General features: G+C 36.2%; 10 protein-coding genes across 15 annotated transcripts; 3 read left to right on the top strand and 7 right to left on the bottom strand.

Moving 5' to 3' along the window:
• Positions 1-16,042: 16,042 nt before the first annotated feature.
• On the bottom strand, positions 16,043-23,152 carry LOC109077262 (proline-serine-threonine phosphatase-interacting protein 1-like). The gene is made up of 15 exons (XM_019092857.2): positions 22,938-23,152; positions 22,266-22,366; positions 22,121-22,195; positions 21,889-21,923; positions 21,693-21,799; positions 21,384-21,446; positions 20,686-20,790; positions 20,221-20,266; positions 18,874-18,953; positions 18,432-18,530; positions 18,244-18,340; positions 18,052-18,121; positions 17,924-17,958; positions 16,918-17,021; positions 16,043-16,586 (listed from the first exon to the last, which is right to left on the bottom strand). Exons 1-15 carry the CDS (start codon positions 22,965-22,967, stop codon positions 16,395-16,397), a joined length of 1,239 nt encoding a protein of 412 aa, XP_018948402.2. The 5' UTR covers positions 22,968-23,152; the 3' UTR covers positions 16,043-16,394.
• Positions 23,153-50,930: 27,778 nt separating this feature from the next.
• isl2b (ISL LIM homeobox 2b) lies at positions 50,931-55,206 on the bottom strand. Of its 2 annotated transcripts, none has more exons than XM_042727593.1 (6): positions 55,019-55,206; positions 54,479-54,668; positions 54,015-54,274; positions 52,418-52,701; positions 51,878-52,045; positions 50,931-51,594 (listed from the first exon to the last, which is right to left on the bottom strand). In XM_042727593.1, the coding sequence occupies exons 1-6, from the start codon at positions 55,074-55,076 to the stop codon at positions 51,478-51,480; spliced, it is 1,077 nt and encodes a 358-aa protein (XP_042583527.1). In that variant the 5' UTR covers positions 55,077-55,206; the 3' UTR covers positions 50,931-51,477. The 2 variants fall into 2 exon arrangements, with proteins under 2 accessions (XP_042583527.1, XP_042583526.1); XM_042727592.1 differs by having other exon boundaries at positions 50,931-51,525; positions 55,019-55,204.
• Positions 55,207-74,187: 18,981 nt separating this feature from the next.
• Positions 74,188-80,694, bottom strand: fbxo22 (F-box protein 22). The gene is made up of 7 exons (XM_042727590.1): positions 79,563-80,694; positions 78,374-78,506; positions 78,158-78,242; positions 77,968-78,072; positions 77,712-77,864; positions 76,034-76,199; positions 74,188-75,848 (listed from the first exon to the last, which is right to left on the bottom strand). Exons 1-7 carry the CDS (start codon positions 79,691-79,693, stop codon positions 75,455-75,457), a joined length of 1,167 nt encoding a protein of 388 aa, XP_042583524.1. The 5' UTR covers positions 79,694-80,694; the 3' UTR covers positions 74,188-75,454.
• A 250-nt stretch (positions 80,695-80,944) lies between these two features.
• On the bottom strand, positions 80,945-86,889 carry LOC109049794 (tropomyosin alpha-1 chain). Of its 2 annotated transcripts, XM_019067447.2 has the most exons (10): positions 86,588-86,889; positions 86,139-86,264; positions 83,964-84,097; positions 82,981-83,098; positions 82,767-82,837; positions 82,592-82,667; positions 82,420-82,482; positions 82,240-82,309; positions 81,859-81,937; positions 80,945-81,260 (listed from the first exon to the last, which is right to left on the bottom strand). In XM_019067447.2, the coding sequence occupies exons 1-10, from the start codon at positions 86,699-86,701 to the stop codon at positions 81,257-81,259; spliced, it is 855 nt and encodes a 284-aa protein (XP_018922992.1). In that variant the 5' UTR covers positions 86,702-86,889; the 3' UTR covers positions 80,945-81,256. The 2 variants fall into 2 exon arrangements, with proteins under 2 accessions (XP_018922992.1, XP_042583525.1); XM_042727591.1 differs by lacking the exons at positions 86,139-86,264; positions 86,588-86,889 and adding an exon at positions 84,557-84,706 and having other exon boundaries at positions 81,223-81,937.
• A 3,201-nt stretch (positions 86,890-90,090) lies between these two features.
• On the bottom strand, positions 90,091-138,525 carry tln2a (talin 2a). 2 transcript variants are annotated; one of them, XM_042727588.1, is made up of 59 exons: positions 138,394-138,525; positions 122,810-122,855; positions 118,585-118,751; positions 117,757-117,854; positions 116,571-116,700; positions 115,814-115,966; positions 114,936-115,078; positions 114,413-114,540; positions 114,091-114,154; positions 113,843-113,947; positions 111,342-111,497; positions 111,101-111,202; positions 110,818-110,894; positions 110,290-110,470; positions 109,955-110,068; positions 109,624-109,732; positions 109,240-109,448; positions 108,936-109,034; positions 108,690-108,857; positions 108,301-108,595; positions 107,595-107,761; positions 107,164-107,292; positions 106,939-107,052; positions 106,716-106,829; positions 106,466-106,600; positions 105,976-106,104; positions 105,739-105,841; positions 105,231-105,439; positions 104,863-104,982; positions 104,434-104,631; positions 104,213-104,352; positions 104,032-104,125; positions 103,843-103,932; positions 103,148-103,270; positions 102,881-103,024; positions 102,607-102,768; positions 102,352-102,492; positions 102,085-102,266; positions 101,828-101,960; positions 101,225-101,326; positions 100,957-101,127; positions 100,725-100,871; positions 100,484-100,585; positions 100,263-100,382; positions 100,031-100,177; positions 99,696-99,865; positions 97,816-97,999; positions 97,568-97,693; positions 96,525-96,641; positions 96,223-96,408; positions 96,008-96,115; positions 95,804-95,909; positions 95,677-95,682; positions 94,885-95,009; positions 93,550-93,675; positions 93,367-93,429; positions 93,098-93,280; positions 92,811-92,936; positions 90,091-92,076 (listed from the first exon to the last, which is right to left on the bottom strand). In XM_042727588.1, exons 3-59 carry the CDS (start codon positions 118,718-118,720, stop codon positions 91,948-91,950), a joined length of 7,638 nt encoding a protein of 2,545 aa, XP_042583522.1. In that variant the 5' UTR covers positions 118,721-118,751; positions 122,810-122,855; positions 138,394-138,525; the 3' UTR covers positions 90,091-91,947. The 2 variants fall into 2 exon arrangements, with proteins under 2 accessions (XP_042583522.1, XP_042583523.1); XM_042727589.1 differs by lacking the exon at positions 95,677-95,682.
• A 14,011-nt stretch (positions 138,526-152,536) lies between these two features.
• Positions 152,537-206,267, top strand: LOC109088841 (vacuolar protein sorting-associated protein 13C-like). The gene is given in 84 exon segments (XM_042727587.1): positions 152,537-152,784; positions 156,757-156,800; positions 157,095-157,137; positions 160,399-160,494; positions 162,496-162,597; positions 164,980-165,042; positions 165,270-165,338; positions 165,509-165,618; positions 165,748-165,807; positions 165,942-166,001; positions 166,107-166,187; positions 168,400-168,457; positions 169,094-169,221; positions 169,309-169,415; positions 169,537-169,708; positions 170,776-170,838; positions 170,931-171,066; positions 171,162-171,256; positions 171,466-171,608; positions 171,756-171,948; positions 172,651-172,765; positions 172,875-173,011; positions 173,097-173,229; positions 173,302-173,419; positions 173,489-173,624; positions 174,744-174,825; positions 175,598-175,698; positions 175,912-176,065; positions 176,169-176,248; positions 176,364-176,423; positions 176,841-176,991; positions 177,310-177,426; positions 177,527-177,630; positions 177,712-177,879; positions 178,151-178,186; positions 180,176-180,480; positions 180,729-180,876; positions 180,992-181,100; positions 181,185-181,309; positions 181,412-181,568; positions 181,691-181,770; positions 182,351-182,410; positions 182,520-182,673; positions 182,767-182,960; positions 184,184-184,351; positions 184,427-184,731; positions 184,913-185,060; positions 185,260-185,410; positions 185,505-185,629; positions 185,728-185,888; positions 186,227-186,480; positions 186,623-186,840; positions 187,000-187,092; positions 188,008-188,463; positions 188,586-188,741; positions 189,792-190,050; positions 190,240-190,400; positions 190,528-190,649; positions 190,890-191,187; positions 191,689-192,078; positions 192,702-192,806; positions 192,926-193,087; positions 193,170-193,295; positions 193,383-193,516; positions 194,546-194,672; positions 194,754-194,986; positions 195,134-195,281; positions 195,369-195,509; positions 195,603-195,684; positions 195,778-195,847; positions 196,400-196,511; positions 196,691-196,804; positions 197,371-197,504; positions 197,602-197,683; positions 197,816-197,929; positions 198,414-198,489; positions 198,591-198,754; positions 198,902-198,947; positions 199,064-199,187; positions 201,807-201,921; positions 203,943-204,034; positions 204,115-204,238; positions 204,365-204,448; positions 205,555-206,267. Coding segments are annotated over 84 exon segments (11,220 nt in total). The 5' UTR covers positions 152,537-152,684; the 3' UTR covers positions 205,654-206,267.
• Positions 206,268-210,799: 4,532 nt separating this feature from the next.
• Positions 210,800-247,822, top strand: LOC109088853 (nuclear receptor ROR-alpha B). 3 transcript variants are annotated; one of them, XM_042727584.1, is made up of 11 exons: positions 210,800-211,127; positions 230,594-230,623; positions 239,114-239,199; positions 240,230-240,371; positions 241,548-241,964; positions 242,555-242,676; positions 243,041-243,173; positions 243,282-243,389; positions 243,477-243,587; positions 244,669-244,781; positions 244,920-247,822. In XM_042727584.1, exons 1-11 carry the CDS (start codon positions 210,986-210,988, stop codon positions 245,082-245,084), a joined length of 1,569 nt encoding a protein of 522 aa, XP_042583518.1. In that variant the 5' UTR covers positions 210,800-210,985; the 3' UTR covers positions 245,085-247,822. The 3 variants fall into 3 exon arrangements, with proteins under 3 accessions (XP_042583518.1, XP_042583519.1, XP_042583520.1); XM_042727585.1 differs by lacking the exon at positions 230,594-230,623; XM_042727586.1 differs by lacking the exons at positions 210,800-211,127; positions 230,594-230,623 and adding an exon at positions 234,324-234,860.
• A 2,022-nt stretch (positions 247,823-249,844) lies between these two features.
• LOC109088845 (annexin A2-like) lies at positions 249,845-254,578 on the top strand. The gene is made up of 13 exons (XM_042727583.1): positions 249,845-249,950; positions 250,744-250,798; positions 250,984-251,077; positions 251,880-251,974; positions 252,093-252,206; positions 252,617-252,707; positions 252,788-252,867; positions 253,032-253,091; positions 253,280-253,373; positions 253,456-253,551; positions 253,861-253,919; positions 254,057-254,179; positions 254,297-254,578. Exons 2-13 carry the CDS (start codon positions 250,748-250,750, stop codon positions 254,354-254,356), a joined length of 1,017 nt encoding a protein of 338 aa, XP_042583517.1. The 5' UTR covers positions 249,845-249,950; positions 250,744-250,747; the 3' UTR covers positions 254,357-254,578.
• A 1,044-nt stretch (positions 254,579-255,622) lies between these two features.
• Positions 255,623-257,850, bottom strand: LOC109088835 (intelectin-like). The gene is made up of 6 exons (XM_019102963.2): positions 257,700-257,850; positions 257,376-257,623; positions 257,082-257,240; positions 256,834-256,954; positions 256,283-256,386; positions 255,623-256,116 (listed from the first exon to the last, which is right to left on the bottom strand). The coding sequence occupies exons 1-6, from the start codon at positions 257,848-257,850 to the stop codon at positions 255,964-255,966; spliced, it is 936 nt and encodes a 311-aa protein (XP_018958508.2). The 3' UTR covers positions 255,623-255,963.
• A 20,087-nt stretch (positions 257,851-277,937) lies between these two features.
• Positions 277,938-280,288, bottom strand: LOC109088847 (forkhead box protein B1-like). Its single transcript, XM_042727582.1, has one exon. It carries the CDS (start codon positions 279,948-279,950, stop codon positions 279,063-279,065), a length of 888 nt encoding a protein of 295 aa, XP_042583516.1. The 5' UTR covers positions 279,951-280,288; the 3' UTR covers positions 277,938-279,062.
• Between the last annotated feature and the right edge of the window lie 8,070 nt (positions 280,289-288,358).

The raw sequence follows: 288,358 nt of genomic DNA, 5'->3' as shown, positions 1-288,358 counted from the left end.
CGTTGGTCTGATTGCTTCTATTGTTCTCATTTGTAAGTCGCTTTGGATAAAAGCGTCTTCTAAATGATTAAATGTAAATGTCGACACACTGAAGTGGGTGTATTTAAGATTAATCTTATGTTGTTTATAATTAAGTTATTAATGTCTTTTATGAACTGTTATATAGTTAACTTTTAACATAGGGATTTTGTCTTTTAAATTAGTTTGCTGAATGCATCCTGAATGACAAGGCAGCTACGGGTATTAAGTTTCCATCCACCACCAATGACCTGTACAATTACAGAAAGGACATTGCATTCACTCTCCTTGAAAATACATTATTCTTTATTTATTGATTTTTCTCTTTTTAAAAAAAGTTGTTTACAACTTTTGCTATTTAAATTCTATGACTGCAAGTACATTCATTATATTAACATCAGCTGTCATATGTAACTTTTAACTACTCAAATTATTTATAATTGTTAGATGCAAGTTCTCAGATGCTAAATCCATGTTTCTTCCAGATGATCTGTCTGAACTGTGGAAGACGACAAGCCTCAGAAGAAGGCGGCTAAGATCCCATGACCATCAACTGGGTAAGAGCATCTTTAGCAGTAAGTCAACAGGCAGCAACAAGCGGTGATTGTAACAGGTGGTTTCACAAAGACTGTGTTGGGACTGACATTCATTTTCTCTGTGCAGCATGTTTTTAAATTGACTAGTAGTACACAAGTGAAAACAACATTTTTGGGGGGGTGGGGACTGTAGGTGGGGACTGTCGCTTTATTTGAACTTTATTTGAACTTTTATGACTTATTTCAACAATTTAAAATGAACTTGTCCTAATTTAATTGTAAATGAATTTGTTTGAATTTGATAATAAATATTTGCATGTACATATACTAAATGTGCAGTTTTTTTCTCCCAATAAAGTGAATAAATAAAAGCTTTCAAACAACATACAGTGTCATCTCAACTTGCTGCAATAAATAAATACATACAAATAACCAAACAAAAATAAATAAATACATAAAATGTTAGTGTGCTTTTTGTTAAAGTTATGGCAATGAATCGTCACACTAAAACGGGTCTTTTTACTAATTATGAATACAGTATGTTAACAAATTTTAGATTAATTTGGGGGCCATGATGTATGTCTGTTGCTGTTCACATCTGACCAAAATGAAAGTTATAAAACAGATCACACATTGTTGATGTGAATACACACATGGATACATACAAAAAATATACAAACACACAATCTAACAACATCTTATCCAAGTATTTCCTGTGTTTGTTTATTTGCCTCTTTTCAATGAATCACTTGCTGTATTCCTCAACTGCAACTCACTTTGGATAAAAACTTCTTCTAAACTAATAATATACAACATTCACCATTACCTTTAGGCACTGGCCCCAGCTTTGTACCTTTTTTTCTGAGAGAGAACACACGTTTGCATATCTCTGTGCATTTATTTGGTGTGTGTTTGAAATAGCCTGCAGGCAGAGAATCACTTTGGATACCCAGTTCACTATCAGGCTTTTTTATTTTTTTATTTTTTTATTTAACTAATTTAATTGTTTCATTTTTGTATTATTTACATCAACTTGTGTTTATGATTTACATTTATTATATACATTTATGTCAGGCTAGATGCCTTTTAGCTTCTGTACCTTAGGTTTCTGCCCCAGTGACAGCTTTGTACCTTTTTTTTTTCCTGAGAGAGAACAGATGTTTGCATATTTCTGTGCATTTATTTGGTGTGCATTTCAATTTAATCATAAATTTAATGAATTTACATTTCTGAATGCATTGCTGAGGCATATGGGTTATGAGTCTTTTTTTTTCCAAGTCCTTTTTTGAGTAACCTGAGTGAACATGCAGATTACAATATTTAGCAGACAAATTGTCACCGTGCGGTAAGGTAACACTGTGTAAACAGGGGTGTGGGTCCAAATGCAGGTTTATTTGAAAAACAAAAACAGACTAAGCAAAACAGATCAACAAGATCTGACAAACAACTCAAACAAGAACAGGACTGGGACACAAATACGGCAGCAGAAGGTGCTTCCATCAACCAACAAATAACTTTAACAAATAATTAATAAGCCAGACAGAGTAACGGGAGTGTAGTGTAGAAATAGTCCATGACAATGGGGAGCAGATGAGGGTGTAATAAGTGACTGATATCTGGAATTTGGGGAATGGAGTCCGGGTGGACGGGAGATGGCGACCTCTGGTGGTGAGAGGGAAAACTCAGGGCCCAGACTCATGACACAAATAAGCTATATAAAATATATGTAAATAAATTATAGCAATATATTACAAAATTGTTAATACTAAATGTATACTTTACAGTGTTATATTTTTATATATTAAAGTAAAGACATTAAAAGTAGATGTAAAAAATAAAACTTTAGAATTCATAATTCTAATATGAATACAAAACTTTTTGTTGTATCATTTTTAACTATACACCATGGAAAAAAACGTCTCGGATACGTATGGTAACCCTCGTTCCCTGAAGTAGGGGACGGAGACGTCACGTCGAGAGTGACTGACTGAAAGGGAACTGGATTAAACTGTATCGAGATCAGTACCATTATACAAACAACTTTAGAATAACTTATATTTACTTAAAAAATCCTAAAGATGCCTGCCAAGAAAGCTAATGTCTATAGGCTGCTAGTTTGCTACACTGATGTAATCATTCTACATCAATCTGCTTGCTGAACTAATCCACAGATTTAGTGTAATGACTGCTAAACTCTTTTTGATAGGATTATAATCAGGATGAGCAGCAACAAAGACGTGTGCTCTGACTCTGCGCTGAGATTTTGGTCAGGTACGTTCTAGGGACTAGCCCAGATATTCCATCCCTCCACGCTCTCCACCACCCATCCTCGCCTTTCTCAGTGATTGTGACAACTTGTCCTTTACTGATAGACAGCTCATCATCTTCCTAGAATTGAGGGAGACAGGGAGTTGAGTACACAGCTCGTACAATCAGTCTCTAAAGAGTTTTTTTTAATTAACATATATAGACATTTTAAACTTTTTTAACAAGGCTGTCAGGCAAACAATTTTATGATAAAAATTCCACTTATGAGATTTATATGAATTTCTTTGAATTGCAATTCATTTTATTTCTACTTTCAATTTTAGTTCCTGATTGCTACCTCAATTCTATTTCTGAAACTAAACAGAAATTGATAATAAAATGTAAATGTAATGAAATGTAAGTCGCTGGGGTATATTTGTAGCAATAGCCAAAAATACATTGTATGGGTCAAAGTTATTGATTTTTATTTTATGCCAAAAATCATTAGGATATTAAGTAAAGATCATGTTCCATGAAGATATTTTGTAAATTTCCTACTGTAATATATCAAAACTTAATTTTTGATTAGTAATATGCATCGCTAAGAACTTCATTTGGACAACTGTGGCCTAATGGTTAGAGAATTGGACTAATAACCAGAAGTTTGCAGGTTCGAGTCTCTGTGCTGGCAGGAGTTGTAGGTGGGTGGGGAGTGAATGAACAGCGCTCTTTTATACCCTCAATACCCATGGCTGAAGTTCCCTTGAGCAAGGCACTGATCCCCCAGTTGCTCCCCGGGCGTTGGATATAGCTGCCCACTGCTCCGGGTGTGTGTTCACTTCTCACTGCTGTGTGTGTGCACTTGGATGGGTTAAATGCAGAGCACCAATTAATTTCCGAGTATGGGTTACCATACGTGGCAAATGTCACGACTTTCACTTTAAAGGAGATTTTCTCAATATTTCGATTTTTTTTGCACCATCTGATTCCAGATTTTCAAATAATTGTACCTCAGCCAAATATTGTCCTATCCTAACAAACCATAGATCAATAGAAAGCTTATTTATAAAAAAACAAAACAACAACAAAAACAAAAAAAAAGCTCCATGGTCACAAATCAGGATATTTTTGATGAAATCTGATAGCTTTCTGAACCTCCATAGACAGCAGCGCAACTGACACGTTCAAGGCCCAGAAAGGTAGTTAGCACATCATTAAATTAGTCCATGTGACATCAGTGGTTCAACCATCATTTTATGAAGCTACTTTCTGTGTGTGAAGAAAACAAAAATAACTTTATTCAACAATTTCTTCTCTCGTGTCAGTCTGTCAGAGTACCACTACACATGTGTGTGTTGCTGCAGACGCAGGAGCTGGCGTTCTGACACAGAACCTGGATGTGCTGCACCTTGTTTACAAGCAGAAGACGATGCACACTGTACATAAAACAGTCTTCTTAAACATGTCTAAAGATTTCAACAGAGAGAGCAATTTTTTGCCCAGCCTTACTTATTTGAACCAGAATATACAGACTATGAACTAAGAGAGAGATGGATGTTCTATGCAGGCCCAGCTCCAGAATCAAATCACTGAGGGTGCTTCTTAAATTAGTGAGGGTGCTGTAACTATATATTGGCATCCGTTGCTAGTACAAAGAGTGCTCCGTTCATAATCATTAAAAAGCTGTCATTTATCTTAGTTCATCACGATCTCACAAAGATATGTTATCAATAAAGTTCTCTACACATACATATATATATTTATTAGGTACACCTTACTAGTCTTCAGAACTGCCTTAATTCTTCGTGGCATAGATTCAACAAGGTGTTGGAAACCTTCCTCAGAGATTTTGGTCCATATAGACATGATAGCATCACACAGTTGCTGCAGATTTGTCGGCTGCACATCCATGATGCGAATCTCCTGTTCAGCCACATCCCAAAGCTGCTCTATTGGTTTGAGATCTGACTGTGGAGGCCATTTGAGTAAACTGAATCAGACCAGGCAAGTTTTTTCCAATCTTCTATTGTCCAATTTTGGTGAGCCTGCGAAAAGTATGTTCATTTACTGTACTTGACTCAATACTTGGTAGGGGCTCCTTTTGCTTTAATTACTGCCTCAATTCGGCGTGGCATGGAGGTGATCAGTTTGTGGCACTGCTGAGGTGGTATGGAAGCCCAGGTTTCTTTGACAGTGGCCTTCAGCTCATCTGCATTGTTTGGTCTCTTGTTTCTCATTTTCCTCTCGACAATACCCCATAGATTCTCCATGGGGTTCAGGTCTGGTGAGTTTGCTGGTGAGTTTGCTGGCCAGTCAACCACACCAACACCATGGTCATTTAACCAACATTTGGTGCTTTTGGCAGTGTGGACAGGTGCCAAGTCCTGCTGGAAAATGAAATCAGCATCTTCAAAAAGCTGGTCAGCAGAAGAAAGCATGAAGTGCTCCAAAATTGATTGGTAAACGGGTGCAGTGACTTTGGTTTTCAAAAAACACAATGGACCAACACCAGCAGATGACATTGCACCCCAAATCATCACAGACTGTGGAAACTTAACACTGGACTTCAAGCAACTTGGGCTATGAGCTTCTCCACCCGTCCTCCAGACTCTAGGACCTTGGTTTCCAAATGAAATACAAAACTTGCTCTCATCTGAAAAGAGGACTTTGGACCACTGGGCAACAGTCCAGTTCTTCTTCTCCTTAAGACGCCTCTGACATTGTCTGTGGTCCAGGAGTGGCTTAACAAGAGGAATACGACAACTGTAGCCAAATTCCTTGACACGTCTGTGTGTGGTGGCTCTTGATGCCTTGACCCCAGCCTCAGTCCATTCCTTGTGAAGTTCACTCAAATTCTTGAATCGATTTTGCTTGACACTCCTCATAAGGCTGTGGTTCTCTCGGTTGGTTGTGCATCTTTTTCTTCCACACTTTTTCCTTCCACTCAACTTTCTGTTAACATGGTTGGATACAGCACTCTGTGAACAGCCAGCGTCTTTGGCAATGAATGTTTGTGGCTTATGCTCCTTGTGAAGGGTGTTAATGATGGTCTTCTGGACAGCTGTCAGATCAGCAGTCTTCCCCATGATTGTGTAGCCTAGTGAACCAAACTGAGAGACCATTTTGAAGGCTCAGGAAACCTTTGCAGTTGTTTTGAGTTGATTATCTGATTGGCATGTCACCATAATCTAATTTGTTGAGAAAGTGAATTGGTGGGTTTTTGTTAAATGTGAGCCAAAATCATCACAATTAAAAGACCCAAAGACTTAAAGTACTTCAGTCTGTGTGCATTGAATTTATTTAATACACGAGTTTCTCAATTTGAGTTGAATTACTGAAATAAATGAACTTTTCCACGACATTCTAATTTATTGAGAAGCACCTGTACATGCTCAGACAAGAGGGAATGTTAGGAAAAATCATGCCGAGTTCCAGACAATGTAGGTGTGAATACTCGATTTGAATTTCCCACTTCCGAACATTGTATGCTACATTTCATTAGAAAAAGTGCTCGCTGCAGAGCCAATGAGATGGTCCTCACTGCAGAACACAAGATCCTGAGGGTGAGGATGGATCCAGATCCAGATATTGGTGGAGTTTGAAGGTCTAACTCTTACTATTACCCTATTCCTAAACATAACTAGGTCATGCTCCACCCATTAGGTCTGCAGAGGTCCACCCATTTTGCCCAATTGGATCTGTAGTGAGCGCCACTCGTCTAATTACAAGTTTGTTCACACATATGCAACACAAGATGGCGCTATTACTCAATGTATCTCAGTGTGTGGCGATGTTTTTTATTTTATTTTATTGACAATACAGGAATATAGAGTCATAAAAACATATAAATCTATAAAACAAAATTAAAAAATGTAATCTTTTATCAAAAATCAGTCTCACATATATTTTGAACAGCAGAGATGTCTTAGCTTTATGATTGTTCTGTTTAGAGATTAAAGAATCATAAAAGGTAATTAAATCAGTAGAAATCAGTTTACCATTTGGAACAGACAGCATGTATTTTGCTTTTTGTATATGATTAGTTAAGAAATTTGATTATATTGTGCATCTCCAATAAACCAGTATCTCATTCCATAAACAAGATCCTATTGTAAAACAGATCAAAAATAAACAATATATCCTAAAATAGTCAAAAATTATTTTGCATAAGTACAAATGAAAAATAAATGTAAGCTTGTTTATGACTCCTCTTTACAAAAACAACAAAACACTACTTTAACCTTTCTACAGTCATTATGTGGATCATATTGATTTATTATTTTAAAGTGAGTTGCTTGACTTATGCTTAATTAGGTTACATATGTATTTATATTGAAGCAAAGTTTCAGGAAAAAGTTAAGGATTATCATGATTACATGATATTTCTAACATAAAAGTTTTTTTTTTTTTTTTTTTTTATCCCTGATGTAAAGACCACCAACAGTAGGAACCAGAAGAGAACCAATTATACATGTTTTCATTCTTAATAATGTGAATAAGATTAGGGGAAATACAACAAAAGAGTTTTAAATATTCTTTTGAACATACATTTATCCCAATAATATTAACAATTGGTTGTTTCTCCTGTTCTTGTTATGACCGGGGCTAGAACTCAGAATGTGTTGCTGGTAACCCAGTGTTCTAGCCACTACTCCACAGAGCAGTGTAGACCCAATTTGCAGAGAACCACACAAGGCAGGATTGGAGAAAAACAAACAGTCTTTACTTAGTGTCCTTCTTGAATAAACATAAAAAATTAACATCAGAAGCAGGGCTGAAGAAGGTACAGATCCACAAGGCAAAAGGTCCAAAAAACAAAGTAAAGCTTCCAAATAAGCAGGTCAAAGTTCTGAGTAAAAAGTCTCTCAAAGAAATCCAAACATATGCCAAAGGATCTGTCTGAACAAAAGAACTTCAAGACTGAGCAAGGATACAAATAAATGCAGGTCTTATATGCACACACACACACACACACACACACACACACACACACACACACACACACACACACACACACACACACACACACACACACACACACACACACACACACACACACACACACACACACACACACTAACAAGCCAGGCACAGGTGATATCATTGAGCTAATAATGAACAGGAAATCAGGAGGAAGTTGTGGAAGGTCTTGTGCTCTCTGTTTCCCTCTGCTGGACAGACCGTGGTGTGACAGTTCTTAGGCCAGACATAAAATGTTTGTGTTCTCTTTAAAAACCAAAAACCAAAAACAATATGCCTACCATAAAATAAAGTTATAAAGATACTGTGTAATAAAGATACACATAACATGTAATATTACAATAAACATTGTATTTTATATATTAATGTCTTCTCAGAAATTGCTTATATTTCTTTAACCAGAGTTCCCACTTCATGTTTACATGTCTCGCCTTCTGAATTCTTGATACCAGATATGTACATTTTAAAAAACTGCAAACAAATGACCTTCTCACCAATCCAGTAATTATTTACCAGTAATTATCCAGTGCACTGGAATGTTCACTCCCTAAAAAATCCCACAATGCACTGCAAAAAAAGTGCCCACTGCCTGAGTGGTACCGCATGGCATCATGGGAAGGGCTGGTCCTCCCAGCCAGTGTACTGTACATATTTAAACTGAATCAGGCTACCACTTTTCTACACTAGTATTAAAACCAGTTTCAGTACCTTTGTTTGACATAAAAATCAAAGCTTTGACAGCTTGAATAGCCACACACTGCTTTAGTTGTGAATAAAATGTTACTAAAATAAAAATAAAATTTTCTGATGAGCAGAAAATAATCATTCAGTTGTTTATTATATTGTAAATATTTTACACCTATTGATTTCATGTGTCATGGTAATGTGATATCATGTGTTATTAACTAGTTGTTAGGACAAAGACTGAAGTCACTGGTTGACATAGTTCAGATGTGTCCCTTATTTACAGTATGTGCTGTAGAAGTAATCCTTCTGAGTCATAATGAAGAAGAAAGATTGTTTTAAATTTAAATTATTTTCTGACAACTTTCCTTGCTTCTCATTTTGAGCTTATCTTTAGAGAAACATTGATACAAAGGATTTAAACTAAATCATTACTTTTAACTCTTACAGCAGCATTAAACTTGCAATTAACAACAAGGTCACATAATATACAGCATGAATTATCAGTCAAGTATTTGGCAGTAAAACAATCAAAAGCGCAAGTCTAACAAATCAATTTAGTGTATTTCAAATATAGAACTGAGCATCTGAAAATTCTCTAAAATCTGTTTATTATAAAAAAGGCATTTTTTTTCCTGGAAACTTTTATATCGTAAAATGGTTGTGCAATACCTGGGACCAGGAAAAAAATATTTACTTGAAAAAATGTTATCCTATGAGTGACACTGCTGTATATCACTCTAACGGAAGTGTTACTCTTAAAAGGTCACTGACATGAATGCTCATTTAATACTCACAATGTTCACTGTAGCATGAAAACACTCATGTTTTCACATTATTTGATAAATTCATGCTTTTCATTTCTCCCAGCAGAAGTATAATAATGACTAATGCAAAGTACCTACTGTAATGTGTGTTGATCTGGCTCAGTTGAGTAAATCACTGAAATGAAAATTATCCAACAAGTGATTGCTTTTTATATACTGCTTTTTACTATATATATATATATATATATATATATATATATATATATATATATATATATATATATATTATATTGCACATTAAGACTGTGTATTATTTATTCAAGCTCTGTTCATTCAAACATTTTTAATAAAAAAAAAATTGTAAAAAAATTTCTAAAATTGAAAAAACAAACACAAGCTGTCTTACATCTTAAAAAAAAAAACATTTAATTAAAATGACTTTGATCAGTGTATTTATATAAACTCTGCAAGGATATTAATAGCAGCGATCAAGATGTCATGGTTTCTGGGAGAGTTTGGGTGTCAATAAATTAACTTTAGTTTCTTTTGCGTAAGGTGTATGCAAGGTTTTAAAGAGGACAACAAGAACTATTTTATTTTAATCATTTAAATGAAACTTTTTATTGCAATTTATTTTTCAGTGTTTCCATTTATTGTTGAGTATATTTTCCAAAACAGTTTAATAATCTTCAAATGATCTTTGTTTCAAATGTTGAACTCACAGGTAACATAATATATATATATATATATATAATATTCAAATTTAAAACAATCTGTGCTTTTCATCATTTTATGATGAAAAGCACATCAACATATCTTCTTAAAGTACTGTAAATCTATGACATCAATACACTCTCTCTAAAATTATAGTTTGTGTAAGTCCAAAGTGATGCATCATCAGAGATTTTTCAAGCATTATGTTCACATCTACGACTCTTTTTCATAATTTAAATAACATAAACATAGCATATAGAGATATACAATGCATAAACAGGAACCCGAGTACCACAGCACTACTTTTACATAAACTATAGGCATTATGCAGATTCACTGTTTTTAAGTCAAATAAAGGTCTACTTTGACATTTTAGAATTTCTTCATTCGTTTATATCTTGCGCTCTCCTCAACTCCTCTGGGGAAGACAAAACAAAACACAAAATACTACATTATTATGACAGCTTCAGTATTTTACTGGATTATATGAATGTTAACTTTATTTATAGTAATATGTGTGTCTGTGGAATATATATACATGTTTTAATTGTATTTATTGTATTAAGAAAAACATAACATTTGTTTTATATTAAAGGGGTGCTATTATGCTTTTTCACTTTTTCAAATTTAGTTAGTCTTTAATGTTGTTATTTGAACATAAAAAAGATCTGCAAAGTTACAAAGCTCAAAGTCCAATTCAAAATGAGATATTTTATTTAACAGAAATCACTAACTAGAAAAACTACAACGAACGACTCGTTTGGACTTCAACGCATATTTTCCGTGATTTGTGATATCACAAAGATTGACGAATGGGACGAGACCTGGTTGAGCTGCACTAGAGAAGACAACAAGTGTAATCACTATGTCGGAGACACGCTAGCTTTCCCAAAGCAGGGCTTAGAGTGGTTACAATCATCCGGGTTTAAATAGCGGTCAAATTGATTTGATTTTGACGCAATATTTACACTGAAGCTCACAGCAGGCGGCTATGGTAAGGAGCATGACATTTCCCGAGCAGGCACTGAGTGCTGCCAATCACAGCAAACACTGGCCCAGCTAACCAATCACAACACAGACTGGCGCAGCTAACCAATCACAGCGCATTACATATTTCAGAAGGCGAGCCTTCATTTGATACAGGAACCATTCCAGCCGTTCATGCCAGACTGGGGAGAGAGGTGTTGTAATAATGTAAAATATGTGGAAAACAACCTAGTATGAGAGCCTGTTCTAGTACACCCCCAAAACAAAATCAAGACCTTGTAAAAGAGCATAATAGGACCCCTTTAAACAAACAGACACAACTGACATGTATATGATTTGGTTCTTACCCTGATCTTTAATAACATACAAAGTTTAGTTTAGTTTCACAGTCTCTGCTCTCCCAACTTTTAGCTGCTAGGTTTCGAGATCCACAGTAAAGGGGACTGGCGGGGCATTCTGGCAGCTGGACCAAATTTCCCAGAGACTCCCCACTGACCCAGAACCAGGATCCTGCCAGGAAGCGCAGACCTGTCCACACGCCATCGGTTTGCATGTCTGCAGTCTTGTTATTGGCTTGGAAGAGATGTAAACTGGTCGGCAGACAGGCCAAGTCAGAGTGTTGAGACCTGCAGTGTTCTAACGCCTCCTCCCAGCTCTTCTTCTCCTTTACCAGGATCAGTTCAGGCACCCACTCATAGCAGAAAAAAGGGTACTGATGATCACAAACGTAATCATACAATTCCCCACCTGAACTCTTACAGCAAAAGGCTGTATATGGGGTGTCTGGTTGACCAGCCTTCCATGGCATAGAAATTTCTTTGCTTCCATCACTCCACACCCATTGGCGGTCAACAGAGAGTTTGTTCAGTCCAACCCAGCTTTCTGTGCTATCGGCTTTCTGATCATTTGAATCAGTTTTGAACCTTGTAAGTTCCTCATGGCTGTCTATGGTGGACAGGTCGGCATAATTCTCTCTGCAAAACTTTTGAGCGTCGCTCCAAGTCTTAGCATTATTGATAAAAATGTGTTTCCTGATCAAAGTTAAAGTCAGCTCACAATGAGCTGACAGGAAAAGAGCAACCCAGGCAATCTTCATCTCTTCTGAGGGAAGCAAGTCAGTAAGTACAGTCGTAAGGCAGACTCCATATATATATATATATATATATATATATATTCAAATTTGCAATTTGTTAGTCAGAATTGTTTTCAAATAATCCATTTAAGGTCAGATGTCACCAACGCAGAACAAAGACTGTAATGGCTAAACTCACACCGAGATCTTTATCATGACAGTCATTTTTAAGATGCCTTAATACAGCAATTGAATTAATAGCTCACAGAAATTTAAAAAAGAAAGAAACAAAGAAACAAAGACACTGCAAACATTTTCCTATTAGACTGATGTTTTTCTTCTTCTTTCTCCAAAATTCACTATGTCCAAAATATCACATGAAACAAACAGAGACCAGGAGTATAAGGAATGACACAAACTGAAGTTTAGTATGAAACAAAGCTTATGCGAAATGCATGCAAAAGTACAGAGACAAATGGAAAATGTCTGACCTCAATTTCTCACTCTTTTTCTGCAGAACACGCCTATTTATTTACTTTTCATTATTTTTTATAAACTTTTCATTATTATAGTTAATATAATAAAATTTTCTGAAAACAAATATCTAGTTTTTTATTAATTGTGCAACAATATTGCAAACTAAAGTACTGAAAATTACATTTTTATTTTACAATCTCACTATTAAACAATTATATATTAAAAAAGAAAAAAATGAGCAGAAAATGTTGCATAAAGCTTTAGGGTTGGGTATCTTGATGGAAAACAAATCTTGTCCTAAAACTGGATGAATATTTTTATAGACAACTAGAATATAAATATCTTTTTTTTTAAATAAAATAATAAACTAGTAAACTATAAAAAGGCAGGGGTCACAAGTACATTCATTTCATAATGAATACATGAAGAACAGATAGTGAAAGGCAATCTGCAAAGAAACAAAAATGTTTTGCATGCCCTGTATTTTGATATATATGCAAAGTTTAAGTAGCAAAGTATATAAAGAAGTAAGTATGTTTTGTGTTATAGCCCTCAATATTAAAAAAATGCCACATTCATAGCTCAAATCAGATGGAAAGCATTGAATTTGAAGGGTTAAACATTTGGGATAATGACATGTCAGACATTTTACTGCTAATTGTACTTGTTTCCTTTGTTATGGATTCTTTTCACCTGTGTCCCATCTAGTTTCCTTTGTTTGCTCTGTGTTTAAGTACTGAGTTTTTTTTCCTTGTCCTGTATTGACTTTGTATTCAAAGCTGTTATCTTTGCTTCAGTGGTTGCTCAAGGTTGGATTAGTTCTTTTGTTTGTTTAAACAAAATTTTCTGCCTTAAAAGGATAGTTCACCCAAAAATGAAAATTTGATGTTTATCTGCTTACCTCCAGGGCATCCAAGATGTAGGTGACTGTTTGTTCAGTAGAACACAAATGGAGATTTTTGAAACTGTTGCAGTCTGTCTGTCCTATAATGGATGGGAATCATGGCTTTGAGAGTAAAAAAACATACATAAACAAAACCAAATTAAACCCTGCGGCTCATGATGATACATTGATGTGTAAAGACACAAGACGATCGGTCTGTGAAAGAAACTGAACAGTATTTATATCATTTTTTACCTCTGATTTTCACCGCAATGTCTGAACTGTCCTGAACGTGTTCCCTCTTCTTCTTCAGCCTGCGCGTGAGGCGTCTTCTTCTTCTTCTTGGTTTAGGGCAGATTGCAGACTTATAAATGCATTACCACTACCTATCTCTCAAATGGACCACTGTCACTCTATCTACAATCTCAGATGGGAGTGTCAATGGTCCGTTTGAGAGATAGGTAGTGGTAATGCATTTATAAGTCTTTGATCTGCCCTAAAGCAAGAAGAAGAAGATGCCTCAAGCAGATAAACATCAAATTTTCATTTTTGGGTGAACTATCCCTTTAATCTCTCCTTCATGTCAGAATGTGATTGGTGGGTGGAATTTTCCCCTAGCAGATATGTAACAAAAACTACCAACAAAGTGACTTTGTGACACTCACAAAAAAGGTACCAAACTATCACTGGTTTGGTACCCTTTTATAAGGTACTAATATGTATAATTTAGAGATAAATAAGGTACAAAGGTGTGCCTTTTAGCTTTTTTATCTTTAGGCACCACCCCTAGCTTTGTACCTTTTTTTTGTGAGAGAGAACACACGTTTGCAAATCTCTGTGCATTTATTTGGTGTGTGTTTGAAATAGCCTGCAGGCAGAGAATCACTTTAGATACCCAGTTCACTATCAGCTTGTGGTTTAAATGTATTATGATTTACATTTTTTATATACATTTATGTCAGGCGCGAAGGATGGATGCCTTTTAGCTTCTGTACCTTAGGGTTCTGCCCCAGTGACAGCTTTGTACCTTTTTTCCTGAGAGAGAACAGATGTTTGCATATTTCTGTGCATTTATTTGGTGTGCATTCAAATTTAATCATGAATTTAATGCATTTACATTTCTGAATGCGTTGCTGAGGCATACGGGTTATGAGTCTTTTTTTTATTCGAGTCCTTTTTTGAGTAACCTGAGTGAACATGCAGATTACAATATTTAGCAAACAAATAAGCTATGATAAATTATAGCAATATATTACACAATTGATAATACTAAATGTATACATTACAGTGTTATATTTCTATATATATTACAGTACATACATTAAAAGTAGATGTAAAAAAAAATAAAACTTTAGAATTCATAATTATAATACAAATCATATAACTTTTTGTTGTATAATTTTTAACTACAAACCCGATTCCAAAAAAGTTGGGACACTGTACAAATTGTGAATAAAAACAGAATGCAATGATGTGGAAGTTTCAAATTTCAATATTTTATTCGGAATACAACATAGATGACATATCAAATGTTTAAACTGAGAAAATTTATCATTTTAAGGGAAAAATAAGTTGTTTTTAAATTTCATGGCATCAACACATCTCAAAAAAGTTGGGACAAGGCCATGTTTACCACCGTGTGGCATCCCCTCTTCTTTTTATAACAGTCTGCAAACGTCTGGGGACTGAGGAGACAAGTTGCTCAAGTTTAGGAATAGGAATGTTGTCCCATTCTTGTGTAATACAGGCATCTTGTTGCTCAACTGTCTTAGGTCTTCTTTGTCGCATCTTCCTCTTTATGATACGCCAGATGTTTTCTATGGGTGAAAGATCTGGACTGCAGGCTGGCCATTTCAGTGCCCGGATCCTTCTTCTACGCAGCCATGATGTTGTAATTGATGCAGTATGTGGTCTGGCATTGTCATGTTGGAAAATGCAAGGTCTTACCTGAAAGAGACAATGTCTGGATGGGAGCATATGTTGTTCTAGAACTTGGATATACCTTTCAGCATTGATGAAAAGGCATCCCAGTTTTCCAAAAAAAACTTCAAATTTTGATTCGTCTGACCACAGAACAGTTTTCCACTTTGAAGAGAGAAAAACGCCTGCGCTTCTGGATCATGTTTAGATGTGGCTTCTTTTTTGACCTATAGAGTTTTAGCCGGCAACCGCGAATGGCACGGTGGATTGTGTTCACCGACAATGTTTTCTGGGAGTATTCCTGAGCCCATGTTGTGATTTCCATTACAGTAGCATTCCTGTATGTGATGCCAGTGCCGTCTAAGGACCCGAAGATCACAGGCATCCAGTATGGTTTTTCCGGCCTTGACCCTTACGCACAGTGATTGTTCCAGATTCTCTGAATCTTTGGATGATATTATGCACTGTAGATGATGATAACTTCAAATTCTTTGCAATTTTTCTCTGAGAAACTCCTTTCTGATATTGCTCCACTATTTTTCACCGCAGCATTGGGGGAATTGGTGATCCTCTGCCCATCTTGACTTCTGAGAGACACTGCCACTCTGAGAGGCTCTTTTTTTACCCAATCATGTTGCCAATTGACCTAATAAGTTGCAAAATGGTCCTCAAGCTTTTCCTTATATGTACATTTAACTTTTCGGGCCTCTTATTGCTACCTGTCCCATCTTTTTTGGAATGTGGAATGTCTCACTTTCAACATTTGATATGTTATCTATATTCTATTGTGAATAAAATATAAGTTTATGAGATTTGTAAATTATTCCATTCCTTTTTTACCCCCATTTTTTACAGTGTCCCAACTTTTTTGGAATAGGGTTTGTATATACCATGGAAAAACTGGATTAAACTGTATTGCGATCAGTACCATTATACAAACAACTTTAGAATAACTTATATTCACTTAAAGATCATTAAAAAAAATCCTAAAGATGCCTGTCAAGAAAGCTAATGTCTATAGGCTGCTAGTTTGCTACACTGATGTAATCATTCTACATCAATCTGCTTGCTGAACTAATCCACAGATTTAGTGTAATGACTGCTAAACTCTATTTGATCGGATTATAATCAGGATGAGCAGCAACAAGACGTGTACTCTGACTCTGCACTGAGATTTTGGTCAGGTATGTTTTAGGGACTAGCCCAGATATTCCATCCCTCCACGCTCTCCACCACCCATCCTCGCCTTTCTCAGTGATTGTGACAACTTGTCCTTTACTAATAGACAGCTCATCATCTTCCTAGAAATAAGGGAGACAGGGAGTTGAGTACACAGCTCGTACAATCAGTCTCTTAAGAGAGTTTTTTTTAACAAACATATATAGACATTTTAAACTTTTTAACAAGTTTTAACAATTTTATGATAAAAATTCCACTTATGAGATTTATATGAATTTCTTTGAATTACAATTAATTTTATTTCTACTCTCAATTCTAGTTCCCGATTGCTACCTCAATTCAATTACTGAAACTAAACAGAAACTTTAAAAAACATGCTAAATTCAACTCTGAATTGTGCTCTACTAACCCCTGGGATAAAAACTAAGTATAAAAGTTACTGTATTTATTTACCTGAGCTTTAAAATCATATAACACCATGTACTTCTCAGGTCCTCCTCCTGTTTGTTGAGCAGATGTGTATGATCCAGCTGAATTACTGCCTGTTTCAGGATACGCTGTGATGTATAGTAAGGGCAGCAATGTTCAGTATAGATATTATAGAAATAGAAATTCCTAATACTGCTTATTAAGTGCTAGATTTCACCGGAATGTATTATGAGTATATTAGTTTAATGCTCTTTGCATACTGACTATAAGTTTAAAGGGACAATTCACCCAAAAATGAAAATTCTGTCATTAATTACTCACCCTCATGTTGTTTCAAACCTGTAAGACCTTCGTTCAACTTCGGAACACAAATTGAGATATTTTTGATGAAATCTGAGAGCTTTCTGAACCCCCATAGACAGCAGCGCAACTGACACGTTCAAGGCCCAGAAAGGTAGTTAGGACATCATCAAAATAGTCCATGTGACATCAGTGGTTCAACCATAATGTTATGAAGCTACTTTCTGTGTGTGAAGAAAACAAAAATAACTTTATTCAACAATTTCTTCTCTTCTGTGTCAGTCTGTCAGAGTACCACTACACATGTGTGTGTTGCTGAAGACGCAGGAGCCGGCGTTCAGACACAGAACAGCTGCACCTTGTTTACAAGCAGAAGATGATGCATGCTGTACATAAAACAGTCTTCATAAACATGTCTGAAGATTTCAACAGAGAGAGCAATTTTTTGCCCAGCCTTACTTATTTTTTAACCAGAGTATACAGATGATGAACTAAGAGAGATGGACGTTCTATGTCCTTACTACCTTTCTGGGCCTTGAATGTGTCAGTTATGTTGCTGTCTATGCAGGGCCAGAAAGCTCTCAGATTTCACAAAGATATCTTAATTTGCATTTCGAAAATGAACAGAGGTCTTACAGGTTTGGAACAATATGAGGGTGAGTAATTAATGTCCGAATTTTAATTTTTTTGGTGAACTATCTCTTTAAGAATTCACAGAAGTAATACTGACCACTGAAAGACATCCCTGGAAGCATGACAGATAATCTGCAGATACAAAAGGTAGAGTTTAACAATCAAGTTACAAAACCATAAAATAACAGTCATTCTTAATTAAGTTGATGTAGTTCAGGAATTCACCTCTTCGTTTCAACCCTCCTGACTCCTCCATTAGCATTCAAGTCAGAGTAACTCCGAAACTCAATGAGAGCTGAGGAGACATGGAGGAGCGACTGTCAATGTATGTAGAATTTCTTAACAGTGTCACATCTTCTTATGTCAGCTCTTGAGCTGTTAGATTTCTGAAGTAAATCATGATGATGGTGAATATACCTGGAGGACGACAGGCCGTCTTTTTCATTTTAATGAAACAGTTGTTGTCAGTGATGATGTCACACTGCTCTAAAATCTTTCTTACTTCCTCACAGCACTAAGGAAAACAGTTGTTAAAATAACTGTAAGTCAAAAACAGCATTTGGCTAGGCTTTGGTATATAAAGATTAAGAAATCTAGACATTTACGTCATCATCCTGGACACACTGCATGGAGAGCAGATTGCAATGCTCCCATAACACACAGCGCAAGATATTAATGCGCTCAGACTCCTGCTGCTGGAACACCTACAAGGCAACACACAAATACAACACATGAAATATTTTTAATGTCACTTCCTTTTTAAAATGTTGCAAGTCAATAAAATAATTATTTCTCCTTTTTACTATTTTTGGTAATGGCATTTTCTCAACCTGTCTAAATTTTTATGCCACATCAATAAATATTCTCCAGCTGTACATGACAGAATGCTAGGACTGTTTATCACATGCCTGTGAGATTGCGTCTTCTCTCATTTAGTCATCATTACCCAAAATAAAACATGAAGCTCTGCTTATTTCTGTAGACACTCCTTCCTCTGTTAACCTTACTTTTTAGTGGTCTATGCATGCTTTTGTACATGTTCTTTACCTCACATGCACTCCTGTATGTACTCTCCCAGTCCTGGCACATTTTTTCAAGTTGATCAACATTCCATTTGTATTGCTTTTCTGAACCAGCAAGAAAATAAAACAGAAAGTCAACTCTCAATTAATGTTAACATGTAAGATGTAACATACATACATATATATATATATATATATATATATATATATATATATATAATATATATATATATATATATATATATATATATATATATATATATATATATGTATGTATAGTACAGGTCAAAAGTTTGGAAACATTACTATTTTTAATGTTTTTGAAAGAAGTTTCTTCTTCTCATCAAGCCTGCATTTATTTGATCAAAAATACAGAAAAAAAATTTAATATTGTGATATATTATTACAATTTAAAATAATTGTTTTTAAATTTATTATACTTTAAATTATCATTTATTTCTGTGATGCAAAGCTAAATTTTTAGGATCATTATCACATGATCCTTTAGAAATCATTCTAATATGATGATTCATTATCAAAGTTGGAAACAGTTCTGCTGCTTAATATTTTTTCAGAACATGTGATACTTTTTTTAGGATACTTTGATGAATAAAAAGTAAAAAAAAAAAAAAAGAAGCTATGTTTTTTAAAATATTAATATTTTGTAATAACAATATACACTACTGGTCAGTAATTTGGGGTCAGTAATTTTTATTCTTTCTTTTTTTAAATTAAATCAATGCTTTTATTCAGCAAGGATGTGTTAAATTGATAAAAAGTGATAGTAAAGAAAATATATTATTAGAATATATATTATTAGAATTTTTTATTTTTTATTTTGAATAAATGCTGTTCTTTTTTACCTTTTATTCATCAAATATATTAGACAGCAGAACTGTTTCCAACACTCTTAATAAATCAGAATATTAGAATGATTTCTAAATGATCATGTGATAGACTGGATGTTACATGTGACACTGAAGGCTGGAGTAATGATGCTGAAAATTCAGCTTTGCATCACAGGAATAAATTATTTTTTTAAAGTATATTCAAATAGAAAAACTATTATTTTAAGTTGTAATAATATTTTCACAATATTACAGTTTTTTTCTGTATTTTTGATCAAATAAATGCAGGCTTGATGAGCAGAAGAGACTTCTTTCAAAAACATTAAAAATAGTAATGTTTCCAAACTTTTGACCTGTACTGTATATATATATATATATATAGTATACACAATGCATGCACAATGCATGCACAATGCTTGATTGAATATTTAATTATTTTGACTTCATCCAAGAGACATTACATTGCATCTATCCTCTTACTGCCAGCCAGGATCATAACAACAGGTAAGTGTTTTAGCACAAACCTGCCAGGTTGGCTGCCTGCCTGCATAACCGCGCCCTGCTCATCACCTACACAAAACAACATAGACTGATAAATAGCCATACTCAGTTTTTAAACCTGACTTCTTTAAAGAGTAGTGTAACATATTGTACAAATATTCTTGAATGTAACATACATATGACAAAATTGTCACAAAGTCTCTATTCTAAAGAAATCAAAGTTATACGGACTAGTACAGTTTCTTATAATACTGGGGTGGAATGATGCCCATTCAGACTGAAACAGGTTTGCATTGCTTAATTCCTCATTTTGGCCTTACTGTGACCACAAACCTGCCGTAGGTAATTTTCACAACTGTCAAAAACTCCAGAATTAAAATGAACACTTCCCTTTAGGAAAATATGGAAACATTTAACTTACTAAGGTATTTAGTGTATAAAACTTTCCAGTACATATAAGATATTTTTTTCAGTTCAGGCCCTCACACCTTTTCTGATTGCCGGTGGGTGGAGGTGGTCACATTTGTCTTCTTCCCCACTGCTTGCTCAGCCTCTTCTGCCTCTTTAAACCTCTGCTCGTATAACCTTTTTGACTGTAGCACATAGAGTAAATAAAATAGTTTCAAAGTGAGTAAAAGTGCAAGATAATAATAAACGGGGAGGTGGGTAAAGAGCTTGTTATACAAATGTGTCTAAACACATATCGCATGATCTGTGGTGTTTCAGTGGTTGTACAACACAGGAAGTTCAAGTCTTATTATATCCAGAGACAGCATGCATACCTACAAACCAACCAGCCTATTCTATTTTCTCTCATTCACTGTCACCATCTGTTTCTATTCCTTTTTACTTTCCTATCTCTCTTTACACATTTCTTGTTGGTAAAAATAAATGTTTGAGTCTTCAAACCCAAAGCTACTGAACAAAATCCTGCATTTATCTTATTTGTGCTGTCTAATCATGCCCTATTCAATTCATAATCTATTCTAAAAATACAATCACTACAAGCATAGTGGCTTCTGTTGTACAGTTTCTACTTCTCTCTTCCTCATTTGGCTGATACCGAATTTGGGTGGACCCTGAGAATGATGTGTCATTTACGCCATAAGCAACTAATGAAAGGGGAAACATGAGGACTTAGCACTGGTAAATAGATACTTGTTTTAATCAGATTTACTCTACTTACCTCCATGGTCTTCTTGTGCAACAGCATTTTAGGCTTCTGAAGTTTTTCAATAATCTCTTCAAGCTAATTAGGAAAACAGACATTAGCTTCCATCTTTTAACACATGCATTAATAAATAAATTAATGATTATTCACTGGCATTCAGTCTTTACAAAATACAACATATGCTAAATACTTGTGTGCTTGCAAACCAAAGTGACAGTTTTCTTCCTCTTGCACACTGATCATATGAATAACCACAACTGTGACCATGGAAACATTACCAAAGTGCTGGGCTGTGCGTAATGGATCATTCGATTTATTTTCTACCTTTTTTCTCTGTTCCCTCTGGTGCTCTCGAAATGCCTCTATTTTCTGAACTTCCTCCTTTATCCTTTCAGATAGTTGGATGTGCAGGTTTCCTGTCTTCTCAATTTCTAGAAAACAATGCAAATCAGGTTGAGAACATAGCATTCAAAGCCTTTTTCTAGGAAAGAGGCAAAAGGAATTGCATCACCTCACATACCTGCTTTTAATTTGTCAAACGAGGCCTTTAATGTTCTGAGTATGGAAAACAAATGATGTAATGAATACATAAATACTTATTTTACAAACTTTTGGACACATTTACAGTATTTTGTAGCTAAGAAGGTTTTGCATAAACATGAGGCATTTACTTAGGAGTTGTTGTGTGTGATTTGAGTTATTAAGTTGCGAAAGTGTGTGTGTGTTTCAAATGGAATTTGTTTGCAACTTACCCAATCTCGGTTTGACCCTCTGCCTTCCGAGCAATTGCCACCAGATCTCGGCCATACTTTTCCTCCGCAAGTGCTCTGTAAAGGAGAGCAGAAGTCACACACTGACATTCGCAGAGACACACCGCTATAAATAACTACTCCACACCTCATTTTCAACAGTTCTTCTACATCTTTGCACATGTGTCTGCCATCCTGTAACCTTTGCAATATCGCTTCATAACCCGACTGGTCAGAAAAGTCAGTACCCTGTAAAGATAACAAACACGCAACACACATGACATGTGACACACATAGTAGTCATTTCGATAGCCTATGTATATTTGATGAGCACTAAGGACATTATTCTTTGGGGAACCATTAAAAATGAGTAATTAAATATGAAAATAAGATTTTGAAAATTGTAGTTTTAAATTTAACTGAAATGTAATAGTATTAAAAGGAAATCCACCCTTTAAAAACAAGCTACACTTGATTTCAATAGTCCATTTTAGATATATGCAACTTTGCAACTACGTCTAAATCTCATTAGACTATACTAGTAGACAGTTATGTTAGAGTTAGGGGTAGTAGATAAGTAGAAGTTTACATACTTGTAAAGTTAGTGTTGGGGGACCATCAAAATAAAGTGACATGACAGTTCAAGTTTTATTATAGAGCAGAGACTTAAGTTTTCCTAATTAACATAAGAAAACAAAACAAAACAACAACAAAAAATACAACCCATCATTCTAAAAAATAAAGGTAAAGGAAATTGCATTTCCCGTAGCCTATATCGTGAGAAATTTTACTTAAGAGAGGCTTACAAACAAGAACTTACCCAAAAGGCATCGCAGAACAGTAAAGCCATCTTCTTTACTACGTAAAGTTATTTCCCAGCCTAGTGTCTCTTTAACACCCACAACCACAGCTAAAACAGGTTACATTAAAGTTGCTGATACGGTTAAAGAAATACAAGCTACACGGAGAGGCAACAGTCAAATGAAGAGTTTGAAATAAGGAAGAAACTGCGTGGTGGTCAACTTTGATCTCTTGACGTCTTCATTTGCTCTTTGAAAGAGGAAGAGTAATGTTGATGTCACTGTCAGCACGCAATTTCTACAGAGATGACAGAGATTGAAATTTGCCAGACAAGAGACAAACGATCTGATAAGATAAGGTAGACCAAATAAAGGATGTTTAGAATTTTATTTTAACACTGCACCATTATGGAAAAGGGATTTCTGTGGATATATGGAACAAACTATTAACAACTGGCTTAATATTGTGTGTGAAGTGTGAAGCGGCACCTATTATTAAACGATTCACCGCTGTATGCCTATGTAAACAAAAACTCTATTTTCCGTTATCACTGTTATTCTTTTCTGACTAATTATTGCTTTAACACACATCAGCCAAAAGAGGGAGACATAACCCTCTTAATTAAAAAGAGTGTATTAGTGTGGAATATTTATTTCAGGTTTCCGCTGTCTCAGATAGAGCGGGTTTATCACACTTGACCTGGCTCATCTATGGGCTCAACAATGAGAAACCGATCAAGTGTCTGCTCGAGCGAGTAGGGATCAGTATACCGTGTGAAAAGCTAACAGCCTCTTTGCAAAGAGGAGGTCCTAAAAGCATGTTTGTGTTCACGTGCAACAAGATGTGAGTGAAATGTAATGATGATAATAATACAGGTTATAGGCTACTTACAGTTTTATTCAAATACAGTCTGTGAATAAATCAACAAATCTAATAACGGATTTAATAGTAAACAAATACTTTTTAAATATACTAAATAAAATCTTAAAAGAAATTTCTAAAATGTAAAAAGTGTTTAGGCCCATGTGGTTGTCAGGCTTAGGGGATGGGAAATATATATATAATATATAAATATAATAACCTTAGCATTGTGAATCTGTGAATACATGAACAAATCTATAATAGAGATGTAATAATATAGTAAGCAAACAAATAAGTATAATAGTAAGGAAATAGAAAATATCATAAAATAGTTAGAAGTCCATGGAAAGTCCCCACCATGACAGAAAAACAAACAGCTTGGCTGGAGTGTGGACCAGTTTTTGGTAGAAACATTAATGCAACCTGTTCACTGGCTGACAGATTTGTAGTTTTATTCTCTGCAGCACTTCTAATGAGTTACACCATATATATTATTATAGATTTAGGGTATCACTTTAGTACAAACACTAGAAAAAATAAAACATAAAACAAAACCCATTAAAAAAATCCAAAAAAAAAAAAAGAAAGAAAAAAAAGGGTTTTGTATGTGCTTCATGTGACAACATAGAAATTCATTTTTATTACTCATTTTATTATTATTTTTTTAATTACAAAATGCTTTTTTAAAGATTTTTTTAAGAGTTAGATTAGTTAATATATATCTATCTATATATATATATATATATATATATATATATATATATATATATATATATATATATATGTAAGACATGTAAGACTCTCACGCTTATTGTTCGCTTGTTATGGGTATACGCTTGGCAGTATCCTTTGTGTTTGTCCTTTTGTGTCGAAGAGATTGTGTGTGCAGGCAGAATGCACTTGTGAATATTTATATTATATAGATATGTATTTATGTATCTATAGACATTTAAGAAGTATGCATAACTGCTGTTGAGCTATGTGGTGGTGTACATAATTATTGACTGATGTGATGTACAGTGTGGTGGTGGTTTGTGTGTGTGCGTGTATTGATTGTTCTGTTATGCAGTATGATGCTGAGTGTGGCGTTGTTGACTGCTTGCGGTTGCCACAGCAGACAAGAGGATTGTGGTTAGGCTGCAGACAGACTGACGTAGTGTGTGTGTTTGTGTGTTGAACGTCCCCTTTATAGGTATGTGCTCCTTGGATGAGGTGAAGACTAAAAGTACTTTTTTGTTACCATGGATTGTGTCTAGTTTCACATGCATGCAGTTATGTTGAAAAGGTGAGAATGTGATAATGAAAATGGTAAATTATGTAGAAGAACATGCATGTAAGCATGATGTGAAAATGCATCTGTTACCCTGTATGTGACCTGTCTGTCTTTAAAACTTTTTTATCCTTTTATGTTGGTGTAACCTCATATAGTTAGGTTGATTTGTTATATTTATTAGAATGAATATGTAAAAGTGTGAATGTATCTCTGAGGGGAACTGATTGTCTTCAAAAAGTTAAGATGCTATTTTCTTTTCATCTTACCTCCATATAGATGCTTATTAATGTAGTATTTAGAAGCGCAGGACTACTGTTCTTTTAGCAGCCTGTCTGCTGCTTTTAATTCATGCAGATATGTTTTATGTGGCATAATAATAGGAAAGCCAAGGTAAGAGTCAGACCATTCTGTTTTGCTTAAAAATTCTACAATCTAATTTACATCAACATTTATTTGGATAAAATGCTGTTTGATGCATTCCAGTTAATATAAAGGCACAGGCAGGGAAAAAAATTTGATAAACTGTGAAACCACCAGAATCCTTAAAAAAATACAGTGTTTTAATCACACCACCCAGCACTTTTAAGTAGCTTTTACAGACTTTTTACAGAGTAATAAGATGCACAGTACAAATAGCAAATATAATAATCAGAAATATTAGTTTAACAAATCAGTAGGCTAAATATTACACAAAATATACAAATACACAATATTATAAAATGTTAAATGATTAAAATATTAAATATTATACCTTCCTTAACTAATATTGCAGACTAAGTTGTCTTTTCTATAATGTAAAACTACTAAAATGATATGAAATCAGAAATCTGTGAAATATTACATTGACATTATAAAAATACACAAAATATTGGTAATATTCAAATATTAAACATGCCTGTCATAAATGATTTCACAGACTAAAATGTATTTTTTTTTACAAAGTAGAAGTCACATGATACAAATCTCAACTAAAATGATATTAAATCAGAAATATAAAATACTTTACAAAATAATCTAAAAAATACACAAATATTACAAAAAGTTGTTAATATTGAAATATATTTCGGAGCACTAGTAACTCTTCTAGTTGTCTTTCTAGGGGTAGTAATACAATTTTTTTTCAGTGTTGATCTTTGTAAAGATATACTGAATCCTCCTTCTTCACTTTAACATGGACTTGATATTGAAATCTCCAAAAACAGGAATTCATAATCCTCACCACTGCTATGTCTACCTAGCCATCATTTACATAAGATGTTAGATGAGGTTTTATTCCTAGATAGTAGCATCCTTATAGATGATGAAGTGTTTCAATGAGATAGTAGTATCTATATCTGGGTGTGTCTATGTCCTTCGCAGGTATATTTATATCATAATCAGTCTGGCTCTCCTCCCTCCCAAGACATCACGGATGACCTTCAGAGTAGGAGGGGTTCACAAATACATACAGGTTTGGTGCCAGCGCTGAGGTGAATGAACTGTTACCTGCTACCCCCGAAACACTAGTACACATACAAATAGCAGCATACACACACCCTTCTTATTCCTTATCCAGTCACAATCATACACATTCTCTTGCAATGATTAACATCAACACCTTTGCAGATGCTTTTGGGTTTCCAGCTGGCCTGCAGGTGCTCTGTGTGTGTGCGTGTGTGTGTGTGTGTGTGTGTGTGTGTGTGTGTGTGTGTGTGTGTGTGTGTGTGTATTGACGCGCCTGCTTCCCTTGGGCTGTGTTTGCTGGTGTAGTGTATCAGTGGGCCAGCAGCGTGGCGCCATCCGTCCTGCTCCCACCACCAGCCCCCAGAATGCATTACACACCAATCGAACACAGCCATTCAGGATAACTCCACTTTTACCTACTGGACAGCACTGCTGTTAGGGGCTTTTGTCCAGTCTCTCTCCCCCTCTCCTCTTGTGCATTTTCTGTTGAAAGGGTTATGTTACACAACCTGTAGAGACCACCTCAGTGGGAGTTTGTGAGGGGCTAACACACACAAACTTAGTAATCTTTGTAGTAGTCAAACAGGTGATCAGTGGATACAGAATTAGCTTCATGACCTCCTAAACTTAAATTTAGCTAGCTCTGTTAATGTCAGATTTGGAAATAATCATTGGTTTTATTTCATAGATTATAAACCATGTTATAGATTTTTTTAAGGGACTGTGTAGTCATCATTTACCCTATTGTCATTCCAAACCTGTACGACATTCTTTCTCCTGTAGAACACAAAATATATTTTGAGAAATGTTCCAGTTTTTTTGTCCATCATTAAATGAACAAAAACTGTTAAGCCTTCTTCTTTTGAGTTCTGAAAAACAGAAAAGTCACAAGTTTGATATAATGACAGAATTTTCATTTTTGAGTAAATTATTTTAAAAGGAGTTTCTCTTTACATCCCAATTAGTGAAAATTATAAGCACATTGATTTGTTTTAATACCTTTAATGCTTGTGATGCATTTACTGCTTGTGATGCATTTACTGCTTGTGATACTTTAGATGCACGTGGCACACTGTGGTTGATTAGGGTCATTACAGTAACTAGAGGTAACTAACTAGAACTAGAACTAACATAACAGTAGATGACTACATGTAGCATTAAAAAAAGATTGTTGCAGTTAGCTATCTCTTTATGAACAAATTGCAAATCTTGAAGTTGTCAGTTAAGAGTTCAAGGTGACTACATTTAAAAAGTAGTTGAAACTTAAAGTAACACTTTTTTTGACAGTGTATCAGCTCTCATTACATAGTATCAATATAGTGTATTCTCTGGCTCCACCTATAAGGGAGCAATGTTTTCTTGAAAGACAGAGTGGTAACTAATGAGTTAGGTACTTGCTGTTTCTTCTAAATATTGAAAAAAGAATGTGGGACTTTCCACTAATCTAGATACATTTCTTAACATAAACTGCAGGCCATACATATTCATGCTACTTTCATGTACATAAGTCCTAGATGTGGTGAGACGTGTTCACAAGAATTGACGTGTGTCCCTAAGAGATGGAGATAAGCAGTGGTGTGCTTTGACCTTTGCTGCCAGTGTGCTTGTGCCCTACTGCAGACAAGGGGCTTGAGATATCTTATGCCTCAGTCACACCAGGAAGTGGACCAGAATAGCTCTCAGTGTGTGAATGAGACTGATGAGTGTGTTCTGGACTGTCAGAAATGTATGTGTATGTGTGTGTGTGTGTGTGTGTGTGTGTGTGTGTGTGTGTGTGTATGTGTGTGTGTGTGTGTGTGTGTGTGTGTGTGTGTGTGTGTACAGTAGTACAGTATGCATGGTTGTCTAAGATATGAAACAACAGCATTGTTTTTAAATTAATGATTAGAAAAAATAAAAAGTAGATTGGCATTTCAGTTGAAGCAGCATATATTTCATTTATCAATTGTAAAAAATCAAAAAAACACTTTTGCTCCCAAGAACACTTTAATTATTGTATCTTCTAACTTACGATTCATCACTTTGTACAAATATATTTTAGAAAAAAATGTAGCTTATATGTAATTTAAATATGTATTATGTATATGTATTAATAAATATATAAATCTATAAAAATGTAATTGCAGGTTCCAAAAGTCTGAGACCACATAAAAAATATTGGATATTTTCAAATTCTAAATTAAATCTGAAAATACATTTAACAAAGAACTAATATGATAAAGATTAATAATAAAGTAAATATTCTTCACAATTTCTTGATTAAAAATATTCTAATGAATTACAAAAGTGCAAAATAAAAACATTTTACCATATTGGTCCTAGAGATTTGGACTTCACTGTCCTATTTTTTGTTTGTTTGTTTGTTTTTGTGTAAAATAACATATATTTGAACTTATGATTAGGCAGGATTGTTGTGATTAACCCTCTGTAAACAATTTTTTTATTTTTATTATTTTGCAGTCAAAGGCACATGTTTAATTGTATAAACACATAGTCTTAGTGCTGAAACTCATATCCTATATTGATATCCTTATGAAATCCGATCTCTCAGGAAGTATAGATATCGATCAGGATTATCCTTGTACTTGATTGTACCATGATTGCCAGCTGGGATCTGTGTGTGAACTGTTTTGATTTGTCTATTTACTGTATGTGTGTGGTTAGCTTTGTTTTATTTATAAAGATCGCTTTCAGAATTTTTCGTGTGATACAATAGTAAGATAACATTTGTCTAGCTGTGATACAATTGAAAGATAACAGTTTGATTGGTTGGTAATTTGTGCTAAAGATAAACAAATAGAATAAACTGCAAATCCTCCAAAACTGCTGTATTAGGGATACACTCTCACAAATACACACACTCACTCTCGGTCGTGTATGAATAATTCAGTTGATGATAGATGGATCAGTTTGAGTGATATCCTGAGGACTGTGTGATCATTGATCGCTCTGTTAGAAGGCATAAGATTACCTCACCTCTCAACAAGTGTGTGTATTTGTCCGTCTATGCCTTCATGTATATCTGCTTGTCTTTGAGTCTCTTTTTAATTGTTTGTAAGCAAATTACTCTTCTCCACATACTTTCTTGCATATTTATGCCATGAATGAGACCTGTCTTTGCTTTAAAAATACTGGCAGCTCTTTATCATTTACATTTGTGTGTATACCCCTGTACATCATGCCATGAATATGTTGATGTGTGTGTCTCAGATGGGCAAATCTTATCTGTGTTCATTTAGAAGAGCAGGCTGTTGTCAAGACCAGGGTTCCTCTCTGGCTCGAGTTTCCCATCATGTGATGTAAGGCTCTGTGGATCAATGACTCCACTGGGGGGCTACTGTACCTATGTGAGCTCAGTGGTCCTTTTCCAGCGTTTCTCCTCATATTTTAGTATCATTGGGTTTTTTGGCCAGTCATTGCAAAGTTAATTTTCATTACATGTTTTGATCAATTATAGAAAAGCTGGGAAGATACAGGACTTGATAGGAAGAATGGATTTTAGACGTAATAGGCCATGTCGTATAGACTCTGTGTGTTTCACTGTGAAAGCGAAACTACATGGTTTGGCCTTCCAAAAGAGGACGATATCCGCTTCCTCATGCCTGGGGCTGATCCGTACTGGTCGCTGAGGAAATACATCAACTTTGCACTGTGGATTGCAGAATCGGCTTTCACCGTGGACAAAGCAGAGTCCAGCCCAGGGTCGTCACATGTGGTTGCTGCAAGCCCAAGGTATGCTCCTTCGTAGAATCCGCCTGCCGCACCGTTCTCAAGCCGCCCGCCTCTGCTCACTCAAGCCGGCCATGGCTTACTCTAGGCTTTTGGCCTCTGCTCACTCAAGGCCACGGTGTGTGACGCTGTTTCGTTGAGAAAGCCAAACCAAATTATAACATCACTACAAAACAAAACAATACCACAAATCATGCTTGTATCACGTTTATAATGGGTTTTATGTTTTTGTCTCGTCGCTCTGGCCGGACAAGGCATCATGATATTTTAAGAGGTGTAACATTTCCGTCACACGCTTGAGGCATTCGGCCAATCACAATGTGCTGTATAGCTTGCCAATCACAGCACACCTCACTTTTCAGAGAGATTGACGCGTTTCAGAAGGCGGGGCATAGAGGAGAAACAATAATGTACAGTATGTGGAAAATAATGTGTTTTTTAACCTTAAACCGCATAAACACATTTAATTACACCAAATACACAAAATAATGTTCTTTTTAGCAGCATCATATGACCCCTTTAAATCACTTGCTCATCAATTTATCCTCTGCAGTGAATGGGTGCCGTCCAAACAGTGATAAGCTGTGTGTTTGATAAACAGACCCATCATTAGGCTATTTTAACTTCAAATTGTCACTGCTAGCCAAAATACCAGTACATGATACATAATAATGCTTTCTTCAATAAATAAGTCCGTCCCCTGTTGTCCTCTCACATCGAAATCCACCAACATATTTGTTTAGAACTGTTTTTCACTGTATAAATCATTAAAATGTACATGATCTGTGCATATTGTTCTCCTGATTCAGATGTGATTAATTTTTACTGGATAATATTATGGATAAAGGAAGTCAGAAGCAATGATTTGAAGTTAAAAAGTCTTGATAATGGATTTGTTTATTACAAACACACAGCATTTCACTTCACAAGACGTCAATTGATGGTCTTAAATTATTGGATTACTTATGGATTATTATGATGTTTTTATAAGCTGTTTCAACTCTCGCCAGAGGATCCAATGGTGAGCAAGTGATTTAATGCTAAATTGCTCTTAATCGGTTCCAATGAAGAAACAAACTAATGATGGATGGCCATGGGGGGCAAGTAAAACATTTCCTGATACTTTACTCACCCCAATGTCATCCAAGATGCTCATGTCTGTCTTTCTTAAGTCGCAAAGAAATTAAATTTTTTGAGGAAAACATTCCAGGATTTTTCTCCATGTAGTGGATTTCAATGGCAGCCAATGGGTTCAAGGCTGCAGTTTCAATGCAGCTTCAAAGTGCTCTATCCCAGTGGAGAAATAAGGGTCTTATGTAGCAAAACGATTGGTCATTTTCTAAAAAAAATAAGAATACTTTTTTTGTTTGTTCTATGTCTGTGTTTCAGTTAAAAAAGGTAGGGTAGGGTAAAAATTTTTATCTCATTCTGCCTATGTCACGAGTAACCTTTCCAATGTGATAACGTAATGCTCCGGTTAGTAATATAATTATTATTATTTTATTTGTTTTTAGAAAATGACTAATCATTTTACTACATAAGACCCTTATTCCTCAGATTGTGTGGAGCTTTTTAAAGCTGCATCGAAACTGCAGTTTGGAACTTCAACCCGTTGGCCCCCATTATAGTCCATTATATGGAGAAAAATCCTGGAACGTTTTCCCTTGAAAACCTTAATTTTTTTGACAAAAGAAAGAAAGGTATGAAGATCTTGGATGAGTAAATTATCAGGAAACGTTTTATTCTGGAAGTACACTAAGCTTTTAACGTGATGAGCAGTGCTACCCACTGTGCCACAGATCATAACCATTATTTAGAATGCTTCACTGCATGACTTTTCTTTAAAAATCAACCACTGCATCCCAATGATGCCTGTTTTCTCCTCTTTCATCTCCCTATCTTTGTGTAGGGTCTTGTAACATGTTCCTGTTCGTGATGTAAGTCTGTGTGACAGGCCACATAACCCTGGCAGACTCAATGATTCTTCAGAGGCGGTAATAAGCTGTTGACTGGGGCACTTAATGATATGTCAGCCTGTGGTCTACAGTGTCTCTCCCCCTCCCTGCCACAGGTATTCAGATTTCACCTTCTAAACCACCTTGTCATCATTTACTCCTCACTGAGATAATCACTCCAAAATTGTAGTCAAACAATCTCAATGTCCAGCTAAACCTGGTGATGTGAAGGGAAATACAGAGGGTTAAATAGTGAGTGTTTAAATTTTTTTTTAAGTTTTAGAGATACCTCTGGTGCCTTTCAAACAGCAGATGAAGAGGTGTGTCTGGGAGACAGGACAGGACTGACCCCCACCCCAGCGCACACAAACACACACACGCTTTCATTTCAGCACTTTTTCTCTTAAGCACTGGTCTGAATAATCCAGCTTGCTAATGTGTTTCGCTCAAGCAGTGAAGCAGATAATCTGGTGTCTCTAAGAGATATTTTCGGTTTCACAAGTCTGGAGCCTTTTAACAATTTACACAATTATTTAACTGTTTTTTATGTGTTGGGCAATATTTAATGTTACATGACAACAACACTTGATGAGAAAGAGAGGCAGACTTTTAAATAAAACACTTATAATATCTATAATATCTAATAAAGAAAAATTATTAATACCTGTTGTCCCTGTATTCAACCAGGATGCATTCAACTGATCAAAACCATTTGTAATAATAAGAAATGTTTCTTGAGCTCCGAATATGCATATAAGAATTGTTTCTGAAGAATCGTGTGAGACTGAAGGTTCAGCTTTTCTATCATAGGAATAAATTGTATTTTAAAATTAAAAGAGTTATTTTAATAAAAACATTTTACGATATTATTATTTTGCTGAAATTTTGATCTAATAAATGGAATCTTTGTCTTCATAAGAGATTTCATAAACATTTATAATTCCTACTGACCCCGAACGGTACTATGTCTAATTTTATCTAATGTACTGAAAGCCATATTAATGTACTAAAAACTGCTAAATTGGAAACCATTACCTTATTTCTCCTTTTACAATTTTTCACGGTACTATTTTTGACTAGTTCTGACTGTTATATTACAGGGGAAAGAAACAGGTTGTCAGAAGGATCAAACATTTTGGGGTATAGTTGGGAGGATCTAACATGACCAAAAGCATGATGTTATTTGAGCAATAGTGCAGAAGTTAAAAAAGGGTTTACGCCATTTTAATTTCCTGATGATTGATCACTTTGAATATGTCAAAAAAAAATGTGTATCACAATGTTTTTCTTTTATAGAGTAAATCCTGCTGTCCAGACCTCACATGCTTTCATTTTAAGCATAGTTACACATGAGTCATGTCATGCTTGTGGTCTGTCTCGGTTGTTATGACGCATTCAGGGGTCAGCTGGCTCCCAGTCACCTCCTGTTACAATAACAAATGTACCGTTTGATGAACAACAGTCAGTTTATGAATGTAAGTAAGTCACTGTATACCTGGACACCTGTCAGTGTGATTCAGGCACCAAGTCTGACCCCTGTCTGGCACTGTAGGCATACCTGACAGGATGACTGCTGAAGAAAGCTCTATTAATGTTTGAGATTTAGAGGACTATCGCAATAATGACTGTGACTCATGCCACCCTTTAGGTTTGGGTTTTCCAAAGTCGGGATCTATTACAGATCTGTTTTTAGAGTAAGACACTAGGTTCACAGGGTCAGCGAGATGTGAGGTAGTGAGGTAGTTTATGGGAATATTCAGATTAGATATGGTGAAAGTATATGATGTGACACTGAAGACTGGAGTAATGACTGATGGAACTTTAGCTTTGTAATCACAAAAATAAATATTTTTTTTTTACACATATTCAAATATAAAAGACAGTTATTTTAGATTGTAAATGCAGCTCAAATAAATGCAGCCTTGGTGAGCAGAAGAGATTTCTTTCATTTTTTTTTAATAGTAGTGTATATTGTAATGTATATAGGGTATTTTAGTATAATATAATACTTTTATGATTAGTATTTTTAATGTGTAGTTCAGCTAGTGTCATTTTGAATGTCAAATTATCATTTTTGTTGAGTCTTTATTTATTTGGAACATAAATGAAGAAATTGGAATAAGAATCTCTATTCTGCTGTGAGCCCCTTTCCCAAGCAGATAATCTGAGTTCCAAATCTGTACACACTACTCACTTCCCTTCCAAATAAAGGCGGTCACAGTTTCTTGTGAATAAACATCCATGTGCCTTCTCTCTTGTGTATTTGTTGAGCAAGATCTCTGTCAGAGTTGGAAGTAGCTTTGAAGATGCGAACTATGATGATTCACATGGTTCTGAGATGTGGACTGAAACAGACAAGTTGCTGAAGACAGAAAACATGTTCTTGTTGCAAATAATGAGGCATGAACCTTAATACTTTTATTTTGATCAAGTCTAGTAAACTGAAGTCTTATCGATGTATCCCTCCTACAGAATAAGACAACAAAATGTAGCTTTTCCGTTTTTCTTGGCTCTGTGGTGTATTTCGTGAATCTGATTGTGTGGTTGAGGACACGTCCATGTGGGACATCTGTGTTTAGTCTGAGATTTAGTCATTGGTTTTGACTGTTTGTCCGTATGATCAGAATCAGAGCAGGAAGGGTGGTTTGAAATCAGATGCACAGCTTTCTGATATAAATTTTATTGTTGATAGGAAAGTGTCACATGGTTATTATGTGTGCAAATGAAGCCAAATGTGTGTGTGTGTGTGTGTGTGTGTGTGTGTGTGTGTGTGTGTGTGTGTGTGTGTGTGTATGTGTGTGTCTGTGTGTGTGTGTGTGTGTGTGTGTGTGTGTGTGTGTGTGTGGACTAGAAGCATTAGAGCAGGTTCATTTTTGTTAAATGGAATACCCAAGAGGCCATGGGGTCAAGAGTCAGTTAAAGTCTCGCCCCCACCTTACATGTCTCTGATCAAGTCACTGGTCTGAATTCATGACCAGCATAGACCTTAAACTCACTCTAATACACACAAAGCCAGTATGGAGTGCAATATTCGCAGATTGAGTGGTCTCATCTTTATAGATCCTCATGAATCCACAAAACAGGACTGAATGTGGACAATAAGAAATATATGCTATACATGTGAAAGAGAAGTCCTCATTTTCCCCATTCTGCATATTTCAATAGATTTTTGCATGTTCAAAATACATTGTAATATCTTGTGGTCAGACAAGAGGAAAACCATTAGTTTGTATACCAAGCAACAGATGAAGTGAATGATTTGTGGATTTGAAGAAGGTTCTGCTTCTGCTGCCTATAATCTAACACTATAGGCAAGAAAAATCTACTTCCTTTTATAAATTCCTTTTCTCATGTAAAACCCCATTGCATAATAGGCTTCATTTAAAGCTGCTGTTTTTATGAATATTTTTTATTCAAAATGATTTCATCATAACAATGCTTATTTTAACTGTCTGTCTCATCTGATTAGATAATGCAAATGATCATTAAAAATTAAAAAAATAAACAATGTGATGGATTGGATTGTGTCATTAGTGTCAGAATGGGAGTGAAAAGTTGTCTTATGTTAAATACTATTGTTGGTGTGTGTGTGAGAGAGAGATTCATAGCCACTCTGTGAGATTGAAGCAGAAAGCTTGCATTCGATCCATCTGTCTAACACCTTTTAAAAGCATTTCTGCTAATTGACTACACCACCATCCTACCAAAACTATAGCTTTAACAAGATATGATGACACACAAGGGGTGTTTGTGAAGTTTATCATGGAAATATTGATTCTTAAAACAATATTAACATTTAATCTTCAATTTTTTTTTCTTTTTATCATGGCTCAAAAAGTCCAATATAGCTTAGATAACCATGCTTTGAAAGGGAAAACTGGGTAATTTTTTATGATCATGACCTCTCAGCACTTTAGGTCTGTTCTAGGTACTTTGTGTTTGAAAAGAGAGCACATACAGATGAAAATTACTACATGAGATGCCTAACTAGGTTGTTAATTTTCTAACTGTAAGGTCATGTTTCAGTGATGCAGGTTCAGCTGTGTTCATCGGTTGAGGATGCTGAATGACTGATTTCAGGTCAGTAGTGTCGCCTGGCGTCTGTCTGCCTCCTGTTAGCGGAGAGCAATTCATCAGTGTCAGCAGCTCCATACCTGAGCTGAAAGTGAGAGAGATGAGTGCTCTTCCACAGGGCACACAGGGCTGTGTGATTGAAGTAATAGCACTGAACCTGTGAATACAGTGTAGTGTGTTTCCTCAAAGCGCTGCACATATATTTTCACTTCTCCATGAAAGGATTTTCCTGTGTGTAGCTCTTGAAATTTGATTTAAAGAGTGTTTTGCAGTGTTATAATTCTACTTTAGCCCACTGTTGTCAGCTTGGGTGATTGAGAGTGTCTAACCTATTATACGTGGGCAGCAGTTCACTTTGTTGGCGCCAAAGCTCTATAAACACTCAACACGTGCACATATACACACTCACAGATGCTATCTGCTCCCACATCACTGTGACAGTGTGAGAAATGCTGATATGTGAGTGATACTAGAGGAAGCCCAGCTGTTTGGCACTGTGAGCACGGCTGTGTATATGCGTTTCTCTCTCTCTGTGTGTGTGTGTGTGTGTGTGTGTGTGTGTGGTTGGACTGTTTGGGAGTATCACAGTGTGTTTCCTCTGATGTATATGTTTTTGTTTGATTCCTCTGGATCTGCGTGTCTGTTTGGATTATAACTATTCTCTTCCTGTATCACTTTCTTTGGCTTTCCCTTCCTTTTCCTCCTTCATGAACCACAATCTTTAAGGCAGAACAAAATCTATAAAACAAAATAGTAGTATATATATATATATATATATATATATATATATATATATATATATATATATGTATATATATATATATATATATATATATATATATATATATATATATATATATATATATATATATATATGTGTGTATATATGTATTACCAAAGCACTTGTATTTCTATTTATCCATCCATCTACTTACATCAGACTATGTTTAAATATTTAAACATAGTCTGATGTAAGTAGATGGATGGATAAATATAAATACAAGTGCTTTGGTGGTAAACAACTTCAACAACAACAACAACAATAACAATAATAATAACAATATTTTATATTATTTGTTTCACATCTGGGTGGAAGGACGGATAGGCAGATGGATGGATGTATGAACGGATAGATAGATAGATAGATAGATAGATAGATAGATAGATAGATAGATAGATAGATAGATAGATAGATAGATAGATGATAGATAGATAGATAGATAGATAGATAGATAGATAGATAGATAGATAGATAGATAGATAGATAGATAGATAAAAATATAATACAAATAAAACAGCGTCTAGCGAGCAGCAAAACTGGATCACTATTTTTTTTAGGGTTTTTTTTTTTAGTTCTAGCAAGTTCTAGTAAGTATGCAGTCTGTGTAGATAAAGAGGAAAGCTGATTTAAACAAATAGCTTCTCTGTTATTATGATCTCCATTGTGCTGAATTCAGATAGATCAGTCTTTAAGTGAAGTGTCTGTGGTGTTTTTGGCAGATACATCAAAGGCCGTTTCCAGGTTGTTTAGAGGACAGATGTGAATGGGCTGAATCCTGAACAGGCAGGAAATCAGAGACAGGGTAAAATAAACAGACCAACACAGCTTGACCTTTCCTATAACCCACCTGACCTCTCCTGACCCTTCCTCCTCTCTTATCTCTTATCTCCCCCTTATTCTGAGACTGAGGGTGGAAGACAAGTGGTCTATCTCCTTTCTTTTCTCTCTGTCCTTCTTTCTCACACACACAGGCAGACACACAGATCAATCACTGCTCTGGCTGATGCAGTCGCTGAGAAGGCTGGAGTCTCGCTATCAGACAGCAAAAAGCATGCTAGTGTGCAGTAATAAGGTAGGTAAAAAGAGCAGAAAGATCAGATCAGATGTGATAAACAGACAGCAATCATGATATTAATCACAGAAGAAGTGAGAGAAAACGTTTGTAGTGTGTTGATAGATTTGTACAGATGCAACACAGAAAAAAACTGGAAGATGAGAGAGTCTAGAAAAATGAAGGAAGGAGGAAAGAGAACAAGGGATAAAGGCCAGAGCGTAAGGGGTAAGAATGAGTGAAGATAACAAAAGTGATTTAGGAACACAGAAATGAAATAAAAAGGGGGAGTAGGAGGAAGGATTGGAGAGAGTGCGAGAAGAAGGACGTGTATGTAATTGGAGAAGAGAAAAGGGGGATATTGAGGCACCGCAAGCTGTCATCCAGTTGGAAAGGGTCAAAGGTGAAGAGTATCATATAGGACACATGCATACACACATATACTACCATTAAAAACTTTGGGTTAGGAAATTTTTTTTTTTTCTTATATGTGACCATGGACCACAAAACCAGTCTTAAGTGTAAATTTTTCGAAATTAAGATTTATACATCATCTGAATGCTGAATAAATAAGCTTTCCATTGAGGTATGTTTTTTTAGGATTGGATAATATTTGGCTGAGATATACAACTATTGGAAAATCTAGAATCTGTGGGTGCAAAAAATCAAAATATTGAGAAAATCAACTTTAAAAATGCACAGATGAAGTTCTTAGAAATGCATATTACTGATCAAAAATGAAGTTTTTATATATTTACGGTAGGAAATTTACAAAATATTTTCATGGAACATGATCTTTACTTAATATCCTAATGATTTTTGGCATAAAAAAAAAATCTATAATTTTGACCCATACAATGTATTTTTGGCTATTGCTACAAAAGTGACTTAAGACTGGTTTTGTGATCCAGGGTCACATATGTGTTTTTGAAAGAAGTCTTTTATGTTTTTTTTTGTTTTGTTTTTTAAATCAAAATACAAATACATTACAATTTAAAATAATGGTTTTCTATTTTAATATATTTTAAAATGTAATTTATTTGTGTGATGGCAAAGCTGAATATTCAGTCATTAAGTCTATAGTGTCACATGATCCTTCAGAAATCATTCAAATATACAGATTTGTGCTCAAGAAACATTATCAAAAACAGAAAACAAATACTTAATATTAAACATTAAACATACTGTATATCATTATTCATTGATGAATAAAAAGCTGAAAAGAAGAACATTTATTTGAAATCAAACTGTTTTGTAACATTATGACTTTACTGTCTCTTTTAATCAATTTACTGCATCCTAAAATAAAGGAATAAAATTATTACTTTCTTTTAAATAATAATAAAAAAAAAATCTTACTGACCCCTAACTCTTGAACTGTAGGTTTACACACACAAAGGTTTTATTTTATTTTATTTTGCTAAATTCTTATTTCTCCTTAAAAACTAATTTAATCATTACAGATCTGTTTAAATATAATCATACACTTTTATATGTACTATTTATCATAACACAAACTTTGCCTCACAATTTTTAAAACCAAACTATTCTTTATCCATTTTAGGATATTGTTTAAACTATTGTTTATTCATCCCACATGCACTCAAGTTAAAATCTTGCCCACATGTGTAACAGTATCTTAGTATCTTAGTTGAGTAACTTCTGTGCTGTTACAGGATGTGTTTGGGAACTGGAGTCAAAGAGAGTCTTGCCAAGAAGTGACGTAAAGCTGGAATCCACAAGGTGGCAGCGGCTCTGTGAGTCTTGTGTTTATTCTCTCAAGTGGCTGAAGACACTCTGTTTCACAAGTTCAGAGAGTGTTTTTGTAGTGTTTGTTACAGGAATTTGCTTTCACAGAATCAACATTGCAAAAAGGTAAGCTGCCAGAACAGCCTGGAGAAAATTCAGTTTAAAAATTAAAGTAAATATTTACAGCCAATCACCGTAAAGGTTCACTCAGTAATTTTTTCCTCATCAAAACATTTCATACATAAAGAAATGAATAGTGCTTTTGAAAATGTTTAAAATCATGTTCAGTCACATGAGATGAAGACTGCAGACATATCAGTAGCCTAATAAGAGCCGTTTCATTTTACATTAAATGAGTCAACATGCTGAAATCACACGAACAGTCCAACACGCAGTTTATCTCCATAAGTTTCTTGTGATTGTAACAATTATCTCTCATACTTTCATAAACCAAAAGCCATTTGATTTTTATTGTAGTACACTGTGGTATGTTATTGATTAGTTGTCTGCAATATGATGTCCATTTTTCCTTTCTGCTTTGTGTCAGATTACAGTAAGAGAAAGAGAGATGGGTACACACACACACACACACACACTCCATCACAACTCATTCATACAGCTATGACTCTGTGGTCTCAGACTAAAACAATATATTCCATCTCTAAGATGTCTTGGCAGATACACTACACACACAGACAGACACACAGACAGACAGGGAGTCCTTCACCAAACAAAAGGCATATTTGAGATATGAGTATCTCCCTGTTGACTCAATCGCTTCTAATATTTCGGCACCACCATTCATCTCCTCATGTGTCAGTGCTGCTACATGCTTCTTTTGTGCTTCATAGTTGGACCATCAGGGATCTCACATGAAATATTTTGTTTAACTGGCCCATGACCGGAGTGTGTTAAACCTCCATCAGGTTGCCTGTCAACAAGCATTTCTTTCTTTCTTTCTTTCTTTCTTTCTTTCTTTCTTTCTTTGAACAATCTTGATTGGTCTTTAAACACTCTTGGGAACACTTCCCAGGATTATTATAAATAACTAAAAAAAAAAAGGTTGTAAAGACATTAACAGAACTGAAATGAATTCTAAATGAATTACACAAAACATACTTAATAACATTTAAAACATAATAAAAATAACTATAAAAATGACAAAAGCACACAAGAAAATTACTAAAACTTTAACTGAAATTAAAACGTAAAGAATATAAATACTGATGCAAAATGATAGTTAAAAGCTATGATAGTATCTCTATTATGATAGTATCTCTAAAATAACACTGACACTTCCTTGTAATGATCGGTTTAACCTTTTATGATGAATGTTGTGTTGGTGTAATTTTAATGTATATTTCAGAATGTATTATTCACTGAAATATTGATTGTAGTTCTTTTTGAGTTTAATGCTCAGTGCGTGACTACTCTCATATATTTACTGACACTTTTTTATTTTTTTATTTTTTTTAAACTGAAAATAGGAAATAGCAAAAACTTGGAAAAGAAGAAATGAGAGGAGAGATGGTAAGAGGGAGACAGAAAAAGTCAGTGATGGAGTGAAAGAGAGATGCCAGGAGTAAATCTCTTCTCTCTGTTGAGGCAATGTGATCCCCTTCTCCGCTTGGCTGCTTTTGACTGGAACTCCTGTTCTTCCCTCCCAGAACAATGCAGGTCAGCTTAACTTTCAGGCAAGGGGGGCACACCGTCTACAGGTAGCCCCTTATCCATGCATACACACACACACTGCTGAGGTTTGGTGCCAAGAAATTCTATATATACCTTAGACTGGAGAGTTTAATGAATACCGACTCACTTTGCTCATCTTCGGATAAAAATACACACTAAAAAGTATACATAAAGATACACACTTTCAAAATTATGGTAATGTTTGAGCTCAGCTGACATCACCAATTTATTTTTAGATGCATAATCATTGAGAACCGTTGTGTCACATTAGAAGAAAGAGATTTTTGATCTATCTGTACATGTAAATTTTCCAGCATACTAAATAATTTTAAAAAACACACCATCCACAGGTCTTTTTTTTCCAGCATACTCATGTATTTTTGTGTACACACCAGCGGGAAGCAGCACTGAGCAAGAAAGATCTGCAGACAGGAAGCAGAGTGTTTACTCAACACATTTTGAACAAACACAAATACACTTTTCTGAAGTGACAGGCACAGATAGTCTCTGACATTCATGTTGAGAGCCTTCTCAGTCCACATTAAATAGAAATCACATAAACTCACAAAGAGATGCAAACTAAATATACAGAAGTTACCTGATGAATTTAAAAAACAACATATTGTAGAGTCTAGTACAGCAGCTAGTGGTTTACGTAAAAGTCCTTAAGGGTGTTGATAGACATCTGAACACTAAACTCTGTTTGACTTTGGGACTATTTGTTCTTTGGGTCAATGACATCATTTGTATTTTTTTTTTTTTTTACTAATAAAAAGAAAACTATTAGTTTCACACGTCACATTTAATTAGAATAAAACCTGTGAAGCAGTTTTACAAATATTATAAATGTTTAGAAATACATTTGTCCGCCAAATTAAAGTATATATTATTTAATACAGTTCAGGTTGTGACATGTAATTGAATGCAACTCATTACAGAAAAATTTTATTGGATTTTGAAATGTGGGCACTTCACTCAAAAACTGAGGTAGATGAATGTGGTTAAGCAGACTAAAGTTACCCAAGAGAAGTCTGTTAAAGGTCAGAATTTTTAATTGAAACATATACACAAATAAATTGTTCACAATATGCATTCAAAAATCAGATTAATTTTGATTTTATACAGACTTTAATCTGTTCATGAATGTTAGTACTTTTTACTTAATGGTTATGCCATATGATATTTTAATCATTAAATTTAATTGAAATTTTAATACAATTTATACTTTTAATTGTTTTTTAATTGATTTTTTTATATGAAATTTTAACTGCAAATGGTATAAATATTTTTCATATGAGACCAATTTAAATACAAAAGATTTTTTATTTTATTTTTATGAGCTTTCTTGTAATCGTTGTGTTATTATTTATATGGCTGGTATTTATTCGGTAAGGCAGACTTCATTTGCTGTGAAAGGCAAAGCCTCTTTGTATGTGTGCATGAGTAAAGAGGCTTTATTTCCTCATTGGCTGCTGTTGCACCTTGTTTGCTGATGGCTTCCAATCAGCACTCCACTTTTTAACACTTATTAAGCTCATCCATTAACACGTACATATGTACACTGGTTTCCTCTCTGTCTCACTACCTCTCTTTTTCACACACACACACACACACACACACACACACACACACACACACACACAAGCCCAGCCTCTCAGTGAGAAGCCACTGTGAAACTGAATCCGGCCACTACAAGATAAGGCAGAATTACTGGAAGATGAACAATATGGCCGTTGTTAAGTGACTGCCAGCCATCAGAACTACACCCACTGCGGAGAGAGTCCAAGGTAGACTCCGCTTGAGTGAGCCTAACACTATCGGATGTGAACTCTGACAGCAAGCCTGAAGGAATGCAATAGTGTGTGAGCGTATGTGTGTTTTTGTGCATATGTGTGTGTGTGTATGTATGTACACATGTGTCTTGGAGCTGCACCAAGTCAACTGCGCATAGTTGGCCTGTAACTGGAGAAGCAGAAGCCTGTCACTTTCCCAAATTGCTACTCAAAAGCTCTGACATTTCAGGTCAGAAACGGTGTTGAGGTACAGGCTGTGGTTTGATGGGTTTGGCCACATTACAATCATCAGGCTGTGTTGCCATTCTGCTGCTCAGAACTGTCTACACTATAGTCATGTTGTCAGAATCTGTACCCTCAGACCATAACAGAGTGCCAAATTTTATTTTTTTAAAGCTGTTTTGTGCCAACATGCAGCTAGAGCTTTGTTGTTACTGGTGGAAAAAAAAATCTGGATTTAAAAGTAAAATAATGGTAACCACGTAACAAGAACCTCAGAATAAGCTTAACAGATACCAGATAAATTGGTCTGTTTAGGGGTGCAAATGTTTGCATTTAAAATATGCTTTTTATACTGAGGTCTGTGGTATTAGCCACTGTAGGTGAATAAGTGCAGTCAACTCTGCAAAGCTTTTTGCACTACAAACCAGTGTTTTTCGGTTCATTACGTTGTCTGGGCCTAGAAGACACTTAATATTTAGCAATATCATCAATTTGACTACACTTACACTAACAAATGATTTGAAATTTGAAGGTAATTTGAAAATTGAGCTCATCATTCAGCTCATCATTCAGCTCAACTATTGTCTTTATAGCTGAATCAAATTTGTTTTTAACGGATGAATTTTACAACATCAAAATTATTATTGAACTGAATTGAATCAAGAGTGAACTGACGTGAGCTGAAAAACAACATCACTGTTTTCAGTACTGCTGCTTACAGCTATTTTATACATAAAACCTACATATATAGCTAATTATATGAATTGGATTTGTTTCATGATGAATGAACATTACAGAGTTATTGAAGTGAGATGAGCAAACACTGAAAAATGACACTATTGTCTTTCTACAGCTGCTTTATAGCAGAATTTGGATTTGCCTCATTTTTAAAGTTTGCATCTTTTGCATCCTTGATTCTGTTACTTTCCTAGTTAATACTGTGAAGCTGCTTTGAAACAATCACTTTTGTATAGTAAATTAAAATATGATTACAAATACCAGTCTGCAATGTCAAGCAACATTACAGACTATTTTGTACAGCCACACTCTTAAAAATAAAGGTTCCAAAAGGGGGTTTTCACAGCGATGCCATAGAAGAACCATGCAGTTTTGGTTCCCCAAAGAACCTTCCAGTGAACAGTTCTTAAAAGAACCATTTTTTCTTAGGTGAAGAACATTTTAATAATCTAAAAAACCTTTTTCCACTGTAAAGAACCTTTTGTGGAATGAAAATGTTCCATGGATGGTAAAGGTTCTTTGTGGAACCATTGATGCCAATAAAGAACCTTTATTTTTAAGAGTGTAAAATAACTGGAAAACCAGCTAAAACCAAAAGCAAGTTAAAATATCTGCTCTTACTCTTGTGAATAGTGAAAGTGAATAGTATAGCAAAACATTCATGTGAATTAGCTATGGCATGATATTAAAGTTTGAGTTTAGCATCTTATGTTTTCTCTTTATACTTTCTTTTGTATTCTGTCTTTTTTCAGTTGGAGTGAATGAACATTCTGATATGTAAAGCAGCATTTCCATCCAGTTGTTGTAGGACCCTGGGAGAGTCCAAGACTTACTAATAACCCAATTAGCCGTGATTTGTTACGACGTGGGTGGAGAGAGAATGAGCTCTCTTGACCTGTCATTCAAAGACAAATTAACCGTTGCTCCCATGATGCACTAGTGCAGTTGGCTTATGCTGAAAAGGAAGCTATCAAATGTCGACTCTTCTATTGTGGCGACAATTCCCATGGATTCCTCTGTAAAGGTTTCAAAGGAGGTCACCTCTTGCCCTGACAATCTAAACTTTCAAATGTGTAAAATTATAGAGTGACAATGATCAGAAGGAATTTAGAAAGTCTCATTGTACACAATTTGCCTTCTCTGTTATGAAAAGTGTGTGAACACTTCAAATAATGCTTTTATGTAAATGATTTCCCTCATCCAAGTTTGTGATGTGCTGTACAAGTGTGCTGAGTGCTTTCTGAGTGTATTGACTACAGCTGCTGTATGTTGTAGTGGTGATGTCATGTAGTCCAGCTGCATCTCATTGACTGCCTGTCCTCCATCAATGACAAGTAAACGGAACTTGTTGTTGACACTTTTATTTGCTTAATCTCTTTTCAAATCTTTTCAACTGCCCTGATAAAAGCAACATGATTTCACCCTACTAATAACTTTTATATTATTTGTCTACATATAGTTTGTATTGATGTAAGTAGTAAAAGTCTCACAGTCTTTCAACTCAAAAACATATCAAAACATTTGGAAACACAGCCTTTACTTATCTTACAATTTCTTTTAAATATGCTCAACATACACTACTGTTCAAAACTTTGGGGTCAGTTTTTGAAAGAAGTCTCTTTTGCTCACCAAGACTGCATTAAATTGATCAAAAATACATTTAAACAATAATATTGTGAAATATTGTTAGAATTTAGTAGAATTTAGCAGCCATACATGATCAGAAATCCTTCTAAAAAGCTAATTTGGGTCTCAAGTAATATTTCTTATTATCAATGTTGAAAATAATGCTTTAATACATAGAAAGTTCAAAAGAAAATATTTTATTTTAAATATAAATCTTTTGTATCATAAATGTCTTTATTATCGTTTATAAACAATTTAGTGCATCTTTGCTGAATAAAAGTATCAATTTCTATCAGTTTCTTTCAAAAACACTTACTTACCCAAACATTTGAACAACAGTGTCCTGATTAATTTTTATAAAGCTGAGGTTCTTGCTAAAAGTAAAATCTTTATGTTTCTGTTGCAGGAGGCAAAACCCGAGGTTCTTAATCTTTGCATAAAGAGCACTCTGTCCGCCGTTAGCCATGCAGTACCGACAGGTACTTGGCAGTGACACGTTATCTAATACCAGTCTCAGTGAGTCCAGCAAAGCGTGAAGTGTGACCAGCAAGCTCTCCCAGCATCCCGTTCGCTCACAGTATCAACACTTAGGTCTTTTCCTCAGGGCACTGCACTCGGCTAGGTAACACATACCTATGGCATTTAGAAGAGGAAGTGGGTATTAGCGGTAGAAGCTTGCTCAACTTAAATCAAAGGCTTGTATAAAAGCCATGCATATTGGCCATGATCTTGACTGGCTCCTCTAAACATTGAATAAACACATCTGTGTTTATGTGTGCTGAGTGTCTGACTCAAACTCCATTGGCAGTTTTAGGGTTTTAATGGTGGAGACTAATTACTTAATGAGTTTATTAGAGCTAATTTTCTGTGCTCTGGGAAGTGAGTTTAGCTTTCATCTGGGAACAAGAAGGTCTCTTATCTAATAGACTTCCACAGTCTGCAGCAAAGAGACGGTCTGTTAAAAAAAAAACCCTCCATGGCTGTCTGGTTTAGGTCCTGATTAAGATTATGACAGTTTCTGCTCACGATGTAAAGAGCCAATCTTCACAGAATGTCTTATGGCATTCAAGCTCTTATCTTTCCTTTTTCTTACTTACTATATTAAATATAATATTAGTGATTTGGGCTGATTTTCATATTAAATACAAATAGGAAAATTAAATTAATGGGGAATTGTACACTTTTCTTCGTTTGTTGTACTGTATGTTGTACAAGAAAATATATTTTAGTTTTTATACTTTAAAATGTAATGTTGCGTGTCATGTGTTATTTGCTGTTTGTTTGTAATTGTGAAATTTACTAGTTATTTCAGAGCATACTCTGAAAAAAATAGTAAATTTACTATGAAACAATTTTCACTGAAGCAAGCATTAAAAGCTGAAGCATTTAAAAGTTTAGAATTTTAAATATTATTTATATATTATAACTTTAAAACACTTCAGACTGTGTTCATTAAAAAAATTCCTAATTAATCTGAGCACCTAAAACACGTTCCTGTCATTATGTTGACTAAATTGAAATCTTTCCTGTCAGCAACTGCAGAAGACAGTGTGCTTTTGACAAATGACTCTTGAACAAGGATTCAGATTATTGCGCCATTTTCATTTCAGAGCATTGACTCACTGCTATTCTGTTTTCTTTTATTTAGGTGAAGTTCAGCACAGAGGCTTTTACGAGTGCCCATCTCTGGTGTTTGATGTTAAGGGCAGCTTCGGTCAATGTAGGCTCCTGGTATGTGTTGGGTGCCAGCTTGAGACAGGATAAATGTTTGGCAGGGAACATGTTCGGCCTCTTTCTTCCCCTCCAGGATAACATAAACAGTTTTGGCACAAGAAAGCAACAGTGACCCCAAGGCCAGCCTCTGACACAACCCATTCATTCTCTGCCTACCTCTCTCTCTTTGTGTGGGTGTGTAGTATAATGTTTGGACCATGGGACAAAGATGATGGACCATGTGATCTGTAGCAAGGGACATCTTGTACCTTGATAATCCTGTAATCATTTGCTCATCCTCATGTCAGTCCAGAACTGACTTGTTTTCTTCTTTAAAAAAAAATCCATACAAATGGAAGTCAACAAGGTCCAATGTTGTATTCAACCCCACTGATTTTCATTTTATCTACAAGCTTTTGAAACGTTCTTCAGAATTTCTTCTTTTGTGTTTCACAGAAGAAATTTTAGCCCTTCTTTGATGAACCATTAATCTAACATATTCTATCCCTATAATTATAATGTCCTCAAAATACCCTAAGGAGAATCATTACCTTGTACATCATCAATGTTAGTTTTTAATATTCTGAAAAGACATTAATTTCCTGATGTACATGCTGTATATATGAATTATTCCACCTCACACTATATTCTTTGAGAGCACTTTGGCACAGAACAGAACCCTTGATTCATTCCCAAAACAAATATGTGAATTAAACACAGCCAGGAACGTCATCAGATTCAGATGATTCACCGACTTAGGCTATTCTTTTAACACTCTCATGAAATGCTCAGTCACTCAGGCTACACCCAGTGACAACTGTACAATAATATATTGCTGTTCATTATTACACTGTTTAAAAAAAACGGATGTGTTGTGTTTGATAAACTACACCTCTAAAGGAGTGATTAGTCAAAGGAATATTGTTCATCCAAATTGAAATGGCATATTTAATTGCCTTTCAAGTTTAGATTTTCTATTTCAGGTAAAATCTTTGGCAGAAGATTTCACTGCTATATCCTACATATAATTTCCTCTGTTATAATGTCATATGACTCCGCAAAGTGAATATCTATTTTACATAAAATGTTGAACAATTGGCAAAATTGGAGTGGGGGGGGGGCTTCAGTTTGAAGATGGTTTGTTTGCTGTGACGTTATGCCATTAATTTGAAAGCAATATTGTGGTGACCCTTTGAACGCTGCTGTAGGACACATTCTGTGTTCTCCCCATGCTGGAATGATAAAAACAAGAGTTATAGGTCTGTTTATCCTGCTCTTAAAACCCTGAGTGCATTATCAAACATAGAATGCATTAGGGTCGGTATTGTTAAAAGTGTTTTTAAGGTCTAATAAATCCTGGTTATTTATGAAGCCGTGGTCAGAGCGCTTCACCCCCACCATTTACTTCAATTTAGCCTGAGGTCTGCACCCGTACCTGTGTGTGACCAAAATCCCAGCACTGTCTGATCTGATACGGCCCACATATGAAGGAAGCTTCCAAACTTTTGGTGGCTGTGCAGCTATTTCTGTATCTTGGATTATGCAGAGGCATTTCTGCAAAGCCACTTTGTAGAATTCTGGACGTCCGTTTCCCTCAAATGCCAGATGCTTATTTCCTTAAGACTGAGTGACAGAGTCTTCTTGTAGAGTGAATGCTGAAGCCATCGTGAACTCTATGTTTTATAGTCTGTTATTGTAGAGTGGGTGGCTTTGACCTCCCTCCATGCCTTTAATGGGATGTGTGTGTGTGTGTGTGTGTGTGTGTGTGTGTGTGTGTGTGTGTGTGTGTGTGTGTGTGTGTGTGTGTGTGTGTGTGTGTGTGTGTGTGTGTGTGTGTGTGTGTGAATGTATGTCCACACTGGCCTGCTAGCAGTGTGCTTGTGTGTGTTTATTCCCCAATGGGAATTCATGATTTTTAGTATGTCTCAGATGGGTGGGGTTGCTTGATTTATTGTTCTATTGCAAGAAATAGGTTAAAATTTTGCTGTAAGGTCTGTGTGGACATTAACAGACACAAAAACATACACACTTATTGAAAAAAAAAATCAGTAAAATTGGCAATACAGCTAAACTCCATTTACAGCTGCTTATTTCTGGTTTGAATGACCTGATGACAAGTGGTCAGAGCTAAATGTAGCTGGATATGTATTGCAAACCTTCTGAGATCTGAGAACCACATTCAGGTTATCTTAAAATCCTACACAGGTTCATCCTTTAATGTCTTCCTATCATTGCCTTACTTCCTTTCTGTCTGAAATGATTGATTAGCTCACTAGAACAAGCAAAAAAGTGATATTTTGTCTATCTTGTCTCTTTGGATCTGAAGATTGCTTTATAGAAACTTCTGTTCTTTAGCAGCATATTTAGTTTGGCCTTCTTTTGGGCTGTGTGCATCGTTTCTTAATTTAGTAAGAAAGATTTGGACTGTACAGAAGCAGCTAAAACACAAAACCAAATCTGTGTCAGGTATCAAGGTTAGGTAAGTAACTGTTCGAGTCCGTCTTCTTAGAGAAAATTTGATTTAGGAATAAGTCTCGCTGACCTTGAAATTTGCAGTTGGCTATTTTGAAAACGGTAAGCGCTCACATAGGCCTATACGAAATGACTGAAATGACAAAAAGCTAACAGCGTTTTTTCTTAAAATTCACGTAAATTTAACTCGTGAATATGTTTTAAAATATCGACTTGTTAACGAATAATAATAGTCTCTTTAATAGCAATTTAATAAGCAGTATAATTCAGCTCAATTTCCTGTGCATTATTTGTGCTTAAGCTTTTTCTTTGTGCGTTGGTGAATCTGCAATAGGCCTATCTTCAAATCACGCTCCGTTTCTGTTGAATGTATTGTTTGTTGGTGTAATGGCACAAGTAAATAAAAGCTCAAGCGATCCTGAAACATTTGCCTAGACACGTAAATTTGACAAGGAAAAGAGGACTAATCATTTTAAAGATCTAATTTGACAACGAATAAACGACATCATTTTGTCTATTCGTTTTTAAAAAATAATGATTTACATTGTAGCCTAATAGTTTGGCATCTGCAAAATGTTTTCTGTTCGGCAAATTAGTTCATTTATTTAAATTATAATATAGAGTAGCCTATCTTTATTAAGGGATACTTGATTTTGAACAAATAAATGTGTAGCCATTTATGCTATTTTTTCCGCTGAAAGAAATGACGATAGGCTATATAAATGTAGCCTAAGAAATGTTTTCTCCGAATTATTATTTTATTTTTTTTGTAATAATTATGATATAATATTATCATGAGTGGCCTAGCCTACTACTATTAATACTATTTAATTAGTTCTCCAGTACTCCAACTCTCCGTTTTTCTGTACAAATTAAACCTTTTCATACGAGTAGCCTATTCACGCATTTTACATTCACAAATATAAATAAACATTTCCTGTGCTGATTTATTTTTTTGCGAATTGATGTGACAATAAATAACAATAACTTAATTTTGTTCAGAGACAGAAATGGTCCGCCAATAAATTCACAACGAAAAAGAAAAAAATCCCATCTTCTGAAATCGAGTCTTTTGAAAATATTTTTTTCAAAAAAATGTCCAAAAACCACAGATAGCTACAACAGCCATCATAATGAACAACGAATATCCATTCTGAGTGAACATGGTCCCTCATCTAGGTCTACTATGCAGAGTTTCACTTCCATTATTTCACTCCCAGTGTCACCACCGACTTGTTGACCGATTTTAGGAAAAACTGTTCCTCTGTTCCCAGTGTAGGTTTTTCAACACGTCTGATGTCGCTGTCCGGTGATGCTAATGGAATTTCCCGCGTCCGTGATTCGAGCTGTTCTCATGATTTCCCGGGGAACAGACGAGCAGTCGCTCTCACGTCTCCACCGGGCTCGGTACCATGCTGTTCGGTGTGTCCGGTAACTGTGAAGAAAGAGAGGTCACGTCGCTGCCAGATGAGTTTCCTAAAGAACCGGATTCCGAGAAAGAGACCTAAAAGTGAAAGGCAAAATTAACTATAAATTAAAATAAATAAATATATATATATATATATATATATATATATATATATATATATATATATATATAGCCATAATAATAGTAATAGTAGGCTAAAAGTAGTAATAATAATAACAATTACAACAATAATAGGCTAATAATAATAATAATAGGCAAATCTTAGTCCAACAACAGTAGGCCTACAGTACAGTAGCCTATAAAAACCATAAAAAATGTCAAAAGCAACTTTATTCTTCTTCTTTTTTTTTACACTCACCAGCTGTTGAAAGGCAGGTTGTTCCAAGTCACTCTGAAGTGCAAATTCGCTGAGAGCTTTCCAGGGTGGCTGGTAAGTCTGCACTTCCACCGGGTGTCCTGGCACTGAGGGGTTGTGTCGAACTGGGCTGCCTGCAACCAGCGCAGTGCCCGTCATGCCCTGCAGATTCTGGACCGAAAAGTCCAGACCGTTTTATATCGGCATTTTAATAAGGGACAATGCATCATAAAAGAGAGTTAAATCGTTTTATTCTTTTTTTTTTTTTGATAAATAAAAGAAAGCTACAATATATAAGGGCAGTTCCAGATGAAATAGAGTTTAAAACATTCCCCAATCCACCCACAGTAGGAGGAGTCTGTTGCAAAGTTGCTTCAAGCCCACACTGCAGTCGAATTACAGACCCAATAAAAATAATCTCGGCTCATATCAAGTGTCAGGCATCACTCAGCCGTACTGGTTAAAGTCTGTATTTTTTTTTTTTTTCTCAGCACATGGTAAGCTAAATTTCTCACACTAAAAGTGCATTGGCAAGACACTTACCGTCTTATCGCCATGTTGCTGTTGTAACTGTTTCATGAGGATAGATCTCTTCTTGTCCTTGCAGCGCTTGTTTTGGAACCAGACTCGGATGACCCGCGGGCTCAGGCCTGTCATCTCCACCAGCTGCTCCTTCATGAGCGCATCTGGTCTCGGGTTTGCGTTGTAGCACGTCCGTAAAGTGTGTAGCTGCTTTTCGTTTAACACTGTCCTCACCCGAGTGGTCTTCTCCGATTGCTTGTGCATGTGGTTCCGATGAGGAGTTTGCCGGACCGACACAGGATCAGCTGAACATAAATTTAAAAAAAAGAATGATTTAATAAAAATAAAAAGAAAAAGTTTGAAAATAGCATAAAATATGCTACCAGACAATATAAATGTCAAAAATAATAATGCCATTGAAAAAAATTACACTGCCATTTTGAAAAAGAATATAAACTCATAAATTTGGAAATGTAACTGGATAGATAGATAGATAGATAGATAGATATTCGATAGATAGATAGATATTCGATAGATAGATAGATAGATAGATAGATAGATAGATAGATATTCGATAGATAGATAGATAGATAGATAGATAGATAGATAGATAGATAGATAGATAGATAGATATTCAGTGGAAGGACATTTTTTAAAATCCTCAAATCAATTAATCTGGTTTTATGATAGATATGATAGACAATATAGCCTATATAATTCAATATCAATATTAGGCTACGTTTAATTCAGTCAATAATATATTGCATTATAGATCATTTATTTTGCATTTGTAAATTAGGAAATTAAAGAGCATGTTGAGTCTTGTAGCTCTCGGTGTTTAAGGCCCTGCCGCTCAGTCTTATCAGTGGTTGACTAAACAAAGTTATCAAGCGGATCAGCCTGTAATTAGCTATTATGTAACAACATTACACGATTCCTCCCACAGTAGCCTATATAATTAGGCCTACCTTTCAGTTTAGCCAGTGTGCTCAGTTCCAAAACTGACCGTAGGATAATAAGCCCCATTCGTTCCGATTAAATAGCGCTGACAGTTCCAAATAATTTATTTTTATTTTGTTTTCTTCTAGGCCTATAATTTCTATACGTCCGTGTCCGATACGACATAATAATATGTGGCCCTGAACCACAAAACCAGTCATAAGGGTATTTTTTTATTATTATTAATTTTTTTTTTTTTTTCAAATCTGACAGTTGAATAAATAAGCGGTGTATGGTTTGTTAGGATAGGACAATATTTGGCCGAGATACAACTAGCCTATTTGAATAGATCTGGAATCTGAGGGTGTAAAAAATCAAAATATTGAGAAACTCGCCTTTTAAGTTGTCTAAATTAAGTCCTTTGCAATGCATATTAGCCTACTAATAAAAAATTAAGTTTTGATATATTTATGGTAGAAAATTTACAAATCTTCATGGAACATGATTAATATCCTAATGAGTTTTGGCATAAAGAAAAAAAACGATAATTTTGCCCCATGCAATGTATTGTTGGCTATTGCTATAAATAGACCTACCCGTGCTACTTAAGACTGGTTTTGTGGTCCAGTGTCACATATAGGCGTAAGTCAGTTGGTTGTTATGTGCTATAGCTACTGACCTGCCATATGCAGTCCTCTGCTGTGGATGTGTCCCGGACTGAGAGGGCTGCTGCCTGATCCGCGCTCCAGGGCCAGACCATGATCTGCTCGACACAACAGTTCCTCGTCCCGGACGGAGAACTCGTCCCCGGGCAAAAGCTGCCGGCTACACACCGAGCAGCGGAAACACTCGATGTGATACACACTGTCCCGAGCTCTCATGACCAAATCACTGCTGCTGAAGCCCAAATTGCATTTTGCGCATTTTATACCGAACAATCTGTTGGATGTAGAATAGAAAATGATTTAATTTGTGCAGTAACAAAACCAAGCAAGTCCAAGCATGCTTTTTAATTCCACTTTAATTTAATTTTACTGTCTATTATGTTTTGATCATTATAATTATGAAACACATATGCGACCAGATTTATGAAATAATTCACACTTTTCCCGAAAGAAAACAACAACAACAAAAAAAACCTACCTTACATAATCTCTCTTGCAGTATGTTTTCCCGTCCCGTACGAAGCAAGTGCACGTCTCGTCCAGGTATTGGTTGCACTCCACGCATTTCAAACAGGCTGCGTGCCACTCCAGGTCAGGGGAGACCCGCAGAATATACTGGTCATGGATCTGACTGCCGCAGCCTACACACATCGCAAGTCCGGACTTCTCTGTGCATGAAAAAGAACATTGTTTTGAGCTCTTATACAGGAGTTTGAGAGTCGAGAATTTAGCCTCTATATAAGTATTTCATAAAAATCATCGAGTTTGTAGGCTAACTAACATTGGGCTAGTTGAAAATTCAAGACAGTAGGCTATTTCTAGGATGACAGATCGCCTACTGCAGAAGCAGTAGTCAAAAAAAAAAAAAAAAAAAAAAAAAAATACGCTGCCCTAATCGTTAACATAGCCTAATATTTTTGTTTTTCAAATGCAACAATACTGAATCAAATTTAAACGCTTAATTTTAAACAAAGTTACTTTTAGTAGGGCCTATAGATTTTTTCACAGAAATACATACTTTTGGAATGATCCCCCATATCATCCAAAAAAGAAGATCTGAATATTATATCCACCATACAGGTTGCCTGAAGAGAAGATTGCTTGTAGAAACAGGAAGAGAGAAAAGGTATAGTGTCCGCTCCCGGCTGCCCCGCAAACTCAGTCCAGAGTGAGGAGAGATGGAGAGGGGGGTAAACGCAGGAACAGGGGCTGAGAGAGAGAGAGAGAGAGAGAGAGAGAGAGAGAGAGAGAGAGAGAGAGAGAGAGAGAGAGAGAGAGAGAGATATTGCTGTCTGTCGCACGAGACGTGACATCAGGCGCAAATCCGAACTAAAACGCGTCAGTAGGGGGCAACAAGTCACAATGCACCCAATATTGATTCGTTTCACTCCCTAGACATGATCAGGTAACTGTGCTTGTCGCTTCAGAAAAATAAAAAATAAAACATCTTTATTTGCTGCGGGAGATTATTAGACGTGGGGGAAAAAACTTTATTTTATTCAGGGTGTTTCAGTGTGAGGTAGCCTATGATTCTTGGATTCACACCTACCTTTAGGAAATATGAGATTTATCTTGTCATCGAAGTATCGAAGTAGCCTGGTTGACATATTGGTTGAAAAGTTAAACTCACAACCACAACAATATCTTATAGGCTATTCATTTAAGAAAACAAATCTGAAAACAAGAGTGTATGCCTATTTAAAAAAAAAAAAAAAGATTAAATCAGTTTAATGAATGGCAGTCATTAATTAATATATAAATAGGCCTATATAAATCGTGTTCAGCAAACTGGACTGTGTCTAGATTCTGGAAGGCATATTCTTGACGAAATTATGCCTACTGAATTCTGAAATCCAAAATCCCAGAGGCCTATATGTATTTAATTTTGTTTGCTGTTTGGAATTAAAATGTCTAATTTAGGCTGAATTCTTAAAATGAGATGTACTTATAGGCTAGCTTATTGCTCATTTCATTGCCACGGTAGCCTAAATAATAAATGTTCAATTTAAGAAAAAATTATATGGGAAAATTAATCTCTCATTCATACTTTGATTGGCACTGAGTGCAGTCACTAGCACAGTGATGAAAGAGTTCATATTATGGCCAATTTGATTGCAGTACATAGTCATCAGCAGCCTACAAATAGACTAGAGCTAACTAGAGGAAGAAATAAAACACTTTAGAACAATTTTATATTTTAACATTATTCTAACCCTAAGCAGTGTTGACATTTCAAACTTTCATTCAGAACTATTTCAGTTTTTCAGACTTTAAAATGAGAATATGAGAACAGGACATATTACAACGACGTGATAATTCAGTTCTGTTATTCAGTTGTTATAGGCCTATACTTTAACATCTCTGCTTAATAATGAACCCTGGCTCCCATCTATCATCAACAATTCGTCACTGCTATGCTTCCAGATATGGCTGTATGAAACTGTATAAAATTTAATGGTCGAATGTGCTTTGCATTCTGATGAAAAATATAAGGGAGAAAAAGGGCTGCAAAAAGGGCTGCCCTGCATGAAAACCGGCTATAGCTACGGCACGTGCGAGCTTCAAGACGAACTTTCGTGCCATCTTCCTCCATTTGTACAACAGCTTCAATCTCTAAATCCCCAGGGGAATAGCCGCTATGTACAATAGTAGCTATACTGACTCCCCAATGGACTCCCAGCGCTCGAACTGAAGGGTGACTTGGGGCGCTCCGGAGACCAAGCACGTGAGTTCCGTCCTTTTAAAACGATTAGAAAAGAACTGTCTTTTGCGATGTGACATTGCTATCATTAAGCTCATTAAAGCATTGTTGAAAACAGTAGGGGTTTGCGGCAGTTTGAAGGGATCGAGACCTCTTATTGAAAATTAATCGTGTCCTTTAATGCCACAGGTAACTCCCTTCTCATTTCAGTAACTGTCTGACTTCCACGAGACAGTCTTCACATTTGCCAGCTGTGATGCTTCCATTAATTCGAGAGATAAATATAGGACTATGCGGAAAAAAATAAGAAATATCGCAAAACTATTTACAGAATTTTAATCATTGCTTGAAATGGGCCGTACGCACCGGTACGCAGAACATGCACTTCTATATTTTAGTCTTTAGTGTTCTGGCACTTTTTCGTGCGTACCGGCACGTATGACATGTTGCCGGTGTTCTGACAATAGGTAGCACAAATCGATAGCAAAAATGCTACCCATCAGATTGTGCTACCATCATTTTATTCGTGTAGTTTGAGGCTTTTTTTTTATGTCCATAACTACCCCTAAACTAAACCTACCCACACATACCTACCCTTACCCTAAACTTACCATTAAAACAATGCAAATATATTTTTGGTAGCACAATCTGATAGGTAGCATGTTTTGTCAGTACACCTGTTCTGAGTCAAAGCGTCAGTGTCTGGGTGATTAGAAATGACTATAAAGTACACTACCCAGGAGGTCATTTGAAACCGGTAAACTTCTGGAAAGTTCAAGGATCCAGTAAGGGAATGCATTAGGAATAAGTAATAAGTTCAAAACAGCCAAATGCAGAGAAAACACTGACCATATGTGAGAATAGTGACTCGCGTCCAGATGGCAGTAAATTATTATTTTCAGCATGTATTTGGCTTAAAAGCACGAGTGTTTTATAATGAATGCTTACTGAAGGTGTCTTAGATTATGCGCTGGTCAGTGGTTTAGTGATTCTGAATGGATCCGTAGAGTAGCATGTACAGTCAGGGTAAGGCAGCAGGTTTAGTGGTCTTTTGGCATCTCCCTGTGGTCCTGTTTGGTATACCAGCTTAACTGGTGCTTATTTATATAAAAAATGCTCTAAACAAATCTTTCTTTCTTTCTTTCTTTCTTTCTTTCTTTCTTTCTTTCTTTCTTTCTTTCTTTCTTTTTTCCTCTTTCTTTCTTTCTTTCTTTCTTTCTTTTGGCATTATACATTGGGGATTAATAAAAATGTTTTGGGGGGGGGGCACTGCTTTTAAAAGCACTGCTTTTAATCCATAGATATCTAAGTTTTTATCTCATATTTTGAAGAGAACAAAAAAAAAATCACTTCATGGGAAATTGGCGCAAACAACTGGGCTGCGTTCAGCCCTGACAAATGGTGCAAAACGTTTTTTAAACGGAAACTGTTGTGCAACACCCTGTTCTGATGATCCAAGAGTTGCAACTATGGCAGCTGAGAAGGCTCTCAGGCTCTCTACAAAATACACTCGATGTTACAGTCACTTCCCTTGCCGTCCAGAATAAAAGAGAACATCCCAATCGAGTGAAGGGATTTGTGGAAACTGTGGTTCTTAATTATTGTGATCCAACATTTGACTCGCATTTCAGGATGAAAAGACAAACATTTCAGGTGAAGGATAATCCACTTCTTACCTCCGAGACTGTGTTATGATCTCTAGGACCTCATTATTTTTATTGTGAGTATTAGGCTCATCATTATTACTGATCACTGTTGTTGTGCTATGTATATTGTAATATTTACCATTATATAATCAGAGAAGTATAGAAAAGTTTATGAAAGTGTCACTCCACAATACAATAGCAAAATATATAAATATGTATAGTATTTTTATGTTACATTAATCAGTGTCTAGCATACCTTCCTAAGGAAAGGGTATGGACCAGAAGACATTGTGATTACTAAACGATATTTAGACAGACTTAAAGATCAGACTTAAAGTTCCAGATCTATACTTTTGCTCTAATTATTTAAGTTATTTTGCCTTTAATGTAAATAAACGTGCAAACAATACTTGCTCTCGTGAATTTATTTTTATGTTAATTACATTGTGCCAGCTGTCACTTTAATACCGCGTGGTTTATAAGCATGTTGCTGCTGATTGGGCTGACATTTTTGACACACCCACCAAACAAGAGAAAACTTATCTCAAACCCCGTTACACACCGTTGTACACCGTTTCCAGGAAACATGTCGTTTAAACCGGAAACCGTAGCAAAACGTTGCGCACCGGTTTGAGCTTGAACTTTCCCTTGGACATAAACCACAGTGACTCTTGTTAAGAGTAAATTTTATTCAGTCACATGACAAATTCATATGTTTTTTATGCACGTCTAAAATTGTATTCAGTCAGCCTATGTTTCTGTCGTTTTTAACGGAAAAAATATATATTTGTAGCTACATAAAGCGATAGTTTTTTTTTTCTTGCGAAAAAAGGTTGTTGCATCACGCGGTAAACTTTTTGTGATAGCCTATTGTAAAAATGTCCCAAAATTCTATAAAATATGCATAAAACCAGTGCAGTGCAGCGATGTAAATAGTAGCTAGCTAGAGATTAAGTTAATGAAACTGCAAAATTAAAAAAATTACAATTGAATTACATCGTTATTTATAGTCAGGGAAGGGAGAATTTTCAACTGATCAAATTTGTCATTGTTATTTATTAGAATGTTATTTGACCCCTTTCAGTGACTTTACAGTTCCTTTTACATTGTGTTTTGTTTGCTTAATAAGATGTTTCAAAAATATCACAGAAGAAAAAAGTCACAGAGGTTGGAACTCTTTAAGGTTGAGTAACGATTACAGACATTTTCATTTTTAGGTTTTACGGGTAGTACCATTAGCCTACATAGCAAGTGAAATATCCATGTTCACCTAAACAAACACAGCTCAGTAGCCTATATTTATTGTGGGTCCTAATTGTCACAGTAAGGATAAAGCATAATTGAAAAAAAAACATCCAGATTCATTGGATTTATCACTTGAAATGCTATGGTCAAGAAATAATGTAATATTATTTATAATTGTAATATCCTGTACTACTACTAAATTCTTAATGTGCAGTGAACATGCATGTAAACACTAAATGGATTTAAAGTCATAAGCCATGTAACGTTCTAATGGGAATACCACAGCGTAACCAACAAACATGCAGAAGCAAAAACAACACATGCCTATTGACAGATTTTTGTGCTTTAGCATGGCCTATTATTTCGTTCAGAACTGTTTGATCTATGGTCCCATCCAATGGGGATAGGCCGGCTGTCAGGGGTCTGCATTAGCAGAGTTTAAGTGTGGCTAATGCCAGCTTTAAGCCCTAAATTATTTACTGCTCTCATCAGAAATGAGACTTAAAGTGCTGTGTGTCCAGCCAGCCCCCAAACGTCTACATGTGCCAAAACCACAGTCAGAATTCAATGCACACAATTTCAAATGGCAATAAATAAATTACGCCATAACCATAAACAGCAGTTATTATTATTAAAGGTCATTCCTGTTCATTTTTGTTTTTAATGTGCATAGAGTTTATCCTGGATATCTTTTTGAATGCTTATGGGTGATTTTAGCACCAGCTCAGAATAACTGGTGAAAAAAAATCATGCATGCGCCTCTGAAAGTAGAATCATGTTGCTTATATATAATTTAACATACGTCTGATTTAATGCAGCATTCACATAATAATTAGTATTAATTTTTGATTGCTGCCTTAGGGCATTTCTGCATTGTTGGCAGAGGAAGCAGTTCCATTATTATCATAACAGTGTTCCTGTCAGTCTGGCCTTTTTATTTTACAAATGCTGAGCTTGTATCTATGCCCCTGCCAACACAGGACAGCTCTTGCATATTCATTAAGAGCCATTACCAATATGTCACTATATGTGTCAGCTTCACTGTGGAGCAACATGAGAAACTGTGCATTCACTCCTGCATAGTTCATTCTTTATTAGTTGTCCAATTGTTTTCCAGTACTTTATTTCCCAAGGATTATTATCCAAACTCCTTTTAGATATAGTTGCAGGAATATATTTCTGAACCATTTGGATTTGTCTGCATTTCTGCATAAAGTGGTCATGATTTTGGTCATGGTCTTATCTGTCTGTAGTAGACAAATACAGTCAAACAATTCTATGGAACACAATGTGAACATTCACAATGCAGGACAGGGAAAGTATGTAAAACCATAGACTTATTGACTGTTTAACCCTCTTTTGGCAGAATACCTGCACTGGAGATCAGACCTGCACAACTGTAGGTAGGAATTTTGTGTAGGTTTAGGAATTTCAGCTGTTTTGGGGATATTTGGTGTGAAGTCAGGCCAAAGCATATTTTCTTCTTTTGAAGCCATTCTGCTGTTGATTTACTCCTGTGCATTGACTTGTTGTTCTGTGGCATCACTCAACCTCTGTTGAGCTTCAGGTGTGCAAAAACATATCTAGGTAAATACATATCAGATAAAATTTTAACAACCAGTTAATGCTGTTTTTAAAATTTTCTTCAATTTATTTACATACATTTTCCTGCAATTATAAGTACTGAATCTTTAAAGGTGAAGAATGCATTATTATTATGTGAATACCATTTGTCATATGTATTTTGTACTCTTTTATTAAAGGAAGAAGATTTTAAATGCAATAAAATAAAATAAACTTTTTTTTTTAAAGAGCAGGTCATATGGGTTTTTGAAAAATATCTCTTTTGCCATTTATAATGTAGCTATCCTTAAGTGAAAACAATCTGCAAAGTTGTTAATCAAAAAAGTGCATGATAAATAAAGATATTGTCGCTCAAAAGAGAGAGTCGGTTCTGAATCGCCTTAACGAGTCATTATATTTTCGAATCTTTTGCCTGTTACTGGAATACGTCACTGGGTAACACATTTGCATAATCCCGCCTGCCGCGAAATATGAACAGAGTCTGACCTGCCCACAAACACTTCCGCTAGTTAGTGTATCACATCACGTTTAAGAAGACGCTGTGTTCAAGGATACCAAAGAAATACATTTCAAACCTTTTGTTGTGTGCACGTCATTTTACCAAGGACTTCTATAATCTTGGCTTTTTATCTTTGTTGGCTTCTAATCTTCGTAATTTGGACTAACAAGCTCTCAGAACCACAACCTGTAAGTACGATTGATATGTTGTGAACATTTTCAACTGAGTGCTCAAATAAAGTTATTGTTCTAATATGTCTAATATGTATACCTAGTGCAGCTTTAGGTTTCCAGGTAAAGCACAATATTACTGTCTTACTGAAGTAGTTTTGATAATTCGCTGTGAACCTACTATTTCCTGAGAATGTGTCGATTATTGTATACTGATGTTGTTCTAATTACTTCGTTTAATAATTAAAAAATGTAGTGTAGCACACAGACTTTATAATCATTGTGAAATTACTGTTTATTGTGCTGCACCGGCAGTTATAAGGTTAATGCGGGAGAGATGAGCGAGTTAGACAGAACTTAAAACAGAGCGTCTTTTGTCTGTTGTTCTTCAAACATTACAGTAACGTTAGAAATATTTTGGTTTTACAAACTGTATTGTTTCATCAGTCAGTCTCGTTAGCACTCGGCTAGCGTATCCACCAAGTGTTCACAGTTTAGCAGCTAAACTTTAGCTGTGGGCACGATTCGCTTGCATTAGGGGTTTTGTATTTCATGTCATTATTATAAGAACGGATTGGAGCAATATATTACTATTTTATGTGAAGGTGCATTGTCAATGGTAGCGCTGGCTAACTGGCTCAAGGACTCCTCTCTGTGCCCATCACAACAGGCTCAGAGCAGAGTAGGCTTGAGGAATAAAATTAAATGCACAAAACTAGAAAATAACGAATCATTTCCTAATCATTGGCAAATGACTCTAATATTAAATGTATATTTTGAGAAAATTACAATGTTTTCTGACCTTAGATGCATTTAAACCTGTTGTAGGGTCTCCAGCACAATATTGCATTTAATACACAAACTGCATTTATTTGATCCAAAAACAAAAACTACAATTTTTAATTATTTTTACTATTTAAAATAACTGTTTTCTATTTGAATATATTTTAAAATGTAATGTATTTCAAAGCTGAATTTTTAGCATCAATACTCCAGTCACATGATCCTTCGGAAATCAAAAACAAAATGTATTATTATTATTATTATTATTATGTTGAAAACAGCTATTATGTTGAATAGAATTTTTTTTCAGGTTTCTTTGATGAAGTTCAGAAGAACAGTATTTTTCTGAAATAGAAATCTTTTGTAACATTATATTTTTATCATCACTTTTGATCATTTTAAAGCATTCTTTCTAAATAAAGTATTAATTTCTATAACTCAATTTTTTTCTTTTTTCATGGAGTTTGTTCATGTCCCTTGAATGGTTGTCCACCCTGTGGTATTAGGGAATCCGCCCCTTTAAGAAAAGGCCATCCCCTTTAGTGACATCAATACAACAGGGGCAAGTTCAAGCTCAAACCAGTGTGCACCGTTTTGCTATGGTTTCCGGTTTGAACGACATGTTTCCTGGAAACAGTTTGCAACAGTTTGCAACAGGGTTTGAGATGCGTTTTCTCTTGTTTGGTGGGTGTGTCAAACATGTCAGCCCAATCAGTGCAACGTGCATAAACCACACTGTATTAAAGAGACAGCTGGCACAGTGTAATTAATATCAAAATAAATTCACAAGAGCATGTATATTGTTTGCACATGTTTATTTACATTAAAGGCAAAATAACTAAAATGATAAGAGCACAAGTGTAGATCTGGAACTTCTTTAAGTCTGTCTAAATATCATTTAGTAATTGCAATGTCTTCTGGTCCATATCCGTTCCTTAGGAAGGTGTGCTAGACACTGATTAATGTAACATAAAAGTACTACACATATTTATGTATTTTACTATTGTATTTTAGAGTGACACTTTCATAAACTTTTCTATACTCCTCTGATTATATAATGGTAAATATTACAATATACATAGCTAGGGTGACCATATGCGCCGTTCATACGGGACACATCCCGGCCAGGATTTTAATATTGCCTAAAATATCCAGGTTTTGGCTGTTTGCAGGTCGATCGTTTTGCGACATTCATGAGAGCTAGAGAGCAGAGCAGACGGCTCCTTATGCTTTCGGATCGATTTCGCACCTACTTTGCGGTCTTTTTTTTTTTTTTTTTAGCAGCGACGCTTCAAGTCAAACGAACAAACACGTGCGCATATTTGCATCGCTTTGATTGTTCCCTGTAGATCTCACCTTCTCACGCGCAGCCCCACCATTGGTCGATTATGTATAATACCTGCATGTAATTGGTCAAACTGCTTTGGATGTTTTAGGCAATATTAAAATGCTGGCCGGGACGTGTCCCGTATGAACGGCGCATATGGTCACCCACCCAATACATAGCACAACAACAGTGATCAGTAATAATGATAAGCCTAATACTTACAATAAAAATAATAAGGTTATATAGATCATAACACAGTCTCAGAGGTAAGAAATGGATTATTCTTCAACTGACATGTTTGTCTTTTCATCCTGAAATGCGAGTCAAATGTTGGATCACAATAATTCGAAACCACAAATCCCTTCATTCGATTGGGATGCTCTCTTTTATTCTGGTTGGCAAGGGAAGTGACCATACTTGGCTGTATGTCACGTCACTTTATTATTATTCAAATTTTTTTTTTTTCGAAGTTGAATTAATGTCATCTTGATATTTTACAATAATATTTTAAATAACAATTCAATCATTTCTATATAATCCAATGTGTTCAATAGCTAGGTGTGGGGGCAAAAAAACTGCAAACTGCTGAAAACGTGTGAACCGTATGAGTTTGTTTAAAAACACATGGTTTACATAAAATAAGAAAAACAGAAAATAAAATTCTTAATTTTAATTTTAATTCTTAATCTTAATTTTGCAATGAAAACATATTTAACAGTAATATACTGTATATGTCCATGACAGGATGGACATATCTTATGGTTTATGCTTTGAATAATTGCCTATAATAATCTAAAAAAAAATGTGTGGGAGCTGAGCTATTATGTTTCTATAGTACTTGAGTGTCTACTAATTTTGACATAACATAAAGCGAATGAGAAATTAAAACCAAAATGTTTGAGTATTGTGAGGGTTGAAAGGCAATCTATGGTGATATTGACCCATATAATGTATAATGTTACGAAAGCTTTTTATTACAGATAAATGCTGATCTTTGGATCTTGCTTTTTAAAATTAAAAAATCTTGAAAAAAAAGTACTTTTTAAATGTTGATAATAATAAAAAAAAAAAAAAAAAAATTCTTTAACAGCAAATCAGTATATTGGAATGATTTCTGAAGGATCATGTGACACTGAAGACTGGAGTAATGATGCTGAAAATTTTGCTCCGATCACAGGAATACATTTTAAATAGAAAGCAGTTATTTTCAATATTAAAAATATTTCACAATATTACTGCTTTTGCTGTATTTTGGATCAAATAAATGCTGGCTTGGTGACCAGGAGATAATTCTTTAAAAAACATCACAAATCTCACTGTTCAAAAACTTTTGACTGGTATTGTATATACATTATGGTTGTACGATAGTATGGTAGTATAGTGTGTGTATATATATATATATATATATATATATATATATATATATATATATTATATACTATATATACAGTACTGGTATATATATATTATATATTTCATGTTTTCACACCTGGTTAGTGAACAATGGCATGTATATATCTAAATATGGTGATACCTGCTTCAGGTGCCCATGGGACTGTAGTGGGCAGGCAGGCGGTGTGAGTGTGGCTATTTTATCCTTCCTGTCCTTCTCCATGTGAGCATTTTAGCAGGACCATGGGGCCAGAAGATGAACAGACTATCACTGCCCTCTCCACTGCCTAACAGCCAGCAGACTGCACAGCAACAAGCACTCTGGGAACACTGACCAACCGGGGGCAAACGACCAGACCATCTGTCTGCTGTTTCACTCAGATATACATATATTTTTAAACCGAGGTGGGGGAAGTCAGCAGAGTTTGGCAGGAGAAAGTTGCCAAAGCTGTAGCTGGGGACTTGAGGCCTGGTGGGGAGGAGAGCAGCTCTCACTCTGGATTATACGTCCTGGCTTTTAACGGCATGTTCACAAATTGATTCTGGGCTCCTCAGGGGCTGCAGCAGGAGCATTAAATGGCACTGAAATATTCATATGTGAGTGCATTTAGCTGAGCGCAGCTGATGGGCAGCTCCCGAGAGGGGCTACAGGGAAGTGCTGCTGGGCTCCGATCCCTTACCCCCACCCACCCGTAGACCCTCATGCCCTGTTTTGTCAGAGCTCTCTTAGAAAGCATCCAGCATGATCGGTGAAGTTCAACTCTTTTAAAGTGTGTCTAGTTGAGAGACCGTTTGTTTGCATGTATTCCCAGATGGTTTATTGTGGGGCCACACAATGATCACAGGGTTAATATAACGAAGAATATCTTTACTGATAACATTTAGCGGCATAAAATAATTATTATCAGAAACAACAGGTTATAGAAGTTTAGCAGAGAGCTTTATATTTGTTTTATAGATTTATACTTATTTATATCTATCTATCTATCTATCTATCTATCTATCTATCTATCTATCTATCTATCTATCTATCTATCTATCTATCTATCTATCTATCTATCTATCTATCTATCTATCTATCTATCTGTCTGTCTGTCTGTCTGTCTGTCTGTCTGTCTGTCTGTCTGCATTATCTATAATAAATATAGATAAAATATACAATAAAATAATTTTTTTTTTGTAACTGTCATTTTGCCATTTTTGTAAAGTATTCTTGTCTGTCTCAATGTTTTATTAAGTTTCATAGTCCAGTGTGTTTAAAAGCAACTTAATCATACACATAATCAATCACACAGAAAAATAAATGTGCAAAAATGTCACTTTTAGGGATACAACAGCTTGTAATTGGGGAAGTACACTCAAAGAGACATCTTATTCAGTGTTAAAAGGTTCATATAGTACATTAAGAGTACATATTAAAAATCTAAGGTACTACATTTTATAGGTTGTTGTACCTCTAAAAGGTACAGTTTTTGCACATTTTTTTCCCACAGTGTTAGACTTCTTCTGTCCCTCTGATTAAATCCAGCTTTCCTAGTCTCACAGCTTTGCTCTGTGTGTCTGACCCAGTTCTTCTACAGAAAGTAAGGCTAAAATCCATCCAGCGGAAAACTTTTATGTAAATGTGAAGTGTAGAAAACTCCTTGGTAGCCATGGTAACAGTCTCTGGAGTAGATGTCTTCAGCCGAGCAATTTCACTTCACTGGGGTGCCATGCACTTAAGAAGAATGTTTTCAAAAAGAAACCTGAGAAGGTTTTTAAAATATGATGTATAATTTATTTGCATTTTTTCGCCTGGCTCATATCTCTTTGAAAGATGGTTTAGGATTGGATGTGGTGGCCATTATACTGTGTGCAATGCTACAACATCCAGCAATATTCTTGTTTGGGTTACTTGAGTATTGATTTTGCTATGAATCCAGACGTTCAATACTATAAAGAATTCAGAAATTCATTGACTGCAAAGGAATGAATGTTGTCAGTATTTTTAATTATTTGTTCTCTGCAAACATGGAAGCTTTTCAGATTCCAAAAAATGCTCCTTTTGGCACTGATTTAAAGCAAAAAAGTGTCATGTGAGATATGAAAATCTAAAGGAACACACATCAAATTATTTGATTATGACTGGCTTTATGAACTGTTGTTTTCTGCTCATCTCTAGTTTTATCTGAAAACATACTACATTTCTGTAGATAATAGAAATAATAAAGATCAAGAGTGATTTTCTTAGACTATAGCCTACCACGTTCAATTATATTTCAAATGAATGATGCCTAATCCCTCTATTATAAATGATAAATTGTTAGGTATATCTAAGTGTCTGTGGAAAAAAAGGTTAATGAAAGTGAAATAATTGATATATACTATAAAAAATCCAATAAAAATAAAAGATTTTTGATTGTGGTCATGCAGTTTTAATGGGATTAAATTTAGAGATCAAGCGCACGGGTTATGAAAGATCTGAATAATTGAGTTCTGTGTCTAATGGTCAGAGCAAGAACTGCTTGTCACATATCTGCACTCAATCCTTTCATTGTTACCCCAACTTACTGTCTCCTTCCATCAGTGTCAGAAGTATCTCAGAGGTTGTTTCAGGTCCAGTTTCCTTCATTTAACAACATTTCATTAAGCACAAATGAGAGCTTATGTGATATGAGGATTTATAAAAGCGTACCTACTGAGTACTACAAGGATACTACAAGTTTCCTGTGCTTTAAAGGGCATCAGTTGAAAATTGTTTATAGTTGCAGACAGCAGAGTCTTGTCTATTTTTGAGAAAAACATGAAAATGAAGTCTTCAGAGAGTTTGTGACAATAATGCCAAAAACTGTGGGTTTTATTAAAGTCATGTTTGCAATATGAAAACTGATGTGGTTTTAGGCAGAAGTGGTTAATTTGCACTTTGTTGGGGAGACTACAGAAGCACGAGGCCAGCTAAAGACAAGTTTGGTCAGAAACCACAAACACTTGAATGACGCAGAGACAGAGGTAGTCAGACAAACATGTAGTTTATCCCCCTGTCCATTATTCCACCCAATGGTAATAGAGCTCTGCTGAATTATTAAGGCTTTGCATTCATTTGAGAGCCGATTTCAGGGTGTAAGCGTGTGTCCATATATGTGGGTTTGATTACTCTTTTTAAACTCTTAACTCTTTTCAAAAGGCTATTTAGAGGGACTGACCACCCGACATTGCACTTAGAAGTGCTACGCTGAATAATTTATAAGCTATATATATATATATATATATATATATATATATATATATATATAGTAATGATATTTAATTATACAAATGTAAATATTAAAATCATTTAAAATGTATTATTATAAATACCAAGTGTCTTTATTGTTTCTTTCTTTGTCTTATTTTTAATGAGAACTAAGTAACAGTTTATTTTATTATGTAGATAATATGTAATAATGAATATGTATGACTGACTTTTCACTTGTAAATATATGGTTTGGCTAGGGAACAAAATAGTATCAGTTCTCATTTACCGGCTCTTTACACAATTAGCAACAGTCTGTCACATTAGCATGGCATGCTTTTAGCTCATCGTTGTACGTCTGACTTGCATTAAATTAACAACCTTGCGTAAATATTTGAGTACATTTAATTCACAACAAAATTGTGTTGAATTAATAATAGCTAATTAGCATGATGCTCATTAAAGAAAATCCAGACTAAGTGGGGTGTCATGCTTATGTTGTGACAGTTCCTTGAATGATAATGGAACTGAGCTTTTTAAAAATCAGTGAGGTGGATGTGATATTACAGAACAAACACATCCTTAACGTTACGGTTTTATTTAGAAATACTAAGAAAGGAAAGTTATTACACTGTAGAGGTTTTAGAATTTATACGTCATTATTCTTTCATGTTTTTTTCTACATTGGCTGGTGTGTGACAGACACTTCTCCAAGCAACAGCAACATCGGCATCAACTAGCTGAACACTTGCATTTGACAGTTATAAATATGTGCACTTTTAGAATTCAAATCTCTGTGAATATATGTACTAACATAAACACAACATTTCCCCACTCTATTGCATTAATACTTTTTTAATCAGTGTCTTACTATAAAATAACCAAACTACTTTATGCTAACCTCCATACTGATAACATAGAATTGAGATTCTATCTCAATATTTGTCATATTTATCCATACAGAAAATTACACACTGTAATTTTTTTTTTTTTTGCAGTTGTATATAAAGATGAGTGGAGTACATTTTACAATAAAATACAGTTTCAGTTTTTTCACTCCAAAATACTACTCTAATTCAGTGTGCTACTTTCTGTTTCTTTGCGTTTGTAAAATACTAGGGATTTCTGAGTGAAATTGTTTCTCCATTTTTTTCAGAGCAGATATTAGGTTAATATTATATTGTAGGTGTATAGTCTGCTTTCATTCTACATTTCATTCTATAGTCTGTGACATTCTACCCCAAATTTGAGTTTTTCCTCTGTAAATGCCTGACAAAATTTTGCACACTCGGGTGGTCTAACTCTGAGCAAAGTGGCCCACCCCCAGTGTGTGACCTACAAAACATTGCTCTTTATGACAATGGTCCCAAAGCTCAGGTCTGTCTGTCTTGTTTCAGAGTCTGCTCTCAACAGGGAAAGAGTCTTGAAGCCGAATGTCTTTACTCCAAGAGCCCTGAGGCGACAATGTACAGGTTTAAAAACACCTGCACCCCAACAGATCCACACTTTTAGTGCACATCGTGATGCCATGTTCCTCCAAAACGTTGTGTTTGTTCCTGAAAGCCAGATTTACCACAATTCCACCGGGGCCTTTTTGAGTGGCAGTGTGTATGGGATGTGACCAATGAGATTGTGAGGAAGTAAACAGATGTTTTCACTCTTTTTGTGGTGAAGGGACTTTAAAATAACCCACTCTTCACTTGAAAGAGGTTTTCACCTGCTGTGCCATGGGAATTAGTGTGGGACTGAGGGAATTGTACTGCAACCCTAAATGGCTTCAGTTTGCATTAGTCCTGAGGCAGTTCGCTATCTGACCACTGCCCCGGTTGAGAGCTGCTCCAGGCTACCTAACCGCAGGAACAGGAAACAGCCTGTCTGTTGTGATGCGCTCAGCATTGACATCTAATACACACACAACAAAGAAAACTGGATCTGTGACTAATGTCAAATATCATGCTCATCACTAATTTCACAGTAAATAATCGATTTATTTGGGCTTTAGAATTTTAAGATTTAAGTAAATTATTAATTTAATTGGTATTTAGATATTATTTATGGATCATTTTGACTGGAATTACCAAATAAATCCACTCATCGCTTTGATGAAACACTGCTGTTGCACGAGAGCGCCATCTACTGAAAAATAAGTCTGAACGCATCTTTTATTCGTGGAGCCTTTTCACAGACTGCAATAATTAATACCGACAGTCTATGGAGTCAATATAATATCACATATATACGCAAAAAAATAAAGTTTTGCAAAGGAAAATAAAGTTTTGCAAACAAAAATTAAAGTATTGAGGAAAAATAAATTTTGCTTTTTGCAAACAAAAAATAAAGAATTGCAAAAACATAAATGATACCGCGCGAAAGCAATGATTTTGCAATACATATTTTCCATGGTCATATCTACAATTTTATTTGCAACACTGATTTTATTTTGCGTGTCAGTCTAGTTTGAGCTTGCGCTGCAGTTTTTCCTGTGCGCTTAATTTTTCTGCGCATCTCGCTTTGTGACGCTGTTTTGACCTGGGGGTGTAGTCAAGGGGCAGGGGCGTGTACAACATGCCTCCCTGGAAGTGACGTCATCGGCCCGAGACGCAGCTCACTGATCCAGGTACTGTCATGATGAGCAGATGCATGCGAGTGGGATCGCTTCCTTTTTTTCACTAGCATTAAAACATGCATGGTTTTCGTTTTATTAACTTTATTAACAAATGTATATGTGTATTAGCAGCGTTTGCTCAAGTTAAAGAAGTTGTTACCATGCACATATATTGTTTATTTCTCTCGATGTGCACTCTCTTTTACTGGCATAAAGTTGGCTTGACGTTGGACGTTCGATATTCGCAAATCTAGGGACCGTCTCTAAAGTTACATGCGAAAATACTATACACTTCTCTAACGTCAATAGCATGCAAGGAGAATGACTAACAGTCATGAAAACAACTTTTAACTGTTCATCCAGGTGTCAACTATAATGCACACCTTTTATATTTTTTGATAATTATTAAAATAAACTGTAAATCAAATGTAAAATATTGCTACTTTTCATTACCAAATGGACGTAAACACTAATTTAAAGCTCAAAAGCTCAAATGAAAAATAGCAATATTTTACATATGATTTACAGTTTATTTGAATAATTATGAAAAATATGAACGGTGTGCATTATAGTTGACACGAAGATGAACATTTTACAGTATGTTTTATGAAAGTGAGTCATTCTGTTCAAATGCTATTGAGCTTTAAATTTGTATTTAAGTGCATTCGGTAATGAAAAAGTAGCAATATTTTACATATGATTTACAGTTTATTTGAATAATTATGAAAAATATGAATGGTGTGCATTATAGTTGACACCTAGATGAACACTTTATAGTATGTTTTATGAAAGTGAGTCATTCTGTTCAAATGCTATTGAGCTTCAAATTATGGCATATTTTAAATTTGAGCCCATTCGGTAATGAAAAGTAGCAATATTTTACATTTGATTTACAGTTTATTTTAATAATTATCAAAAAAATATAAAAGGTGTGCATTATAGTTGACACCTGGATGAACAGTTAACAGTTGTTTTTCATGACTGTTAGTCATTCTCCTTGCATGCTATTGAAGTTAGAGAAGTGTATAGTAGTTTCGCATGTAACTTTAGAGACAGTCCCTAGATTTGCGAATATCGAACGTCCAACGTCAAGCCAACTTTATGCCAGTAAAAAGAGTGCACATCGAGAGAAATAAAACAACAGATGTGCATGGTAAACACAACTTCTTTAACTTGAGCAAACGCTGCTAATACACATATACATTTGTTAATGAAGTTAATAAAACGAAACCATGCATGTTTTTAATGCTAGTGAATAAAAGGAAGCGATCCACTCGCATGCATCTGCTCATCATGACAGTACCTGGATCAGTGAGCTGCGTCTCGGGCCGATGACCTCATTTCCAGGGAGGCATGTTGTACACGCCCCTGCCCCTTGACTCCACCCCCACGTCAAAACAGCGCCACAAAGCGAGACGCGCGCAGAAAAATGAAGCGCACAGGAAAAACTGCAGCGCAAGCTCAAACTAGACTGACGCGCAAAATAAAATCAGTGTTGCAAATAAAATTGTAGATATGACCATGGAAAATATGTATTGCAAAATCATTGCTTTCGTGCGGTATCATTTATGTTTTGCAATTCTTTATTTTTGTTTGCAAAAAGCAAAATTATTTTCCTCAATACTTTAATTTTTGTTTGCAAAACTTTATTTTCTTTTGCAAAACTTTATTTTTTTGCGTATATATGTGATATTATATTGACTCCATAACAGTCTAATTAACTGTAACACTATAGACCCCTTAATCGCCTACGTCATTGTGACTTCACCGCTCTAGCTGGAGGCAAAACATAAGGAAGAACTCATAGCAGGCGCGCTAAAAGTTTGAGGTTTTGACTTTAAAATGTCGTCTTGTTGTGTTTTTGGCTGCCAGAATTGAAGGAACAGCACTTTTGGTTCAAAACTAAAGTTTCACCGGATCCCGGCCGACATTCCTTCACAGAAATCAAGAAGACAATTGTGGTTGAATGCAATACGGCCTACAGACTAGACAGAGAGGATCATAAATAATGCTCGTGTTTGCAGTACACACACTTCATATTAGGTAAAATAATCTATGCATATGTACTGGTGTGTTGGTTTTATCTAGTACAAATCAGCAAGTTTATGTTTTATAGGTGAAAAGTCGCCAACCTTCAGCGCACTAGCTAGCTTAAATGTTAAACAAACATACATGTGTGCCATCCTTTGAATGGTCTCTTAAAATAATCCACATTGCTAATCATAGTTAGCCCAGCGATAGGTTACATTAGACAATAAGCCTTGACAAAATTCCTCAAACCACCCGAAAGTAATTCATATGTTGTCTAGGAAATATCCAAAACCTGGTTAAAATGTTTCCAATGAGAACAAGATACAAGAACTACACCAGGCTTAGCTAAAAATAAATAAATAAATAATTTAGGCTACTGTAATGTTATCCACTCGTCATTATATTTTGGTCAGATAACCAGTTTGGTCAGTGAAACTGAGTGATCAACTGAATTAATTGATAAATGTATGCTAACTCCCACTTTTTTTATTATTATTTTTTTTGTCACGGTCCCGCAGAGTCAGTGACTGTACATATTCGGACAGTTCCTAACCTTCTTCTGCATCCATGTTTAATAAACCCCTCCTAAAACGTGCTAGTTTACGCTTGTCAACATTGCGTCCGCGCCTCTTTTTGCCTCCAGCTAAGCCCCGCCCACCCGGAGACGTTGCAATGTTTACAAACTTTTAAGGGGTCTATACTGTGAGTTAAATTGTCCTGGTATTAAATAACAAAATTTTGTAAACACTACAGAGATGGGGTGACTAAATTTGACATCTTTCTTTCTTTCATCTGCCGTAATTAATTTCTCATTATTTGTTTCCTCTTTTAGAAAGTTATGAAAAGGCAGTAGGCCTAGTTGATTTTTTATTTTGTTGTTGGAATAAATAGGAACACAAAAGTAAAATTTTCCATGTCATATAGTTTACTTCTGCGCATGTACACCCGGAAATGTGAAAAAAGGGTATGGAATGCATCACACTAACCAACAGCTAGGGACATCATTGATTTTATTATATACATAATCATATACATGCAGACATAATGGGCCAATAACTGCACGACCCAGCAGCAGGTGCAGATGAAGAAAAACCAATACACCGTCATAAAAAAAAAACATGACAGTAGTAAAACTTACTTTCCTTAATGCAAAGCCAAGTATTATCTATATGATCTTAAGAAAGTTGGGAAAAAAGATTTGGCAACAACAGTTTAAATCAACCTTCTAAATACTGCAGCAAATATACTGTATATCTCCACAATGCAGGCAAATAGCCCTTTGAGACTTCACTTATCGGTTGACAACACAATGTTTTATTTAGCTAGTGCACAGAATAAATGATTAACCTTTAAGAACTCAACTGAACTGATGAACACAGAAATTGAGGATTACCCTGTTGCAATGAAACTGGATTTTTACAGGATTTTGATTGGGACAGGCAGCGTAAAAATACACTGAAATATTACAAAGAAATTCCACTTTTTCCACTTCTGTCCTTTATTATTCCAGTACAGACACTAAGAACTGCTAGCAAGTTGATTGTTGTGCTAAATAGCTAACAGTTAAACAGTTTTCTTTTCTTTCTTTCATTGTGAATACTCTTCCTGCAGTTTTGTAGCACTTGCTACTGGACATGACAATTTGGACAGTCAATCTAGGTCAGCAATCAATCTGGAGTACATATTTATGTGTAAAATCAGAAGAGAAGATAGTAGGATTCCTGCCTAAGGTCCATAAGCCATACCAAGGTTGATGAACGGCTACATCATTAGCCTTTCCATCACAATTAGCTAAAAAGTGCCTGAATCTTTCAAACTATTTGTATATAAGGCCTGATCGGTTGACAGATTTCAGTTCGGCTCTACACATAAAAAAAAGTTTTACATTTAAAACTGAAGTCAAAGGTCAAGGTTTAGCACCATGCCATTTACAATAAATCTTAATCGTTCTTCAGAACCGTTCTTTAAGTAATGGCCTTTCCAAACAAGGTGTAAGAGGACACTTCAGTGTTTTCAGACATCAGAATTAGCTTGCTCTCAAAATTGTACCTGCAGGCAGAGTTCAAGTCCCTAAATGTTGTTTGATGTCAAATGTCCTCCTGACATCCTGATTTAAGGGAAAAAGTCAAAAGGAAAGAACCTAGGAGAATTATACCTGATCACCATGTTCTGTTAACAGCCTGACAGCTGGTGTCTGTCTTCAAAGATCAAGTTAATAAGGGGATTCCTAGACAATTGCAGTCTCAGTTTTGAGTTCGTGTTAGCCAAAATGCACCAGACTCATGACCGTAGTAAAAGAGTGCTGTAGTCCATCAGCATCTGTCTCGCTCAATGTGTAGTTCTCTTTGACAATACGGTCGCAGCCGATCTCCCCATTGCCAAAGAATCCCAAGAGCGGAATGTTGGAGAAGATCTTGCGGAAAGCGCTGGCCTCCACGTTGCTCTGGTTATTGTAGCTGTTGTGGCCACGACCCACACAGGCAAACATGAAGCCCATGGTGTTTCTCTCTGGGATATTAGCAGCCTTCAGCCGCTGGATAGTGGCCTCTGCTGCTTTTGGGCTGCTTACATCTTGGTCCACCAGCACGGAGGCACCCTGGATCTTGGAGCCACTGAAGGTCAGTCCTACTGCACCAAAAGAGCCTGGAGAACAGCTGCAAACAGACAGAACACATACAAACCTCACTAATGAAGATTAGACTTGTAATAATGTCTGAGACAATAGAGGAAACAGGAGGAAGTATAAAGTCTTGACCATAAAACCTCTACGTATAACATGACAAAAAAGAAAACGGGAACTAACTTGACTCATCTAAAATCGAGAACTTTCTTTACTTACCAGGATGTGTTATTGGAAAAGGCCCTCTCAACTTGTCCTCCAATAATAAGTACATTATTTTGAGAAAGAGGTTCCAGCAGCTTGTTAAGAAAGCGCCCCCCTCCAGCTTTCCAGGTCTCATAGTCAAACATCAGCACCACCTTTAGATCAGGGTTATTAATCAACCCTGAAAATCAAATACAGAGTATTCTGACATGAACTACCATTCAAAAGCTTGGGGCTAGTAAGATGGAATGGCACGAGGTTGAGTAAATGACAGAATTTTAATTTTTGGGTAAACTGTCTCTTTAAATTGATCATAGAGACGTTTTTAATAATACAAAAGATTCTATTTGAAAATCTATGTGCTTTTGAACTTTTCTATTTTAAGAATCCTGAAACAAAAGTCTCACAGTTTTCACAAAAATTGGAAGAAGCACAAATGTTTAATGAAGACAAAATCAGATTTCTGAAGGATCATGTGACAGACATCTGGAGTAATAGCTGCTGAAAATTCAGCTTTGCCATTACAGAAATAAACAGGCCTTGAAGCAAAAAAAAAACCATTCCACAGTCATACCTGTCACACACAGTTTAAGAGCAGTTTTTTTCTTCTTGTAATTAGGAGCGCGTGTCCTCCCTAATTTAAAAAATTTAGGAGCACCTTCTGATCAATAATTTAAAATTCTGATAAAAAAAAAAAATTAGCCTTCCATACGAGGTAATATTTGACTCAAAGTGATTTACAGGGGCATTTACTTTTTACCTTTGTAATGACATTACGATACAATATTTTATTAAAAGTATGTCATCATGTCAAATTTTAAAAGCTTATGTTTATAAGCTTTATAAAAATTCTAATTAAAACAATATAATAAGAAGCAGAACAAGACATTAATTTACCAATCATATGAAATTAGTATTAATAAAAAAAAAAATAAAATAAATAAAAATAAAAAATTGTACAACAGAGGTGGCACAGAACACAAAAGTGGCTTGTATTTTCAGACGTTTAATGAGGCTCAGAGGTGGCATGAGTCCAATTAAATTCCTAAAGTCATGTGGACATTGTTTTAAATATAAAATTTTGAACACAGAAATATTAAATGATTTAAATAACTGAAATTATACGTTAAAAATGAAATTAAATCCGCCAGTAGGGGGCAGCAAGTCACTGATTTTATCACTAAATAATTAATTCAACTGATCCGTTTGAAAGCTGATTCATTCAGTCTATATAAATGGCTAATTGAATCAATGACTCACTAGATTCTGTATTTGCTTGGAGATGCGCTGCAGCTGAGCTGTGACTTTATTTGGAACTATTTTCCTTGATAATATAAAAAAAAACAAAAAGCACTTAATATTAACTTCTTGTTAATTGAACTGTTGTATTAAATCAATATCACATTTGCAAACTCCCTTAATCATCAAAAGCTGTCACAAAGGTCCATTACAATCAACGAAAAGCCTCCTTTATCAATCATTTTTTTATTTAACAATATTATTTTTACTGTGTTTTGATCATATAAACACAGCCTTGGCAAGCATAGAGACTTCTATGCTTCTTTAAAAAAAAAAAAACCTTTACTCAAAACCATGCCATTCAAACCAACCCCAAACTTTCACTGTTTTAGTGAAAAGATTGAAGGGGGAAAAAATAGAAATTGAACCAGCTGCTACAATCTAAACAACTCACCTGCTTCCTCCATTGCTGATTCAGTGAGGCTCTTTTTGCAGAAGTGGAAAGGCCGGATGGTGACCCCATCCATGGCAGGGAAAAGCAGACTGAAGCCAGCTTCACCCACTTCATGCTCTTCTGGGGGGCTGCTGGGTGAACCACTGGGGGTCACTATAGCACAAAGCATAAGAAATTACAGTTCCACTGCTGCACTGACCTTACCATCAAACACAGTAATGGCAGAACGCAGGGAAAGAGGGACAATAAGTCTTACCAACAATTCCTGATGCAACAACTCCTACTACATCACAAGTGCTAGGCAGTAAGTGTCTCAGCTTCTCAACAGGATCAGACGCCACTTCATTCTCAAACTTCCTGGCTGTAACAAGGAAGGATGGAAGTAAACAGGTGAATCTCCTCATCATGACTAACAGGTTTTTAATACAAATAATCACATAACTTACCCTTTTTCTGTCTGTAACTAAAAGGCCAACTGAAGTTTTCTCCATCCACCATTAGGAGAGCTGTCTGGGGCAGCAGATAGACCTTCTGCAGGGAGTCAGGGGAAAGAAAAACAATCTGTAAAAATTAGGCTTGTCATTTCTAGAGTTTATAACAACTTTAACTTTGCCTTTGTTACAAAAAAAATAAATAAAAAAAATGCTGAAAGACCATCAGACCTCCAAGTCTTCTGCCATAGTTCTAAGCAAAACATGCTCCTGGTACATGGATGAGCCAGAGGCAGAGAGCCAGGTCAGTCTCTGCTGTGTCCTCAAGACTCTGCGTGCACAATTCCTCCATAGCCTACACACACTACAGAAAAAGACAACAATATCAACATACAAACAGTCATTGCTATAAACATTTTTTTCCTCAACAACTTGTTCATAATAAAGAAACGCAAAAAAAAATATACTCATAGTTCTCTTTTAAAAAAAAACAGATATTTGTTTCCAAAAAAAATAAATAAAAAAATTCCAATATTTAGCTAAAACCAGTACGAGAATTTTGGATGGCATGTTGCAATGTATATGCACACATACTATTACACTATGTATTGTTTAATAAAAACATAAGATTATTTGCTTTTGATAATTTATAAATTAAGATATTAATTCTCCATTGTTATTATACATGTATTTTTATGGCTATTGTTTAAAATGATCTGCCAATCAAAATAATCTGCCAACTACTAGTTTACCAAAACAGGGAGAGATATTCTTACAAAAAACACTAAAGAGAAACTCTAAGACACACTGTAGTTTGTATAACGTCAATCGTCATAGTCTACTGTATATATAAAGGATATCTTCATAATGACAGTAATTATTGTTAAAAGGTAAAAATAATAAAATAATTTCATTCAATAAACAAACCAATTTCAACCAACAGCATTTCTCTGCACTCCACCCCCTGGTGTTTACATTTTACGATATTAAGACAAACATATCAGCTGTTCAGAGAAAACCCAAATAAATCATCACCTAAAAGTTAAACCATCCATACTAATTTACTTGCGAATCTGATACGTGACAACTGACATCCAGATGAATATCATCAATTATCGTAAATTAATACATCACCACACTTCAAAAAAAAAAAGTGCGAAACTTTGGAAATATTTAAAGTATTGGCAGCAATAACTGGTGTATTCTAGTTGATCTAGGTTAGACTTGAGAAAGAAAAAGCGAAACCAGGAAGATCGTACCAACCTAATCACCCAACAACATAAACGTGTACATTTAATTGCTGTTAATTAATCAAATTAGTTTATATAATACCGCTTAAACTGTGATTGTCTGAATGGGGTCTTCTGATTAGCTCAAAGCTAACAGGCTAAAACATCAACACTCCGCTGAGACTCATTACCTTGCTATCCGGAGGAGATTTTTAGTCGGCACAAATGTCAAAATCCTCTCCACGACCTCAGCAACATTACTCAGGATATATCCAGCTTTACTTTCCCCCGAGATGTTTGGAGAAGCTGCATCCCCTTCCATTTCACACGGATTCTCCTCTCACTTTTGACCCTCCACACGGAGGCGGAACCGGAAGTTGTTTAAAAGTCTCAAAACAAGCACTTGTACAGACCCCTGACTACAACATGTTTACTGTGATTGTATTTTGAGCTAAAAAAAAAAAAAAAAAAAAGGTTTATATGTCAGTGTCAAATAAATAGATAAATAAAGACGCAACAAGTATGTTCATGCAAGTGATAACATTTTTGCATTGCATTTGGCATTTTGAAATTAAATATATAATAATTTAGCAAGTTGCAAAAAAGTAAATGTTTATATTTGTGTACCTGAGGGTTGTACATTGCATGTATATCAGAAATGGCACATTTTTAAATGTGATAAACATGGACTGATAGTTTTATAATTGTATAATTCAGATAATTAATCTTGAAATATTTTTCTGATTTTAGAAGAACTACTGACACTAGTAAATACAGTCTACTCCTACAACACAACTCACCTTTGGGAATGATCCAAGGTGTGTTATATAATGCAGAAGGCACTTTCCTCTTTCTATGTAAACTTTCCTTTTACGTATAATACATTGAAAAGGTTAAGGCTGTTTACCATTTAAAGGAAACAGGTTGCCATGTTTTTTCACATTTAAAATTTAAGCTTTAGGTTTTGTCACTCTTCCAGATGCAACCCGTACACAGTAAATCCTCACATTTTATAATATATCTTTAGCCTTGACATAAAAAAACTTAAGACCCACAGTACCAACAATAACAGAATAATGAAATTATGGATTATCTGTCATCACAGATTATTGGTTACTCTGTGTGCAACACAAACAATAGACTGTGTTCATATTCAGTTTATGCCCTGGTGTTCTCTCATTCTGTTGTGAGGTTAGAATTCATTGAGTGCTAAACTGAGCTCATGTGAAAGGAGACGGTTTTTCCGAAGCTGTTGATAGAGGGAGTCTAGTGAGAAGATAAGAAAAGGGAAGGGAAGGGGAGGAGAGGAGAGGAGAGGAGAGGAGAGGAGAGGAGAGGAGAGGAGAGAGGAGAAGAGAAGAGAGGAGAGGAGAGGAGAGGAGAGGAGAGGAGATTAAAGGAGAGATGTTAGTCCCAAAAGCATTAACCCAAAATGGTTTGCTAAAGTTAATGCTAAGATCTTTCTTTCAATCCATATTTATACAATGCCACAGAACTGTGCTGTAAAATGTGATGGAATGAATAGGAGAATTACAGCTGTACATGAGCTGCCAAAGAGAGAAGCAACATAAGGTGATGAGAAGGAGCTTTTTTTTACTTTATTCAAGCTTCTCGACAATAAATTAAGGACATATGAAATCAAAAGAGTTAAGACATACTAAAGAGAGAAAGCAGTGGGGAGCTTACAGAGATGGGAGGAAGTTTTATTTTACAGAAAGTAAAAAATTTCTGTACAAGTGATGGGACTATAGAACTGAGAGCTCCATCCCCACTGAGAATAGTGCGATGGAGAAATGCGGCAACAGAGAAAAATAGAGAAACACAGAGGAAATTAAAGAATTGCCGCTCAGATGGTGCCCGGAGCCAGAGATGAGATGTAAAAAATTTAACTGTGCAAGGGGAGAAAAAAAAATGAGTTGAAACAAGTGAGAGATGGTGATGTTAAACAATAAAGGGCATGCGAGAGACATAAAAAGACTGTCAGTGTCACATAAATATATGTATATTTGGTCAATCACGCAACAAGTATTTTCATGCATGTAAGAAAATGATTACATCAGGCATTTTGAGATTATTTTTTTTTATTCACATACAAATAATTTAGCAAGTTGTTAAAAATGTAAACATGATGTTTACATTTAAAAATTAGTTGAAATAAATGAGAAAAGAAAAAAAAAAACAAATTGAATGATAGATGGTGATATCAAACAACGATGGGCATGCCAGAGATAAAAAAGGGGTCATCATGCTTTCCAGATGAAAGAAGTGTGTGTAATCTAATTTTTTATACATAACTTCATATCTAGTAAATCAATAGAAAGGTTTGTCAAGCAGGCTTTAAACTTAATAATGGGTTCAGTCTAAAATCCGTCATCAAACCTGAAAATTAGATTATACTAGCAGACAGAGAAACTGGAAAAGCTATTAAACCAAACACGTGTGCACACTCTCATACATGAACACGGGTTAACATGTGGTGATAGTTACATGGAGGTCATGTCGTTGAGGGCGTGGTCCAGCTCCTCGCTGATGGCTTTGTACTTGAGTTTCTGAGCATACAATTCATCTAAAGTAGCCAATTAAAGGCCAGAATTGTAGAGGGGTGTTGAATGGGGAGGAATGGAAAAGAATGGAGAAAAAAGAAAATAAGGGAAAGGAAGCAGTGCAAAGGCAGATGGAACAATGACAAGAGGCCAGAGAGAGACAGATAAAAGAAAAGACTAGGAAAACAGTAATTCAACAGAAATTAAATGAAGTGAAATTGATGGAACTATGTAATTATTCCAAGGAACTATTCCAAGGATGGAACTATGTAACTAAGGATTTAACCCGTGTCTAATAGCAACAGTGAGGTACAGGTTGACATACCCTCCAGATCATCAATGGTCTTCTCAAGCTTGGCGACTGATCTCTCAGCGAACTCAGCACGAGTCTCAGCCTGGAACACAGAGAGACGTCAGGCGCTCTTATATGTAAGCACACACACACACACACACACACACACACACACACACACACACACACAAGATGGTGGCTGAATGAACTCACCTCCTTCAGCTTGTCAGTCAAGACCTTGATCTCCTCCTCATATTTGTCCTCTTTAGCGGAGTACTGTAGACAGGAATGAGAGATGAGAGGATTAACATGCAAACACGCAAAACAAATATACACAGATGATCATTCACTAATACACACATACACATACGGTTTACATGCTTACCTTCTCAGCCTGGGCTTCCAGAGACTTCATGTTGTTGGTCACAGTTTTCAACTCTTCCTCCAGCTCAGAGCACTTGCTATAGGTGGGAGTGACAGAAAATTTGAGACAAAAAATGACACACAGAGACTAAGATGTGCAAATATGTTTAAAAAGTGCTACATTTGTTTGATTTTACCTCTCATTAAGCTCAGCACGCTCCTCAGTACGCTCCAGCTCACCCTCAACAATCACCAGCTTACGGGCCACCTGTGTACCATCACAAAGAAGTGCACATGTGTTACGTTGTCCGTCCAAGATGAAGAAATTGTTTATTGGAAATGATTTATTCATAATTTTATTGCATTTATTTATAATGAATGATAAGAGTAAGAAAGAGAGAAAAAACTGACCTCCTCATACTTGCGGTCGGCCTCCTCAGCAATGTGCTTGGCCTCCTTCAACTGGATCTCCTGCAGCTCCATCTTCTCCTCATCCTTCAGGGCCCTGTTCTCAATGACCTTCATGCCTCTGAGAGAGACAGAGAGAGGGAAAGGGTTTGGGTGTTATTATAACTCTTTCAAAATCATGAGACCTATTTCATATGTTTAAAATAAACTATCAATTTGAATTAGATTAAGCATCAAAGTAATAGTGTCTATATCCTCCCTTTAAAAAGCAATTTTGGCTTATCCTGCGGCAGAGGTTTTGGCCCATATCTAATTAAAATCATACATTAACATTTGACTGATGTGACAAAATCTACTGAATTGATATTCAATTCACTGCAATAAAAACTATAATATTTTACAATTTTTTCTAACCCCAAAAATGAAATTTATGTAATTTTTATATTTATATAATGCAAAAAAATTCCATATCATTGTTTTCAATTTGATTAAAATGTCTCAATGGCAATAGCCAACAATACGTATAGATCAAAATGATCGATTTTTCTTTTATGCCAAAAATCATTAGGATATTAAGTAAAGATCATGTTCCAAAAAGATATTTTGTACATTTCCTACCATAAATATATAAAAACGTAATCTTTGATTAGTAATATGCATTGCTAAGGATTTCATTTGGACAACTTTAAAGGCAATTTTCTCAATATTAGACTTTTTGCACCCTCAGATTCTAGATTTTCAAATAGTTGTATATCTCAGCCAAATATTGTCCTATACTAACAAACCATACATCAATGAAAAGCTTATTTATTTTGAAATCTCAATTTTAAAAAATTGACCCTTATGACTGGTTTTGTGGTCAAGGGTCACATCTGACGTCCTTGACCTCTTGCCATATTTGCAAAAAAAGAAAGTTCTTTCTAGAAGTCTCAGGGCTTGTTTTGTGCCCTAGTCATAATAAGTGACCTATGAGTTTTCAAACACACCTCTCACTCTCATCAGCAGCCTTCTCAGCCTCCTCCAGCTTCTGCAGAGCAGTGGCCAGACGCTCCTGAGCGCGATCCAACTCTTCCTCAACCAGCTGGATGCGTCTGTTCAGGGAAGCGACGTCGCCCTCAGCCTGCGCACAGACAACGAGTAATGAGCTCACAGCGCGCGAGTCTAGTCTAGTCTACATTAATAACACATTTAAACCGCGCTTTCGTGAGAAAAAAAGTCTAGAACTTATAACACTGTCGTTTTACATACTATGGTTTTAAAAGTGATATAGGATATCTTTACAAATACTCACAACATTCAAATACTAGCGTCTACTAATTTTCTGGAAAACATTAAATCATTAAAGTAACGCGCTGTTTAAGGATGGGAGGACGTCACCTGTCAAAAAGCATCAGCGCCCTCTCCATCCATTAAGCGCCAGTACACAATCAATTATTTAGAACTTTCTAACGACAAAAACGTTGCTTAAACATAATTTTAGAATGATTCTCTTGTCATTTTCCGCCTTTTGATGTAATCTGACGCGAGAAGGCGCAGCATTCGGCCTGCTAATGCACTTAAATCATTATCGTAAGCTCACAGATTGCCTGGCTGCGCGCTCGGACTCGAGCTCCTGCTGTAGTCTCTGTATTCTGCTCTCAGCATCGTCTGCTTGTTCTTGCAGTGACCTGATTTTCTTTTTTACGGCGTCGAGATACGCAGTACCAGCAGCCATCGTGAATCCTGCGGTTTGTTTTCACGGGGTATCACGGGGTGTTAACGGCGCTCCAGTAAAGCAAATAGCCCACCCTGATTCCCAGCCAGTGACTAACGCTTTATCAAACACCGGAAGTCAATGGATCTAGGCTGTATTGTCGTTTTTAAACCACATGACCTGCTTATTGCCTAAATTAAATGAGAAATGTCAATGAGTTTCCAGTGTTATCACAAGGATGAAAACTGCCATAAATATTGTAGAGTATTAAAAAAAAATCTATTTAATGAATTAGATGAACAAAAGTGCATTGTTGTTAAATGCATTTTCATCTCTCCGCCTATTCGTTTCACTTTGTTGCATTTATAGATTTTGCACTCATTTGGGCACTGAATTCTGTGCAACCTGTTAACTGTGCCATTGTCTAGGCGTACAGCGCCATCTAGTGAAATGTTGCTGCAATACAGGCCGAGCACAATCCAGTGGAAATCCATTGAGTTGGATAATTGTTTCAGAGTGAACCGAGTATTTTGGGCTTTATTTCGAATGACACCCTCTCTCAACAGAAGCTTGAATTTCCAAGAAACTGCAAAAAAAAAAAAAAAAAAAAAAAAAAAGTGGGGTCCTACAAGTATTTTAACATAGGCTAAAAGCTTGCAGCTTCAAATGCGTTTTGATATATTAGAATGTTGGTTACAGAGGTGCGCTAAATAAATGTTTATTCAATAAAATCTTTAGTGATTTGTTTATAAGTCTTTGATAGTTGAAGGTTAGCTAACTTCTGAATTACTGACAGAAATTCCTTCAGAAGTTGCATCCCTGAAAGTCAGTGAATAATTATCAGTCTACAGGCTAATTATTTAAATAAAATCGTGTCAAAAATCTTCATAATAGGTCGTTCATATTTTATCACATTGTATCATAGCCTATAACAAATGGGTGGTTTGTTTTTTTATTTATAGTCCTAGCTATTCACTAATATATGTTTTATTGAATAATATAATTATTGGTATCGTTTATCAAACTATCTTGATGGGTGATCGCTGGTCTTAGGTATCCAGCAAGGGTGAGGTGAAATTCTACACGGACCCCTATTAAGACGCTTGTATGGGGGCAAACGAACCCCCAGATGCTTTCCTTATAAAGCGCATTACTAAATTTAACCCGCCGTTTGCATACACTCTCCTGCAACTGTACATATGACTGTTTTCCCATCTGTGTCTTGGTTGGCTATTCGTTTAGCAGGTGGTGCAAATAGGCTACATTTAAGAATGGCCGGCGACATTTTAAAATCTACATTTTTTTGTAGATCCCGATAAAGTTTAGTCGGTAAAAACAATGTCCGAGGTACTACGTGATGGTAAAAATCTGGTGTATATAGTAAGTTGAACAGACTGTCTGTCTAGCAGGGATGGGCGCAGGTTGCGTGACATCAGACGGGAGACCCCAAGTTTCCCTGAATGCTTACATCGGCAGCTTTCTTCTCAGCCAGCTCCAGTTTCTCCTGAGCATCCTTCAGGGCTTCAGAGTATTTGTCCAACTCATCCTCAGTTCCCTTCAGCTTCTTCTGCAGGGCGAGCAGGTCATCCTCGAGCTACAGGAGAAACACGCGTGTCAATACACAAGGAGAGAGACAAGAACGTTTATAACTATGCATTATATGTGCAATTAACATAAGTTAACCATGCAGGCCTATAAAACAGACAGTCTACTGTAGCAGTGAGACATCTGATATGAAAAAAGTTAAAGTAGAATTAAAAATAAAATACAAGATAGAATAGAAACAGAAAAGCTTATTAAAAATGGAATAGGCTACAGCATAATTAGCTGTAAAAACATAAGCAGCCTATGTAAAGTCTGATTTATAAAGGTGCAAAAGAGCCACCCAGATGCACGAGCGCCCGATTTAAGTCCAACCTGCTTGCTTCTGTCCTCTGCTCCCTTCTTATCGGCCTCAGCCTGCTCTGCTCTGTCCAAGGCATTCTCCTTGTCGAGCTTGAGCATCTGCATCTTCTTCTTAATGGCATCCATGGCTGCGTTTGTGAATGGGTGGTCGCACCAAACACTGGACTGAGAGAGGCGATGAGCGTCTGTGCTGAACTGAACGCTGAGCTGGAGTGCGAGCTGGTCTCGCTGTAGCCTGTCAAATATGTGCCTTCACGGGAGCCTGAGAAGTTCCGTGAGACACCCAATACTTTTTTGGGAACGGCCCTTAGCGGTTCCTCCTGCGTCGCGTCTTTTTTTAAGGATCTGGAAGACGATTCGCTGCCCTCAGACATTTGACCATTGAAATGCCTATATATGGGATCTGAGGGCCAAGACGTCTTACAAGGGGGCCGTGTTCCTATTTCTAACACCCTGAACCTGGAGAGAAAATGAGGGAAGAGGAGCAAAACTGTCCGGAAAGCAATTTAGGCTACACGTTCTCCAACTGATGCAAAACGCTGATTATGCGAACCCTAACATAAAATGTATGGGCTGGCTAAATAAAAAATATATTTTTTTCTATCCATAAACTCTTTATAATGAAAACTAAAAAGTCTTTACAGGGAGAAAAAATCGATTGATTTTATACAGCACACGAGGGGCTCATGAAAGTGATTATCTTAAGGGAAGGCATTACTATCTCTGGGTCAGTCTCGTAACAGATAGGCATGTCAACGAGTCCCTCAGGCATTGTTCATAATCTGAAGAGCTTAAGATACGGTGGCTGTTGAACAGCAATCTCTCAGCACGCTTGCATTCATTGCCAAGTACCGTGCTGGTTTAAACTGGCCGCGGTAAAAACCCCCAAATCTCTTGGAATCACAACGACGTGTCGTGTGGCACAGCTACAGCTGCCAGCCATGCCGCGAAGATACAAGCCCCATGTAACGCCTCTGTTTGAGCTTTGATACATCATTTAATTCATTTTGACTTAGGAGAGAGGTTACTTAGGTTCAGATTTCTTATTCTTGCAAGTTAGAACAGATAATGGTTTGCTTTTTATTTGTTATACAGTTTATAAAGTTTTTTTTGGATAAGAAGATCATAAGATAGTCTTTCTACAAAGCTGAGGTGTTTGCCCTCAATATTAATTTCTTATACTCTCACATTCCCACACCGTGAACTTCCCTCCAGCAGGTTATTTTTACCCTTCCCCTCCTGAAGGAAACACCTGCCACAGTCTCTTCTTAGCTGTTGTAAGACAAGCTTTTCTACACACACAACTACCCTTAATTTTGAATCACACAACTGTTTTTATCATTGTGTATTACAAATGTAATGAACAATTGTAGGTGCATTTTTATTATAGTAATTGATTATAGTAGGCATGGAATATATGTAACACAGACACTTGACTTTCTCTGCTTTCATGGTCTAACATTAAGTGTTAGGAAAAAAATATATGCACTTTGAATTGTTTCTCTATAATTAATTATTTATTATGTGTACTGCCTTGAGATTGATTATGATCACCTACACTCTTTTAATAATAATAAAAAAAATTGCAAAGGGGGTTTTGCAGCAATGCTATAGAACCATTTTTCTGTGAACAGTTCTCAAAAGAATAATTTTCTTATTGTGTAGAACATTTTATTAATATCAAGAAACTTTTCCCACTATAGAGAACCTAGTTTCCATCAATGTTAGAGGTTCTTCATGGAACCATATCCCAATAAATAACCTTGATTTCTAAAAGTGTATTCTAGTTTCATTCTTTTCCTCACTGCTTTCTGCAGTTTGCCTTTAATAATGATCAGATTAGCATGTTATATCCAGAGACATTCAAGCAGACGTGCAAAGCTTCCTCTTGGTGGAAACCTTTCAACAACGCATTTACGCCTGGCACCCCAACCTGTTAAATGCCTTTGATTCAACTTCAAGATTTTCTGAATGCTGCTGAATAGGCTACAGCTTTGAATGGACTATTCTGTATCATTTAAATACAGCAATTTGAAGCAATGTTTTTTAATTAATTTACAGAAAGCTGCAAAATTAAAATGTAGTACTAATGGAAACTGGTAAAATTGATATGCTAAGTTCTATTCTGTTTACTGAGAGTCAAGAAAAAATTATGTATGCTGGAGGGTGCAGAGCTGCTGTTATGGTGTAATGGAATTAAACAGCCATAAACTCCATTATGTTGGCAGAGTAAGTATTACACATATAACATAAAACCATACACAATGTGTGTACTTCTCACCATCCTCTCCCAAGGAAGTTATACAGACTATCTAATGCTTGAAACTTATGTTTGAAAACATCTACCGTTTGAGGAAATTTGACAGTTCTACCTGCCAATCCAATTGCAACTCTAATTGTACCAACTGTAAATCTTTAAACATGCATATCTGCTATGACCATCTCCCCACAGGGGACTAAAATTAGCACCTCCTCGAGTATGTGATCCCACCCAATATAGCCCCATACCCTCATGCTGACTAAGACATACCACCTCTGCCCTACCCCCATGCCAATGTCTTAAAGGAGCAGTCAGCCCGAACTTAATGCAGTACTGTCATATTGAGTTGATCTGTAGTGGCAGATTACTCGTCTCAGTTCACAATCGTAAAGAATAGCTCAGAATAACAGCAAAACTGCAGACAGAAACAGGAGATTGAGTACATGCTCTAAATGAGAGAGACAGTGTTTGTGTCAGTCACTTTAACAAATAACTGAGATGTACTTCTTTTAGATGTATGTACATATCACAGAGTATATGTGGAAGAAGGGGAGATGGTACATAAAAGGCAACGTTGATTCTATTTGGCATCTTAGAGATTTATAACCTTCTAAATTGAGACTGCATAAACTTACAGATGACAGTGTAGAACATTACTCCAAACTCAAGCTTGCAAGCTTATTACTCCTTGCCTCAGAACTAATACTGAACTTGTGTATTTTATTTTCCTTTAAGTGAACTTACTTTCTAACAAATTTAGAAATAATTTTTAATAGCAGGCAGCTATAGTAACCAACTATTACATAACAACACTTTTTACAACTGTACTACTAATTTTAATTATACTACACTTTCCAGTATGTTTCCCTATATCTATTTACATGTTGAAATGTGTTTAAAAAAATTAAACTGTATTAATTAAAAAAGTATCAACACAAATAATAATAATGCTATTAACAAAGTATTAATACATTATTATTATTATTATTATTGTACACATTAACCATTCATTTAAAATTATTAAAGAGGATAAAGAAAGTGACAGGTATATACAACTTTAATCAATGAAGGATTAAAATGTTTTTGTGAGCATTAATTCTCTAATATACCACTTATGAGGAAACATTAAAAATAAGAATTGAGAGTTAACTCTCTAACACTGTTCAGTGCATAACCAGCTTTATACCATTCAGTTTCATTGCCAATTCCCTTTCAGGTCAAAAGTGCAAGAAAAACATTCCATACGGACATCATGTGAAGAGAACTATACTTTGAAACCCTTTATTTTAAGTTAAAATGTTCTTCCATATATGCAGAAGCTTTACATGTATAACTTGATTTACTGCAAAGCTCTTACAGGCAGTCATTCAAAGACACCCACAAATAAACAAAGTCAACTGGTTTTCTCAAAATGTGGAGTCACATTCAGGACTTTCTCAATATTTTAGACTTCTATAGTCGTCTACACAATGCATGAGCTGGCAACATCGATCATTCTCCAACTCTGCCATTAAATGTAATGGAGCATGCACAAGAAATGCAGTACAAAAGTGTGCTGTCTTAACATACAGTCGTACATTTGTATATAAGCCATATACATTTACAGCAACATGAAGCAGACAGACACTTTCTAGGCAGATCTAAAGGGGGAACTGCTTAAAGTGAGTTTCACAGGCCACTTTATGACAATGACTTGCTGTAGTAATTACCAACTCGTACCATTCCAACTCCGAGCATCAGAGCACAAAAGTAGTAACAGATTAGCAGCAACTCAGCTTCGACACACACACGCACACTACGGTGAATGCAAGCCAGAATACTGTATAAACACCTGATCTTGTCTCCTACAGTCAGAGAACTGATATGTTCATTTGACAATGATAAACTAAGGCACTGAAACTAAATGTACATAAAGCTAGACACAGAAGAGTTGCTGTGGCAAAGCAATAAAGCACAGAGAACAGATTTCCAGGGTTGCATATGACCAAAATACAAGCATAAAAGTGACATACTACAGCATAAGGCTAAAAAATCAGAAAGTCATACCAGCATCAAATGGTTTAGAAACTTTTGATAAAGAAGACATAATAAAGAGAAAATAAAAGCAGCTACGAACAGCACTGTAAAATACTGCAGTGGCCAGTAATTTCAGTATGAGAAGAAAAGTCTGGCTCTACATAAAGTGAAGTACAACATGTCCTTTTGAACGTACATCCTTGTGCCCAAAACAACAATAGGAGCAATTCTATTGTATTTGGATTTCATATTTTGCTGTGGTATAATGTTAGTTCTATGGGGTTAGAGATGGAATTTCCACAGATCTTCTGAGGTTAGTATGGTTTTCTGAATCTCCATATTTAATCCACCAGTCACTACATCCGGTCATTACATTCTCAAAGTTTATGGGCAGCAAGAAGAATTCACTGGAGATGATGCATTCTAGACTCTCATTCTGAGTGGTTTTGTTTTACATTGCACATTTACGCACATTTGTTTATCTACATAAATATCTTTTATTTGTATACTTGGTGAACTTAGTGAAGCAATGAAAGTGAAGCATAAAAAATGTATCTCACCATTACAAATGTACAAATGTTAAACATTCAACTGGAGTCTCTAACAATCAGGTTTCTTTTCTTCTCGACTTTAAATGATGTAAGCATTAAAGTCTGCACCTTGTTTGAAACCCAATAAATGCTTTATTTTAATGACTGCGATCGAAAAGAGTTTATTTATTTCTTCCTCAACACTCCAGTCCCAAAAGTGTAAACCTGGCTGTTCTGAGCACACAGTAATGTGCTTCCAAAATCTTCATGCACACATTCACAAATTCAGATTCATGCCAGAAATTTAAAGCTTCTTCATGAGGGTGTGGAGGAGGCATGAAAACATTCACGGTTAAAGAGACAAGACGGTCGATGTTTGAAATGTTCAAGAGTTTAGATATTTAAAAATCCACAATTTTGGATTCACAATCCAGTCAGCTGAATCAATAAACCTTCATCAGTTCAGTATTTGTCGTATGGACTGCACTATAGAGAAATTCATCTGTGTCCTGAAGGCAAAAATCAAATGGTGGATAATTTGATCAAAGGGAAGCCAGCATTTCTGTTTAGTCCTCATCCTCTCTGAGTTCACTTGGCAGGAACTTGTACTGCTGTTGTCTGATCTGTGCCAGCTTCTTACGGGCCTCTTCCAGCTCCCTCTCCTTCCTCAACATCTCCTCCTGAGCAGCAATAATCTGGGCCAAACAGACAAAGCACAACACAAATGAAAAATGAACTGAACAGAGCCAATATGGAAGAGCATAACCTTAAAATACTAAATGTTATTATAATTATTAGTCCCAGTAAAAACAATAATAATTAATTAATAAAAAATGTATGGGCAGTCAGAAAGATCAAATTGACCTTGGACCACAAAACTAGTCATAAGTAGCAAGAGTATATTTGTAGCAATAGCTAAAAATATATTGTATGGGTCAAAATTATGGATTTTTCTTTTATGCCAAAAATCATTAGGATATTAAGGGAAGATAATGTTCCATGAAGATATTTTGTTAATTTCCTACCATAAATATATTAAAACTTCATTTTTGATAAGTAATATACATTGCTAAGAACGTCATTTGGACAAATTTAAAGGCAAATTTCTCAGTATTTTGATTTTTTTGCACCCTCAGATTCCAGATTTTCAAATATTTGTATCTCAGCCAAATATTGTCCTAACAATCCTAACAAATGCACCAATACACCAATGAAAAGCTTATTTATTCAGCTTTCAAATGATATATAAATCTCAATTTTGAAAAATTGACCCTTATGACTGGTTTTATGGTCCAGGGTCACAAATATATTTATTACTACTATAAATAATAATAATAATAATAATAATAATAATAATAATAATAATAATAATAATAATAATGTTATTTTAATAACCAATACAATGTTAGTATTCAGCCTGTAATCTTACCTGAGCTATTCCTCCAACAAACCTGGTCTTGACCACCACATTATCATCATCTGCCTTGTTGAAAGCAGCCTTCTGGGCCGCTCGAACCAGACTGTCAGAGGCCCGTTTCACAGCATTGCCTGCAGCCTGCAGATAACACATAAGAAGTTCGAGAAATGTGCCTATGAAATTCATGTTCAATGAAGGCAGTAATGTAAGCCTAGGTTTATAGGTGAACATGTACAATGCAGTTACCATTTAAAATATCGGAATGAATTTAGTATTTTTCTTTATGTAACCGTATTTACCTGTAGCCTCCTCATAGCCTCTGAATCCTGCTCAGCTTTAACCTTGCATGCCACCAGCAGCTGTGCAGTGGAAGCAGCCACTTGTTTGGCAGAAGAGATGAGCTTTTCTTCACTGGCATGACCTTGGACCGATGCATTCGCTGCCTCACAGAGGCTACTGGTGGCTGCGGCAACCATGCGTGCCTGTAACGGCATGAAGAAACAGAGAATTCATAAGTAATATAACATGATGACATTTTATCAGCATTTTTGAATCCTTAAGGACTTACAGCAGATATTAGCCCTTGGGACCACTGTCCATCATCCACAGCATTAGCAGGGATGGCTCCCACCTTCAGAAAGGAAAAAAAAATCTTATTATTCTATAAAAACTGAAAAAATGGTTGCTATAAATAATAATTTTACGGACTTGTTAATAAACATTTTTTTCGGCTCATGCTATGTCTTCTTACCTTGCCCTGGGCTACGAGTTCTCGCTGAGCTGCTGAAGCTGATTTTACAAGAGCGCTGGTGGCTGCGGCGATAGATTTGGCTGCCTCAAGTATCTGCTCTTCAAAGTCTAAATTCTCATCAGCTTGCTGCAAAGAAAAAAATATATATCATGAAAAAGGCAGTTGTAACATCCTGAGGAGTTCATAAGAAATTGGCTCACTGTGTTATATAGCTGTGGTTAAAAAAAGGGCAAAATACAAAACAACTAGGGGTGCACGATAAATATCGGCCGATAATTAATGCGCATCTCGTCAGCAAAGCCGGTTCTCTAATCAGCGGTAAATTCCATCAGGTGTGTGATTTCACATAGAGCAGCTTTCACTACACAGAGCCATTGTTAACTGACAAGCTGCGCAAATCCACGCTGATAATGAACGTGGATTTGCATGGAAATTCCATGCACCTGATGGAATTTACCGCTGATTAGATAACCAGCTTTACTGACGAGATGCGCATTAATTATCGGCCGATATTTATCTTGCACCCCTAAAAACAACTGGAGAATTATGATTTTTTTTTTTTTTATCAAGAACTGATGGCAGCAATTTTGTAATCATTAAATTTGTTCCTACTGTATTGTCACTGTGTGTGTTTGTCTTATACAGCAAAAATAATAAGTTCAGCTCATATGTCTCAGTTGCTAAGTGCAATCTTTGGGCCTCTACTACACCTCATCATAGCTGTGTTTAATTAGAATGTTTTATTGGCCAAGTATGCATACATACAAGGAATTTATTGTGGCATTTGGAATGCCTTCATACTATTAACACATGCAAACATATAAATGGTTTATATTTATTATAAATTACAAATGCACATTATATATATCATGATATATAATATTAATAAACATTAATACACTACTGGTAACAATGTATAATTTTTTTTGATGTTTTTGAAAGTGTCTTATGCTCACTAAGGCTGCATCTATAAGATAAAAAAGACAGTAAAAACAGACATAATGTAAACTCTTTTCTATTGAGTTCCATTACAAATTAAAATCAAAATAAATTCTTATTGAATTCTGAAGGTTCAAGTGACACCAAAGACTGAAGTAATGGCTGCTGAAAATTCAACTTCTCCAACACAGGAATGAATTGTATGTATTAAAATGCAGCTTTGGTGAGCACAAGAGACTTTTTTCAAAAACATTGCAAAAATCTTACTTATTCTAAACCTTTGACCACTACCGTATACATACACATAATTGCAAATATTACAGAGCACTGCACAGTGCCCTTACAATCCATTAATTTAGCGTAGTCTCTAAAGAGTGTATTAAGCATGAACACTACCCTTGGTTTGGCTCTTGGTTTGAGCTGCTCAAGTTTCTTGGCTGCTGCTTCGATTGAGGCCGCAGCTCCCAATAACTCAGTTTCAGCGATCACAGTAGGATCCTCAGGGTCGACCCACTCAGTGCCTAAAAACACAATACACACACTTAACTGACGTTTGGCAAGGCCTGGAATCAATACAGGGCGGCATGCTGCAATAACTGAATGTGTGTCAGGTGAATAAAAAATAAATGGTGTTTTTTAAAACAAAGCAAGCCAGAGACGAATTAATTTAGTCACAGTGCTGAACAAAATTGAAATACCACAAAATAAGACACAAATGTGGTTAAATAAGAAAATGTTCTAAATGAAGACCGGAAAGATGGAATTATTTTAGAATACCCAAGACGTGTCACTGGTATGGTTTTGAATGGGGGAAAATGCAACACTCAATATGGCCAATCTATCGAACAAAGTCTCAGCAAAAGAGCCAATCGCTCCATTAGAAGCGTCCAGGTTGCTATAGAAACAGTCATCGTTCTGAGACTGTGCATACGCACTGGCTGGAATAGCCTAAAAAATAAGCTTTATTTAACGCTATTTGAGCAAAATAACATTTATGATACAGTTGTTGTCAGATTTCACTGGTGATTTTAAATATGAAATTTAAACGTAAGCTTGGGGAACAATTTTGGAGAATCTGATGTTTCCCCATTCAAAGAGATCGGAGCTGCATTTGCATGCCTGAGAGGCATTTCAAAGATGACCGCTGAGTGACATGACTTGCCTTAAAGGGACTTTGATGGTACTCACCCTCATCTTAAGCGAGACAGGAAAAAAATTGGAAACTTTACTCAGCACAGTAAGTCCAAAGTATCCCCAAAGTACACAGAGTGAACATGTTTGTGTCTTAATGAAAGTGTTACAGTATATCCCTTACCTTTCATTGCCTCTGCTGTTTGAATCAGTTCAGTGACGGCTGCAGCAACCTTTTTAGAGAACATCGCCAATTTCTGTTTCTGGTCACCTGTTGGCTTCTGTAAGACCTGAAATAAATATAAGCCATAAATAGTTCTGGTTAAAACCAATCCTGAACGAAAGCACCATGCAGATTCATTGTGTGTGTAAATGACTGTGTTTGTACCTGCAGGACATGTTCTAAGAGCTCTATATATCCATTGGTACAGTCAGTGCCATATAACAGAGCTCTGCTCCGGACCTCTTCACTCACTTCCTCATGATACGCCGCTTGCTGAGGGGCAGATATTAGAGTCCGTTATGTGCACCAAAAACACATTTGATAATCCAGCCATGATGAAGCATAGAGGGACACAGGCAGAAGACACTGTATGCACACACCTTGCATGTGGTCAGCATATCGGTTATGACCTTGCGGCTGAGGTTTGCTGTGGCGATGACATCTTCCTGTCTGGCAGAATTTCCTGCTGCCACAGCTTTGGCGGTGGCTGTGGTGATGCCCTTCGTCATGCGAATGAACTCTTCGGGAGTGGTTGATTTCTCAGGGGCTTCTTTAGACTGAAACACCTGATGAAGACACAATCGTTCATTTAAATTAAAAACTTTAGGTCAGTTTAAAGAATTGATAATTAACATGATAAAAAATTATGCGCTTACACTCTTTTCATGTGTTTTCAACTTACTGTGAGTTCCTGTTTGATGCACTCGATAGTGGCTTCCAGAGCTCTGGTTCCTCTTGAAGCCTCATCCTCCACTGCCTTCACCGTTTTCAGTAAGGATGTTACATTAGTTACCATAACCTGAACACACAGACGTAAGGCATACATTTACATTTCACATCCGAGAATACCACTCCCAGCGTCATCATTAGTTTAACTTTTACAGAAGAACATTTGATGGCAAAGTTCACTACTGCAAACATGTCTGCCTTTGGAAACCAGCAATTTAAAGACAACTTATTTTCTCCTATCTTCTCAATTTATAAAGACATATGTTGTTTTCACTGACTGAAATAAAGCCGAAATAAAAATGAAATTTAATTATTCAAATATTAAATGAAAATTAGAAATGTTTTCTTGGCAACTTAATTTTTAAAACTACAACTGAATAAAATTTTATATATGCACCAGTAACCGCCTCTCTCTCTAGATATTTATATAAACAAATTTCTATAATTTAAACTAAAATGAAAATGAAACTGCAAATATAAAAAATAAAAGCCAAAATATCAATAAATATTTAAAACAGCACATAAACAATACTAAAATAACACTGATCTAAGGTCAAACTGGTAAAACCACAATTTTTTTGAATACTAAAAATTAATGAATCCAAACTCATGCAGAACTATACCACCATTAATAGAGCATGTAGTTCATTTTATCGCACAATGTTTGGGACTGAGAATGCAATGGGAATGAAAGTAGCTGATGGAGAAGAAAACATTATTTTTCTTATTAATAATTAATCTGATTAATGGCACACACTGGAATGAGCTTCTCACCAGAACACTTTTACTCATATCTGAGTTAGGAGACATTTCCATCCGTGCAGCCAGATTTCTGAAGGACAGCTGGGAGATTACAGTTTCAGAGACAGATTTATAACAGCTAATTGTCTAGATAGAGTGTTTCTTACCAAGTTCTGTCCTCTTGAGGTATGACAGAAAATGTGGAAAAGAGAGAATAATATTTATGTTATGCAGAAGAGTTTTTGACAGTTGTACCTTGGCCGCACTCTTGAGCTGGAACATGGAGGGGTCATCTGCTGCTTTTCCTGCTGCACACTTGGTGGCACTAATGAGCTCAGCTAAAGCTTTAGCAACATCCTTCACTGCGTTGATCAGCACCACCTACAAGGAGATGAATGACAATAACACATGTGCATTCCAGAGAGATGACTTCCAAGCGGCTGCTGGTAAATCGCTGTGTTTGACGTCTCATCTGTCCTCATCACTTTCTCCATGGCTCTCACCTGTGTTTCTGGGTCATCCGGGCCTATGCTGGCTGCTCCCAGTTTCACTACATCTGTAAGTTGTGTGATGGTCTTGGCAGAAGACTGGGCGGCCTGGGCCAGCTTCTCTTGACTTGATGCTGCACCTGAAACAAGGTTCTTAGTGTCCTCCACCAGTGCTTTGGCGGTCTTCAGAATATTCTCCCTAAAAACAATTAAAGTCAATTGTAGCATTCTGGGGTCATATTTATTTTTTTTACTGTAAAATTGTATATTTGACAGCTTTTTCTCTGGTAACCAATCTCCTGTGCTGTTTCATGTGTATTGTATCACTCCCTGGTCTCTTTTTTGATCCAACAAATTAAGCATACAAATGTAAATCTGAGCTGTTTCAACTGAAATAATCTTGCACTGACTGATCTTAAAACATGCCAGTGCCTTTGTTTTGTCTTAAGACGAACACCAGTAATGCTTTTTTCTTAGGCATGTTTATAAAAATTACTTAAATGTCCTAATTTGAACTATGGCTTAATCCTGGTTTAGGCTAAGCACTGTCTATGAAACCGGGCCCAAATAAATTCAATATATAAAGTAAGCGAATGAAACAGAAGTTCAATACAATATAAACATATAAATTAAGTAAAAATAGAAATTTAATATAAAAGTCAGTATATAAAAATAAGAAATTCTATATAAAAATGGATTCTATATTTAATCATTTGATAAGCAGGTTAGACATCAGGCACATGCAGTGGGGGTGCAAAGGGGGCTCAAGCCCCTGCCCTTTTCCAAAATTAACCAAAACTGCCCCTTTCTGAACAGTTATCAACAATAATATTGTGGTCAATACTGTGTGTACAAAATCAAGCTCAAATTTTACTGGACAATGTGAAGTGGGACGGTATTTTACGCTTGTGGTATTTTATTTATAAATCAGTTGAGAACTACGTAGCCATTGTCTTTTTTTTTTTTTTTTTTTTTGTTAACAAACCTGAAACTCCTATAGTAGAAGTTGTCTCATTAATTGGAAGTAGTGTTTAATTTACTCCTGTTTACATACTGCATATTGATATACTGTTAACCATTTGATAAAACTATCATTGTTGATTAAATGAAGCCCAAGTGCCACCAACAGGCCTATTATGTGAAGTGTAAGCAGTTCAAGTTTAAGAACAAGTGAAGGGCTTTATTTTTATAATTATGCATACACAATTTTGGTAACAATTTAGTATAGGGACCAATTCTCACTATAAACAAGTTTGCATGCCTATTATTAATATACTGGCTGTTTATTAGTACTTATAAAGCACATATTCTGCTTATTCTACATCCCTAATCCTACCCAATAACTAAACATAACAACAACCTTATTAACTATTAATAAGCAGCAAATTAGGAGTTTGAGGCAAAAGTCATAGTTAATGGAATTGGGAGAATTGAGAGAATTGGATCTTAAAATAAAGTGTGACCATCATTTTACAATAGTAATTTTTTAAATTTGAATTACTCCATATAAGTTCCCCTTTATTAAATTTAAGCCCCTGTCCCCGAGGAAATCCTGGGACTTGTTATAACTGCAAAAAATAAACTCCTTCAGGATAACACAAGACTACCGTTTAGCTTTATTTTGCAATGACTGATAAAGATGCACCGAAATTTCAGCCATCTAAAAATTTCAGATGAAAAACGAAGGAAATTCTAAAATGGAAAAGACAAGACAAAAATAAAATAAAACAAATAAAAATAAAATGAAATACAATAAAAATATATAATTAAATAAAAAAACTCAAAATTCAGATTCTTTTTTGGCCCAATGTATCTCAAATGTTTGATTTTCACAATAATTTTTATTTTAGGGCTTCACCATTGACTGCAAACTGTAAATTAACCTTACACTGTACCTGTGATCAGCGAAGGAGTCTGAATCAGTCTCAGCATTGAGTGTGCCAGCAGAAGCAAACATGATGGTGGTGTCCAGGTCAGCGATGATGCCTGATACAGCACTGCCAGCAGTGATACAGGCTTGAGTGCCCTTATTACCAGCTTGCAATGCCGAAAGCACCATAGACACCTATAGAAAACAAACTCGCATTAAAAATAATACAAATAAAAAATAAAATAAAATCACTTCTACTATATGCAGATATTAACAATTCAACAGAAAACTCAATGAACTCTTAGAAAGGAAGCTGTGCAAAAAGCATATGATTTGGCTTTGTATTCTGTGTTTTAATACCTTCTCTGTGACAGCACGTGCGCACTCAATAAGTTCTCTCTTTGTGAACGAGTCAGATGGACTGATCTGCAGTGCTCCAGCCTTCTGAACAAGCACAATACAGCCGTGCCCCAGTTCCTGCACTCGTGTCTTTATCTGGAAACCGATCTACAATCACCAACAAACACAACGGTCAGCATGCATGTGTGTGAGAGAAATACAGAGTGTGACTATGCATGTGTATGTCGGTCACCTCCTCTGGTTCAGCAGTACTAGCAGCCAGACGTCCCTGAACTGCAAGCTGCCTGTAGTCTGCAGTGACCTGAGAAGCCAAACTGCCCAGATCCTCTGGAGCACTCACTGATTTAGTGATCTGAAGGGATACGGTGATATTAGACACAAAGGCCATGTATAAATCTTTATGATATAAAGAAATAAATGAAACATTAAGTGTAGAAAATTATGATTGCTTACCATCTCCTGTGCACTGACAGCAATAGCTTTGGAGTATCTCACCATAGTGGTCTGATATTCTACAAATGAACCTTCTGGTTCTGGTGGGGTACCTTCACCTAACTACAGAATGACAAGACCATTTAAATGTGTCACATGGCTGTTTATCATTTAAAACACTTAAAATGTCAATTATTTTCAATTTAATGCAATTACAATGTGTATTAAGGCAGTATTAATGCAACAGTATGTGGGTTATTACCTTGCCCATGGCATCAGCAATCAAATCCACCATGCCACTGACCATGCCAACTTCACTAGCAGCTTCATTCAGGGTCAGCAAGAGATCATCAACAGCTTCCCTCATCAACTGTGCAGCTTCTGCTATGGCTTCATGGGTATGAGCCGCCTGAAGACAAATGAGTTAATAAATTTGCTAAAAGATTGAAATTTTCTATGAAGAAAAACTATTTGAATGAATGAATGAGAAGTACCTTTGGGTTTCCACCACCTTCTTTGGCAGCGTACAGCATTTGTAGAGCAGACTCAGTGAGAGTCTTGGTCTGATCCAGAAGGTTCATCTGCTGCTGATGATCCAAGATTTTGGAAGCCATGCCCATAGAAGCGGAGACCAGCGGAGTGAAGTAACTGACCAACTGAGAAACCTGAGGGACAGACATAGGCATGAGATAAATATGGCATGCATTACGGTTGAAAAATATATGACAATTAATTTTAGACTGTAAAGGCAATTTTAGTCACCTTATGACCCAACTGGGCTGCTTCTCCTTTTGCTGCTGTGGAAATCGGCTCAATCAGGTGACCCACCTCCTGAACAGATGATGTCAACTGCTCCTGCAAAGCCTGAAATGCACAATAATGGTTAAGGACTTCACTGTAATTTCCTAAATATTGTTAAATAATACTGTTAAATAATTATTGTTAAGTAATAAAAATATTGTTACAGATGTCATTTTATTACTATAGAATTACTAAATACAAACCATATTAAATTAACAGATAAATGTGACATTTATTATAAAGGACATATATAGAGATCAATTTAACAACACAAGTTTTTTATGTTCTGCCAATTAAGTGATAAAAATGATGGCTTTCAGTGTTACTGTAATGTTATGGCTATAATTACTCATTTTATTATCAGAAATAGGAAAATATCCATGCAATACAGGCATCAGTATCAGCGATACTTGCCTTCATTCATAGTGCTTAGTAAAAAGATGGCACTAAAAGAAAATATAATTTGAAAATGTACCATCTTTATGTTATTTCTACATTAATTTGTTAATTTCCCTGAAAAAACATTAAAGAAAATAAGTAGCTACAGTATAAACAAACATTTACCTCAGATGAAACTTCGTCTCTACGAGAAAGATTTTGGCTGACAGCTGCAAGAGAGGCCTGCTCAATATCTCGAATGAATTTATTGATATTATCAATGGCTGAGTCACATTCCTTCTGGCCAGGGGCTTTATCCCTGTAATATCAATCACATAAACTAAAGTTATTGTAAAAAACAAACAAACAAAAAAAAACACATTCATAGTAGATCAATTCTATTCTGCGGGTCTCATACTGTACAAACTACAAAACTGTGTTACCTGATAGCAGTAATGAGGCTCTTGATGGAGTCTGACACGGTGCGTGAATGGCTCGCCAGTAATGACCATGTGGGTGGATCTTTAGGGTTCATAACCAATGATCTAGCTATCTTCAAAAGGTGGGTGGAGCTATCAAGCATGGCGCGTGCTGACTGGATGATTGGCTCCTGTGCAGCAGAACCCTAAAATGTGAGTAGAAAAACATAAATATGAACAACAAGGAGGACATAAACGTAAATAAAAATCCAAAGAAGAAGAACCTCGTACCTCTCTACTTATCTGTGCAGGAACACTAGCAAACTCTGGATTGGAAGCAAATGTGGTCAGATTGTCAACAGCTTCAATGAGCGGCGCGGTGGCAACACGGCATTTCCCACGGTTTTCCTCAGAGAAATCTCCATCCAAAGCCTATGGTGGGAGAGAAGAGGTAAATGGTAGAAAATGATGTAAGAGAACAATCATTTGATGTCACTGGAGGAGCGGATAAAAGTTGGATTCATGTATAAAGATGATTGGTTTAACCTTGATTGTTTTGACCAGGTTGGCTGTGCTGTTGGCCACTTCTTTGGCTGACTGCACAAAGTGTCTTTTAGCCACAGGGTTTGCAGTCTTAGACGAGGCCAATCGGCAAGCATTACACAGCGCTGAGGTGTGCTTAGCAACAATGGTGGCAGCTGAGAGCACCTGCAATATGCATATATTAATATTTTGGCCTTAAAAGTGCAGATGAAGATGTTGTAGAAAGACAAGTTTTGGGCTTACGTCCAAACCCGACATGCCTAATGTCTGACACTACCTGGGAAGGACTACTGTCTGGGTCAACAAGATTTTGGCAAGCCATCTGGATTGCCTGATTAGCACGAGCGAACTGGATAGGATCCACTAAGCCTGGATGTCCAGCTTGGCTGTTGGGGTCAGACACACCCACTAGGTAAGCAGCCTAGAGACACATAAAAAACAAGTATGATTGATACATACATAAAGATGGAGCGTTCAGCGGTAAAAATGTATACTTGTTGTGAACTAATTATGATATTAAAGGGCAGAGTGTGTAGCGTCTTACCTGTCCAGCTGCTTCGGTAAGACCACACAGAGCTTTAGAGGCTCCACCCACACAGTCTCCAAATGCTGGAACATCTCCTGTCTTGCAGTTATGAGAGATCCCGGCCATAGACTCACCGAGAATCTATATATATGTAATATCAGAAAGAGGTGGATAACAGATCAATTATCATCTAATGATATGCATCAACATTTAACTGTATCAACAGGCTAAATGAATATTGCAGTTCAGCATCACAACAGCAGTTTTGCCCATTTAGTATGTGAAATACATACTTGAAATGCTTATACTAAAATCTGCATTATTCACTTTTGTAATAACATACACTACCATTCAAGTGTGGTGTGTGTAAGACTTTTTAATGTTTTTGGGAGGGAAAAAAAAGTATCTTACGCTCACCAAGGCTGCATTTATTTGATCATAAATAAAGTAAAACAGTAATATTTTTGCATATTATTTTTTATTATAGTTTGAAATGTAATTCATTCCTGTGATGGCAAAGCTAAATTTTCACCAGCCATTACTCCAGACTTTAGTGTCACATGATCCTTCAGAAATCATACTAATGGGCTGACCTGTGCTCACATAACATGTAAAATGTTTCTTTGCTTGTAACAGTACTGAATAAACATTTGCAATAAAAATTCTAATAGTATTCCAAGTAAAACCTCCAATAATTGTTATGTTTCTATTACCTTAGAGTTCTCCATGACACTTTCAATGCAGTCAAAGTAGGAGAGATCACTGACTGGCTCATTTGGGTTATCTAGAAGTCCCCTAACAGCCTGTAACCCACAAAAAGAGACAATATACCATTTTTTTCTTCAAATATTAAAAGAAATTACTTAATAGTGTGCACTATATGCACTGTTTGTATATAATACCTCAAGCTCTCTTAAAGCATTGTCACATTCCCTCTGTCCTGGGGCATTCTGGGTACACAGTGTAATCAGCTGATTGATGCTGTCAGTCACCGTTCTGAATAAACACGCAGGAGAGAGAAGGTAAAAATACAGAAACAACAGCATATATAAAACATGCATAAATAAACATTGCGTGAAGTACCTGGCAGCAGCAGCGAGAAGGTTCTTTGCATTGCCTGCTGCAGGGTCCACAGATAAAGACTTGGCAGCCAGCAGCAGCTTACTGGAGGCCATTGAGATGTTCTTCAAATTCCCAACCACTTGCATTTGGTCATCCTTACTTTAAACATCCAAATATGACTTATTATTTCAGGAAAAGGAAGACTTATCCACATTCTCATGTTCAGGCTCCACATATCATACCTGGGTGTGGCCTGCCATCTCAATGCCAGCATCCAGAAACTCATCAAAGTCATCACTGAACTTTCCAGAAGCATCTGCAAGCTGGCTAGTGGTCCCTCTAGAGGCATGGACCACATCACCTGCAGACTGGTTCAGATCGGCTGCAGTCTGGTTCAGGTCACTCTGAGCCTCCTGGAAGGACTTACTGCAGGGAGGGAGCTGCCAAACAAACAAACAAATAAATAAAGTAACAAAACATTCAGCTACCAAACACACATTAGGACATTTAATAATTGCATGCACTATACTGGGGACAGTGAGAGTACATTAAGGGACAGAACAAATTTTCAAGTTATAATATTTGTGAAGCATTTTCATTAATTAACATTAACGTTACACACAATGGGTGATGACAAAAGAAAAAAAAAAATGTCCTTGTTTGTAGCTCACCGTCTCTACCAGCAGTTTTTTGCTGGCTTCTCCGATGCTTTTCAGAGCCATATCAACATCCTTTTGTCCAGGTAGACAGTTCACACACGCATTCAGTGAGTGGGACACAGCTTTTGCGACCTAACACACACACACACACACACATATACATATATATATAAATATATTTAGAAATATTTATATGTACTTTTTTTTTAAAGAAAACTAATACTTCTTTCAGTAATTGATCAATTTGTATTTTTGTAGTAGATTATTTACTACTATTGCTGGCTCCTCAATGATAAATTGTGTGTGGACTTCCTCATTTCTAAGTTAATATTGTGAATAATAAAAAAGAACAAATAAGACATCTTCTCTTCCCCCCTCACCTGAGCTAGCCTCTTCTGTATCTCTGCATCACCAGGAGCAACCAGCGCCTCCTTGGCTTCAGAAATTAATTTAGCTGATCCTTCCATAACCTCGCGAGCAGAATCCAGCATGGCTGCAGCTCCAGCAGGGTCTGATGAGGTGGCAGCAACACCCCTCGCAGCCTGTGCTAATGTCTTAAGAGCCTGGGCAGTTTCACTGGCAGCTACACCTGCAAACACATACAATTCATGGGAGTGTGTGAGAACCAGAATGTATGTTTGTTTGTTTAGCTATATTGTAGGTAACAAATCAGTCCTTGGAGGTTAACTTAATTTGACAAAACCTCTAGAAACATCCTCAAAATATAAATAAAATGAATAATTTTATTTACTTTTTTTTTATTCCAAAAAATGTTAACATTTAGGGCTAGGGTAACTAATTATAATTCGCTTTACATGAAAGAACAGAGCTTCAAGATATCCCCATTCAGCCAAATAAATGTGTTGCATATAAGAGTGGGAGTATTACCTGTGTAATGCTCATTTCCCTGTGCTGCACAGGTAAGCAGCTGGGCCATTGAGGAACCAACAGCCTTAGATGTACCACCCAGATCCTGAGTGCATTTTTCCAACTAAACCACAAAAACGAAATGTCATCAAATGGATGCATAATTCAAAATATCAGTATGTCTATGTTGAAAATATATATTTTTTCCAATTATAAAATAATCATAGTATCATTGATATTAAATGCGTCTGAACTCACTGATTCCCCAGGTAAAGGTTTCAGCTGTCCCTCGGAAGCTGCCATTTTTGCATCGTGGAGTTCATTCTTAAGCGTCTGCACAGCAATAAGGGCAGAGTCGATCTCCATGGGGCCACAAGCCTCATGAGCCTAGATAACACATGACAGGATTTGATTAAGGGATAGTCCAGCCAAAAATGAACATTTAGTCACTTACTCAGCCTCTTGTCAATCCAAACCCTATATGACTTTTTTCTGCTGAGTAACAGAAAATAAGACATTTTGAGGAATGTTGGTAACCAAAAAGTTTCGGTTCACGTTGACTTCAATTGTATTTTTGTCCATACAGTGAAAGTCAATGGGAACTGAAACTGCTTGTTTACCAACATTCCTCAAAATATCTTTTTTTTGTTCCACAAAAGGAAGTCATCAAGGTTTGGAGTAAATGACAATCTTCAATTTTGGATCTTCTACTCATTAAATACATGTGTGGAGAAGACAAAACCAGTACCGTCTGTGCAGCAGTGCGGAGTTCAGCTAGGCAGGTGGCCAGGTTCTTTGCACACTGCCCAAGCTGCATGGCTGCCGCCTGATCCGTCACAGTCGGCACAGACGACTTCGCTGAAGACACCATCTTACTTCCAGGCTGGAAAACAAACATGGAATTAGACATTTTAGAAATCAAAGAGCACTTTTAATGAAGAGTGATGTTATCAGATGAGTGACAGGTGCTCAGCATCAGTGAAAGGATTGATGGTTACCTGAAGAAAGTTCTGACTGGCAATGATGAGGGCAAGTTGGGCACTACCATCCTCTGGCTGACCCTGACTGCCCCTCACTCCCTGCACCAGCTGAGGAATATGGTCAGCTACAGCCTAACGCACATAAACAGAGAATATAAACACACAGTTATAAACACAACAGGAGGACTATCATTACTACCACTTGTTTGGAAATTAAAAAAAAAAAAAAATTTATACAAACCCTGCAGCTTTGAACAAGTTGTTGGTGGGCAGCAGTGTTCTTGTTAGAGGCTGCTGCATTCTGGGATGCCGCAATGGTTTGAGTTGCAGCAGCCGCAGCTTGTTTAGCAGCGTTCTGGAAAAACAAAGCAGACACTCAATGTAGCGTATTCCTTGCATAGATTACACGCAGTCCTGCCTAAATTCAATTATTTTTCTCAATCAAAATCATAAGCAATTCACTGACCTCCAGTCTTGTTATGAGTTTCTTCTTAATGGCGTTTTGTGCAGCTGCGTTTGTGGCCACACGCAGCCCCTCTGCAGCCTCCCGGAGTTTGTGCTGCTGGTCTTCATTTTCAGGGTATGCGGCAGCTCCCTAAACACACACACAGACATGTAACAAGTCTACCGCTTGTTTATTAGATCCCGATTATTAAACAGAGAGATGCTCAAAATAACTTGTGGGAAATGCTTCATTAGTACAAAAATGTCTCAATCTTATAAAATACTCCAGCATTTGTCAGAGCTATGTTTAATATATTTTATTTAACTGGTATAGGACAGTGGTTTTCAACCGGGGCTTGGGGTCGGGCCCACTAGGGGGCCTCCGCAAACTTCCTAGGGGTTTTTGAAACAATAGCAAGTATAAGAACAACAGAACATTGGATATTTAACAACCTTTGCAGCCTCAACCATTCGAGCAGTGGCATCTGCAAGCAGTTTAGCAGCTGCAAGAAGCTTCTTGGAGTTGTTCACATCCACCTCCACCTCAGCATCTGATCTCATGGCATTCACCAGGTCAGAGGTCGCCTGGGCAAGAACCCGTGCCTGTCGTACCATCTCACCTATGGAGAAGAATAGTAAATCTCTACTATTACACAGCATAGAGGAGCTAAGCAAACAAAATGAGTTTGTACTGACAATGGATTGAGTAGGGTTTTTTTTACATTTCCTCTGCAAGGACGCATTACATTTTTAAAAAGTGAAAATAAAGACATTTATAATGATACAAAATAAATACAAATAAATATTCAAAATATCACAGTTTCAGTTTAACATTTAAAAATAAGAAATGTTTCCTGAACACCAGATCAGCATATTAGAATCATTTCTGAAGGATCATGTGACACTGAAGACTGGAGTAACGGCTGCTGAAAATTCAGCTTTGCCATCACATGAATTAATTACATTTTAAAATAAATTAGAACAGAAAACAGTTATTTTAACTTGTAATAATATTTTGCAATAGTACTGTTTTTTACTGTATTTTAATCAAATACATGCAGTCTTGATGAGCATAGGATACTTCTTTAAAAATCATTAAAAAAAAATCTTAGCAACTGCAAACTTTTGAATGCTAGTGTATATGATGCACTCATCTTACCAGCATCGCCCATGCTGCTGAAAATACTCTCTGTAACTGTCATGATGGTGTCCGTGGCCTGGTCGTAGCGTCCAATGGGTTCCCCGCGTGTGGCATAGTTCCTTACGTGTGTGAGTAGGTCACTGAGAGCCTGTGTGACGATACCAGCTGCTGCGCTGACAGCCTTGAGAAGCTCTCCATCACTGGTAGCTGACAGACAGGCCTTCACACAACCTTCCACTGAACGGTCCACCAGCTTCCCTGCTTCAATCAGCTGCTCTTGACACACAGGGGAGCTGATAGTGGGGCTCACAACCTGACACACACAATACACAAAAAAAGGTTATACACCGTTTTTTAAACTATCTTTGAATCAATCTGGATTAAAAACATGTGCATGTGAACTCCACCTTGGCACAGGCCACAAGTTGGGAAGTGGAGAGGGCGCACTGGGTCGCAGCTGCAATAACCCTGTTCTGCAAGACGCTGTCTTCAGAAACCTGTGCCACGTTCTTGGCCTTCAGAACCATCATGGCTGCTGCATTAGCCACAGCTTTAGCTAGGTTCATTAGCACATCCTGAAACACACAAACACATACACTCAGGGCAATAAAAACACAAATGTACATCATGTTCCTTCAAAGACACCTGTGTACCTGGAAGCGCTCGTCCGTTTCATTCTCTCCAATCTGTCTAAGCAAATCTCCACTGGCTTGACCAATGCTGCCGGCTGCGGTCAGAACCGTTTGTCGTGGCTGCATGAGAAAACACAACCACACAATCACTGATTGTCATTTTCCTGTGAAGCTGCTTTGAAACAATCTGTAATGTATAAAGTGCTATATAAATAAAGATGAGTTGTATATAATTTGGGAAAATGAAAAGAATTACAGAAAATGTTCAACACAGTCCATCAAGGTGACAGATAATGATTAATCGTAGCACATTCTTTGCTCGCACCTCTCCTGATGCAGGCTCCACAGCTTTAAGCAGGTCAGATACAGCTCCGGTGAGCGTCCTGGCAGCCTTCATGAGGTCCTGTCCACTGCCCACCTCATCCTCCATCAGAGCCGCCAGCAGCTTCACACCTTTTGACATCTCCGTCAGATTAGAGGAGATGGTGGTGATTGCACAGCCTACCGCTGTATAATCCGTGTCTGTCGGGTCCCCTGGGAGACAGAACAGCAAAACTCAGTCAGATCACTATATTGCAGATGAAGCTTAAAGCTCTTAATTTTAAAAGTCCAGTTGCGGTCTTCTCTTGTATAAACAGTAAAAAATGTATAGTAAGTGTTGTGAAACATCTTACTAATTTAATACATTTTAACAGAGTCAAGGCTTTACCAGCGGTAAGATTCACCACAGAGGCAGTTCCAGCAGTAATAGCATCCACCTGAGAGTGAATATCATGCTTGGACTCATCCATCTTGTTCTGAATCCACATTTTAGAAGCCTGAAAAAAAATTTAATACAAATAAAAGGTCATAAAAATAAAAAGGTAAAAGTAAAAATAAAATAAAATGGTAATAGGTACATGAGAGTCACAAATTGTGTGCAAGATGTGTGCACGTCCTTACTATATCCACATAAAATTCACTTCAAAATTCAAAATAAAATAAAATATTGGTAATGGATACAGGAAAGTAAATGCAAAGTGACGTATGCATTTTCTCACCATATCATTTCCAAGTGGTGGCAGCTCTTCCACCTCCTTTAGGTCTGACTGTGCCTGCTGCACCGCTTGCATACTGGTGTTAATAGTTCCCACAAGAGCCTGCTGGGCTGCACTCTGATCAAGGAGGGCAAAAATGACACATTAATCCACCGAGAGATCTAAACTGTGACAGCTGTAAACCACTGATCAACCTCTATGTGTTATGTAGGGGCTGATACTGATATGCTGCTAGACAACAAGGTGGCCAATGGCCAATATGAGGTCAATTACTGGGCAGAAAATGAACTGCTGATTAAGTGGTCCATGAACATGAGAATTTGTATATGTAGACTCACCAGTGGTGGCATATGTCCAAGATGCATCTGTCCAGTGGTGATCTGTTGTTGTGGAGAGGGCACGGTGCCCATGTTCAGTGTTTCTGGGCCGACAGAACCTGACCTCAAAATCCCAGGAAGTGCCACAGATCCATGCTCTGCCCGTCCAACACGGTTAAACTGCTGCTGCAATATAGTAGATCTGTGAAAGACAGAGAGGAAACGACAAATAAAGATAGAGGGAATGACACAGAAAGGCACAAGTAAAGAGGTTTTTATGTTCGTACTACAAAATTCAGGAGTTATTCAAGAAGAGAAGACGCCTGCATTTATTAATACGGGCTGAGTACTGAACTGAAACAGGTAACCTCAGCTCCATCTAGATAAATAGAGTCTGAGATAAGGTTGCTTTTCCAGCACAATTTTCCTGTAATGCTTTACTGGTCTGATAACAGAAGTATTTCCAAAGATAACATGCAAGAAATTACAAAACCTTGAAAGGAAATATGGTTCTTATCACTGCCGACTCAAAATTTCTTCATGTCTTACTTTTTCGGAGAAACTGATTCCTCTAACATGGTAGCCTCCTCATCTCCCTCTAAACCAAAGCGGTCTTTGCTTTGTTTCTGTAGGGCCAAACAGAAGTGAATAGACACTTTACACAAACTTTCACATAAGGTTTAATCTGGTAACACTGTGCATACTGTTATCTGAACACATGTAATATGAAAATCATTCTTAAGCCAGAAGGATCTCAATTAGGAAAGCACATGAAACAACAAAATGTCTAATATTTCATGAGGGAAAAACAATTAAAGGAGTTAATACTGGCCTTCTTGAGAATGATATCGATGTAACCAGCTATAAGCTGAGATATCTGCTCCCCCTCGGTGGTCTGAACTGAGTAGTAGCTCTCCTGATACTCCCCGAAATCCTGTATATGGGCACAGAGTTATATACAAATACATACATTTACATTTACATACATACACACACAGAAGGTGTACCTGAGCTATTTGAGCGATCTGAAAATCAAACGCAAGTCTGTAAGAATATGTGTGTTATGCAAGTACCAGTGTAAAGCTCTTAGGTGAGGCGGCCCATCTTTTCACTGTAGTAAGTGGCCACTCCTGAACCACATCTTTGGTTTTCTCATCCACTCGCATCACTGATTCTTTGGTTATACCCAGCAGCCTTGGGACCAGCTTATTTTTACTTTTCATTTTTTCCTGAGAAACAAAATCAGTAACACTTTACTTAAATTCCTTATATATATAACACATTATAAACATAGTTTTAATGCATTGATTATGACTTGTAGTGCACCTTATAATGCATGCTGTAATACATTATAATACTTACCTATTCATTGTTACAGTTTTAGTAAGTACAATGAATTAAAAACAAACCGTCACACATTATAATGTAGGGCTGCCTTTTTTGGTCGACTAGTAGTCGTTCATTTTAAGCATTAGTTGACTAATCAGACGTTTATTAATAAACCATTATATCATTATAATGAGCCTTTAATTGCCTACATAGCCTAATAAGCGCTCAAACACAAGCATAAAGCTTTCCACAGTACACCGGCAAAAGTAATGATTATGCATGTGTCAGGGAAAAACAGTAAGGAGACTACATTTTAATAATTTGATAAACTAGTGCTTTCTTTGTTTCCGGTTTAAGAGATGAATTTGGTGACACTGACTCGTCATCTCCACAGTAGTGATGCGCCATGTTTCATACGGAATATATAATCTGTGAATATTTGCTTTCCATTTCAATTGGTTAATTTAAAAGTAGACATTTCCCTACTATAGATATATTTTTAATGTCTGTAAGGCAAAGATACACACAGAGTTCTGTGCTCAAGTTCACAGACTGAGATGGCAGAAAGCGCATCCTGTTGGCCTTCATTATTTTACAAAAGTACGTTTTGTTGTTATTGTGAGAACACACAACAAATTTACTGATTGAAAGATGTATTACTCTTATCTGTATGACCGAAAATGACGGAGTATTTTCGCTTAAACAAGTGAGCGCACCGGCGCCTCCATCTGTCTTGCAGAGAGTACATTACTGTTCAGCTTACACACTCCACACAGACACTTGAATAGCACACATTTCTCTAGGTTAACGTTAGATTGAGCGGCCATGTAAAGTTGCTAATACTTACATATTTCAGATGATAAGCCATATTTAAGGTTGATGGATGGTAGTTGAGTGTTTAGATGTCCTGATTATTATAGACTAGCCATTAATGATCTGTTAGTCATGGACTGCATGACTTCATCTGTGGATTTATTTTTTCTGCGACTAAGCAACTAACAAAATTTTTGTCAACTAAGCCTCTTTTGGCCGACTAACGATTAGTCGACTATTGGGGGCAGCCCTATTATAATGCATTTTTAACTTACAATTATTTATGGAAAGATATAATGCATTACAACATACAGTATGAATACCTTTATTATACATAAAGGCTTTAAGTAGTGTTACCATAAAAAAACACAGTAAGAAAGAAAAAAGAGAGTTCAATTCATTATCTTCAGAACAATAAAACGTTCTACCAATTTTTTCTTTCTTTTTTTTTTACATCTATTCCACATAACATTCTTCCTGTATCCTCTCAGATTCTCTTAAGCTTTTCACCCCTTCTTCTGTTTCAAAATTCTTCTCTCAGAGCTGTCAGCAGATGGATAAAATGAGCTTTGCTGTCCTGTCTGAGTTTAGAGTTGTACAGTCAATCTTTGCCAATCTCTGACAATTTTTCTCATTTTAGCTTTTTGCACAAATGTATTTACCACTAATTTCCAGAAAAAAAACAACAACCTGGAAATAGTTTGAGTTTATGAATACAGAGAATATTTATATTGGTTATATGAGATGAATAAAAGCCAGAACAAAACTAAAATCAGTAACTTATGATCTTTATTTTAGGCACAAGCACATCTGCTCCATCTTAACTTTACAACTCAAGCAGAGATGAACTGTAATCAGTCCATGAGTCATGCAGACCACCACCGGCCAGGAACAGGGGTGGGGGGTGGGGGGGGGGTGTGCATTGAATAGATGGAATAATTCTGGAGGTGGAATTCCTCTCAGATGATGAAAGCTCTCATGAGAACATTGATTGGCAACATGTACACCAAAGAAAATTTCTGGACTTGGGTATGAAAGAAAACTGTCTGTGACCTTGTGACTCGGGACTGCTGATCTCAAAAACACCTTTACAATACGTAGGTTGATTCAGAAATGTGACTTTAAGGGAAAGGCATATAAAAACAGAGTGTCCATATGGATATTCCTTAGTCAAAAAATCTGAATGGCCACCTCTGAACAAAACAAAAACAAAAACAAAAACAAAACAAAACAAAACAAAACACAAAAACAAAACAGCATAACCAAAAACAAAATGAAGTGAATAGACTGCACAGACATGTAGCATTTTTTTTAAACAAAAGTTTAGGCTAATATTTTTATTCAACCTATTCTATTAAGTCTGGAATCTCCACTGTAAAAAACATAGATTATATATCCAAGTAAAACACACACAAACACACATACGCTTTACCTTCACCAAGAAGAAAGACACTCCATATGTTCTGAGGGATCTTGCAAGCTTCACATACTTCACTTTGGCTTCAATCTCTGTCATTTCACCACAAGCCTTATGTTCCTGTAAAATTCATAAAGCGTTTACTCATCTAACCAATTAATTTATCTCATACATCTTTGCTTACAAACAGAGAAGTTTAAAAAACAGACAACCGTGTATAAAATGACATCCATTTATAAACAGTGCAGGATAAACTGCCCCACCTGAAAAATCTTCTTCTCTGCACCTCTCTGTTTTATGTATTCCTTAGGCAGAAATTCCTTCAAGCTGAACGAAATGAAATGCACAATGTGTGCAAATTAGCGACAAAACACTGAAATGCAAACAGGCATTACAATTATATGATACACATAAAATATTTAAATGCATTAAGCTCTTTTCATTTGAGTATATTAAGCTCATTAACCAAATGGAGCATATGGTCATTACAACATCTAGATTTTACACATCATTTCTCATCAATATGTAGCAGAGGGGCCGTAAAAACTGTGTACTATAACTGAAAGTATTAGGACGTGGTCTTACTCCAGAAATCCAGATTTGTGTTTATGTTCTATATGAGGCCCAAACTGGATCTGTGCTTGAATTCCACCAAATTCGCAAGCCTTGTCAAATGACACGGGATGAGAACCATTCAGAATGTCGTCACGCGCCTGGAGAAACACATGCAGGTAGACACATTTGTTATCAAAGCCTTTGGAAATCACACAACAGAAATGATCCAGATCAGCAAACGAGCCCCTGACAGGAGCAGAACTTACAAAAAGGTAACAGGGACTACACTACATTGTGGATCAATACGATGTGTATAACAGCATGCAGTGCACCACTCAAAGAGGCTTTTAGGGCCATATGTCAATAAGAGATTTACAGCATTTTAATCTATATACATTATATTGAACTGGCAAGCAAAGAACCATGGAAAAATAATATTTAGGGCAACATCACTGTGGGAGGATGTGAAGCCAAACGGGGGTGTTGGGTGCTCATTATGGCTTTCACCTCACATCATTGTAAACTATAATAAGTGACAAGAGGTGAGCCGAACCTGAACGTAGAGCAGATTGAGCTGAACAGGATCTCGCGAGTCCACATTTTGATCAGAGTAGAAAAACTTTCGTCTCAACAGTAGAGTTTCGCTCTCCTCGACTCCCTGTTCTCTAAATGTACGTCCATGATCCAACCAATTTACTGTGAGAAAAACAGAAACTATTTATATAGTAAAACAGTTTACAAACTTCTGTACAAAAGATATACAACCCTTGAAATGTTTGGGGTCAGTTAGATGGTTTTAGTGATTTTGAATGAAGACTTACGCTCACCAAGGCTGCATTTATTTGATCAAACATACAGCAAAACAACTGAAGTTTAAATCTAAATGTGTATTTTAAAATGTGATGTATTCCTGTTATGGCAAAGCTGAATTTTTCATCAGCCATTACTCGTCATCAGTGTCACATGATACTTCAGAAACCATTCTAATGCTGATTTAGTGCTCAAGTAACATTTATTATTATTGTTTTGTTGAAACCAGGATACTTTTTTTTCAGGATTCTAAACAATAGAAAGTTCAAAATATCACGTTTATTTGAAATATAAATCTTTTTTAACATTATAAATGTCTTTACTGTGACTCCTTGCTAAATAAAAGTTAATTTCTATCCAAAAAAAAAATAAAAATTTTGCTGACACCAAACTATAATGTGCATGCATGCAGAAAAAGATATAACAAAATAAATCTACACAAAACAATAAAGTACTTAGACACAAAAAGAATATGAAAATAAAATATAATACAATAAGAGGTACAGGAAGCAAAGATAAACCCTGAAACAATTCTAAACCCGAAATTTATTGACTTATTGTGGCCCATTTAGCAATAATTTAGCATATCTATCTGGATAGGGTGGCTGATGTGTTACCTACAGTCATCATCTGTGTGCAGTTTAGCTTTGAGCTTCTCCATCTTCCTCTCCTCCCTCAGTAGAGTTCTGTCTTTCTTCAGTGTGCCCGTCCCTTCATCTTTCTTCTCCTCCACCACCTCCTGAATGAGAGAGTACTCTTCATAGTTTGTGATTCCTGGAAAGAGAAGCAATGAGACATAGTTACAGACTTGGCCTGTGTGGTCAGTAAGATTTTTTTTTTAAGTGTTTTTAGAAAGAAAAGTCTCATGCTATTTGATCAGCCATTACTCCAGTCTTCAGTGTCACATGATCTTTCAGAAATCATTTTAATATGCTGATTTTGTGCTTTTGGAAGTTCAAAAGAACAGCATTTGTTTGAAAAAATAAATATTTTGTATCATTATAAATGTCTTTACAGATCTCATCCTTGCTGAGTTAAAACAAATTATTCTTTCTTTCTTTTAAAGAAATGCCCTCAAACATTTGAACAGTAGTGTATGTTGGAAAATGTATGTCTTAAAAGCTATGGCAGAAACATTGTCTATATTTGGTCAGTCCCATGAAAATTCATCTACAGGTATGCGCAAACCATTGGGATTTGAATCCAGGTCATCTTGCACTTCAAATAAGAACTTTACCCCAAGACTAACAGTTTACAGTTTTGTTCTATGATTGTGTCTATGGCAACCAAGTGAGTCAGGACTGCCACAGATGACCTCTCAAAAGAATCTGAGAAAATAACTGTATATGACATCAGATAGTATAAGAGCATCACTGACCTATTCTACTGCAGATGGTGACCAGCAGCTCTCCCACAGTTTTGGAATCATCCACCATGATGGTCTTTACTGCTCCATCCAGCATTTTTATCTTCTGAGGTCTCTGTTTTCTCTTATACTCCAGTATGTCCTAAGAGACAGAGAGAGAGAGGAATTGGATTTGATTAGATTTGTATTTCCTGACCACAGCAAATGAATAGTTTTAAAGTTTAAGAGAAAGTTTAGGTTTTATGCTACGGTTCTGAATGAAATTCTGCATTATAGCCATTTTGCTGTCCAGTACGTCTTGTTTTCTGCCAGCTGTAGAAAAAAAATCTAATCTGTGCAAAGGCAAAAATGACTATAAATGGTTGAGGAAGACAATAAAAATTAGTATGCAAATTAGTTGAGAAACAAGACCAATAACAAATCAGTTTTTAAAGCATAAAGCTGACAAAAATAGATACAGACCACAAACCTAAGGCTGAAATTATCTACAAAACAAAGTTCGAATGTAATCTGTATGTGAAGCAGTTTGTGCTGAATTATTTGCAGAATTGCAAAAAGAACAAACCAGAATAAGTGAAGAGTATAAATTGGGAGCTGCCTTGAAGATACTATAATGAATGTGAATATGTTTAAGACAGAAACAAGAGGAAAGGATATATAGTGTTCTTTGCATGCAAAATACAACAAATTAGACAAGCAGGACGTAGTTATGGGAGCTGAACATCTGTGTGCATGTATGAGGAAGAAGAAGAGGTCTTTAGATCAACAAAAGATGAAACACTACTGATGAAATCTTCATTTAACATCCTAATTTACACCGCACACACAGATCTTTATTTCTTCCTGGGAACAAGCATCCAGCTTTGTCTTTATATACAACACTCCTTTGAATAAGCACAGAGACTCACAAGCATAAACAAATATAAACAAAAACCACATGCTGCAGTGACAAATGTCTTTAATCACATTGCTCTAGCTTGTATTAGTAAGTGTAGACGCTAAGGGGAGCCTTTCACCTCTCTCACACATGCTCAGAGACTATAAAAATAACCAAGAGCAGAGTTAAGACCTCTTCTCATCTTTCAGCACAAATAAATGTGCAAAGACCCATCACAAAACAAGACAAGAGTGCAAAGACATGTCACAGAACATTTGACAGGAGCTTGTAAAATAGAGAGACAGAAGATTAAGGCCTTACCCCATTTCTCAGCATGTAATAGTCCAGCGTCCGGCCTCCTTCCAGCCAGATGCCTTTCCTGGGGTCTTCATCTGACAGAAACAGCCCATATTCTGAAGCTGAGAAACAACAGACACTGTATAATAACTTGTACTTGGCAAAATGATATAATTTCAGCAACTAGATTTGCAATCACTGTAAACATTGATAAATAAAGGGCTCTAGACTCATTCTTCACACTGGCCGCTCTTTTGTGATTAACTTTCTCAGTTGGTCACACGAGCACATAATTAGGTCGCTTTTTTTTTTTTTTTTTTGCTACAACATGGGATTAATCAATGCATGCGGACAAACTTTTATCATAGTTCATAGTATATGGTAACCAGAGTGTTCAACTTTCAACACGTTCTTTTTTTTTAATCATCATTATTTGTCATTCAAATTTTGTGAACGGGAATTTCTCTTGTGCTGTGTTATAAGTGATTGTGCGCTTTCACTTTCAGCAGACGCTTTGAAGCAGCGCAGACCATGCACTCGCACAAATGCGACCACATCAAAAAAATCATTTTGGTCGCAGTCTAGAGCCCTGTATATATGGAAGCCAATTTCTGCCACTGAATAAAAAATGTAAAAAAAGGTAATTGCGTAATTAATTTATCTCGCAATTCTGACTTCATTTCTCACAATTGCATGTTTATATCTCATAATTCTGAGAAAAAAAGGTAAAATTGTGAGATATAAAGTAGAAATTGGGAGAAAAAAAGTCAATTTTTTTTTTTTTTTAATTCAGTGGCGGAAACGGGTTCCCATACATATACTACAAAGAACATAGAAAGAAAGGTATCCCACCTTGTCCTGTCTGGGCCTCTGGAACCCTCTCTCTGATGACCCGACATGCATCGTACACAGCCGTTGATGGCTCAAACTGCATCGTCTTCACCACATTACACTGTCTCACACAGATCTTCAGAGACAGCGCCACCATCCTGCCAGTTTATGGATTACAGATTCTGCACCTGTAGAAGAAGGAGTAAAGTGAGGAAGATGAAGAACTGAAGACAGCAAACTGATGCTGATTTTAGGAACTAATCAACAGTTTTATAAAAGATGTAAACGCAAATACTGTCAAACATTTTCAGTGTTACTGATTCATTAAGATACTGATGGTCAGCAAAGTGTTCACTAATGTTCAAAAGTTTGGGGTCAGTAAGATTTTACTGTTTTTGAAATAAGTCTCTCATGCACACCAAGGCTGTGTTTAATTGATTTAAAAATACAGAAAGAGTAAAATTGTGAAATATTAGTTCAATTTTCAAATAACAGCTTTCTATTTTAATATGGTTTTAAAATGTAATTCATTTCTGTGATGGCAAGATGAATTATCAGCAGCCTGTACTCCAGACTTCAGTATCACATGATCCTTCAGAAATCATTGGTGCTCAAGAAAACATTACTTACACATTTTTTCGTTACATTTGTAATGAATCTGTGATGCTTTTTTATGAATAGAAAGTTCAAAAGTAAAGCATTTATTTGAAATAGAAATTATTTGTAACACAAATATTTACTGCAATAATGTTAAATTAGAATTTAATGCATCTTTGCTAAATAAATAGTAATTTCTTTAAAAAAGAAAATAAAAATAGTAACACTTTGGTATAGGGACCAATTCACTATTGACAAGTTGCTTATTAGCATGCATATTATTAACATTTTGGCTGTTTATTAGTAATTATAAAAGCACATATTCTGTATGACCATATTTTACATCCCTAATCATACCCAATACCTAAGCTTAACAACTACCTCACTAACAAGTAAGTAACTAGTATTACTAAGCAGCAAATTAGCAGTTTATTTGGACCTCAAAATAAAGTGTGACCAAAAAAATAAACATAAATATTTTATTTTTTAAATATTTTACTTAATAAAGTTTTACGTAGAGGGCAAAATTACTGTCTGGCTCCATCCAGGATATTATACACCCAACACAAATACTCATCTGTGACATTACTTATTAAATCAGGACACGCTCAGTCACAGAAATTTGGTCCTCAAATACACATACATTATAATCTGTCCCTTTTACACATTTTCCTGTTTGACATTGTGTGTTACAAGAAAGTTATCTGGATTCTGTCCATCTCTCTCTCTCTCTCTCTCTCTCACACACACACACACACACACACACACACACACACACACACACACACACTCACACAGTCTTTACTGTTAACACCTGAACTCCCAGTCAGCTGTCTTTACTCTTTCAGCACCATCCAAACTGCACACTGACTAGTTTCATTAATGTTTTTCACACACAGAAAAACAAAGACACAACATAATATTAGACAGAGGATAGAGTTTCACTTCATGGTTCAACAGCCCTTGCTGGAACAGAAAGATAATTACAACATGGCTTAACTTCAAAATCAATAAAGAGCCAGAATTATTACCTTAAAGTCAGAGTTTCTCTCAGCATCTAATCTTTAGTCTGTGTGTGTCTGTGGGGATTGAGGATGCCCTTGTGCACAGTTGGCACACTGAACACTGGCACGCTGTAGAGCTCTGAGCCATCAACGATGGACATACATAGATCGGGAAATGTATTGTTGGAAATGCAATAGTCGTGACACAATGTCTGATATGCATATTAATTATAAGACAGACATCACTGAAGTAAAAACTTGGAGTTCACTGAATCAAAGATTCATTAAACAAAAGGTTCACTAGGGGTAATTTATTTATGAATCAGACTACTTTTGTCACACTGTTTACATTTTTGTGTGCAGCCCTAAGAGACAATAAAATAGAAAGCTGTGTTTTCTTGCCATCATTTTTCAGTAAGCAACCTTTTGGTAAAACCACATTCAATTTAGAATGCCACCTCATATTCAAAACTATGCTTTTCACTATGCTTGAGATTCAGCAGCAGAAAAGCACTGAAGAAAACACTGACATATGCATTACAGAAATGATTCTTAGAACTTTATACCAAAACACCATTTATTTGGTGTGTTACCCACCAGTTTGGGCCAGACTATATGTCCAAAATACGGAAGATAGGGTGTTGAGGTGGAGGAGCAGTTCTTAGAAAATAAGTTTGGAAACAAATTTGAAGCAATTCCTTCTGGTGCTGCAGAAATTACACACTTTACCTTTAAATACAACACCTCAATTCAGTAACACCCAACATATATCAGCCCTTGTTGCTGAGTGCCACTGGAACAACACAAAGTTCCTAAAGATCCTGTCTGATCAGCTGCAACTTGTCCTGTATATTATCGCAATCACACTTTTTGCATATGCACAGCACAGACTTTTGGATTCAATGTGTCCAAGCATTTAGGTCCACAAGCACTAACTCGACCAGCCCACTGCTGTCTCTAGAGAGCCTGAAAATCATAACACACCAGAGAATGTCCTTCCATTTATAGACCTTCAACAAGATCTCATACTGCATTCAAGTTAGCAGTCTGACTAAAGTCTGACTACTCACTCAAGTTCTTACAGTAATGAAAGGCACACATGCAGCCAGTAATGCAATTAACACAACCTTTTATTTCCACTGCCTCATATCAGTGAGACTCAGCAGCTATATTCAGTCATACACTCATGGAGACGTGACTCATGTCTGTCACCAGTGTTACTAAGTAACTGTGAACTACTGAAATATGATTACGTCGCTAAACTCCACCCTCCACAAAGTTTCAAGTTAACTTTAATATCCTAAAATAGTCAAATCTCTATAAAAAAAACTTGAAATATTTAATTTAGCTTAGTTAAACCTGTAAAACAGAAATTATGAAAACTCTTATTATATACCTCTTCACAATAGTGTTATTTTAGTATTATTTATATACCATTTTAGAGTTTATAATCATTTTCTACATTGTTATCAGTTTATTTCCACATAATTATAATATATAAATAGTTTAAGTCATTTCATTACTTCAGCTTTTATTTATTTCTATATTTAATATACTAGTATAGTTAGCAATAAAAACACTGCTTCACAACAATACACGCTTTCTTATTTTCTAAGCATGAAATGTTTTGTCCAATAAAACTTGCATTAAATTACATTCAATTCTAAAAGGACAGAAAGTGAAAGAAGAAAAACAACTGTTAAGTCATATAATATTGTTTGTTTTTAGATTAAATGTAAATCATTGTATTAACATTCATCCGTCTCCCTTAATTGGCCTTTCTGAAGTTTGTTCTCCTGATTGTGAGTTCATTTTATTTTCATGAGCTAGTAGTCTTTCTCTCACTACTAGCAAAGCGCTCTATTTTGATGCATTGGAAAAGTCCTCACCATACTTAATGGATAAAAGACGCCTTTTTCTTTGTTAAATTGGAAAGAATTAAACAGTCTTCGAGGTTCCACAGTTAAATTTTCAAAAATTTTGTTACCCTTTTTGGAGTATGTTAAGTCTCTGTGGCTAGATGCAGCCTCCATTGATTGATTGATTGCCCATTCTGCACCGCACTATTAGTCTGTACTTACCAGATAAGCACTATATAGGCACAATATTTGCTGCAAGTAAAAATAAAAGGTTCCTTTTCTCCTAACCTGTTATTCAGGTTACCCCCCTCAACTTCCTGGACTAATTAATGTCTACTTTGTTTCAACTTATGTTTGTATTGTTACATACAGTTTTTCTGCACAATATTGGACACTGCTCTCAACCTGTGGGTTGGATGAGAATATGTATGTGATATTTTTCTTTCCTGGTTTTATTTTATTTATCTATTTTTTCCATTTGTTTGTTTTTGCTGGTGTGAAAGTCTAATAAATAAATCATACAAAAATACAAAAAAAATTAATTATTGTAAAAAATTATCACATTAATAATGCAAATACTAAATAAATGACATTTTCGGTTTAGTGTCAATGAAGGGGTACCCGAGTCCTACTGATGGGACTGTTTTGGGTACAAAAAAAAGTTTAAGACAAAAATGGTGGAGGAAGACTTTTTTCCACAGCAATGAAAGATACACCTAAGAACAATACAACTGTATGTAGCTCAGGAAAAAATCATTTGAAAGAGGTACAGAGGGCTTGGCTTACCGTAAATGAGATGTATGCAACTCTGAAGCACTGCAGATCTTCACAGCTGTGGAGACAGTGAGAAAGAGTGATGATCAGACAAGCAAATAGAGAGCAAAACCTTTACAAATGCTATTAAAAAGACAATTCAAATGAAACCACAGTAATGGGTATTGAATTGGGCCTGACAAGGTTTATCCACATAATAGCTTTAAAGTTCTTCCATCACAACTGCCAAAGAAAAAGTCTACATTATCAATTTAGAAATGAATTATTATTCAGCCTAAATGTTATTCCCATTAACCATGTTAGGTGGAAGATGTAACAGATGGGCAAGTTTAAAATGGAAATCCCACCAGTGATGGATGTGTGTGTGTGTGTGTGTGTGTGTGTGTGTGTGTGTGTGTACGCGCGCATTTGAGCCTCATGAGGAATGAGTTAAAGCCGCAGTAATTAACCCAGGTCTATCTGCTAATGATCTCATGATTGCAGAGCTGACTCAAAGCCAGAGGCCTTACACTCTTAAAAGTCAAGAGCTTACACTAAACTCCTAAATTACCAAATGCGCTTATTAAATAAAAGGTGAAATTAAAGGTGAAAGTAAATCAAGTTAGAGCTTACGACAGCGTTTTAACACATACGCAGAATCTTACAAAAATAGCAACTTGAGGAAAGAAATATCGAGATCAGAAGAGAAGAAACAAGCTCTTCTGTAAATCTGAAAACAACATAAAAGAATGTCATGACTTTTTCCTGAACATTGTCTAGTTAACCACTATACACACTCCACACCATGAGACTGTGACTATCCCACATAGCGGATGGTGGTCATAGAGCTGCTGCTGTATTGAGTTGCGTTGTGTGTGTGGTAAGTGACCCCAGTGAGTGGTAGGAACATCTGTGCAGCAGCTGCTGCCATTCAACCACTACAGAGGTCAACAGGAGTCCAGTACAGACCATTTACTCCTCACTGATTAATCATGTCAGCCTCATACTCAAAAATGTTATGTAAACAACAACAGCATTACATTTTCATCACATCCAAATATGCCTACTGTACTTCCCTACTATATAGTAGGCAAACAAACCGCACACCATGTGACATGAGGATGTCAGAATACACAGCATTCAAAAATCAGAAGGTGAAAAGTTCCCGGAAAGCCTACTACTTCCTCCGAGATTCTGAAATGGACATCTGATGGGCACGTTAATATCCCATTAGGTCACAAGAGCAGAGTCATAAATGGCACGGAAGTGAAGCAACTGATGCCGTACGTCACATGACAATGCAGTTAAGCTTGCATTCATTCTACATGCTATACAGAACATAATGTTTAAAGGGATAGTTCGCCCAAAAATGAAAATTCTGTCATTAATTAATCAACCTCACGTTTCAAACTTAAAATTAAGGTTGAACCACTGATCTCACATGGAGTATTTTAATGATGTATTTACTATGTTTCTGGGCTTTGAACGGGTCAGTTGCGGTGATCTATGCAGGATCAGAGAGCTCTTGGATTTCATCAAAAATATCTTAATTTGTGTTCCAAAGATGAACGAAGGTCTTACGGGTTTTGAATGACATGAGGGTGAGTAATTAATGACAGAATTTACATTTTTGGTAAACTATCCCTTTAAGCTCTCGCAAAGTAAGTTCTTCATCAAATGTATCATCTTCTCTGCCAGTATGCGACTTCAGATGCAGCATTTGAAATGGAATATTGTAAGTTACATTATATGTTTTTCACATTGACAAAGACTGCCAAAACATTCTCCCTTTGTGTTTCATGGAAGAAAGTTACAGGAGGTTAAAACAAGGGTGAGTGACCTCATTTACATTTTTGGCGTACTGTTCCTTTAAATTAGGGCTGGGCGATATATCTAACGATATGATCATGCGCATCTAGTCAGTAAATCTGGTTTACCCAGATGAATCGCCTTCGATAATCAACGTGATATTGCGTACCTTGTCAGTGAACTACGCCTCTGTCTATTAAATGCCGCTCCATTTGAAAGCAGGTGATGGCGATTTAGCGGTAATCAGGGAACCAGATTTACTGACTAGATGCTCATGATCATATCGTTAGATATATCGCCCAGCCCTACTTTAAATCGATACAGAAAATTAACTCTTTATCATCTATTACAAGAAGGAAATCTAAAAGCTTTCAAATTAAAACTTCAATCATAAAGGGAAGATCACAAATCACCATCATACTCAAAGCACAATAATAAATAATGAAAAGTAGCAGAACAGCCATTTTAACTAAATCACAATTACAAATATTCAGACACCATTTTTCTGCCAAGAGCACTCTGAAAAGTAATGAACAAGTTGGAGGAGAGATGGATAGAGGGAAAAAAAGAGTGACTGTTAAAGCATGATGCTCGGAAAGGCCTGTGTGATGAACAGCAGACATGGCCATCACTGGCCTGACTTGCATGTGTAGGCGGTGAAGTTCACGTGACCGTGCTGGCAACACATCAGTGTGTCAGACGGCTTCCCAATGACTCACCATCACTGAAAGACAAATTGAACAACCCCCTGTACATGCAGCATGTTCAAGCAGGATGACACGTTAACTCAGAGTAACATTTGGTCCATATTCAACCTATTTACAGTATATAATGTATTGCTCATTAATGAATCATGAGAAATCAAATTGTCCTTGATTTTTTGGGATAAGAGTTCAATGTATTCAAAACATACTGTAACTTTCAGAAATACAAACTTCTATATGTCCAAGAACAAACCTCATTGGTTCTCCTATAAGCTTCTGTTTAGCATTTTTAATGTGCTCCAAGTATGCGAGTAAAGTCTTAAATCTGTGCATCATACTGTGTCTCTTCAGAAGACTTGGATTAAATGGCTTGATTGATATGATTACATTTACAGTGTCTTTATGAATGTTTTCACACATCAAAGTTTTGGTATAATGGACTTTCAATAAAGGGACAGAAATCAGTTTCTTTAAAAATATATTTGTGTTTTGAAGCTGTAAGTCTGTATGAAATGACATGAGGGTGACTAAATGATGGCAATTTTTTTTTTATTTGTAGCTGAGCTAACCCTTAGTCCAAAAACATATTCAAGGAAACGGAGCGGAAAAATTAGCTCATTCTGAAATTCTTGGGTTTCTGATATCAGAAAATGTAAAATCTGTTTTGTCACAGGCCAGTTAGCAAGCCTGGCTCTTGAAAGACAAGCAACATTCCTGCTGGATCAGCAAAACTCAGTAAGTTTCCAGGCTAGATCAACTTGCAGCATGAATACAGAGTCTAGTCTAGACACAGGGGTGTATAATTGGTTTCAAAAGAAGGAGGGGACATTTAACCATCATTCTAAAATAATAATCCCTCCAAAAACTGGGCAAACAAACAGAGAAATTTCTATTTTACAGCCAGTCAGCTCACATTGTGGATGATGGGACTGACACGGTTGTACACAGCTACATGGCGTGACATCTATTTAACACGGGTAAATGGATTTGATTGAAAAAAACCTACACAGGCACACACTCACTTTATTTACTGAGCATTTCCCGTCTTCCATCGTTCAGCCTGGACAGGATGCTCAAACAGAGCAAATTTGTCACTCTGTACAACAGCTAAAATATACACGTTGAGGAAATCAACCTACAAATAGTGTACTTATAGTCTGCTCCACATTAAAATGGGATGCAGGAGAAAGTATTTTATCATTAAAATGATACATGCCATCATCTTGCAGAGTCAGTGTTCTTGGTTCAAAGCCATTTCAATGCACATAAATCCCTAGTAGAGACCAGCACAGCATTCACACACTGAATTATACCCCAATCCTTTACATTTGCTTGCATCTCAGAGACAGTTATTTTCAAAAATACAACAATGATGATTAAGACCTATAGTAAATCAGGACCCTACATAAAATACATTTTATATAGACAATGAAAAAGCATGTTAAATGTCTAAGTACGGAAATCCTAACAACATTTATGTAGTATCTGAGTTTTTTTAGGTTTTGAGTCTCTTATGCTCACCAAGGTTACATTTATTTGATCAAAAACAGTAATACTGTGAAATACTCTTCTATATTTATATATTTTAAAATGAAATGTATTTTTGTGATGACAAAGCTGAATCCTTAGTGTCACATGATCATACTTAGAATTCATACTTATATGCTGATTTGGTGCTCAAGAATTATTTATTATTATTAACAATGTTCAAAGCAGTTGTGCATAACATTTTGGTGAAAGGATTCTTTGAATAGAAAATTCAAAGCAAAAGCATGTATTTGAAATGCATATCCTTTGCAACAATATAAAAGTCTTTACTGTCACTTATGTTATGACCACATAATGAAAACAGTTACACACACTTGTGTGGTGCGACATTATGTCAAATCCAATACAGGTCCTTCTCAAAAAATTAGCATATTGTGAAAAAGTTCATTATTTTCCATAATGTAATGATAAAAATTAAACTTTCATATATTTTAGATTCATTGCACACCAACTGAAATATTTCAGGTCTTTTATTGTTTTTTAATACTGATGATTTTGGCATACAGCTCATGAAAATCTCAAAAAATTAGCATATTTCATCCGACCAATAAAAGAAAAGTGTTTTTAATACAAAAAAAGTCAAACCTTCAAATAATTATGTTCAGTTATGCACTCAATACTTGGTCGGGAATCCTTTTGCAGAAATGACTGCTTCAATGCGGCGTGGCATGGAGGCAATCAGCTTGTGGCACTGCTGAGGTGTTATGGAGGCCCAGGATGCTTCGATAGGGGCCTTAAGCTCATCCAGAGTGTTGGGTCTTGCGTCTCTCAACTTTCTCTTCACAATATCCCACAGATTCTCTATGGGGTTCAGGTCAGGAGAGTTGGCAGGCCAATTGAACACAGTAATACCATGGTAAGTAAACCATTTACCAGTGGTTTTGGCACTGTGAGCAGGTGCCAGGTCGTGCTTAAAAACGAAATCTTCATCTCCATAAAGCTTTTCAGCAGATGGAAGCATGAAGTGCTCCAAAATCTCCTGATAGCTAGCTGCATTGACCCTGCCCTTGATAAAACACAGTGGACCAACACCAGCAGCTGACATGGCACCCCAGACCATCACTGACTGTGGGTACTTGACACTGGACTTCAGGCATTTTGGCATTTCCAAATCCCCTTTCATTCCTCCAGACTCTGGCACCTTGATTTCCGAATGACATGCAAAATTTGCTTTCATCCGAAAAAAAGTACTTTGGACCACTGAGCAACAGTCCAGTGCTGCTTCTCTCTGTAGCCCATTTCCTGCACACGCCTGTGCACGGTGGCTCTGGATGTTTCTACTCCAGACTCAGTCCACTGCTTCCGCAGGTCCCCCGAGGTCTGGAATCGGTCCTTCTCCACAATCTTCCTCAGGGTCCGGTCACCTCTTCTCATTGTGCAGCGTTTTTTGCCACACTTTTTCCTTCCCAAAGACTTCCCACTGAGGTGCCTTGATACAGCACTCTGGGAACAGTCTATTCGTTCAGAAATTTCTTTCTGTGTCTTACCCTCTCGCTTGAGGGTGTCAATGATGGCCTTCTGGACAGCAGTCAGGTCGGCAGTCTTACCCATGATTGCGGTTTTGAGTAATGCACCAGGCTGGGAGTTTTTAAAAGCCTCAGGAATCTTTTGCAGGTGTTTAGAGTTAATTAGTTGATTCAGATGATTAGGTTAATAGCTCGTTTACAGAACCTTTTCATGATATGCTAATTTTTTGAGAATTTTGGGTTTTCATGAGCTGTATGCCAAAATCATCAGTATTAAAACAATAAAAGACCTGAAATATTTCAGTTGGTGTGCAATAAATCTAAAATATATGAAAGTTTAATTTTTATCATTACATTATGGAAAATAATGAACTTTTTCACAATATGCTAATTTTTTGAGAAGGACCTGTATAGTCGGCACAGTTTCAATCTTTCTGAAATTCCCGCGTCAAATCGTGCCTTGTTTGTAAACGAATCCGCAGAAAAATGAAGTAAACAAAGGACCAAGTTCTTACTGACACAGTCGGGAACTTCACTTTTCTTACACTGGGATCTAAAGGAAGCAATGCAACGATTATTTTCCACAACTTGGCACTGCACAGCGTCTTCTTGTATTCAGAGCAATTTTGTTCATTTGGTTTCAACATAGGCCTGTGTTCATCTCTCTCGTTTTTATACTACATGCGCGAATCGGTGGGCGGGGATAAACAGGCTCTGCTATAGAAGCAGATCTTCTTCTGCAGAGACAGTGTTTAGCCACACTATTGCATCATACAGTAGAACATTCCACAAGCTGTCATTTTGGCAGACTGGATTCAATATAAGCTGTTGTTAAACTAACAAGAAAGTTTTGAGTTCTGAAACAGAGGATGTTTTTATAGTACAATGACCTCTTATATGTCAAAATATCAATGGAATTTTAGTTTCTCAGTTCTTGACCCCCTTTAATGTATTTTTGCTTAATAAAAGTATATAAATTCATCAAAAAAGAAAAAACTAATCATACTGCCCCTTGAACACTTGTGTACTAGGCCTATATGAAAATCTAATAATAACCATGTCAATTTTAGTTATTAGTTAATAAACCATTCCAAAGCAAGTCAGATCAGTTCAGAACTGGCACAAAAGTAATGCCTCTTAAACATATTTTGCAAACAGTGACGAGTTTGCAAACGGAAATAGACTTCAGTCAATAGCAGTAACATCTGCAAAAGCATCTCCTTCTGCAGCCAAGCAGCCAATCAGCAGCCTCCTGCTAGTCATTAGCTGGTTTAATGACTGTATTTTCACTGACAATCCAGCTCGTTTAACAAGACTGGGGCAACACTTAACATGCTGTACACTTTCATAAAGCAGCGATCCCTGAGAAAAATGAGCGGCGCTAGACAGCTTAATCTGAACTGTCACTGAAATTGTGGGGATTAGCAACTAAAACCACTGCCAGCTAATGAGGCTATTACTCATAAAGTATGTATAGTAGACCCAGCAGTGCTCCATTCTAAAATAGGGTACAAGTACTAGAGCAGCATCTGCATACTTAAACAAATGACTTATGCACTGCCAGGAAGAAACACAGTCATAATGTCGCCCACATCTAAGGTAAGGATCATATGATTTCCTGAGCCACAACTATGACCTCAGAGCGCACAGCTGTAACAGATCACACAGATCTGGTTATGGACATTATGTCCCGTACTACAAGATGCACCTCAGAGGATTACACCATATAGCCTTCCAGTAAACATGCCAGTCAGGAGTTACATGCCTGGATAATCTGCTCTAGTCTGTTGTATCCAGTTAGTTCAGCATTAGGGAACTCCAAGAACATGCCACACAAATAAAAGGCTATTTCCAAGCATTTCATTAATGCAGAGCTTTCCACATTTAATCGAATCCAGCTGGAGCTCTCAAGACACTTTCAAAAAAAAGTGTTCCACATTGAGAGGGGGAGAACGTTTGTGGGGGAGTAACCCTCTTGGAGCAGGACACCCAGGTTTGCTTCTCCTTTTCCATGTGGCTACACAACACTAGATCTCGGCTGGAATCCCACGGGTGTTTCCTTCACCAATAAACACACAACAAATCACCTTATATAGAGCTACGGGACATGTAGGGGGTAAAATCTGGCTCCAAACTCCTCATAGTCTTCAACATGATCTTGTCCTAATGGGCAGTGGGGATTTGTGTAAACAAAGTGTATTTTTAGGATCGCGAGTTTGAGAAGAACAGCAGAAGTGTCACATCCTCCACTTCTTTTTATTGATGACATTCCATTTGGCCTTGTATTAACACAAACAGTTTATCTGTCATCAAGTGTGTTTATCAAGTGTGTTAAAGCACCATTCGCTCATTTATCACAAAGGACAAAAGTAAATAGAACTTTTAAAATAATAACTCTTCTTTTATGATTTACCAATCCCTGACCTTTGATAAAAGAATACATTCATACATACTCTATAACTCAGATGTTCTGTCAACACAGAGCCCTGTGAAGGTTAAACGGATGGTCGACAAATATTAGCATCTCTACGTCAAGGCAAATTCCAACTTTAGAAGGACAGAGGGGGGCCAAGAAGGTAGTAAACTGAGAGTGAGAGACAGACAGAGAGACAGATAAAATTGGACACATGCTAAAACACCGCCCCTACTCATCTTCATGCAGCAAAACACTACCAACATTCATTACAAGTGCTTTAAAGCCTGAAACTTCAATGCTTTTTAAGGCAAATAATGTTGTTGAAACCTGACAAATGTTTATGGACAAATAGGTGTCAAAGAGATGACATGCTTTCCCAAAAATACATTGTGGGTACAATCACATATGCAGTAAATATAATTTTAAAAAAAACAATTAGCAAAAAATATTAACACTAATATGTGAAGCAAATGGCCTTGAGATTTTGAGACACGGAGCACTATCCATGCTATGTTTACTCTATGGATCCATCTGTCATTAAGGACTAGTGAGGTCCATTTAAAGAACTGTTGCCAAGCTATATATATGTATACAGCTATATAAATGTAATGTAACTTGCATGTTTATAATACTTAAGATGAGTTCATGGTGTACCAAAATAATCCAAGCGAGTGGAGATCTCTGTAAGTTATAAGTTTACTGAGTTCTCTCACGTGATTCTTTACAACTTCTCTAAAGTCTGTGCATGCTACATGTACATTATATGGACAAAAGAATTGGGAAACATTTCTTAATTATTGCATTCAGGTGTTTCAATCAAACCCATTGACACAAGTATATAAAATTAAGTACATAGCCATGGCTCAGTATTTACAAACATTTGTGGGAAGGAATGTCTCATCCTTGTTAGATATCCCAATCCATAGTCAACTGTGAGTGGCATTATTGGAAGGTGGAAGCAACTTAGCGACATAAGACCTTGTAAAGTGCTGAGGCGCATGAGTCGCCAACACTCTGCTGATTCCATAGCTGAAGAATGCCTGTCTTTCACTGGCATTAATATCAGCACAAAAACTGTGCAGCTAGAGCTTCAATGGACCAGTTCCCATGGCACACCACCACCATACAATCAACAAATCAACAAGTACAATGCCAAGCGTCATATGAAGAGGCATAAAGCACACAGCCACTGGACTCTGGAGAAGTGGAAATGTGTTCTGTTGAGTTACGAATCATCCTTCTCTGTTTGACAGTCTGATGGGTGAGTCTGGGTTTGGTGGATGCCAGGAGAATATTACCTGCCTGATTGCATTGCACCATCAGTAAAGTTTGGTGGTGAAGACATTACAGTAAGGGACTTACTGTTTTTCTAGGCCCCTTACTTCCAGTAAAGGCAAATCTTAATGCTTCAGCATATTTTGGACAATGCAATGCTTTGAACTTTTTGGGAATAGTTTGGGGAAGGTCCAGCATGACTGTGCCCCAGTGCACTATGCAAGGGAGTTTGGTATGGAAGAACTTGATCGGCCTAGACAGAGCCCTGACCTCAGCTTCATCAAACACCTTTGGAGTGAACTGGAACCGAGATTTCGAGCCAGGCCTTCTCGTCCAGCACAAGTGCCTGACCTCACAAATACTCTACTAGATGAGAGGGCAAAGATTCCCACAGAAAGACTCCAAAAATTCCAAAAAACAAAGGAGAGTTGAAGCTGTTAGAATTGCAAAGGGTGGGGGCAATGACATATCTAAATACTTATGTTAATTTTATTTAGAATGCAATGTCATTAAAGTCCTGGCTGGTGTAACAGTCAGATGCCCCAATACATTTTTCCATATAGTATACGTTTTAGGTCCCATAAACTCTTTAGTAAATATAAGGATGCAGTTGTTTTTTCAGTGCACTTGCACTGTGGTTTTTATGACAAAAGCATAATACAAATCATACAACAGAAACAATTATTCTAAAATATCTCAATTTCAAATCTTCTGTCTTATAAAATAGCTCTTAAAATAAATTGTAAATAAATATTGTTGAAACCTGACATTTATCTGCTTGTATAGATGCTACAACTGTTTGAGCAGCTTTTAGTCTAACCCATTTACATTGTAAAGGTGGGAAAATGGCAGTACCACAGTCATGTCTGTTCCAGTTACAATACAGGGAATCTGGGAACGTCAGATCTATGCAGCATACGCCACCCAGCCAGCTGCAGACTGGCTCAGAAAAGCCCCTCTCCACTCTCTGATTTCATGTAACCATATTGAGCCTCATGTCAGAGGGCAAAAAATATTCTGTATTCCCAAAAATACCCTGACAGAAAAAAAAAACTCTATTCAAAGTGACAGGACACATAGAAGGTTTTATCTTCAGAACTATTTGTTCATACGAGCACCTGATACACATCCTCTACCTAAAACCTTGTCCAACAATCCATCAGACCACTGTATTTCTCTTTCAGCACCTTTCTTTGATCACTCATCTATGGCTCCAGTGGAATGTGCTCATGTGAAAGAAGCCTGCATGAACCCTCATAGCAGTTCGGATAGGACTTGTACCTGCCCTTTCTGGCAACCAACTCACAGTGAGCACAAGAGATCACAACGAGCCAGATAGCCATTCTGCCGAAGGAGAGGCAGCAATAGCAGAAGCTCCCGATATAACAGACTGACCTGGATCCTTTTTCAGCACAGAGAATGTGGGGGTAGAAACAGCCTCAGGCCTCCAGAGTCAAACTCAAACTGCAAGGTTCCAAAAGGTGTTCTGTGTTTGACAGTATGGAGCCAAACGCCCTGCTTCACCACTTCACAGCTAAACATTTTGCATCGAGGTGTCATTTTGAAGAGTAAACACATTTGAATGTAACTGAAAGACAGTACTTTCAAAAAGTTTGGCGTCTAAGATTTTAAAAATATTTTTCAAAGAAACCTTCTGCTCACCAAGGCTGCATTTATTTGATCGAAAATACAGTTTAAAAAAAAAGTAATATTGTGTATGATATGAAAAACTATTTTTTAATAGTTTTTCTATTTAATATATTTTAAAATGAAATGTATTACAGGACTGGCAAAGCTGAATTTTCAACAGCCATTACTCCACTCCACATTCAAAAAAAACATCTCCTCATATCTAAAACACATTTGCTCCTCAAAAATTTTTTTAATAATATTTTTTTTTTTCATTCATGATTTGTTGTTGATTAGAAAGGTCAAATAAACAAAATTTACTTGAAATTTTTTTTTGAAGTTTTTTAGTTAGTCAGTTCTAAAGTCTCTACTGTCAGTTTTGATCATTTGCATGCATGCTGAATAAAAGTACTTTTTATTCTTGTTAAATAAAAGCATTCCTTTATTTAAAAAAAAAATACTGTCAGTTTTGATAATTTGCATGCATGCATGCTGAATAAAAGTATTCTTGCTAAATAAAAGCAAAAAAAAAAAAAACTGACTGACACCAAATGTCTGAATGATGTTGATGTTTATTAACCAAAGTCAAAAGTGAAGAACTAAAATAATGTATGATTGCTAATACGAGAAACTGATAAAACAGTTAGCTGCAAAGCCCCACAAGTTTGTCAACTGGTTCTGGTAAGTTTAATTAAAGGATGAATTATGTGAAATGACAGATAAATTGGTTAAGCAACCTGTCAACAATTAAAGGGATAATCCACCTAAAAATTAAAATGATGACATGTATAGTGTTTTATCAGTTGCTGTTGGCAGTCGTGCTCAGAACTCACTGGAGCTAAAGGATGTGACACCCGCATACCCAACGACACCCCTGCTAATTATAACCACCGCATTTGAAGAGGAGTCGCAGTCAAACTTCCACAGTTTTCAAGTAACAGTTCACTCAAAATTAAAATTCTGTCATTTACTCACTCTCATGTTGTTACAAAACCGGTATGACTTTATTGCTTCCGTGCAACACTGAGTTTAGCAGAATGTTCAAATTTTAGCAGAACTTTCAGTAGATTAGCTGCACTGTGTTCAGAAGACCTGTCATATAGAAAAATAAATACTAAAGGGTTTTTTTGTTGTTGTGTGTGTGTGTACAGTGTACGACAGAAAACCAAACAGGTTTGATATGACATTTGATATGAGGGCTTGTAAAAGATCTAATTGCAAAATTGTACATTTGTGTAACAATGTGGCACACAATATGCTAAGAATTTTAAATGTCAAATCTTTACACTGACTCCGTTCTCTGAAATGTAGAATGGAAACTTCTGCACTGTCTAAAATGGAACTAGAATTGGGCAGAACATGCAGGTGTGCTAAGACTTATTTTAATGCACAAGTATGCACTCACATACATCTGTAAACTTGCTATCATTCATGCAATAAACAAACAAAAAAGCCCTTCAAAATATCAAGACTGCTGGTGGTCTAAAATTAACTAAGGCAAACAGTATGCACTTGAAACATGCCTGATGCATACACCACAGTTCAAAGGTTTAGGGCCAGTAAGATTTTTTAAAATACTATTATTCAAAATGGATGCATTACTATGATCAAATGTGACAGTAAATACATTTATAATGTTACAGAGGTTTTCTGTTTCAAGTAAGTTCTATTCTTTTGAACGATTCACCAAAGAATCCTAAAAAAAATGTATAGTGAGAATCCTAAAAAACAGTTCTCACAAAAACATTAAGCATCACAACTGGTTACAACATTTGTAATAATAAGAAATGTTTCTTGAGCATCATGTGAATGATTTCTAAAGGATTGTGACACTGAAGATTGGAGTCATGGCTGCTGAAAATTCAGCTTTGTTGTCACAGGAAAAAAATATATTATAAAATATATTACAAAAGAAAACAGTTATTTTAAATTGTAATAATGATTCACAATTTTACTTTGAACAGTGTAAGTGTTTACAATTAGTGGCAATTAGCCATGAAAAACATTCTTATCAAATCAAAGCAAACATGCACATTCATAAGCTTTGTTTGGCTGCGTATAGCTCGGTCAACATCAATATATATAATGAAGTGTCCAACAAGCAGACAGACCTCATTTTCTCATGCAATATTGTTCAGAGGAGCAGCAGGCTTATCTGAATCCCAAGTGCCTTGCAAAATAAACAAAAAGGACTTTTCATGATAAGGGACCATTCATAATTTAAAGAAAAGAGAACGAATAAATAGACTGTTTGAGGTTCCATTAAAGAGCACACTTTACTCACTGGTCTTGTATGACACATGTCTAATTCTGCCTATAGAAACTAACTGATCCATAGCATTAAGGGAACACATTTCTTTATTTAAAGTCACGTTTGGTGTGGAGAAAATTCACATTTACAATCGCCTGGTTCAGGCCTTGCAAAATTAAATGGGATTTTAAAAAAGAATATGTGGGACATTGTTGGAGCGAAGACAGCTCCAAGTGATGAGTTGCTAGCAGCAAGTCAATGAGCTTGTTCACCTATACAGTGTAAACATGCTGAGAATCAGGAATCTTGCCAATGAGGTATGACCCATGGGCAAGCTACCAATAAAACTGACAGCTGTGATAAAAAGCAGCTGCAGTTTGTCAAAAGGACAGCAGATAGTACTCTATTTGATGCCTTTTCCTAAGCTACTGGATTCAACAGCATCAGCAGTCCATCAGCCCATAAACAGTAAGAAGACCTGTCTTTCTCCATCAGGTCACTGAATGCTGTGAGACAAACTTAAGACTTTAAAAGCAAAGTAGTTCTACAGTGCTTATAAAAGGTAAAAGTACAAAAAATGAAACACACAGTCCATTCTCAATGAGGGATTACAAGTGCTTAGCGAGGAGGATGAGTTATACTGACTCGTAAAAGTCCTTAAAAACTTTTAGAATCTGCTGCATACATGAGCCTTGATGTAAGAGAAACCTTCTTTACCTCAATCTCACTAAAATAAAAAAGCATTTCAATAAAAAACAAGTTTCTTGACACTGACAAACAAGATGAAGCTGAAGAAAAATGCCTTTTCAATGAACAGTAGCCTATTTTCAGAAAAAGTTACAAAACAGATGATTAATCTACACAAAGCAGCTCTCATAAAAAGCACACTTTTTTCACTTTGTTAATGGAAATTGATTAAAGTTCCTTGTCATCAGGCCATTTTTCAGTTTTCAAATCGGCAAAAGAATAACAAAGCATAAAAAAACAAAAGTAGCATAATGTAGAGACGTGGAAACACTATATGGGGTAAGCCGACACAATCGAAATCTTTAAAAAAAAATTATAAGATTTTCAGCTAATTTTAAGCAGTAAAAAGCATCTCATGAAATAAGTAATACATAACCTTTTTGTCATTATAAAGTAAGTTTTGTTCAGTAAGAAACTGTAGTCACTACATAGTATGAAATTACTGCATTGAACAAGTATTGTTTAAAGCCAACATACAAAACGAACATATTTATGTAATCAAAACCTTTACTCCAAACCTAAGGTGACTCCCCCACTGCTTGACTCTGTTTTCAAAATCAGCAAACACAGCCTTATGTTTGATAAACTTGAAATAGGCTATATACAATTTAGCAAATGAATGAATAGCAAGTAAATTAAGTAAAAAGATGAGTAATGTGACCAAAGACAAACAAATCATCCGAAGAACAATGAAGTATCCACAAGTATAAATTTCCCAAGCTCTGAGGGGATGTTTAAATGTGATGACACAGAGGGGTGTGGCGTCAGCATGGGCTCCATGTGTCTGGACCGTCACAAAAGCATTTACCCCACTGTTGCGGCTGAATGTGGGTAGTTGTTTTAAGAGTGATTTAAAGGTTTAAACAATGTCAGAGTATGGACTGTGCGAGAATGGAAAGGTTGTGGTAATGCGGATTGAGAGAGAAATGCCTGGAAGCAATACGTTAAGATTCAGTCCTCGACCCTGTGACTATTGTTGCGATTTAAAAACTGCAAATTAATTCTTCTAAAGAAGATCACTTCTGCTCTAAAACAGTTTTAAAAATATTAAATACACTACTATTTATAAAGCGTCCTCTATTTGTCATTTTGAAATTAATTGATTAATGGCAAAGTTTTATCAAACACAGAATGCGCTGAATATGGCAGTTTCGCAATCCATTAAAGTTAAGCATCGCATATTCAGATAAACAATGCAAGCCTATCCAAGTTTGAACTCTCAAAAATAAATAATAAAATATATATATATATATATATATATATATATATATATATTTATATATATATATATATATATAAAAAAATAATATTTTTATTTTTTACGTAGCCTAACCATTTTTATTTCATCCACAGCCCCTATGTCTCGTGAAAAACGACAGCGAACACAAACCACCAAACACGAACATTTGCCTTTATGCAAATATCATCATCCGTCTTTCTGCTTTTCAGAGACAAACGTTTAAGTAGTTAAACTTACCAATTACAAAACAGAAACCCGCAGTGTTCCCATCGATTAATGTGCGCGTGAATTAATTCTCCTGCAACTGGTGAAGCATGTGTATCATGTCAGATCTGATATAAGGACCCTATGCACGTCTCTGTCCAGCACACACTGCTTATTTCCACGCACCTCTAAATCCCAATCCATTCAAACACTGCATGCGAGATCGGTCTTGCCGTATTAATTCATAACACATTAAAACACACAGCGATCGCGGATATTTCTGTGCACAATTCGCCGAACACGGAAATCTGAGCACACTGGATCTTACCGGTGAGTTTGTTTACCGCAGTTTCATTGCGAGCTCGCAGCAGCTCGAGTCGATGCACAGTAAGCTACGGTCTTGTCCTGCCTCTTTGGAGTAAATCCCTTCTCGATTTACGGAATTTACCGAGCCCAGCCGATCACTAAACGTTGGACTACAGGAAATGCGTCATGCATACCGGAATTCAGGGGAATGTAGTCCTGATGAGTAGTCGGCATCTGCAGTGATTAGTCAGTTTTTTAAATGGTAAATTTGTATTACAGTATTATATTTGAACATATAATACTTATTCGAATAATTTACCAACTCATATTGACATTATAATTATATAATAAAATAACACACACACGCACACAGAGAGTTCAATTCAATTCAATTCAAGTTTATTTGTATAGCGCTTTTTACGATACAAATCATTACAAAGCAACTTTACAGAAAATTAAGTTTCTACAATATTTAGTAGTAGCTTATCAGTGGTGACTGTCAGTTCATGTGCATATGGCAGAAATGTTCAGAAAAATCAATAAAAGACATAAACAAACAGACGATTAACACTATTAACAGCAATTATGCAATCAAACTTATAGCAAAATGTGGTAGTTCTGTATGTTGTCTCTGGGATAGCATCATGAGGTCCTCTGAGGGGTTGGCATCATCTCTTCTCAGGTGTTCTGGATCCAGACTGGAGCTTGTGTAAATCCTAAAGCAGAGAAACAAATAGAGACATAATTAGCGTAGCTGCTGTTCCAGCCAAGTAAAATTAATTAGTTTAACCCAAGCTAAAGAATAATAATGCACATTTGATCAGATATAACTGCAGTCCAAAATTATGAGATGCATTATTTGAATGCTTGGCCAAAGAGGTGTGTTTTTAATCTAGATTTAAACAGAGGAAGTGTGTCTGAACCCCCGAACATTATCAGGAAGGCTATTCCAGAGTTTGGGAGCCAAATGCAAAAAAGCTCTACCTCCTTTAGTGGACTTTGCTATCCTAGGTACTATCAAAAGTCCAGCGTTTTGTGACCTTAGGGAGCGTGATGGGTTGTAGCGTGGTAGACGACTAGTTAGGTACGCAGGAGCTAAGCCATTAAGGGCCTTATAAGTAAGTAATAATATTTTGTAACTGATACGGAACATAATATGCAGCCAGTGCAGAGAATGTAGAATTGGGGTAATATGATCATATTTTCTTGACCTGGTAAGGACTCTAGCCGCTGCATTTTGGACTACCTGTAGCTTGTTATATTTTCAAAAGACAAGTTACTGTCTAATATAACACCCAGATTTTTGACAGTAGAGGAAGTAACAGTAGATCCGTCTAATAGCAAATTGTAATCTACGAGATTCTGTGTAATGTTTTCTGGTCCAATAAGTAATATCTCTGTCTTATCTGAATTTAATAGGAGAAAATTACTGGTCATCCAATCTTTTACATTTTTAACACACTCTGTTAGCTTAGATAATTTTGAAGTTTCACCTGGTCTTGTTGAGATATATAGTTGAGTATCATCAGCATAACAGTGGAAACTAAACCCATATTTTCTAATGATATTACCAAGGGGCAACATGTATATTGAAAATAGCAGAGGACCTAGGACAGATCCTTGTGGCACTCCATATTTTACTGGTGATAAATGAGATGACTCCCAATTTAGATAAACAAAGTGGTAGCGATCGGACAGGTAGGATCTAAACCATCTTAAAGCCTGCCCTTGGATACCTGTATAGTTTTGTAATCTATCTATGAGTATGTCGTGATCTATGGTGTCGAACGCAGCACTAAGATCAAGTAAAACTAGCAATGAGATGCAGCCTTGATCTGAAGCAAGAAGCAAGTCATTTGTAATTTTAACAAACAGAGTTCTGTTTTATGATTTCTGTACAAACATTACATTCTATCCCCTAACCCTTAACACTTACTACACTTATCATTATTGATATATTGATATTTTGATTGATTGACTGAATGATTGATTGAAATGTAAAAATGCAGAACATGGTATTGTTCTGCATTTTTACATTTCAATCAATCATTCAGTCAATCAATCAAAATATCAATATATCAATAATGATTTATAAAATGTTTCCCGCAATTAACACATTTTTTCTGATTTTACCTTTCTTTCTCTGAATATTTGGTCCCCATAAGGTACACTCTCAGAAAAAAAGAAGGTTTTCTAACCTATTATTATTATTATCATATTATTTACCCCTAAAAGATGCATAAAAATACTTTAAAGGTATATAGGCCTGCAGCACCTAAAGAGTACAGTACATTTTACCGCCCCAGTGACAGATTTAGTAGCCTACTTTTTTTGTTGTTTTTTTTTTGTTTGTTTTTTTGAGAGTGTAAGGTATAGGCTGCCTGCACCACAAACACAACACATATTTATAGTTATAAACAGTAGATTGGCAATTAAAAAATCATTCTGCTCATCATTTTATTTCTCAATAAATTCTTTATTAGCTAAATTACAAGTACAAGTACAATTTTAATAACACACTTCCAGCATCACAGAGATAAATAAGAACGACAGAGAGAGAGAGAGAGAGAGGGAGAGACTCTCTCTTTCCCGCTCTATCATTCTCTGTTTTTGATGTGCAGTTGTAAATCACCTTCCCAGTTTTAGGGGATCTAGCCTCAAACTTGACTGAAGTCATGGATTGTGTGGTCAAGCACCTGGAATGTATTATAGATGTGTTGACCCAACAAAGCTCAAACAGGGGTGAGTCCACAACAGCATTCCACAAATTCTAATGAGAACACCTCTCCTGTCCTAAAAACGCCTCTTTGTCACCCTCATGAAATATGTGGCTTTCACATTGTATTTTGACAATGTATTGCCGTAAGCCTCGTAACATTGTACGCATTTCTGATTGTATTCATTGCTACAAACTGTACTTTGATTTTCAGACCAATAAACCGCTTTAGCTTTTTCCTGTAAGTGCCTAAATGCTGCTCTCTATGGATAAAAGTGTGGCATTACAGCATGGTCAGGGTTTTTGTTTGTTTGTTATATTTTGATGTTACCAAGGGTTCAAGATGTGGCTCCTTTTACGCTGTTATTCTCAACCATTATGCGGGAAAAAAGTCTGAAATAGAACAGGTCTATGGCCCCATTCGCCATAGTATTATAATGTCTTAATTCTGTATGATTATGACTTAATAGGTGTAGTAGAAATGATAAACAAACCAAAACAAATTTTCCTCATATAGGGCAATAAAGTATATCCCATTCCATCCTAATTGAACTTGGTCACTGTTTTGTAAGAAATGAGCTCATCAGGCGACTTCACATGCATATAATTTTTTTTCTAACAATAGGAAGAGTTATTCAATTGTTTATTAATTTGATGATTAATTATTTACATCTGTTATAATAGCTTGTGGCTAGATTATATTTTGTCATTAAACATCTGTGCATGCAATATGGATACCAAGTCTGTCTACAGACAACATCACTTATGTTTTTCAGTATCTGATTACAGGCTTGAGATTCTAGACAACATGTTTGGGTTTAAAACATTCAGTACAAAGACAAAAAGCCATGTAGTCAAACATCACAAGATCAACTTGCAACCAGAGTCCCTCATCCATGTTATGTGTCTCTATATGTGTTTGTGTGCATGTAGGCGGCTTGTGTTTTTTGTCTTGTGTAGTCTCAGCTCTTCGTTTGGATATAATTTTGTCTGGATTGTGTCAGATTTTGTATTTTAATAAAAAAAAAAAAAATCAGTTTGTATTCGGAACACATTTTTAGATATTTTGGATGAAAACCTGGAGGCCTGTGAGTGACCCATAGACTGCCACTGTCAAGGTCCAGAAAAGGTATGAAAGTCGTCGTTAGAATACTCCATCTGCCATCAGATGTGCAATCTGGGTTATATGAAGCGACAGGAACACTTTTTGTAAGCGAAGAAAAAAAAACACTTTATTCAACAATTCCTTTGTCAACAGCCTCCTCTGTGTCTCTCCATATCACCGTATGCTGTGTGTGCTCTTCTGTATCATCCACAACACAAGGACGCACTGTTTTCTTTCAAATCAAAGCTAAATACACTTAGAAACAGCGCATCCTTGTGGCGCAGATGATACAGAAGAGCATACAGCATACAGTGATATGGAGAGACACAGAGACTGCTGACAAAGGAATTGTTAAAAAAAGGCGTTAATTTTTGTTTTCTTCGCTTACAAAAAGTGCTCCCGTCGCTTTGTTCCGAAGACGAACAAAGCTTTTACGGGTTTGGAACGACATGGGTGTAAGTGATTAATGACAAAATTTTCATTTTGGGGTGGAGTATCCCTTTAAGCTAAACCCCGTCTGTGAAACCAGGCCAAAGTATCTTGCATTTACCTTACATTTATATTTAGTCATTTAGCAGACACTTTTATCCAAAGCGACTTACAAATGAGGACATTTAATCAAATTAAATTAGTCTCTTAATAATTCCCAGGATTAAACAAGTTGTCAAAATCTTATGACAGTGAACAAGTGTACTCGTATAAAATCCTTCTGCTTTTACTCCAACAACTGTCTTTGGCCATTGCCTCAACCCTATCATGAAATTAGTAATTCAGTAAATGTGTCTCTGCACCTCATAATATACATCTGTGTGCAAGCTTTCTTTGACTTGTCACATGACATATAACATATCTGATTATTTGTCATAATCCAATCAGTTGCACAGCTGATAACATTTTTTTTTTAAAGAATTCATATTCATATTCACTATTAAAGACTTACTTTTTATAATGGAAATGCCCACATCTCAGCAAACTTATTACATAAATGGATTTTAATTATGCAACACTCTTAACAGAAAGGAATCCCACCGTTATGTAAAAACTGACAACTTACATGTAAGTTCCTTCCTTTCTGTCTTGCAAGATTACTTGATACTTAGTCCTTCTATTTCAGCTCAATATCAAACTCAGCGGCTCTTTTACGAGCCAACAACAAAAACTAAATGAGATACTAGTCTCAATGAATCTTGCTATGATCAGTCCTTCCCAGGTAAAGTTTCTAGAATATTTGTATCAATATTTACTCATCAAATGCTCTGTCCTAATTAAATCTAATGGTATATGGACTGAATTTTAACTGTCTTAATTTATGTTTCAAGAACAATAGTAACTGAACAGAGTAAGTAGAGATTTTCTTGTTTAATAACGGACAATGAAGATAATCTTATGAACATGAAGTGTACTCAAAGGTGCTATTTTGGGACAACATGAATATGAACTAAAATATGCTTTTAACATACTATTTCTGTATAAAAAATTAATTTAGTTACTACTTGTAGTATACTTGAACCTTTCATACACTAGTGGGTCCAAGTGTACTACAAGTGGTAACTAAATATTTTTTAATACAGATATAGTATGTTAAAAACACATTTTAGTTCATATTCATGGTGTCCCAAAATAGCACATTTGAGTACGATTAGATGATCTTAAGATTTTCTCAAGAAGTACTAAAGAATAATTTTTAATATATTAAATACAAAAAATGAGTGCGTGAAAATAGAGCACTTTAAGTACCCTAAGTAGGGATGGTGTTCTTGGGGTCATAGTCACCATTTCTCTCCCTCCAAACACGGAGAGGCGAGTTAATGCTAAATTGCTCCATTTTAGTCTCATCTGACCACAGCACTTTCTCTCAAGCCTTCTCTGAATCATTAAGATGTTCTTTGGGAAACTTTAAATGGGCCTGTACATGTGCCTTCCTGAGCAGGGGAACCTTGCAGGCGCTGCAGGATTTCAGTCCATTGCAGCGTAGTGTGTTACCAATGTTTTGCTTGGTGACTGTGGTCCCAACTGCCTTAAAATTATTAACAAGCTCCTCCCGTGTAGTTCAGGGCTGATCCCTCATCTTTCGCATGATCATCCTCCATGAGGCGAGATCTTGCACGGAGCTCCAGACCAAGGCCGATTGATGGTTATTTTGTATTTCTTCCATTTCCACATAAACGCACCAACAGTCGTTTCCTTCTCACCAAGCTTCTTGCTGATGGTCTTGTAACCCATTCAAGCCTTGTGCAGATCTACAGTCTTGTCTCTGATATCCTTTGACAGCTCTTTGGTCTTGCTCATGGTGGTGGGAGAGGTTGGAATGGAAGATGCAGATTGTGAGGACAGGTGTCTTATGCACGTAATGAGTAACTTCTTAAAGTGGCAGGACTGATCATGTGTTCCACATGGGCACATAACCAGTCTGTGGGAGCCAGAATTCTGAATTCGCACTGAAATGCAAATCAAATTCTAAACTTTATATAATGTATTTTTTTCTGGATTTTTTTGGTTAATATTCTGTCTCTATACATTAAAATTAACCTACCATAAAAATTACAGACCCTTCATTTCTTTGTAAGTGGGCAAACTTAAAAAAAAAACAGCAGGGGATCAAATAAATATTTTCCCCACTGTAGATGTATAAATTGCGTTTATTTAACAAATGGGCAAAGTGGCAACTTTAAAGCATATACCAGATGTGTAGAGGTTAATTAGCCAGTCACATTCATTAAGTGTTGCACAAAAACATAAAATAGTTAATAAAACACATAAAATCCCATCAACATTGTCCCATCAGCGAGCAGGTATGACTGTGTGGTCTCTTCGGAGTGACGCGCGCTGTGACTCCATGTTGCTTCAAGCGCATTATTCTGCGCACGGGATGCGCATAAGCGCTTTGTGCTAGGGATGGGCGGATCGATCCGTAAAGAGGGCATAACATACACAGTTTCACCCAATCTCATGTTAATCTTGAGTACCTATAGAGTAGTAATGCATCCTTCTTATCTCCAAAAAGTATTTAGTTTTATCAAAAGAAAAATTATAAAAGAAAGATACAGCTTTATGATTCTCTCCGGAAAAAACAAAACAAAACATAGCTCCTGGAGGCGCGCCGTGGGCGGAGCTAAAGAGTGACGAGCACTTGAGCACCGAATGCCAACAAAACAGACATCTGATGCCCTTTCACTTACCCTCTGCAGTTCTGAATCATGACCGGGATCTTTTATGCTGGGACCCCTCCATCTTATTGCTCTTTTGTTGATTTTGACGGCTTCTATTGTCATCATTTGTAAGTCACTTTGGATAAAAGCATCTGCTAAATGACTAAATGTAAATGTAAACAAAGTAACAAAAACACTTGTGAAATTCAGTTGCTGCCCCAGAAAAACAGACTGTATCCACTGTTTACATAACGCTGGGTTCTTTAGGAAGCTGAACAAAATTATCTTTCCCTTAAAACCAAAACCACACTTCTTTGGAGACATTCTTCCTGAGCAAGTCCTGTGCAGCGCTGCCGCTGGATGAAGCTCGCTCCAGTCGATGCGTGCGTGGACGCGTCTTCCCGGGAGAAATGCCCATATAAGGAGTTCCACCCTCGTCTACGTCATGAAAAGCCATGATCGAAAAAAAAAAACTCTCCGAAACGTGTACGAACCCGGAAGTAAGATTTTTGGCACAGAAATACTCTGTCATACGTCCAAATTGTTTTTTAAAACTTTTTCCATGCTTAGCATGAGAATCCAACTCTTTAACAGAGTAAACAACTCTGAATGCATGAAACAGCATTGTACCCCTTAAGTACTGATACTTTCGATGCTGATGTTGTATCGAAAGGATCGATCCACACATAAAAATATCAATTCTAAAATGTATTTTTTAACCATTAATTGTATTTTTCAAGAAATTCGGTGCATAAAATAAGATTCTAAGTGAAAAAATAGACTATATTAGTGAATAATTGTGTTGGATTGAACCATGCAAATGCTGAAAGACAGAACCAATCAATAACAGTTTGCTGCTGACGCATGGCTCTGCAGTGCTTGTTCAAATAGGGCTGAGTTTCCCAAAAGCATCAGAAGCAGAAGTAGATCTTAGGAAACCAGTGCCACATTATTACATTACATAACATTGTTACTATATATAAAATTATTTCTGAAAAATGCATCACGGTTTCCACACAAATATGAAGCAGCAATAATAATAAATGTTTCTTGAGCAGCAAATGATATTAGAATTATTTCTGAAGGATCACGTGATACTGAAGACTGGAGTAATGATGCTGAAAATTCTGCTTTGATCACACTCTGACATAGGGCCCTACTCTGACAGTGTTTTTTTGTTTGTTTGTTTGTTTTTTGACAGTAGCCTACATTGCATTAAACAGTTGTAAGCATAGCATAGAACCCCAGTATATCTTAAAATGTCATTGCTTCGTGATATTTTTTTAAAAGTGTGAGCTAGCTTGCTATTGAATTGCATGACTGAAATATCAGCAGATAAAGTGGTAAACACTGATGTAGGCTACTTGCAATATAGTTTAACACATCAAAAACCTATAGCAATAGCCATAGTACTATAGACAATTGTAGTGAACTTTACTTTGAATATGTAGATATTCAATATATTATAATATTCATATTTTAAAATAAAATATTGAATACATGCATACAGTACATAATTTCACAGTAGGTGGAACATGCTTTTATTACAGGCACTCATATGCTATAGTTAGATGAGGTATTATGCCATTGGTTTACTTATGTTCTCCCTCGTCTGAATCATGTGTTCATCTATTTAAAACTAGAATGTTGCTGGACCCAGTGCAGACAGCTCAGCTGCTGCAGCAGAGTCAAATGTCATGGAGGTAGGAAGACAGCAATGAGAGAAACACACCCTGATACAGATCCTGCAAGTTTCTTAATAATGTGGCTCAAATTAACTATTTATTAACCCTTAGGATAGGAGGAACCTGTGCATGTATGTCACACACACACACACACACACACACACACACACACACACACACACACACACACACACACACACACACACACACACACACACACACACACACATGCACACACTACACACACACACACACACACACACACACAAATGCACATGCAGCACATACTAGCAGCACTTCAGCATACTTCAATTCACAAATAATTGTATATCAAATAGGATTTACTGTTGCTACTATTTATAGTTTTTTGAATAGTATTCTATTCCCTTTTGTGCTGTTATTACTTGTTTGTATTCATGTGTATTCCAATGTTGAGAGCAGTCAGTGAGAAAATATTTTGCTGTAATGTTTACATCCTTTACTGTGTTCATTAACTAAAATATTGCTGGAATCAGTACAGCCAGAGCGAGGAAGGATGCTACGGTAGGCCTATAGCAGAGACAGGGAGGAGTGTAGTAGAGGTAGGAAAAACCCAACAGACAGACAGTGACAACAAAGAACAACATATTGTAGAGAATGACAGTAACAGCAGACAAATGGCATTAACAGACAGCACACAGACTCTACAACATCCTCAGATTCTTGTCCTTTTGTTTTTACTCCATGTAAATTTGTTATAAACGTGTACTCTTTAAAAAGTAGTAAGTATTGTTTGCCAGACACATACATTAAATGTTTAAATACCTGTTACATATATGGTACTGCTTATATTATTTCACCATCTGTACAGAAATGTAAGTAGTGAATGTGCTTGTCGGTGGGTGGAGATGTGTGGGTGCGGTAATGTGGGCCGGTGTGGCTACAGTGCCAGGGCTTAATTTTTGTCCCAGTCCACCCCTAGTGGGACATCTAAAAGGTGGGTCCACAGACTGGAGTTGCGAAATACTCCAACAAATTGTCAGATTTCAAAAACATGATTGCATGCCATAAATCTAAAACCAATGTGAATGACATATTATCTATTGTCTGCCTGACCCTTTAGGCACTTTGTAGGTATCAATCCAGAGAAAGGAAAAGTGCCACTGAAAACAAAAGGGAAAATGGTACAGAAAAAACATCTCGCTGTACCTGTCATCCCTCTTTCTGTCCATGACTGTATAGTCATCCCTCTGTATTATTATGTATCTGGCTGTATTATTATGTTTTGTAATGTATATAATATTGTCCTCTTTGTTCTGTTTAATATTTCTAGCCATTCTTTGCATCCTTGGATGGAACAGCATCTGGAGCTGAACTGTTCTCCTTTTTGTTTGACTCACTTGGGGCCTTGTTGTTTGGCCTTGTTGGACTGTTCATGAAGTGGTGAAAATTCATCAGTGTCTGTATGGTTTTTTGAACTGTTTACTACTATGTTGTGGTTTTAATGTTATGCATGGTAATGTTTCAAGTCATTTAATATTTAATTTCATGTTCAATTTATTTTGGAGTTTCTTTCATGCAAATGTGAAAGGTGTATATAAAATTTCGACCTGTTTAAGAAGTGGCAGCCTATTTTTTTTTTTATGAAATAACAGGTGAATTAAGTTATGCTTTATACAACACTTTATGCACTTAAATATTGTTTAAAGCTTATGCAGTTAATGCATAGTTTAAATGTAAAATTCACCTGCAAGTCATTCATATTTATTAACATTATAGCATACACACATTAGTTTACTGTAAAAAAAAACAGCAGTTGTAAAAAATAGTTATTAATTGCAATCAGGAAATACAGGAATAAAATAAATTATCGCAGCACTGCTGTAAATATTACAGTAACTGCCTGACAACCCTGCTGCCAGTATTTTACTGTAAAATTTACAGTTTTTTTTTTTTAATGGTGTACACCACATCAGTGATCACATCTTCTGTTCATCATTTGTATTATCCACCTTATTTTTCCTGTAAAAGTGGGCACAGCCATTCGATGATTTGACGTGTCTGGCTTCCAGCTGTTTGTAGCTGTACAAAACTACTTGTTTTGTTGCTTGAAATTACAAAGTGGTGTTTCTTATATTATTTTAATGTATTGTCTTAATTATAAACACATGGTTTGTAGTGCAAACAGTTAGACTGTGATAGAATCATTACTTTCCAACACAATATCAAATGTGTTTTCTGTATCATTGACTAGATGGGATTCTGTGGCACTCATTTGTGGGGTGTCAGCAGCTGTGATTTGATTAGCAAATATAGTGTTAATTTATTTTTGATTGCCCATTTTATTTCTCTTAAATCTCATTTGTCTTTATGCTACTTCAATAAAGTGTTGTCTAATAAAGAATGGTGAGTATTGTGTTTTGAAGATGTTGTTTGGTAAATACACATTTTAGTAGGCTCTTATGAGTTTGTTTTTATTTCATAATTAAAAGCTACATTTGATTAACTACAATTACACAATTCTTTTACTCAATACAAACAAGTATTTTTGATCAAATTAATGACATTTGGGACATATACTTACATCTGGCAAATATGCCAATTTTCAGAGAATTAAAGGGATGGTTTGTGAATTACATGAGCCTATAGTGGACTTTATTGCTACAAACACTTCATGCATAACTGAACATGATGTACCAGAAATGATCAACATGGATTTGTACTACATTAAAAATGAGAGCATGCACATTACTGATGTCCAGCACATGATGAGTAAGAAAAGGGCATGATGAGGAAATTTTGGCAAATTCTTATTAATTTTTTTGGTCTTACTACATTGTGCATTGTCCTTGAGTTATAGCAATAGTGAAGTGCCACAATGTGTTTAAATTGTTGTACTTGTTTACTGCCAACCCCATGACATTTAAACCAAACTGTTTTTGGGGAATCCCAAGCATGTATATCAAACTGTTTTTGGGGACTCCCAAAACCAAAATATGAACCTTTCATTACCCATAACAGGGGCATTTTAATGTATTTAATCACTTCTTTATGCCATTCTTCACCGTCTGAACAATTTTATAGACATAGAGTCTAAAATTAACACTTGCCAAGCACCAAATGCGAGTAAAAATTGGTATTGCAGAGTATGTAGAACTGTGTTAGTCGCCAGTTAGCCGGTAACATTTTTGTTAAATTCTAATCCTAGTCATAGTATAACAATGCAGACTTTAGACTGTAAAAAGAAGCAACATTTTGATGAAATGTTAACCCGGCCCCTGTAAAAAGGAGCGTCGTTCAGATGAGGTATTAAACTGGCCTCCAGACATTCTGTTAAGCAGGCCAGAGCCTGGTCCCTATGTGGATTGTAGACTCTTTGAAAAGAGCTCTTAAGTTGCATTTAGTTTTATTCCAGCCAGCAGAGGGCGATCATTCCCTGACTTGTATGGGTGCAAAAGTCTTAGTATAATGAAACAGACTTCATAATGTAAAAAGAAGCAACGTTTTGCTAAAGCCTTAGACCGGCACCTGTAAAAAGATACGTCGTTCACATGAGGCATTAAACTGGCCTCCTGACATTCTGCTGTCATTAGTTCCCCACCTTAACCATGAATTTGACCTCACTGTTTACAGTTTTTACAATTGCTTAAATAGTAAAATGAAAAATAATACACAGTTAGTGAAACCTGACACTCAAAGAGCAAAACCTCAGCCCAAATCTGCACAACTTCAACAAAAATGAAAGGCAGTGGTGCAGGAAGAGGAATAGGAGAAACATCTTTGGCCACAGAGCTATTTTGAATGTCCCAGGTCAACGTGGTGGTAACATCACAATATATGCTGCGATCACACAGAAAAGGGTCCTCCACTGGCATTTTTCAAAACACTCAACACTTTTTCCAAATGCTTGGATACAATGCACATGAAACCAAAGATATTTTGTTCACTGAACTAAAATCACTGGTTCAAAATGACACAACTTAACATCAAAATATTACTATTTCAAAATGCAACTCACACATTACATTTGAATTGAGTGTCTATTCATTTCATTACAATTATCTAACTATCAATTGATCAACTGTTCATAATGCTAAATAACTGTTGCATTATACTTTAAGCATAGTTTTTATGGAAATAATGAACAATATTAAATGTTTAGATTATGAAAGTGAAGCAGCTGAGGACAGAGTATGTTCAGGTATGATCAGTTTCAAGATGCTTGTTGTCGGGAGAAATAAATCCCCCAAAATTCTATATCATTGTTATCAGAATAATATAATAAATAAATGTATTTTTAGAGGGTAATAGAGCTGGAAACTCATGAAAACCATTCATATTTTTGTATGAGGCAGGCTTTAACCTGGCCATGACATGGAGGAGGGGTTGAGAGCCCCAGTGGTTGAGAGTGGTCCAGAACAATGTTCGCTGGGCAGCCTGACCACCCACAACTGAATGTGATTTGAAAGGGATAGCAAAATCAGTGCAATGGGCCCAGAATTCCTAGCAACGGCATCGAGCGCAATCATGGTTTCACGCCCATCCACAGTTTATCATCTTGTATTTACCCCCATACTCCCCTTTCCTTACTGTAACCCGACTGAAGACTTTTTCTCCACATGGAGGTGGAAGGTTCACAATAGGGACCCTCACAAACAAATCACTCTTCTCCAGGCCATAGATGACATGTGCAATGACATCACAGGATACCATGTCAGGCCGGTTTTTGCCATGCCAGAAGATTTTTTTCAAGAAGTTTAGCTAATGAAAAAATCCATTAATTTATGATGTGGATGAGAACCTGTGGCCAAATCCACAATATTTTTTTTTTTTTTTTTGATAAAAACATAGAGGAGTGAGGAACATTCCAGTTGACATTTTACTGTAGGCCTACTGTAGTTTTCTCTTATCTTTTTTTCTAATCTATTTTTTTCTTTTTTCTTATCTTTTTAAACCTGTTGTGAGTTGATTATTTCATCAATAATTTTACATTTTTGTTAAATGATTCCAGTGTCTGAAGTTTTCTCTCTAATCTATTACAATGATCTATGAAAGTGTGTAGAATCATAATTAAAGCTGCTTCATATGTTTTTAACAACTATATTTAATGATTGTACTAAAAACTAGACAGTGAAACTATGGGTATCTTGTGTGTGGGTGATCTAAAGTAATGTTCCTATCATATTTCATAATACATTTTTTTTTTAACCAATGCTTTTGCAAATGCAAGGCATCTTTATAGATATGAATGCAATATGCAAAGTTCTGAACATTGGACAGCCTGCCTGTGTTACAAATGATGACTGTATTGAGTTTTGTGCCTAGAACACAAAACTCAATAATGACTTTGAAAAAAGACATGAAGGTTCTGTTATTTGCGCAAAAACGATTGTAAAAAACAAAAACAAAACTGTAATAGATGAGGCATTAAACTAGCTTCCCGACATTCTGTTTTAATTATTTCCCCACCTTAATCATGAATTCATTGTTTAACTAGCCATCCTGCTTATAATACAGTAATCGCAGCGACCCCTGATCCAGACAGTGTGAGTGGATCACCGAACGAGTCGATCTCGCTGTATACGCCTGTCATCCAGCGAGGGAAGTAACCTTATCAAATGCGTATTGAAGCATTTTAGCGCGTTACCGCGACAGGGTTACTGTCGTTCTCGACTCACCATGGTGTTCGAGTCTTTAGTCAGTGATCTCTTGAACAGGTTCATAGGAGATTATGTGGAAAACTTGGATAAGTCGCAGCTCAAGATTGGCATATGGGGAGGTAAGCGTTTATTCGTCAAAACTGTCCGTCTACATTAGGGCAAAGAAACGCTTGTTTTCTGCTCTAGATTGTTGTCTGCTGTAAAACGTTCTGTATCGTTCTGTAAATTTACTGCAGTCTCCATTTATGTCTCTCGTGCTGGATTGGTTTCTGTTTTGTAAGACTGGCAGTCTGTCAAGTTGCTTGCCCCAAGGAGTCGTTCGGAGGCGACGAAAACACCCTTTATTTTTACTGTTTACTTTCATTATTTTTAGGGTTTCTGCATTTATCGTGTAAAAGGAATTCAGTCATCATCATTACATTTCCGTTTAAATAAATATTACATCAGACTAGATAAGACGCAAAAAATGGTTCTCAGTAATTAGCTGAGCAGATGAATGGACAGTCAGTATTGCAAACACTGCTGTTTGTTCTGCTTTGTTGAATTTGTGCAAGTAAAGCTCAAGGTGAAGTGGACCACACCTTCATCAAGAGTCAAGTCAAGAGCCAAGAGGCATTTATTTGTCATTTGCATAGTTAAAACTGGGGAAGACTGGGCATTGAAATGCTTGTGACGAGGCTCAGACATACAGTGACAATAACAAGACATAAAAGACATAGACATATGTGTAGAGCACTGAGATTTTTGAGTGACTTCAGTGCCCATAGGCAGAAAAGACACGGACAGAGCATTATATACAAATAAGTGTCAGTAACAGATACAATAATGGTAGACAGTGTTAAGAGTTATAAGTATCCATAAGTAGTTCTGAGGTACTATATGAATATTTGGATAGAGCGGTGTCTAAAATGTCATTGTAGAGTGACGCAGAGCTACATGAAGGAAAATTAAATGCAGATGCAATAAATAAACTTAAGAGCAGCACACATTCCGATTTTGTATTCCTGAGTAGAGCAATGTCCAAAATGTCATTGTAAAATGTCACAGAGCTTGGCAGTGCAAGTACAATAAAAGTAAACATAAGAGCAGCATGTATTCTGGTTTTAGATGAAGGATAGCTGGTTGTTAAGCATTCTGATGGCTTGAATCAGGGGCATTCCCTCCGAGGAGGCAAGGAAGGCAGTGTCTCCATAAATAATTGGATGACAAAATAATCGATATTACAAACATAAATAACAACAATTTGTAAATATGGCATTAAAGTTATAAAAGTCACTTGTTTTTATAAAGTAACACTGTCCAACAGCGACACCACACCCGCAGGTAAAGTTACAGCAGAGGCTTGCCTCCCTTCAGTCCATAGACTTACAACAGAAACCCCTTAAGCCCCTTTCACACTGCGATTCCAGAAAATACATGGGTAATGTGTCCCGGCAATTGTTCCCGGGTCGCTAGAATTTGCCCCTTTCACACTGCCAGTGATTACCCGGAATATGTGCGTGCGTTCACACACAACCCGTATAGGTCCAGTGAAGACACGTGATATCAGGGTGTGACGTGTAGTGTACGAGTCGAAAATGCTAGGCACGTTAACTTTCACTTAAGCTGGTGAACGGTCTCAGCTTCAGCGAGGAAAGTGAGGAACTAACTGATCTCTGCTTCGTTACAGTTTGCACATATTTGTTTCGTCGCGAACGTGGATCTGCCTTCAAAACACACTAAAAGAGTCGGGCGATAACTAGCTCCACAACCACGAAACAGCACTAGTTCTGGTTTTTGTTCACACAGAGCTCGTTCCGGGACTGAACCCAACAATGTTACTAGGTCCCCAACCCGGGATCAGTTCCGGAATCAATCCCGGGATGTGTTTGTGTTCACACAGAAGGTGATCCGGCAATTTTCTGGCAATTTTCCGGGACCAACGTGCAGTGTGAAAGGGGCTTTAGTTTGCCGTGGGCTTAGTGGGGGGTAATTGATAATGAATGGGGGAAAGACACATGAAATGCCTCCATCACGCTATATTTGGATATGATTGGTTATGATTGAATGTGATTGGTTCATGTGATAAATCCCGCCTCTTGACATGATTAAACTTATGTGAACTCTCGGCCTGAATGAAGAAAATGATGGTGTTATTGACTAAATATAAAGTAAGCAAACAACTCTCCCTCTTAGATACCGAGATGGTCCTCAATGCAGAACAGGGGGCAGGGTTGGATCCACCTTACATATCCCTAAACCTACCCGTGTCAACCCCCTGATCCCTAAACCCACCCATCTCCACCCCTAGATATGGATCCAACCACACCACCTGGATCTTGTGTTCTGCAGTGAGGGGCTACTGAAGATACCACTACTTTGTGTCATGTCAAAATAAAACTTGAAATGGTCTGAAAACGTGATGAATGCGTCAGTTTTTAGTGAGCATTCAGCGTGATGAAATTAAAAGATCTATCTTCGTGTCTATGGCAGTGTTTAAAGAGCTTTTATGACGATAGCCCGAAATAAGTTGACTATTAAAAAGTACATCAGTTCACAAATAAAAAATATTGGTAACATTTTACAGTAAGGTGTCATTTAATGAGTTCACTAATATGAACAAACAATGAACATTTATTACAGTATTTATTAATCTTTGTTTACAAAACTGTTGTTCATTGTTAGTTCATGTTAGCTCACAGTGCATAAACTAAGGTTAACAAACGCAACTTTTGATTTTAATGGATATATAACTGCCTCCACATTTTAAAACACCACCGCACGCCACTGACCTTCATAGATAATAATAATGATAAGTTTAATCATGTCATTAATTTCCCTAAAACAATTGAGTGCTGCACTTATTCTTTATGTTATACATTCAAAATGCCTTGGAAAAGTTAAATTCCACACATATGTTTGGAAAAACCTGTTGCACTATATTATTACAGATTTATCTTGACGGCCACTTTGAGCCATATCCCCCTATTACTCCTATCAATGACTCCTTTTTAGAGTCAGTGTAAACTGTTTTACATTGCAAAATTATTGGTCATACACAAACACTGATGGGAACATGACCCGTTCATTCTCTTTGTGGTCATGTGGTGTATTTTTATTGTTTGTAGGTTTATATGCAAATATGTGTGTTCGCTCAGTTAATGTTAGTATAAGCATAGGCTTTGAAAGGAGTCCTTTGAAAAGGAGTCATATCAAATTACTGTCATTCTGTTGTGTCATTATAGTCACTTTAGTGGATGTGTCAAGGCGGGAACAACTACTTTACCTCATCTGTTATGAAAAAAAAACTTTACCTCAAAACCACGTTCATTAGAATCATAAGAAACATAAGGCATGAAAAAAAAACTTTACCTCATCTGTTTTGTTAATGCATGTCATAGATTCTATTGTGAACAAATCATCAATTTATATGTTTCATATAAAAAAAAATTCACCTCATAATTATAATAATCAGAATGTCATAACGTGACATCGTCAGTGGATCTTACTGTGAAAATGGCAGGCTTTTCTCTACTAATTTATGCAGGAATACTTAAACCCCACCTCTGCAAGCGCACTTGTTACACTTGGATTTACGCCATAATACAGATCTGTCACCACTTTCATTTAATTGCAAAAATGGTCAGCTGTTGTTTAAAATGAGAGAAGGAGAGGAGTAAAGTGTTTTTGTATATTGAACAGTCAGCTTTCACAGGTGTGACAGACTCCATAGGGGTTTAGACAATCCTTGGCCAGATCAGCATGGGTGCCCTGTTCTTCTGTCAGCATGCAGTTTGATAAGATGACGTCTTTATCCCTGCATCAGACAGGCTGCTCTGGTTGACATTTATTTCTTTTCTGTGATGCCAATCCAATTATCGTCAGTGTCAAAAGTGGCCAGTCATATCAGGATTCAATTATTTATGCATTTCATAGTAGCATTTCTTATCTGTGATGCTTCCAAAGTTGCAGATGTTTATATGGATGGCTTTGAGAGAGAAACTACATGATACATGTACAGTCTGCAGTATACGTGTAGCATGGATGAAATAAAATGTACAATACAGACATTTTTATCTTTTCTTTTCATTGTTTTTTTTTTTTTTTTTTAGGAAATGTGGTGTTGGAAAATCTGAGAGTGAAAGAAAATGCTTTGGTAAGTATGTTTTGGAAAATATTAAGTTTAATTGCATTTTATCTGTTATTTTAATATAGATTTGAATTGTTATTAACATGATGCCATGCCACAAAATGTAACACTGTGGTTAGTGGTAGACACTAAAGCATGTGCTGATTCAAGAGTGTGCTAAATCAAGGAGATTTGCTGATGTTACTAAATTGTAATACATAGAGTTTTACTATGTATATGTCCACAAAATGGGATTTCTAGTATTGATTTCTTGAAATCTGAATTTCAAACCCATTTTACCAATTTATTATTATTCTTTAGAGCGAGTTTGATGTCCCTTTCAGAGTAAAGGCTGGTCAGATTGGTGAGTATCCAATTTTCACTTTATCAGGAAAATTATGCTGCCAGGAGCTGTAGCATGTGTACTGTCAAGAAAAAGTGTGAAATGTGTGGTTTTGTAATATTCTGGTTTGTGTTTTGGTAACTTGTAACCAAGGAGACTGAAGTAGAAAAAAGTTTCAGGGTTCAGTTTGATGAATTGCACTTCCTATTTTGTGCTGCTCTAGAGAGATTATGCTGACAGATTGAACTTTGCAGTAACAGTCAAATAAAAGTGATTTTATTTCACTGCCTGGTGTTTATTTGGAGAGATCACACTCCAAATGTAATATAGACAGCCGAGCAGTAGTAAAGCTTGTTGTAATATGAATTTTTAAAGCAGTAAATTGAAGTTTGTGGTCTATTTTCACAGTTCACAATTTTTCCTCAGTAGAGGTTATGTCTAAGGAAGTTTTCAACATATACTTCTGTTCATGAATAATCACAAAAGAGCTAGATGCTAAAAATACCATAAGATTAGGCAGGGTGTGGAAGCAATATGACACTGTTATGAAACTTTTTAGGCCTCTTCGACTAGTTAAAATGACTTTGTAAGAATAATCAGTTTCAGTAATCTTGCATAAAAGTTGTACTGTTTCAGTAATTCAGCAAACATCACAGCACAGATGTTTTGCCAATAAATGGGAGCTTGTTGAAATCAGTTCATGTTATCACATGAGCGAGTCAGATGACTTAAAACATCTCCTAGACAGTGTGCCAAGATGTCAAGCAGTAAAAAGTAATTGGTTAAAGGGGTCATATGATGCTACATGCACTTTTACAAGTTGTTTGAACTGAAATGTTGGTTGGCAGTGTGTGTACACACTAAAATGATAAAAATCTCAGATGCCTGTCTGTGTGACGTTACAAAAACAGGCCCCTCCCACAATAGTTTGACTGACAGTAGCGTTTCAGCACAGACTGGACTGCCGTCTTACCTTAGACCCACCCTGAGTGAGCTGTAATCAGTCCACCATTGTTTCACCGCCGGAGCAGAAGTAGACAAGAATGACTCCTAAGCGAATTGAGGTGTTTGGTTGTTGGGTGTAATAATGAACATGGCAGTCTTCATTTACTCTTGATATCTGAGCCGCTGAAGACACAGTGGATTACGTTTATTTTTGAAGGGAATGCGTCCCTGATATACTTAAATGCATTTATGTTCGTGTGAATCATTCGTGTTGCAAAGACTAAAGTCTCCCATCCAAAGAGATATTCTTTATCAAAGTTAAGACTCTGCCACGCCCCCCTAAAACGGCTCGTTCAAACACGCCCCCACATGTCTATGTCACTATGTGGAAATATTTGCTTAATGCCGACCAAATGTACACGCAAAGAAAGAAGGTGTGGTTTCAGTAACGCAGTTAGTGTTGAAGCAGTCATGTCAGGGAGATGCTGTGTTTCTAGGTGAAAGCAAAAGCACTTTATTTGGCCTTCCGAAAGTAGATGCATTTAGGAAGCTTTAAGATTACTTACAACAAAACAGCAACGCATTTTATGGACGACTGTTTCGTGAACCAGAGGAGGTAATTCAGACTTTGCTACGACAATCTGTCGCTTCTGAATCAGCTACTGTAAGTTTGTTTTGTTATTAAAGTATTTGCTATTGACTGTTCAAATGTGGAGTGTTGTGCGTCGTGTGTGTGTGCCCGCGTGTGTGTGTATGAGAGAGAGGGTCACACAGTGGAGTCAGCTGTCTTAACCGTCCGTGGCTTGTGTACTGCAAACACATACGAGCTTCATCACTGTGTCTGTCGGGCTTGAACTGATGGTAAAACTAAGGAAATTACTAACTGTCTTTACATTTATTTTGAAAGATGAACCTCGCGATTATGGAAAGGGGCGTTACATTTCTGATGAGTGCTTGCGGTGTTCGGCCTATCACAATGCACTGGATCAGTTTGCCAATTAGAACAGACTGCTCTTGTCAAAAGGAGGGACTTTTTAGAAAATGATGAGTTTGAGAGAGGCGGGGCATAGAGGACCTACGATAATGTACAGTATTTGAAAAATAATGGGTTTTTTGAACATTAAAGCATGTCAACATATTCTGTTACACCAAATACACAAAATAATGATCTTTTAAAAAGCATCAGATGACCCCTTTAAAGAAAAATGCTACAAAACTGCGTGTTCTGAAAAGAGGTGTTTTTGTCAGGGTAAAAAAGGTGTTTTTTTACACTACCTTTGAGAAATTTTAACTAAACTATGTGACAGACTTTTCGTTAAGACCCTAAAGAAACATATCAACTTGTGGAAAATGGGCATCCTATGACCCCTTTAACAAGGACGACATGCTAGTCTGAGTAGCACTGTGAAATTCCTTCCATATTTTGTACATTTTACAAAATCTTCATTTAAAGGGGTCCTATTATGCTCTTTTACAAAGTCTTGATTTTGCCATCAATATTACCATATCATTTTGAGCCGGATTCAGACCCCGTGCAGATCGTGCAGAACCTTTGCATGCACTGATATTGCAAGACATATTAGAGTGGTAACGTTATTGTTTTTCCACAAATGTTGCTTTATCAGACATTACATGCAAGATGAAATGCAAATGACAGTCGGTTTCCTTCAGAAATAGTGATATAAAAACACCTGCACTCAATGTATTGGAAACACTGTAATCTCATAACTGAAGTGTACATTCTGCAGATTACATCATTTTCAGTAATTTATTATAAAAACATTTTCATAATTGTAACATACATATTTACATACATAATTATTCAGGTACATATGTAATAACTTGCGAAAACTCGACGCTACAGCAGCACTTCTTTGTCATCGTTGGGAATTATTTTAATGATATTCTAATGGTCCGCTTTGTGACATCACAAAACCTGGAAAACAACGCTGTAGTCCAAACGAACTGTTCATTGTAGTTCTTGAAAAGGGATTCTTTTTTTCTTTTTTTTTTAAACGAAATATCTCCCTTTGGAGTGGACTTTGAGATTTGTAAATTTGTAGATCTTTTTTATGCCCAAACATGCACACTACACACTGACTAAAATCAGAAAGTGACAAAGCATAATAGGACCCCTTTATTAAATGTGCTTGATCAAAAGATATTTAGTCAAAAGTTACCCAATAAACCTTGATGTGTAATGCAACAAATTCCATTTTTTAGATTTTATCTATAGTTTTCAAGTTTTCTATATTTCTATATATTTCTACATTTGTGTAATTCAAGTGCTTTTATCTTTCTTATAGTCACACTGAATTGAAAATGTCTGCTTTTAAGGTAAACTGACTCTGAAGATCCCTTGGAAAAACCTGTACAATGAGGCAGTGGTGGCTACATTAGATGGACTATACCTTCTGGTGGTTCCAGGTGCAAGTGAGTGCTTATAGTTTTTTCTTTTTTGTTTTACTTATTATGTTCTCTTAATGCAACATGTTTCTTATTGTGGAAGTTGTTGTAATATCTAGCTTGAAGCACCATGCTATTTATTTCATGGCATTTTGCTACAGTAATTTGTCTGCAAAATGCTTTCATTTATTGTTATAACATCTCCTCTTAGAAATTAATTGCATGATTTATTTATAAACTAGATGGATTCCACTAAGGTTTGTGTAGTGTCTTGCATTATACAACATTTCATTAAGCAAAGAAAATGTAATTATCAGTCACAAAATACTGTATACTTATTATAATACATGACATACGCCCCCAGTACTGTATACTTATGTGGTTCACGGTATAATACACTGACATACGATTTGAACAAATATATTGAATAAACATGATGCTTTTATTAATTACTGTAATAAAAAGCAGTCAGTGACACTTGCATCATTATTATTTTAGACCTATTTGAAAGCTATGTGAGGATGTTATTTTTTGCAGCAATTACAAATATATTGAATAACTAAATTTCTTTGATACAGTATATATTTTCAGTATCACTTGGGCTGCTTCAACTGACATTGTCTTTTACATGTTGCAGCTGAGTCTAAGTTATTTTCCTCACCTTACAATGGTAAGCCAGGTGTAGAAGGTGGGTAGCAGGGTGGTGGCTTGGGACCCGGACCATTAAGCTGCTCTTGTGTGTATCTGAATCTTTGATTATTATTGCAAACTTTATATGTACCTTTGGTTACAATGTTTAATCATACAAATACAAGTGTTTATTTGGAGAGCCATTGATAGCAGGTATTGACAGTGTATCAATCAAGAGTTTTGAGAGTGTTTGTTCAAATTTGGCATTGATCTTGGTTACTTTTTTCATTCTTTTGGGATCTGCTTTATCTTGTAGTCCGATCAGTTCTGTATAATGCATGTTCTGTAAGTACAGTAAAATGAGGTAAAATGTTTTTTCATTTTTTTAAGCATGAAAGTCTGTTACTTTCTGTCTGTCTCTTGCAGTGAAGACAGTCGACTTCTACCTGCCAGTGAAAAGTTGTTGCTGTTTTGAGATATACACAAGCCTTTAACTTTAAACATTGCTGAAAGATGTGCTGTAAAGATGGATTGCCTCAGAATTATTAAATATGCCCAGTGTAGTGCAATGTCCTGTAAATTCACTATTATTATCCATAATACTATAAATAGGTGCATAATCTTGAAATATTTCTATTCTGACTTAACATGAGTCTTTATACTTTCTCATGTTTTTATTCTTTAATATTATTATTATGTCTCTTGTTGTATTTATATGTGTTCACTCAAAGCTTCAATGCCAAGAAAAACTACTCCTGTGTGCTAGCACACTTGCCAATAAAGCTCTTTCTGATTCTGATGAATAGATTGTATATCTTAATGGACTGAATTGTCTCAGGAACTCCAAAGACCCTTTTGGTCTCTATAGACCAAAAATAACAAGTGGCATTTTCTTTATATGACATTGTTTGTTTGATCTTCATAACTGTCTCTTTTATTACTCCTGTGAAGAGAGATAAACAGTGGCAGCATATACAATAGCAGGCATTAAGTTTTTTTTTCTCACATGGATTGGTCTGAACCGGTCCTTCCTGATAGAGAAGAGCTTCACTACTGTATTCCAATTCAGAGGACAAAGCCACAATGAAAATCTTAAGTCTGCTTGAATGAACAGCATTAGACTGTAGCTACTTATAAGCCACAGTGCAAACCATGGGAGATGGTCATTGTAAATTACTTTTCTGTTATTACATGGTTGACTGAGCTCCCAGTGTTTGGTTTTCCACTGTACATTTATGGTTATGACAAACACAATTTTAGGTTGCAGTAGTGAAAAAAAAAGTGATTATTGAAAATAGATTATTAGTAATAAATTAAAGACTTCTGAGGTGTTAATGATATAAATGGTATCTTTGATGTTTGTTTACCTCTAACTGTGTGCGTATTGTGTGTTTAAAGCATTTAAATATGATCCAGTTAAAGAAGAGCGTTACCAGCAGGAAGCCAAACAGAAGGAGCTTCAGCGCATTGAGGAAACCCTGCAGCTGGTTGCACGCAGAGGTGAGAAACCCCTTGTCTGTTTGTATGCAAAGGATGTAATACTTTCTTGACCTAGTACATAGTCAACTTGTGCATTCAAATTTGCCAGTTCTCTTTTTATGCTCTCTGTACGATATGCAGTTATTGAAAGTATAACTATTAAAGTGTGTTCATCATTTGATTTAATCCCATCCAATCACACCATAATCAGTTTTTTTCAACTTCATTCATCATTCAATCCTCCATTTAGTTGAGTTTGCACATAAATCTGCATTGGATCAGTTTATTGCCTCAGCCGATGCTGTTTTTGCTTGTTTTAAGATTTAGATCATCTTCTAGCACTAACTTAAAAGGATAGCAATATAATATGGCAAACATGTTAAACCTTTTAGAGCACTTTCGCTTTAACAGAGCATATGAAGTAAGTTGCTGTTTGAATGTAACAATATTAAAGCTCTGTGGAAAAAAAAATCATAAAACCAAAGAAACCTTGTTTCAGATCACATAAACTGCCTTGTAGTTTTTCAAGGACTGTCTAACCAGCGTCCCAGAAGTCCCTATTATTAAGAGCATCTCTTCTTCCTAATTAGCAGATTCCATAATAATTATTCCAACTTTTATACTTAACACTATATTGTTATGATGTTCAAATAAAACTATTACAGTACTATTCAAAAGTTTGGGGCCTTTTTTCTTCTTCTTTTTTTTTTCTTTAGAAAGAAATTAATACTTTTATTCATCAGCAAGGATACATTAAATTGATCTAAAGTGTCAGTAAGGACATTTGTAATGTTTAAAAAATATATTTTTTAAAATAAATGCTGTTCTTTTGATCTTTCAATTCATTGAATAATTCATAATTTCATAATAAATCATTATTTCTTAAATCCCAAATCAGCATATTAGCATGATATCTGAAGGATGATGTGACACTTAAGACTAGTGGTGGGCCGATATTGTTTTTTTGACAGCCGATGCCGATATCTTGGAAAGCAGGGGGGCGATAGCCGATATATATGTATATATGTATATATGTGTGTGTGTGTGTGTGTGTGTGTGTGTGTGTGTGTGTGTGTGTGTGTGTGTGTGTGTGTGTGTGTATATATATATATATATATATATATATATATATATATATATATATATTATATATATTATATATATATATATCTATATAAGAATATTATATAATATATAAATAAACATACTTATACTTTTTTTTTTTTTATTCATATTTAAGAAATTTGAAATCATTTGACAATGGATTAAAAATAAATGTGTAAAATAAACATACTAATACTTTAGATGACAAAGTATTTTTTTACAAATAGCTAAATATTTAATAAAAAATATAATTAACAAGGAAGTAAACACTGTAACCAACAGATCACTCTGTATTCTGGGAAGTTTGTGTGCATTGGGAATCAAAATACATTTTCAAATAAAGCCAGGGTAACACACATTTTACATACAGCACACAGAGAAAATGACATGAATATCATTCAATTCACACGCACCGACCGTCAAACAGAGAACACGCGATCATGCTGGATAAAAATGCATACTTCACAAGATCTCACAGCTGGATTCGACTAAATTAAAGTTTGTAAGGTTTGTGAAATTAAATGTTCATTAGCCATTCAAAGATTTGTTTAAATGATATAAATGTGTATTTGCTTAATGCTGACGGCAAACGAGAAAGTATTATAATGCTTGCCTTTCTACTACTAATAATATAAAAAGCAATTGTTATAATATTTTTTGTATACATTAATTCCTTTGTTTAACCGTTCTATATGATTATTAGACAGACTTCTATCCGTATTAGACAGAACTGTTAACAACGACAGTAAACAAGAGGGAGAGTGTGAGCACTGTGTGGTCAGGTGCTGCCGTTCTCAGCACCGTCCAAATAAAAGTCCTGCGCACTGTAAAAAAAAAGTCCCGCCTCAAACACATCGGCTAAGCAGAAAAACTTATCGGCCGATGCCGATATTTGAAAAATGCCAAATATTGGCCGATATATCGGCCTTGGTCGACCACTACTTAAGACTGGAGTAATGCCATCAGCTTTGCCATCAGGAATGAATTACATTTTTAAATGTATTAAAATAGAAAACAGTTGTTCTAAATTGTGATATTTCACAATAATGCTGCTTTTACTATTTAAAAAAAAAAAAATATTTATTATATCAACCATTTATCTGTCAATGGCGTCAGTATAAAAATTATTTCAGAACATCAGTTTAAATATTAGTACATCCCTACATTAATTCCTATATTCATTCATGTATCAACCCATCCATCCATCCATCCCTCCGTCCATCCATCCATCCATCCATTCAGATCTCTATGCCTAACAGCTGTGTGTGTTTGCTTTGTGCTGCATCTGCTGGACGGCAGACTCTCAGGCTGGAGAGTTTGTGTTTAATCTGGAGAGTTATGTGTATAAGAATCCACCACGGGGTATGTACAGACCCATTCCTATAGCAGGCTAGCCATACGCCCATCTCAAGGAGACTTTAAGTGTGCATTGAGGGTGTATATGTGTAGACATCTTTTTCTTCCCCACTACTTGGTGTGCTTTGGTGCAGTTCTATGTTTGTTTATTCGAAGTGTGTGTGTTTATTGCTGCACTAGTTCTTTTCTACCTCACCAACTTTTCTCTCTCTCCCAATGCTGCACTCGGTAAGACAAAGGACGTAAGCTTAAAAAGCGTAAAAAACCCTTTAGGAGATCTAAAAAGTATGAACATAAAGCAGGTGGGTAGCCCAGGGTGACTGTGATCGTGGCAAATATGAGCAATAGCTTTATTCTGTTTGTTGGACTAAATATGTTTGCTAAAGTATTAGATTGTATAAGGCATTAGAATGACAAATCGGATGGAGTTATGATAAACCCTTTGTGTTTGCTAAATTATTTTTAATTTCAGAGAAGCACCAGGAAGAAAAGAAAGACACATTTGCTGAGAAACTGGCTACACAAGTTATCAAAAACCTCCAGGTCAAAATCACCAGCATTCACATCAGATATGAGGATGATGTAAGTGTTGACTCTCCATTCAGTGCAGCTCTTGAATTATGTGTATTTTTGAACCTATGTGTTGCATATTAATGAAGATTTGTGTAATTAGATGATACTGTATGTTTTCATTTTCCATCTGTGCTTCAGGTGTCAGATCCTCAAAGACCTTTTGCTGTGGGCATGACTCTTTCAGAACTCAGTCTACAGGTGCTCTTTCATATTCACATTCATATAAATATCACAAAATGAAGACCACTTTCAATTATGATTAATATGAAATGAGCTGTTCTTATTTGCATGCTCTGGTCTTTCAGTACAACCTTAGTTTTTCTCTCTTATAGACAGCAGATGAGAACTGGAAGCCTTGCATTCTGAATGAAGCAGCCAAGATCATCTACAAGGTAAACAACCAGAGAATATGTCTTATTTTCCATAATAATAACAAGATCTCATAGTACAGCTGTGGTTGTGTGTATAACGTGTGTCTGTATGTATCCTCTACGTAACTGGGGCGCCTGGAGTGTTTTTGTGCCTATTGGAACGTGAACAGCCCAATCTTCTACAGAGGCTCATGGGGGGAAATAGTGGTAATATGCCTTTTTTTCTCTAACAGACGAGCTCTAAAGTGTTGTTTAATTGAGATTTTCATAGTATTGAAGACTACTATGTTGTCCTCAGGCATTGTAAATGGTGCACCATATTAAAAAGTTTAAAATCTGTCATCATTTAGTCACCTTCATGTTGTTTCAAGCCAGTAAGACTTCTGTTCATCTTCGACACAAATGAAGCAATTTTTAGTGATAGATTTCTGTGTCTCTGAAGTCCATTAGACCTAAAATATGATGCTTCAGAAAGACGTAAAAGTAATCTATAGGAATAAAGTGGTTTAATCCATGCCTTCTGAAGAGACACAACCACTTTATATGATTTGATAAGATTTAATTTAGGGTTTTATTCACATATAAACATTCAATAATGCATATACATCAATGCACATAAAGAGCACATCATATTGGTCACCCACACTTGCTTGATGCACAATAATGAATGAGGTTTGTTCTTGCATGTCAGGCAAGTATGATTGAGCTTCCATTTGCCATATTTAATGTACTTAATGAATGTGTGCTGATCAGTGTTTATATGTGAAACAAAAATATCCCAGTTTTCATTAAAATATTTTCAGTTGTGTTTTGAATATGAATGTAAATTTCATGAAATGGAGCAACATGAAGGGTGAGTACTTTATGACAGATATATAATTTTTGGATTAACTCACCCTTTCATTTAGAAGAAACACAGGAAGGAAGTATAAATAATATAAAAATGTTCTTTAGTCAGTGAAGGTGTATTTTAAAAAGCTTGCAATTTAAATGGGTTAGTGGTTACATTGCAATTACTAGAAAGAAACACATGATAAAACATAATAAAAGTTGATAATTAGTGTTGATAAGACTCATAATAAAAGTTCATATGTATTTAATATTTTATAGCTTGATCACTATTCATTTGTGATCATATCAGGAACTGATATAGTTTATTGTAAACAGCTGTACTGAAAATCTTTGATCTTGTTGATGTTAACTCGGCGGCTGAAAGCTGTAACGGTTAAACTGTCAGTCTGAGGACTCTTAATCTGGAGGCATCTGGGTAAACATTTGACTTATCGCTCATCAAGGCTTGTGACATCCAAGTACAGCAGTAATGGTTGAGCTTGCTTAACCTAGCACTTTTTTTATCTTTAATCTCTCATTCTTTTAATCTCTGTCTATATAATGTACCTGATAATCTTTCTTAGTCTTTGAAAGAAGCAAAAGAACTTGTTCTCTGTGGTTTTTGCACTCAGCTCAGCATGGACTGCCTCAACCAGATAACAGAGATTATTAACTATGTTCTGCACATGCTCTCGATCTGCTATATCTATCCAGGCCTGAATGTGCTGCCCAACCGATATTAAAACCCCTACTTTATTAAATAAACATCCAAACTGTGATGTGGTCCATCTTCTACTGTATATTTTCAATAAATATACAGAGTCAATAAATAAATAGGTGTATTTATGGTTGAACAATGTGTAGAAATATCTGTATCTTAAAATGAGCTCGAAATGGGTTTCAATACCTTGCAGATTGTATCTAGTTAGCTAAGACAAATGGTGTATAGCACTGTGACTATGGTTTCTGATGCACATCCCTCTGTGTTTGAGAGCATAGTCTGTATAATCTGGGGGCGGGGGGGTATACTCAGTTTTGTAAGAGGCCTAAGTACATACTGAATTAATATTGTGCTGCATAAAAATGAGAAAGCTGTCCACCTCATTGTGTGTGGATGGCTTTTCAGAGACATAAAAATAAGATTTTTTTTGGCCCTTACAACATGCATATCTCCAAAGGACTGAGACCACATAACAAATAATAAAATAAAATAAAAAATCTGGGATTTTTTTTTTTTTATCCTGGAAATAGATTCAGGAAATTTATTTGTTTTATTCATCAAATTTGTGACAAGCACAAGGTCTCTTTGAAGTATTGGATTAATAACACGATCATCACATTTAACACAAACCTTTGCAGTTCATGTAGCTCTAGTGTTGCTGTGATTAAAACAAATGGGAATACACTAAATTCTGAGAAATTCAAATTTAAAAGTAAAGTTTTCAGTTCAACTTTTTTGCAATGAAAATAAAGGAAATGAAAAAGAAAAGAAAACAGACAATTTCAATCTCATTGTGTATGTATTTACATACATAGATTTAAAATATTGAAAAATATATCTCAAAATCACTTTTTTTTGTGTTTGCAGGACAAGCTGAAAGTGGGAATCAGCACAAGAAATGAGGAACTGCAAGGCTATCAGTACAGTATGTATTTTCTTATTATGACTTATTCTGTATTTTCTTATCCACAGAAAGATCATGGCTATCTTTATTGTTATCTGGCCTGGAGCTGTTTAGTACAGCTTTGTTAGTATGTTTTGGTGTCGTGTTTAACTGAAGAGGTACTAAAAGGATAGAAAGAATAGACATGATGACAAAAAAGAACAACATGGATGTTGAAAGCCTTAGGGGAAGTAAATATTAAATTATAAATAGTAAAAAAGTAATAATGATGTATCATCTTTGGCTGTTGCAAACCCTATTGTTTCATACTTTTGTTGGGTGTGTGTTTTACCTGCCACGGCTTCATTTTCAAGTGCTATTTAAACACGCTATGTGATCTCAAACAGTACACATGACACACCTCCTTATAGCACACAAACTCCAGTAATCACAGTGTGTACTATTTGTACTACAGCCCCATATATACATGTACTAGTTAAACAACAAATGTCAGTGAGAGTGCCAATACAGCTACGTTTAACATGCATATGAATGCACCAAGCTTGTGTCAATGAGATATAATGAAATGATTTTGATGGTTAAAGCATTTATGACCAACTTAGGCTTAGCATTATAAATCATTGCACCCATCATGATGAACTGATTTGTTTCTTACAGTTTTCAAACCCATATTTGCTTCTGCAAGGATGTGCATCAACCCTAATGCTGAAGTTGAGCTAAAATCACCCAAAGCAAACCTGCACCTTGAGGTTCAGAACATCGCAATTGAGATGACCAAGCCACAGGTATAACAATATGGCAACCATCATGTGTCTTAATCATAAACTACCATTCAAAAGTTTGGGGTTAGTAAGTTTTTTGGGTGTTTCTAGTACCTGTCTATGGTGGATCTGTTGGAGTCTATAGACTGCATGGTGAAGAATAGCCCCTACAGAAAGTTTAGGCCTGATGTTCCAGTCCACAGAAACGCCAGGCAATGGTAAGTGCATTATGTGTTCATATGATAATAATGTTTCATATGTGTTCGTATGTGTTCATATGATAATGTTAATGTTTCATATGGCTGATAGATTTCTAACATGGCCCCTTTGATTGGTCAGGTGGAAATACAGCATCAGTAGTATACTGGAAGTGCATATCAGGCATTTTAACCGGATGTGGGACTGGAACAACATCAAGAAGCACAGGCAAACACTTAAGGCTTACAAAGCTGCATACAAAATCAAACTCACACAGGGTAAAGTCCGGGAAGACACAGAGAAACAAATCCAGGTATGAACTATAGATGAATAGTTTATCCAACATCAATGCATTTAAATACACTGGGCTATCAGGTTTTGCACAACTTTGCTCAACAAAGAAACAAAATTCTAAGAAAGTCTGAGTTCCAGTTCATGTTTCAGCCATTCAATTTGTTAAAGGGATAGCTCACTCAGAAATGACATTTCCTCTCATAAATTACTTGTTTCAGACCCATTCGTTTCAAGACCTTCATTCATCTTCAAAACACAAATTAAGATATTTTTGATGAAATCCAAGAGCTTTCTAACCCTCCATAGACAGCAACGCAACTGACACATTCAGTGCACAGAAAGGTAGTAAGGACATGAGGATGAGTAGTTAATGACAGAATTTTTATTTTTGGGTGAACTATCCCTTTAAATTGTTATGCTGAAATAATTTATAATGATTTTTTTAAAATATTTTAAAGGTGCAATAGGTGATAGTCTTCAGAAAATGTTTTTGTTATGCTGGCTGAAAGTCTTTTTCACATCCCGATTAAGTTAATTGGTCTAAATGTATTTATATATTCTGTGGAAGGCGTAGGACCAAGAAATGTTTGTTCAATCAAATTGCTCATTCCGAGCATTTTGATTGACTTTCCTACCTGCCTGTCAACATGTGTATTGGCATACCTCCATTCACATGGTTTGCGCAGACAGGATATGTCATCAATGCGGTCACATACTCTGTGTAGACAGAGCGAGAATGGCATGCAAACATCAACAACCTGACCTTCCTTCCTGGTATTGTAGTACTTTTACTAACTGTACTATATAGTTTTCTCACCGGTGAATGACATGTGATGTATTGTAGTAATGTTGTCTCTGGTCGTCTGGTCTGTTCGCGTTCATGCGTTCAGGAGGCGTGGCTTCGGACAGGGATTTGCAGGGGGGGAGGGACATTCACTTTCAGTACAATTAGACTAAAGTTAGCATTTTCCAAGATCTCCTACTGCACCTTTAACATATACTATTTTAAAATGAATTATTAGTTTTTCCTAAATCATTCTTAAATATGTTTTACTATTTTACATTTATCAATGTGTTTTCTTTCAGGAGCTGGAGAAAGTTCTTGATGTGTTCAACATTTTATTGGCCAGACAGCAGATTCAGATGGAGGTATGACAACATGTATCAAAACATTAACCATACTGTACTGGTGTTTTTATGTTTTTCATCCGGTCTTGTAAGTTGACTTTGTCTCTCCACAGGTGGTTCGGTCAGGACAGAAGCTGGTTACTAAAAAGGCTGCCACTCAGAAACAAAGTGGAGGAGGCTTCTTCGGCAGCTTTTTTGGCAAGAAAGAAGGGAAGAAGAGAGAGGAAGAGGAAGATAAAGAGCCTGAGAGTGAGTGTTAATCGCTAAAATAATTGCTAAACTATGAATAAATGCAAATTTTTAATGTACATCCATATTTTTGTTCATGTACTCTATTTGTACAGATATTGATTCCATCATGACTCCTGAAGAGAAAACGAAACTCTACACAGCCATTGGCTACAGCGATAGCTCTCATAACCTTGCCTTACCAAAACACGTGAGTGGAAAATACTCTGTACAGCTACCTTGTAAAGTCACAGTCTCATTACTGTTGTTCTGTGAAATTAATTAGCAAAATTTTGCTAATGTGACCACACTCTAACAAAACGTTTCATATTGACAAAACAATTTGTCAAATACTGCATATCCTGTTTATCCTGGACATTATACTCACATGTTTATGTACATATTTGTTCTTATGTGCAGTATGTAGCTGTGATTGTCAATTTTAAACTGTTGAGCACCTCAGTAACATTCAGAGAGGAGCCTGGCATTCCAGAGATCCTCAAAGTGCAAATGATTGACCTCAGTACGTCCATCTCACAGAGACCTGGAGCACAGGCCATCAGGTATGTCCAGTATTACACATAATTACAGGGAAACCCTTAGCATTGGCCAACACACACACATATATATATATATATATAGATAGATAGATAGAGAGAGAGATATGTAAAGTATAGTCTTCAGTTGTGGGAAATGTGTGTGTTGTGTAGAGTGGAGGCTAAGCTGGAGCACTGGTACGTGACTGGTCTGCAGCAGCAGGGGGAGGTGCCGTCTCTCATAGCGTCAGTCGGAGACTCTGACTCTTCTCTGCTCAGCGTGCTCTTTGAGCTCAATCCAGAAGACAGCACCGCTGACCAGCTCCTCAGAGTCCACTCACAGCCTGTAGAGATCATCTATGATGCTGTAAGAGACACACAAACACACTGTAGTTATGTCTTGATTTCAGAGAGAGCCAATGGAGTTTTTGATTAAGTGGATTTTAAGTGCAGCTTTTTTACTTTCATTTTATTTTATTTTATTTTACTTTATTTAGTTGCACAGTTATTGTATGTTATGAATTGTGTGCATAAAATTCTTGACAGAAATCACATTCATGTGTCTGCAATTGGTCAGTCCAATCAAATTGCATCTTTTGCAGATAACTTCAAACTGACAATTCATTTAATAATATAATTAATAATAATCATATAAAATATAACATATGATTATATACAAAATATAATGTAATAATCTATCTACCTATCGTATGTATATATATATGTATGTATGTATATGTGTGTGTGTGTGTGTGTGTGTGTGTGTGTGTGTATATATATATATATATATATATATATATTGTTCTTGATTTAATGTAATAAAATAATATTTATACAGGGGAAAATGATTGAAGTCATTAAGATAATTAGTCTAAATATAATCCATTTATTCTTATAATTATGTATTATTTTGTTCTTAATTTAATACATTAAATAATTCAAGTAATTATTATTTTTTTATTTAATATCAATATTTAATATTTAATATACATTTTAAATATATAAATGTTTAGACACTTAGATTAAAAATTACTTCAAAATATTTACTGTTCATTTGTCTGTTCTGTAGCTGACTGTCATCAGCATCACAGAATTCTTCAAGACGGGAAAAGGAGTTGATCTGGAGGTCATCACCTCAGCAACACTCAGCAAACTTGAGGAGATCAAAGAGAAGACAGCCGCTGGTAACCCTCTCCTTATTTCCCATCATCCACACAGAAATGTTGTCACATTGAGAACGAGTATGTGAGTAGTCATCTTTAACACTTCCCCTTTGTCTTTATCTGAACCCAGGCTTGTCTCACATTATTGAGACACGTAAGGTGTTGGACTTGAGGATCGATCTAAAACCCTCCTACTTGCTGCTTCCCAAGACTGGATTCTATGATAGCAAATCAGACCTCATGATCGTTGATTTTGGTTATCTGCAGGTGAGGGAGGGGAGTAAAAACATATTTAAGAGAGAACTGTTTCTGTCAATAACGTCTGACTGTAAATATATGCGTGTGAATGTAGTTGAACAGTGTAGACCAGGCCAGCCATCAGCAGGTATCTGCCAGTTTCTCATCGCTAGAGGAAATCATGGATAGAGCCTATGAAAGATATTCCTTGGAGCTCCGCAGTGTCCAGATACTCTACAGCAAATCAGGTAAACACAATGCAACACAGGGAAGAAACTAAACTGCCTGCACAAACGATTTTTAACAGCGGCTCTTTTTAGGAGAGAAATGGAAAAATGCTCGTATTAAAGGCTTCACCCATCAGCACATCCTGCAGCCGATGGACGTCACACTTCAGCTTGCTAAATGTATGGTGGACAAAGATTCCCGTATGCCCAGGTAAGCGCTCGCTCTCTGCCGTGTCTCTCTCTTCATCCTCATACATGCACTAAGGTCTGTTCTTTCCAGGTTCAAAGTATCAGGGGAGCTGCCCTTACTTCATGTGAAGATTTCTGATCAGAAGATCCAGGGTGTTCTGGAGCTGGTGGACAGTATTCCTCTCCCTCAGACTACCTCAAGCCCTCCTAGCACCCCCACAGAAAAGGTCAGAAAACACAAAGAAAGACAGTCTCTGTGTATTAGCTGATGCGTTGCTTCCTCTCACACTTAATAAGTCATGACTCATGAATGGTAGTTTCCTGGTAGGACGCCACAGGTATTTGATACTATTGTTATTGCTGTTGTTTTTTTTTTTTTTGAAAGCCATGAATATTTCAAGCCTGTAAAACTAATCGCAATGTACTTATCGCTTTCATAGTCATGTGCTAAGTCTGAAGTGCTGCTTGCTTTTATATTTCGTTCCTAAAGTTGCTCTTTGAGCGTGACAGTGCAGCTTCAGTTTCCACAGATTACACAACTCAGGAAAGACATTATCCACAATCAGCATCACTGTCTCTCTACCCAGTCTTATTAGTGAACTTACTGCCTCAACAAGCAAGAAAAAGCCCTTGCTAGTTTACTTTACGAAGCAAATGTTAAAGGATGTTCTAGATATTATCCTCTAGAACATTTAAATAAATTAATATTTACCATTCAAAAGTTTGTGATCAGTAAGATTTTGTTTTAAAAAAATTACTTTTGATTACTTACTGAAAACATTTATTCAGCAAGGCTGCAATACATCAATAAAAATGACTGTAAAGACATGTATAATGTTACAAAAAAGATCTATTTGAAATAAATGCTGTTCTTTTGAACTTTCTATTTATCAAAGAATCCTCAAAATGTATATATCACAGCTCCCACAGAAATATGATCATTGATGACAATAAGAAAGGTTTCTTGACACTACATCAGAATGATTATTAGAGTATCATGATTATTAGAATGATTGAAGACTGGAATAATGGCTGCTGAAAATTCAGCTTTACCTTTACAGGAATAAATTACATATATTAAAATAAAATTTTATTTAAATTGTAAGAATATTTTAAAATTTTTACTGTTTATACTGTATTCATAGCGTAATCGATGTCTTTCAAAAACATAAAAAAATCTAACCCCAATCTTTGTAATGTAAATTTGTTGGAAAACTATGAGAAAGAAAATAGTTAAAAGTTAAGTTTTTTTTTTTTTTTTTTTTTTACTTTCTCCCTTAAAATGCTTTCTTATAAAAATGTTACCAATTGACTAAAATGCAAAAATAATGATGATATTCTTCTGGGTTTTGGGGATACCACTGTCTGATGCCAGGCCAAAGGTTTTGGGTTTAGACCCCACAGTTCTGTCCTATACAGTGGAATCAGGTCAGAATTCAACTAGATGCTCACACATTGGGTGCTTTCACACTTGGTTCGCTTGCCTGGTTCGAACCCGAGTTCGATTGCTCCCCCCTGCCCCTGCTGGACTGCATTCATATTATTTTATTTGGTTCCGAATCGCGGTTTGTTTGTGTCATCAAGCCAGCAGCTGTTTACACGGTTGCTAAAAAAAAACAGCGCAGGAGAAGGCGCCAAATGCATAACGTTGCTCTCCGCACTTTTATATATTTACGTTTTTTTTAACAGTTTGTTTTGTTTACAGTACTCACGTCTGTCTTACAAATGTACTGCAAATGATCTAAAGAACGCTGAAGGTGAACAGAAATTAGACATACAGCTCTCTGTTTGCAGCGTGTCAGTCACGCTCGTAAGGAAAGTGAGTGAAACACACATTTTTATCAAATAATATGTCATTAATAGCGCCTCACTTCCGCGATTTTGTACGATTGCGTTCATATCAGCAGCGAACCGTACCGGAGTTCACATGAACCGTACCCCAGACCACCCCTTTTTAGATGGATTCGGGTACGGTTCACTGGTGCGCATCCGAGTTTGGAAGACAGTGTTCACATCATCTAAACGAACCGAACTCTGATATCAGTCGAACCCAGGTGCGCACCAAAAGTGCTAGTGTGAAAGCACCCTTAATTTCAGACAAATAAAAAAAAAAATACCACAAAAATCTTTTGTTTTTAATTGACATTATTCATGTAATTATACACATTATACACAGTTTATGTGGTACATGTGTGTTCAGACTCTGCAGAAGACACCAGTGAGAAGGCTGCAGATGAAGACTCTCTCAGATCATCCTTAGAGGAACTGACCGAAGTGCAGTTTCAGTTTGAAGTCAAATCAGTACGTTCTTCTTCATAACTTTGTTCACACCATGCCACAACCATTCGTCATCAGTGGGCGCAAGAGCCCCACATTTCATTTAAGAGTCATTCAGCATTCCATCAGTTGATGACAATTATTCTGTGTATGATTCCTGTTTGTGTTTGTGTGGACCACTGTGTGTTTTAGTGTGAAGTGATGTATATGTGTCTATATATATGTGTGTGTGTGTAGGTGTTGTTGGAGCTTACGAGGCAGGCCGCTCAGGAGGATGTCGTATTGGCTTTCAATGTTTCACAACTGGGTGCAGAAGGCAAGATACGGAACTTTGATCTCACTGTCACATCTTACCTGCGCAAGATTAGCCTGGACTACTGCGAGATAAAAGGTACACGCACACACACAAAGTGTGATCAAGCTTTTGTTGTTTGAAGTACTTCATGTTGTTTCAGGGATGCCATTGCTCTCATTCTTGTGTGCATGTGTTTCAGATGCACAAAATCAGCCACTTCATCTAATTACCTCTTCAGACAAGCTTGGCTCTGATCTATTGAAAGTGGAGTACATCAAAGTAAACATGAGCATTTTACTTATCAAACACTCTATAAAGGACTCTCTTAAAGGAGTTGTTTTAGCTGAATGGTTTAATTTGTGCTGGTCTGCATGGCTTTTTTTATGTCCTTCAGGCTGATGTTAATGGACCCAGCTTCCATACCATATTTAATAATACAGAACAAGCACTGAAGGTATGTTTAAGTTTACAGTTCCAAATAATAAATGCCAGTAATCCTAGAATTTATTTGTTTACTTACTCATCCAATATGTTTCCTCAATATATTTATTCATTCAATCATTGTACTATTTTTAAATTTAAAAAAAGGTCAAATAAAAATATTTTGATTATATCATATATTAGTATGTGTATATATATAAATATAAATGTGTATATGTATAAATATAAATGTGTATATGTATATGTATATATATATACACAGTATATATCTATATGTACACACAAAATCATTTTAATTGCATTCTTAAAATTACATTATTAGTCATTTTAATTAGAATTTTGAATAATGTTTCATTTGAAAAAAAAAAGTTTTTATTGGAAAGTTTTATCAGAAATCAAAATGAAGTTATTGATTTACTTCTTTTCATAAGTGGAGTTTTCCTCACTGGACTTCCTGCTTCACACTAAAGCTTTGCTGTCTACCATCAACTACATGAATTCAGCAATACCACAAGACCTCACAGCTTCGAAAGAGAGAGAAACCAAGAGACGAGCTGAGAGAGCAGCAGCAGGGAAGAAAGGTGTGAATAACACATACGCCTTTTATGTTGAAAATCTGTGAGAACAAATGTGTTTTGTTTGATGTCAAATTATTGGGTAGACCCTGAATATTGCTCATGCATCCATGTTGTCTTTGTCTCTGCTTTGTAGGTTTTTTCTTGGGTAACTAATGTTTTTTTCTTGACCTTTGCACTGGTCTTGACATGCCATATACTAACAGGGGTCTGAAACAGTATCTGTTTTGCTTGTGTTAACGCATGTTGCAGACAATACTGTTTTTAGATTGTCACATTATGTGTTGTCTGAGTGTTTTAACTGGAGTGTCTATGTTTTGTTAGTGTCTAAGGGTTCGAAGGACTCTGGTGTTGTGAACTTTAAGCTGTCTGCCGTACTCGGCTCTTTCAGAGTGGCTGTTTGCGATGACAGAAGCAACATTGCTGACATCCGGGTTCAAGGTAAAAAAACAACTAAAGTGTCTGTCCTTAAAGTCAGCGTATCTTAAAATTATATATTAATTTTCTGCAAGTTAACCAAACATGTTGATGCCTATGTCAGGCATTGACGCGTCTGTGGTGGTCCAGGCCAAAGAAACAGACGTTTTTGCCCGTCTGCGTGACATTGTGGTTCTTAATGTGGACCCTAAGACTATACATAAGAAGGTGAGAGATCAGTCATATTGTTTTTGGCATGTTTGCAAGCAGGTTTCTGTGCTCCAGTTCTGTTTTTGTGAATACTACCAGGCGGTGTCAATCATTGGAGAAGAGGTGTTCAGCTTTAAGATGACATTGTATCCTGGGGCCACTGAAGGCAAAGGATACACTGACACCTCCAAAGTGGATGGGAAAGTTATCCTGAGACTTGGCTGTATCCAGATCGTCTACCTGCATAAGTTCCTTACGTCTTTATTGGTAAGAATTCATGTAAATCCACTTACCTTTCATATTGTATCGGTACTCATATTTTGTCTGTATTCATCTAAAATTTATACCAGTAGATAAAACTCAATGTCTGGTAATTGCAAAACAAACAGGGACAGTGTTTTTAAAAAACTGTATTTCTCAGTGTGTCGTTATTTTCGTTTGTATTTTGTCTGGATGTTTATGTCTCTCCCTTTCTTTTTGCTCTGGCATCTTTCCCACCCCCTCATAGTTTTCGTTAATTGTGTCTTCCTCTTTTCAGGACTCTTTTAGCTATCAATACCCCTCTGCTGATGAGGTACAGGCTTGGGCATGCAGCATTAAAGTTTTTGGCTTTGCAGCTTATTTTCAAATGCACCTGTACACACTGAAATATGTCCTCTCCCCATTAAACTCTACTGGATTTGTTGTACACACAGTTAAACCTTTTCAAATAAGATGGAAACGTTAATTCAGGTTAACACCATTCACAGCAATGTTTAGGACTGCTTTTGTTTTATTTCTAGTGCAGTGGTTCTTAACGAGGGATCCTGGACCCACTAGGGGCCTAAACAAACCTCCAATATTTATTCTCATATTTAAAAAGAAATTAATAAAAAAAAAAACTGTAAAAATGCAATTAATAAAAGAAAAAGTATTAAATTTTTGTATCCATGTATAAAAACAAAAAAGTTCTAACTAAGCAAGAAAAATGACTTTTTAAAAGACAGTATACATATACATACAAAAAATATATCTGCCTTATGGGGAGACCATAAGATATTTTGTTGAACAACGGGGTGGGGGGTGGCTTGGGGGGTTGAGAACCACTGTTCTAATGGAAGGTTTATAGGAAATATATAGCTCTGCTGCATATTCAAGAACAATTCATTAGATTCAAGCTAAACAGAAGCAGTCTTAAAGTTTACGATCACTAATATTGTCAGTAATATTTCAATATTGCTTACATTACATTTATATGCACCACTGACATATAATAACCTCTTTTAAAATGGTTATGATTTTTAGTTATGCTTTTCTTATAAAATTAGGTAATTTGAAGAACCAAAAGAAAGACTTTCAAAAGATCACACTCACCTGATATTTATTTACTATAGCATTGCAATTTAGAATTTCTGCACCTAAAAGTGATCTTGTCCAAGTGTTTTTTCAAACAATGGATCATGCCATGTTTTATTTTTCAGAAATAGGTCTGAAATCTTTAACAGCATTAAAGGGATACTCCACCCCAAAATGAAAATTTTGTCATTAATCACTTACCCCAATGTCGTTCCAAACTTGTAAAAGCTACGTTTATCTTTGGAGCACAATTTAAGATATTCTGGATGAAAACCGGGAGGCACAGAAACACAGAAGAGACAGATTGTTGAATAAAGTAATTATTTTTATATTCTTTGCATATAGAATATAACAGCATATAAAAAGTATTCTCGTCACTTCATAAAATTCAGATTGAACCACTGATGGCAGATGGACTATTCTGACGATCTCTTTCATACTTTTCTAGACCTTAACATTGTTATTTACTTGGCAGTCTATGGGACAGTCACAAGCCTCCCGGTTTTCATCCAAAATATCTTAAATTGTGTTCCGAAGAAGAACAAAGCTTTTAGGGGTTTGGAACGACATGAGGGTAAGTGATTAATGACAAAATTTTCATTTTGGGGTAGAGTATCCCTTAAATGCTGTTTTCTATTAAAAAGATGTCTTGAGCATATTTGCATTAATTTTTTAGTTTTGTCTGTGAGATATTACTGTTCTAACTGTTGGATATTATTAAAGAAGTGTACTTTAGGTAATGCAGCCTATAGCGTTATTTATGAATGCAATAAGGCACTGAATTTTTAAATGACTTGATTGTGAATATGTGGATTTGCATGTGCACTCGTGACTCATACTACATATTGAAGTAGAAATCACAGAAATTTGAGATGGAATTTCGCACGATATGGATGCCTTGATTTTACTGGTTCTAACTTTCATACTCTACATGCTTAATAGAAACAGCTCACCAGCCATACCCAGACAATATAATCATCGGCTTTCCTACTTTCTCTCACAAAAAAAAATGCTGTTTCACTCCAGCGCTGCTTTTTTCACCCCTACTGAATTTGCAACTTTTCGTTGTAAATTCGTTTTTCAGGCGTTTTAAAACACAAGAACATCCCTGCATGAAATTTCCCTACTGTGGATCCCAGGCTGTTACATTAAGGCCTTCCCTCACTTCTACTAAACTGCCATGTCAAGTCACACAAAACTGTTACTAACTATTGGTTGTCTTCCATAGATGTTTGTGGATAACTTCCAGACAGCTAAAGAGGCTCTCAGTGCCGCCACGGCTCAGGCTGCAGAGAAAGCAGCTTCCAGTGTGAGGGATTTCGCTCAGAAGAGCTTCAGACTTGCCATGGACATCAGACTGAAGGCCCCCCTTATCATAATCCCTCAGTCCTCCACATCCCATAATGCATTTGTGGTTGACCTGGGTCTCATTACTGTGGGAAACAGCTTCTCACTGCTGGCAGCTGAGGGCTTCCCATTGCCTGCAGTTTTGGAGACCATGGATGTAAAACTCACACAACTCAAACTATCTAGGTACTAAAGAAAGCTGGAGAACTTTCCAGAATTCTCTAAATTAATTTACTTCAACTTATATATTTGAATTAGTTTCCAAGGCAACATTTATAATTTTCATTTAAGTTTTTTTAATGCAATATTTATGTTTTATTTCAGCTTTATTTAAATTAACAAAAATGTTTAATAGTAGTCTCGACTGTGCTACAGAATGATTAAGAGACAGCTCATTTTTTTTCTGATTTATTTTTTTGACCTTCTTTCTTCAGGACTGTTCTGAAGGGCAATGCTGCTCATTTAGATGTTGAGATTCTGGAGCCCATAAATCTAGAGCTTTTAGTCAAGCGTAATTTGGCTGCCACTTGGTACAACAAAATTCCTGGAATGGAGGTCAATGGAGTGCTTATGTCAATGAACGTGAGTTTCTCATGACGTTTTAGACGTGCAAGTGTTGAATCTAAAATCTAAAATGGGGCCTGATCAGAATTTTCAGGAGAGAAAACTAAAGATTGGTATTTTCTGGCTTCTGTAGATGGCTCTTGGCCAGGAGGATGTTGGGGTCCTCATGAGAATCCTAGCAGAGAACATTGGCGAGGGAAGCAGGGCTGCTGCAGTGGAGGGAATGAAAGCTTCTGCTAAAAGTATGAAAAGGTTTAACCTGTCAGTAATCTTTTCCATTAAAGTTGGTCTTTAAGGGCTTCATTTTACCCTCTTTTCTTCCACAGATGAAGCTGTAGATGAAGGACTCATCGAAACATTACCTGTGGGGACAGGGAGTCAACCAGAATTGACCAATGGTGCTTTCAGTGAAAATGTTGTCAATGTGCTGCTCAATTTTGAAATCAAGGAGGTGATTAAGCTCTCTTAAGTTCTCGTTTTCGGTTACAGTCATGACTCCAGATTTGGAGTGGATCTGGCATGAACTGAGAATCCTGTAACTTTCTCTTTGTAGGTTATGCTAAGGTTGAAAAAGTCCAAAAATGGGAAAGAGTGTCCCTTTTTGGTTCTCCATGTAGCTCAGCTTGGAATTGACACCAAAGTTCGAAAATACGACATGGAGGCTACAACATACATCAAAAACATCTCCATGAAGTGTCTAGAGTTCCTTGGTTTGTAGCACTTGGTTTTAAAACCTCACAGTACAAAGCAGCATTTTTTCATAAAAAAACAAAACAAAAAAAAACATAAATTTATTCATTTGAACTTTTTATTTATTTATTTGTCTTTGCAGATTCAAATGAAGAACCGCTCTGTATAATAAGTTCCTCCGCAGAGTCAGGAGCAGATCTTCTTAAAGTCAAGTATTTTAAGGTAACTACTTCTTTTTGAATTACACAAGCACACTCATTACACATTACACATGCAATTTGGCTTATAAATGAGCACTATTTATAAAACTTCCTACTCAAAAATTTGTTAAAAACCTCTTACATTAAGTTTTAAGTAACACCCTTTTAATCCATTGTAAAGTTGACTAGTGGCAGGGCATTTCATGTCTAGACAGGCTTCAGCTCTTACATTTTAACAATTTATTAAGGTCAGCACACAAATTCATATCGCGATCAAAGCATCAGGACAATTAGATCCAGCCTTTAGCCATCGCACTCTTTAGTGTTTGTGGGTTGGCTCTTCTTTTAATTCCTATGGGCCATTTCTCTCAAATGAGATAGCAGTGTCTGTTGCACGTGTGTACTGTTAAAAGTCTAGAGATATGAATGAATGCATTTCAATCAAGTTCTGAATAAATATATAGTTGTTGTCTATGTAATATTTGACACAACGGTAATAGATTAAAGATAGACACATGTAGACACAAAGAAGTAGCAGATGTTGAGAGCTTCCGGGACTCATGAGCGGAGATCTTAAATTTGTTTGATTCCTGTCTTTGTAGGCTGATCGAAATGGGCCCAACTTTGCAAGCCTTTACCAGAACACTGAGCAGAAGATCAATGTAAGCATCTGTAAACAAAGTTAAATAAAATCCTGTTTTGGAAATTGAGGCGTTAATTTCAAAAGAACTTTATATTGAAGGGGTTTAACATGCCTGTGTGTGTCTTTAGGTGGTGTTCTCCTCTCTAGACTTGATGTTGCACACTGAGGCTCTCCTCTCTACCATGGACTTCCTGTCTGCTGCCCTGTCCAACAGCAGTCTGCCCTCACCCGAGAGAGAGAGCAAAAAGAGTGAAGATATGAGAACTACCTCAGCTAAATCCAGTAAACACACGCATGCAATTGCTGAAACTGACAAACATGGACCCTTTGCACATGATTTAGGAATGAATTAATGAAGAACTGTTTCTGTCTCAGCTGCACTGAGTTCTCCCTCTGATGGCGATGTCATTGACCTGATGGTGAACATGCAGCTTGGTGCATTTAATGTGTTGGTTCGTGACCAAAAGAGTAACATGGCAGACATCAAAATTCAGGGTGAGAATGCATTCTTATTTTGAAAATGTACTTGTGTATTATTATTATATAACAGTTACTGCATCACTGCTACTGTTTAGAATAAAAAATAATGCAGGATCTTCTTTAAGATGTAAATATTTAGTAAATATATTTTATTATATATTTCTATTTTATTTTGATTAAATAATTATATAATGTAATATTATATGCCAAATATAGTACAAATAAAAAAATTATGTGTAATTATTGTGCTTTTTATTATACCGTATAGAATTATATTTCTGACATAGTTTTAATTTATGGTGTATTGGTTTGCTTATACAGTATCTATTTCTTGATTATTCTGAGGCTTGTTTTGTTGGTTAGCTGATTTTATAAATCTTCTCCTTAGGTTTGGACGGTTCACCACACAACAACAAAACCCACAAAAAAAATAAATCAAACCTCTGCCCTACTCCACCATCAAAAAAATGGATACTAAAACAAAACAAATGAACACAATAAAGCTATACCACTAGAGCACATTTTAACCATTTACTATTCTTTATACATCTTAATTTCTATCTACTTTGGCTTAGGGCTGGGCGATATGGCCAAAAAAATGATCACGATAAAATTTTTCATATCAGTCGATATCGATAATTATCACAATAAATTTCAAATCTTTATTTCTTTCATGTTTAAAGGTAGACTTTTGTTCCTAAGTGAAATGTGTAGAAAGCAGACTGTTATTTGTGGTTTTAAACTAGTTTTTTTTTTGTCAGAATATGACAAACACTTTACGTTTAATTTTTTTTTTTTTTTTTACACTTTAACAGTCATATTTCCTTAACAAAAAATATCTTAATAGAAAACTGAATTTCTTAGTTTCTGCATGTTCTAATGAGTCATATTATTGTGAAGCAGTTTGTATTGCCTGTATTTGATCTGCAGTATTAATGATATTAACATGTTTTTTGTTTCTTAGAAATGCACATTTGACAGTAGCTTGAATTGAAAGTAGTAGTAGCTTGAGTTAGGATGCAGATGCAAATTTATGTTCGTTATAAAAAACAGTACATGTAAAAATTGTAACAACCTAATTTTTATAAGGTAAAATGAATTATTCTTACTGTATGAGGTTTAAACATATTGAACATTTATCAAACTCTTATCGTTTTATCGATAATAATAATAATATTGCAATAATCATCGTTATCGTTTTTTCGCCCAGTCCTGCTTTGGCTTTTGTATAAACAAAGTACAACAATAGTGCATTAAAGTAAAATGAACTGCAATATCTGTTGTTTATTTTGGGTTATTTTTGGTTCTCTAGGCCATCTCCATCGTAGGCGATGAGGTGTTCAGCTTCAGCATGAGTCTGACACCCAAAGCCACTGAGGGGGCTGGGTATACAGATACTTCAAAGGTTGATGGCAAAGTGAAACTCAACGTGGGCTGTATTCAAGTGGTCTACCTTCACAAATTTGTCATGTCATTACTGGTGAGTTTAAATTGCACACGTGGCCTCTCTGCTGATTCAAACACACTAGCTTACTTCTACTTTTTCTCTCCACAGAATTTCAGTAATAACTTCCAGACAGCTAAAGAGGCTCTCAGTGCCGCCACGGCTCAGGCCGCAGAGAAAGCAGCTTCCAGTGTGAGGGATTTCGCTCAGAAGAGTTTCAGACTTGCCATGGACATCAGACTGAAGGCCCCCCTTATCATAATCCCTCAGTCCTCCACATCCCATAATGCTGTGGAGGCGGACCTGGGTCTCATTACTGTGAGAAACAGCTTCTCTCTGCTCCCAGTGGAAGGTCGTCCGCTGCCTGCTGTCATAGATAATATGGATATACAGCTCACACAGCTAAAACTGTCCAGGTAGCCCACTGCCACAAAGCTTATCTAGGATTTTCAGACTTATATTATATCCAATATGTGTCCATTTAAAGATCTGATAATTCATTCATTCATGAATTTTCAAAGCCCACATTCTAGCTGACCATTATACAACTCTATATGTGTTTCCTCCTATAAATGCTTGTTTGTTTGTTATCCTCAGAATTTCCATGGAGCAGGACTCAAATCAGCCTAGTTCAAAACTGTTGGAGCCAGTCAACCTTGTGCTGTCTGTTAAACGTAACCTGGCGGCATCATGGTACCAGAAGATGGCTGCCATAGAGGTGGATGGAGATCTGAAGCCCATGAAGGTCTGTTCACATAATGTCAGGACGTAGTCTCAGCTTTTAAAGTCACATTTCATGCAGACTTTAAATGAAGCCTGTGGAAATTTGTTTTGGCTGGTCCATTTCTGGGATCTGGTTGTAATTAATGTCATTTATAATTATAGAGTTGGAGTGATTGTGGGAAAATTAATGAAGGTTTTCACATTTTCTGACTCCGTTCCAGGTGGCTCTGAGTCAAGATGACCTGACTGTCCTTCTGCGGATTCTGATGGAGAACATCGGAGAGGCGAGCAGTGTTCAATCTGACACACCGATCGACACAGAGGCAGCCCTCAAACAAGAGAGTCTGCTTGTCAGAGCACGTACAGCGACTGGTGAGGGAAGACACACACAGATGTTTTGTATAGTAATCCTTCTCTTAGAGCAAAAACTCAGTGGATGGTCTTGATTTGTGTGTGTTTTGTGTAGGCACTGAGATTGTGGAGAAGCTGTCTGAAAGTAAACTGAGGGACACAGAGCTGCTGGAGAGTGTCAAATTCAGCTTTAATGTGGAGTCCCTTGGCCTTACTCTCTACAGTAATGATCCTGCACAGGTGTGTATGGAGCCTACAGATTCATGAATATCAGTGACACTCATTCAAGTCCACTGATAAAGAAAGTGAGTGTTATATCTGTCCCCCTTTTTCTTTAGCCCTCTGTACATAAGGAGCCGTTGTGTTTAGGTGAATTTATGCTGTGTAAAATGAAGACTTCAGGCAAAATGTTTAGTAACGGTAACATGGAGGTCTCCACCATCCTCACCACATGCACGCTGGATGACAGACGGAGCGGTATTCAGAGAGTCACATCCAGGTGATTTACACATATTTAGATTAAGATTTTTCATGTAAATTTAATTAAGATTTCGCAAAAAAAAAAAAAAAAAAATTATGTGACTGACTGTAGTAACTGTCGCTGAAAATTCTGTTTTTCCATCACAGGGTTAAAATGCATTTTTAAATATATTAAAATGAAAAGCAGTTTTTTAATTGTAATAATATTTCACAATATTACAGTTTTTACTATAACTGTTTTTCATCAAATAAGTGCATCCGTCATGCAACTTTTTTTTACATGTTTTTTTCTTAATTGTAAGAGTCTTATTTCAAGGCCTCACCACTCTGGTCTGATCGCATTATTTTTCTTCACAGAATGCTGGGAAGGCGTGATGAGGAGACAACAGAGCCCATGATTGATGTTACGTACTCTCAGAGTGCGGATGAGCGCTCGGTAGTCGCTGTGCTGCAGAAGCTCTATTTGTGTGCTAGCGTGGAGTTCCTGTTGGCTGTGGCCGACTTTTTTGTGCAAGCCCTGCCTACGAGTCCACCTACACAGAGAGACAAATCCAATCAGCTGCCACTCAAATATGTCTCAGAGCCCAAAATCCAGAGTGAACCTAAAGCAGGTATGAATGCAACTGCTAAAAGAATGGTTGTTTCTCACAGTTAGAAAAAACAGGAAATGTCAGGGGATTTCAAAAAATGTGATTTTGAGACCTGGAAAGGGCAAAATAAATTATTTGATATTTTATCTATCATCAACTTCAGCTCTGAGAACCAGGCTGCAAGCAGTTGTGGTGGACCCAGAGGTTGTGTTTGTGGCTAACCTGATGAAGGCAGACGCTCCTGCACTGGTAGCCTCATTCCAGTGTGCTTTTAGCCTGCTGTCTGAAGACTCTGGACAGGCCATGGAGGCAAACGTCAGAAGCCTCAAAGTGCTTGCCTGCCCCTTTATCAGGATGGAGGGTGACAAAGCCGAGACCACCGTATGCTTACTGATTTCTACTAATGTCTTTCTGTTTTAACAGGAATACATTTTTATGCTTATTTTGTGTTTTAAGAGGCACAGTGAAAAATATATTGCAGTTTATGTAATTGCAATTTTCTGTAATGCTTTGCAAATCATGAATTTGTTTTTCCTGCAGGTGCTGAGACCATGCTCTGTTAAACTTGAGACCAAAATGCCAACCAATGCCCCATTAACCGGTTCAGTAACTGTAGAGGAGGTCATAGTGAAAGTGGGTGTTAGCTCTTTGTCATATTAATATTTTTGTTAAAGGAATATGTATTCTAGCATTTCAAATGTTTGGGGTTGGTAAGATTTTTTTTAGTGTTTTTAAAATAAGTCTCTTATGCTTACCAAGGCTGCATTTATTTGATATTCTTTTAAAATACAGTAAATATAAAAAATATTATATTTTAATATCCTATTTTATATAATATAATATTTATATATATATATATATATATATATATATATATATATATATATATATATATATATATATATATATATATATATATATATATATTTGAAATATTACATTTAATATATTTTAGCAATTAATATATATTTAATATATTTTAACATTTATTTCTTTTCTTATTTCTTTGATGGTGAAGCTGATTTTTTTATAAGCAGTTACTTTTTTAATAAGCCATTACGTCTTCAGTGTCACATGATCCTTCAGAAATCACTCTGATATGCTAATTTGGTGCTCAAGAAACATTTCTTATTATTGTCAGTATTAAAAACAGTTGTGCCGTTTAATATTTTTGTGGCAACGATGATAAATGTTTTTTTAGAAGTCAAAGTATTTTTTTAAAATAGAAATCTTTTGTAACTGTCTTTACTGTCACTTTTTGATTTATATATTGCATCCTTGCTAAAGAAAAATATTAATTTATGTTGAAAAATCTGACTGATCTCAAACTTTTGAACTGTAGTGTATTCTCTCCCTATATTTTGTGGTGTACCAAGACACTGTTACTGTATTTCAAGATCATGTGAACTTATTTGAACTTAGTTATTTTCTGTGTAAATATATCCAATACTGTTCAAACATCTCATGTTTTCATTACATATCCCAGGAATATATTCATCTAATCTGTGTTGAACTAACATTTTTTTTTCTCTCTGTCTTGCTCTCTAAATCTCTCCTATCATTCTTAACACTGTCATTACCATCACGGCGGCCATGGCACCCAAACCTAAAGAAGAGCCATCACAGCAGACGTCAGATGACCTAAACAGCCTCTGGTCTTTGATGAGTGTCGCTAATGCAAACTACTGGTTCCTTGGTGTGGATACAGCCTCCGAGGTCACTGAGAGCTTCAAGGATGTGGACTGCAGTAAGGATGGAGAGAGCTTTGAGATGAACGTGAAGGTGGTGCAGGTCACGCTGGAGTCAGGTTTGGGGCATCGGACTGTTCCTCTGCTGCTTGCGGAGTCGTCATTTACTGGTACTGCTCAGAACTGGTCTTCGTTGCTCAGTGTCTCTGCAGATATGACACTTGAGGTAAATTACTTCAATGAGGCTCATGCCATTTGGGAGCCACTTCTTGAGAGAGTGGACAGTGGGAGACGAAGGTGGAACCTTAAATTGGATGTAAGCAGAATTGCTACTCTTTTTTTCACTTTTGCATACAAACGTAAATCCACATTCCCACCCTGTCAGATAGCTTGCAGTTTGTTCTGTTGGTGATTATTTGTTTGTGTTTCTGTGTGTAGATGAAGAATAACCCTGTTCATGATAAAAGTCCAGTTCCTGGGGATGATTTCATTATGTTGCCAGACCCTCGCACAGCCATCACCATATGCTCCAAAGACACCATGAACATCACAGTGTCCAAGTGCTGCCTCAGTGTCTTCAACAACCTGGCGAAGGTAAACCATTCAGTCCGAAGAACAGCATTGACACACAAAAACCATGCATTTTCCGAGCATGCAATATCATTGTATCATTATTCACTTTTCCAATACATACATAATGCAGGATTTCTTTTTACTTAAACCTAAATTTTGAAATTGAATAAGTATTGCTATTTGTTGTTTTCTTTTTAATGGTGTGATATTCACAGGCTGTTAAATGTATACTACTGTTCAAAAGTTGGGGTCAGTAAGGAAGATTTTTTTTTTAAATATTTTAATTTGCAAGGGCACATTAAATTGATCAAAAGTGCCAGTAAACTAATTTAGAATGTTTCAAAAGATTTCTATTTCAAAGCATGCTTTTCCTTAGAACTATTTATCCGATAATCCTGAAAAAACAATTGTATCTCAGTTTGCACAAAAATATTAAGCAGCATGACTGGTTTCAACATTAATAATAAAAAATGTTTCTTGAGCGCCAAATCAGCATATTAGAATGATTTCTGAAGGGTCATGTGACACTGAAGTCTGGAGTAATGATGCTGAAAATTCAGCTTTGCGGTAACACTTTATTTTAAGGTCTAATTCTATTAACTAGTTGCTTATGAGCATGCATATTATTATCATATTGGCTGTTTATAAGTACTTATAAAGCACATATTAATGCTTTATTCTGCATGATCATATTTTATATCTCCTAATCCTACCCCATCCCTAAACTTAACAACTACCTTTACCTTACTAACTATTAATAAGCAGCAAATTAGGAGTTTATTGAGGCAAAAGTTGTAGTTAATAACTAGATAATAGTGAGAATTGGTCCCTAAACTAAAGTATGACCAGCTTTGCCATCACAGGAATAAATTACATTTTAAAACATATTAAAATAGAAAACAGTTATTTCAATGTTTTACAATGTTTACTGTATTTTTGATCAAATAAATGCAGCTTTAGTGAGCATAAGAGACTTCTTTCCAAAACATTTAAAAAAAATCTTACCAACCCCAAACCTTTGAAAGGTATTGCATGTTATACATAATAAAGATAAAATTTCTCTCTTGTCAGGCTTTCTCAGAGAGCACAGCCTCCACGTTTGACCATTCTCTGAAGGAGAAATCCCCGTACACCATCCGCAATGCATTAGGCATTCCTCTCATTGTGCAGCACAGTGCTAACCTGCGTTTGACTGGCTCATCCGCACCGGGTAAACTTCACGAATTGGCCGTGGATAAAAGTGTGGATTTAGAACATACATCCTTTGAGCGTTCATCACGACTGTCTGCCCTGCAGAGGCAGGAAAGCTGCTTATTCAATCTCAGCATAGGTCAGTAACAAGGACAATATACACCTCGTAAACTGTACAAATGCTTTGGGTTGTGCCTCAAAAACTAGTGAGCTGCCTACCTATTTGTTCAATTACCTTAATATTTCTTTTAATATATAGTCTATAATTTTTAGGTCATGAATTACAGGTAAATGCAGTACGCTAACCCTAATCGTAAATGTCCCTTAGTTCCCTCAGGTTACAGTGAGATTTCAAATATCCCTTTGGGTAAGCCTGGCCGTAGACTGTATAATATCAGAGGACCCATGCAACAGGATGCTGTGTCTGTACTGCTTCAGATCGATGCCAGTGAGGGCAACAAGGTCATCACAGTACGGTCCCCCCTACAGGTTCGTCTGCTCACTTTACCTGCAGAGTGCATACATCTGTTCACCTGTCTGGATAAAGAAATCATTAGTGAAAACGACCTTGTTAAAATCATGGTAACGTTGATTTCTTTTTTTTATGTGTTATCAGATAAAGAACCATTTCTGTGTGCCATTTGCCATCCTGAAGTATTCTCCTGAACTTGGAGGGATGGTGAATGTAGGGGTTGCTGAGCCTGAGAAGGAGTGTCATGTTCCTCTAGAAGCTTACAGGTATAGATGGAGGAGAAGTGTAATTACATATTCTGTTCCAGTGAATTTTGCCCTCACATGAGTCAGATATCATGAGGAGCACCTGTAAAGATCTGTGACTCCTGCTGTAGCTGAAAACGTAATATTATGAATATATGTTTTTTTGTCGTTCTTATTTGCAGGCAGTATACTGTAAAATAAATTACCTGTACTTTTTTGTGCTTTATGTTGTAACTTTCTGTGCTCTATGTGTCACTTTAGGAGTCAGTTGTTCTTGCTGCCTGTCGGTCCTTTAGAAGATGTGTATCGTACGTCCACCACATGCATCACATGGAAGGAGCAGGTTCACGTGAGCTCAGAGGTTTGCGCAGTGCTGCAGTGCCCTGCCATGGACAGCAGCTTCCTGCCACTGGTGGTGAACACACTGGCCGTGCCTGATGACCTCAGCCATATTGCCAGCCACGGGGAAGGGGACTGGGACCCTGCTTATGTCATCCACCTGCACCCAGCTGTCACGCTCAAAAACCTGCTGCCTTACTCAATACGCTACTTGCTGGAGGTGCAGAATAATGCAGTTTCAATACACAAATGCTAGAACACATTCGGCATACACTTTGTCTCAAATGTTGGGGTTTTGTATGATTTTTTTTTTTTTATGTATTTTAAAATGTCATTTTTTTTCTTTGATGGCAAATCTGAATTTTCAGCAGCCATAACTGTAGTCTTTAGTATCACATGATCCTTCAGAAATCATTCGAATATGCTGCTGTTGGTGCTTGAATATTCAGAATTCTTTTATGAATAGAAATTTCAAAAGAACAGCATTTTTTTATTTTTTTATTGAAGTCTTTTGTAACATAAATATCTTTACTGTCCCTTTCAAACTATTTAATGCACCCTTGCTGAATAAAAGTATACATTTCTTTTGGGGAAAAAAAAATCTAACTGACCCCAAACATTTGTGCATGACATTCATATTGATTATACAATCAGTATTAATTAATACCAGTTTAATATTAGCCAGTGGTCATTTATTAAAACCAAAACATGTCTCTCACAGGGTTCTGCTGACTTCTGTGAGCTTCAGGAGGGAAGCGTGGCGGATGTGCTGAACTCAAATGTTGGTGGTGAAATAATTGAGCTTGTTTTGATCAAGTACCAAGGTCGCAACTGGACTGGACGTATGAGAATCAGCAGAGAAATGCCTGAGTTCTTGTCCATCTGCTTCACCTGCGACTCACCAGAAGGACTGACCGTGGACCTGTGGGTGCATGTGTCTCGATTGAGTGGCAAAATGGTCCTCTCTGTTTACAGTCCGTACTGGATCATCAATAAGACGTCCCGTGTGCTACAGTATCGTGCAGAGGATACATGTGTGAAACACCCATCCAACTTCAGGGATGTAATTCTGTTCTCCTTCAAAAAGAAGAATTTCTTCAGCAAGAATAAGGTCAGATTGGGCTCTTTGGCAGTGTTTGATGGATTTACCTGTTCTGCCATATTAGCCAAATATCTCAAATAATAAAATCATGGATGCTGACATGAACCTTAAAGGTGCTGTATGTAAGATTCTGACTCTACTAAAGCATAAAAATACCATAATATGTTTGCAGATATTTAAGAAACAAGTTAACATACTTGCTTGTCTGAAAAACAATGCTACAGTCAGTTATTCTCCTTTGAAAATGGGCGTTCTGGGCCAGAATGTCGGCCTTTGTATTGGTTTGTGAAACCCACCCACTGCGAGTTTACCCAATTGTATTTCGGCACCCCGGGTTGCCAGTGCGTGGAAAACACAGTGTATTTCATTTCATTCATTGTCAAGTGCGCTCGTTCCTGTTTGTGTCGTCAATCTGGCAACATGCATGTGTGTCAAGTCTGAGGAGGAGGGGCCGGGTGAAAAAAACCCTCTCCAATATTTTGAATTTGGACTGCTAAACCTAGGTCAACCACTCGGTGTCAATCCTACACACAGGACCTTTAATGTGATTGGTCTGTAATTGCCATAAAGCCATGTTTTACCTGTAGTTTTTAATAGTAATTCATAAATTTGCATTCTGCTCTTCCTTTCAGCTGCAGCTCTGTGTGTCCACCAGCTCATGGTCCGATGGCTTCTCGCTGGACACTGTTGGCAGCTATGGATGTGTCCGTTGTCCAGACAAAAACGGGGACTACTTAGTAAATGCTTTAGACATTTAATGAAATAAGAGTAACTTTAAGTAAACATTAGATGCCAGCAAATGTAATCAAAATGTAAAAATGAAAATTAACTTGTTGGAAATCTCTTTGATGTCCAGGTTGGGGTCAGCATCCAGATGAGCAGCTTTAACCTGACACGGATTGTTACCATGAGTCCTTTCTACACGCTAGTCAATAAGTCCTTGTTTGAGCTGGAGGTCGGGGAGGTGCAAAACAACAATGGTTTTGACTGCAAGTGGCACTACATCTCCTCCACTGAGGTCGGCACGGAATTCATTTTTTATCAAAGGCAGAAGTATTCCCACAGTATTTGTGTTGAGTGTATGATTGTGTGTGTTACAGTGCTTGCCTTTCTGGCCTGAGGCCAGCACGGGGAAGCTGTGTGTACGAGTTGTGGGATCTGAATCTAGCTCCAAATCGTTCTTCTTCAACAAGCAGGACAATGGAACTCTGCTGCGCATGGAACAGGTGAACATGATCTGCCTGGAAACATGATGCTAAATATACTTTATTAAACCATATTGATCACTTAATTCTAATCTTGGTTCCCATCAGTGTGGTGGTGTAATAGTGGATGTGAACATCTCAGACCACTCCACTGTCATCAGCTTCACCGATTACTATGATGGAGCTGCACCTGCTTTGGTTGTCAATCACACACCTGCAGCCACTGTCAACTTCAGACAGAGGTAAGCACCGCTTCAATATTTCACTTCGTATAACAGATGAATGAAAAGTCTGAAGATGTCTGACTGAGTAGAAAGTCTAGGGTTGGCACGATACCTAGGTTTTTAGTATTCAATAGTAGCAAACCGCAGTTTCACAAATATCTTTACCAGTTTTGATACCATAGCAAAAACTAATTTCTATTAAAAACATTGTTTTATCTAAAAGTTAAATATTAATTCTGAAAGTATGTGCAAAGAAATACTTGAACAGTACATTGCCTTGTTTTAATTGATTTATTTATGATTAAGTCAGTAGTAATAAGACAGACAAAACAAATTTCAAACAAAATTTAAAAAGTTTGGGGTCAGTTGGATTTTTAGTAAGAAATTATTATTAAGAAATTATTATTTATGCTTTAAATTGATCAAAATTGTTCCAAAACATTTAAAATGTTACAGAATGTTTAAATAAATGATGTTCTTTTAAAATTTCTATTCATTAAATAATCCTGAAAAAGTATTTATCACTATTTCCACACAAATATTAAGCACCACAGCTCTTCTTCAACATTGATGATAATAATAATAAATGTTTCCTAAATACATTAAAATGATTTCTGAAGGATCATGTGACACTATATATTGTAGTAAAGTGGAATAAAAATTCAGGTTTGGCATCACAGGAATTAATTACGTTTGTAAAACATATTCAAATAGAATATATTTTAGTTTGGCTAGATTTAAACAGTGTAATGCACAGATTCAATACAGTATTTTGACACATTTGTAACCTGGCTGTTTTCATACATTCATTTTATACAAACCAAGCACCAAGACACCCAAGCTATTCGATGTACACCTGCATGATTATAAGGCACAAATGCTCCTTTTTATCAACTGGTGCCAGAGTAACGGTACTTTTGACATCTGTGCACTTCAGAATTAAGAAGATCACTTATGGAGATCATCTTCTGATTGAGTGTTTTCTTTTGGAGTGTGTGAATATGTTTCCTGTCTGTAATCAGTGTCTGTGTCTCTGTGCTTGTACAGAGGCTGTGAGGAGTCTTGGGCACTGAGACCAGGTGAAGCTCAGCGTTTTGCATGGGATGATCCAGCAGGGGTGCGGAAGCTTTGCTGGAGCTGTCAAGACCACAGCGGAGAACTGGACCTTGTAAAGGTTAGAGAGGGATGCTGGGTTAGTGAATCTAAAAATCTGCTAATATTACTGGTCATGTAATTCCCATGTTGATTTCTTTAGGATGAGTGTGGGCAGTTTGCTTACAGCAGCTTAGTTCAGATACACTGGGTGTCCTTCCTGGACGGCCGACAGCGGGTGCTGATCTTCACTGAGGATGTTGGCATAGTCTCAAAAGCCCGGCAGGCAGAGGAGCTGGAGCAATTCCAGCAAGAAGTCAACATCTCATTAAAGAACCTGGGCTTGTCACTCATCAACAATGACATCAGGCAGGAGATAGCATACGTTGGAATCACCAGGTGATATACCCACACCCAGCAACCATAAGTCTTGCTGTAAACTGATGACTCATTTATAGTTATTATTGATTTTTAAAGGGGAACATAAATGCCACTCTTGTGCAAGTTGTTTGTTGTTGATTAAGAATGATTGAATTGTGTTTTTAAGTCTGGTGTGGTTTGGGAGATGAGACCGAAGAACCGCTGGAAGTCCTTTAACCACAAAAACATTGGACTGCTGGAGAAAGCCTACCAGAACTACGTCAACAGCAAGACTGAACCAGGCTGGACTAGACTAGAAACTGGCCTAGAGGCAATAAAGGATTTTATCAAAATTATGTTTGATTATTAAGATAATTACACTGCTTATCACATTCTTTTTTTGTCTTTATTGAAACAGGTGAACTTTGGAAGATTGCCCATGTTGATGAGACAGCCATTTTCCTGCTCTATCAGGAGAAACTTCCTGCCTGGCATTTGTATTGAGTTGAAACAGTCCCCTCACCAGAGGAGTTTACGTGCACAGCTCTATTGGCTACAGGTAACGCCCACACACAATGTACTTGTTGAATATCACACTTCCGTCATTTTTGGCATTTGTTCAGTTGCTATGTGCACCGTTTATTTGTTCCAGGTGGATAATCAGCTGCCGGGAGCTATATTTCCGACTGTGTTTCATCCTGTTCCTCTTCCAAAATCTATTGTTCAAGACTCAGGTACAAGCACCAGTTAGTATATGAATGCTCCATCTAAGTGCACATTTCGAGTGAGTGGACATGAACACGATATATCTTACCTTTTGTCTTTAGAACCGAAGCCGTTTTTTGACGTTTGCATCATCACAAGGTTTAATGAGCACAGCCAAGTCATGCAGTTTAAGTAAGTGATGGTGCACAGATTACATTATCTACTCGCTGTGTCACATCTAATAAAACTGTCTCACAATGTCTCACTAAATTAAAATCTGAGTTACACTCAGCAAATCAATTAACTGTATCAAATTCTTTAATGAAGTAAAATGATCTTGTGTGAAATCTAAACCAATGTGGTATTAATCCAATGTTTCTCTTGATCTTAAAAACTAATATACACAAATATACACTACTGTTTAAAAGTTTGGGGTCAGTTAGATTTTTTTTTTAAAGAAATGAATACTTTTATTCAACAAGAATGGTTTAAAATCATCAATTACAAAAATATATTTCAAATACATGCTGTTCTTTTGAACTTCCTGTTCACCCAAAAATCCTGACAATTTTCACAGTATTACTGTTTTAAATACATGTAGCCTTAGTGAGCATAAAAGATTTCTTTCAGAAACATAAAAAAAATCATATTGATCACACAGCCTTTTAATGGTAATGTTAGAAAATAGTGTAATAAAGGAAAAGTAGATCCAACCTTTGACTGGTATTGTTATTTTTTCTGAAGGTACTTTATGGCATTAGTGCAGGAGATGGCAGTGAAGATCGATCAGGGCTTCTTGGGAGCAATTCTCGCCCTGTTTAACCCAGCTACCGACACCCAGGATACTAAAGAGAAGGTAACTACTGCTTTTTTCTGACAGGTGTTGTCACATATTTTTACTGATAAACCTAATCCATAATGAGCACAATGTTAAACACTTCTTCCATCATTACAGTCTTTTGTTTTTGTGTGGCTCTATGCAATGTGAATGGAAATGAGCGTGGAGATGTCAGTATGTGTTTCTCTGTGCTTCAGAATAAGCTGATAGAGAGGGATCTGGAGGCGCTGCAGGCTCAGCTGATGGAGACCTCCATGACGGATGCCTCGGGCCTGAGCTTCTTTGAGCATTTCCACATCTCCCCTATTAAAGTAATGAACCAACACCACTGTCCACTCCAAAACAGACCACATGTTCTCTTCAAGGTCACTTGTCACAGAAATTTAAAAATGTATTTTATTCCTGTGATGGCAAAGCTGATTTTTCATCAGCCATTTCTCTAGTCTTCAGTGTCACATGATCCTTTGGAAATGTCTTATTATTGTCCAATTGTTGAAAAGCATTGTTATTACTGATTTTTTATTTTTTTTTCCATGTTTCTTTAATTTGACAGAAAGAGCACATACTTTTTACATATTTTTTAATGTAAAAAAGAAAACAATTAAAAGTTATATGTTTGGAGAGCCAAATATTTCTTGATATTACAGTATAATGCAGTAAATTTGGGTTATTGACATGCTTGGCTTTACTGACATAAGAAAGACTAAACTGAATAAACACTTGCTTGTCTATCAGGCTATGAATAACATAGTAATTGCAATTAATTGCAAAAGGATACCTTTGACAGATAGCTGCATCAAACTGTAAAAGGACATGTACTGTAAGTGTTTATGATTGATCTAAGAAACTATGTGTGTGTTGTGTTGTGTTTATGTAGCTGCACCTGAGTCTGTCTCTGGGCTCCAGTGGAGATGAATCTGAACAGGGTGATATGGTAGCCATCCAGTCCGTCAACCTCCTGCTCAAAAGCATTGGTGCCACACTCACTGATGTAGATGATCTGATTTTCAAGTAAGATTCTGAGATGTGCATGTACTATAATACTGACTTACATGGTTCTTTGAAAATAAGATTCACATGGACATCGGTTGACGTCGCTTTGTTTCAGACTGGCTTACTTTGAGATGAAATATCAGTTCTACCGGCGAGAAAAACTGATGTGGGCGGTGATCAGACACTACACTGAACAAGTGGGTGATCTAAATACACACTCATGCAATGTCAGAGTTCATTACATGAGCAAACGCTCTCCAATATGCTTACATTTTCACTTTAAATCATTGTACCTGAAGGAAGTTCAGAGTCTGTTTCTCTCCTCATAGTTCCTAACACAGATGTACGTGCTGGTTTTGGGGCTGGATGTGCTTGGAAATCCATTCGGGCTGATCCGAGGCTTATCAGAAGGAGTGGAGGCTTTCTTCTACGAGCCCATCCAGGTCTGACACATGCTGTGCATTTATCTTTCCATTCAGGTGCCATCATTTAATTCACTACAAATGTGAGTGTGTTATCTTTTAAATGCCAGATATAAGTACAGGTTTGAGTAACCTAGATCAGCCCATCCACAGGTATGAGTGTATCAAATGATATGATACCACAGGTATTTGAGGTATATTTAATATCAATCACCACTGTAATGCATGTAATGCTATATTATGACCACTAAAATGATCATCAAATCATTTAATCCTTGAATTGAAGAATTTAAGAGAAGAATTGTATATGCAGCCTGCTGTATTATTATTTAAATGCCTCTAAAATTGCATTATTTATTTATATAACTTTTATGTATATATTTTAGCTTTTTTGTCTCATTGTTCAACAGTTCAATTTAAAAAGACTGTTCTTTCATGTGTCATGTTTTACAAGGGTGTGAAGTTATAATTTGTAGATTACTAGCATTTGTTTGTGAATGTGTAGGGGGCTGTTCAAGGACCTGAGGAGTTTGCAGAAGGTTTTGTGATCGGTGTTCGAAGTTTACTGGGCCACACAGTGGGTAAGAGTCCCTGCTTTCCTGCTTTTCTCCCTCAAACCTACATATACTCACAAAGGATCCTTAATGCACATCCTTATTTTGTTTTGACATTATCTTCCCAGGGGGTGCAGCTGGCATGGTGTCTCGAATAACAGGCAGTGTAGGAAAAGGCTTGGCTGCCATCACTATGGACAAAGAGTATCAGCAGAAACGGAGGGAGGAGATGAACAGACCCAGTAGAGACTTTGGAGAGAGTCTGGCTAAAGGAGGAAAGGGCTTCCTCAAGGTACTGAACACAAGCTCCTATACAAATAAAAAAAAACATCCAAGATGACATCAAAGCATTTCCCTTTCTATTTTATGCATTGTATATAACACCATTCCATTGTATTTAGCATGAGTTGACTTTTGTTATGTCTCTGCTCTCCTTCAGGGAGTGGTTGGTGGAGTAACAGGAATTGTGACCAAACCAGTGGAAGGTATGGCGGTTTACTGCTGAATTTGATCTGTTTTTGTATTCAGTGATGAGATAACAACTAAATATTATATTATTGGGAATTTAAAATGCACAAATAATAATCTGTCATGGGTTTAGGAGCGAAGAAAGAGGGGGCTGCAGGCTTCTTCAAGGGCATTGGGAAAGGCCTGGTTGGAGTGGTGGCCAGACCCACAGGGGGCATCATAGACATGGCAAGCAGTACTTTTCAGGGCATTCAGAGGTGAGACCAACATGCACATGAATATTATATTTACATTTACGCCTGCAAACACAGACTCCCATTCAGACAACCATGTACATACACTACCACTCAAACGTTTTGGGTTAGTAAAGTTTTTAATAAATTTAAAATATAATAAAAAAGAGAGACAGCTACTTTTAATTGTAATAATATTTCACAGTTTTTATTCTATTTCCGATCAAATAAATTCTGCCTTGGTGAGCATAAGAGACATTTTATCAACAACAACAACAAAAAATCTTACCAAATCAAAATATTTCAGAGGCAATGTATATATTCACATAGTTCTTAGTTGAATGAAGATTTTTGTTTAAGCAATATTTTACACCTAAATACTTGTATGTAGTCCTAATGTTTTAAGAGGGGCCCACATTAACTCATTTTTGCAGAATGGAAGTCGTGAGGCCATTTCCTCTTACCCTAAATATAGCTTGAAAATCTTGTTCTTCCTACTAGGATGCATTGATGTATTATATTATGTAAGTGGTGATGTGCACTTTACATATACATTTTGAAAAAGGTTAATGATATGCATTCTGAAAGGACTAGAAAAATACTTTACATTTAATAAAAAATGTCCTGTGGCAATTTTCTAATATGCTGTTGGCAGTCAACTGAGTGTCAGTGTCCTAATTTGTGTCTCTTTTGTCTTTGTTGTCTTGCTTTTTTTTTCTCACATAGTGTTGTTTTTGTTTTCTTGTGTGCTAACTAATTTTATGACTCTTTTTTTTTTTCTCATGTTTTTCATAAGTTAATTCCTGGATGTGTTTGTTCTTTTTAGTTCAGTGAGTATTTGGAAGCTCATGAGTGTGTATGTGTGCAAATGTGCGTGTGACTGGAGTGCGAATGTATTTGTACTTATGCCAATGTTACCCAAAGACATGATGGTGAATGATCCCTCTGCATTCACTCAGTTGGGTTTGCTTGTTACCTGGGTCCAAAGAAAGTGAATTTTGCAGCATGAATGAATTTTTAATCTACAGGGTATGAATGGTTGAAAGGTAAGCATTGCATCATGGGACGCAAAGGATGTGAGCTGTAGCGCAGAGAATTCTGCCATAATCTACAGTTCAAGAATCCCCTTATAACTGGATTAATCAACATATGCCTATTTTCCCATCATTGTAACATTTGCTTCTGATCTCCACACCCCTTTCACTGGTGCATTTTGGGGCCAATGGAAAGTCTGATGAGCAGAGCAGCACAGACAGAGCAGAGATGATATAGAGAGGAGAGCAAGTAGGGATAAAGCATAATCACTTTATTTAAGAGTAATGGTCCTTTAAACCAACAGTTTGAATAGTATGTAATGTCCTCATAATCATAGTTAAAGGAATAGTTTGAACAAATAAACCTTTTCATCATTTACTCAACCTAATGTCATTTCAAACCTTTATTAAATTCTTTCTTCTGTGGAACACAAAAAGTTTAGTTTTTTTTTTTTTTTCAATGTTTCAGTCTTTTTTTGTCCGTGGACCCTTTTTACTTTTTGGCAAGTTGTTTCCACAGTTATTAACATCATAAATCTAGCAAAAAATATATTTTTTGTTTCTTTTCACTTTTTCAGGCTCAAAGATCCATATCAAAAGACATACAAACAAAGAAACAGAAAAAACATACACACACACAAATCTGACCAGTGTAATCAGTCTCTTCATATTTTTGTCCTCTTTTACAAAGTCAGAGAAACACTATCATGCATTTTTTCATTAGCTATTAGACCAAACTGACATTAAAAAAATTATATTTGTGAAATATGTAGAGGGTCTATTGAATTTCACTATATGGACAAAATATCTTTTGTGTTCCACAGAAGAAAGAATGTTGTACAGATTTGGAATGGCATGAGAATAAATGAATGAGTATCATTTTTGGGTGAACTTTGGATGATGTCCCTCTCTCCGACTGCTCTCCTTGTCAGACCAAGTCCATTGCATGAGCTGACTGCACTGCTGATGCACTGGACTGCCTGGTGTAACCAGGCGCTCTCCAACCAATAGCAAAAGAAGCATTATGAATTCAAAGGCAGTCGATGACCAGGCTAACCAATCACATAGTGCACCCATGCCATTAATTGTGCCCCGGAAAGATGAGTTGGCCAATCTCTTGTGTTTTACGGTGTTCCCGCCCCTGGCTTTTTCATGCCAAACTTTTCACGACAAGCTGGAACAGTGATCCCCCCACCCCTCCAGTGATTCTCTAGCATATGCGCTCAATCATCCAACCATTCGTCCTGCTTTCCATCTTATACACCTGAACTGATCAGCACTGTCTCTATGAACTAATCACATTGCTTTTCCATGCTCGCGCTGTAGAAGTAACCAAAGGTGAGAGAGGGCTTAAGGAATCAGACACTGCACGCAGTAGCACAAAGAAACTTTGTAGGTTGACGCTTTTTTAAATGACTCTTGAGATGCATTGCGTTTGTTTAAGGCTGTTCGGGCATGCTCAGATGAACTTTACTTGAGTAGATTGTTCACTACCTGTTGTTAAGAATGACTCATCCATGGCCCACGCATTTTACATGGATGAAAAACACTGGATCACAGGATGTCGTCTAAGGGTTTTCTAATGTGCTGTTGCTGACTTGATTTGCAGAGTGGCAGAATCGACTGAAGAGGTGACTAAAATAAGGCCAGTGCGTCTCATACAAGAGGATGGCATCATACGGCCCTATGACCACCATGAGTCGGAGGGCTTTGACCTCTTTCAGGTGAGGTCACCTGTCAACCCCACTGACTAGGCTAATAGACCCAGATGGGAAGGATTTTAATCGGCTTAACCCTCTGTTTTAATTTACAACTATTAACAGCCAAATTGTTTTGAAGGATTGGAGTCAGTTTGACAGATTAAGCCAAAACCATTGTTTTTTCATGCACTGGTCAGTTTGGAGATTTTCGATTTTTTTTTTTTTCTTCCATTCCATTGTCATATTTCAGACTAGTGGAAAGAAAACATCCAAATACACATTTAAGTGTATATTTTATTACACTTGATCTATTTGCATCTGTAGATTTCAGGTATAGTAGATATCTGTAAAAGCCATTTCCTCAAAATGAGTTTTTCCGGTGACACTTTATTTTAAGGTGTCTTTGTTACAGTGTAATTATACATTTAAGTATGGCGTAATATTAATTAACTACATGTGCTTTCCAGTTTTATTCTTTTTTTATATTTGGAAGGTTTTTACAGAGGGGTTTGTTCATATAGCAGCCTGATTTATGTAAGGTTTTTTTTTTTTCTGGCTGTTGAAAGTACTTCATCCATAAATATGGATTTATGGTATAATAAACAGATATTCAAAATCCCCATCTATAAAAACATTTAATTCTAATATCAGCAAAAATAAAATAAGAAATTTGAACTTGGCTTATCTATAAAAGAGTTCTACTGGGGAAGTATGGGGATATCTATTAGTTACATTTTTACTTAATTTACATGTGGTTAAACTCAACCAAATTCCAAATCCCCTTGTTAAAATTCCAGTTGTATTCTTCATTAAAACTGACCTTAAACTCCAAAGTTGAACTGACTCCTACCCTGCTGTGAAGAAATCAATTCCTGTTTGCCTACTCATTTAATTTTTCCCTTTTCTCTCTTTTCTGTCCTTTCCCAAATGCAGCCTGAGGAAATGTAAATTGGGAGTGGGGGATGGGATTGGGACTATTACCTTAACGATGTTACTGAAAACATTTGAGAACAAAGAGACATTGTAGCACTTAAATGAACCAAGCTGGATATCCAGTACTAGACTCAGTCTAGCCTGGTCCACTTATAATAGAATGTTACATTGTTGTGTTAGAAAATGATATATTATCCTAAGTCTGCATCTGAAGTTGTCTGTCTTGTGCACTTTTATGGCTGCGGTACTTTTCTTTTCTAGAAAACAATTTTTTTTTTTTATTTGTCTCTAATTTGTCTCTATTAATTTTGCCAAAATTAATTCCAGCATTACACCTCAGACATTTTTATTATATCAGTTTTATATCAGTATATACTTTTATTTTGTATCAGTTAATGCCAAATATATCCAAACATAACCTCATTAATTAATATCTTATTTTTCCAGAATATTTTATTTGAAATTAAAAAAAAATAACATGGTAGTTTTAAGACTTTAGAGCCACACTGGCAAACAATAATAGATTTGCATTATTAATATTTAAACAATTATTAGATCTGTTAGAAATAGGATGTGTAACTTCTAAAGTTTGTCTATTTTTCTAAAATTCATTGTAATTTCTTTGAATTTATGTCTGTAAATACATTTCCATGAATCTAAAGTCTGATAACACAATATTGCAGTCTATATAAAATATATTTATTAAAAATGTAATGTAAACATTATTCTTAATCATTGTGAATACATAAAAATGTGCATATTAATATATGCAAACTTATTTATATGCACAAATGGGCATTTTACAGTGCATGTTGGAGTTAATGTCTGATGTATTTTCCTATCTTATATAACACGTGTGGTTCATAATTGTCATGTAATTGCTTACTGTGTTGTAACTGTATTAATTGCTTGAATCCTGTGATTTGACCCAAATAATCTGGAATAAATCAATACCCCTCTTTGCCATGATCAGTTGCATTTTGGATGTTTTCTATTTTTTTTTTTTAAGATCATTATGATTCAGATCATTATTGCTGAAAGAATATATGTGTGCAGTCACTACAGCAGTTTTATTTTTATTATTTTTATTTATGAGTGTGTATGTTTTTCAGAGGTCTGAGATAAAACAGTTGGATGGAGAGATCTTCAGAGAACACTATGAATACCCAGGGCACAGAAAAACAAACATCATTATCACCAACAGGTATTCCAACAACAGAAAAATGATGAAACGTTGCCATTTTGCCAGTTTTCCCTTTTTTATTTATTTTATTTATCATGCAGGAGAGTGATGTGTGTGAAGGAGATCGACGTGATTGGACATTTCAACAAAGAATGGGAATGTCAATTTGAGAATTTTCAAAGGCCTCCAAGCACAGAAGGAGGAGATTTGAAGATATATTACCGGGTACATAAATGGCTTTCTTTGATAGGCTTCCTAACGCACAGTGATAAGTGTATAATTTAAAACATACTGATAAAGTCATGATCAACTAATTACCATTGCTTGACAACAATCTGGATGTTGGTGCAGGAACAGAACAAATTGAACCTCATTAGGAAGGATGGACAGATGCTAGTGAAAGTGATAAACATGAGACATGCTGACACGGCTGAGGTAAACATCACAGATGTGTGTGTGTGGATTGTAACTTAAAACTGCTGCTTGAAAATTGTTATTTAGCTTCAGGAATAGTTCACTATTGGAAATTTGCTGAACATGTATTCACCTTCAGGCCATCTATGATATAAATGTGACCCTGGACCACAAAACCAGTCTTAAGTGTTGGTTTTTCAAAATTGAGATGAGAAAGCTGAATAAATATGCTTTCCATTGATGTATGGTTTGTTAGGATAGGATGATGTTTGGCCGAGATACAACTATTTGAAAATCTGGAATCTGATGGTGCAAAAAAATTGAAATAATGAGAAAATCGCCTTTAAATTTGTCCAAATGAAGTTCTTAGCAATGCATTATAAATCAGAAATTAGGTTTTGATATATTTACAGTAGGAAATTTACAAAATATCTTCATGGAACATGATCTTTACTTAATATCCTAATGATTTTTGGCATAAAAGAAAAATCTATAATTTTGACCCATACAATGTATTTTTTTGCTATTGCTACAAATTTAACCCAGCGACTTAAGACTGGTTTTGTGGTCCAGGGTCACACATGATTTAGTTTCTTCATTGGAGCAGATTTGAGAAATACATTATTACATCACTTGCTTACCAATGGATCCTCTGCACTGAATTTGAGCCATCATAAAGCTTATAAAAACATTGTGAATTATTGTGATTTTTTTAAGTTTGCATTCTCATTCTGACGGCACCCATACACAGCAGAGGATCCTTTGGTGAGCAAATTATGTAATGGTTATTTTTTCCAAATCTGTTTCAATAAAAAAACACATTCATATAGATCTTGAATGGCCTACAAGTACAATATCAGTTCATTAATTTCCTTAAAGCAAAACTGGCAAGCAAAATGTCAATGCCCATTGTTGAATATGACACTGGGCATTTCGCATTTCACTAGTTGTTTACAGATGCCAAGTTGTGATTAAGCTAGGTACACAGGTTGCACTAGTTTTATCTCTTTCTTGCTCACATGCCTTTACACTGAGTAAAAGTACATAGCTATCAAAATGACTGCTTTTCATTTTCTGTCAAGAACAAACGGTGGCCTCTTTGACCTCTTTTGCTTCCCACTCCACAGAGACTGCGAAAAGGAATCGATAGTGCCCAGTCTGCACGCAAGCAATATCAGATGGCACGGCAGAAATCACAGCGCTTCATTAAAACTGGCAACGTTTAAATAAGTCAGTCATGCCTACATCTCCTTAGTTTAATATGCTGCCTAGCATTCAAAGTATCAATCATGTGTAAAAAATATATTTAGGCAAATGTATTAGTTGAATGTATCTCTGAATTTTTGGAGTTAGAACTAGATTTTTTTAGATGTCTAAGCACTTTGCCTTTTGTTGTCATGGTTGCTTGGTATAGGTCTTGATAATGGGAGAAAACAAAAGAGACTGTTTTGTTAATTATTTTGCAGTTGCTATAAAAAACTACATCACTTCAGTATACAGCTGTGATGTGCAGTGTGAGACTTGTCCAGTTTAGCTCACTTACCTTGATTACAAATCCTTTCAAAAAAGGTTTTGCTCAACAATGACATGTATAATACACAAAATATCTCTTAGCTTAAAAATTATATTGTTATAATGTTTTGATCTCTCTTGTATTGTTTTACAGACACACATATGCATCTCTTGTCCCTTGCACTTCCCTCGAAGTCATAGTGTACTATGACTATGTAGTAAAAAGTGCTGTCTGTGTCACTGCTGTTCCACAGTTTGTTAAAAAAAAATCGAAAGTTTGGGTACCCCTTGCAGAATCTTGTAAAAATGTGAATAATTTTCTAAAAATAAGAGAGATCATACTAAGTGCATGTTATTTTTTATCTAGTACTGTCCTGAGTAAGATATTGTACATAAAAGATGCTTACATTTAGTCCACAAGACAAAAAAAAATCCTGAAATTATTAAAAGAACCCCATTCAAAAGTTTGGGAACCCTTGGTTCTTAATACTGTGTGTGGTTACCTGGATGATCCACGACTGTTTTTCTGTTTTGTGATGGTTGTGCATGAGTCCCTTGTTTGTTCTGAACAGTTAAACTGAGCTCTGTTCTTCAGAAAAATCTTTAAGGTCCTGCAGATTCTTCAGTTTTCCAGCATCTTTGCATATTTGAACCCTTTCCAGCAGTGACTGTATGATTTTGAGATACATCTTTTCACACTGAGGACAATTGGGGCACTCAAACACAACTATTAAAAAAGGTTCAAACATTCACTGATGCTCCAGAAGGAAACAGGATGCATTAAGAGCTGGGGGGTGAAAACTTTTGGAATTTGAAGATCAAGGTAAATTGTACTAAATTTGTGTTCGGGGAAACATACAATTATCTTCTGTTGCTTACGAAGGGCAGAACTAAATGGAAAAAAATTATATTTCAACAAAATAAGAAAAATTTGGCCATCTTCATCGTGTTTCAAAGTTTTCACCCCCCAGCTCTTAATGCATCCTGTTTCCTTCTGGAGCATCAGTGAATGTTTGAACCTTTTTTAATAGTTGTGTTTGAGTGCCCCAATTGTCCTCAGTGTAAAAAGATGTATCTCAAAATCATACAGTCACTGCTGGAAAGGGTTCAAATATGCAAAGATGCTGGAAAACTGAAGAATCTGCAGGACCTTAAAGATTTTTCTGAAGAACAGAGCTCAGTTTAACTGTTCAGAACAAACAAGGGACTCATGAACAACCATCACAAAACAGAAAAACAGTCGTGGATCATCAGGTAACCACACACAGTATTAAGAACCAATGGTTCCCAAACTTTTGAATGGGGTTCTTTTAATAATTTCAGCAATTTTTTTGTCTTGTGGACTAAATGTAAACATCTTTTATGTACAATATCTTACTCAGGACAGTACTAAATAAAAAACGTGCATTTAGTATGATCTCTCTTATTTTTTGAAAATTATTCACATTTTCACAGATTCTGCAAGGGGTGCCCAAACTTCTGAGCCCGATTGTATATGGCAAGGAAAGATTGCGCTGTATTCCACAGTTTTCCCACAATGATGTACGGTGAATGTAATGTCAAAGCACCTGGCAGTGGATCCTCTCCATGTTGCTAAGTAACTGGGCTTCCTGTATGTGGGTGCAAGTGACCCCTATTGGCCTGGTGTGGGCAGGAAAGGAGAGGTTGGCTATCCCATGCCCTTTGCTGTGGGTCTTTCCATGTCCTCTTATTTCCTATGCAGTTGACCAGACGTACATCCACAGGTCAATGCCACTGTGTGTAGACAGCTGTAACAGCTAAAGACACCAAATGTCATAAATAATCTCCACTAATCCAATGCAAACACTAGGAATGTCATGCGTTATATAAGAATTTCCTGAGATTATCTCTCTAGATAAAGGCTGTTTTCAGAAACATTCAGTGTGCTTTAACTGTGATCACAACCTCATACGTCAATGCAGAGCAGTAAAACTGCAGTATCTAATCTAAGATCAGTCTCATGACTGAACTGTTGTGAAAACTCTCTTAAGTTCATGCCACTGTAATTAAAACTATAGTATTGCACTTTGAATGCACCTTGATTAAACTTTAGAAAATCAAATTGTATTAAAAAAAATTACAAACAAAGTCGAGGTGGATTTCTTTTTGTACAAATAACTGTCCTTTGTAGTGTCAATTAAAAGGATACATTTATAGAACAGAGTCCACTGAAAACTACATATATTTTCAAGACATTTTTACTAACTCATTTTCCAACTAAAGCTCTATTGTGCATAATATAATATGTTTATTTTCATAATTAACATTATTACGTGGGTCAATATCACCATAGAGTTCCTTTCAACCCTCACTTTGGTTTTAATTTCCCATTCGCTTTGTCATGTTATAAATAGTAGACACTCAAGTACTATAGAAACATAATAGCTAAGCTCCCACACATTTTTTTAGATAATTAAGGGCCATTATTTGAAGCATAAACCATAAGATTTGTCCACCCTGTCATGGACATATATAGTATATTACTGTTAAGTACGTTTTCATTTCAAAATAAAGATGCAAATTATACATTCTGAAAGTTATGTCCCTTTCCTAAACAGGGTTATTTGTTTGCTTTCAAATTATAAATTCATTCAAAATGTTATGTAAACCATGTGTTTTTAAAGAAACTTATACAATTCGCACATGTATTTTTTCTTATTTGGAGAAAACAGATATTTGGATGCTGTTATTTGTTTGCATGTTATTGCCCCCACACCTAGCTATTGAACACACTGGATTATCTATATGACTGAATTATTGTTTAAAATATTTGTGTAAAATATCAAGATGACAGGATGGACCAGCACATTACACGGTGGACACATAAAGCAGAACACACAAAGCATGACAATGAAACATTTGTTCAACTTATAAAAAAATATATATATATATATAATTACATCATCAATAACATCCATGATAAGCTTTGGCAAAGCAGATAAGCAAACTCATAAGAAAATCTGCCACTGAAGAGACAGAAAAAACCTTTTGTCCTGATGTCACTAAAGGGGATGGCCTTTTCTTAAAGGGGCGGATTCCCCAATAGGACAGGGTGGACAAACATTCAAGGGACATGGAAAAACTATTATTTTTTATTAAATAAAAATATAATTTTTATTACCAAATGATCAATGCACTCAAGTTAAGTATACTCTCTTATTTAACAAAATATTAATAGGAGAACAATTTTTTTAACTTTTATGATTTGACAATATTCTACTATCATTCAAATGTAATGAGCAGTGCATGGGGCATAGCAAAATAACATGCATCCTCTTACACAAAACAAAACAAACAAAAAAATCTAGAAAATGTATCTAAAGAGGCAAGTAATGCATTTGTTGTGAATATAAAAACTTAGCCTCATATAACACACCCTTTCATAGTAATTTTTATGTTATCATGGCAAATGAGTTATTTATGTACAGAACACCGAAAGGCACCCTACAGTGAGATTGACCCACGTGTAATCTAGCAAATCTACCTTTTATGCTGGGAGGAATGGTGTCTGTAAAGGTTGCAATTCTCAATTCAAATACTCTTTAAAAACTTAAGACGGTCAGCTGCTGGATACCAAATAAATGTTTTGGGCTCTTCATAAATCTGGTGTTTATCTGTCTTTCTGGTGGCGAACTCCGGTCCTGGAGTGCCGCAGCCCTGCATTGTTCAGCTCCAACCCTAATTAAAACTCACCTGCCTGTAGCTTTCTACATCACTCAAGTGGCCACGCCCTTAATTATGCAGAACTTGAAGCCTTAATATAATTTAAACGGATGAGTTATAAAAAAAAATTCACCCCCCTCACAGATGTCATGAAGGGCAAAATTAGCTATATAGACCAGAATAATTTTTTGAACCAGGCTGTAAACATTTTTTATTGCTGTAAAGTTGGCCATTTTAACATGGGGAGTCGGATTGACTCCCTTTTGCAGCCAGTCTCTAGCGGCCAGTTGACGAATTACAGTTTAAATCACTTCCTTGTTGGCTTCACGAGAGAGAGCGGGAGGTTGCCGCTTGGTGTTAGCTCATCACATGTCAAGCATGCCCTGTATGTGTGTGTACAACCTTTGGGTCACTAAGAAAGTATGTACATTTATTAATAACAGCCTGCATCTTGGGACAAAGGACTGGACAACGCAGACGAATTGTTAAATTATTATTCTCAAAGATAATATATATAGCTCAAATATTAACGACGTGCCTTTCCCACTCAACTGTCCACCTGCCAAATATTAAAGTGCGCCATTGAACAAATAGTTCTGTAACATTTACATTTACATTTACATTTAATCATTTAGCAGACGCTTTTATCCAAAGCGACTTACAAATGAGAACAGTAAAAACAATCAGATCAACAAAACAAAAAGATCCGACTGTTGAGTCGGATCTTTTACTAAACCGGTTGAACTGGTTATGTTCGATTTCATGTGTCAGTGTAATGATTCGTTTACGAATCTGCAATTTACAAGCGGTTCGGCATAGGCGTTGACAACTCACCGACTCATTAAGCCAGGCATTAGGTAAGATTAATTGCAATAGCTAAATGTTAACAAATAAAGCATATTTATGATTTTTTTATTTTAATCAATAGCAATTAGGATTTTTACTTTTACTAACAAGAGTGATGCAAAATAAATTTGACTGTGGTTTATTTTAGATGCAAATTACATTTAGGTTCTAAATTAGGCTACATTTACATTTGTATTAGCTGAAGCATGGCTGTAACTAACTAAATTATGATGCAAGCTACTACAATAAACACCCATGCTAAAAAAAAAAAAAAAACTAAACAAAATGTGCCACATATGGCTTTGCTGGAATGTTTCGAGCATGTCGGTGTATGTTTGGTGTGACCGTGTCTCGCGCTCAACAGCGCTGTCTGTGGACAGAAGGGCCACACCCGCTCCCATGAACACGAACAGATCTGTCACACGCTCAAGTGCAATCCGCACCAAAAGACGATGTAAAACGAATCCGAGTTTTTCGACAAAGCGATCCCATTGTGTTAGTAACTGAAACCCGCAGATGAGCATGGAGTCTCCGCCAGAGTCCGTCGCGTCGCCGCGCAAGAGCGCTTCTGAAGCGGACGCTTCGGTGGAGGACAGCAAGGCTGAGCCCGACAAACCAGCACCAGTTCGGCGGCAGAGTTGCTCAAGTACCAACAGGGGTAAGGCTTGAAGAACAGAACCCAAACTTGCTTGTGAATTATTTTCCAGCTTAATCAAGTTTGCGGAGATCAAATTTGAGGCTAATCTTGAACTTCAGTCCTTGCATGTGACCTGCTTCATATTAGCTCTGAATTTACAACGGATTAAACAGATTAAACATCATGTTATTTTACATAGCCTGTATGGAGGCCTGTCGGAACCACATGCACGCTTTGTGCAAAATAACTGATAATGTATACATTTGTAGGCGAGCCCAAACATTCCTGATCACTGGCTACTTGTCATTTCTGATATATTGCTCGCGTGCTGTTTAGTTAATGAAGAAGTGCGGTCGTTTTTCACGACTGTCACAGCTTTATCCACTCCTGCTCTCATTGTGTTTGTACGTCGATAGATAAAACTGTGGCCAACGTCTCCGTGTTTCAGTACTGCTAATAATACACAAACTTAAATGCAACGTATGTTGGTGCACAAAAGACACACACGAGACATCATTTGCATAGCAAAGTGGTGATTTCATAGTGTGTAAATGAGCACAAAGCCGTTTGTTTTACATGGGACAGCTACGCCCCTTTTGTATCTCTGATTTGGGGATGTAAGTCAAAGAAATATCGGGTAATGTGTCATTCGGTAGACTATCATAGTTGACAGTTTAGTCAGAGCAGATTTGATGTCTGCGGCTGTGCCTCAAAACCTACTTGAGCTGTCTGCCTATGCAGCATTTTTGGGCACTGTGTGCGATTATGTAGTCTTCAAATGGTGTCTAAATAGGCTGCTCATTTGGTATTGAGACGCCGCCCCTCTGTCTGTCTGGCAGGCGTTGCGCTGTGCTTGCGTGTGTGTGTGTGTGTGGAGCGCTGTTATGTAACAGGTTAAGTCATACATACACACACACACACACACACACAGAGAAGGAGAGGATATGAAGGGATATTTTCACGTCTTTACTGCTCGTGTAAACAAATTGGGTTTTCTGTCATGACTACTGCGGTTTTTAATGTAGCACGTTATTTTCCCTGTGTGTTGACACGGTTGTACCGTTTTCTCTTCACGGACACGCTGTCTAGTTGCTCTGTTACGTAACCAGAGGACGGAGGCAGGTACGTTTATGGATCCGGCCGCGGAAGGAGTTTCATTTTGGACTCGGAAAAAGGGTCTGACACTCCTAACCCGCTAACCTATATTCTCAAATTCTCCTGCTTGGTTAAGATAACTTTCCCTGAGGATTGGCCGAAAGATTCGCCCAGGATTAAAAAGTAATATCACGGTGCGCAACGTGGAAAACATGTCAACATCTTACACTGGCCGAGGTTTACGTCATAGAAAACATGAATGATTCATTTATTTAAAAAAATGTGCATGAATGGACGGTCCAACAATTTCTTCAGATGCTATAAACACTATGGCCCTGTCTCTGTAGCAAATTGTTCACTGGCATTGATATTTAATGACGGTATTATGAAACATCATGAAGACCAATAAAGTAATCATGGAATTAAAACTCACCCTATATATTACCCGGACTTGTTGTGAGTGATTCATCCATGACTGTTTCATCTGTAAATTATTTTTGAAGCTGGCATTCATATTTGCCTCCATCTAATCAACAAACAATGGATCGAAACAAATCCCTGCCCTAAATTTTTTCTTTTTTAATAATCTGTTTAACTCTGATGTGCATGACAGTATGGAAGAAAAGATTATTAGTTACTTCCATTACATCGCAACTTTATATCTCACACCCAGACACAAACAGTGGAAATTCTGTCATTATATAATCACTCTGTATGACTTGCATTCTTCAGCATTTATCAGAATATCTTTTTTGTGTGTTTTGTACCATCAGCTGTTTTGTAATATTTCTATTAAATATTTCCTGCATTATTGCTGAATATTGGTAGTGTCTTAATAATGTGAGAATAGTATGAAAATAAACTAAAGAAAACTATACAGTTCAATGTAAATAGCACAGTTTAATAATTAATGTTGCAATAAACAAATAAGTTTGTTTGTTTTTTTTCAAAAATGCATTTGCATAATGGCTGTTTATGGGGTTTTGTCTTGATTAACCAAAAACATGTAATAATTTTGACATTAATAGCGTTGCTATAGAAACTCATAATTATGAGTCTGAGGGCATAAGCTCTGAGTAGGACGTCCCGGGTTGTAATCTAATAATTATGATAATTAAGATATTGCAGAAACAATAAACAATATTTTAAACAATTTTGGGCACATGAATATATCGGCCACCTTTCTCTTTAGGTATTGATCATGGATAACGTTCCATTGAAAAGTTGCCATCTGGTGACTGCTATTAAACGGCTTGCTATTTTAAATTGAATAGGACTGAATAAGGATATGTGTGTTTCCAGTGGAATGAACGTGTAAGTGAGGGGAATAAGTGAAGTTTCCAGAGTCGATGCATTCAGTGTTTTAGAATTGACTTTTTGATGAATTCATGTCTGGAATTGTGGCGACACAGAGAAAAATGAACATACACTAGGAAACACTCACAGAAAGAGCGCAAACACCCTAGCCTGGCTTTTTGCATTGCGATGGAGTGTTATTGCAGTGGTGACAGTCATAATTGGCTTCAGGTGCGCCCCATCTAATGCTGCCAGGCAAAGTACTTTGCACACACCCTCTAAAGCAGTTGCAATATGGCCATAGCATCATGATTGGTGAGAGTTGGTGTTTGCATCAAACAGAGGGTTATGTAGGATCACTCACTCGGGGCTAATTGAGTTTTGCTACCAGGCCTCACGGTAACCTGAGAATTGCTGTGGATTTAGACGGTTCAAAAGTACGGTACATTGAAGTAATTGTAAATGCGGTTATTGAGGAGCTGTTGATATGAAGGCAAGCTCTCTCAAGTAGATATGAATCATTAACTGCTGCTTTTAGGTAGAGGAGAAATGCATTGTCCATCTGGTGGAATATTTGATTACATGATGCACTCTGATGTTTGGAATCTCACTTTACACTCATTTACCAAAGTCGGTAGTTCCAGGAAATTGTCCATTTGTCATGTAAAGCTCCATTTCTGTCCAAGGATTTGTATTTAGTTTGAAATGCCAAATACAAAATTATAGATTTGCTGTCTTTACCCATTTACACCAAAGTGAAATATCTCCACCTGAGCTGAAAATGACTCGCCTTGTAAACCACTTATATTAAGTCAGAGGGGAACACGTAGTTAAGATGACCTTTGCTGAAATGTTTTTTGCTGTTTTTTTACCTTCTTGCTCAGTGAGATTCCAGAAGAATGGGGGGTGAGCGTTCTGGATGAGTTTATCTGAATACTCTGCACTGTACTCTGTGTACTCCCTGTTGGGCTGTAACCGTGGTTCAAGTCTTGCCACATGGCCTCATGTTTCCCCTGCAGCATGTACCAGAAAGATACTAGATTGTTTACATTCAGAGCAGCTCCACCTCACAGGTTCCTAATGACTCATTCTGGTATATTGTGTAATACAGTCAATGATTAGTAGGTCAAAAATGTGACGTTTCTGCTCTGTAGGAGTGGAGCTAATTGGTTAGTGAGGCTGACTAGCTCTGGGGTCCTGATTTCTAAAGACCATGTGAAGTCGAAAACCATGAAATTGACCTTTCACAAAGACCTTTCTCAAACTCCTGGCGAAGGGTCAATTAACTGAAATCATTTTATTCTACTGACAGTCCTAGTTTTTAACAGAATAAATAACATTTGCAAATTGAATTCATTCCAATTCAATTAAATGTTTCTACATCTGCTTCTACATCTACCACTAATAGTGTGTAGAAAAAAGCTGATACATAGAAAATACTGAACATTTAAAATAAAATATTTTTTCAGATATTTTAGTAATTATTCTTAGTACAATCATGACAACATAAGCCAGTTATGTAATTATGTGAAAAACATTTTTATAATAGCACACTTTTTCTTAATTTTTCTTACAATATCAATATCAAAAAATGTAGCTGTTTATATTTTAGTAAAGGGTCCCTCACAAGGGCTAATTATAATGAATGAACATCACACAGTTATTGAACTGAACTGAACCGAAGCTGAATAATGACACTATTGTCTTGCTGCAGCTGCTTTACAGCAGAACTTTAGACTTGCCTCATTATTAAAATTTGCATCGTTGATTCTGTTACTTTCCTGTTTACTACTGTGAAGCTGTTTTGAAACAACCTCCAAATAAAGATGTCTTGAAATAGTTTTGGCATAGCATTTTCAGATGGTTCGCTCATATTACTACAAATGGGAGAAAGTTCAACGTGCAGTATGACAGAACAGGCCCTGCCTTAAACTAAATAAAAGAGACAATCACCAGTTGGTAAAGTTATCGCATTACTGCAGCTGCCGTTAGAAACTCCAGTTCCCATAGAAACAGCCAGTGTCCTGAGATGCACATGAAATATACACTTTTTCATGCTATTTGAGCATATGATAGAAACAACATTTATGGAAAACTTCATGTCAGATTTTGCTGCTGATTTGAAATATGTTACATAAATGTGGGTTTGCCCAGCAGTTTTTGAGATTTTGATGTTTACCCATTCAAGTAGATAGGAGGTGGTCTTGGATGCCCGAAATGGCTGTCTAGAAGCATTGCCAAATATGGCCAAGAACCAACCTAATTGAACAGAGACTTGTTAGTCAACTTGTCGGTCAGCCAACCCACAGACTAGTCAAAAATATGTTGTTTTGCACATATTGTAGTTTTTCCTATAACTCGAGAGATTATTCTACTAGTCGTTCAGTGAACTGGCCAGACAGCTTTGAAAATATGCAGTTTTGCACATCCCTTGTGCTTTTGCAAGTTCTTTCTCTGCAGGAATGTTTCTTTGAGTGACTCTTTCGTCATTGCTGATGGTGTTCACAACATTCTTGCGACAGAAGCTTTAGTGCTTGAGTTTAGTTGAAACATCTAATCTCTCTTTAATTTGATAAATTGTCAGTACGCACACTGACCTTCCAAGAGAAGATGTTATGTGTTGAAACCTATTTTCCAGTGAGCTGCGTTCCAGTCTAAACAGTGCGATAATCTCTCTATCATTTGTCTGAGTGTCATGTCAGGCAGGCTGGACAAAACATCTTCCTTTCTCTTGTGCAGCTGGAGGAACACCACACACACACACACACACACACACACACACACATTCCTGGATGGATGGATGATTCGTGGCATTGGCAGAAAGTTAGACTTTTGTTGAATGATGTCAGAGCAGCTGGCAGACAAACCATAATCTCAAACAGCACATTGTAAATTCAGCACAGAGAAGTGAGTGAATTAAACATTCAGGATGTGTCCGGTTTTCCTTTAATGTGGCCTGTAATACCTGCACGAGGGCAGCACTTAATGGGTTTTACGGATGTTTTTGTCCAAAGTGACAAACATTACATTCAATTTATCCTTGAGAATTGAACCCGTGACCTTGGTGTTGCTAGCGCCAAGCTTTGCTGTTTTTTGAGCTAGAGGCCCATTTACAATAAGGATGATAACTAAAGATAATGATAAAGACATAGTTCTAAAAATTGTTCTCCATATTAAAGAATAGCAAAGTCCACACCACGGCTATAACGATAAAGGCACTGAGAAACAATATTGTTGGAATCACAATTTTTCCAGCTGATGAACGATATAAACATTAGCTATGTTTCCATCCAAAGATTCAAATTAAACTTGTGCCCATAACTGGAATATTGCATAAAACATATGCGAATAAAGCACCGTTTCCATCCAACGGGTCAAAGAGAACAAAATCGTCACTTCCTGGTAAACTGTGGCACTAAATATGACTAAGAATATAGGAAAAGACACTATATAATAATTTTCATATATGATATAAATTACTTGCACCTCAGAGAGAGCAGTAACACAATAAATGCGGTCATTGCTTTCGGAGGTGGACACTCCTGTTTGGAAACACAGTCGTATAAGACAATTATACAGAAATACTTTGACGACAGACTTTGCTCAGGCATTTCAGAATGACCATAACAACATATAGATGCTGTGAGTGAGATTGGTCCGCTGCTACTCAAGTTATCCCATCACATGACTCTTCCGGTGCGCATGGAGGAATTTATTCGGTACATGGTGTTTCCATCATAGTTTACGTGCATTTTTTCTTATCAGATAAAAAGTTTATCCTACTCAAATGCGCGCATAATTTTTTTTTATTTGCACATTTTTAGAATTTGTGCGCATCTTGGCATTTCCATCCAGCGTTTTTTTTTTTTTTTTTTTTTTTTTTTTTGGGCTATATTCCAAAAATGTGCATAAAAATCGGTGGATGGAAACGCAGCCATTGACATCCATTCAGAATTCATCCTGCTATAACGAGCTCAAAAATTTAAAGTGGCAGACGAGCGTGTGCTGAGAATAAACAGACGTTATCATTCGCTGGTGTGGACGCTAATATAGTTGTCTTTATAGTTATCTTTATAGTTATCGTTCTTGGTGTGAACGGGCCTATAGTCTGTGTTCAGAATACAATACTAGCTTAGTGCTTGAGTTCAGAATAATGCGCAGTATATACTATATAGCAGGCCTGCTGGAATGGTTGCCCACAGGCCAAATCCAGCCCGTTTCACAATTTCAGTTTTAAAGTTAGACGATCCATCATTTTGATGGATGTACATTTTCACTAGCGAAGTCATTGTTCTATAAAATATAGTAACACTTGATCTTTTTAAGGGGACTTCTGTTTTTGTTTCAGGTTTAGCTGTATTTTATCAGAATTTTCTGTTATAGGTAGAAATATTTCTCATGACAAAAACATCAAAAGCTATCGACACTGATGTTTCATATAGTGACTAAACATTAAACCGTATTAATGCATTGTTAAATATAGATAGCTTTTTATTAAAGCGTATTCAATTTCACATGGTCTAAAGTCTTTAGTATATAAAAAGTAGTTATCATTTCACAATTAATTTGAAAATTTCTGCATGCAGGCCCACTAAATGTTATTAATTAATAATTAAGTAAGCATAAATTCTGTCAGGGATAACCACACAAACTTACACACAAAATCAGTTGTTAGCAGTGATAATCTGACCTTTTTGAGTAATTACACATGCAGTCTTATTCAAGTGAACGTGTCTTTTTTTTTCTCAGCATACTGAATAGGCCATTTGGCCATTATGTTTGGCCTCTGCCATGTAAGAGTAAACATCTCATTCATTAAGCTACTGGATTGAGGCCAGGCTATTAGTCTTCAGTGACAGTTCTCCCACTGGTAAAGGCAGGTGGTTCAGCTGTCCTGACACAGCACATCTGCAAATAAGCTGGTATGCAATGTGCCATACAGTACAATGAGAGAACAACTGTTTCCTAAAGTTGGAATTTTTTTCTTCTTCTTGTGATCTTTGTTGTAATTTACTCTGTTATCAGTTGTTAAAGGGCTTTGTAATTAGACCTTTTAAAACAGGCCATCTTATCTTGTTTAATTAAGTGGCCGGTGTCAGGCAGGAATATTTAATGAACCAGTAATGTAACTTTATAAATCTCTTAGGCCCTGTCCACACGGAGACGGAGCTTACCCCAATCCGATCTTTTTTTTCCTCGTCTCAAGAAATATCCGCGTCCACACGAAACCGCAAAACGATGTAGTATACATGCCAGACCAGCATGTGACGCTGTAATTCTGCCACAGAGATACACTAAAAACGGAGAAGAAGACTTGGACTATGCTCATAAACTTTGCGCGTGGTACACAAACGAACATGGAACAATACATTTATTAATCTGTGTTAATGTTAGTTAATAAAAAGACAATCGTTCAGTGTTTGTTCATGTTTTTGTTGCTGTTACGTGACGTAGCGGTGTCTGACTAGGGGGGAGACGTGGGCTGATGATGTCATCGTTTCAGAAAATATACGGATTAGCTGTCCAGACGAAAACGCAAAGATGGCGTTTTCAAATTTATCCACTTTGGGACCCGGTTTCAAAAAATAGCGATTTCACCTTATGAAAACGCCGGATCCGTGTGGAAGAAGCGCCTATCCGATAAAAAATTTGTGCGTATTCACAGAAACGCGTCTCCGTGTGGACGGGGCCTTATACAGTAGCAGAACTGAAGTTATTTACACCTTCCTCTGGGTTGTTATCACAGACCTTCTTGTTGAAGTTATACTGTAACCACATTGACCATAGAGAAGTACCAGTTCAGCTTTTGATAAATGTTCAGTATGTTCTGTTCTTGTGTTCTTGTTTTGTCATTGCCCAGAAGAAAAGATACAGTTTATTGAACACAATCTATAGGGCATGTTGGTACACTATAAAGTGTTCACAGTAGGAACCTGTAAATAAATAGAATATTATAATTCACAGTTTAGATTTTTTATTGGGTGATTTTGGCCTGGACCAGACAGTTATAAAAAAAAATAAAAAATGAACTTGGCTTGATAATACAATTCAACTTTTTGATTAAATTCAGCCTCTATAATATAGTTTACACTTCTTTTGTTGTAGCTTAATGATATTTTATACATTTTATATTTAGAGCTAGAGCAGAAAAATGAAAAAAATATATATTCTAAGTAAACTGCATGTTTGAAATCAACATACAAAAGCACTTCTAAAAACAAAAAAAAAGTTCAAATATTTGGATTCGGTATAGATTTTTAAAATATTTTTTAAGGAAGTGTCTTCTGTTCACCAGGTCTTACCAGATCAATTCTTATTTGACCAAAAACACTGTAAAAACAGTAATATTGTGAAATATTAATACAAATTAAAAATGACTGATTTCTATTCAAATAATTTTTTTAAATGTCATTTATTCCTGTGATTTCAAAGCTGAATTTTCAGCAGCCATTACTCCAGTGTCACATGATCCTTTAGAAATCATTCTAATATGTCAGATCTAATAAACATCTTATAATTCTAATAATCATTCTAATAAGTCTTTGTCACTATTAATTTAATGCATCCTTGCTGAATAAAAGTGCATCCTCCATTTTCCACTTTTCTTTCATTTCTCTCTCTTTATTCTATCTGCTCTTACAGTATGCTGCCCCGTCGGTAAAGATGCGAGTGAAAATAGAGCAGAGTGGTATGTCTGTGTACATTACACAAGGAAAGTTTTAGGCGTGACGGTGGCCACATCCAAACAGGGCAAACCAGTTGTCCCGACCAGTGCATCAGTTAAAACTAGGCGTTGTGTATGCGAATCTCTTGTTTCATCAGGTGTCTTTGGCATTTTCAGGCTTTTCATTCACCTTTGTTATTAAACGAAAAGTGAGAGCACACCATGAGATAACATCTGAAAGAAAATGCCTTTCCCCTATGCCAGTGCAGTAGTGTTGTGGATTAGATGAAAGGCAGAGGGGTTTGTGCTGATGAATTTGAGATCGTGAGAGTGAGCGGCGCTGTAAGAAGCAGGCAGACATGACTGCGGCCCGGGGAAATCTGCATCCAGAGTAAGACCGATGTGGAATTTTAAAGCGGAGAAGACGTCAATAAAGCCATTAAATTTTTCCATTAAACTCATCCTCCATCCTGTTAAACGCAGCAGTGGAAGGACTGAATCCGCCAGCTCTGTCTCAGTTTCGATGCACTTATAAACACATATATGCTTCCTCCTTCAGCGACTAGTTTGTCAAATAAACATCTTCCATGTGCAATTGAGCAGAACAGTTCTTAAAGATGCTTCATCATCATGTCTGTCACTGTTACGCGTCTGCTTGAATTGTAATGTTATGGCTGGCTGTAAATGTGTGTGTGTGTGATTTGGTGACTCAGATGCATTAGCTGCTCTCCGATTAAACTCAGATTGTTTACCTGCTAAAAGTGTCACGGTATGGGTGCTATTAATAATATGCATCAGTACACATCAGTGTTTAAGCAAACTATAGCAAACATCAGGACTTAAAATGGATTCTGACAGTTACCTTTTCCAAGATTAAATGTTTAATTTGGTCCAGACTATCAAGTGAAAACATGAGCACCGGTCATTCGGAGAGAAGATGCTAGTGGATTTGTTGTTAGTGGAAACCTGGCAGTGGCTGAAATGAGTAATTTGACAGATGCAGCATCCGGATGGGAGGGAGGAGAGAGCCGAGCCGTGGGCTTATGTAAAGTGAAGCTAATCCTTAGTGATTGGGATTATATAAAGTCTACATTCAAAGTGTATTTTATTCTCTCTCTCTCTCTATCTCATAGTTGCTTCTGCTATTTCCGCCTCTCCTTCTGTGCTCTCATTTTTTGCCTGTAGCCTATATTAGAAATACTTACAGCAGGTTTGAAATATAAATGCTGATGTTTTCCCTTTTATTTGCCTGTTTATGCTCAAGTAGGTTCAATAGTTGGTGGATTTGAGGACTTTGATTACATGCATTATTTTTTGTGCCATGAGGGGGCGGTAGTCTTCATAAAGCTGACATCATGACCTTTTTCTCATGCTGTGAAATGTGATCAAATCTTTTAGTGACATCTCGTGGGTGATTCATAAAAGCAACATATTATGTAAGAATTTATACTGGCATCTGTACATTAGCAGATGGTTTTATGAACAGATTATTGACAGAGCAGCATTTGCTCCTAGTTCTAACATATACAAAGGTGGGGGCCAAAAGCTGAGACCATGCTTGAAAATATGGGATTCAAAATTAATTTAAATCTGGAAATAAACAGGATGTTTGAGGATTTGCAAACATTTACATTATGAAACATTATGACGTAAAATGAAAAATACTTTTTTTCTTAATCTGCGCCATTTGTAAGTCAATAATTAGGCAAAGATGTGACATTTATCATGAGAAATCCTTTGCACAAAGACGGTCAGTTTTTCTTGCTCCCATTGAGTGTTTGGATAATTCTCAAGTCATGCTAGAGAACATGATCTTTTTTTTACACATTTTTTGATTAAAAACCTGTGGAGTTAAGCTTGAGTGCTGCTGTCAAAAAAGGAACAAACAAAATGCTAAGGATTTTTGAAAATCAATTTAAATCAATTTAATAAAGTTTTAATTTAGATACTTGTTTTGTTTTTTAATGTAGTAGCAGTCATTAATCCAGTGTTCAGTATCACATGATCCTTCAGAAATCACACTGATTTGGTGCTCAAGAAACATTTCTTGAACATGATGAAAACAGTTATTCTGCTTAATATAAAAATACAAATAGAAGCATTTTCACAAGAGGTATTAGACTTTTGAACCCCACTTTATCTTCTGAATTGTTTGACAAATATGCTACTAAAAAACTCTGGAAAATATTTTCCAGTTCTCTGGCTGTTGTGCATGGTTAAACCTTTAAATTCACATATCCCAGAGTCCCTGGAAACCAGATTTTATTAATCCCTTCGGAGGTTTAAGCTCTGTTATCCTGCTGCTAACACACACTCTCCATGATCTCTTTATGTGATCTCTCGCTCTCTCCCTCCTTTTGGTGCATAACCGTTATTTTCCTCTCCACAGTAGGAGCCGATAGCCCCCTCATTACGCCCGGCAGGGGCACATCAACATGCTTTTTACTCGCAGAGATTAACATGCAGAGCTGGTCATAAGCAATGAACTGAGCTGGTGTTGGCAGTCCACTTCATGACCACTCGTTCCCCTCCCTTTATCTTCCTTCTTGTCTTCTCCTCCCCTCTCGTACCTCCCCAGTGTGTGTTTGTTGTTCTGTGTAACCCAGTACTGCTCTACTAACCCAATTTGGCATAATCTCAGTACTGTGCTGTAATGCACAGTGGGAGTGTTTGTGTAAGTGCTGTCTGGATCTCTGTGGGTGTGTGTCCGTGTGTGTGTGTGTGCTCATGTGTGCCTATTACGTAAATACGATCATCATCTCTTGTAAGCTTGTCAGCCAGAAATAGACTAATGGAAAAATACAAAAGAAAGAGTGGTGTGAAGGATGTGACAGAGAGAGAAATGGACTGGAGAGTCGATTAAATATGATGTGAAACTCTACCTGCTATTTCACTGACTGATGCTTGCCATTCTCCATTTCCTCTGGACCGTCACATTATGGCTTTAATTCAGCACTTATTATCTATAGCTATAATAAAGCGTATGTCAATATAAAGGAGACCACAACATCTGCTAAATGGGGTTGTTCAACAGAGGTTGCTTTGTCCACATTTTGGTTTTGTAACTCGATGGTTAATGGCTCCAGAAAATTGATTACAACAAAACAGTGAGTTGTGACTGAATATTTTTCATATGAAAAGAGAGTCAGTAAAAAGACTCACAAAAAAGAAATATACGTCATATGAATGAAAATGTGAAAATAGCAGGAAAATGGCTCACGATTCAATAAGGGAGTAAATTTTTAGCTCAGTTACAGAACTGAATGAATTGTTGACTAAGTGTGTCAGATTTAAAAGGCTAACTCACCATGAGCTTGGGTTTTGTTAAAAAAAAAAAAAAAAAAAAAAAAACATTTTGGACTGACTTAGGGGTGATATACCAGCAGAGACAGTAGAAATTTGTCAACCAGTAGAGATTTTTGACTATCGTCTCTATAGCGGTAACGTGATGATGCTGTGCTGATTTTAAGCCGTTGAAATGCAATCAGCAGCAAAAGAGAACTCATTTCGCTATATGCGTGCTGTCTGAGAGACTGTCTGAGCGCTGCTGAAAACCACGTGCACATGAAGACAGTGCTCATAGAGCACGGGAGTATTGGACGGAGTTTTTTTTGCCGCTTTATAGGCCTTGAACGGTTAAATACACACAATTGTATGTGTCAGAATGCCTGTCTTTGCAAGTATCCTTAAGTATGTCTTAAGTGAATGCAGACAGCTGAGAAAGAAAACGTGTAGCAGTATATTGGTTCTGGGCAGCTCTTAAATTTGTCGTTTTTTTAATCAAACAGCAAAAGAGAGAAAATCTCTTACTACTCTTGATTAAATCACTTTTGTAACTCTAATAAGAAGAAACATATACTGTAAGTTACACAGTGGAGAATATGTAGTGTTTTTACATTCAATTAGTCTACTTTATACAGTGCATGTAGCATTTCTTTATTTGTTCTTCTGTAGTTTTTTGTCCTATTGCTTGTAATTAGTTTACTTGTCTTCAGTGAGCTTGAGGTTTTTTTTTTATTTAGGCTATTATTTTTTTTTTTTTTTTTTTGTGATATTGACACTGGTGACAAGAATTCTGAATTTTCCATGGTATAAAAACTTTTGTTGTCATAAATGCCTTATTTTAAGCAAAAACAACTATATCGTGATTAGGGATGCACAATATTATTGGACTGATATCAGAATAATATCGTCCCATAATGGCTTTATATGTAAATATCGGCATCGGCCCAATATGAAAAATGATGCCGATATGTCTTGCCGATAAGAGGAATACGTTAACTCGCATGACTTGAGCTCAGGGTGTGCTAGTGATTAGATCACGACAGCAGTGTGGCTCATTCTTGAAGCAAAGTTTTGTCTGAATTATGATTAGAGTCACTGTTTTGGATGGCTGCATTTAATCTGTGAAAGCATGTACAGAATGACGGGTTTGGTGTATGATAGAGTAAAGAGTAATAGCACATGCAGTGGCAGCAGCGACAGCCTCCCCCAGGTCCTAACTCCCCGTAGGGGGCGCTGTTGGCCTACTTCTAATTAAATTAAAAAATAAAATAGTAGGGCTGTGCAATTAATCAAAATTGTCATAAAATCACGACTTGAGCGTGCACGATTTCTAAATTGCTTTATAGCACGATTTACCGCGGCCCCGACCTCCCGCAGTATGCCATCCGAACCAATCAGAACCAATCGGAATGCAGCGCCGAAATAAGATTTTGGTCATATCGCTCAATCATATATTCAATCTTTCATTATATTCCAAAATAGGAAATCTTTAGAATGCAGCCAAAGATAAATCGAGAAACATAAATGATTAGTTCATATCTCAAGTCTTTTGTTTATTCATCACATTATAGATGTAGTGAATGAATTGTTCTTGAAACCCCGTTATTGCATACAGAAAACACAGACTATGCACTGTAATGAGATGATGTCTGATGAACAATCATCAATGATTGCCAGTTATAACTTTTAAATTATTAATGCAATTTTTGGTCGCATTTGTGAACAGTTTCACAGTCTGAGGCTGTATAAATTAAGTGTTCATTGTGTAGTACAAATACACAACTTTTCTTATTTTAAATATAAATAATCATTTAATAATGAATACAACTAATAAATAAAAGCTAAGTAAATAATTTTTCCGCCAAGTAATAAAGTACATTAGTTTAGTCATTGTTTACTGTTGCCAAACAATGTAGAAACTTGGCACATTAACATAGAATGTGCAGCAGTTACAGGTTTATCTGCATCTAACAACGGCTTCCAACGCGGCTCATCCAATCAAAATCCAGAGTCTGAACTATCCGTTTTATAACATTTCTGTTTTTTAATATTTCATTTTTGCTTGACGTTAATGAATTCAGGGGTTTATCAGTATGTTTGAGCCCCAGGGAGTGTACAGCCAGTTCTAGAGCCTGTCATGAATATCAGTGTGATCTTCAAACTGAAGAGAATACCTGTCATCAGTGTAACTGACAGTTGCTGATGCTGACATAGTTAAGAGTTTAAAGAGGACTGAAAGAGTCAAACAGAGTGCAAGAGAGAGAGGAGTGCATTCCAGCTTCATCTCATCAACTAGAAACCATGTGTAAGAAAAGCAAGTCCGTCTGAACCCTTTGACCCCTGGAATGCCCCCAATGTTGGACTGAATAATATTTTTTTGTTGTTGTTGAGAAAAGCATTTGATGTTATCCTGCAAAAACATAGAGAATTAAATTATAAAATTGACAAAAGTTTTCCTTACCTCTTTTTCTTTATTTTTTCTGCTTCATTTTGTTTCCCATAATAGAAGAATTTACAAATACTTACAGTATAATGTGGTGTTTTGAAGAAATGTTTTTTCCATTAAAAAACAATTCTCATAAAAACTAAATGTCTAATAATTATTAATATCAACAATTAGACAAATGTTGTTTAAAAAAGTTTTGGATTAAGTGTAGAATGCTGTTCTTTTAAACTTTCAGTTCATCAGAGAGTCCTGAAAATAATGCACTGTATTGTGATTTTCACAAAAATATTAAGCAGCACAAGTAATAATAGCAAGAAATGTTTCTTGAGGATCATGTGACCTTACGTTTTAAAATATATTAGAAATACATATATATATAGATTTAATTTAGCAATATTACAGTTTTTACTATATTTTTATTCAAATAAATGCAGCCTTGATGAGCAATGAAAACATCTCTCAGAAACATTAACAGATCTTACCAAGCTCAGCGGAAGTGTATGTAGTCGCCTCTGGCTTGCTTTGTTGGGGACACTTATTCTCCAGCGATACTGTCGACTTGATTGCACAGATACTATTTAAACTGAACTGAACTGGATGATGACATCACTGAATTCAATGATGAACTACCTTTAACTGAAAATTGAGTGTTTACTATTGTCCTTTTGCGTTATTGGTACACTATTTTCCTATTTAATACTGTAAAGCTGCTTTGACACAATCTGTATTGTTAAAAGCGCTATATACAGTAAAAAAAGGTGACTTGACTAGTGTATATGTATTCATTTTATACACATATTTTTTCAGTTCATTTATTCAGTGGTAAGCAGCTTAGGTTGTAAAGATGTATAATTTCGGCATATGAAGGTGAAGGTTTTGGGATTTATGTTATTTGTTCAGGGAATGAATCTTTGTGGAACATGTTTTTGATTTGAAGATCCTTCTTAACATGGATTTTGTGCTTTGATCGCTGTAAATTCTTCATCAGTCATATCAAACAAAAGACTTTGCATCATCAGGACTTAAAAACAAAGGCTGTTTTCATAAAATCTTTGCATTTCTGATAGGGACATCAGTTCTTCATCATAGTGAGAATACTGCCCCAACCTGATTAAACATTAAGCCTGAACAATGAATAAAACATATCAGATTCCTAAGTGTTTCCAAGTTAAAGCTTCAAATATTTATGTACTCGCATCCCTAACTAACCCCCAACACAGTCAGCTCACCTGAAAAATAATATCTGTTTCAAAGGAAAGTGCAACTCTAACCATGAGTCAGAAGCTCTTCAATCGGTTTACAGAGTCACTGTGTCAAACTCTCATTAGGTTTCTGACACCAAATGACTTTGACAACCTATTACCTCTCATATGAGCAGGGCCTCAAAACTATTCGGTGAGTGGGAGTGAACTCAACCAACCTTGCATGAACCCTATCAACTCTGCATAGCTCAAAATCACATAAGTACACATCCGTGTTGTGTTTGGCTTTGATAACATCAGTGAATTAAGTAATCAGACCCCCAGGGTTTGAACTGAAGAGACCATCTGTTTGTTTCACTACAACATACGTAACACAATTATCATCGGCAGAAACACTTATTAATTGTTAAAGGTAAAATTGAAAATCTATTAACATTGTTAAACAAGGTTTATTTGGCACATTATTGGATGATGTCGATCCTTTCAGCGTCCGGTTTAAACAGGATTGAGAAATTCGCCAAATGAGTAGTTTTACCTCAATCCTGAGGCAGTTTCTGTGTCATTCAGCTCTGACTAATCTCTCAAAAAGATTGAAAGCACACATGTTCTCCCCTAAAAGCCATGCTAAAAAATTTAATAACCCAGTATGCACCCTGAATCCTGCCAACTGACACACATTTTGAAACACAGTAGGTCGTGTTGTCTCAGTCTGCTTATTGTGTAGGTGTTTAGTGAGTGTCTATCTATCTATCTATCTATATATATATCTATCTATCTATCTCTCTCTCTCTCTCTCTCTATATATATATATGAATATATATATATACTGATGACTATTCGCACAAACATATATATATATATATATATATATATATATACATACATACATACAAATAGATAGATGATTTAGATGATTGATTTGAATCTTTTTTTTAACCCAACAATCTGAACGGCAAATAATCTCACCGAAAGTACATTTTACTGGGTACTTTTTAATGTTTCATTGTTATTGTGGTCTAATCCTCTCAACTCTCAGCCATTTTTTCCATGAACATCTACATGCTCTCTGTTCTTCAGAGCATGGAAGGAGAATTACAGGGAAATTTCAGTGTGAACAGACAGAAACAAAGAGACTCAGGGGGAGGCTATTTGAGACTGAGCCCGAGGAGTTAAACCGATTAGAAATGGGTGGAAAGAACAACGACAGGAGATTCACTGTCATTTCGCTGCTGAGCATCATCAGATCTGAAGCCGCTTCTTGTATAGCATTGCGATAATGGGAACGAGACAAAGCGGGATCGTTTCTTTTTCATGCCTCTCCTGTTTCGTTTCATAAATAGATGGATAAATAAAGGTTTGCAGTCAAATCCTTTCTTTTCATCGTTCAGATTTTCAGCTGGAGAGGAATAATGAATGTGCCTCCTCAAAAGCCTCAAGCCAGAACGTTTGTTGTGGTCCAGCTGAATATAAGATATGAAAAAGAGCTAGGAAAAGAGAAAGCTCTTTTCATCAGTTTAATGAATATGCTGGTTCAAGCAATTATAAGCACCTTTTTAAGATCCTTCAGGCATTTAAAGGAATACTCCACCCCAAAATGAATTCTTGTCATTAATCACTTGCCCCCATGTCGTTCCAAACCCATAAAATCTTTTAAATTTAAGATATTTTGGATGAAAACCGGGAGGCTTGTGACTGTCCCATAGACTGCCAAGTAACTTACACTGTCAACGTCCAGAAAAGACATTGTCAGAATAGTCCATCTGCCATCTGTGGTTCAACCGTAAATTTATGAAGCGACGAGAATATTTTTTGTACACGAATAAAAAAAAATAACGACTTTATTCAACAATTTGTCTCTTCTGTGTCTCTCCACATCACCGTAGCACCATTTTGGAGAATATCCGCTGAATGCAAACTTTGTACACTATTCTGCATCTGCCGCGACACAAGGATACATTTTCTACATGTATTTACGCTTTGATTTGTATGAAAGCTACACATCCGTGCAGCGCGGCTGACACTGAAGAGCATACGCTGCCTGCATTCAGTTCATATTTTCCAAAATGACGCTACAGTGATGCGGAGAGACACAGAAGAGACAAATTGTTGAATAAAGTCGTTGTTTTTGTTTTCTTCGCATTCAAAAAGTATTCTCGTGGCTTCATAACGTTAAGGTTGAATCCCTGATGGCAGATGGACTATTCTGATGATGTCTTTCATACTTTTCTGGACCTTGACCGTGTATTTTACTTGGCAGTTAATGGGACAGTCTCAAGCCTACAGGTTTTCATCCAAAATATCTTAAATTGTGTTCCGAAGACGAATGAAGCTTTTTAAGTGATTAATGACAAGAATTCATTTTGGGGTGGAGTATCCCTTTAACAAGTACAGTACACAGATTTCAATACAGCTGCTTGAGATTTTCAACAATATCACTATCACATCCATGATGAAATGGATTCTTCAGTCTAACATCTGAAAGTTCCCATCATGTGTCTCCTTATGTCTTTCATGTGAAATGTTCAATTAGTTATTGGTTGTTTCATTTGCATCATGCTGCGTGCTGTGAGTTGGACATGAACTCTTTTATTACTGAGTCTAATTTACAAGCAGATGGAAGTTCATTTGGCACAAATCACTGGTTAATGCTTTGTTGATTGGCAGTTGCCATTGACCACTTGTATCTCGTTTCGACAGTATCACTAGTCATGACAGATTGTATTTCTCTCAGATGGACACTTTACATCACAATAGAGCTGGCTGTAGTACAATAGCCCTGATTAAAGGGAGTGGATGGATTAATGGTGATTGACTGCGCTGACCTGAGTTGCCCTGAATGTTAAAGCATAAACCAGGACCTGTGATGGCTTGGGATTACAGAGTGCATTCAGTTCACTTCTGTGCAATTAAAAAAACATGAATGTGTACATTATTCACTATATATACATTGTATTTTTTATTATTTTCATATTTAGCAATATGTTGGCATATAACAAACACATATATAATTCTATAGTATAATTTTATAATTTTTAAGTATAATTTTAGTATAATTTTTCCATTATTATTTTGCTTTCTAAGGCTAAATGATTTTTGGTATTTGAATGATTTTATTTCCCATGATGCATAGGCATGAAAAGTCAGACAAGGTTGGATTTTACAGTGTAAAAAGGCGGGAAAAGCTACAACAGAAACCATTTTTCCAACACCAGTTAAAATTTCAACAGAAAATACAAAAAGAATCATAGACGCAATTAATTGCAAGAAATTATACTTTCAAAATTCTGCGTATCTAATATAAATATATTATATACTTTGTCAGAACACAGAATTTTGAAAATATAATTTGTTTTATATACAATTTAATATCCTAATCTACTTAAGTATGGACTTCTTTCAATATGTTTTAAAGCAAAATGTTTTTTAAGAGTCTAGTATGAACTCTATCGCAAGCCCTGTTTAATATTTATTTTATTGCTTTTCTTTTTTTTTTTTTTAGATGTGTCCTCAGCAAAGAAAACTCACACATGTAAGTACAGTCTTCATATAAGAGTACGTTCTTGTGGTCACAGATCTCTAAGTAACATACTCCATTTGTTCAAGTAAACCAAACGATCATGGAGACTGTTACAAAAGTAATTAAAGAGAGGAGGAGACACCGAACTTCTGGAAAATTCAAGAAACTTGAGAATGTTAACACCCACTTTTTTTCTTTGGGTTAATGTGAGAAAGTGACAATGCATGCTAGGATGAGATGGCTGTGATGATAAATGCTGTTTAAAGATGTTTTAAAATTGTTCTATCAGTTTTCAATTCCTGATTGAAATCATTTCCTAATAAGTAAAAGGATAATTGTAGTTGTAGTACCTACTGTACTGTAAGATTCGTGCAAGATATAAGTAGTTTACCAGTGGTGTAACTGATATTTCTCACCTCCTATCACACCATGTTTACCATGTACACACCCTCACACAATTTGTACACACACATACTATAAACAGCAATAAAAAATGAGAAATTATGAAAAGTTACAAATTACTTGTATTTATGTATATGTAACTGTGTGTATAACATACAATTACTTTTTTTGTAATTTATTTATTATTGCTGTTGTAATAAATATAACTTATTGTATCTTATAGTCAATAAAAAATGCACTGAACAATTTTGATTTACATGGTTGAATCCGTATTTACCACTAAACGTACATGCCCTTCATAAATGTAGGTGTTTATGGAAACAGAAGAGAGCCATTTCTTATATACTGGTTTCATGCTAAAAGGTTTTGCCAACATGACAGAAAAATGTTGGTCAAGGTGAGAGGAGCTGCTCAAGAAAATAACTGCACACTAGCGGGATGTTTTTGTGGTTTACCAATAGAGACTTCCTGTTTGTGCATTGAATGATGTGAAATCTCCTTTACTGGATGAAATGTCCCTCGTGTACTCGAATGTACTGGAAGGACAGTGTATATAAACTAGAAAGAGTAGGCTCGCTATATGATTCTAGCGTGTAGTTTCATATTGCATTCAGTTTTTATTTAGTCATTCTTAAATAAGAGAATTCAGTGTGACTGTGGGTGTTTGCACATGTGTGTTTGTATGCGAGTCTTGATGTTTGTGTTGGAGACACCAAGCAAACAAGCAGCAGCTGGGAGCATGTATTAGCATGTCTGTCCTGCTGAAGTTAAACCCAGCCCAGTGAGAGATCTGTTCAGGATTGCAGAGGGATGAATTTCTCTGAGAGAGTGTCTCGCACAACAGAACCCCATCCTCACGCTGCTGCCATGCCCGTGAAACATGAGACCTGCACAAGCAGCTCCAGCATCTCTATTTCAGCTATTCAGTCCTCAGTTGGACAGCATGTGGGAGACGTTTCTAGAAGAACCTAGATTGAGAGGCTTGTGTTTAAAGCAACGGTTCTCAAACTATGGTCTGTGAGGTTATTGGTTGGGGGGAAAAAAACATTATTAAACTAAGATGAATAAATAAACAAGCTCTAATGTTTTGTCTTGTTGGCAGAAGAAATGCATACAGGTTTGGAGTTTGAGTAAATGAACTGTTGTTTAAGGTCACATCTTTGAAACTTGTTGCCTAATGAGGTTAGCCAGCAGGTTCTTACCTAAAGCTTCTGTGTTGTGTAATAGTGACTTTTACAACCGCAGAGATGGTTTTTCACGATGCTTGATTCTTTGAGCAGACCTTCTGGCCATGGTGGATTGGAGAGGGTGTTGTGTGTTGTGCTGGGCCCTGGCCAGATCATTAGCATTCAGATGGCCCCGTTCCCCTCAGATTCAGCCAGACCTGTATGAGGCTACATGCGCATGTGCTTGTACCCCAAACACATATGGGTAGAATTTCAAATATGCCAGTTATCCTGTAGGCAAACACATGCAATTTCAAATCACTGCTGTGCTGCTGATGACTTTACTATATATGGCTGTATTATGTGGGGGATAGAGAAACAATAATGATTTTAACTAGTGGTCAGTCAACATGGGCTCTTTAAATAATTATATCTAAAGACAGATGGCTGGTATAATGCTGATAATTCTGACTCTATTGATAGCCTATGAGACATAGCAAAATACAAATACATTTATAAAAAAATAATTTATGATAACTTAGTTTGTTACATTATATTCTGTTTGATTATTATGTTACTAGGGATGCACCAATACTGGTATCGGTATCGGGCCTGATACTGTGCTCTTTTACTCGTACTCGTTAAAATGCCCCGATGCTAAACGCTGATACCATGTAAACAGTGCTGTGTTAAGACAAAGAAACACGGACCACAGAACCAGAGACAACAGAATGGAGTTATTAGAGATTAAGGATGTCTAAGAAGTACATGTATGTAATTAATACAGTATTAAACATTGAATATTCACGCCTTAGCACATGCATCATATGGATTACAACTAAACCTTAAGGATATATCAGAGAAAAATATAGGGTCATTCACTCTAAACATTTATTTTAAATGTAAAGCATACACAATTTAATTAAAGTGAAAGTAAAACTAGCAGTCTTTGTGAAATGCTCTAGTCTATGTGTCTCTCTCATTCTGAACCAATACAGATGTGTACATGCGTTGTATGTTTTGCTTGTTGATGTTAATTGCACTATATGAGTCGCTTTGGAATATAATTTGCAGCGCGGTCCAGACTATATATATATATATAAAATAAGCACGGATATATTATATATATATATATATATATATATATATATATATATATATAATATATATATATATATATATATAATCATATATATATCAGTGTGAAAAAACACAACTTCTAAGATATATGTAGGCTATAGGAAAACGAACGGTTCCATATTTTATTACAGGAAAACATCTTGTGATTACAGTACTAAGCCTCTGCAGTGGAGCAGCTCTAATGTGCTATTAAATTAAAAATTAAATACCATAGAGGAAAAAAATGGAACAGTTGAAATACTTGAAATACAGCTTGAAATACATTTTAATGGGCATAATTATGTGTGAAAAAAACTGAAGGTAATATATGTTTGCTAAATGAGCTAAGACAATTAATATTATACATATTCTTTTGGTTTCTGTACCCAGTATTTAAAAAAAAAAAAAATCTATATGCAATGAAAATACATTTATCGGTACTCTGTATTGGCAAGTACAAAAAAATACAAGTATCCATGTCGGCCAGTTCTGGAAAAAGTGATATCAGTTTATATATGTTATATTAAAATTATGTACATACAATTTAGAATTAAATTTTGCATAATGAATGTTATCAAAATTCTGTATGTACTGTATGTTCAACTTATATTGTATTAAACATACATACACTTTTAAGTTGCTTACAGTACGTTAGTAAAATCACAAACCCGATTAAGTTAACTTTCATTTAAAAAAATGAAAAATACATTTAGAATTTAGAATTGTTAGTCTGTTTTACATTTTACATTACATTGTATAATATATTTTCTTAATTATGTACATAAAGTTAAATTAACATTTTAATTTGGCATGTATGTGCTTTCAATATAATTGTAGCATTAAACATACATGTACTTGTAAATTACAGTAGTTTGAGTAAATAGGTTGCATGAATTTAAGATATTATTTTAATAAATATAAAATATACAAAAAATGGATAAAATTAAATTAACAATTTAATCTATCTATATATAAATATATTTGTGTATGCATGTAAAAGAGCTACAAAATACCTCCAGAGTGTACCTCAAAGCATTTATCCATCACATTGTATATGTTTAAGTTCATTTAGATGCATTGTAGGTTGTAATATATAAAGTGCTAAGTAATAATAGTGAGACAGGCAACCAATGCCCGTGAAACACTCTCATGGAGGAAGAGAAAGTGTTTTAGTTTGCTCTGACACTTTGAAGGCTTACCTGCAGACAACTTCCTGCATACAGTATAGAATCATGAAAACACATTGTACAGCAGTGCAAAGTGAGAGTCAACACTAACCCTTTAAACAGCACAGTCAAGTAAAAACTCAACAAACTAATCAGCCATTGGATGACAAAGCTGTCACTCAAGGGTTGAAGGGGCGGGTAGAAAAGGTTTTAGTCCTTATGTCACGGTCACATGGATTCTCATGTGGTAGAGACGAGAGGCACAGCAGCGCTCCCGTCAGTCAGCAGCTCAGCGCTTGCGTCCCAGCCTGCACATGCTCTTGAGACGAGGCTGTTGACGGTCCTCAGCGTGGCTACAGAGCCTCAAGATGTACTTAATGATCACAGCCATGAAAGGTAGGACAGGGATTTCCTAGTTGGGACAGCTGTGGAAATGTGTGTGTGTGTGTGTGTGTGTGCACATGAGAGAATGTGCGCACACACACATACGCATGTGTTAATGTTTCTTTAATGTTTCCAGCTCTTAATGTCTCTTCTTGCATGTATAATGTGGGAGTTTTGTTTTCAGAACATTGCAAGGACTGTTCAGTGCACTGTTTATGTTTTTTATGATTTTGAATTGCAAAGTGAATATTAGACCTTTAATGATCTTATAGTAATATGCATTAAAGCATGTGTGTGTTTGAGGGAACATCTCAGTCAGTCTGAAACTGCCGTGAGCATAAGTTAAGTCAGTAAGTGTGTGATGTGATGTGATGTGATGCGATGGCGTCTTTCTGACAGCTCATACATGGGCGGCCATGTTGGCTGTTTGGCACGGCATGGGAATGTTGCCATGCTGGATGATTGGGGAATGTTGTTCCATTGACCTATTTATGGCAAGCAGGGGTGGACTGCCATAGGAGCGCCTGGCTGTTTATTCCACCAACGGCTGTGTCTTACTTAATCCCCCCACCCCCAACTCTGAATCACCACGCATGCACACACACACACAGGCAATGCAAAGTCTTGCTGGCAGCTGTCATTATCTATTAGTGATAAGGTATAGGGCAGCGGAACATCTGTGCAAGCCTCCACTGCTTCTCTTTCAAAGAGATTAGAGATTATTTCGGCACTTCAGATGTGTCCTCCTACACTGTTTTCAGATCAACTGAAAGTGCTCTGTTATCAACCATCTTTTTGTCTAAGAACAAAGCTAGAAATGTTTGTGAAAGTACTGCTTTTCCTTGGCTGACCTGCTGACATCATGACTAAAGGTTAATAAGATTTAACCCTGAGTTGACTTGGCGGGATTGTGAACAACTGAATCTCATGTACGCATAGGTTAATTTAGAGTCTTATAAGGGTTAAGGTTGAAAGTTAATTATGTAGAATTTAAAGGGCTTGGTTATCATTCACTTTGTTCTTGGGGCAGATAATAGGTTCACTTTTAAGTGTTTCTTTTTACCCTAATTACAGATAATGAATGAATGAGTATTAGCTAATAAGAAAATAATGGTATAATGTCTAGGTGTTTGCAAAAACCTTTCATTATTGAAGCTCAGTTTAAGTCTAATATGTGCCAGAATGTTCTTTTCTCCTTTGTTATGATGGAGTGTTTATCTCAACCCGATGTGAGTCAGTGTTGTCAACAGATTACAAAAACCCCGAAGGGGGAGGGAACGTGTGTGTGTGTGTGTGTGTGTGTGTGTGTGTGTGTGCGCGTGTGTAGCTGCAGGCTTTGACTTTGGTTGGGTGCTGTGTTTTATGTTTCCTACTTAGACAGCACTTTCAGACCGGGAGAGAAACCAAACTATGTTAAACCACAACATCTCATGAGGAGGAAGCGACACATGCAAACAGAAATCTCCTGTGTGTGAAAGTCTGTGTTTGTGAATTATGATACACACCTGTAAAATATTGGTTGGCTTGTAGGTGCTTGTCTGTAAAAGTGATGAAATGATAAAAATCTAGTGGTGAACTTATATTGACTGAAAATCAGAAGATGCAGCTGTTGACAGACTGTACTATTAAATATAGTATAATATTATACTACATTCTGTCCTATACTATACGCACACACTGTATTTCACAAAATGAGGTAATATGCGTGTATACTTTATAATAATATATAATAGTAAATATATATATACACTATATTTCACAAAATGAGGTAATATGTATGTATATGTTACAGAAATAAATAATAGTAAATGCATACAGTATACAATTTTGTGTGTGTGTGTGTTTTAAAAAAAAACATATTTTGAGAAATTATGAATAGAATATTCTTTATACAAGTATATGCAGTTGCATTATGTAATGCGGTATTATTTAATATTATAATAGCTTATAAAATACAATTTTTATAATGTGCATATTGTTTAACATAATATTTTACAAAATATATTTTTTTTTATTATTTCTTCTCCACAATATGAGGTAGGGTGTGTGTGTGTAATTTATTTGACAAAATATTAAGATATTAAATTAAATGTCTGTGTGTGTATGTATGTGTATATATATATATATATATATACATATATATATATATATATACATATATATATATATATATATATATATATATATATATATATATATATATATATATATATATATATACATATATATATATATATATATATATATATATATATATATATATATATATATATATATATATATATATATATATATATATATATATATATATATATATATATATATATATATATATATATATATATATATATATATAATATATATATATATATATATATATATATATATATATATATATATATATATATATATATATATATATGTATATATATATATGTATATGTATATATAGTGTGTATATGTAGTAAATTATTATATTAAATCAAATTATATAATATTAGAATATATGTATTTATAAAAACATATTTTGACAAATTATGAATAAAATTCTCTATATGCAGTCGCATTATGCAATGCAATATTAATAGTAAAATATTTTATAAAATACTGTTTTTTTTAATATGCGTGTTCATTTTTAGATTTTTGACTTTTGGAGGATGTACAAGGGCATTTCATCCTCCTGTTCATGGTGAAAGTGTTTTCAGAAATGGTCTACAGGCTAATCAGTCTTTAAGAATATCCACCACAATCGAATCTCTTCACACAAACCCTTGTATTGTTGTGCAGAATTCATGCATTCACAATCCTCATCTGTATATGGCCCTCATGAACGCTCCTTTTCTGTAGTCTAAAATAGCAACTCTGTAAGCCGTGCTCTTGCATCAGAGCCGAACAGCGGTACCTACTGCTGCAAGACTTCAGCGGCAGCTCTGGGAGAATGTGCCTTTGATGTATAAATCCATAATTCAGACCAGATTAGCGTCTTGTGCTTCAGAGTAACTAATTACTGCCGATTGGTTTTACATATCTAATGAGAGAGAGTGAGGATGCCCTTAATGAATACGGCATGCAGAACCAAAGGGGATTAGCCCTTTCTGTAATCATGAGAAAATAGTCATTCTCAAACTGCTCTGATGCCTTTGCAAATAGAGTCCGCAGCTGAAAAAAAACATACGAGTCTGAGCGTATGTGACCGAGAGAAAGAGAGAAAAGAGAGCGCTCTTATGGTGATGAGATGCGTTTTACTTTTTCATCCTGTACTGTATGCGCCTCAGGGCTGCCGGAACGACTGCATCGCTCTTCTCTTAATGGATTTCTCCTCCTGCTCTATTCCCCCAGCTCCCCTCTCAACAGCCTCGCACACCATCTCTGCGTGCTTTTCCACAACCAACCGCAGCCGAGCCACTGAGGGGCTTGCGCACGACTATGGCACACAATCCAGCGCACACAGACGCCATCTCCAACTAGGAGTGCATCTTGACATTGATATTTACCGAAATGCACCACAGCGCTGTCGTGAAGCGAGCTCGTGGCTTGAGGGAGGATGGCATTGTCATACTGTAGTTACCCAAATGAATGTTGGACGTTAGAAGAGCAGATTGGACTTACAGATGATGTCAGTCCCGTGGGTGATTTCAACAGTCATAGCCATTTTTTCTGCTTGAATAAATGGAGTGTTTTATGTGGTGCTGCCTCGATTTATTCTTTTAAAATATTTTCACCGTTGTTCTGCTAGCTAAACCCTGAGGTTACACTCCGCACAACAAACCTCAGGCCTTGTTCTCTCTGCATTAGCAAACTCAAAGGTCAGGAGCTGTGGAATTAGTCTTGATGTGATTATGGTCTTCACTGATCAGTTTAAAGGAAGAAAAGAGTGTTTTCAAAGAGCAAAAACAGATGGGCTTTGTCAAACAGTGTTTTATCAATGTGTCCTATTGATTTGAGATTGATAATGGTTCTCCTATACTCAAATACCTGCATTTAGTCTTTTCTGCAGCTCTAAATTGAATTGCAACTTTTTCCAAACAAGTTTCCCAAGCACACTGCCAGTGTTATGTTGGGCATGTTGGACTGTTCAAACAAACAGAGAAATGTTAAAAGCATCAGTGTTCCTGAGGAAAATGACTAACAAATGTCTTAATTAAAGCTGTCTTTGCATGTTAAGCTGACACAGGAGAAAATATTGTAGCAAAGACAAAATGTTTTTTTTTTTTTTTTTTTTTTTTTTTTTTTTTTGCTGAAAGTGTGTTTCTGTCTCTTTGTAGCTCAGATTGAGAGTATTCCCTGTAAAATCTGTGGAGATAAATCATCAGGGATTCATTATGGTGTTATCACATGTGAGGGATGCAAGGTAAGACAACCAAAAAAACAAAACAAAACACACACACATCTCATAGTTATGTCTTGTCAGCAAGATCCCAATGCATCTATGAGTTTTTTTATGAGTTTTTTTAAATGTATTATTGTTATAAGGTTGTTATAATCATGAGGTTGTTATGATCATGATCATAATTTTTAGACTGTACACTACCATTCAAAAGTTTGGGGTCATTAAGTGTTTTTTAAATAGATTTACTTAGCAAGGATGCATAAAATGAATCAAAAGTAGCATTAAAGACATTTACAATATTACAGTATTTCAATTTTTAAAAAAATGCAGTTTTAAAATTTCAGTTAAGCAAAAAATTCTAAAAAAAAAAAATTAATGGTTTCCATGAAAATATTAAGCTGCACAAATGTTTTAAACACTGATAATAATATTTCTTGAACATCAAATCAGTATATTAAAACGATTTCTGAAGGATCATGTGACTCTGAAGACTGAAGTAATGATGCTGAAACCTCCGACCCTAAACTTTTGAATGGTGGTGTAGATTATTATTATTTCGGGTACAAATAGTATAATATTTTTGTCACAAATTTTTCTCTTTCAGTCATGTTGTAATGGCCAAAATGTTTCCCATTTACAGAAAAAAAAATTACGAATAAAGTAAAATCACACTGCTTTGCACTCACAATGCACATCCAAGCCTTATTTATACTTGTCTGAGTGTGGCATGAACCAGCACAGAAGGTGCTTGTGCTCACTAGAGTGCTCTAGAGGCATTTACACTTCATGCATTCTTCATGCATATGAGTTCATTTGGAGCTCCCATAACGCACCACTGCACTGGAAAGAGAGGCATAAAAATGCGCATTTTGTGACATATTCCTTTAAAAGTCACTTATTTGCATGGAAATATGCAGTGTTAAAAACCCTGTTTAGTCACAGTACTAATTGAAGAGTTAATAAATCATTCTGAAATGTGCTGCAATGTGAACTTCAAAGATGCAAGCTAGAGGTGACCTATTGTTGTGTTCTCTCTCTCTCTCTCTTTCAGGGTTTCTTCAGGAGGAGTCAGCAGGGCACTGTGTCATATTCATGTCCTCGGCAGAAGAGCTGTCTGATCGATCGTACCAGCAGAAACCGCTGCCAGCACTGTCGCCTGCAGAAGTGCTTAGCAGTGGGCATGTCAAGAGATGGTAGGCTCTCAACTCTCACAGCAGTCTGAGTGATGTGCATGTGGCTGCTGGTGTATATAATTCTCCTGAGATGTATAGAGTGTGACAGTAGGGTTTTAAATGTAAAAATACCTTTCATTTTCTCCATAGAGAAACTTACCATGAGCTTTGATGCTATTAAGCAATGGCATATGCTAATGTATTTGCATTTATTCGAAAATTTTGTAAGTCATTCCAATTGTATCTTTCACATTGCTTTTTAGTAGAAGTTCAAATCATGGCTAGTTACTTGTTAACCTTGTTAACAACCTCATTCCATGAACAAACCGGTTAGATACTTTGGTAACACTTTAGAATAAGGTTCCATTTGTTAACAATACTTAACATTACTTACATTAGTTAACATACTGAAAAATGTATTTATCATTTATTAACATTAACTAGTACATTAATAAAATCCAAAGTTTTATGTATTTTCATATTATTTAATGGACCTAAGGTAACAAACGCACAATAAACAGTTAAATGATAAAAGGTTTTTTCCATATTAACTGGAGTTTTTGTCCTAAGTTGCTGCGAAGGTGACATGAAATTTCTATTTTAGGAAAGGTTTCTATTTCCGTGACGTCACGGCTGTGACATACAAACTATGACAGTAGATAATTCTCAGGTGATTATGTGCTATATTCAAAGTTAAACGTGTCTAATGTGAGTTTGAATATCATACTGCGTGACATTTATATCCATACTGAAAACAACAATAGATAGTTTACCTCAGATCTTAAAAATAAAGCAAACATGTTAAAACTGTGAATTCAATGTGATCCAACAAGCATACTAAAGATGGTATCAGTCACTCAGTATGTACATTTAATGAAGGTTTGATATTTATGAATTATATTATAAACTTATCCATTTAATTGCGAGTGCTGTGCGCTTCCAGAGAGAGCCCCCCCACAAGCGCTTTTGATTGGCTGTGATATTTTGTTGATTCTGTCTCTATGCGTCTAGTGTGGACACCCAAATTGCATGAAAAAAAACTTTTTTTGTAAAACATGTTCCAGTATTCTGTATTTACAAGTTGTTTACAAATAATATTTTTTACAGTGTAATGGGACCTTACTGTAAAGTGTTAACAATACTTTTAGACATTTAGTATGATATTAGCATTATTAATGATAAACCGTTCACTCACAGCTGTGAAATTCGGCCGGATGTCTAAGAAGCAGAGGGACAGTCTGTTCGCAGAGGTTCAGAAACACCGTCAACAGCAGCAGGAGGAGAAAGTGGGTGATGACACAGAGAAGGGGCGGGAACCTCAACCTCCAGGAGAGGCGGAGCCACTCACGCCCTCTTACGCCCTGTCCACCAATGGCGTCACAGAGCTCCCCAATGACCTCAGTGGATACGTGAATGGTCAGACCCCAGATGAGGAAAAGGCAGATTCAGCGATTGGTGGATTTTACCTAGACATTCAGCCCTCTCCAGACCAGTCAGGTCTAGACATGGATGACATTAAACTAGAACCTGTGTGCGACCTCAGCTCGGACTCAGGCTTAGATCAATATTGTTGCTATAGCAATGGAGACTCTTCACCTACTGACAATGAGCTAGGTAACAACTATATAATACTAATCACTTACAAAAAATATATATTAAAAGTTATAATTTTAATTTTTCATTGTTATTTTTTTTTTATTTTATTTTAGAATGTATTCTATTTGTCATTATTATGGAAGATTGCATTGAATATAATACACACAGATAATATCAAAGACAGAATATTTTACTTTTTTTTTTAAATCATTTTAGCTGTTAGTTACTTTGGCATCATTTGGCACGTAATTGCAAAGAAAGAAAATATTATCAAAGGAAATTACATAGTGCCGTCCTACATAATTATATGGGATGCTGCCGTTATGGGCATGATTGACAGCTGCGGGGTTTGAAACAGCAGGGGTCTGTGAACTCACCTCCATGGCCCATTTAACATGTCATTAGTAAGAAGTGCCTCATTAACACAGACCATTCAAATACTAGCACAGGACTTTTTTTCTTTTTGACTAAAATAAGTCTTAATGGTTTTGTTTTAGAAAATATGTGGCAATAATATACAACTTCAGTATGTCTGATGTGCATTTCACAAACCCAGGAATGTGTGTCAGCTCCAGCTGTTTGACTCTGTTTGTGTGTCTCTAACACAGAACATCTGTCAGAGAACATCTGCAAGTCTCACATGGAGACGTGCCAGTATCTTCGAGAAGAGCTACAGCCCAGCAACTGGCAGACGGTCTTACAGGCCGACCTGGACGCGTACCAAAAGAAGGTGTTTGGTTATGTCTATTTGGCTCTGTGTGTACACCTGATATTAACATCTTGAGTGGTCAGATGAGACAAATCATCTCAATGTCCCAAATTGGTTTCATAACCACCACTGGATTTTACAGCTGGAAGTGACTAAAAGCATTGTATACTATGTATTATGACTAGTGGGGGTTGATAAAGCACAAAAAAAGTTTAAAACAGGACAAGTTTGTACTAATTACTTCAATTGTTTTCCCCACATTTCTCTGTTGTCGTTGTATGTAAATGTATGGACAGAAAGATGGATGGATGCACTTGAATGATCCCTGAGAGGAATAATCAGGTACTGTATGTGTACTAACAGACCCTCTCTCTGCACCATCTAGTCTCAGGAGGACATGTGGCAGCTGTGTGCAGTTAAAGTCACTGAAGCTGTGCAGTATGTGGTTGAGTTTGCCAAGCGCATTGATGGATTCATGGAGCTGTGTCAGAACGATCAGATCGTGCTGCTCAAAGCAGGTACACCTCATATAAACCTCTAAACATATCCAAGTTCACATAACAGCATCAGAGTAGTGACAAACTGTGGCAGAACCACTGAATAATGAGCGTTTTTCTGCTTCTCAGGTTCTTTAGAAGTAGTGTTCGTGAGGATGTGTCGGGCATATAACTCCCAGAACAACACTGTCTTTTTTGACAGCAAATATGCTGGGCCGGAGGTCTTCAAAGCATTGGGTGCGCATTAAGAGCTGGATTCCTCTTTTAAAGGAAATAGCAAATGGAAATGCAAAGCATTAACCGCTGTTTTTTATGTTTTTCTAGGCTGTGATGATCTTATCAGCTCTGTGTTTGAGTTTGCGAAGAGCCTGAACTCTCTACAGCTCAGTGAAGATGAGATCGGCCTGTTTTCAGCATACGTGCTGATGTCTGCAGGTGAGGGAAGAAAAACAAGGCCAATGACAAAGAGATACACTGATAGGAGTTGGAGTCACATCCATTTTGCAGAGGCTTTAATTGTACATTTTCTGAATATCGGGGCTGTCATTAAATCATAATTAAATCAAAATGCCTTTTACATTTCAATTCAGTTCCTAAATTTGAAGTGAAGTAGCAAATTTGATTCAGAATTGCAGTTTGAATTTGAATGTTACATACGTATTTTGTTTTTGTTTTGTTTTTTCAAATTGTATCAAAAAAAATGCTGTTCTTTTTTTTCATGCATGAATCCTACAAAAAATGCAAAAAAAATGAAAAGTAATGACTGCTGACTGCAGGAATAAATTACATTTAAAATATATTAAAATAGAAAAAGAGTCATTTAAAATTATGATAATATTTCACAGTATTACTGCATTTACTGTGTTTTGGATCATATAAAATTATCCCGGTGAGCATTCTTTCAAAGCATTTTAAAAAATCTTACCAACCCCAAACTTTTGTATATTTCATCATATTTCATAACTTCAGTTTTGTGGACCAGGGTGGAAGAACAGTTCATGATCCCACTTTATATTAGGTGGACTTAACTACTATGTACTTGCATTTACATTAATAATTTGATACAATGCACTTATTGTGTACATACATGTTTTTATATTGTACTTACATTTTTTTTAAACCTACATAAATTACATTTGTAACTAATTTGTGTAATTACATTTATAGGTACACTGTAACTATAACTTAAACCTTAAACCTACCCATACCACCAAACATGTCCCTAATCTTACAGAACCCATATCCTGCCTCAATAGCACCAGAAGTGTTTTGCAATACAATATGAACACAATAAGTATAGTAATAGTAATCAAGTAGTAATAGTAGTTAAGGCCACCTAATATAAAGTGGGGTCTGGTTAATTTCTAAGAATGCATTACTTATGTTCCTTGAATTGTAATTTATTAAATTATTCCTTCTCTAATTCCAATTTTTCATCCTTTGGGGTGTGACCAGTTCAATTCTAATTCCAACTCATCCGAATTTTCTGCTGAACACTGTGTGCGTGTGTGTGTAGATCGCTCCTGGCTGCAGGAGAAGACCAGAGTGGAGAAACTCCAGCAGAAGATCAAGATTGCCCTCCAGAACCTCCTGCAGAAGAACCAGAGGGATGAGGGAATTCTCGCAAAGGTATATATACTCATGTTTGCGGTTAACTTTGTAGAAACTAGTTATATTTACTCATCTGATCACTGTTTCCCAAGTCAAATTTCTCTTAAGAACTGCCTTGGAACAACCAATTCTGATGTTCTGCTTGTCCCCCCTCAGCTTGTCTGTAAAGTGTCCACCATTCGGATGTTATGCCGTCGCCATATGGAAAAACTGAGCACATTCAGAGCTCTTTACCCAGATACGGTCCACACGCGCTTCCCTCCACTCTATAAGGAGCTGTTTGGCTCAGACTTTGAGCAGGTTCTGCCTCAGGAGGCCTGATAGAGACTTATGCTAATACTGCACAGATTCAGAAAAAAAGAGATGGAGAGAGAGAGAGAGATAATACTAACATGCTGACAAGAACTCTAAGCTCACTTCAGCCTCAGTTCATGTACACTTCATTCTCACAAAGCACTTCTCAGAGTCCAGCCACACTTTGAACTTGCCCCCATTGGCCATGCACCAGAAGGCTGGCAGTCCTTTATAAAACTTCAGATGCGAGGGGAAAGAAAACTGGTGATGTCTTGTAATGTGCATCAGAGCATTCCTCCACGCCACAGCTTCATCTTTCAGCCTCCTGTTCTGACTGCATGAGATCTCAGCGGAAACGCCCACTGCATTTGACCGCACCAGCATCGCCCTCTACTGGCCATAGACAGTAACGAGGTGTCTGGCTGGGGTAGACGAAGACAGGAAATGAACGTCTAGAGCTGAAATCCCTGTCTTTTTTCTCTGGTGCCACAATGAACAGCCCACGTTGGTGCTAACATCACAGCACTGCCCTTTACTGACCTCTTCCAGCATACACACATTCAGCAGGGACATCATTTGGCGAAACCACTGCCCCAGCTCCAGGAGAAGACAGTGGACGAGGCATGACATGGGACTCAAACTATGAGACCTGAATCACTATCGTACTGAAACTTTTACGATCAAATGGCATGTTCTGAGGCAGTGAGCTCAAATACGTGCATATATTCTTGTTATATGGTTAGTTAAATCATGCAATGTATGATGTGTAGAACCTAACGAAAGGTAGCACTTTGTGTTTTTCCCAGCAATAAACGATTTCAATTTTATTTGTGAAAAGAAAAAAAAAAACCTGAAGGAACATGCTGTTATTTTAGATCGGTAAGATATGAAATACTTGTTTGTGTTTTGTTAAATCTCTGTCTTTTAAAGCCAGCTCGCGTTGTCTAGATGGTGGTGTGACACCCTGTTGTGCCATAGTGATTCTGTGATTAGATTTCTGTCAAAGTGAGCCGAGTGGAGCGATGATTGACCGATCAGGAGCATGTGTTGACATTCCAGGGGATCTAGCAGTTCGTATTAAATGTCATGAGGATTGGAGGCGGTTTTCCTAACTGACCCTTTTTGAGAAACGTCTATACGTTTTTTGCATCTAGTAATGCAGCTCATCAGGGAAGAGGAGAGAATAAAAACGGTCACTTATTTTTTTCTTTCTTTAACTTGCAGCTGTGTACACAGGCTTGTTTTTTAAAAGATGTTGGATCTTTGTGTCAATATTTTTGTGCCCCTTCAACACGCACGTTTGAACCAAATTGAATGCATTTAGCATGCAGCCTACAAACAAGGACAAGCAATAACCTTAGTAAAGATGTTCTGATCTGACATCTCAGTTTAATGTTTTTTGTAAGGGCTGGCACTGCTTTACCTGTAGTATTCTTGTTTGTATCTGTTCCGTGAAAGACAATCCATCAAATATCTGACCTCATAAAAGGGTATTTTGGGACTGCTCAGGGAAACTATTGTTTTATAGTTGAGGAGGAGAGTAAACGTGTCCGTAACTGCAAGGGGACGGCGTTATAGTACAGTCGTTTGAAAAACAATGTTTAAAAAGTAGTGAAATATTATGAAATTGTCCTCTTCGAGAATCAGGGTCAGGTGTGTAAATGAAGAATTATCCAAAATAATACTGAGCAGAAAGCAATAATAATGGCATAATCATGTTTTGAAAACGAAAATTGCATGCAAACGCTTTAAATGCAGAACTTTGTCACATGTTTTTGTTTGGCTTGAAATTGGCTTGGTTTGGCCTCTCCCACGTCCTGATGTCTTTACCCCTTTCCCATTTCTTTAGAGACCTGATTTAGGCCTGTGTATTCTCTGTGAATATCTTTTTAGCGATCCTCAGTTCCACTGTTTGTGCTGGTTCTATCAAACTTTTTGGTTGGCTATTAAAGAAGTATTATGGCACTTAAATGGTTAGCAAATTAATTTCTTACACTCTCATCGATTAAATGCATTGATTTCTGATCTAATCAATGTTCAGTAAGAGTTATAGCTGTTTATTATTATGACATGTGTAATGTGTGGTGTTATCTGTGTGCTAGTCCAGAGGCCTGGAATGTTCTTTCTTTAATTTGCCAATTATTCTTTAAATGTCCATCACTAAGGCAGTATTGTATTTTTCTCTTGCTTTGGTTTTGGGGCATGAGTACTTAATCTTTCTATGTATATGTTAAGACGAGTATTACAGCAACACAGTCCCTTTTAAGGTTGTCATACTTTCACTGACAAATGACCAAATGTTTTGTATGATATACACACCATAATATGCTAATTTGTGAGTAATGCTAATCATTTGAGTGGATCACAGTTTGTACTGAAGAAAAACGTCCTTCTGTTTTGAAGACTTGGGTTTTTCCTCTGTATATTTTTCCATCCTTCATTTTTAACAGATTAACCAGTGGTCTCCTTTTGATTTAATCCACAAAGCACTCTTCAACTAGTTCTCCAGTAGATCTGTAGAAATAGTCCATTTCTTCCTATTTGTTCGATTTGAGGTATTTTGCCTTTGTTTTGTATATACACCTGTACAAAAATGCAAAAGTATTGTTTCTTTGAAATACAGTTTTCATCTAATGTTGTGATTTTTGTATTTAGAGGTTTAACCCCCTAAATTACTTTTATTAAAGACGCATGTCACACATTGACAAATAGTGTGTTGAACGTGCTGATGACAATAAAAAAAATCCCACAGCTTGTGATGAAAATTACAGTTGTCATTTTTTCTATTGCTGTCTGTTCTATGACCAGTTAGTTCATTAATTCTAGGTCAGCTTCAGCAATTTTGATGGCCTTAAATGAGTTATATGAACACAATCTACAGCAATTTAAACTAGAAACAGGTCTTATATGCACAGAAAAAAATTATAATAATTTTGTTCTGTACTGAAGCAACTGTGTCAACTGAAATGGTCTGCTTCCGGTCTATAAGTGTTGTAACACTTTTGAGTAATGATGGTATTTGCTATCAAGGGACTGACCCTTATTTATGTGTATGCGATGAATCACCTCATTATGGAATGTCATTGCTCAGTGCTTGTTGCATGCGTTGCCATGGATGCAAGTCTAGAACACTGAGGAAACACATGATAGCAAGATGGACTTTTACTGTACATGTATTCTGAGCTACTGTAACAGAGTCACTCTCACTTAGCTTTATTTGCATATAGTTAAGTAAGGCACAAAGAACAAAATTGTAACAGATTATAGTAGTGTGTGTGTGTGTGTGTATCTGGTATTCCCGACATTATGGGGACCAAATATCACCACAATGATAGTAATGCCAGTAAATTTTGACCTTGTGGGGGCAGTTTTTTGCTCCCCATAAGAAAAACAGCTTATAAATCATACAGAATTAAGTTTTAGGAAAATCTAAAATGCTGATGTTATGAGGGGTGGATTTAGGGGACAGAAAATACAGTATAAAACCATTACACTTATGGAATGTCCCCATAAAACATGGAAGCCAGTGTGTGTTTGTAGATGTCAGTGTACTATCTACTCTCGCTATAAAACTGCTGCTATGACTAAGTGCACAGTTAGACTTTGGCAGAAACTCTGTTGATTGAGGAATACTTCTCCACCTTTAGCAAACATACGTCCTTTGAATCTCCCAGTACTGCACATAGACCATGTGTGAAGCAGTTTAATACTATATAGATCCAAATGAACATATTGAGCCTGCTAAAGATGTATAAATAGCTGTTTAACTCACTCTTTTGACTATCTGTAATCTGTAATAATTACATCAGAGAAGGACTTGATGGTGGTTTTATCCCCTACATTTTTAATAGCAAGCCAAATGTGTTTACTACTTAATTCTCAATAACGTTATGAATCATTGAGGGGTTTTTTTTTTTTCATTCTAAATGATTGCATAATCAATTAAACTGCATGGTGCATTGTCATTACTGTTATTGTCATGTAGTTGAATATGTTTTCAGAATGTATTAAACATTGAGGAATGTTTAACTAATGGAACATTACCAACAGGTAATGTTAATCAAATGATACATTTTAGAAACCTACTTTAGTTTTAGGATGCATGTTTTTTATATTCCTGGTTATAGTTTAGGTTTAAAGATATAGATTTTTTTTTCTTTTCTTGCTATGCTGCTTTTTTTTTACACCACACATACATGTAATTCATATCCTCTCCGTCAGGAACAGTCGTGGGTAGGGTTACCTCACACCACTATTTCTCAACATTCAACATAATGTCATTTGCGTTCAAACTGACAGTTTTGCCATGTAATTTAAACACATATTGTACATACATACATGCTGAATAACTGAAATTCATGCACATGCCTGCAGCTGTGATGTCAGAAATTAGGAAAACTATTTATGGATGTATGTATCAAATTTGTGAAATCACAGTTGCCAAATCCTCAAGTCATTAATAATGACACAGACTACATATTTTAAAATGAATGAGTCAATTTACCTGAAGAGATTTACATGTGGACAATTTGGGAAATTTCTCCCGTTTCACATTTTCTTAGTTTTCATTTTCATTGTATGTAACAACATTTCCAAAATGCGACCAGAAATATGATTTTTTTTTTTTTTATGAAACTAAAAAAGATATTTTTGATGGTAGTTGTCATTTATACGTTTCCTTTAAAAATGTACAGTACAGTTTGTAAGGAATGTGTAGCCCAGTAAATGAATAACTAATAAGAAACGTTTGGGTCTTCATCTTGAGTGGGTGTAGGTGTGGGTTGATAGGTGGAGACGGTGAGTCATTGGCTGACTGCATTTAAAAGGTAATCCCATACACAGAGATACAACTGGAACTCCACCGCTACACCTTCACTCTCCACAGCATCTCAGGTAAGACTCTGGTCCTCTGTGGTGATTCGCCATTGATTAGACTGAAAAACATGAACTGCAACTCTCGACAGGACTGCTGTAGTATAAACCAAAAGACTAGCATTATCACATTTTTATTGCGGATTGTACTGCTTCAGTTTTCTAGTCCTGTTTAATCTGCAGAAAGAGCTGTATTGGTCTTGCTGTGTGTGTGTGTGTGTGTGTGTGTGTGTGTGTGTGTGTGTGTGTGTGTGTGTGTGTGTGTGTGTGTGTGTGTGTGTGTGTGTGTGTGTGTGTGTGTGTGTGTGTGTGTGTGTGTGTGTGTGTGTGTGTGTGTGATGGTCAGAGATTTAGTTGTCTGTGGAATGTGTACAGGGTGTGTGTCTGGGTGTGCCTGAACAAAGTTCCAGCAAACCCTCCACAGCTCATCTCGTAATGTATAGTACAGAGTACAAATGATTTCCTGTTAGTACTGTAGGGGAAGTTTAACCGCTGTAGTGTTGCTAAGGGACAACAGCACAACAAAAAGCTTTTCAGTCTTTTTTTAATAATACCATGAGAAATAGCTTTCTCTGTGACCCCTTTAAGGGCAGTAAAATGGTTATTGACTTGCATTATTGCTTGTGATGAAACTGAACTGGGCCTTTATCTACACAGTCCTACTAATCACTGTATCTATGACAACAATCACTTAGACCTTTGAAAGGAAGGGTGAGGTTGTATTTAACAGTGGCTTTAAGCACAGATTGTATCTCCTGTTTCATCTACTCATTGTTCAACTTGGATGATTGCATGTGTTCTCTGTCCTCTGCAGGAAAATGGCTTTAGTGTCTGAGATTTTGACAAAACTTACATTGAGTTATGGAGGGGTAAGTCATTACAGTTGTAACATAAAATGTAGTATTATCACAAATTCAACAAAACAAAATACACTTCTTTGTACATTAAAGTGGCTATTAAGATTGTTTGTATGTTTTTTTTATTATTCTATCCATAATATTTTATATATTATATATTATATTTCTATATCTAAATTTTCTTGATGTATTTTCAGGAGAGAGAACCTAAATGCCCTACAGTGGTCCCAGTTTATGATTTTAACCCAGAGGAGGATGCGGCCAAAATAGAGACAGCCATCAAAACCAAAGGTAAAGGATGGTGCAATAAACATTTGCATTGGAATCTGTAGATTTGATTTTGCACCACAGATTATATTTCTAGTGGAACACAAAAAAGAGTCCCCAGTGGCATTTCATAACTGTTTCACTGAAATATTTGTTTCAGTGCCTTTTACAGTGCCTATATTTGCTTAACTACCTTAAACAGGATGTGTGGTGTCTTAAGACTCTTAATCATACCTGCACATACAATTGTCAATTTGTATATTGTTATTCCTTACCTACTTATTTGTATTTTTATATTTTTTATTATGTGTTTTTTGTTCTGTCACTGTCATTCTGTTGCACTGCAGAAGCTTCTGTCACGAAAACAAATTCCTTGTCAATTTCCATTTTTCAGGCCTGCATGGAAATTCTACTTTTTACACTTAATCAAGGTAGAATGGTTGGTGAGCCCTTCTCTGTTGAAATCGAACTGTCAATAATTAGTGGTAACTGCCAAATATGAGTCAGTGTCTTGTAAGTATTTGGGCAGAATCTTAAAATATATGTATGATTTTAATTCAATAGAGGCTAAATAAAATGTGTTTGTGTTAAACTGCCTGGTTAGATAAGCACTATGATGCTGTAGTACTCTGCTCATTAATGAATAGCAGGGCTAAGTGTGTGAATGAGTTTGATTGCACATATGTATGCCAGTAGTGTCAGTGTCTCTTATTAGCTGAGGACTATTTAATGATTTTATACTAGGAAATAAAAAGGTGCAATTAGTCCTTATCTTAATGATGCTCTATGGCTTTCTTTCTTTAATCCCTATCATTTATTCTCTCAGGTGTTGATGAGCAGACGATCATTGACATTCTGACAAAACGCAGTTGCTCACAAAGGAGCGAAATTGCGTTTGAGTATGAAAAACGGGCAAAGAAGGTAAACACCATAATTAAAAAACTGATTAGCTTACCTTTATAAAGTACACTGATATATATAGCTATAAAAAATATCGCGTTTCAAAGTTCTAAACAACCTGACACTATTTGTGTTGTAGGATTTGGTAAGTGCCCTGAAGGGGGCGCTCTCAGGCTCTTTGGAGCATTTGATTCTAGGGTTGATGAAGAGTACAGCACAATATGACGCTTCTGAACTGAAATCATCAATGAAGGTATGTTTACATAGATCTGTAATTGTTTATGGACGCTGCTTGTTTACTGCACTTTTCTGCCGTAGTATCAAAATCAAACTCATTCTCCATATTTAATAATAATTTCTGAATAATGTATGAATAGCATGAATAAAATAACCTACACTACTGATCAAAAGTTTGTTCTCTTATGATCACCAATTCTGCATTTATTTGAACAAAATACAGTAAAAACTGTAATATTATGAAATGAAAGATCAGCATTTATTTGAAATGAAAATAATTTAATTCATCCTGAATAAAGGATGAATAAAAGCATAATTATGTTTTTTCAAAACAACACAAAACAAAAGTCTTACTGACCCCAGACTTTTGGACAGTAGTGTATTCAAATATTACTGTATTCATGTGACAGTTATTGTTTTTTGCAGGGTCTGGGCACTGATGAGGAGAGTCTTACTGAAATTGTCTGCTCCCGCAACAATGAAGAGCTCAAGGAAATCAAAAAGGTTTACCGAGAGAGTGAGTGATGCTGGCCCTTAAAAAGGCATAAAAAGCACACATATGTTAGTATTCATGTCCCTTTCTTATTTTTCTTGCAGTGTTTAAGAAGGAGTTGGAGAAAGATGTTTCTGGAGACACATCTGGTGATGTCGCTAAGCTGCTCGTGGCCCTTGTACAGGTAACTTAATAGATTACTATAACAGTTATTTGTGGTAATTATGATCAGATTCCACTTTGTTGCACAATGTGCAACAGGTCATTTCTTAACCACCAATATAGTTTGCAAACTGCAGATTCTGCATTGCTGTACAGTACTCACACTTTTTTGATTCATGTTCACAGGCCAAAAGAGATGAGCCGAGCAACGTGGTGGACTACGAGAAGATCGACAATGATGCAAGAGTGAGTAGAGCCCTTTAACCTGAGGAAATTCAAGTGATTCACAGTCATAGTGACAGTGTATTTGTTCAGCATGATTAAAATAATATTATGATCGTAAACCATTGTGCATTCAAATTACCCATGTTAAGAATGCTGGAACAACAAAAAGTTGCTTTTTGTAATCTTTTGTCAATTATAAAAATATTTAGGCTCTTTATGATGCTGGAGTGAAGAGAAAAGGAACTGATGTGACCACCTGGATTTCAATCTTCTCTGAGAGAAGTGTCCCACACTTGCAGAAAGGTGACACCTGAACAGAGCTGTATCTGAAGTCAGTTTCCATTATTATTTGTGCAACAACATAACCAGCACCTCTTTTTCTCAGTGTTTGAAAGGTACAAGAGATACAGCCCATATGACATTAAGGAGAGCATTCGAAAGGAGGTGAAGGGAGATCTGGAAAAATCCTTCCTCACACTAGGTATCTATCAGCTGTCGGTTCTTCACTTAAGCTGTCAGAACACTTGGATATAGAGATGTATGGCAGTTTTGATGATGGTTGTGCCTGTCTGCTCAATTACTCTTTCACACTCTCGCGCTTTCCTTGGGAATCCCTTCTTCATTTCTTATTAACATAATCACAAGCTGTTTGGTGAGGAACATTTCGTGGAAAGCCCTGTGGAAATGCATGTGGCAAGAACCCAGAGCAGAACTGAAGAGAGACTCCTATCAAAGTCTGAAAAACAGAACATGTAACCATGTCCTAAAATGTATCTCTGTCTTTCTACAGTTGAGTGCTTGGAGAACAAGCATCTGTATTTTGCCAGCAGACTCAGTGATGCTATGAAGGTGAATATCTAATTTTGACTGTGTGACATTTGACATGTAAAGAGGTGGCCTTGGCTGATTTTGAGTTGTGTTGATCAGTTGTTTCTTCTATGGAAAAAGTGTGTCTATAATGAACATTTTGATTTTGATGTTTGCAGAGTAAAAGTGTTAAAGAGAAAGTCATAACCCGCATCATCGTCTCCCGCTGTGAAGTTGATCTCATGAAGGTCCGTTCAGAGTTTAAGAAGAATTTTGGAAAATCTCTGTACCAGACAATTTTTGTAAGTTTCCATTTGTCTCTTTTCTTTCTTATTTGTTCCGTTATTTACCTCTCTCTTCTCTTCTTTCTGCTCTTAGCATACCAACAATAAAAAATCTCGTTTTCTATTTCTCCTCAGGAGCACACCAAGGGTGACTACCAGAGAGCTCTACTGAACCTCTGTGGAGGAGATGACTAAACATCTGTAATCTTCTGCTGCTCATGTCCAGCAGTGAAGACTTTCTGAAACGATTAGTTAAAAACAGTATTATTATAAGCATGCTTTGTGTTTTCTTATGTTTGATTATTGTGTACTATTACTTAAACTGAACACATTTCACTCAAAGGAATACAGAATGAAGAATTTTAAAAATAAGATTTTTTTTAATTGTTGTTGATGTTAATAAAACACTTCTAAGTACTTGTGGTTTTAAAAATGTGATGTGGGTACGATTTGTCAGAACAAATTATTTGAGAACTCCTTCACCACTAGAGGTCACTACAGTCATTCCTGTCGTTCCAAAAAATGTTTATTTTACACACACACACCTATATATATTCATTTTTATGAACCATCCTCCTATGATACACTTAATTATGCGTTATTCAACATTTTATGTTTTCCATTTGCTCATTCTCAGTCTCAAATAACAACAGAGGTGGGGATCTACTAGCTTGACTTTTTTTTATCTTGTAGTGATACAATGCAGGTTATCTTTGTAACACAGAATCCAAATGCACGCTTTCATGAGAATTGTGGCATTACAATGTGAGAGGTCAGGCTTTTAGCTTCCATGGGCAGCACATCCTCAGATATATGCTTCATATCTAAACAAGTAGCCTTTGAGAAAGGGGGTGCTTACAGTATGTCAACCAGACTGAGGATGGTTTATTTAATTCAAACAGTGAGAATATTGCTGAAGTATTCACATCAAACATGTTGAGCATTTACAGTTCTAATAACATCTATTTTTTCAGATGTAGCCAGGGAGTCATATTCTTGTTATGATTAGAAAACCAAGTAAAAACCAGACCAGGTATTAAGAAATAAGCAATTTTATCTAGTGACACGGACCGTGTCCATAGTGTCATTGTGTTGCCTGCCAATGACGTCACACACCCTTGATTTCCGTTCTTGTTTTGTTTTTTGGAAAACATGGAAACACCAAAGACGTTTTAATATGTCGTGTGTTTTACTAGACCGGTGACGACCGCATAGTAGCATTATAACATAACTTTCAAATCTATCTAGTATGATAAAACAGCTCTGACTTGAATGAGGTAACTGGATTAGCAATTCCAAAAACACAGGATCATCAAACAGTTACAGTAAGTGGTCTGTAGTATCTATAAACCAGTGGCTAAGTGTGTGTTCTATTCATAGAGTTGGTGACGAGGTCTGATGAGTGTCAGGGAAGATGATGGGAAATACAAAGTTAAACAAGGAAATTCTGACTCTGATGTCTGAACAGTATTGACTACCCACTGGTTTTATTTAAACATTGTACATTGGTATAATGTATTTAACTTTTGAACAGTTGTAAAAAGAAACCCATAACATTTAGAAGTGGTGTTAGATATTAACTAGCAGAAGCTCTAAAAATGGATAATCTGATAGGTTGTTCTTTTAGTTACAATCACCTATCACAAATGCATTCATAGATAACAGACCAATATAAATGATATATATATAGTAAAGAAATTTATTTGCACAAATAATTGTGTATGATACATTTAAGTATTAATCAGTGTAGAAAAACTTGGAAAGAAGGGAAGGAAGCTGGCGATTTTACACTGATCAGGGTGTCAGCGATAAAACAGCAGCACAGCTGCTTCAGTTATCTCTCTGGAAGCACTCCATCCTGCATTAGTACCATAGCCATCCCAGTCGAAACTCGCAAAGTCCCCACACTGTCTAGGAGCTGCCTCAGGAAAGTGTCCACCTCCACCAACACAGAACTGCAACAATATGAGTGCATTACTAACAACAAAACACACCTATGCACTTGATTTATTACCATTGTTCATGTATTACTATCAATGCATTATGTTGTGATTAACAGCATGTCACAAATGCTGTCCAAAGACACTGATTTAAATAATCCAGAATATTCTTTTAACTCACATGTTCAGTGTTACAGCCGGTTGGTTTGACACCTGAACAAAGAGCCAAAGCTGCCCTTTCAGTATTAAAGACTCTGAATGTGATGAATCCAGGCTCAAAATTTGCTGGAAAGTGCACAGAATATATCACAGATGATGATAGGTTCATGCACACATGACATGGCTATAATTGTACACCATCACTGAATAAAACAGATTTTCTGACTGTCAATAGACCTTAGTGAGGTTAGATGGCATATTGAATTTAACGGGTAACGCCAATGAAAATGAGGCTGTGAGGGAAGGATTTAAATTCTTAACAATGCTCCTACATCACAATTCACAATTTTCGTATTGTCTACCAAAAGTTTTTTTTTTTTTTTTTTCTGGAAAGAAGTTTTGTCAGCTGAACTGGGGAATTGTTGTAAAACAACAGTGCAATGCATTGAATTCATTGCACTTCTATCCTTCACAGCCTTGTTTTTGTTCCTGTCAAAATTAAATATGGTTCTACCCTGACTATAAGGTCTATTGATGCAGCCACTTTCTTATATTTGAAAAATATTGCCATACTTCTTGAATTGGGACCATACAGATTTCTGTTGAAATCCAAGTTTCCAGTGTCATACACTATTGGAACAGCAGGTCCATTATCAGTGATGCAGGCCCCTATTCCAAACTTCACAGGGAATTTCTGGGAAAATTAATAGTCATTCAGTGAATGAAAAATTCATTGTTTTAGTAATTTCACAAAACAGTTGTCTTCAACTATATTTTTGTGAATGTTTCAAACTCAAAACTGGTGTCAAAGTTTTTCAGACCTTGAATAAATTGAAAAGGTTTCCTCCATAGAGGTTTAAGAAGTGATTTTCAGTGTGGTATCGCAGGAGGGAGGTAGCAGACCACAGTTCCAAATTATTATTATTAGGAACATGCCACACAGACACATCTTTTGCTGCAATGTCATAGTATCCAGGATTCTGTGACATAAAGGAAACAAACTGTCATTTCAAATTCCTCATAAACATCTTTTGATTGTCTGTCTAGCATCTTTGTGTCCTTTATGTTGCTCATATTTAACAAGGGTTGTAAAACCATAAATGTACTAAAAATACCTTATAGTCATCACTTGTAGAGGCTTCTGCTGTTCCGAATGTGACTGTGTTTGCCCATGTCCCAACACCATCAGGCCGATTTGGGTCACTGCCCTGTTGACTAGACCAGCGATCGCCAACAGTACACTTTCCATTCATGTAGTTTTCATGAACACTGGCCACCAGCGTCCAGCCGCCGCCCGCAGTGGTCATATCACAAAACGTCTGATAAAGGACTCCTCTTGATGAGTTCAGATAGTATAGACCATCTGCATGAAAAGCATTCCTGAGTCACTTAACCACAGTTGTTGCTTAAGATAAAATATTAACATAAAATAAGCATACCATCATAAACCTGATACTTTTCATGCAGTACCTTGCAGCTTCGAGCAGCATATTTAATTCTGCCCTGAAGTATTGCATCCTCAAGATTGGCCTTGGTATCACCAGTTTTGATATATGGCACTTCTTGTTGATCCACTAAAATGTGAGACATTAAGATTTATATCACAGACAACCTCTGCAATTATTACAAATGACTGGAGGTCAACAGGTAATACTAATCCCATGCGAATAGGGCTTTTGGCTCAACTAGGCCTACAGGTCCTTCTCAAAAGATTAGCATATTGTGAAAAAGTTCATTATTTTCCATAATGTAATGATAAAAATTAAACTTTCATATAGTTTAGATTCATTGCACACCAACTGAAATATTTCAGGTCTTTTATTGTTTTAATACTGATGATTTTGGCATACAGCTCATGAAAACCCCAAATTCCTATCTCAAAAAATTTGCATATTTCATTCGACCAATAAAAGAAAAGTGTTTTTAATACAAAAAAAGTCAACCTTCAAATAATTATGTTCAGTTATGCACTCAATACTTGGTATAGGCCTAAGTAGCATAGCCTATATCCCTGAGCTTTATTCTCTGACTCACCCAGAAGACAGAAGCCTCGACAGTGATCGCAAACTCAGAAGAGAGAAGACAAGAAACAAACGTAAGAGTTCTTGCACCATACAAATGGAATTTTAAAATGTATGTAGTAAAAAAAGCATAATAATGTTAATAATTGGAATCTTTTCTGGGAGCGTCCTAGGCTTTTTCGCGCTGATGGCCTGCACCCAAGCAGAGTCGGAGCAGAACTCCTGTCGGACAACATCTCCAGGACTCTACGCTCCATTTGACTAGTAAGCCAATTCTCAAATAACTGCTATGATGGCTTTTTGTCCTACCCGCTTAAATGTTAGAAGTAGTTGCGCTGTCCAATCTATTAAGACTGTGTCTGTTCCCCGAATAGTGAGGTCAAAATATAAATTTAATGTAGGATCTAGAAAAAATCTTATCGTGATTAAACCAGAAAAACATAAAATAAATGAACAAAAAAAATTTTTAAAGTTTTGGGCTCATAAACATTAGATCACTCACAACCAAAGCAGTTATTGTAAATGAAATGATCACAGATAATAGATTTGATGTACTCTGCTTGACTGAAACCTGGCTCAAACCAAATGACTATATTGGTCTAAATGAGTCTACTCCACCAAACTACTGTTAAAAACATGAGCCCCGTCAGACTGGTCGTGGGGGAGGTGTTGCAACAATATACAGTGATATTCTCAATGTTACCCAGAAAACAGGATACAGGTTTAAATAATTTGAAATACTTATGCTTAATGTTACACTGTCAGATATGCAAAAGAAATCTATCGTATCTCTTTCTCTGGCTACTGTGTATAGACCACCAGGGCCATATACAGAATTCCTAAAAGAATTTGGAGATTTCCTCTCAGACCTGTTGGTTTACCCGCTGATAAAGCGCTCATTTTCGGAGATTTTTACATTCATATTGATAATACAAATGATGCATTAGGACTTGCGTTTACTAACTTATTAAACTGTTTTGGAGTAAAGCAAAATGTCACTGGGCCCACTCATCGTTTTAATCATACGCTAGATTTAATTATATCGCATGGAATCGATCTTACTGACATAGATATCGTACCTCAAAGTGATGATGTTTACTGACCATTTCCTTGTATCGTGCATTTTGCGTATTGATGACAATAACTATATAGCTTCGCGTTATCATCCGGGCAGAACTATTGGTCCAGCCACCAAAGACAGATTTGCAAATAACCTGCCTGATTTATCTCAACTGCTCTGTGTACCCATAAATACACATGAACTAGACAAAATGACTAGCAACATGGGCACTATCTTCTCTAATACATTAGAAGCTGTTGCCCCCATCAAATTGAAAAAGGTTAGAGAAAAACAACTGTGCCACGGTACAACAGTAATACCCACTCTCTCAAGAAAGAAACTCGTAGTCTTGAGCGCAAATGGAGAAAAACTAACTTGGAAGTTTTTAGAATTGCGTGGAAAAACAGTATGTCCAGCTATAGACAGGCTCTAAAAACTGCCAGGGCCGAGCATATCCACAAACTCATAGAAAACAACCAAAACAATCCAAGGTTTTTATTTAGCACAGTGGCTAGATTAACAAATAACCAGACGCCACCCGATCTAAATATTCCCTCACAGTTAAATAGTAATGACTTTATGAATTTCTTCACTGATAAAATAGATAACATCAGAAATACAATAACAAATGTAGATTCCACAGCATCTAATACTTTAGTTTTATCCATCGCACCCAAAGATAAACTGCAGTGCTTTACAACTATAGGACAGGAAGAGCTAAATAAACTTATCACTGCATCTAAACCAACAACATGTTTATTAGATCTTGTACCCACTAAATTACTGAAAGAGTTGCTACCTGTAGCAGAAAAAATGCTTCTCAATATTATTAAATCGTCGTTATCTTTAGGTCACGTCCCAAAACCATTCAAGCTGGCAGTTATTAAGCCTCTTATTAAGAAACCACAACTAGATCCTAGTGAACTGGCAAATTACAGACCCATTTCAAATCTTCCCTTTACCTTCCCTCAAAAAGTTGTGTCTGCTCAATTGTGCTCCTACCTGCAAAAAAATTATCTCTATGAAGAATTTCAGTCGGGTTTCAGGCCCCATCATAGCACAGAAACTGCACTTGTTAAAATTACAAATGACTTGCTTCTTGCTTCAGATCAAGGCTGCATCTCATTGCTAGTTTTACTTGATCTTAGTGCTGCGTTCGACACCATAGATCACGACATAGTCATAGATAGATTACAAAACTATACAGGTATCCAAGGGCAGGCTTTAAGATGGTTTAGATCCTACCTGTCCGTTCGCTACCACTTTGTTTATCTAAATGGGGAGTCATCTCATTTATCACCAGTAAAATATGGAGTGCCACAAGGATCTGTCCTAGGTCCTCTGCTATTTTCAGTATACATGTTGCCCCTTGGTAATATCATTAGAAAATACGGGATTAGTTTCCACTGTTATGCTGATGATACTCAACTATATATCTCAACAAGACCAGGTGAAACTTCAAAATTATCTAAGCTAACAGAGTGTGTTAAAAATGTAAAAGATTGGATGACCAATAATTTTCTCCTATTAAATTCAGATAAGACAGAGATATTACTTATTGGACCAGAAAACATTACACAGAATCTCGTAGATTACAATTTGCAATTAGACGGATGTACTGTTACTTCCTCTACAGTCAAAAATCTGGGTGTTATATTAGACAGTATCTTGTCTTTTGAAAATCATATTGCCCATGTTACAAAAACAGCATTCTTCCATCTCAGAAACATTGCCAAGCTACGAAACATGTTACCTGTTCCTGATGCAGAAAAGCTAGTTCATGCATTCATGATCTCTAGACTGGACTATTGTAATGCACTTCTAGGTGGTTGTCCTGCATCCTCAATAAACAAGCTACAAGTAGTCCAAAATGCAGCGGCTAGAGTCCTTACCAGGTCAAGAAAATATGATCATATTACAACAAATTTTACAGTCTCTGCACTGGCTACCTATTAATTTCCGTATCAGTTACAAAATATTATTACTTACTTATAAGGCCCTTAATGGCTTAGCTCCTGCGTACCTAACTAGTCTTCTACCACGCTACAACCCATCACGCTCCCTACGGTCACAAAACGCTGAACTTTTGATAGTACCTAGGATAGCAAAGTCCACTAAAGGAGGTAGAGCTTTTTCGCATTTGGCTCCCAAACTCTGGAATAGCCTTCCTGATAATGTTCGGGGTTCAAACACACTTCCTCTGTTTAAATCTAGATTAAAAACACACCTTTTTTTGGCCAAGCATTCAAATAATGCATCTTATAATTTTGGACTGCAGTTATATCTGATCAAATGCGCATTATTATTCTTTAACTTGGGTTAAACTAATTAATTTTACTTGGCTGGAACAGCAGCTACGCTAATTATGTCTCTATTTGTTTCTCTGCTTTGCCACGTCTGGATCCAGAACACCTGAGAAGAGATGATGCCAACCCCTCAGAGGACCTCAGATGATGCTAACCCAGAGACAACATGCAGAACTACCACATTTTGCTCTAAGTTTGATTGCATAATTGCTGTTAATAGTGTTAATCGTCTGTTTGTTTACGTCTTTTATTGATTTTTCTGAACATTTCTGCTGTATACACATAAACTGACAGTCACCACTGATAAGCTACTACTAAATATTGTAGAAACTTAATTTCCTGTAAAGTTGCTTTGCAATGATTTGTATCGTAAAAAGCGCTATACAAATAAACTTGAATTGAATTGAATTGAATCTGAGTGTGGTGACTCTTGATGCACTGACTCCAGCTTCAGTCCACTCCTTGTGAAGCTCTCCCAAGTGTTCGAATCGCTTTGCTTGACAGTATTCTCAAGTTTGCAGTCATCCCTGTTGCTTGTGCACCTTAATTTCTTCCTTCCAGTCAACTTTACATTTAATATGCTTTGATATAGCACTCTGTGAACAGACACCCCTTTCAGTAATGACCTTCTGTGACTTACCCTCTTTGTGGAGGGTCAATGATTTTCTTCTGGACCATTGCCAAGACAGCAGTCTTCCCCATTATTGTGGTTTCAGAGAACAAGAGATACCCGGAATTTATAGTGTAGGGATAGTCATTTAATGAAAGTCAAATATAAATATTCTAATATTTTGAGATACTGGATTTTTGACTTTCATGAGCTGTAAGCTCTACTTATCAAAATTAAAAAAAAAAAACTTTAAAAATGTTTAACTTTACAATTTAATGAATCTAGAATATATGAAAGTTTCACTTTTTGAAATAAGTTACAAAAAAGAGAGAACTTTTTCAGGACATTCTAATTTTTTGAGATGCACCTCTACAGGTATACACTGGACAGACAATCAAAAGCAACACCAACTATACAATTTGCAGAAAGAGAAAGCTGAAAAGATTTTGATGTTAAAGTGTTACAAATAAATCAAGCATAAAGCTTGAGATATTATTTTAACCTGGTGAAATGTAAATTTCAAAATCATACAAGGTCCCCAGATAATAGGCCTTCTAATCCCGTGCGAACATGGCTTTACATTGTTGATAGATATAGCCTACAACTAGATCTGCTGGATTCTGCTGTTTTGCACATTGTAATTTACAATGATATTGATAGCCTAATTTAAGTGATAGCCTATCTGTGTGCACATATCAATCATAGGTCAAAACATTTCTAAATTTGGCTAAATCAAAAGTCATAAGTGTTACTGTAAAGAAGAGCTTGGAAGCCGAAGGAGCCAGTTCTTATTGCTCAACCGGTGTCAATTTGCTGAGTGGGGCATTTTATTTTATTTCATTTCATTTTATGTAACGGAATGGTGGGCTGTTGAAACTCTCTTTTTCAACAGCTCTCACCTACAGTAAACATCACCATCTGAGCAATCTTTTTTTCTTCAACGTGTTGCCAAATAAATTTTCAGGTGAAGTTGCTAAAGACAGGTTGATTTGTTGCTGAAATTGTTAAATTAGGTTGTGATGTCATTGGAAGATTATGTACTTATGTAACCATGAAGCATCGCTGCGTTATTTGCGTGGCAAGTAACCTTAAATATAAAAAATGGCCTCTTTGCATAGAATACACATTTAAATTACTCAAATCTCAGCAAATATAATTTGAAATATGTTCATTTAGATTTGTTTGTAAAAATAATATAAACATTTAATATATTTGTAAATATAAAACGTTTATATATATATATATATATATATACATACATACATTTGTATATATATTTATTTTTAACATTGAATATAACATTTAACACTGAATTACTGAAAAGTTGACACATTTTTGACACACCAACAAGATAATAGTTTTTGTTTTGTTTTGTTTTATTTTATTTTGTTTATTTCCTACGTAGCCCTGTGGGATCATGTACAGTCATCTGGTCATTATAGAAAAACAAACCCCAGCTGTCTGCTGTACTTGTAAACCTGTAAAGTAAACTGCTGTGAACACTTTGCTGTACACAGGCAACTGCCACAAGAGGGCAGTAGATTCACTTGAACTATACTTAATTGCCCCTTCCAACTAAAAGTGCCAAACCGATGTTCCAAACCGCTTTACGTCCTCTAGAAGACAAACTGAAATTTATTTGTATCACTTTATTACAAATTAACAAGCGATTCAATTTAATAACAAAGCCATAATAATAACTTAATAACTTTAACATTCAAAGAATGAATAGCTATAACAGCCCTTATAGAAATGAACCATCATATATAATAAACTTTAAAGCATTTAAACTACAAAAGAAACTGTTTTGTCATGGCCTATGTATTTATATGTTTAAAATATATATTTTTTTTACATATTTAAATTAACACACACACACACATACATATATATATATATATATATATATATATATATATATATATATATATATATATTTATATATATATATATATATATAGATAATATTCATTAAAAGCACATAATTTCAACAAGCAAAGTTTATAATCAGCATTTAATCTGATTGAGGTAAAATTACAGCTAGAACTGGAAATAAGTATGTTGATAGGAATGTCAGGAATCCAAAAATGTGATGTCATTTGAACAATTGGTATTTGATGTCTTTTAATGCATTGTTGAACCTGTGTAGACCTACAGGACATTGTCGCACACCATGTCGACATTCTGACCCTCAGTTATTGTAATGGAGACCTCCAGGTCAACTATATAGCTATGATCACAGCCTGAAAGAGCATGAATAATAGAGAGTGTGCACTGCTCTATGTTTTCTGAAGGTGGATGGTAGTAAATCATCAGATGTGACAGTTTTTAATCTTCCAGATTAATGTCATTCCTCAGAAGCAAGGAGGAAAAAGTGACCGGTGTGGATGATGTTGTCATTGCTACTCTCCTAAGGTTTCCTTCTCTCCTCTCATTTCCCCCTCTTTTTTCTGAAAGTTCTAAAAAATGTTACACTTGATTATAAAATTACATTGATATGCATATGCCTATATATTATCTATTTTGTGATGGCTTCATATCAGCTCTTGTAAGAATATTGGTTTAAACCTGCTTAGTTTCACCTAAACACTACATTCATCTGATATTTGTACATGTTCACAGGCAAGATTTTTCATGAAATGAAATTTGTTTACAACAGCTACAGGCTATTGCTATGGGCCGGCATCTAGAATAGCCCGGCAGCACACCCTCACAGAACTAAACACATATTTGTATTACAAAGCAAACTCAATTGTGCCATAGAGCAGCTCTGATCAATCAGTTATGTGCTCAGAGACAAACCCAATCATACCGACACCACACACTCACATATACACAGCGGTTCTAATGGACTGGAAGGGTAGAGGAGGCCAAACTCCGCAAGCCACATATAATGTAAACGTTAGACATCTCATTGAATTAGTATCACACTGTGCAAAGACAAAGTGCTGGCAAATGTAAATGAGGCCAGACATGCAATACTGCTGATTGGACTGATATAATTAGAATAATATTGCCAGTCTTATTAAGAAGCAGGGGACATAAATAACTAGGGAGATGAGTTAATAGCAGCTGGCTAAAGTAGCTCTTAAATATGCTAAGGCCAGCTATTTCTGTTTATCCATGGCCCACTGATAATCTGATTATTGATGTGCGGGTGCTATCGGAGGTGAAAGATCTCATCCTTGCACCGCTGGATGGAGTGGCTATTTTAATTTCAATTATTTCGCTGAGTAATTAGGAAGAAGACAGCCAGTGAATGCCATCCCTCTCTGCCTTATAGGAAAGCAGTCACTGTGACCACACAACTGTAAAACTTACATTGTTAAGAATTGAGTTAGAAAGCATTCAAAAGTTTGAGGTTAGTAGGCTTTAATTCCTTTTTGAAAGAAATTTTTATTTAAAATGGATGTATGAACTTGATCAAAAGTGACAGTAAAAACGTAAGATTTTATAAATAATTTTTTTTTTTTGACCTTTAAATTCATCAAAGAATCCTTAAAAACAATTAGCACAGTTTCCACAAAAACATTAAGGATTATTTATAATAATAAAAAATATTTCTCAAGTATCAAATCAGCATAATGATTTCTGAAGGATCATGTGACACTGAAGACTGGAGCAAAGGCTGATGAAAATTCAGCTTTGGTGTCACAGGAATAAATTACAGTTTTACTTATACAAATATATTAAAATGGAAAACAGTTATTTGAATTTGTAATAATATTTCACAATATTAATTTTTTATTGTATTTACGATCAAATAATTTATTTCAAAAATACTTAAATCTTAGATCCCAAACTTCTAAATGGTAATGTACCTATCATTATTTTTAATGAAAGTTGACTCTAGATCTGTAGGTTCATAAGGCGGTTTTTTCTTTTCTTTTTTTCTTTTTTTTTTGTGAAAAAAAATGAAAAAGATCAAAGATAATTATTTAGTGTAATACTTCCAATTTTAGTGTAATCTAAAAAGAAAACGGCAAACAATAAAAATAAAAATGCATATATATTTATATTGGACTATTAAAAATTGCTTAAACAAAAGCAGTCAGACTGGGGGGAGATGTATCTCATTATGTGCACTTTAAAGCAATGCAGCCAGCCTCTGCTGTTTTACATATAGATGCTGTGATTCTGTCATGGACCCTATTCTGGTGACACCCGGCCCTTTGCTAGATTGCATGTATAATTTATAGACAGGGGTGCCTTGGGTTCACTTGGTGTTGTTTATATCAGCTTTGTACTTTTCTTAATGCTATAGTTGATTCCTCTTGAGCGTGTCAAACCCTTAGTGCTAATAATTGATTTGGAGACTGAAATTTCTGCACAGGTTGTTCTGGCCAAGAACTCTTGGAGATGAATATATGATTTCCCCCTCTGCTGCCCCGCAGCTTTATGAAAGCTTGCATATGAAAGAACAAAAAGAATACAGAAACAACTTATTGTCATATCTTGATTTCTTATTTTGAGTGAGGTGTACATGATGACAGAATAAAAATAAGAGAACATCAAATGGCGGAAACACCTCAGGCCTCTGTCAATCACACAGCTGCCATTAATATGAGTTGGTTATGTATCAAAAATGTTAAAATTGTTAACAGTTTGCTACTTGAGTCTGAGATCATGTGACAGCATTTTCTAAAGCATTGTTTACAATATAAATACAGTATGTTTAGAAAAAAACCTTCTGCTTCCATCTATATTTACTCTCTCATTTCAGATGAGTTGTTTGATGCCTCTGTGTCATGAGGAGACATTGTGTTGAGTGCTCGTTGGGGACTTGCGCTTGCCCCGTGGCCATGAAGAGAGTGCAGCGCTCTCTCTCTCTCTCTCAGCCTGCAAACAGAGACGCTTTCATTTCCGCGCCAAGCGCTTCCGCCCTGGGTGACTTTCCCTTCTTTTTTCTCTCTCTCATTCGCTCTCTCTATCCAAACACACTGTTACACACACACTATCAGTAAACAACAGATTTAGGCCTAAAACAATGCGAATCCCTGTGGACTTCAATTATTTATAAAATCAAACAAGTACGGCTGTTTGTTATGTGGGCGGCCTTTGATGAATATAAGATAAATGCCCTGCCACAGTGAACAACCCTGCTTCCTTCCAAAACCAAAACAAAGTAAACTTATGAAGAGGCCATGCACAGTGTCCCTCTGATTCCTGTCAGTCAGTGATCTGCTAATTTTAAGGCCATTGTTTCAGATGAAGCCATTATTAAAGCAACTCGAAACAATGGGGAATAGTTATGTTGTTCTAATGTTTGAATTTTTAAAGATATTTTAATGATTCTGAAAGATGTAAAGATGTACCTTAATATTGAGAAATATTATTCCATTTTAAAATAACTATTTTCTGTGCCAGTTTATTTTAAAATGTAATTTATTCCTGTGATGGCAATGCTAAATTTTCAGCAGCCGTTCCTTCAGTCTTCAATGTCACATGATCCTTCAGAAATCATTCTAATATGTTGATTTTCTGCTCAAGAAACATTTGTTTTAATTATTTCCAGGCCCGAAAAGAGTTGTGCTCTTTATATTTTTGTGGAAACTTCGATGAATAGAAAAAGGGAAACATTTATTCTTCCTTCAGAAATTGGGCAGGTGGAGTTGTGATCAGCGCTCCAATATGTTGCATTTCAAAAAATTTTAGGTTTCAGGCTCTTCATGTGCATGTTATAAACTAGGGTGGTAATGCTTATTGAATTTTATTGAATGTTATTGTGGAGTGCTGAATCTGCGAGTGAGATGAACTGTCATATCCACACAAAAGCGTGTGCTGATCTGAGATGGATAAAGAGTGTATGTGTGTGTGTGAGCACTTGGAGTAATTGATGGAGTTGGATGGGCATTTAATGTTGCGTGTTATGATGCTTGAGATTTTATTACTGAACTTAATTACTTTTTCGTCCTTTGTTTTCTTTACGAAACAGTCTTGCCACTACAAACAGAATAACATCTCAGAAAATGCTTAGGTGAACATTGTACCGTCAATGAAAGGAATAAAATAATTAATTTAAGATGCTCAGAGCAAAAATTAGTCTTTTCTGCAAGTCAGCATTATCCTCTGAACAGAATGCGGTTGAACCCCGTTATCATGTGATGAAGCATGTTTATTAATACTTTCTGGGTTTATGAGTGACCAAAATTAAGAAGCCAAAACGGAAGAAAAAGAACGTGTGGAAGAGATTTATTTATAATGATTTAATTGAATAGAGTGTTAATTGAGTTTAAATCATGTGAAATATAATTGTTATGTAATCTTTATATTTATATTGCTATTAGTTTTTTTGAAGGTTAATCTGTTATATAACCATAATCCTTTTATATCATATAAGTTTTTCTGATTAACCTAAAGCAATCAACCAATAATTGTCATCATTTACTCACCCTGACCAAACCTGTATGAATTTCTTTCTTTTGTGAAACGCACAAGATGATTTATTTTATAAAATGTCTAAGTGTTTTATTTGTCCAGACATTGAAAGTCAGTAGAGTCCACTGTTGATTGTTCTACATGATTTCATAATGATTTAATATAGGTTCAGATTACAGCCTTACATCTTTTATTTACTTCAGCGTGAGGAAGAATTTCAGAAAGACTCTCCGACCCCCAAAAGTGTTAATGTCTGATGTGTGTTTTCTCTTCTGCACTGCTCGTGTTGTTTCTGATGAAGAACAATGAAGATATATCAGTGAGCTCTGTGGCCTCTGTCACTTCTCCCATCCTCTCGTCTTCTGCATGCTAATCAGCGAGCTGGGTGCGCCGCCCTGCTAGATTATTATAAATGCTGTTTATGGTCCTGCTACGACAACTGTGAAGGGCACGGCAAAGAATTTATCATGGGACGGTTTCCCAAGCGTCAGAATGCGTTATGGTATTGTAAATGACCCTTGATAATGAAAGCAGATCCTCTTGTTTCCTGCAATAAGAGTGAATAAAACATCAGGCACTTCACAGTCAGGTTTATCGTTCGAGCATGGCTCATTGCGATTTGGCTTCTCATTACAAAAGATTGTTTTTTCTTATTTCACTTTTGTGGAAGTCATATCGACAAATAAAACATCCATCACCTCCAGTGTTAGCTCAGTAAAAAGCAATCTCTTTTTTGTATTTAAAGTAACATCTTAAGATTTAAACATAATCCACCAAGCAGTTAAATTAGGCCAGCATGAGCTTAATATTTTGTCCTGCCAAACATGGAAAAGACCAACCCCACCTCAATTCAAACATAACATACGAGGTGTCAAAATCTTGACAAATCCTACGAATTCGTACGACCACACTCGTACAAATTCATACGATTTTTGCCAAATCGTACGTATTTTACGAGTTGCACATTCGTATGAATTTGTACGAATTACCTACACCAAAGGCCGCCCCTAAACCTACCCGTCACTGGGGTCTAGGCAAATCGTATGAAATCGTACGAGTGAGGTCGTACAAATTCGTACGAATTAGCCACCTCGTAAAATACGTACGAATTGGTCGTGAGATACCTTGGTAATGATACATGCTAACAGAGCCAGGGTGCAAAGCTCATATGTTTGTGTAAGTATGCAAACATATGGCAGTGATGGAGAGGGAGGCATGGCCTCAGGGAGTCCTCGGCAGGCATGGCACCCTCTGCATCATGGCTCCTCTACAAAGACAGTCGGAGAAGCTTCACAGACCTATGGGCTTCGTCCGTCTGCCAGTTATTTGTTAACCAAGCAAGTGTTAAAATAGAAATGCTGGATACATATCTAAATGCTAATGATATATATACAATAGTGTTGAGACGATCTTACAAAAAAAATCTAAGTTTGATTTTAAGGTTGTTTTTTTTCCTAACTTAAAAAATTAATGTGATCAATTAATTATTGAAATTAAACATGATGTTAGTACACTGTATGTATGCACAGTTTTTTTTTAAATAATACAATTTAGCATAATCTACAGTGTAATGTAAGCAGCAATCATTAGTTTTAAGTAACCTATTGAAGTCAAGTGGATTTAGTGATATTAAATAATATTTTTTTTTTTACTTAAATACACCCACAAAATCATTCATTTGGCTAATTAAAATCAATTTTGGGTTACCTGACAAATCTTTTTACTGAGTAAATGATAAGAAAAATTAATTACAGACTCTAAACGTATCACATGTGTATATATATATATATATATATATATATATATATATATATATATATATATACATATTTTGTATTCATTGTAGAATGTTAAGGGTTTAACACTGTCCAATGAATGCAGTCCCAGAGCAGTTCAGTCTGAGCTTTACAGCCGACAGTAAAACATTTCAGTGCTGAAGAAATTTGGCTCTTGTTGAAATACTGGCCCCGTGTTGTCATGGATGACATACGGTTATTTTTCGTGAGGCTGAGACATATTTTATCATAATCAGTATATGACGAGAGAGTGGGGCCTTGCACACATCATTGGCTTTTCTTGCTTAGTTAGATGGTGAAGGTCAGAGTTCTTAGCCTTTATGGTTGTTTAACTTTAAAGAATTATGGCATGTAAAGAACACACCCCATTTATTTTCTTCTCAATTGGAGGCTGGTTTCTCGGAAGTACAAAGGGGTTTACTTTACAACAAAAATAGAGGAATTGAATGCTTTCAGATTTTAAAGGTATGCTCATTTAAGAAAATCTCATTTAATTAATTATTTTCAGTGCATTTATATGACTTTGGAGATACATTTTTTACTGTTTGCATATTCAATCAATAGTATACATTTAGTAATAATGATACCTAGAAAATCTAGTATTGTGGTTAAAAATCAGCAGTCTGCTGGCTTTGGCTCTGCTGTCAATAAGCAGTTTACTTTTTCTGTTGTGTTACCCTACTTCTTTGTAACATGACATTTGTAATGTCAATTTTGCTAGATAACCATTAAAGAGCAGTGATTGTGACCACTAGAGGGAGAGAAAAACCATTAGTGAATGACTACAAGCTCAAATACAAATGAGAAGATGATTTTTGTAAAGTCATACACAAAGCAGTGATACACAAAGTATTTCATAAATTTATGCATATGCATTTTTATCATGAATTTCTCTAAAAACTGGAAAATAATTTATTTCTTTGCTTTTGATGCACTCTTAAACTCCAACATACATCTGGTAAAAGAATGTTCTAAGGATTTCTCCTTGGTGGCAAGTCCAAGGAAAGCAGGGAGGTTTCTGTTCACTATTTCTTCTCCTTAGTGGTCAGACTTTTAGGGATTGGCTATGTCAGAACCTCTTGTATACTTCAAAGCTACCTGTGAATAAAAGCTACCCGTTGTTCCTTTCAAACGCAAACTTGGGAAATTAAAAGTGCTTCACAAGTGCATTAGACCACCAAGCTCTGAATTAGCACTCCAATACACAATGTGATGTTGACACCACCCCCTCTTCAGTCCTGTGGAGCTCTAGGGTGGGAGTCTTTCTCTTTCTCAGTAAGAGGCTTTACTCCAGCCTTATCTTACCCTTGTAACTGTCTCTTGTTGTCATGAGACGGGGTCTTTCTGGGTGTTTTAATGAGTCAGGAGTGGGGACTGTGACCCTGAATAAAAAAAATCAAACATTTTATGATGACCACAGTACAGTGTATACAGAAACATTCAACATGCTTGCCTAAAATACAAAGGGGTGAAATTATTGTTCTTTTGCACTGAGTTTCAACTGTCCATTATTTAGATTTTTAACTGACAAAACGAATTTTTGGGGGAGGCAATATTTTATGATTTTAAATATAGCCACAGAACATATCCACTTTTAAAATATTTGAATGTTACGCATTAGATAACAGAATATCAAGTGGTGTTTATTTTAATGAAGATATAAATAGCACAAGTGCACTTTTAAAGAACCAGAGTTTATTCTGTTACTGTTCTCTGTCAACTCAATGTGTACTGACTTTCAACATCCATTAAAAATTACCTTTAGGATCAGTTGGTTAAATATAAATAAATAAATTTAAAAAAAAAATAACTCTGAGAAAATATTTGTTTTTTGTTTTTTTTTGGTAATCTAATGCAACAGCATTCAGGATGAAATGCAGAAAATTGTTCCACATTCAGTGGAACTGGATTCAGTGAAATTCAAGACATACTATAGTATGGCAATTGTTAAAAAATGAAAACTGAGAATTGATCAATGGCCAAGCTTCCCAGTGATGATCATAAATGTAAACTTTAATAATGAGTTTATAATTAAACCGTCAGAACTTTATTCAAACACTGCGCCATGAATCAGACGGTTTATGAGTTCCTGAGAGTTTTGTTTGTTGAAATGGAACTTTACCAGGAGGCAATCTGTTGTCACAGCAATCAGCTGCCATGGCTTGAATAAATCATTCTATTCAGCTACAGCTCATTCTGTTTGATTTGCTTTGACCTAAATAGTACAGCTCACATTGAGGTACAGTTGCCCTTTGTGTGTGTCCATCTGTACTTCTCTGAGTTTCTAGGAAAAATGAAGCCTGGTGTTTGTATGAGTTAAATAATCAGTTCTAGGCTCCAAATGTATATCCTGCTGTCAGGAATTGCTAACAATATTTATTGAAACTATAAAAAGTTATGTTAAAGTTAAACCACACTATTAGTGAATATATTATATAATTTTGCTTTTTTTTTTTCTTCTTTGCATATTCTGCTGACATGTTTTTGCATGTCTGCTAAATGAAATAAACACATTCAGTTTTTTTTTTTTTTTTTTTTTTTTTGCATATTTTGCTGACATGCTTTTGCATGTCTGCTAAATGAAATAAACACATTCAGTTTTTTGTGCAATCAATATTGTGATATTGACCAGTTCTCAGTTACAGTATGTATCCTTTTCTGCTCTGATTGAGAGAAGTGGACTTGTTGGAATGAAAACCAAGTCAGTTTCCTCCATCCATTGTGTGATAATTGGCTGAAGTTTAAAAGGGAGCAATCAAATTGACCCTTATTTAGAAAGAGTGCTTTTATGGAGGCTTGAGTCATTTACTCTCACAGACTAACTGTTTCTACTATAATCAGCCCACCCTCTTTCTTGAGGCCACGCACCTGTGGAAGACAGAAACATCAGTCCCTGCCCATCCAGGTGTCAGACACACTGTTAATACACTTTATATGCAAACATAAATATATTATATGCAGTACACTATGGTAGTTCAAAGTACACTACTCATTACTAATTATCTTCTCATTGACTTTTCGCACGGAGGAGTTAATCCCAATTACAAAATTACCCAATTACAAAAGTGTCAGTTATTAGTTCCTGACACTGAGAAGGACTTAACACAGATCAATGAAATTCAGGCCATTGTAATGAACCAGAAGAAAATGTGCTCTTCCTTCCTGTTAATGCAACACTGGGAGGAATGGTCTTAAAGCCGAAAGTAGTTTAGTGCCTTGTTTAGTTCATTGAATTTTAAGGTTGTGTTATAATCATTTAGATTTAAAAGATGTAGATTTAGCTTCTAGTTTCTCATAAAATCATCATTTTTTTATAGATATGGTTGTGTTCCTTCTGGGATTCCTTAAAAATGTGACTCAAAGCTGGAAGCAGCACCTGACCCCCAGCGATGCATAACCCCAACTATCTCCTCTATCTGTCCATCTCGCTCTGTGCACAGAAACATGCTGCCCTTTGTCACCTCGGGTGCGAATGACCCTTTGAAGTGTCGTAGAGGTGTCCGTTTATGAGAAACAAGGAAGATTCCTGCTCGGCCTAAATCAGCCTGTCTGTCAGCGGCTGCAGGGGAAACAGCAGAGCTCAGTCTGTCATTAGACACACACATTTAAAACATCACAACCCCTGAGAGCTGAAGACGCCCTAGAGCTTCAGAGAAGAACTGCAGTTAAGGTGGGGTGTTAATCATTGCATTGTTTTCATGAAAATGACTGTTTGTGTGAACTGGTTGTTAGGAAAAGTGACGTCCTGAAGCATAGTTATCATGTCAAATCTTTAGCCTTCTGTTTATCTACTTGCCCGTAGTTGATTATTATACCTTCCTTCAGTGTTGCCAAGTCTGTGGTTATCCCGTGGAATTGGGGCTGCTTCAACACTGTTGATGCTGATGTTGGTTTTTTTTTTTTTTGTTCGCGGGTTTAAGTGACCCCCAGAATGCAATTTTTACCTGAGGACACCCCTCGAAATGCGATTTTGGGATAGTTTTGAGTGACCATTTGGCGGGTTTTATTGTGAAAACCTGGCAACCCTGCCTTCCTTTACTCTCCTAATGTGTAAGGGGAAAAGCAGGTTGATACTGTATATTAGTTCGTAATTTTTCATACCTAAAATGATACTTTTCAGCTGGGACTTGTGACAGTTCCCTTGACTGAACTTGATTAAACTCAAAAAGATTTCTTCAACAGTTAATACTGACACTTCTGGAGGCCTAGAAGTGATATTGTTGCTTGTTTCTTTTAACATATATGTTGTCATCATTGCACAAGAGCAGCAGCTGGAGGCCCTGTCATCTTCAGGCTGTCAGTCATCTGCTGTTATGAAGGTAGAGGGTCATTGGCGCCACCTTATCAGATCAGAATCTGACTTTGTATTAGTGAGTGCTCTGACACCAAACTCCTTGAGGGCTTCTTATTATTACAAGCCTTTTTTTTCTTGCATGACCCAATAATGTGCACACTACTGTTCAGAGGTTTGGCGTATATAAAGTTTTTTGAGCTAGGAAATATTATAATTTAAAAAACTATTTTTTTTAATTTATTTTAATATATTTTAAAATGCCGTTTATTCCTGTGATGCTTTCAGAATAAAAACACCACACTTAAGTTTAAAATTAACCATCAAAAATAATCCTAAAACCACAATTTAATGCTCAAGAAACATACATCAATGTAAAATAAAAAAAAATAAAAAATAAATAAAACATTTTTGTGGAAACCAGATTAAATTAGATTAAAGTCATGTTTTGAGAAAAAAAAAGTCAATTATGAGAAAGTCATAGCAATACGAGAATGAAGTCAAAATATTTAAAAAATAAAGTAAATATTTTTGAGAATAAAGTCAAAATATTTTGAGAAAAAAGTTATAATTATGAGAATTAAGTTGTAGCAGCAATTAATAAAATAAATAAAAAATATATAGAAACCAACATAAAAAAAACATAAACAAACATATTTAAAAAAAAAAATAATCTTTTGTGACCATTTAAAAGTCAACAAAGAGTCTTATCCTTTTTATCAATTTAATTCAATGTAATTTATAATCTTTGGTGAATAAAAGTATTCATTTCTGTTAAAGAAAAGTCTTACTGACCCAAAACCTTTTGATAACACATTCTGATAAAAAAGATAAATTAAAAAAAATATATATACAGATTTAATGTAAAAAGTGAAGGAGTTTTTGGTTATTGTATATTTGCCCAGTGCATTTAATGATTGTTCCTCTGAAGGAGACAGAAACTCACAACTATTGTACTTGTTAGTGTTTTTGGTACTGGGCACACATCAGCCACTTTTACACTGTGTGTTGTAAACAAAAAAAACATACACAAAAGGGTGCTGTTCCTCTCACTGGAGGTCTCTTATTGAGACAAAGCAAACGCATTTGCCTACTCACAACACCAAACACACAGACATGCAGGGGATTGATCACTCAGACCAGCATTGCTGTGTCATCGCATCCAGTCGCCTGGCAACATGTTGAAAGGAGTGAAGTGCATTGACGGGACACAATAGTCCTGGCCAGTGTTTGCTGGCTGATGTTTTATGGCTGACCAAACAGTCGTTGCCGTTCTTGCTCCACTCCAAAAACTTGAGAGTGTTTACTCACAATACTTTCTTTGAAATCATTTTGTGATCCGTCATCTTTTAGATGGAGACTGATTTAACTCTTCAAACATTAATAATGAAATGCAGTGTTTTACAACCTGTAAAAGATTATATGATGATTTAGATCGCTTTGATAATGTTTACTTTTAGTATTTTGCTTTTCAGTTTATACTTAAAAGTCCAGAAAAATCTTAAGTCCAGTGGATGAACTGCTGGGAGTTGTTGTTTCTTGGGCTAATATTGGCAGTCCCACCCAGTGGTGTAATTTGTCTCACAGTCTCTGCTTAGGAGCATGAATTAAATGTTGACACAGTGATTTCATGCACACACAGGCGTTTGGCTGGGATGAGCAGAGAGTCTCCCCTGCACCTGCTGTTGCTTTCAGTTACAGCCATGCTGATTATTACGGCTTAGCTCAAATATTCTTGCACTGTGAATCCTGTACAAGAGTCATTGTCAGGAGAGAAATTGGGCACACAACAGTGTTGTATTTTTTATGCTCATTAATTTTTATTCATATAAAGATTGTTTGAATCTAAATATATTGGATAAATAAGGTGGTTATTAAAGGGTGGTAACCACTGTTTTGGTTAAACAGGTCTTTAAAGACTTATGAACAGTTTGCGTGCTTGATTTTCACTCTCCGGGCTCCACAGCTTGTTGATTTATGGCCATATAAATATCTCTGCCATCCCCTGCCTGAGCATGTTCAGGTATTTTGCTCATAAATATGCACGCCCCAAATCAATAACGTCACAGAGAGAAATAAATAAGGCTATTTAGCTTACTGCGAGCAAAATGTCCCTCCAAATAAGTTCTGTGAGTTGATTTCAAGCTTGATGACATTAGTTTTCTACAGTGATTATAAGTAACAGGTTCTTGTCCATTCCATCTCTTGTGTTCCAGGTTAAGGCTGCCCCATTATTCAGGCCACTGCCCACATGCATTAAGAAATGGATAAATTACACATGCTAATTACCTTGGATGTTTCTCCATTTTAATGCATTCTTTTAATTAAAGTTGTGTATGAAATGTTATAGTGAACTAACAACCTTTATTAGGAATACAATATATACCTGTTATCTGATGTTTTGATCACCTAGCAAAACAAAAATCTTCTAAAATCTTCTATATCTCAAATGATGTCATGTGTCAGTAATGAATTCAAACTTTCAAAGCTAGAATACTTTTTTCAGTTCCATTTAAATGTAAAGAAATTTAGAAAAATGCTTATCTCTTCATCAGAGCATAGAGTTTATAACATATGGTGTAAATTCACTGTTCACATTTACTGTTGAAATGTCTTGTAACCTGATGCAAATACAACTGAAGAAAGCCTTTTTCAGAATTGTCTGTGTTTTCTGTTATTTCACATACATCTGGACAGTAGAAGTTGATGGCTTATTGAAATGCAGCAGAAAGACTGTCATTTGAAAAATTATATTATTCAGTTCCCCATATCAGTACACTCCTTACAATGTGAGTAATCACAGGTATTTCATCAAATCAACTATATATGGGCATGTTCCAGTAAGGTTTAGCAAACCAGAAAGTGTACAAATACTTTGTCTTAATTTTGAAGTATCTATTTTGTGAAATATTTCTTTCTTTTTCCCCAAAAGTGTTCTTGTGGTATTTTCTTAAGGCTCTTCTTAAAAAATATATTTTCTTAAATGGCAGTACCATTCATATAGCTATATATATATATATATATATATATATATATATATATATATATATATATATATATATATATACACTCTAGCTGGTAGATGATATTAAACAAGCAATATACTAATAAAGCTACACTATGTATTGTAGATTTATTCTAAGACAAATTGGAGGAACACACGTTTCATTTCTGAGACGATTTCAAAAGGGTCATGCGACTAATCACCGACTGAGGAAATAAGCAAACTATGCAAAAGCAGCTTTGTTCATATTGCACGTCACTTGCTATGAATATGAATCAATCTCGATTCGGATTCATTGATTTTAATAAAATTATGCAGGCATGCTTCTTTTTATTTAATCAATTCCCTCCTACACTACATTTGTGCAATACAAAACATTAAAACATAGTTCTTGCTTTCACCCTTAACCACTGGCCCAACAAGTATATTTTGAGCTCAGGATTGTCTGTTCCTTTCAATTTACAAAAGCAATAATAGGCTAATAATAGGCTATGTTGGTCATAATTATTAGGTCTATTTATGCGGCTGATTTTTTATTTTTTTTTACCGTGCATTGAAACAAATATTAATAATACAATATTGAGCAACTCTTTTATACAAATTAAAATGACATAAGTCTCAGGATATTTTAATGAGGTTTGTTGACAAAGTTTATAATTTATTTCAGGTATACGTGGAAAAGCAGCATGCTAGCTGGCTACATCAGAGCATGACAACATTATACAGAAAACTTATATACAACAGCTTTGACTATTTCATCGAAGCGGATAAATTAAGCTGAGCATTGTTCACAGAACAACATCTTTCGATATTTGTAACGTCACACCAAAAGTGCATTATTTCCATTTGTATATTTCTACACTGCAACATGAAAATGCTGCAGCATCTGTGCTTATACATGCGATTCTCAGTCTTTTCCTGTTTCTTTATAATGTCGATTAGACTTAATGGTTAAAAAAGAGACAAAAAAAAATACGTTTCAAGTAAAATTATCTACATGGAGAATGGTCGTATTGTAATTCTGCTTAATGAACGTTACTGTCCAAAACTCTTTGCGCTTGTTCTCACATTTTCATTTTCATAGTCCGTTGTGCATTTTTCGGTAGGATTATTGACCTTTGATAATATGAGGTCACCTAAATTTGACAAATTGAGCTATAAGAAAACTTAACAGAATATTTAATTCCACTGTGTTTCGAAATAGCCACTTTCTATCATTTCACAGGTTTCGGATAAGATGGTTTGTATACTGTAATTTTTTTTCGTCTTGCCTCATGGTCGGTGCCAGTGAATCGGGGTGGATGTGTAAGGAAAGTTTGAAGTCCCTCTTAAAGTTTTAAGTGACCTCTTGACAGTGCACGGCGACCGAATGGAGCAGCGAGGTCGGGCTCGGTGTGGCGGGGCTGCTCTGGCTGGGAGACGTCGGGCTGAGGGACTGTGGAGTGCCGGAGAGGAACGCTGGAAGGTGCGCGTGCAGCGCCGGGATAGAAGCAACCGAAGCTGGAGCGGGTTTGATTGGCACAGGGATCGCCGGTAAACTTTGCCCACCGTGACTCAGAGATTTGAGTGGTACTCCATAGGCAGTATACTCAGCATCTATCACACTACCGCTATACATGTGGGGCCATGCCGTGGTCAACTGATTGTGTATCTGATAACCCGACATGGACTGCACGTTGGAGAAAGCAAGGCTTCCTGGCATTTTGTAATCTCTGGCAATGATGTTTTCAATAGCAAAGGGGTGTTTGAAAGTGGAGGGCTGAGACACACTTAAGTTGTAGCTGGTCATCTGAGGTAGATGTGTCCCTAAAGCGGTCATTCTGAGTTTCGCTTGTTGCTGGAGGTAATGCGCCGCGTCTGAGGGTTTTTGCAGGTGCTCGGAGGTGATCATCACTTTGAATCTCTTGCGGCGCCTCAAGAAGCTCCCGTTTTCAAACATGTCTCCGCAGCTGGGATGGAGAGCCCAGAAGCTGCCTTTGCCCGGCTGATCCGGTCTCCGCGGGATCTTGATGAAGCAGTCGTTGAAGGAAAGGTTGTGGCGAAGAGAGTTCTGCCAGCGCTGTGTGTTTTCCCGATAATAAGGAAACCTGTCCATGATGAACTTGTAAATTTCGCTGAGCGGGAGCATCTTCTCCGGGCAACTCTGAATGGCCATCGCGGTCAGAGAAATATACGAATACGGCGGCTTCTGATCACTGTACGTGTTTCTTCCAGGACGAGGCATTTTCCCGAGTGAATTACCTTGAGTTCAGTGATGAATATCTTCAAAACACTCCGAGTTTGTTGAAAGTCTCGCACTGATCCGAAGTGAAAAGACAGACATCTCAATAGCCTAATGCAGCTGACACTCACTTCATATGCATTCTTGTAAAAAGTTTAGAGCAAGTTAGGCCTATGCAGTGCGTTTCCTTCGTTTGTTTTAGGAGTTTGTGAATTGCTGTCCATATAACTTCAGCACAGAATCAAAATCTCAAAGTCTTCTCTCGTGGTCTCAGCCGGACTTCTCTGTGTGTGCTAAAGTCTGTGAGCGTCTGTCCCCCTTTTTCTGTGTCTCCTCAAGAGCCCTTCTGTGTTGTCACATGACAATCTTCCTCAAAAGGAGGGGCACGCGCACTGTCTTCTAAACAGTTTTCATTTACACCTCTTTCACGCGACCCGCTGATATTCATCTCTGCCTGAGAATAGTGCGCTGCAAGAGGCGACTGGGTGTGAGATTATGGCATCTTGTGCAAGTGAACTTTGTAAACATACACACAGAAGATGGACTGCCAGTCATTTAAGGAAAAATAATAATAATATGTCTTCTTAGTAGACCTCACGTATAGTTTTAAACCATACCCTGCTTCTCCGTTTAAGTTAAGGCTGGTGTCTTTGAGGTGACTTTTTTTTTGTCCGCTCAGTAACCATAATTCAAATCTTATCGACATTATTCTCTCGAATTAGTTCTGAAGCATAACTTTTCATTTTCACTTTGAAAATATTTTCAGAATTAGACTCATAACTAACTTTTAAAATACATAGTCATTTATTTAAAATGTAGACTATATTTACTTTATAGGCCTACTACGATTACAAAATGTTTACCTAAGCTATTATGTTCTTGTTGCAACCTCTTTATTTTTATCCATTTAATTTCTGTAATTTCTACTCAAATTTCAACTCGATTTTCTTCATCATAGGCTAATTAAATGTAGTGTTCTAAAGCGTGCGGCTTCGTAACGCTGGCATCCGTTTTGTTTTACTTTAACTTTAAGACACCAATTAAATATTTGACTTTTAATTAGCTGTTTATTTAGAATGCAATGTTCTGTAGCCTATAACCGTAATAACTGCGTTTCAGGAGGTCTGATAGCCTACTTGACTGTGTTTAAGTCATTCTTTTGCTAACCCTATGTAAAGCTGGACAGTCACAGACCACACGTTGATAGCTTCTTATTCACAAGAACGGAATTAATGTGCATATAAGCGCAACTGCGATACATGCTGGAATGGAGCTTCTTTATATATATTTTCAAATAACTGAACGCGTTTACATTTAGAATGAGTTTGAATTAAATCCATAAATTCCTTGACATTTATTCTCAGAGTGAAGTTTTGTGATGGTCAATAATTTAGAACGTCGGCGTGAGGAGGAGCACTGCTACATATTTCATAACTATTTATTATTAACTAAAAGTTTGGTAATTAATAAATTCTATTAGCCTATTTAATGACTTTTAAAAGATGGAAAGGCATTTTATTGTAGGCTATTAATGTACGAATTAACAACATTAGATGTTAAAGGAATTAATTTTATTCAGAATCAGATCATCAATTAAATCGAAGAATATGTTTTTGTGACATGTAAAAAATAGTTTGATTGCCATGCATATAGAGAGAGTTGTTTGTCATTTTTATACTATTTTATATTTTATTGTAAATCTTCACCTTTTAATATAGGCTAGTGTCCGGAATATAGAGAATGTGTAGTCTTGGAGAAGTGCTGGCATATGGAATGAGTGTGTGTGAGTCCTAGCACACGAGGGCTGTCATAATTGGTTTGAGGGGGGTGACGTCAAGTGCCTTTGATTGGAGGATGAACTTATAAATCATTGAGTTCTTTTATCTTTTTATAATGGCACACTTAATTTGAGAAAGATTTCTAAAGACCCCATAAAATATGAAAAGACATTTAAAACGCACAGTTGTAATAACAACACTAATTCTATAAATATTTTATGCATAATAAAAATGAATCGTAAAATATTTTCAAACCTCAAATTACTTTTTAACTGATTTACATTAAAAAGTAAAGGTCATTAGCTGAAATTATGTCAACTTAGTGAGCCTATACAAAAGTGAATATTGAAGCTGTACTATTGTCTTTTATTGTTGTCGTCAATACATTTGGAAAGGCATAACCAGCTGGAGGAAGGAAGCATTGAATTTTACAGAATGTACCAGCATTCTCGGACCTAAATGCTCTTGATGGAGTGCCCATGCATGTGGCTGTGTGTGTGTAGATGCTGCAGTTAACCCTTGACCACTACAGCACAGGGTAAGACTGGGAGCAGGTTGATGCTGTATACCGTGATGAATGATATTTAGTCTAATGGAGAACATGTGACGCATCTGTGTCTGATAAATGAGACTGGCCTGTAAATACAGCCCACTGATGACACTATGTTGTCTCATCCTCAGCCAGCTCAAAGCATCGGTTATTTTTTAATTACAGTTTTTTTTGTGCTCATTTTTGTGTTTATATTCTGTTCTTTACTGCATTTACTGGTCTTTTGCTATTCACAACTTACAGTACTAATGCTTTTATATAAGACCTTGATGGGGCAGCTATGACAGGTCACCAAAAGTTCATGAAGATACCAAGGATCGTCTGTCTGTGGCTGTCAGTATTACAGCAACCAGGCCTCACCTACAGCATAGGGCAACAATTTGTAGTGTAAGAATGACAACAGTCCTGATAAAGGGTTGACAGGTTAGTGTTGTGAGGTGAAAGATCATTGTAATAAGTGGCTGAGGATATGTAAAAGTAAACTACTGATAAAAGAACTCAATACTATATTATAAAAACAAAAAACTAAATAAAAAAAAAATCAATTTTAATTTATAAAAAAAAAAATAAAAAAAAAAGCATTAAATATTAATATTATTACAATTAAAAATAATTGTTTTTCTTTTTAAAATGTAATTTATTCCTGAATTTGAAACAGAAATGAACAACAAAAAAGTCTTATGGACCCCAAATTAAATAATTTAACTGTGTGTGAAGAAGCTCCTTTTTGATATTGTACTTTATAAAAATAATAGGCAATTTATGTTTTTTTGTTTGTTTTTTGACAGACCTGTCTAAGATCATCAGAGTATAGCATTCTTTAAAAAAAGGCCCTGTGTAGACCAAAATCTGGGATTTTTGATGAAATAGTTGGATTTAAGATTTGTGTGCCTGCTGTCAGCGAGATGATAGATGCTTTGTCATTTAAAATGAAAGTACTGAGTTGTCAGTTGCCTTCAAGTACAGCTCAGAGTTATTGTAATTAGATTTTAAAGTGGATTATTGACCTCTCAGCCTCTTATTTTGTTCTCAAGAGTCACAGAACATACTCTCCATGGTGTTTGTTTCTGCCCTCTTGTTTATTAATGCTCAAGTGTGTATGTATGAATGCGTCTATGCGCATACGTTACGCTCTCTGATAGGAGTCTGTGCGAGTGGCTGATGATGAGCATGTTTCATGCAAGGATGCAGCTCTTCCTCCTCTTAAGACGGCTGTGCATTCCCGGTCCTGTTGCAGAAACATCTTCTCTTAGATGGTAATGAGACCAGAGGAAGTATTGCGCCACTGTGTGCACCCTCTCAAATGCAGTGGTAATGCGTGACCATACAAAGGTTTTTCATTACGAAGAGCCTTGTCCTGAGTTTTTTCACTGTGACATTTCATTCTGTCATTGGCAGATGCTGTTGTTGTTTTTGTTAAACTAAAACTATTAAAAATTGATTTCATTAACTGAAATGAACCTGAAATAAAATAAAATATAAATACTTAAACTAAAAAATATTGTTTTGAAAACTAAATGAAATAAGTTTAAGTGCTAACATTTCTAAATATTAATACTAATATTAATACTAAGTAATAATGAAAAAATCTGACGAATCTGAAAATTATTTAGGCACATGACTTCATTTCATTAAATAATTAAAATCTTGATATTGGTCTCTTTTGAGGTCACAAACTTTCTGTATTTCAGGCACTGAAACAACTATAAGGTTGTCCATATTTGTCCATATTACCCATATTCTGTCATTTATCTTTTTAGGTTTAAAATACTTTAAAATGTTTTAACAGTTAATTACAATATTGAGTATGTGTAATTTATGTAATATATTTGTATTGAAAAAAAAGAGATAAATTGTACTGACTAGAAGCAGTTGTGAATAAAGTATAAAGTAAAGCAGCAATACAACAGTTCTTTAATTGTCACCCTCCCTTCTACTCAGAGGGCATAATGAATATTTAATAAATAATTAGCAACATAATTTCTCCTCAGGAGTCATCACAAGTCTAACTGCATTGTGAATTAAATGTTGAGCAACGTTATGGGTGGTTCCCGTATTCTGTGATGCCAGGAGAGTTAAAGCAGTATCACTCTGATCAAAGAGCTTTAATCAGGAGGCAAGTCTGTGTGAGGCTATAGCTCGCTCAGTAATATGCTAATGAGATGTCTCTTTCAGAAAACATGCTGGGAGGAGCTATTCTAATTAAGGAGATTCAGGGGAGCAGCCTTTTCACTTACACTTGCATATTAATTATGGTAAATGCACTATGCAAATCAAATGTGGTAGTGTGGTAATGCCCTGTTAATTTATTCAAATGTATCAGATCAGATTTCAGATTTATTAGAACACTTGTAAAATGGACCACTCTAATTATGGCAATGTCTCAGCTAGACCACTTATCTTGATGTGCATTTATGTCGTTGTCCGAGATGAAAGCTTATGCTGTTTTTGGTATTTGATCAATAATAAATGCCATGTTCTGTATGATAATATAAATCTCATAATGAATAATCACGGACATTGCTGAATAATAATTTTTTTTAATTTTTTTTGTTTGTTTGTTTTTTAGCAAATAAAATGCCTTAAAGGTACTAAAGTACAATTCTAAAAACATACCTCCTCTTTTTGATGTAAAAGCTTTACTGATTTTTATAATGTATTTTTATTTATTTCTTTTTTTATTAGTAATATTTCAAGATGAACACTTGGACTGAAGCAGCTGGTTTACTTGATTATCCACACAGAATTTTATTTTAGAAAAAAATCATGTTAAAATGTGAGTATCAAATATGATACATCTAGCTTATTCTGAATGTTTTATATATATATATATATATATATATATATATATATATATATATATATATATTATATAAATATTTACGTATTTAATTATATACGTATTTATATATATATATATATATATATGTATTTATATATATATATAATATATATATATATATATATATGTATTTATATATATATATATATATATATATATATATATATATATATATATATATATATATATATATATATATATATATATATATATATATATGTATGTATGTATGTATGTATGTATATATATCATGTCAATCATCATTATTACATTGCATTATATGTTTTGCCTCCCACAATAAAAACTACAGAGCTTATATAAGCATTTAAATAATATCTTACTAAGACATTTTATTGGATGTGACAACTTTATGCATTTTATGTAAGTCTGCTATACTTTTATGAAGATCTTACTGATTATATTACAAGCTATCAGAATTTTTTCCTTTTTCAATAAAAGTGCCATATTATCCTGTATCATACTATATGAGCCATTAAAACTCTGATGAAAAAAAACACAGTTTTAAAAATTTAAAGTTCGATGAACTTCCATTTCCAAACATTTTTTTTTTTCTGAATATTATTTCGTTTGTCATTACATCATATTTCATCTGCTTTATGGGGTTAACGATTTACGTTTCAGGGGGGAAAAAATATTATTTTAATTGCTACTCTTCTCCTTAAGATGCTAACTCCAAATTGTGGAAGTGAACTGCCACAAAAAGCATTTTAAATATTTTAAAAGTTTTTTTGTTTTTTAATTTTTTGGATCTAAATGAAATGATAACCATCTAATGTTATCGAGCATCAGTGAGTGGTTAATACAAGATGTTGTGTATTCTTATCCCACCTCCACCGATGACCAAAGCTTTCTTAAGTACATACATAAATGCACAGTGCTATCTCTCCATCACTGCCACACACACACACACACACACACACACCTCCTCATACCACCCTCTCTCCACCTGCCATATTAGCAGGGTGAATTTATGAGATCGTTAGCTTAAAGTATTAGCTATGTTGGGACAGACCATGACTTTTATTAATTAGATTAATCTAGAGGCGCTTACTCAGAGTGTGATTAACTCTGCATGCCCCAGAGAAACATATCTGTCCCCTTGCTAAGGCTCTGACATGAGTGGCACAGCGTGACCTCTATATCCTTCCTATTAATTATCCAAACCTGGACCTCTTTAAGGGTTAATCTTAAGGGTCTGAAAGAAAATATCATTACAAACCTGAATTTCACATTCATCAGAAATAACTGTAACCGCATCACACCCGCTACAAAAGCACGTATAAGCACATAACAGACGTCGTCCATTCTTTATCATAATCATGCTGTCTGCATTAAAATTGCTTGAGAGACAGAACCAGTCCACAGCCAAGCCACAGAGAGAGAGGCACAGAGCCGAGGTGATGGATACACCGCTGTGAACAGGAATAAGTGCGTTTGTGTGCTTGATAAAGACGTGAGAGTGGCGAGAGGTGGAAGCTAAGGCTGATTAAAGGAGGGAGAAGCTCCACTCCATCTTGTCTTGTGTCTTGCGTGTCTTATGATATCTTATCATTAGTTCCCCTGACAGTGATTTAGCAGCTTCTATTCTCTCTCATTGCCAGGGAACAGTGTTTAAAAGTAACCTTCTTTTAATAATCGTGGCCATTTATCACCTCCGCTGCTGTCAGTGTGGAGTGGAGGTAGTCAGTAGTTTTGTGGAGTGTGTGTGATTTTCAGGCCTAAAGGTCTCAGAGGGCTCAGTCCAGATAGAGGAGTCATCAGACCTTCGAGAGAAAATCTGAAGCTGATGAGTCCAGACATCATCAGCTGAATCAGAGCGGCTTTTCAGACACTTTCCTTCCTGATCCACCTAAAGACATCCAGGCATCTGTATCTTATAGCGCAGGGGTGTTCAGTCTGACATGTGGGGGATACAGTTGGGTATTTTAACATTTGAACAGTAAGAAATGAAAACTTTTTTCATTAAGTAAACATTAAATTGATAATGAAGTGACTTTATTTCAAATAAATCATGTTCTCTGTCATTTTCTATTTGTCAATGAATCCTAAAAAAAAAGGTATCACAGTTTTGTGTGCGTGCGTGTGTTTTAGCTGTCATCTATTCATTGGAGGTTTCAATGTTTGTTGTGTGCTTGTGTGTGGTAGAGACAGAGTAGGTTGGTTATGTCTTGTATCTTCATAGTATGAGATCAGTAGCTCTTCTATAGTGTACAGATAAGGTTAATCATGAGCCACTCTGACAGCACTCATTTTTCCTCAGCCATGTTCTCCTCCAAGTGTCTCTGCACTGAACTGCTCTATTCTCATACTCTGCATGCACATGTAAGCATGTGTGTGTGAGTGTGTGTTCTTGCCTGAACGTTTGAGGAGAGATGAATGAGACTGTGTCAGATTCAGTGTAGCTGGTGTGAATGTGTTGACATTTTGTCAATACAGTATTGGCATTCCGGTTAAGCTGAGGATTAGGCAGATAAATGTGTAGTAAATGGATTGTGTGCTGTTGTGCCCACCATAAATCAGGTAGCACCACTTAAACACACACACATACAAGGTTTAGGGGCCAGGCTCTCTTTCAAGTTATTACTTCATAATGGCAGAAAGGCCAGTACTGTAGGACCAAAGGCCATTAAGATGTCAAAACTGTCAGATTTGGATAGCGTTTTAATTCATTTTATGTGCTAAAGTAGAGAAAGTGCAAGGTTTAACACAAGTGTGAAATCTTCATTTGAAATCTCTCATGAGTAAAATAACACCACTTCTCATGATTTAACTGAATCTCCAACTTCATACGATGTGTAGTTCTGTAAAAATATTGGACTTCATTTGTCTATGCTCTGCTTAATCTCATCATCAGTGTGAATTAGCACATTAATGTAGTTTCTGCAGGGTTTATGAATGATAATCTATATGACACTAATGGAATGTGTTCTCTGTTCAGCAGAGGTTGAACAAGTCGTGAATCAAGTGATAATCAGAATGCTTTATGAAAATAAGATATGCTCACTGCACACTGTAAATTTAAAGGATACCAGTAACTTTTCTCACTTGCATTTTTGGACAGCAAATATGGAAATAAAAAAATGGATCCAATGGTTAAAGGGATAAAACAGTACACAAGTTTTTTTTTTATTATTCTCATGACTTAATGAACTCTCGTGTTTAATGGTTGTTTATCAGCAGCCAGTGCATTTGCATGACCTTGAATGTGTGTACTTGTACT

Source organism: Cyprinus carpio, chromosome B7, assembly GCF_018340385.1.
Source record: "Cyprinus carpio isolate SPL01 chromosome B7, ASM1834038v1, whole genome shotgun sequence".
In the NCBI taxonomy this organism is placed as follows: domain Eukaryota; kingdom Metazoa; phylum Chordata; class Actinopteri; order Cypriniformes; family Cyprinidae; genus Cyprinus; species Cyprinus carpio.
Note: the sequence above shows the minus strand (reverse complement) of the source record. Positions and strands in the feature narration are given on the sequence as shown.

Coding starts and splice junctions, on each gene's coding strand:
- LOC109088847 (XM_042727582.1), bottom strand. CDS start 279,950: ATGCCTCGTCCTGGAAGAAACACGTACAGTGATCAGAAGCCGCCGTAT.
- LOC109077262 (XM_019092857.2), bottom strand. CDS start 22,967: ATGGCTTTACTGTTCTGCGATGCCTTTTGG. Junction 21,924..22,120: donor GAGGGTCAAACCGAGATTGG/GTAAGTTGCAAA, acceptor TTCCATACTCAG/AACATTAAAGGCCTCGTTTG. Junction 16,587..16,917: donor TATATGATTTTAAAGCTCAG/GTAAATAAATAC, acceptor CCTTATTTCTAG/GAAGATGATGAGCTGTCTAT.
- LOC109049794 (XM_019067447.2), bottom strand. CDS start 86,701: ATGGATGCCATTAAGAAGAAGATGCAGATGCTCAAGCTCGACAAGGAG. Junction 82,838..82,980: donor CCGACCGCAAGTATGAGGAG/GTCAGTTTTTTC, acceptor GATGGTACACAG/GTGGCCCGTAAGCTGGTGAT. Junction 82,668..82,766: donor CGTGCTGAGCTTAATGAGAG/GTAAAATCAAAC, acceptor TCCCACCTATAG/CAAGTGCTCTGAGCTGGAGG.
- LOC109088835 (XM_019102963.2), bottom strand. CDS start 257,850: ATGTCTCACATTTTAGTGGATCAACAAGAAGTGCCATATATCAAAACT. Junction 256,955..257,081: donor ACCTTTTCAATTTATTCAAG/GTCTGAAAAACT, acceptor TAATTTTCCCAG/AAATTCCCTGTGAAGTTTGG. Junction 256,387..256,833: donor GTATGGTCCCAATTCAAGAA/GTATGGCAATAT, acceptor TGCACTTTCCAG/CAAATTTTGAGCCTGGATTC.
- isl2b (XM_042727593.1), bottom strand. CDS start 55,076: ATGGTGGATATAATATTCAGATCTTCTTTTTTGGATGATATGGGGGAT. Junction 54,669..55,018: donor TATGGGGGATCATTCCAAAA/GTATGTATTTCT, acceptor TTTCATGCACAG/AGAAGTCCGGACTTGCGATG. Junction 52,702..54,014: donor CAGAGGACTGCATATGGCAG/GTCAGTAGCTAT, acceptor ATTTATGTTCAG/CTGATCCTGTGTCGGTCCGG.
- tln2a (XM_042727588.1), bottom strand. CDS start 118,720: ATGGTGGCGCTGTCTCTGAAGATCTGTGTGAGACAGTGTAATGTGGTG. Junction 117,855..118,584: donor AGAGGCCCAGACAGGACAAG/GTGGGATACCTT, acceptor GTTGTTTCTCAG/CTTCAGAATATGGGCTGTTT. Junction 92,077..92,810: donor TTGTTGGAGGAATAGCTCAG/GTAAGATTACAG, acceptor TGTTTGGCCCAG/ATTATTGCTGCTCAGGAGGA.
- fbxo22 (XM_042727590.1), bottom strand. CDS start 79,693: ATGGAAGGGGATGCAGCTTCTCCAAACATCTCGGGGGAAAGTAAAGCT. Junction 78,243..78,373: donor CTATGGCAGAAGACTTGGAG/GTCTGATGGTCT, acceptor GACTCCCTGCAG/AAGGTCTATCTGCTGCCCCA. Junction 78,073..78,157: donor TAGTTACAGACAGAAAAAGG/GTAAGTTATGTG, acceptor TCCTTGTTACAG/CCAGGAAGTTTGAGAATGAA.
- LOC109088845 (XM_042727583.1), top strand. CDS start 250,748: ATGGCTTTAGTGTCTGAGATTTTGACAAAACTTACATTGAGTTATGGA. Junction 252,868..253,031: donor TGCTCGTGGCCCTTGTACAG/GTAACTTAATAG, acceptor TCATGTTCACAG/GCCAAAAGAGATGAGCCGAG. Junction 253,552..253,860: donor AAAATCCTTCCTCACACTAG/GTATCTATCAGC, acceptor GTCTTTCTACAG/TTGAGTGCTTGGAGAACAAG.
- LOC109088853 (XM_042727584.1), top strand. CDS start 210,986: ATGAGCATGGAGTCTCCGCCAGAGTCCGTCGCGTCGCCGCGCAAGAGC. Junction 239,200..240,229: donor TCACATGTGAGGGATGCAAG/GTAAGACAACCA, acceptor TCTCTCTTTCAG/GGTTTCTTCAGGAGGAGTCA. Junction 244,782..244,919: donor ATGAGGGAATTCTCGCAAAG/GTATATATACTC, acceptor GTCCCCCCTCAG/CTTGTCTGTAAAGTGTCCAC.